The sequence below is a fragment of the Hyla sarda genome, chromosome 4 (assembly GCF_029499605.1).
Source record: "Hyla sarda isolate aHylSar1 chromosome 4, aHylSar1.hap1, whole genome shotgun sequence".
Classification (NCBI taxonomy): domain Eukaryota; kingdom Metazoa; phylum Chordata; class Amphibia; order Anura; family Hylidae; genus Hyla; species Hyla sarda.
Genome location: NC_079192.1, coordinates 81,347,861 through 81,636,218, shown reverse-complemented (window position 1 = coordinate 81,636,218; position 288,358 = coordinate 81,347,861). Strand labels below are relative to the sequence as shown.

The 288,358-nt window shown below is 43.5% G+C and overlaps 4 protein-coding genes across 12 annotated transcripts; 3 read left to right on the top strand and 1 right to left on the bottom strand.

Moving 5' to 3' along the window:
* The first annotated feature begins 64,415 nt into the window (after positions 1-64,415).
* On the top strand, positions 64,416-99,502 carry DUSP26 (dual specificity phosphatase 26). Of its 3 annotated transcripts, XM_056571516.1 has the most exons (5): positions 64,425-64,544; positions 85,302-85,540; positions 97,073-97,244; positions 97,734-97,945; positions 98,947-99,502. In XM_056571516.1, the coding sequence occupies exons 2-5, from the start codon at positions 85,477-85,479 to the stop codon at positions 99,138-99,140; spliced, it is 642 nt and encodes a 213-aa protein (XP_056427491.1). In that variant the 5' UTR covers positions 64,425-64,544; positions 85,302-85,476; the 3' UTR covers positions 99,141-99,502. The 3 variants fall into 3 exon arrangements, with proteins under 3 accessions (XP_056427492.1, XP_056427491.1, XP_056427494.1); XM_056571517.1 differs by lacking the exon at positions 85,302-85,540 and having other exon boundaries at positions 64,416-64,544; positions 98,947-99,497; XM_056571519.1 differs by lacking the exons at positions 64,425-64,544; positions 85,302-85,540 and adding an exon at positions 88,708-88,753 and having other exon boundaries at positions 98,947-99,501.
* A 6,809-nt stretch (positions 99,503-106,311) lies between these two features.
* Positions 106,312-155,902, bottom strand: LOC130368151 (disintegrin and metalloproteinase domain-containing protein 9-like). 2 transcript variants are annotated; one of them, XM_056571510.1, is made up of 21 exons: positions 155,780-155,901; positions 153,453-153,516; positions 152,635-152,699; positions 149,937-149,998; positions 149,608-149,686; positions 144,510-144,586; positions 141,417-141,606; positions 139,446-139,511; positions 136,984-137,055; positions 136,235-136,404; positions 133,692-133,767; positions 131,966-132,102; positions 130,049-130,229; positions 124,229-124,321; positions 121,159-121,354; positions 118,022-118,127; positions 113,752-113,929; positions 110,278-110,358; positions 109,614-109,725; positions 108,132-108,267; positions 106,312-106,449 (listed from the first exon to the last, which is right to left on the bottom strand). In XM_056571510.1, exons 1-21 carry the CDS (start codon positions 155,831-155,833, stop codon positions 106,374-106,376), a joined length of 2,271 nt encoding a protein of 756 aa, XP_056427485.1. In that variant the 5' UTR covers positions 155,834-155,901; the 3' UTR covers positions 106,312-106,373. The 2 variants fall into 2 exon arrangements, with proteins under 2 accessions (XP_056427485.1, XP_056427486.1); XM_056571511.1 differs by lacking the exon at positions 139,446-139,511 and having other exon boundaries at positions 155,780-155,902.
* A 127-nt stretch (positions 155,903-156,029) lies between these two features.
* On the top strand, positions 156,030-199,389 carry LOC130368152 (disintegrin and metalloproteinase domain-containing protein 9-like). Of its 4 annotated transcripts, none has more exons than XM_056571513.1 (20): positions 156,030-156,172; positions 160,462-160,582; positions 163,164-163,219; positions 163,925-163,986; positions 165,497-165,575; positions 166,641-166,717; positions 168,767-168,932; positions 169,235-169,291; positions 171,178-171,249; positions 172,505-172,677; positions 174,776-174,857; positions 181,682-181,818; positions 182,942-183,104; positions 185,506-185,598; positions 187,090-187,285; positions 188,253-188,355; positions 189,368-189,539; positions 190,622-190,702; positions 191,271-191,421; positions 199,233-199,389. In XM_056571513.1, the coding sequence occupies exons 2-20, from the start codon at positions 160,504-160,506 to the stop codon at positions 199,325-199,327; spliced, it is 2,094 nt and encodes a 697-aa protein (XP_056427488.1). In that variant the 5' UTR covers positions 156,030-156,172; positions 160,462-160,503; the 3' UTR covers positions 199,328-199,389. The 4 variants fall into 4 exon arrangements, with proteins under 4 accessions (XP_056427488.1, XP_056427490.1, XP_056427487.1 ...); XM_056571512.1 differs by lacking the exon at positions 156,030-156,172 and adding an exon at positions 157,356-157,506; XM_056571514.1 differs by lacking the exons at positions 156,030-156,172; positions 160,462-160,582 and adding an exon at positions 157,419-157,506.
* Positions 199,390-206,177: 6,788 nt separating this feature from the next.
* DUSP11 (dual specificity phosphatase 11) lies at positions 206,178-240,051 on the top strand. Of its 3 annotated transcripts, none has more exons than XM_056571508.1 (12): positions 206,189-206,364; positions 209,112-209,187; positions 209,280-209,411; positions 214,331-214,454; positions 215,190-215,250; positions 225,712-225,758; positions 228,533-228,608; positions 231,382-231,450; positions 234,082-234,189; positions 234,992-235,126; positions 235,550-235,651; positions 238,832-240,051. In XM_056571508.1, the coding sequence occupies exons 1-12, from the start codon at positions 206,243-206,245 to the stop codon at positions 239,049-239,051; spliced, it is 1,272 nt and encodes a 423-aa protein (XP_056427483.1). In that variant the 5' UTR covers positions 206,189-206,242; the 3' UTR covers positions 239,052-240,051. The 3 variants fall into 3 exon arrangements, with proteins under 3 accessions (XP_056427484.1, XP_056427483.1, XP_056427482.1); XM_056571507.1 differs by having other exon boundaries at positions 206,190-206,364; positions 231,379-231,450; XM_056571509.1 differs by lacking the exon at positions 234,992-235,126 and having other exon boundaries at positions 206,178-206,364; positions 231,379-231,450.
* Positions 240,052-288,358: the final 48,307 nt, after the last annotated feature.

Here is a 288,358-nt window from a genome sequence, read left to right as displayed (position 1 = left end):
TAGTGCAGAGATGTGAGCGCTGTATAGAGCCGCATCTCTGCTATATAATGGACGATCGCATCGGGTGTCAGACTGACACCCGGGGCAATATGTCTATTAGTACAGGTACTACTACTCCCATCATGGAACAGTCTGTTCCATGCTGGGAGTAGTAGTACTACCTAAAAATTTAAAAAAATTGAGAGAAAAAAAGTGAAACACACACACACTTTATTAAACATTAATTAAAATTTAGTTATAAAAAACTCATATTTCGTTAAGTAAATTTTTTTCCATCACTACTGCATCCTTTTTTTTTTTTTGGTACCCAACAAATTTTGGGTTCCCAAAAAAACGCCAAAGGTGCCAAAAATGCAATTTCCACACAAATGAAAAAACGCCAGAAAAAACACCAGACGCACTGGCATTTTTTTTTTTTTTTTTTATGCATTTTTTTAAACCCAAAAAACGCAGGACAAGAAACCGAGTAGAAACTTAGCCTTAAGGATACACAGTCTCAGAGCCTGACTAGGACCAAAAATAGGCCCGGGCATATTAGACTATGCAGACCATTTCTTTTTGGTGGGGGTCACAGCAGTCAAACCCCCATTAAAATAAAATAGGTTGCATAGTCTAAAATCCCCTAGGTAGAAGTGGCTCTCCAGCTATTGCAAGGCATGATGGGAGTTGTAGTTTTGTAACAGCTAGAGTGGCACAGATTTGGGGACAGTTTTACCCATCATCACTCCTGAAATTACTAGTGACTCCATCTCTGATAGGACACAGTTAGACAGAATACACAATGATATAATGACTCACAGGAGACATCTTCTCTGTTGTCTTTCCTTTTCTTCTTCATCTGGCTGTATCTTTTTCCAACTACATCTCCTCTGCAGAGTCTGATGCCTGGACATCATTGGCTACTTTGTCATCAGAACCTCATCCTCTGTATGACAACAATAATCCTTATAACCCTGTCAGACATCATGCCTTCTAAAAGTAATACTGCCTGATATCATGCCCCCTAAAAAATAATACCGCCCGACATCATGCCCCCTAAAAATTATACTGCCAGACACTGTTTCTTCTGTTTGGCAGAATCTCACCCCTGTACTGTCCTCCCCCTCCTCCTGCAGACCCCTAAGGACTCTTCCACACTGTGGACATTTAGCTGTGGAATGTCCGCTTGCAGCAGCCAAAGCTATTGGAGGTAGGTCTTGCTGGACATATGCCATCTCTATTGATGGCTACGCAGTCTGGCGGAAACGACGTCCACCAAAAGAACATGTTTGTTTTTGGATGGCCCCTTAGTCCACCCAGACCCCTAAGTCCTCTTCAAGACCCATTTTTCCCCTCCTCCTTCAGACCCCTAAGTCCTCCTCCAGACTCCTCTGCCCCCCCCCCCCCCCCCCCCAAACCATCAGTCATCCTCCCGTGGTAGCGGGGTGTGATGAGGGCAGATGTTGTTACCCTAGTTGCAGATGACATTAACCCCTTGTATTTGTGACGTTAGGGAGTGGTTTAGCCTAAAACCACTCGACGGTATACCGCTGGATCCTGGGCTATGCACGGGGGCAATAAAGACTCTGACACCAAGTTACAGACAATGGTAGCTTTACTGAGGGTAGACAGTTGGTAAAGTCTATACAGTTAAGCCAGGACTCAAGGAGGTGACCAGTGACGCAAAGACCTTATGGGCTTGCTGGGAATTGTAGTAGGACTGGACAATTGAATGCAGACCATGCTGACTTAACTGATGACAGGGACTGACTTTAGCTTACTTGACTTGATGGTGGCTGCAGGACTGGACTTTGAGGTTTTCAACACTCTGGACACACACACTAGGCGACTGCACTGTACATAAGCAGGAAGCAAGAGATAAGAGAGAGAAGCTCCACCCAGGGCTTATATGGGGGAGACTAGCAGGGAGCCCATAGGTCACTCTTGGGATCACCTGGTCACTGGTATCTCCTTGGTAACAATCACATGACATACCTCTTAAAGACACAACACATTTTATGATACAATACACTGCAGAACATATGTACAGGGGGAAACTGGTGCAAGGGGCCCTGGGGACACTGAAGGAGGCGGCCTGACAAGGCATCAAGGGTACGGGATAACATCTCTCGTACTGGGCCACCACACTCCCTCACACTTTTGTGCCCCCCGAGATCCCTCTGTCCCCTTCCCTCCCACAGACCCCTTAGTCATCCTCCTTCACACTTTCTTCCCCCCAAGACCCCTCTGTCCCCTTCCCTCCCACAGACCCCTCAGTCATCCTCCTTCACCGTTCCCCCCCCCCCCGACCCCTTCTGTCCCCCAGACCCCTCAGTCATCTTGCTTCAAACTTTTGTGCCCCCCAGACCCCTCTGTCCCATTTCTCCCGACCCCTCAGTTATCCTCCATCACACTTTCTTCCTCCCCAGACCCCTCTGTCCCCTTCCCCTCCCTCCCCTAGTCATTCTTCTTTCAACTTTTGTGCCCCTTCTTTGGTCTAATTTTAAATCTTATGCAAAACCTTACACGAACTTAAATGTGACAGTATTATGGCTTTAATCTGTTTTTGTTTTGTTTTTTTGTTTGTTTTTTTAAATTAGTATTAATATTTTTTTTTTTTTTTTAATTGATCAGAAAATTTTTGCGGGAAAAATACCTTTTAGGTTTTATTTTAATATCGCCGCTGCCTCATATATAATAGAGCATATATGTGTCCAATCTACTGGTCAATCTGCTCTGCAAACAATACATGAGAAATGGGCAGGGAAAACCAAGGAACCGCTAATGCCCTTCAGTGTAATAGTTGCAATTTATTTAGCTTATGACCCACTTACAGCATAATGCAGTAGTCAGGTCCTGATAATACATACCTACCACGACCGCGGTATGGCAAATATCATCCCTCCCCCTTCCAAATTGCGAAGAGGTGCTTCATTGCGGTAATTGTCTCTCTTCCAACTCGGGAAATCTGCTTATTCTTTATATTTGTAAAAATACGGATATCTAAAAGTGCTTGAAATGCACTCTGTGTACCTCTAAAATTGGGACTGCACTATATTACTTTTATCATTCCCCAAATTGCATATGATACCAGCTCCGGAGAGAGAGAGATGTATTATCAGATAAACAACAGAAAATGGAACGAGCAATTCTTTTTTTTTATTTTTTTATTTATTATTATTTTTTACTATTTTTTTTTCTGACAACAAAAAGCAAAAAAGGAGGTTTTACGCTCATTGTAGGGATGATTGTACAGCGACTATTGTGGCCAGCATGGGCTCCTTTAGCTTAGGCATATTCATCCAATTATTTTAGGGACGTACGGAAGATTTTATTTTTTTTTTTTATTTTTTTTTTTCATGGAAATGAGAGCTTTCAAAATACAGCGTGTTCCAGGACAAGAATGGGAGGGAAATTTACCGAGAGCACTAGACGCCATTCTCTGTGATTGACTACTAATGTTTTATAATTCAGCAGACAAAGGAAAATAAATAAATAAAGCCGATATAGGACGTTATTATGTATAAGTAGCCTGCTCCATAGGATAGCACACAACCTCTGCCTTCATGAAAGCCAGCATAGCCTCTATTAAAAGAGAGCACGTGTATGAAGCTGTTGTTTATACAGATTGTCAGTGTTCTTAGTATTGTCTGTGCCAGATTCATTATGATTATTTTCGCTCTAAGCTCTAATGTGTGCCCCCAGCTGTTGCAAAACTACAACTCCCAGAATACCCGGGCATGCTGGGAATTGTAGTTTAGGACGGCTAAAGACACACTGTTTTAAAAACACTGCTCTAAGCAGCGCCCACCATTGTGGTCCAGGTGCTTCATCTGCTACTTTTGAAGAGGGCATCACTGGTCTTGATGCCATGGGCACCTAGAACTTGCAACCCTTTTCACATTTTGTGCCCAACTCTGTGGAATATCATATACACAGGATGTAGCTACATTCTTTAGTTCATTAGTTGAGTTGTATTAGCTGGATCAATGTTTCTAAGTTGTGTTTACATGTAGTGATTTTAGCCAATACCAGGAGTGGTTGTTTTGTGTTTGTGTTTTTGGACCACCTCCTTATCTAGGCTAAATATACTGAACAAAATAGTACCCAAATTGTAATAATAAGAATATTTATTTATATAGCATCAACAGATTATGTAATACTTCACAATTCTAAGGGGTACAAATAGAGAATTAATGAGAAATATTATTTTAAAAGGCTAAACGCGTTTCAGGGTACTAAAATATTTTTTGGTGACCCCTTCCTCAGTAGTACTTTGAGTACTACTGAGGAAGGGGATTGCTTCTAGGGAATGATATTGTGCCACACGGAGGTGCCATATGACAGGAGCTTCAAGTTAGGCTTCTAGTGACACGCAAGAAAAAAGAAAGAAGGCCATACACATTAGACAAATGGCAGGTCCTTCATCAGGACCTTTATGTGTATAGGGGTGTCTCGACTCCCCCCGCCCCCCCAAACATTTTCCTGAACATAAAATTAGGCCCGTTGGATTTCAACTGCTCAAAACAGCACATCAAGTCAACTGAGGGGAAGCTTAAAGGGGTACTCCGCCCCTGGATATCTTATCCCCTATCCAAAGAATAAGGAACAAGATGTATGATCGCGGGAGTCCCGCCACTGAGGACCTCCGCGATCTCCCTGCTGTACCCGGCGTTGTTTTAGAGCATCGGGTGCAGCGCCGGAGGCTTGTGATGTCACTGCCCCTCCCATAGACTTGCATTGAGGGGGCGTGACAATGATGTCACGAGTGGGGAGTTCGTTCCATGCACCGGATGTCTGGGGTACCGCAGTCGAGATCACAGGGATCCCCAGCGGCGGGACCCCCTCGATCAGACATCTTATTTCCTATGCTTTGGATAGGGGATAAAGATGTCTATGGGCAGAGTACCCCTTTAAGGTCTACCTGTTTTAGAGACCCCCATTGATCGCAAGAACGATGCACTCGGCTGAGCACTTCTCTCCTCATCCTGCAAGAGGTGAGCTTTATAGACTCACCATAGAAGTCTATCTCCTGCCACCAGGAAAGAGTGGGTGAGTAAATGCTTCTACCTGCTCATTCTAGTGATTGGTGAGAGTCTGAACACCCTGACCCCGAAATATTTAAACTTTTAAAATTTGAAACATTTTTTACTGACAGTGCAAATTTAAGGCACACAAAACTTATCTATTAGAATGAACTAGTCATGGTTCAGAGCTCATTGCTCAAGGTCTAAGTTAAAGGATATACCGTATTTTTTGCTGTATAAGACGCACTTTTTCTTCCCCAAAACGGGAAAAAGTGGGGGGAAATGGCGCGGCGGTCCCTGCGGCCATTAACGGCCGGGACCCGCGGCTAATACAGGACATCACCGATCGCGGTGATGCCCTGTCTTAACCTTTCAGACGCGCCGATCAAAGCTGACTGCCGCGTCTGAAGGGAAAGTGACACTAACCCGGCTGCTCAGTCGGGCTGTTCGGGACCGCCGCGATTTCACCGACTGAATAGCCGGGTTAGTGCTTACAGGACACCGGGAGGGACCTTACCTGCCTCCTCGGTGTCTTCTCCGTTCAGGGTTCCCCTGTAAGGCCGGCGCTCTCCTTCCTCGTCATCACGTTGTCGCGCATGTGCGTCGGCGTGCGTAATGACGTGATGTCGGCGACGGAGAGCGAGGATACCCGGCCGGCAGCAGAGACGTTCCGGAGCGACGAGGACATGGCGACAGCGATGGAGCGACATCCAGGGCAGCGGTGATGGGTCCGGAGCGGCGGGGACACGTGAGTATTACCTCCTATGCAGTGGTCTTCAACCTGCGGACCTCCAGATATTGCAAAACTACAACTCCCAGCATGCCCGGACAGCCAACGGCTGTCCGGGCATGCTGGGAGTTGTAGTTTTGCAACATCTGGAGGTCCGCAGGTTGAAGACCACTATTGGGATTAAAATCTTTTTTTTATTTTTTATTTTGCACCTATAAATTGGGTGCGTCTTATACGCCGGTGCGTCCTATAGGGCGAAAAATACGGTACCAATCTGTATGTGCTATGTCACATTAACAACAGAGTAAAGGATTGGTCTGAATTATTTTGTTAATTTTTTTATATACAAGTGTAGTTTATAATTACGTATATAAGGCATTGAATACCTAGAAGTCATTTTCTTTGTTATCCTGCGTCTGTGGATAGGGCTTTCCAATGATTCTATATCTGTACAATCAGTTTAGTGGCTTCCAGACTGGGAAATGAGTAAATAATTGAATGTATTTCCCTACATAAAATAAGACCCATGATAAACAATGTTCTTCAAATTGTAGCTCATCTGAGAGGGTCAGTAGAGTAATGAATTAAACGCCTATGGATCGGAAAAGTGCGCGTTCCTGTGTAATCCATCTGTGGTGGCTCAGCTTCATATCTGGGCAATCCTTTTGCTTCCAGAGGACCATTATAGGAGGTAATGATGGATGATGATGACAACCTCACTGAAGGAATGTAATTACTGTTGTGTCCTAAGACTAAATCATTGGTAATAACTGTTGGGATGTGTGGTTTTTATTCTGACATTCTTTATTTTCACGGTCACAATTATGTTAAACCCTATACTGTAATTTAACAAGACCCACTGCTCATTGTTTAAACATAAGCTTAAAACATACTGGATTCTTGTGAAAGCATTAGGGTAGAAAGTAAGGAAATGGCTATACAGGGCTTTTGGCTCTGAATCCATACATACCACTCATAAATGAGTTAACCCCTCCAGCGCTGAGATTTCAGTTTTAAAACATATGCAAATTAGGCTTCGGAGCCCACTGGGCGTTCCCCTCAGCTGCTCGAGCCCAGAGCAGTTCAGCCCCTTCACCAGTTAGTCACTGCCCTCTGTGCACTGATCTCTTCCTCTACCCCCTAGATTGACACCACCAGGCTGTACTGTAATCCCACCTCTGCCCTGAAATCTAGGGTAACGCCCAGTGGAATCCAAGCCTAATTTGCACATTTTATTTCTTGGTGCTGGAGATGTCAATTAGCTAATGAGAGGTATGTACAGATTCAGGATCTGAAGCCCTATACAGCTATACCCTTACTTTACATCCTATAAAACCTGCTGACAGGTCTGCTTTAACCCCTTAAAGGGGTACTCCGCCCCTAGACATCTTATCCCCTATCCAAAGGATAGGGGATAAGATGTCAGATCGCCGGGGTCCCGCTGCTGGGGACCCCGGGGATCGCTGCTGCACCCCCCCAGCTATCATTACTGCGCAGAGCGAGATCGCTCTGCACGTAATGACGGGCAATACAGGGGCCGAAGCATTGTTACGTCACGGCTCTGCCCCTCGTGACGTCACGCCCCCCCGTCAATACAAGTCTATGGGAGGGGGCGTGGCTGTCATCACACCCCCTGCCATAGACTTGCATTAGGGGGACGGGCCGTGATGTCATGAGGGGCGGAGCCATGACATCACGATGCTCCAATCCCTGTATCGCCCGTCATTACGCACAGAGCGAACTCGCTCAGTGCAGTAATGATGGCGGGGTGCCGCAGCGGCTATCCCCGGGGTCCCCAGCAGCGGGGCCGCGGCGATCTAACATCTTATCCCCTATCCTTTGGATAGGGGATAAGATGCCAGGGGCGGAGTACCCCTTTAAGGACTCAGCCCATTTTAACCTTAAAGAGTACCTGTCATCATCTAAACTTTCCTGGATCCCCCTTCCCATTTATCCCTTTCTCTGACTATGCCTATCCCTGTGTTTATTGAGGTTTAAAACGCTGTGGAAATACCTTTTTTTTATCCCTCTTCATTAGCTCAGGAGCACTGTCTTTCTGAGGGGTGGAAGGAGGCGGGTCCCGGCAGGTATGATGTCACATGAAGCCTGGCTGGGGCTCTGATTCTGCCAGTCTTCCTGTATGCTGCTCTCCCTCTGCAGCAGTGTTTCCCAACCAGGGTACCTCCAGCTGTTGCAAAACTACAACTCCCAGCATGCCCAGACAGCCAACAGCTGTCCGGGCATGCTGGGAGTTGTAGTTTTGCAACAGCTGGAGGCACTCTGGTTGGGAAACACTGCTCTGCAGTGTGCATACAGACTAAGTACAGGGGAGGGACAGCAGGCTCTCTCTCTCTCTCCTGTGTCTCTCTGCACTAAAAAGTCACTGCTGAGAACCAGGGGCGGTGGGGGCAATTACAGAGGCAGTGATTAAGATGAATGTCAGGGGGGGGCACTGAGCAGGGAGTGCAGTGAGATAATACAATGTATAAGATAATGTGTGGTGAGGGGCAGGGAGAACACAGAGCAGGGGGGAGGGGGAGGTGACTGGCTGTTATATGACAGGCATGTGTAGGCTTGTAGCTCACAGGCTGGGAGCAAGTCCTGAGCTGAGAGTACTGAACTTCCGGTGGAAGGACCAGAACCCTTTCAGCATTAGTCCTAAAAGCTGTACACTTACTATGAAAAGCATAGGATGCTGCCTGCAGACCAGGCATAGAAGAGAGACCCCTAGTGGCCAAAAGTATAAAATGAAAAAACTGGTATAAATATTAATATTTTTTAATGAAGATATATTACAATATCTCTTCATTAATGATTATGAACAACATATTAAAAGTTTTTGTTGATGACAGATACTCTTTAAGGACACAGCTAATTTTATTTTTGCATTTTTGTTTTTTCCTCCTCGCCTTCTAAAATCCATAACTCTTTAATATTTCCATTCACAGACCCATATTAGGGCTTGTTTTCTGCGTGACCAGTTTTACTTTGTAATAACATCACTCATTTTACCCTAAAATGTATGGTAAACCCCCCAAAAAAAATTTGCGTAAGGAAATTTAAACGAAAATCATAATTTAGCTAATTTGGAAGGGTTCTTTTTCACACTGTAGACACTTTATGGTAAAAATGACATGTTCTCTTTATTCTCTGGGTGAATATGATTAAAATGATACCCATGGTTACATACATTTCTATTTTTGTACTGCTTTTAAAAAAATCTCAAACTTTTTTTTACAAAATCAGTAAGTTTAAAGGGGTACCCCGGCGCTAAGACATCTTATACCCTATCCAAAGGATAGGGCATAGGATGCCTGATCGCGGGGGTCCCACTGCTGGGGACCCCTGTGATCTTTCACGCAGCACCCAGTTACTATCAGCCCTTGAACATGTTCGATCCGGGTCTGATGACTGCCGATCATGAGGGCCAGAGTATTGTGATGTCATGGCTCTGCCCCCTTGTGATGTCACGCCCCCTCCGATAGGCTTGCATTGAAGGGGCGGAACGTGATGTCACACAGGGGCGGAGCCGTGACGTCACAATACTACGGCCCTGTGAACGGCACTCAACAGACCCAGAGCGAATATGCTCTGGGGCTGATGGTAACGGGGTGCTGCATGAAAGATCACAGGGGTCCCCAGCGGTGGGACCCCCACGATCAGGGATCTTATCCCCTATCCTTTGGATAGGGGATAAGATGTCTTAGAGCCGGAGTACCCCTTTTAAATTGCCCTATTTTTACCTCCTCTAACTTTCTTATTTTTCTGTATTCAGGGATGTATGAGGGCGCATTTTATAGTTTGTTTTAGTACCACGTTTGCGTATATCTGACTTTTTGATCGCTTTTTATTACATTTATTTTGCAGTTTGATGGTGACAAAAAAAGCAGAAATTTGGGACCTTTTTTTTTATATTTACACCGTTCGCCGTAGGGGATCATTAACATTATATTTTTACAGTTCAGACATTTTTGCATGCGACGATACCAAATATGTTTATTATTTATCGTTTTTTCACTTTTTTGTATTAATATGGGGGAAAGGGGTGATTTAAAACTTTATTTCACATTTTGAAAAACTTTTTTTTACATTTATTTTACACTTTTTTAATCCCCAAAGGGGTCTATTTATTGCAATCATTAGATTGCTAATACTGTTCAGTGCACTGATCAGTATTATCGACGATCTTCTGCTCTGGTCTGCTGGAAGGCAGATCAGTGCAGAAGACCCCGGGAGATGGATAGAGGCAGGTGAGGGGACCTCCGTCCGCCATCTTGGCTGATCTGATCCCAGCGGCAATGTCTCGGGTGATCAGATCAGCCATTTTAAGTAAATGTGCTGTGCGCGAAGTAACGCTATGCAGCGCCGTACATTTACGGCACATGTCATTTAGGGGTTAAAGGCATAGAAAATGAATTCTACTCACAATGTATAGTGTTCTTATTACCTGACCTGCAGGGGATCTCAAGATTCCTACATTCTGGGCACACCATGACGGAGAAGAGATGCTGAGCCTACAAATAGAGGTGGGTATCCCATCGGCATCATTGTTGAACTGGTGCAGTATTCCTAAAATGTTTGACACTGAGGATTATCTGCTCAGTCACAACCATAATAGGGGTGCCACATTTATCCCAAAGCAGGAGATGTCAAAGAGCAAGGGCTGCTTCTTTTTATAGTAGCTGATATAGGATCAAAATTACTGGTGGACCACAGCTATAAGAGAAGTGCTGTGATGGACTGGCAAAGAGGGTGAGAAGGATATACCTACAAGTGGCAAGCTGTGACGGGTAGCAAGAACAAAAGAGAATCTTAGTGAAACTTAAAGGGGTACTCTGGTGGAAATAAAATATATTTTTAATGCCAGAAAGTTAAACAGATTTGTAAATCACTTCTTTGTAAAAATATTAATCCTTCCAGTACTTATCAGCCACTGTATACTACAGAGGAAGTTGTGTAGTTCTTTACAGTCTGACCACAATGCTCTCTGCTGCCACCTCTGTCTGTGTCTGGAACTGTCCAGAGTAGAAGCAAATCTCTCCTGCTGTGGACAGAGGGGGTAGCAGAGAGCACTGTGGTCCGACTGGAAAGAACTACACAACTTCCTCTGGAAGTGTTAAGATTTTTATTTTATTTTATTTTTTTTATTAAATTTCCAATATATAACACAAGGAGAACATTCCTATTCCCGATAATCTGGGATAGTACAAAATATGAACAGTGATAATCAGTAATACACATCAACATAAGAACGAATCGACATTCGCCACATTAGGCGTGTCTATAGAGGTGACAGAATAACCCGTACAGTAAACCATCAAACAAAACACTATTGGTTGCACAGAGTACAAACCGAAAACATGAATAGCATCAGGAGAAGAGCTAGCGGGTACCTAGGCCCTAAGGCTGAGGCCATTAACGGTATAGGTGGATCGTGCATGTGCGGTAAAAAGAAATAAGCGGAAAAGAACCTGGGTAAGGGGGAAGGAGTGAGAGGGAAAGGGGGACAAGGAAAATGAGGAGCACTGATAGCAACCCCTATAATCAACAGTAGTGGGGGCTATGTATCCATAAGTCCCACCTTCTGAGGAACCTATGATCACTAGAATTAGCTAAAGCATAGGCACGCTCACATGCACAAGAGAAATAAACATAAGCCAAGATTTCCGATAAACATGGAAGATCAGGGGACCTCCATTTCCTAGCAATGAGCAATTTGGTGGACATCAGCACATGCGCTACTAGGTGTCTAGAAATAGAAGGGTACTTATCTAAATCCAGTAGCAGCAAGGCTGTAGAGGGTTCCAACTGAATCTGTAGGCCCAGGAGCCGATCTATAGTTAAAGCAGCCCCTTTCCACAATGGTTGTACCTTTGGACATTCCCAAAGAACGTGTAGCAGGGAGCCCGCCTCTCCGCACCCCCTCCAGCATACAGATGATAGGGAAGGGTCAATCTTGTGCAATCTGGTGGGGGTGAAATACCACCTGTAGATTGTTTTGTACAAGGTCTCCTGATGATTGATACATTTAAAGTAGGAGTTGATGTCACGAAAGGCGGTCTGCCACTGCTCTGGAGCGATCTCAACCCCCAAGTCCCTCTCCCACCTGCTCATGTAAGTATGTTGGAGTAACTCCGACCTCTGCCCCAGAAAACCATAAAAAAAAGGTGATTCCTCCGGCACATGAGCCAGACACTCCTAGAAACCCCAGCAATCTTGGAGGTAAGGTGACCTTTTGCAGTTGGCCAGTTGCCAGATAGCTCCTAATTTGTAGAATTTATAAAAGTCCTTTTGCGGGATGGGGAATCTATGCCTGAGGGAGGCGAAGTGGAGAAGTCCATGTTCATCCAATAGGTCCCTGACCGACAGAACACCCATGTCCAACCAACCAGTCAGATTGAGGTCTGGGATACATAAATGTAGGACATCTAGGGTTAGAGTAGATAGCGGGCAGGGTTGACCATTAGGGGCCCGACGCACATTCAGTCTCCAAATCTTGTCTGTAATATCAATGGCAGAAATCCCAGTTTTGGGAACCAGTCTCTTTGGGTCTGGGGCTAGTAGTCTAGATTTAAGGCGGCACTGGGGGCTAAAATGTTGTTCTAAAGCTACCCATTTTTTATTCGCATCTCTCGACCACCAAAACCTCGCCTGATCCAGAATGCACGCTCTGTAGTAGTCCTCAATATGAGGCCTACCCAGTCCGCCATTTCCTTTTGTGCAAGTAAGAACTGATCTTGGGACCCTAGGGCGAATAGATTGCCACAAAAAGGAGTCCATGACTCTATTCAAAGATTGGAAGAGTGAGCTTGGGATGGCGATCGGGAGTGTACGAAACAAGTACAATAATTTTGGCAGAAGGAGCATTTTAAATGCCGAGATTCGACCCATCCAGGAGACCATATGTTTCCCGTATTCTCTGCAAGATTGAGAAACAGAAGAAAGCAGTGGTAGAAAATTAGTAGAGAATAGTTGGGTAGAAGGAGAAGTAAGTAGAATCCCCAAGTAGGAGACGCACCGATGCTGCCAATCAAGGGGGAAGGAATGTCTGAGAGAGTCTAGGTCAGCGTCTGGTGTGTTTACTGGTAAAATTTGTGATTTGCTGGCATTCAATTTATAATAGGAAAGATCCCCAAAAAGACGGATTATATCAAAGGGTGCCGGCATGGTGGTCACTGGGTCAGTCAACGTCAAGATCACATCGTCCGCAAAAAGGGCAAGCTTGTGCTCTACCTCTCCAACCGGGATACCCCTGATCAGTCGATTTTGCCTGATAGACTGTGCTAGAGGTTCAATAGCTATTAGGAATATCAGGGGCGAGAGGGGGCATCCCTGCTGCGTACCATTCGACAGAGTGAACCGGCGCGAAAGAGCTCCATTAGTGAAGACTCGTGCCACTGGGTTTGAGTATAAGGCTTGAATTGCTGTAAGGATCTCACCCTCAAAGCCAAAGGCTTGTAGAGCAGAGAAGACAAAGCACCAGTTCACTCTGTCGAACGCTTTTTCGGCATCTAAAGTGAGGAACACGGCAGGGGTTAAAGATGGGAGCTTGCCTCCCTACCGTAAATCCAACCTGATCTCTGCTCAGTAAGCTAGGCATCAGAGGGCGGAGGCGATTCGCCAATATCTTAGGATAAAGTTTGGCGTCACTATTCAGTAGCGATATGGGTCTAAAGTTGCTAGTCAAGTCCATGGGTTTGCCGGGTTTGGGGATTGTCGTGATTAAAGCGTCAAGCATGTCAGGTGGCAGAGAACCGGTCGTCATAGCATTGTTAAAGACGGGAAGAAGATGTGGTAGTAAGATTGGGAGATATCGTTTATAGTATTCGTTCGGTAGTCCGTCAGGTCCTGGGGTCTTTTTGGAAGGGAGGGATTTGACAGCATCGGAGATCTCCTGAGGAGAGATAGGGGTATTAAGCAAGGCTAAGGAAGAGGGGGAAAGTTTAGGGAGATTGAGAGTAGAGAGAAAGGAATCTATTTTAACCTGATCAGGCTGGATACAGGAGGGGTCTGCTCGGATATTGTAAAGGCTTTCATAGTAGTCTTTGAAAGCAGTAGCAATCTCTCTGGGAGCCTGGTGGACATTGTATTTAGTAGGGTGTTTAAGGGAAGGTATGCGTTGTTTGAAGCGGGCTAGTTTAAGCTTTCTGGCCAATAAAGATCCCGTCTTATTATCCTGCGTATAATACTTCATTTGAGATCTATGTAGGGCACGCTCAAAATCTGACAGTAATAATCTTCGGAGACGAAGACGTTCCTGAGTTAGCAAGGAAGCATTATCCGCAGAGTGGTTTGATTGTAAAAGTGATTTTAACACCGAAATCTTGTTAAGTGACTCATTGACCTAAGTTAATCTTTGCTTTTTAAGGAAGGCCCCCAACTGAATTAATGAGCCTCTAATTACTGCCTTATGCGCATGCCAAACAGACAGCTCGGAGACATCCGGGGTATTATTAAGGGAAAAGTACTCCAGAAGGGCCCCCTCAAATTTAGCCGAATGTTCGGAGTGTGCTATGAGGTGGGAGTTGGCCCGCCAGATAAAATCACTATATTGAACAGCATTACCAGTGATTTCAATGCTAACAGGAGCATGGTCCGACCACGTCCGGTTCCCAATGACTGATTTAGCAATACGTTCAATTAACCCCCTATCAACAAAGATGTTATCAATTCTAGAAAAAGTACAGCTCCTAGGTGAATAGTAGGAAAAATCGCGTTCTGTGGCATGCTGTAGACGCCAGATGTCAAAAAGATCATTGGCTACTAGGAAGTTATGAAGATAGAAAGGGCGATGAGTCAAAGGAGCCGATTGGTCCAGAGAAGCAGAAACCACTGAATTATAGTCTCCACACATAATCAGGGCTCCTTTGCGTACAGAATTAACTTTTTGCATAACAGACCTCAGAAAGCGATTTTGGCGTCTTTTGGGAGCGTACAGGTTTACAAGGGTAAAATCCACATTGTCAATAGAGCACACTAGGATAATAAAGCGACTCTGGGGATCTACCACTTGAGTTATTACGCGTACCGCTAGTGTGTCTCTAATAGCAATCATCACTCCTCTCTTCTTCTTACCATAAACTGAATGCATAATGAGTGGGAAGTTTCTGTGTCGCAAGGGGGGGGGGATTTTTGGAGGAAACATGTGTCTCTTGCACACAGACAATGTCTACTGGGTTGCGTTCCACCTCACACCACAGAAAGTTCCTCTTATATGGACTATTAAGTCCATTTACATTATAGGACATAAGCGTAAATCCCATTTCCAATAGAAAGGCACCGTAGGTGCAACTAACGACTCAGTTGAGAGAACAGGGGGGAGAAGGGAGGGAGGTAGGGTAGGAAGGGTAGAGGGGAAAGGGGACAGGTAGGAGCAGAGGTGAGGGGAGAGAGGAAAAATGGGCAGAGGGGAAAAGGGTAGGGATAGGGGTACTATACCGCACAGGTGTCAAATATGGCAAACAGGAGGTAGTACCGCCTGATAATCAGAGATGCTTACGATATCAATTAAATACTTAGTGTAGTCCTCAACGGTGAAAAGAATAAGTAACACAGTCCGTCTAGAAGACGCTGGGTCAGAGCAGATGTGCGATCACAAAGCACTGTTTGCGATCGTTACCTGAAACAAAAAAACAGTTAACACAATAATTCCGGCATACAGTGGAACCTATATCGCACTTTACCAGTTCGTGGGTACGTGTATAGGAGAAATATGAAATAAGAACAATTTCACACTCAACAGCACACAGAGTGTATGTTAAATTGAGCAGATGGCAGGCAGTTCAGAATCATCAGAATCAGGGCTTATCCTCCTGGGAAGGTGCAGCTGAATCTTGAGGGGGAGAGCCGCCAGGTTCCGGGCTCCGAGATCCCCAGGCATTCAAAGCGGCAAAGCCGTCATCTACTGAGGCAAAGGCATGCATCTTATTATGGCGGGTCACAAGGATTTTGGTGGGGAATCCCCATCTGTAGGATATTCCCAGTCGCCTGAGTTCCATGGTTAGTGGGTGAAAGTCCCTCCTCGCCTGCAAAGTGGCAGCAGAAAGGTCCACAAACAGTTGGAGTCCCGCATATGGATCCGGGAGAGACTTATGTTTCCTGGAGAACTGCAGCAATAGGTCCTTCGTTTTAAAGAAAGTATAGCGAGCCAATACATCCCTCAGAGCGTCCTCAGGAACGGATTTGGGCCTAGCTACCTGGTGGGCTCTATCGATGCTATACTCGAACACTTCAAGATCAGGTAAGAAATGTTTAGTCAATTCTCTCACATAATTGGCCAGCTGAGAGTTGGGGATAGTCTCGGGTATGCCGCGGAATTTGACGTTGTTACGTCGGTTGCGATCTTCCGCATCAATAGATTTATTATGGATGGCGGTCACCTTGTCGTCTAGAGCATTATGGGCGTCCACGAGGCCATTGTGGGCAGTAGCAAAGGTCGCCATTTTAGCCTCAGTGTGGGATACTCTTTTATCTATCTCCTGAACTGAGGATTTTATGGGGTTAAGCATCTCAGAAAAGTCCTTAGTGATCGAGGACCGCAAAAGCAGAAGCATGTCCTTAAGAGCAGTCTCTGAGACCGGCTTATCAGAGGCTTGATACGAAGCAAATAAGTCCGGCTCACTCCGGGGTGGGTTCGGAGATATAAGGGACCCATCACCCCAATCCCCCAGCCCCTCCGATTCCAACCTCGGTTTTTGCTTAACAGGGCTTACCCGCGGGGAAGATGAGGTCATCTCAGGGGAGCCGCTGGCAATGTACTGCAGGCCTCTCGATCCACCAGGGGAGAGGGGGAGGGTATCATCACCGATCTGCGAATCCTCATGGTGCGGTGTCAGTGCGGGCTGCTGTACAATCCAGTGTCTGGGAAGTTCGCACACCGCCGAGGCCCGTGTAGCAGGGCGGGCTGCGGCATCACCATCTCTGACCGGCCTTCCCGTTCTCTGAGGTAGGGGAATCTGCGATTGTTGGGAGAAGCGTCCCTCGCTCTGTCGCGCGCACGGCCCGGCGCCATCTTGGTGTAAACGGCCTCCCTGCCGTCCCGGAGCAAAAAAGTCCTGCAATGCTCCGCGATCTCCCACCTTTCCATTCCGCTTCCTGCTCAAGGTCGCCATGGGTGCTTGGGTGACTTTTCAGTCGGCTTAAGAGTCGCTAGCAGGTCTAGTAATCCGCGTAGTGTGTGCTGTTAGCGGAGCAGCTCTAACATGCGGCCATACTCAGCAGCGGCCAAACCACGCCCCCGGAAGTGTTAAGATTTTTACATAGAAATAATTTACAAATCTGTTTAACTTTCTGGCACCAGTTGATTTGAAAATATTTTTTTTCCACTGACGTACCCCTTTTAAGGGAACGTGTCATCAGAAAATGACATATTGTTTAAATCAAGTTTTTATGTTAAACCTATTTTTTAAGAATTTTTGGTGATTTTGTTTTCTAATTTTCCACTTTATCTTCTATATTTTGAAATAAATCATGCAGTTTTCACTTTTACTACTAAGTCAAAAACTAAGCTTAGACTTTGTGTTCTGTATGATAAGAAAAAAAAAAAGCTGCTGGAAATTGATCTGTACAGCATTACAGTAAAAGATAGTGTGGTGAAGGTGTGATGAGAGCAGATGGAATTACCCTAGGGGCAGATGGCATTAACCCCTTGTGTTCCTGATGCCAGGGCGTAGTTTCACCTCTTTAATACCCGAAGGTATACCGCTGGATACTGGGCTAGGCATGGGGGAAAATAATGACTCCGACGCCAAGTTACGGAACAACGGCAGCTTTACTGAGGTAGACAGGTATAATAGTCTTGACAGCTCAGTGAGGCCCAAGGAGGTGACCAGTGACTTCAGAGATCTCAGGGCTCGCTGGGACTTGTAGTGGACTTGGACAATTTGATGCAGGCCCACGCTTACTTGACACAGATTGATCTTGACTAACTTGACTGGGACTAACTAGACAGACTTCACCCTGTTTTTAGCTTACCAGGTTTTGATGTTCACCTGAGGGGTATTGGACTTTTGGATGCGTGGCTGGGTGGTAGGCTTTAGGCCTCCTCAGGACACCAGACACTCTCCCAGGACTTGACCTCAATGTACTCATTGAAGACTTGGACTAAGAGACTGAACTAGCTCCACCCAGGGTTTATATGGGGGAGACTCTGGAGGGGCGCCATAGGTCACCCTGTAGGTCACATGGTCACTGATACCTTCCTTGGTTACAACACAGGACAACAGTATTTACATAACACTATATACACTTTACATTGATTATCATAGGAATTTAACACTATTTACGAAACATAGGTAAGGGGGGGAGGGGTCAGTGGTCACTGAATGGAGTCCCCCTGACAGGGCAGCAAGGGTACTGGGGAGAAACTCCTGTACTGGGCCACCACAAACTCCCCCTATTAACAACAGCTGTCCTCGGCGCCCAGTCCTGTAGGGCGGACGAGTATGAGGTGGTCACTGGAGCCTTGTGATAGCATCAAATAGTTTCTGGGGCATGTCACAAATGTCCACCTGACAGGGCAGCAAGGGTACAGGGGTGCAAGTCCTGCACTGGGCAACCACAGTAGCACCGGTAGATAGAGAGGACAATAGGATTTCAGCCTCCCCTGTAGAATGATCTCTGCACAGGTCACAGAGCAGCATGATTACAAACTAGCTCAATACAATGGGTCTAGAGATGTTCATTGTGTTTATGTCTACGGGGCTTGCTGTAAAGCAGTGGTCTCAAACTGCAGTCCTCCAGATGTTGCAAAACTTTTAACTCCCAGCACGCTGAGGCATGCTGAGAGTTGAAGTTTTCCAATATCTGGAAGGCCACAGTTTGAGATCACTGCTGTTAAATAAAGCTTATGCTTCCATCATAATGTACTAAAAATAAAATAAAAAATGAAATCATAAAATAGAAACAGATTAGAAAGAATCAGGAAGAAAAAATCTGGGCAACATATTAACTAACTATACTGCAACAGTCAACCGGCTCAAATGCTATACCTGTGTCTCTGTGCGAGTACCATGAGAACCATTTTGCTGATGTGCCTTGTAAATATTGAAAAAGCCAAGCCAGTCGCAAACTACAATGGACTGTATTGACTTTGCCGCACCTTTTTCTTGTGGGGAGGTCACCATCTGATCCCCTGGTGATATTGTGCCTGCCACCTTACAAGCCCTTACATATTCCAATAAAATGGATGTCTTCAACCTTCTACTCATATTACTGTGATTACTTCACATATTCTCTTGTGAGCGGATCATGCACATAATAGTGCAGGGCAGCAGCAAGGAAATATAATCCCTTTCCAACACTCAGCTGGTCACAACTACGGGGGAATTTGACTGGAGCAGTCACTATAAAGGTTAGTTGGGGCAAACATTTTAAGCACCTGTCCTGTTACTGCAAACATATATGGGAGTATTAGCCATACATGCACATGACCAGTGGTGTATTTAGGTTTTGTGTTGCTCTAGGTCTGACTAAACACATGAACCCACGTAATCTTAATTATCAAGAAGACCACACCTCTTCCTGTTTATTATGAGTTTTAGACTCTTTTCTATAAGGTCAGTAAAAAGGGGCATAACCTTGGTAAAAGTAAGTATGGCTTAATGGGGTACTCCACTGGAAAACATTTTTTTTTTTAATCAACTAGAGCCAGAAACTTAAACAAATTTGTAAATTACTTCTATTTAAAAATCTTAATCCTTCCAGTACTTATCAGCTGTTGTATGATCGACAGGAATTTCTTTTCTTTTCGAATACCCTTTCTGTCTGACCACAGTGCTCTCTGCTGACACCTCTGTCCATGTCAGGAACTGTCCAGAGCAGGATAGGTTTGCTATGGGGATTTGCTCCTGTTTTGGACAGTTCCTTAAATGGACAGAGGTGTCAGCAGAGAGCACTGTGGTCAGACAGAAAGGAAATTCAAAAAGAAAAGAACTTCCTGTGGAGCCTATAGCAGCTGATAAGTACTAGAAGAATTAAAGGGGTTATCCACCATAAGGGGATTTTAGTACATACCTGATAGACAGTAATGGACATGCTTAGGAAGGATCTGCGCTTGTCTTGGGGCTAAATGGCTATGTCATGAGTTTACCATAACATTGTGATTAGTTTCTTTGAACAGGTATTTCCTGTTTGACATTTTTTTTTTACTACAAATCCCACAATTCCATGCACCAAATGTACCCTCATGCACCCGAATGAGTCTCGACCCCCACCATCCAGGGCTACATGCAGGGATAAGTATGCAGAAGTGCTCTTTACTCCGTGGCCATCTTTGTCTCTATGCACCATTAAAACTCTATCGGGCAGTGAGACAAAAATCACTGAGAGCCAAGGGCTCAAGAGCACTACCGCACACTTATCCCTGCTTTTTCTCCTGATCAATGGGGGTTTTGAGACCCCAACTGGTCAAAACTCTTGACATGTCTCTGGGACATATCAATAGTTTTTTAAATGACAGGTACACTATACACTGTCTAATCTAAGAATTATACCAGTTTAATAAAGCTGGGCCACTGTGTTATGCCTAGTGCAAAGTCGTGGCAGTCATGGTACAGGAGATCTCTCTGTGGTATTGTTGGAACCTATGTGTCATGTATTATTCCCAAGGCACTTGGCATAGCACTGTACATCAGTTTTATCCTTGTTCCTTTAAGAAGATATTATGTATTCAATGCAGTGACAGCCAACACCTTTGAACACCTTTTTGGGAATATATTGAGAATGAGACAACAAGATATGACTGATGTTTGCCAAAGCTGACAGTGTCCACATGAGTATTGCTGAACCCTAAAACATGTTCCCTTTCCGAGGATCTTTCCAGACGATCTGGTGTAGCAGCTGCGTGGAGCATATTCCGTTTATTACAGAACCATTGACAGTCAGCACGGCCAAACATCCAGATTAATGCCTGAACTGAGTAATTAATGGTAGTGACTCTCTATGCATGGTGCATTTACATCAAGTCGAGAGTGTATTAAATCATGAAAATAATGGCATCTGGACTCTGGCATAACAGCGAGAGAACATAATCCATTTGTCTTTCCTTTCATTTTGTCTTTGTGTGCCAGAAGAACTTTTAATTCTGAAATAATAATTCTCTGAGATTTCATCTTCACCATAACCAATTAAATATTTCAGATCAAATATCTTTTGTAACCTTGCGGTCTTTACCCATCCCCGTTATAATTACAGATCATGTGCAAATAATATGAATAATTTGTTGTGGGGATTCTTTGCTTGACCTTTTGCCTGGCTGCACATCGCGTGTCCTTGAATGATTATAAATTAACTAAAGTAGAGCATCAAGGTTAAAATGTATTTTTAGGCTAAAAGAAGTATGAGAAAAAGTTTGTGCATACAACTTTTTTTTTCTAAGAATTGGGGATGTTTAGACAAGATGTATTAAGATGTATTAAGAATGTAGTAGATGGCTAAAAGCCAGGATTATTACCACAAACAGGTTTTCGTTTCAATTATGTAGCTTCACCATATGTTACGCACAGTATAGTTTCCATGTCTCTTATAGAAAGGCATTATAAAGGGGTTGTCCAGTTTTGAAAAGAAAAAAAACTTAAAAAATAAATTAAAAAAGCAGTAAATATGATCATTAAAGTCTTTATCCACGGTGATGTGGAAAGCCATGCTAAGAGATTATACAACAGGTCCGGGACTTGTTTAACTATAAGCACGTCTTACAGATGCGCCTACAATCAATTGCCGCACTAGACTGATTGACAGAGCGAAGAGCAATTGGCTCCTCACCCTGTCAGTCTCTCTTGTGGCCACCCAGGATAAACAGGCAGCCAACAAGAGACCTGAGCATCCTTCCTCTGCGCTCTGTGCTCCGGCGAATGGGTGATGTCATCTTGCGCCGGAGCACAGACCAGTGGAGGAGACAGAAGAGAGGACAGGCTATGTGGGAGCAGGGGTACTATTTCTACCTAAAAAGTGTTCCTATTATTACCTAAGGGGGGGCTCCTATTACTACCTAAAGGGGGTACTATTTCTACCAAAAGGTGGGGGTACAATTTCTACCTAAAGGGGGTTACTATTACTACCTAAAGGGGCCTACTATTAAATGGGGTCTGCTACTCCTACTACCTAAAGGGGGCTACTGCTATTACTACCTAAAAGGGGACTGCTACTACTACTTCTACCTAAAGGGGGGTTGCTGCTACTATATTCATGGGACTACTATGGGACTACTTACAGGGAGTGACCCCTACCTATAGGAAGCTGCTACTGCCAACAGGGGACAGCTATCTATAGGGGGGGATCTACCTACTGGTGGCACCTACCTACTCAGGGCACCTGCGTAATGGGTAAAACCATGTGATGGGTCCTTTTTATATACTGGAGCAACCTAACTACTTAATGTGAGAGAACTTCCTACTCTTCCCCAACCCATTTATCTATCCACTGTGTGGGACACCAAAGGGTTATTGTTACTTTACAGAGTGCTATAGGTGCTGGAAAAGTGTGGAGCCTAAAATGTTTGTCTTGCAGGTTCTGTGGAGACGCGTTGTGGCTGGAAGAACTCCTGTCTGGGCCGGATGGAGAAGAAAAAAGGAAAGTGACCGACTCCAATTAGAGAAGATGTCATCTAATGTAACCGCATGAAATCACTTATATGGCCTGTAGAGCCAGTGTAGAGCTTAAATCTCCCACCATATGGTCACTGTATGGAGGAAATATTGGCAATATTGATTTCAGTATACAGGATTTGGTCAGTAACATATGTATGGTGATAATATTTCTTGCTGTTTACTGGTAATATTAATAATATTGGTCTGAGTATACAGGATTAGGTCAGTAACACTATGATGGCAATATACTCCTGGTGTACTGGTATTATTGGTTGTATTGGCCTCAGTATATGAATATATATATATATATATATATATATATATATATTTGTTTTCCCCGTTATGTACCCTATTATACCCAACTATGATTGACAATTACTGCCCCTCCCCTCCTTGTGGTTCCGCCTTCACATAGTAAAATTTTTTACCGAAATGGGCTGCTTAGTCAAAAATGTCCGGGCCTATTTTCAGTCTCAGTCCAGCCCTGCTATACACATGTCTCTAGAGCTGTGCTTGGCCCTACTTATCTTTGGCCTCTGTATTGGCCCCTAATGCTCCAGTAAATCCTCTGACACCTCAGCAGCCTATGGGGAAGCTGAACTACATAGCTTCTGGGCTCTGCTTTACTGAGTGGATCTCTTGGACTACCTGAACACCTACAGCCAACTCCTTAGTCAACAGTGAGTTCCTCTGTTAGGGCCTCTCCAGCCTTTTCAGAGCCCTCTCCTACGCCATCCTCTGCCATGCCTCTGAAGCAGCTGCCTCCAACCTTACCTGGCAACCTCTCTAGCCTGATGGAGACTTCTCATTAAGGGTGCGTTCACACGGAGTAAATGAAGAGTAATTCACGCCGAAAAATTTACGGGCGGAAAAAAGAATTTTATTTTTGCGCGCGGAATTGCGCGCGGAAATGGGGGAGAAAGAAGTGAAGGGTTTTCAGCCCTTTCCGCGTGAATTCCGCATGAATTCCGCACAAATTGCACGCAAATTCCACACGAAAACAATGTCGGGCGGAATTTGTTTTTGCCATTGATTTCAATTGATTTCTGCTAGCGGATTCCGCTTGAAGAATGAACATGTTCTTTCTTCAAGCAGAACGGAATTCAGCGTTGGAATTCCTCTAGCAGAATTTCCGCAGTGTGAACAGGACAGGGGAAATAACATTGAAGACAATGGGCAGAGGAGATGTGCATTCATTTAGAGAGGAGAATTCAAGAGGAATTATTCTTCCTCTTGAATTACTCCGTGTGAACACATCCTAACTGTCAGCTCCATGTAGGGATGAAGCACCACCTAGCTCTGCTGCTCCCCTTATTTGGGACTGATAACTGTCCATCATCTCCTCTTGCTGCCCTCCAATACCTAAAGTCTGCACTGCACCCTGCTTGTGTGTTTCCTGACCCCTCTTTGAGCTCTGCTAGTAACTCTCCCTGTCTCCCTGAGTACTTGAAAGTTACCAATACTTTAAAGGGGTACTCCAGTGGAAAACATTTTTTTTTAAACCAACTGGTGCCAGAAAGTTAAACAGATTTGTAAATTACCTCTGTTTAAAAATATGAATCCTTCCAGTACTTATCAGCTGTGTTATGCTCCAGAAGAAGTTCTTTTCTTTTTGAATTTTTTTCCAGTCTGACCACAGTGCTCTCTGCTGACACCTCTGTCCACGTCAGGAACTGTCCAGAGCACTATAGGTTTGCTTTTGGGAATTGCTCCTGCTCTGGACAGTTCCTAACATGGACAGAGGTGTCAGCAGAGAGCACTGTGGTCAGACTGAAAAGAAATTGAAAAAGAAAACAACTTCCTCTGTAGTACACAGCAGCTGATAAGTACTTGAAGGATTAAGAATTTTAAATAGAAGTAATTTACAAATCCACCATAAGGTGATTTTAGTATGTACCTGCCAGACAGTAATGGACATGCTTAGGAAGGATCTGCGCTTGTCTTGGGGCTATGTTGTGAGATTTCCATAACACTGTGGCAAGCTGTTTGTGAACTGGTATTTCCTGTTTGAGTTTTCTTTTTTGCCTACAAATCCCATAATTCCATTTTCCTCCCTCCCACACATCAGCCACCCCACCCATTGAAACATAAATGAGCTGCATCCATTCAAAAGACCTGTGGGTTTTCAATCAGGGTGCCTACAGCTGTTAAATTAGTTGCAGATTGATCTCTCTCCCACCAAGCGATCCCTCCACTCATTGAAGCAGACAGGCTCCCTGTCATCAGCTGACTAATGAGTCAGGTCTCGGCCGCCTTGCAACCTGGGAAAAATCTGAGACAACAGTCATTTTGTATGCTGATAAAAATAATTATTAAGGTGAAAATCACAGAAGAATTTTGGGAAAACCGTGACACACACAGGTACAGACACAAAATTATGAACTACACTAATTTTACAGCCCCTGTAGCATAGTCAAATAACAAAAAATCCTGGAATACCCCTTTAACTTTTTGGTACCAGTTCATTTTAAAAGAATTGTTTTCCACCGGAGTACCCCTTTAAACTCCTTACACAATCTCAATCCCCACAGCACCATGTCAATTAGGGTCAATTGAAGCAATCTGCAGTGTTTTCCAAGGTCAACCAGAGTTACAGGCTGTCCTGGCCTTCTTCCCTTCCAAGCAGGGCTTGTCTTCTCTAGCTATGGACTTAAAAACTGCTTGAAGGCAGCATTTACAAGTGGTCAAGTCAAAGCTGGATGTTCTATGAACTAAAGTTCAAGACTTGGAAACCTTTTAATTCTCAATTCATGAAACTGTCTCAGACCTGTAATCTGTGGTCTCTTAGAAATCCCTTTAAGTCCTTCATCCGCAATTTGATGGCCGCAACAATATTTGTGTGCAAGGCCACCTGGAGGCCACACATGCATCAAATCTAATACCAACCTTAAAAACATGCCTACTTGAAATTGATCATGCACACTGGGCATTACGACCCCAGAGCACTGATGGTGTATGTCTATGAGCTGTCATATGTCGCCTTGACTACTTAAGTTAGGAAGATATTATGAAAAGGGCATGCCTCCTTTGGGAATTAGATCTTGACAGTGTGAAGTTACAGCTTTCCCAGAATATTGCCAGACATACTATATGCATTAGAACTCTCTCCAACTTCTAGTTGTACTTAAGCTCAAAACATAACTTACGGCTGATGCTCCCACTCAGAGGCGTAGCTTGTAGCTTCTAGGCCTCGATGCAAAATCTGCAACAGGGCCCCATATGCCAATTAATATACTGGTCTTTTATGGGGCAAATGTGCTATGGGGCCCCCTTAGGTACCAGGGCCCTGATGCGACTACTATCTCTGCTACCTCTATAGCTACGCCCCTGCTCCCACTTTACCTTGCATGCTCGCCAGAATGAAAAAGTGAGGACTCTCAGCCATCAGATTTGCCAGCATGCTTGCAGGCCTTCCCTTTACCTCATTTAAATATGGCTGGCTGGGAGGATTTTCTGCAAAACCCCTTCCCTATCGGGCTATTGGCTGCAGCTGCTGACCAAGATAGTTGACCCAGACTTTCGAGCTGTATGCTATTTCTGCATTAGGGAATAAGCATCTGATCAAGGGAGTCAAGACTGCTGGAATCCCCTCCAGAACAGGGACCGGCCCTCTCAGATGTATGGGGCTGTAGACCGCACCTGCTGTCTGCCACTCCATGCATTGTCTATGGGAGCCTTGGAGATACCTGGGTGCAGTGCTCTGTACAGCACGTTGACATCTGCTGCAAAGATTAGTAATGGTGAAAATGTATCAAATCCTACCCAATAAGATTTTTAAAAAAAATGTTGTTATTTATCTTTGTCTTCAAATATTCTAAATACAACAAATTTGTAACTATGTTTTTTTTGATGGAAAATTCATACCTAAAACAGCAGGGTCTTTTAAACTTCTCTACTCCTAAACAAATGCCTATTCAAGATGGCAAAAATGGAGATATCCTAAGCAATTGCTGCTTAGCCCTTTCTACCTTTCCTACAGGATGTGTAACTCTTTATAATGTTCCTGCTCCTGGGGGAAAAGGACAACAAGGAACAATTAAAACTTGATAGAAAGGAGACAAACAGAAGGGTTAATAGACAAGCCTATTTTATTTACTAGGCCTTGCAGATAGCCCAATTCCATACCACTAGTGAAGTAACTATACTGTACAAGATAATACTAGTATTGTGCCATGTGATGTGCCCATCACTGTTTAACCACCAAAAAAGAAATCTGTCAAGTTCTTAATGTGGCCATTCACATTAGATATAGTGATGAGCGGCAGGGGCCATATTCGAATTTGCGATATTTTGCGAATATATGGATGAATATTCTTCCTATGTTCGCAAAATTTGCATATTCTCTATGTTCATTCTCTTTTTTTTTTTTTGATGCGAAAATCGTAAGGAAATTTGTATAGTGCACATGCGCGATGATATCTTTCAACTAACTAACACTATACCCTACTCTAGAACCTATCTGCTAAACTAACCTACCCTATCTAAAGCTAAAAGTAGGGAGGGATCAGTGTCCTCTGGAAGTGCCGATATTCGCAAATATTTGCATATTCACATATCCGAAATATTCGCGCTCCACACCGACTCACACAGTAAATAATATTGGAGCCTTCTTTGGACCACAAGCTGGAAGCAGGGTGGGATGATCACAAAAAAAAAATAATAATAATATTCATCATTACATATATATACCACTATATTCTAAATATTCGCGAAATTGCAAAGTGACGATATTCAGGGTAAAAGTTTGCATTTCGAATATTCGCACTCAACACTAATTTGATATAGGTATCTTGATAGTTGAACAGCTTTTGAACAAACAGTGAATGAACGATCATTTTATGCACATCTTAGTCCACATGTGATCACTGAGCCAAGGACAAAAGATCTTTCTGCGAATATTCTGGGTGGGTTCTGAGAATATTCTGTGGATGTACTTTCCTGAAAGATCAATTATGCCAAAAGATTTTTCCTAAACAAACAAAAAATAATAATTTAGACGGTTTGCCATCAGTTGGCTAAAGCGATTGCTCATTGGTAAATTTCACTTCGATCAGTTTTATTCTAAAGTGTATGGGTTATATTCTCTGAGTGTGTACTGAGCTTAGACAAGGGATTCCTGAGCCTACGCTGGGAAGAAAAAAGACCCTTCTGCATTTCTGCACAGCACCCAGCATGCTTTGGGTTGAGGCACGGTGCCAAGTGAAATGATAACTATAAGACAACTAGCCATTATAGGTTTGCATGAAGTCTTAGATAGCTAACACTTAAAGAGGTTATCCAGGGAATAAAACTTATCCCCTATACACAAAACAGGGCTTGTCTCCCCACCTTCTGAGATGAACCAGTCTCTGGAGTGAGGGCTGGGTACGCCAATCACTTGCCACAATGATCTCCTGCCTCAGCTGAAGATTAGCGGAGCAGCTGTCACTCATTAGACAGGTTTGTCTCCGAAGGCGGGGGCCAGAGTCACGCCCCATTCCGGTGATATCGGGTATCCCAGTAGTCTGACCTCCCCACAATCAGACACTTATCCCCATTCAATGGGGTACTCCACTGCCTACATTTTGTTCCAAATGCTGAGTGTGGGCGCCGGGGCTCGTGATATCATGGCCATGTCCCCCTCGTGACATGACGCCATGCCCCCTCAATGCAAGTCTATGGAAGGGAGCGTGGCAGTCTCCACACCCCCTCCCATAGACTTGCATTGAGGGGGTGTGGTGTGACATCACAGCACCCACAAATGTTCCAAACACTGAGGCAGTGGAGTGCCCCTTTAATTGGTCCTCTATCAAGTAAGCCGCTTATCTGTACCCTACAGAAAGTACCTTAGTCTTTGTCATCCTGAGAAAAGAAACTTGGATCTACCAGTACACTATAGTATTTCCAGAACAGGGCCTTATTGGGCAATATGTAACATGGGATGTTGTTTCTGGATGTCCTTAAATCCCTGTGTCATGCTCTACCCCCTCATATCCTTGCAGTGTGGCACTTTTTTAAGATTGTTGCTGAAACCAAAAAATCTTTATTTCAGTAGTGATTCTTTGACCTCTTATATGCCTACAGCTTATATCCACATTGCAAACGATCTCATAAAAATAATATAAATGCTGGAAGGGAGTCATTGTCAACGTCTAGACGGCAGACTAATTCTGGCAAAAATATTTTTCCTTTCTTTGCAATGTCCTTCAAGAAACTTTAAAATTAAAGACGCCACATTCTTGGTAAGACAGATAAAGCAGGCAGTTTATCTGTCACCTTCTGCATCTCCTTAACACATTTAGACTCCGCTTCGAGTCAAAAGATAATTACGCAAATTTATCACAATTGCCAATCAAGGTGCAATGAACGGGGCTCTCATTCCTTCCACAAAATTAGCTCCCGCCACATGCAAACATGCTGTTTTCTCTCCGAAAATCAATGTCAGGGAAATTACACCTTTCAAGGAGATGCACAAACAGACGTGACATGGCATGACCCGCCTGGCAGCACAGTTCAGAGTTTAACCCCTTTTGCAGATTGCCTGCGCACTTAGTGTTAATTTTACAAGTGGTGTCATTTTATTTGTGCGTATGCTATTAACATAAAAATGTAGGATTATTCATCCGGCAATATGCAAGTTAATGAAATATAGATAGGGGTCTAACTCAATAAATAGAAGGAATTCTTCTGTGTCACTGGGTTCATTCTGCTAGAAGCAGAGCTAAAAAGCTATTGTAATAAATGAATGACTCATGCAGAGATGTTTTGCTAGACTAACTTTCCAAGTGCAGATAGGATCAGATGGGGCATGCTAAGAACGCTCGGAGGCCTTGACTAGTGACATCACTGATCCTACATGACAAGCCATGGACTTATGTGAATATGACACGACCTGGATGGTTCATCCTCTGTACGTGAACAGTGAAGGTTAGGGTTCTATTACATGGCCCAATGCTCACTATAGGTTGAGGAATATTTGTTTAAAGAGCTCATTTTTTAAAGGACCCTTTGTTTTCATCATTCATTGGCCACACATGAACTACTACACAGGGATCAAAGCGGTCAGCTGGCAAACTAGCATTGTTCCTCACTTGATCACAGTCCCTATTACACAGGGAGATATGGGAGATATCAGTCTGTTTGCCCGATAATCGCTCTGTGTAATAGGGCCCTCATAATGACAATCTTTGACAGCTATTTCAAACAATCAAAAAATAGAGAAACAGAAACACAGCGCACATCCACCATTTGTATTTTGAGCTTTTTGCTTCTCAGCATTATTGTGAGTATACATTTGGATCAAAAAGTACAAGCCCACTCGCCACGTCAAGGCCACCTAGTCAGAGTGGGTCCCTAACCTAACTCTGGCGTAGTGCCCGGCGGCTACCACCACCACCACCACCATGCCAACGCCCCATGACTGCCCAACCAAGCCCCTGGCTCCGAGCCACACCACCCCACAGGCAAAGCATCACAGCAACAATGACCAACACAGAGAACCACACCAGTGTGAACCCCTATCATGTGCTCCCTGCCAGAGGGCTGGGAGAATGCTAGGAGGAATCCCATATGCTGTCTCCTGCTAATAAAAAAAAAAAACATTGGTTGAATGGGTGGAGTGGAGTGCTGGCTTTGAAAGAGGGGACAGACTACAAATGTAAATCCAAAATAGAGAAACAGGGACCTACGACTAAGTGGCCTTGATGTGGCGAGTGGGCTTGTACTTTTTGATCAAAATGTATACTAACAACCTGCTCATATTTTAAATTATGCTGAGAAGCAAATAGATCAAAATACAAATGGTGGATGTGCAGCTGTGTTTCTGTTTCTATATTTTTTATTTCAAACAATCCCTTTAATATGTGCATATGATCTGTTTCATTGTGCTTTCAACTCTGTGCCCTAAGAACTGGAGCTTCTGTCCTTTTGCTATGTTCTAATCACTGCTGGCGGCCCACACCTCCAGTTCACCCGTAATCTGATTTAAATAATTAGAATATAAGCATTACATTAAAGAAGAAAACTGATAATATCAGCCTTAATGATCATTCATTATTCACAAATATAATCCATGATAAGCAATGGTGTAACTACTGTTCAGTGGACTTAAAGGGGTACTATGGTGCTTAGACATCTTATCCCCTATCCAAAGGATAGGGATAAGATGCCTGATCGCGGGGGTCCCGCTGCTGGGGACCCCTGTGATCTTGCACGCAGCACCCCAGTTAAAATCAGTCCCCGGAGCATGTGCTCCCCGGGTCTGATTACCCCCCCCCCCCCCCCATAGGCTTGCATTGAGGGGCAGAGCATGACGTCACACGCCGCCTGCCCCATGGTCGCCGGTAATCAGACCAGGAGTGAACATGCTCCTGGGACTGATTTTAACTGGGTGCTACGTCAAGATCACGGGGGTCCCCAGCGGCGGGACCCCCGTGATAAGGCATCTTATCCCCTATGCTTTAGATAGGGGATAAGATGTCTAAGCACCGGAGTACACCTTTAAGGGATAAATTTAAACCAGGGCATCCCCTGTGACAGCACTGATAGGGTATATAACTAAAATAAAGAGATATGGCCCTATACTGCCTATATAATATGAGGCCCCATGAAACAAAAGAAAAACTCACCTCTCCCCTCGTTCCTCCACATCCCCCGACGCTCTGATCCTCACAGTTTCTTTTTGTTCTGTTTTTGTTCTACAGCCTACTTCAACATCCTATTTTCACTGTCCATCAGAGAATTAAATCTCTGACAGATTTTTTATCAGCCTTTTTCTCCTGAGCCAAGTCATAAGCTTATTTATGACCACATTAAAATTGAACTTTGAAATGGTCATAAATCAGCTTAGAGTTTGGCTCAGGAGAGGTGAGAGAGCTTTCTGAGGGACTTCACTGATAAGGGACAGTAGGACTGGACATTCACAAATAGGATACTTAGGGTAAATAATAGTTGTTTTGGTACAGAGAGAAAACACCTACTATTTAAAAAAGGTAATTTCAATTTGAAGTTTTTTTGTTTTTCTAGGAAATCTTTCTAGATTTCTGGCCTAACATTCAAGGGGGTTTTCTAAAACTTTCACATTAATGGCATCTCCGTAGTAAGGCACAGGCACTAAACACAGGCCTTGATTTATCAAAATGCGTGAAATATTTTCCTACAGAAACCAATTTTGTATATCCCCCATATCGTAGTAGGCCCCATACTGACCCTATATTGTATTAGGCTCCCCCATAGAGTAGTAGGCCCCCTATAATCCCCTGATATTGAATGTGGTCCCCCATACTGCCCCCATATTGTATTAGGCCCATACTTTCCGATCATTCCCCCGCAGCTCCCACTGTCCTGTCATTGGTGTAGTGTGCTTTCCATTGTGTGTACATATTAAAGACACACACGTCCTGGAGCCTCAGGTTGACCCTTCTTCTCCTGCAGGCCTGGTTGTGGTCAAAACCCCTGTGACCATGATCATTACACCCTTGAGGGCCCACTGTGCTCTGTAAGCACTGTAGCCCCTTCACAGTACCACCTACACCACTTGTAGAAAAAAGGTGGATGGAGCTTAGCAGGAAGGGTGTGACCTGCTGCGGCCTAACAGATTTAACATTACTAATGCCAGTAGCTGGCTTGAGTTATGTCAGAAATATAGTCCAGTTTCTGATGCACAGGCTTTGCATGAGAAACACCAGATTTATTAAGAGGCAAAGGGTATATCTTAAGCCGGCCTTTTTTTAACTTAATACTGGCATCTAAGACACCAATCTGAATGGGGCTGTTTTTGCAACTCTCTGTCCGGAGCACCACTGTGTCCCAGAGGTTGGACTTTCACCATTAAAAATGTTATATGGTATCCTAGTGATATGCCCCATAACATTATCAGATGGATAACATTTGCTTATGTGACTTTTCTGTAGATGGAAGGATGACACCAAGACTAAAGATCAGATCAATGGATCCTAAATTGTCCTTCTCATTGTGTAAGTGTACGTTTCTGTTTACTGTAAAATGAGCAAATGAAATACATTTGTATGCACTTAGCATATAATGTAATTGCTTTAGATGTACAGGGTCGTTGCAATGATTTGTCATACTGGGTTGCAATGATTGAGTTAAGTAGACTTCTCTCTGACACATAAACAAATGTGTGCACAACGACTGCGGTTCTGCTTGGAAATTATGGCAAACGTACAATAAGTGAGTGAACACAGGGGTGTTAGAAAGACCTGAACAGCAGAATAAAATATCCATGGCACAATCCCAAGGTCTTCCTTTATAAATTGCCTCTGTCACATTTTTATGAAGCATATTAAGAAACACTGGGAGAATAAAGTCTGTTCTCCATTTACTAAATTCCTGGAGGGAACATGCAGAACAGCAGACTGGAAAGAAAGGTCCGCGAACATGAAATACAGGAATAAGAGGCAGAAGTGGGGATGGAAAATGAGGTCAAGGTAGAAGATTAGTGCAGCTCGCTGGGGGGATACAGTCAGGCCCCAGTCTACAGAGAACAAGACGGCACGCTCTGCAGAGCAGACCTGTATATGAATAATAACAGGGTCAGTGCCGCATCACCTTGCAGTTAAAATGGTCATGTCGCTGTTACTGCCCTCGCTCATTTAGACATTTTTACTGCTTCATTCAATGTATCCATAAATTATATCTTTCATGTCTTTTAAAAGACTTGATACACAGCTACACCTATTGGAAATATATTAGAGTACATTAAAGTGTATGGTAATGCTTCCTGATCTTGTCTTTCGTAATTGATCTCAGAGGTCAGTTCAGGAGCTACCATCATATTTTCCAAAAGTTGTCCGCCTGTCATGTATTTACCCATTCATGCTCCGGTGCGGTCTCTTTTCCTCGCCTTTATAAATAAGTGGGTGCTTGGCTCAGCAGGTATGCAATCACACATTTGGGGCAGCTTTATTTCGGAAGAAGGTGCTGTGGACTGATGAAACAAAGTTAGAGTTATTTGGTCATAACAAGGGGCGTTTTGCATGGCATCAAAAGAACACAGGGTTCCAAGACAAGCACTTGCTACCCACTGTAAATTTGGTGGAAGTTCCATCTTGCTGTGGGGCTGTTTTGTCAGTGCCGGAAAACATCCCCTATCCAAAGGATAGGGAATAAGATGTCTGATCACAGGGGTCCTGCCGCTGGGGACCCCCGCGATCTCTGGGCTGCCAGTGGCGACATCCGTAACATATTGAACATGCTTGAAGCTTCTGTGTTTGTGATATCACACCACGCCCCCTCCATTCATGTCTATGTCTCCGCCCGGTGACATGAATAGAGGGGGCGTGTCAGCTACACACCCTGTTCCAAATTATTATGCAAATCCTATTTAAGTGTCACAAAGATTAAATATTTTGTTGTTCAGTTTAACTCATGGATGGCATTGTGCCCCAGGGCTCTTTTGATCACTAAAACAATCTCGGACACCTGTGATAATTAGATTGCCAGGTGAGCACAATTTAACCCCTTAAGGACTGAGCCCTTTTTCACCTTAAGAACTCAGCCCTTTTTTGCAATTCTGACCACTGTCACTTAATGACTTAGCAACTCTGTGATGCTTTTACCGATTGTTCTGTTTCCGAGATTGTTTTTTTGTAACATATTCTACTTACTTGCATCCTTTCTTGGTGAAAAATCCCCAAATTTCCTGAAAATGTTGAACATTTTGCATTTTTCTAACTGTGAAACTCTCTGCTTGTTAGGAAAATGGATATTGCAAATAAATTATATATTGATTCACATATACAATATGTCTACTTTATATTTGCATCATGAAGTTGACATGTTTTTACTTTTGGAAGACATCAGAGGGTTTCAAAATTCAGCAGCAATTTTCCAATTTTCCACAAAATTTTCAAAATTAGAATTTTTCAGGGACCAGATCGGTTTTGAAGTGGATTTGGGGGGTCTTCTTATTAGAAATACCCCATAAATTACTCCATTATAAAAACTGCACCCCCCCCCCCCAAAGTATTCAAAATGACATTCAGAAAGTGTGTTAACCCTTTAGGTGTTTCACAGGAATAGCAGCAAGGTAAAGGAGAAAATTCAAAATTTTAATTTTTTACACTCTCATGTTCTTGTAGACCCATTTTTTGAAATTTTACAAGGGGTAAAAGGAGAAAAAGCCCCACAAAATTTGTAACCCAATTTCTCTCGAGTAAGGAAATACCTCATATGTGGATGTCAAGTTCTCTGTGGGTGCACTACAAGGCTCAGAAGGGAAGGAGCGACAATGGGATTTTGGAGAGTGAGTTCTTCTGAAATGGTTTTTGGGGGGTATGTCACATTTAGGAAGCCCCTATGGTGCAAGAACAGCAGAAAAAAACCCACATGGCATACTATTTTGGAAACTACACCCCCCAAGGAATGTAACAAGGGGTCCGCTGAGCCTTAACAACCCACAGGTGTTTGACGACTTTTCGTTAAAGTCGGACGTGCAAATGAATTTATTTATTTTTTCACTAAAATGCTGGTTTTCCCCCAAATTTTACATTTTTTACAAGGGGTTATAGGAGAAAATGCCCCCCAAAATTTGTAACCCCATCTCTTCTGAGTATGTAAATACCCCATGTGTGGACGTCAAGTGCTCTGCTGGCACAAAACAATGCTTAGAAGCGAAGGAGTCACATTTGGCTTTTGGAAAGCAAATTTTGCTGAAATTGTTTTTGGGGGGCATGTCGCATTTAGGAATCTCCTATGGTGCCGGTACAGCAAAGAAAAAAAACACATGGCATACTATTTTGGAAACTACAGCCCTCAAGGAACATAAAAAGGCATACAGTGAGTCTTAACACCCCACAGGTGCTTGACAAATTTCTGCTAAAGTTGAACGTAAAAATGAAAAATTTGATTTTTTTCACTAAAATGCTGGTGTTACCCCAAGTTATTGGAGTAATTGGAGAAAAAGCCTCCCAAAATTTGTAACCCCATTTCTTCTGAGTATGGAAATACCCCATATGTGGATGTAAAGTGCTCTGCGGGCAAACTACAATGCTCAAAAGAGGAGGAGTGCCATTGAGTGTTTGATGAGAGAATTTGGCTGGAATAGAAGTGGGAGGTCATGTGTGATAATAAAGCCCCCGTGGTGCATGAACAGTGGAACCCATTTTGGAAACTACACCCCTCACAGAATATAATAAGGGGTGCAGTGAGCTTTTACACCCCACTGGCGTTTGACAGATCTTTGGAACAGTGGGCTGTGCAAATGAAAAATTAAATTTTTCATTTTCAGGGACCACTGTTCAAAAAATCTGTCAGACACCCGTAAGGTGTAAATGCTCACTGCACCCGTTATTACATTACGTGAGGGGTGTAGTTTCCAAAATGGGGTCACATGTGGGGGGGTCCACTGTTCTGGCACTATGGGGGCTTTGTAAACAGAGTACTTTACATCCTTATATGGGGTATGTTCTTACTCAGAAGAAATGGGGTTGCAAATTTTGGGGGGACTTTTTCCTATTTTCCCTTGTGAAAATGAAAAATTTAGGGTAACACCAGCATTTTAGTGAAATTTTTTTTATTTTCACATACAACTTTAACGAAAATTTGTCAAACACCTGTGGGGTGTTAAGGCTCACAATACCCCTTGTTACATTCCGTGAGGGGTATAGTTTCCAAAATGGGGTCACATGTGGGTATTTATTGCTTTGCGTTTATGTCAGAACCGCTGTAAAATCAGCCACCCTTGTGCAAATCACCAATTTAGACCTCAAATGTACATGCGCTCTCACTTCTGAGCCTTGTTGTGCGCCCACAGAGCACTTTACACCCATATATGGGGTATTTCCGTATTCAGTAGAAATTGCATTACTAATTTTGGAGGTCTTTTTTTCCTTTTACCGCTTATGAAAATTTTAAGTATGGGGCAACACCAGCATGTTAGTGTAAAGATAAAAAAAAATTACACTAACATGCTGGTGTAGACCCCAACTTTACCTTTTCATAAGGGGTAAAAGGAGAAAAAGCCCCCCAAAATGTGTAACGCAATTTCTCCCGAGTACGGAGATACCCCATATGTTGCTCTAAAATGTTTCCTTGAAATACGACAGGGCTCCGAAGCGTGAGAACACCATGCGCATTTGAGGACTAAATTGGGGATTTGAATCCACCACAAAAATACCCTATGGCAGTGTTTCCCAAACAGGGTGTCTCCAGCTGTTGCAAAACTCCCAGCATGCCTTGACAGTCAGTGGCTGTCGGCAATACTGTGAGTTTTTGTTTTTCAACAGCTGAGGCTCCATTTTGGAAACCGTGCCGTACAAGACTTATTTTTATTTTATTTGGGGGGGGGGGGGGGGGCTGTGTAGGGGTATGTAGTGTTTTACTTTTTATTTTGTGTAGTGTAGTGTAGTGTTTTTAGGATGCATTCACACGGGCGGAGGTTTACTGGGAGTTTCTCACTGGGAGTTTGAGCTGCGGCAGAAAATTTGCAGCATCTCAAACTTGCAGCAGAGCTCGCTGTAAACCCTGTACATTCACATGGGGGGGTGGGCAACCTCCAGCTGTTGCAAAACTACAACCCCAAGCATGCACTGACAGACCATACATGCTGGGAGTTGGAGTTATGCAACAGCTTGAGGCACACTGGTTGCAAAACACTGAGTTAGGTAACAAACTCTGTTTCACAACCAATGTGTCTCCAGCTGTTGCAAAACTGCAACAATCAGCATGCATTAACAGCCGTAGGGCATGCTGAGAGTTGTAGTTTTGCAAAAGCTGGAGGTACACTGCTACAACTCCCAGCATACCCTTTGGCAGTCTGTGCATGCTGGGAGTTGTAGTTATGCAACAGCTGGATGCACTTTTTCATAGAAAAATGTGCCTCCAGCTGTTGCATAACTACAACCCCCAGCATGCACAGACTACCAAAGGCCATGCTGGGAGTTGTAGTTGGAACTCCAGCTGTTGTAAAACTACAATTCCCAGCATGCCCTTTGGCTTTGCATGCCGAGAGTTGTTGCTAAGCAACAGCAGGAAGTGAAGAGGCCTTACCTCCTGCTGTATCCTGCCGCGGGATGCCGCCACTGCTGCAGCCGATCTTGCTGCCCCCGTTGCCGCCATTGATCCTGAGGAGACCCCCGCCGGACCAGGGTAAGGTAGGAGACCCCCACCTTCTCCGATCACTGTCCCCAGCAGGTCCGTGATTGATCGGTCGTCCCGACCGATCAATCACGTAATCACAAGGCAGCAACCGTGCCACCTCACTCCTCCTGAGTAAGGGTGAATGGGGCTGTCTCGGACAGACCCATTCACATTTTTTTCCAGGTCACCGGAAACCTGATTGACCCAGAATAACCTCAAATCGCACGTCTGAATTGACGCGTGACTTGCGGCTATGGGAGGACCTCAGGACCCCCCTGGGCGATATGCCGGGATGCCTGCTGAACAATATCAGCAGGCATCACGGTCCGGTCCCTGCCCGGCGAGTGGCAGGGGCCGGAAGAAAGCAGGGCGTATCCATACGCCCTGAGTCCTTAAGGACTCGGAAACGGGGCGTATGCATACGCCCTGCGTCCTTAAGAGGTTAAGGAAAAACGACTATAGGTGGGTGTTCCTCCTTATTAAGCAGAGCACCATTTTCAATCAATATGGGGAAGAAAAAGGATCTCTCTGCTGCCGAAAAGAGTGAAATAGTTCAATGCCTTGGACGAGGTATGAAAACATTAGATATTTCACGAAAACTTGAGCGTGATCATCGCACTATTAAAAGATTTGTGGCTGATTCAGAGTGAAATAGATCCTGGTTGTACCCAGTGAAGATTTGCCCCCTTCCTAATTAGTTTTATCAGAAGCGGTACGAAAACTAGAAAGAACACAAGCTGTCAGTTGTATTATACTTTCTTTATTAAAATAGGAAGAGACTGTACAAGGTTTATATAGATTATAGTGATGCCTGCAAAAGGGGTTGTGTGAATCGGGTGTTAAAAGCACTTTATTGGTTAAATCTCCTTCTGCGTACTTTTCTAGAGAGAAACATTTCTTATCTCTGCTACATTCCAGTGCCATCTTTGATGGGAGGGGGAAAGAGCAATTTAGTTCAGTGTAGATCTCTATATGCAGTTTAGGAAAAATTTGACATTTTAATATAAGTATTTATGTTAGTACATACTAATCCACTCACGAGCACAGACAGTTGAGGACGATTTATGTCAGATCCATGTATCAGATTAAGAGAGCAGCTGCTACAATACCATTACATAGCAGCAAACAGATATTTGAAGCTGCTGGTGCCTCTGGAGTCCCACGGACAAAAAGGTGTAAAGTCCTCCAGAGTCTAGCAACTATGCATAAACCTTCTATTCGGCCACCACTAACCAATGATCACAATGCATTGGGCAGAAAAATACATGAAGACTAATTTTCAAACAGTCCTGTTCACTGATGAGCCAAATCCCAAGAAGGTCGGCACTGCAACCAATAGTTGGTGCCCGAGGACCAATGTAGCAAGAATCCAATAGAAAGAAGGGTCCCGGCACTCAGAAGTTTTTGAAGTCTCAAAGGTTTTTATTTATGCAACATGCATAGCATACAAGGTAGGTACGCGTTACGGCTCAATAGCCTTTGTCAACCAGTACAGGTAACTGTTAGAATGCACCTTATATAATTACATCCGGTTCACAGGTACCACGTCACTAATTACTATCATTCAAAGCACATGATGTACTATGACGATGTATACATATGAAAAACAATATAAAATGAAAAAAGTAAGAAGACAAATCATTGATAGGAAATTTTTCATAGCGGAGATTTCCGTAGAGTGCAGATTCATTTTCCGCTCTGTAAAAAAATTAGCAAATAAACACATTAACTAATGCCATTCAGGTCAACATGTCTCTATAATAATCGTGAAAGTTCATAATCGCGGTTCATACCGCGCGGTTCCAGAGTCCCTAGACGGTGTATCCAGAATGCTTCCTTCTGGATGAGTAATTTTTTAATGTCACCACCTCTCCGTGGTTGCACGACCTCATCAATCACCTGATACTGTAATTGTGATATGGAATGATTTTTATTGCTAAAATGTGCAGGGATGGGGAGAAGAAGATTTTGGCATCTAATACTCGATTTATGGCGATTAATGCGGTCCCCCACCCGCTGGGTGGTCTCCCCCACGTATAGGAGACCGCACGGGCATTTTATTATGTATATGACATTACGAGATTGGCATGTGAAAAATTTGGTAATGGGGAATTTTTTTCCGGAATATGGATGTGTAATTTGGTTGCCTTTGATCACATTGCTACATTGAGCGCAGTTCAAACATGGATAAGTACCGGTGCGTTGTGTTCCTAAAAAACTTTGGCGACTTTTTTGTTTACCCCCAATATCTGCTCTTATTAAAGTGTCTTTGATATTTTTAGATCGTTTATTGCAGATCAATGGTGGGGTTTTAAATTCTTCTATTTGGGGGTAAGATTTCTGAAGTATATTCCAATAATTTTTTACGATCTTATCTATTTTGAATGTAAGAGGATGGTATGTTCGAATGAATGGAATAATTTTGGTTTGCTTGTTTCGTTTTTCTACATTATGAGGGTAGGAGGTTACCTCCCCATTCATTCGAACATACCATCCTCTTACATTCAAAATAGATAAGATCGTAAAAAATTATTGGAATATACTTCAGAAATCTTACCCCCAAATAGAAGAATTTACAACCCCACCATTGATCTGCAATAAACGATCTAAAAATATCAAAGACACTTTAATAAGAGCAGATATTGGGGGTAAACAAAAAAGTCGCCAAAGTTTTTTAGGAACACAACGCACCGGTACTTATCCATGTTTGAACTGCGCTCAATGTAGCAATGTGATCAAAGGCAACCAAATTACACATCCATATTCCGGAAAAAAATTCCCCATTACCAAATTTTTCACATGCCAATCTCGTAATGTCATATACATAATAAAATGCCCGTGCGGTCTCCTATACGTGGGGGAGACCACCCAGCGGGTGGGGGACCGCATTAATCGCCATAAATCGAGTATTAGATGCCAAAATCTTCTTCTCCCCATCCCTGCACATTTTAGCAATAAAAATCATTCCATATCACAATTACAGTATCAGGTGATTGATGAGGTCGTGCAACCACGGAGAGGTGGTGACATTAAAAAATTACTCATCCAGAAGGAAGCATTCTGGATACACCGTCTAGGGACTCTGGAACCGCGCGGTATGAACCGCGATTATGAACTTTCACGATTATTATAGAGACATGTTGACCTGAATGGCATTAGTTAATGTGTTTATTTGCTAATTTTTTTACAGAGCGGAAAATGAATCTGCACTCTACGGAAATCTCCGCTATGAAAAATTTCCTATCAATGATTTGTCTTCTTACTTTTTTCATTTTATATTGTTTTTCATATGTATACATCGTCATAGTACATCATGTGCTTTGAATGATAGTAATTAGTAGTGTTGCTCACGAATATTCGCAATTCGAATATTATTCGTGAATATCGCATATTCGCGAATTCGCGAATTTCGCGAATATAGCGCTATATATTCGTAATTACGAATATTCGTTTTTTTTTTTTTTTTTTTTTTCTTTTTTTTTCACAGTACACATCACAGTGATCATCCCTCTCTGCTTCCAGCTTGTGTGGTGTAAAGAAGGCTGTAATACTACTGTGTGAGACTGGCGTGAAAGAAATTCGCATATGCGAAAATTAGCATATGCTAATTTTCGCATATGCGAATTTTCGTGTATGTTATTTTTGTGTATGCTAATTTTCGCATATGGTAATTTTCGCATACGCGAATGTTTTCCATATGCGAAAATAAAACGGGAATATAACGAATATGCGAATATTCGCGAATATATGACGAATATTCGTCCATATATTCGCGAATATTCGCGAATTCGAATATGGCCTATGCCGCTCAACACTAGTAATTAGTGACGTGGTACCTGTGAACCGGATGTAATTATATAAGGTGCATTCTAACAGTTACCTGTACTGGTTGACAAAGGCTATTGAGCCGTAACGCGTACCTACCTTGTATGCTATGCATGTTGCATAAATAAAAACCTTTGAGACTTCAAAAACTTCTGAGTGCCGGGACCCTTCTTTCTATTGGACTCTGTTCACTGATGAGTGCCGTGCAACCCTGGATGATCAGCAAGGCAGTGGTGGAGTCATGTTTTGGGCCGGAATCATGGGAAGAGAGTTGGTCGGTTGCTTTAAGGTCCCCGAAGAAGTAAAGATGTGGAGTTTGTGACTGAACACTTTCTTCCCTGGCACAGAAGGAAGAACTATGTTTTCTGTAATAAAATTATCTTCATGCATGACAATGCACCATCTTATGCTGCAAAGAATGCCTTTGTATCAATGGCTGCTATGGGGATAAAAGGAGAGAAAGTCATGGTGTGGCCTCCATTCTCCCCTGACTTCAATCCTATTGAGAACCTTTGGAGCATCCTCAAGCAAAATATCTATGAGGGTGCGAGGCAGTTTACATCCAAACAGCAGCTCTAGGAGGCTATTCTGACATCTTGCAAACAAATTCAAGCAGAAACTGGCCAAAAACTCACAAGTTCAATGGATGCAAGACTTGTGAAGCTACTATCAAATAAGGAGTCCTATGTTAAAATGTAATGTGACCTGTTCAAATTTAAAAAAAATAAAAATGTTGGTAAAAATTTGATTGAAATAGCTTCTAATTTCAGTAAATATGCTGCAAACACAACAATGACAATTTTCAGTTTTTTACAATCTATAAAATGTTTTGAAACTTACTGGGCATAATATTTTGGAACAGTGCATTGTAAGTTTTTTATGTTTAAAAAAATACTGTTATCATTAGGAGGTTTGTTCAATAAAAATTGAATTGTATAGTTGACAGAGCCTTAGCTGCCATGTGGCGACTGAGGAAGTCACCTCAGGCGCAGCTACAGTCCATGTAAAAGGGCCGCAGACATGGTCCCCCCTTTTTTTTAAAGGGGTACTCCGGTGCTTACACATCTTATCCCCTATCGCGGGAATCCCGCAACTGGGGACGCCCGAGATCATGCACGACGCACCCTGTTTATAATCATTCCCCGGAGCGTGTTCGCTCCGGATCTGATTAAGGTCGACCGCAGGGCCGGCGGCGTGTGACGTCACGCCCCCGCCCCCGTGTGACGTCATGCTCCGCCCCTCAATAGCTATCACACCCCCTCCCGTAGGCTTGCATTGAGGGGAGGAGCATGACATCACATGGGGGCGTTAGGTCACACGCCGCCGACCCTGCCGTCGACCGTAATCAGACCCGGAGCGAAAACGCTCCGGGGACTGATTACAAACGGGGTGCCGCGTGCATGATCGCGGGCGTCCCCAACTGCGGGACTCCCGCGATCAGGCATCTTATCCCCTATCCTTTGGATAGGGGATAAGATGTGTAAGCACCGGAGTACCCCTTTAATCATCCTGCAGGCGGCCGCAGAGGTACAAACGCGCTCCCTCTTTTTTTGCCTGTGGCGTGCGGCCTGAGAGTACCGCGGTGGCAGCCTGGGAGTGGTGTGAGTCGTCACGTCAGTGAACATGTGTTACGTGGTGTCAGCAGAGAGGAGCGTACAAGAGATGTGCATGCGCACGCCGTCAGTTTTCCCTCATCTGTTCCGATTGACTGACTTCCTATGCTGCTGCAGAATGTCGCGGCGCCAGGCCTCCCGCTAGTGCCGGCGTACAGGTAACCCCCCTACCTGCCTACCTCAATAAAACCTGACAGTGCCCCCATATAGGTGACCCCCCACTGTCTGCCCCCCCCTTCTACCTCCCGCCACCTGCCTACCCCAATTAACCCCCAAGGCCCCACATACCTAACCACTCCACCCACCTTCTTACCTAATTACTGCATCCTTAAAGGGGTACCTCGGGTTAAGAAAATGTATCCCTTATGCAAAGAATAGGGGATAAAAGGTTGATTGGGGAAAGCGATGAAGGTTGTGGGATACATGTTCCTTACCCACAGTACCCCTTAGGGCCTAACCCAGTGCTTCCCAACCAGGGTGCCTCCAGCTGATGCAAAACTACAACTCCAAGCATGCCTTGTAGTTTTGCTACAGCTGGAGGCACCCTGGTTGGAATCGCTAGCCTAACCCCTTAAAGTAGATGTGTCCAGATCTTTTTTCAGCTATTATGCCCTGGCTGATATGATGTAAAACAAACTGGACTTACCTGGCTCTTTTGGTGTCCCGGCATTGCCACTACAGTCCTCCGCTGTCTTCCTCCTGGTTGCCCATGGTCAATAAATCAAACTGCAGCTCAGCTAATTGCCAGCCTAGGGCGGTGATAGGCTGAGTGGCAGTGTGAGGTATTGAGCCTTGGCACTGATCTTCTTCCTGGTGCTGAGGCTCAATGCATATGTGGTATCGCCGCGTGCGTAAATGTCCGAACTATAAAAATATAAGGTTAAGGAAACTGCACGGTCAATGGCGTATATGTAAAAAAATACCAAAGTCCCAAATTGCGTATTTTTGTTCTCTTTGTATACCCTAAAAATTTTTTTTTTTTAAACGATCAAAAGTCACATCAAAACAGAAATGGTACCGATGAAAGCTTCAGATCATGGCACAAAAAATGAGCCCTCATAAATTCCCATATATGGAAAAATAAAAAAGTTATAGGGGTCAGAAAAGGCCATTTTTAACCTACTGATTTTCGTGCATAAAGTTATAATTTTTTAACAGAAGTAAAACAAAATCAAATCTATATAAGTTGGGTATCATTTTTATCGCATGGACCTACAGAATAAAGATAAAAAAATCTTTTTTACCAAAAAGTGCACTGCGTAGAAATGGAAGCCCCCAAAATTTACAAAATGCCGTTTTTTTTTACATTTATTTTAGCCCCACAAAAATTTTTGAAATTATTGATGTAATTACAAAGTAAAATTGGTGTTGCAAAAAACAAGCCCTCATATGGACCTGTAGGTGGAAAATTTTAAGCATTATAATGTTTAGAATGTGAGAAGGAAAAAAACGAAAGTGCAAAAACGAAAAAAAACATGTGGTCCTTAAGGAGTTAAATAAATGTGCCGATGCTGACTAAAGATGTGGGATGGATGGGGGGGGGGCTTGTTTTGAGAACAACCCTGGGCCTTTGGTACAGTTAATCTGCCATAGGAAGATAATTCAAAAGTGATAATTCACCCATCTTTTGTTGATAGCAAAGATGTATTTTTTTACAATAGTTATATCCCGGACCACATTCTCCATAAGTCTCAAGAAGACTATTGGTGGTCATGAAATAGATGATTCCTGGTCCACATGTTCATTGCCAGTTTTAAAGGGTACCTCTCATCAAAAAAACTTTTGATATATTATAGATTAATGTATGGAGAATAACTTTACAATTGCATGTTATTAAAAAATATGCTTCCTTCTATTTAATTTTCCACTTTGAAGAAATGACCACTAGGGGTCTCCCTACCAGTCCTGGCAGCAAGCATTTCAGACTCATGCTGGAGTCCTAAACACTTCGAGCTGCCAGTCTGCTTTGTTCACAAAGGAGAACACTCAGAGCTGCCAGTCTGCTTTGTTCACAGCCTGTTTGGCTGTGAACAAAGCAGGCTGGCAGCTCTGAGTGTTTAGGACTCCAGCATGAGTCAGAAATGCTTGCTGACAGGACTGATAGGGAAAAATACAATAGAAAGAAGCATATTTTTCATTAACATGCTATTGGAAAGTTATTCAACATTCATTTATCTAAAATATATCAAAAGTTTATTTGATGAGAGGTACCCTTTAATCCATGTAGTTGGGCTCGGTGCAGCTGTCTCCATTCAATACTTGCTTACATATGATGTAACTTCATAACTATAGTGAGTTACTGTAGTGATTGATGCTTTTATTGTACTGTACTCAACCATCTGTGCTAAACGTTCAGACACATGTAGCTAGGACTGGCCCTGTGGTTTACATAAGAGTTACATTACATTTGTATGTATGAGTTTATTTAACACAAATCATTCCCACCCAAAAATATTTTTAAAAAATTAAAAAATCTGGAAAAGTCTGATGTTCAAAATGTTATTTTACCTACAAGGGAAGCTGTCACATTAACATGCGGTCCAATCTGCAGGCAGCATGTTTAAGAGCTCAGCAGATTGACATACATATTAGTAGAAAAAAATTCTAGAATAAATTAAATAATAATTTGAATCTCGGATCATTCTGGACCAAGGAGTCAACTTGGCAGTTCTAGTCACTGAGTGATAGTTATCTAATTCAGGAAAGACTTTCAATCACTTATTAGGACCGCCCACTGGACTCCAAAGGCCAGATTCAGTAGGGATTTAAAGGGGTACTCTGGCCCTGAGACATCTATCCAAAGGACTGTCACGCCCCCTCCCCTAGACTTGCATAGCGGCGGCGGGGGTGACGTCACATGGGGGCAGAGTCCTGACTTCACGATACTCCTGCCCCCTGGTCGCCACCTGTCTGTTTGTGAGCAGGCACTGCGGCGTGCAGCTCAAACAGGCGGGTGGCAAATACAAGATTGCGGGGTCCCCAACGGTGGGACCCCCGCGGTGAGACATCTTATCCCCTATCCTTTAAATAAATAAATAAAATTATAATTGCTACTGAATCTTTATCTATACAACCTTCTCAGCTCATCTTGTTCTAAAACATAGTTTACTAAGGATAGAAGTTGTCAAACCAATCTAATTTGCTTTTATGAAGATGTGAGTAGAAGCCTTGACAGAGAAATGGCTGTGGATATAGTATAGATAAGCGTTTGATACTGTCCCTCATAGACGTCTGACAGGTAAGTTAAGGTCTCTGGATCATACCCAGAGAGTGGTGGTCAATGATTCGTACTCTGATTGGTCCCCGGTAATTAGTGGTGTACCCCAAGGTTCAGTACTGGGCCCGCTGTTGTTTAATTTATTTATCAATGATATAGAGGATGGTATTAACAGCTCTGTTTCTATCTTTGCAGATGACACTAAGCTTTGTAGCACGGTACAGTCTATAGAGGATGTGCATAAGTTACAAGATGACTTGGATAGACTAAGTGTCTGGGCATCCACTTGGCAAATGAGGTTCAATGTGGATAAATGTAAAGTTATGCATCTGGGTACTAATAACCTGCATGCGTCGTATGTCTTAGGGGGGATTAAACTGGCAGAGTCACTGGTAGAGAAGGATCTGGGTGTACTTGTAGATCACAGACTACAGAATAGCATGCAATGTCAGGCTGCTGCTTCCAAGGTCGGCAGGATATTGTCATGTATAAAAAGAGGCATGGACTCAAGGGACAGGGACATAATACTCCCCCTTTATAAAGCATTGGTACGGCCTCACCTGGAATATGCTGTTCAGTTTTGGGCACCAGTCCATAAAAGGGACACTGTGGTGCTGGAAAGGGTGCAGAGACGCGCGACTAAACTAATATGGGGCATGGAACATCTTAGCTATGAGGAGCGATTAAAGGAGTTACAATTGTTTAGTCTTGAGAAGAGACGTTTAAGGGGGGATATGATAAACGTATATAAGTATATAAATGGCCCATACAAAAAATATGGAGAAAAACTTCCAGGTTAACCCCCCCCCCCAAAGGACGAGGGGGCACTCCCTCCATCTGGAGAAGAAAAGGTTAAGTCTCAAGGGGTGACACGCCTTCTTTACCATGAGAACTGTGAACTTATGGAACAGTCTACCTCAGGAACTGGTCACAGCAGGAAAAATTAACAGCTTTAAAAAAGGATTAGATACATTCCTGGAACAAAATAACATTAATGCTTATGAAGAAATATAAAATCCCATCCCTTGCCCAATATCGCGCCTCACCCCTACCCTTCAATTCCCTGGTTGGACTTGATGGACGTATGTCTTTTTTCAACCGTACTAACTATGTAACTATGTAACTATATATAGTGCCTGCACTGAATAGTATTTTCAGTGTGACAGGTTAATTGTCCAACCAGTATACCTGACATTTTTCAAGCAAGTTTCCATGAATGTAGGCATAAATAGGGAGGCTAATGAAGAAAATGCCCTTGGCACTAGGCATTGAGTCTATGCCCTGGACAAGTAAGTATTGAAATAATGTTTGGATATTGTGAGGAATAAACCTTTCACCACTATAAGGGGAAGTACCTGCCAGACAGCAATGGACATGCCTAGGAAGGATCCATGCTTGTCTCGGGGCTAAATAGCTACCGTATGTTTCGAGTCCACCATAATGTTGTGGCTATCTTTTTTGTGAACTGGCTATTTCCTGTTAGAGTTTGTTCTCTTAAACAATAAGTCCCTTAATTCCTTGTTTGTAAGTGTGACATGACTTTTCTCCCTCCCACTCATCAGCCACCCCAATCATTGAAGCATACCTGAGATTTTTTCATACAATAGACCAGTGTTTTCTGACCAGAATGATCTCCCACCCAGTGGTCGCTCCACCCAAAAAAGCAGACAGGCTCCTTCTGACCATCTGACTAGTGATGTAATGTTTCGGCCGTACTGCAATCTGGGAAAACCTGCGACAACAGTCATTTTGTATGCAGTTGAAAATAAACATTGGGGGGGGGGAAATCACAGAGGAATTGCAAGATCACAATCACACACAGGTACAGACATTATATTATGAACTTTACAGCCCCTGTAGAATGGGGATATTTAAAAAAAAAATCCCGGAATACCTCTTTAAAGGACCTTAACATGCATAGCTTGGAAGAAAGACAAGACAGAGGGGATGTGATAGAAACATTTTTAAATACATAATGGGAATCAACACGGTAAAGGAGGAGAGGATGTGTAAATAAAGGAAAACTACCAGAGGACATAGTTTAATTTTATAGGGGACAGGTTTCTGCAGTAATATCAGGAAGTATTACTTTACTTAGAGAGTAGTGGATGCATGGAATAGCCTTCCTGAAGAAGGGGTCGCTGCATATACAGTGAAGGAGTTTAACCTGTTGGGGACGAAGGGCGTATGCATACGCCCTTGCGTCCTGGTACTTAAGGACGAAGGGCGTATCCATACGCCCGTGGGAATTTCGGCCCCCGCCGCGCGCCGGGCGGGGACCGGGCCGGGGTGACTGCTGATATCTATCAGCAGGCACCCAGTGCAAATGCCCAGGGGGGTCGTTAGACCCCCCCATGTCGGCGATCGGCGCAAATCGCAAGTGAATTCACACTTGCGATTTGCGCCGATTCCGGGTCATTACGGGTCTATGGTGACGCGGTGACCCGGAATAGAAGGGGGATCGCGGGTGTCTAAGACACCCACGATCCCCCTAAAGCGATAGGAGTGAGGTGGCAGAGTTGCCACCCCTCCTATCCCTGCTATTGGTGGTCTAGACGCGACCACCAATAGCAGATCTGGGGCGGAGGGGTTTACTTTCGTTTTCCCCGTCCTGCCCTCCCACAATAGGCGGGGCAGAACGGGGAAAACGAAGAGGAGCGGCGCCGGAGTCCACTTACCCCTCCGGAGGCAGCGGAGCGTCGGGGATCGGCGGCGGCGACGGAGATCTGCGGCGGCGTGCGGCAGAAGAGGACGGATCCCGGATGCGACGGAAGCCGGTGAGTAGTTGCATAGCAACATCTAGAGGGCTACAGTCTGAGACCACTATAGTGGTCTCTAGACTGTAGCCCTCCAGATGTTGCAAAACTACAACTCCCAGCATGCCCAGAAAGCTGTTTGCTGTGTGGGCATGCTGGAATTTGTAGTTTTGCAACAGCTGGAGGTCTGCAGTTTAGAGACCACTGCACAGTGATCTCTATACTGCCCTCTAGATCTTGCAAAACTACAACTCCCAGCATGCCCACACAGCTGTTTGCTGTCTGGGCATGCTGGGAGTTGTAGTTTTGCAACATCTGGAGGTCCACAGTTTGGAGATCACTGTTCAGTGGTCTCTAAATTGTAGCACTCCAGATGTTGCAAAACTACAAATTCCAGCATGCCCACACAGCAAACAGCTGTCTCGGCATGCTGGGAGTTGTAGTTGCGTACCTCCAGCTGTTGCATAACTACATCTCCCAGCATGCCCTTCTGTGATCAGACATGTTGGGAATTGTAGTTTTGCAACAGCTGGAGGCACACTGGTTGGAAAATACTGAGTTAGGTTCCAACCAGTGTGCCTCCAGCTGTTTCAAAACTACAACTCCCAGCATGTACTGACAGACCGTGCATGCTGGGAGTTGTAGTTTTGCAACAGCTGGAGGCTCACTGGTTGGAAAATACTGAATTAGGTAACAGAACCTAACTGAAGGTTTTCCAACCAGTGTACCTCCAGCTGTTGCAAAACTACAACTCCCAGCATGTACTGACAGACCGTGCATGCTGGGAGTTGTAGTTTTGAAACAGCTGGAGGTTCCCCCCCCCCCCCCCCATGTGAACGTACAGGGTACATTCACACGGGCGGGTTTACAGCAAGTTTCCTGCTTCAAGTATGAGCTGCGGCAAGTTTTTCGCCGCAGCGCAAATTCCTAGCGGGAAACTTACCGTAACCCGCCAGTGTGAATGTACCCTAAAAACACTACACTACCACCTAATAAAGAGTAAAACACTACATATACACCCCCTTACACTGTCCCCCCCAATAAAAATAAAAAACTTATTGTACAGCAGTGTTTCCAAAACGGAGCCTCCAGCTGTTGCAAAACAACAACTCCCAGCATTTCCGGACAGCCACTGATTGTCCAGGCATGCTGGGAGTTTAGCAAGAGCTGGAGGCACCCTGTTTGGGAATCACTGGCGTAGAATACCCCTATGTCCACCCCTGTGCAATCCCTAATTTAGTCCTCAAATGCCCATGGAGCTCTCTCACTTCGGAGCCCTGTCGTATTTCAAGGAAACAGTTTAGGGCCACATATGGGGTATTTCCGTACTCGGGAGAAATTGCACTACAAATTTTGGGGGGCTTTTTCTCCTTTTACCCCTTATGAAAAGGAAAAGTTGGGGTCTACACCAGCCTGTTAGTGTAAAAAAATAAAATGTTTACACTAACATGCTGGTGTTGCCCTTTACTTTTTATTTTCACAAGAGGTAAAAGGAAAAAAAGACCCCCAAAATTTGTAACGCAATTTCTGCTGAGTACGGAAATACCCCATATGTGGGCATAAAATGCTCTGCGGGCGCACAACAAGGCTCAGGAGTGAGAGCGCACTATGTACATTTGAGGCCGAAATTGGTGATTTGCACAGGGGTGGCTGATTTTACAGCGGTTCTGACATAAATGCAAAATAATAAATACCCACATGTGACCCCATTTTGGTAACTACACCCCTCACGGAATGTAATAAGGGGTACATTGAGCATTTACGCCCCACAAGTGTCTGACAGATTTTTGGAACAGTGGTCTGTGAAAATGAAAAATTAAATTTTTTTGTTTGCACAGCCCACTGTTCCAAAGATCTGTCAAGCGCCAGTGGGGTGTAAATGCTCACTGCACCCCTTATTACATTCCGTGAGGGGTGTAGTTTCCAAAATGGGGTCACATGTGGGGGGGTCCACTGTTCTGGCACCACGGGGGGCTTTGTAAATGCACATGGCCCCCGACTTCCATTCCAAACAAATTATCTCTCTAAAAGCTCAATGGTGCTCCTTCTCTTCTGAGCATTGTAGTTCGCTCGCAGTGCATTTGACGTCCACATATGGGGTATTTCCATACTCAGAAGAAATGGGGTTACAAATTTTGGGGGGCATTTTCTCCTATTACCCTTTGTAAAAAAGTAAAATTTGGGGAAAAAACTGCATTTTAGTGGAAAAATATTTTTTTTTCATTTACACATCCGACTTTAACAAAAAGTTGTCAAACACCTGTGGGGTGTTAAGGATCACCGTACCCCTTGTTACGTTCCATGAGGGGTGTCGTTTCCATAATAGTGTGCGATGTGTTTTTTTTTGCTGTCCTGGCACCATAGGGGCTTCCTAAATGGGACATGCCCCCCAAAAACCATTTCAGAAAAACTCACTCTCCTAAATCCCATTGTTGCTCCTTCGCTTCTGAGCCCTCTAGTGCACCCGCCGAACACTTGACATACACATATGAGGTATTTTATTACTCGAGAGAAATTTGGTTACAAATTTTGAGAGGATTTTTTTCCTTTTACCCTTTGTAAAAATTCAAAAACTTGGTCTACAAGAACATGCCAGTGTAAAAAATGAAGATTTTGAATTTTCTCCTTCACTTTGCTGCTATTCCTGTGAAACACCTAAAGGGTTAACACACTTACTGATTGTCATTTTGAATACTTTGAGGGGTGCAGTTTTTATAATGGGGTCATTTATCGGGTATTTCTAACCAGAAGACCCTTCAAATCCACTTCAAACCTGAACTGGTCCCTGAAAAATTCCGATTTTGAAAATTTTGCGAAAAATTGGAAAATTGCTGCTGAACTTTGAAGCCCTCTGGTGTCTTCCAAAAGTAAAAAATCATCAATTTTATGATGCAAACATAAAGTAGACATATTGTATATGTGAATCAATACATAATTTATTTGGAATATCCATATTCCTTATAAGTAGAGAGCTTCAAAGTTAGAAAAATGCAAAATTTTCTAATTTTTCATGAAATTTTTGCATTTTTCACCTAGAAAGGATGCAAGTATCGCCAAAAATTTACCACTAACATAAAGTAGAATATGTCATGAAAAAACATTCTCGGAATCAAATTTATAAGTAAAAGCATTCCAGAGTTATTAATGCTTAAAGTGACAGTGGTCAGATTTGCAAAAAATGCTCCCGTCCTTAGGGTCATAATGGGCTCCGTCCCCAAGGGGTTAAGCATGCATGGGATAAGCATAAGGCTATCCTTCATATAAGATAGGGCCAGGGACTATTTATAGTATTCAGAATATTGGGCAGACTAGATGGGCCCAATAGTTCTATAATTATTCTATAATGAAAAAAAAAAATAGTTAATTTTGCATAGCTTGGCACGGTTATTTGTGTAATGCATGGCACTTTTATATGGACATTATTTAGCATCAGCACATAGTCTTGCTAAAGCAGCCACATGTTACATTAGATTATTATGCACTATGGCTGATACTTTTATACTATTATATTTATGCAGTTACTCCAATGCGCAACACATAGCAAGCAATTTATTTCCTCTAAAATACCGCTTGTAGGCAAGCAGGTAGCACTCCTGACCCAACATTGTTCCTTTTTCCTGCAGGGCATGGCAGCTCTGTCATCCATACAGAGAGGAGGAGACCCAGGAGCTGCCGTCCCTGCTGTGTGCTGGGGCTGTACGCACGCTCCTGGATTCGGCTGAACAGCAGCAATTCCTATACAGCACCCGCCATGTTCCGCACACTTCCTCCCCCCGTACAGTGCTCTGAACTGAGCTACCGAAGAGGAGAGAAAAAGGTATTTTAAGGGGGTTTTAAAGAAAAATAAATGCAGGGATAGACTTAGTCAGAGTCAGGAACAGATGGGGAGGGGGATTAGGGAGAGTTTAGATGGTGATAGGTACTCTTTAAGGCCCAATGAGGATACATGTGCTTTGACACTAACAGTTGAAGAGTAACCAATTGGAATTATAAGGAGTAAATGATAATGAGACTAACATGATATACAGAAATACAGTGTACACATATATCATGTTCATGTCCTGGACCTAATCATCAGTATGTACCTAGTATACATTAAGCACATGTTATGTATGTTTTATTTAAGTCTCTGCAGGGGTATACAGTCCAGACAGCATGTGACCTTGCATACATTTCCCATCTCCCCAAGCAGGTAAATCATACCCTCTAACCCACAAATAAACATGCAACAACAAGCTGTGGGGGTCAGCCACAGCTTTATTAAACAACCATATAATGTATAACCTTAAACTTAACCTCTCGTAGGTTAACGACCAAAGTGAAGTGAAGCATAAGTAATGCCAGCCGACAAGCAAGTCCACCTTCGACCTCCATTCTGCACCATTTCTCTCCTCCACTGCCGCAGGAGGACCTTGTGTACCACATCACTGAGCTCCGACACCACCCATGACAAACAAGGCCTTCAAGACCTATCACATTCTGCAGGCTAGACAAAAATATATTCATTCCTTTGTAGTTAAAAAGGTTTTCTGGTGGGGAAAAAAAGTATTTAAATCAACTGGTGCCAGAAAGTTATACAGATTTGTAAATTACTTAAATTTAAAAATATTAAGCCTTCAAATACTTATCAGCTGCTGTATGCTCCACGGGTAGTTCTTTTCAATCTGACCACAGTGCACTGCTGCCACCTCTGTTTTTGTCAGGAACTGTGCAGAGCAAGAGAGGTTTGTTAGGGGGATTTGCTCCTACACTGGACGGTTCCTGACAGAGGTGCCAGCAGAGAGCACTGTGGTCAGACTGGAAAGAACTATACAACTTCCTCTGTAGTATACAGAAGCTGATAAGTACTGGAAGGGTTAATATTTTTAAATAGAAGTCATTTACAAATCTGTATAACTTTCTAGCTGTTTTTTTCCTCCAGTGTACCCCTTTAAGGTGCACCATCAGGTGCCTATTGTCCCTCGTCTGTGTCTCACTACCACCCCTACCCTAGAGTAAACGAAACAAGACATTCTGACATTCATAGTCCGGTGTGCTTTTTTAAGTGACCCTGACCAAGTGATCTCGGACCATAGAAGAATAACTTCTGAAAAGAAAGCAATAATTTTTCACAAATCTGCCCTCATAGGTGTAATTAATTCCAGCACTCATAACAAGCACAGGTCATTACCTCCAGTGTGAATGGCCACTGGATATTGTGCCAACCACGCAATGTGACAAAAATTCTGAAATTAAAGAAACTGGACACACTTTTTATGCCATTTCAAACAAATGCAACCAAGACCAACCCACCTTACCCAAATGATCTGTCTTAGAACGGTTCACATACAGCCTCACAACCCCACTGAAATAATAAAAAAAAAACATTATCCTAAAAGAGACCACCCAGACCCTTGCTCGAAGCAGCAGCCAGTTCCCTTACCCTCAAAGCCCTCAAAAAAGCCAGATAAAACAAACTCATAGGTCAAATAACAAACCGTACTCACAGTCTGCACCAACAACTCTAACAAGGATTAGGACACAGGGAGCCTACACTCCTTCTTATCATCAGATGAAATGCTGAACCTCACAAACTTTCTGGACACCAAAGCCAACAAACCAAACTGCCTCAACTTAAACAGGTAACACCGTCATTTCTAAATGAATGCTCACCTGCTCACTCCATGATCTCTAACCACTAATAGCCAGACCCAGAACTGGGAACGTCTGAAAATGAAATGTTTATAAGGAGTTAGCCATAACGTTATCAACACCAATCACATGGTGGGAACTATACCAGATATTAAATTCCAAACACTCCAAAGGACCAATTGACAAAGCAAACCCTGTCTGGAAGAAGGAGGTCAGTCCATTTATACAATGAACCACACTAAGGTTGTCTGTCCAAAAACAAACCTTCTGATCACGAATTCTGGAACGCCACAGCAACCCAAAATTGGGAAAAGCTCCAGGAGAGTGAGGTTGTAACACAGTGCCTCCTCCAATCACCACTGAGACCAAGCTTCCACACTTCACTCCACCCCTAAAATGGCCCCGAAACCAACTGGCGTAGTCATATCTGTAAATAGCACCAACCTTCAGAAAGTTCCCAGATAATGCCCAATAGCGTCTGCAGTTCATCTGAATGGGATAGGTCATGGACATTGATGTCTATAGGTCCTGCTGTCAAGTATATCACAAAATGCTGTTAAAAACAACTCAGGCAAGATGGCAGCCCCCGTAATATTGTACAAAAAAGGCAGTATGTATAAGCAGATTGAAGATCAGCGACACAAAGGTAAGAGGAAGCTCTGACCACCAGTCTAGGGGAAAGCGATGCGACCCCCTCAAAATCTTCGGCATCAACATTTCTAAAATTTTAGATGCCGCGATTGATTTTGTTTGTGGCATCTAAAAGGTTAGATGCTGATGTCTGTAATTACCAGCAAGTCTTGGCTGCTGATAGCTTCAGACTGCGACCAGGGCGTAAATGTGTGGTTTTTTTAGAGAAATATCTCAGCTTTGAAGCATTATATCTATCTAGGTGAGGCAGTTAACAGATGTGAGCTGATCTGCGATTCATAAGTTAATAGTTTCCTCACTTTATGGCGTAAAGTTGAAGAATTTACAGCAACAGTGTGAAATCTTTCCCTTAATGTCTCTTCATGGACGTATTGTATCCATTTATGGTTTAAATGTGCACAAGGGACTTCATTTCTGCACTCTTGCCCTTTTAAAAGGCCTTTATTTGGCACTAACCTCCCTGCCCTCATTTTGCATGGCTGTTGACAAAAGATAGACGGAGATAGAAACAGAATCTAGGTATTGAATTGAAGTGCGAAAGAGTTGGCAGAAAGGTCAGTGCTTTCAAATCGCGATGCCATTTGTCCCTTTGCTGCCCTCTGCAGACTCATACTATCTTTCTGCAACAAAGGATGGCATTTCTCTTCTGAGAATGAAATAAAGGTATTTTTAGAGATGTTATGCACCGCTAGAGGATTAACTATTCCGGCCCTGGTATGGTTATTGTTTCGCTTTAGATACGTAGGGCTGAAAATGTGTAGCAAATTAAAGCTGGAGCTACATTAATATGATGAACCGTAACATTAAAACCTGCTGAAGTGAATAATATTGGTTATTTTGTCACAATGGATGCTGTCAAGGGTTGAGCTATACTGGAGAGCAAGTGACCAGTCAGTTCTGGTAGTTGATGTGTTGATAGCAGGAGAAATGGCCAAGTGGAAAGCTCTAAGTGACTTTGACAAGAGAAAAATTGTGATGGATAGATGACTATCAATACCTATCTATCCCTGATCCATGGTCCAGTTTATCCAGGCTGATGTCTCCGCTGCTGCTTCTTCGATGGTTCCAGCTGCAAACAGGCTTAGGAAGTAGCAGCGGTGATGTCAGCGTAGTCCTGCCATGTACCAAGTTTGCCATCAGAACACGGGAGATAATGGATGAACTGGACAAAAGATCAGAGTAGGTGAGTATTGTTATCCTCAGTGTCACCCGCACTACATGCCTGTACCAACAGGTAAGTGAGGGTGACACTGATGACAGTGTGCCAAGGTGCCCATACACGTTATACTAAAGTTGGCCAAACCAGCTGCCTTCAGTGGCTTCACCCATTGTCTGAAGTGTATGGAGGCTCCTTACTCTCCACAGACAGATGATGTCGGTGGAACAAAGGGTTGTGCATGTTGGATTTTCTTCTACCCAACCATATTGTTCTGCAAGGAATAAGCTGGAGCCAGAGCTGTCTGGCTGCACATTTCCCATTCCTATAGACAACACATGTGAATGGGGAGATGAGGAGAGATGTTCAGCCAACAGTAATTGAAAATGTATATTCACCTTAAAAATCCCTCCACAATGTTGTGAACTAACTGTGCCCTCCCATGTTAAACTAATGCTACCAAACAGCAAAAAGAGTTCTATATCTAGCACATTATGCCTTGGTATCCGAAGAATATATAATTTGCCAGTATATGAAAGAATATGTCAGTGTGATACATTATTGTCCAAAACCTTCACCATTTCTGAGGCGGTCCATTCCGCTGTCTTGTTGTATCTAGAAAACCAGGCAATTTAAATAAAAAACCCTAAGGTCCACATAACGTGGCAATGACAAAGCATGATCTATAGGGAGGCATGCCACAGCTGACCCAGCCCAAAGTTCCGACTAATCAGCCCATACACCTAAGGTTACACCTGGTTTTCCGGTCTATACCATTGGTGTCCTTTGATGGTCTTGTGCTTCTTTGCCCAAACCTTTTGCTCTCCTGTTTTCTTACCTCCCATACACTATAATGGAGATGCTAATGTGTGGCTAGCTCTCCCTTACGTCATCTGTCTGGCTTCTACTGCAAAACAGGGGGCAAAAGGACACCCCAAAGTTGTTGTCTGTCATCATAATACCCGAATACCCATTGAACATTAGTTGCCAACCACTAATAGACAGAGCAGTCTATTACGTTTATTCTGAGTATGAGAAAAGCACCTAGTTATAAAGAATATAAGAAGCAATAACAATAAATAATAAGTGGCAGTAAGGATATCAATGAGCCACACAACAGTGCATTTAGCTGATGGCATTGTATTGAGTACAGATGGATCAGCAACAAAAGCAAACGCTACTGCAGATCTTGTTTGCTTTTATGTTCTGTTTATTTGCTTGGTACGAAGACAAGAAGCTAAGTATATAGAGTAATGGATGTTTTTTCCCCCTGAAACAGAGGAGGTTTCTTGTACTGCTCTGTTGAGAATGCTTACCCCTGTCATGCTGATGCCAAAATAAGCTTAAGGCATTACATTAATGTGGAAAAATGTCTATATTACTTCAGTTTCATGCAACCCCAGATGAGAGTGGCTGGTCGCCCATTATCGGAGCATATGAGGTTATTTTCTTACAGTAATGTTCAATCTATATGTACAGTTTTATTAGCAGAGCTGTAATCTGTATATTCTGTGGATCCAAATCTATATGAAATTTAATATATTCTTACTAAGTAGTGATAATCATACCATTAGGATGTGCACAGTGATGTGGATGATGATGGAGTTACTGTATGTGGGGGCAATAGTGTTTGGGGTTACCTGAGCGTGATATTGGAGCCCCCTTGTGTCTTTTTTTCAGCCATATAAACTAAATAATTATGTAATCACAGGACAGTATGCTTTCTATTGACTGTTAATGGATGTGCAGATTTTCTGGCTGTTTATCTGCAAAATGATGCAGCCATAGGGTCTATTGGTCTATTCATTAAAGCGGGACTATGGTGGAAAACATTTTTTTTTAGGTCTTTTTAAGTCAACTGGTGCCAGAAAGTCAAACAGATTTGTAAATGACTTCTATTAAAAAAATCTTAATCCTTCTAGTACTTATTAGCAGCTGTATACTACAGAGGAAATTCTTTTATTTTACGATTTCTTTTCTGACCACAGTGCTCTCTGCTGACACCTCTGTCCATGTCAGGAACTGTCCAGAACAGTCCTACTCTGGACAGTTCTTGACACAGACAGAGGTGTCAGCAGAGAGCACTGTGGACAGACAGAAAATAAATTCAAAAAGAAAATAATTTCCTCTGTGGTATACATCTGCTAATAAGTACTGGAAGGATTAAGATTTTTTTTTTTATAGAAGTCATTTACAAATCTGTTTAACTTTCTGGCACCAGTTCCTTAAAAAAAAAAAAAAAATTCCACTGGAGTACCCCTTTAATGGGCACACTATTTTGCATTAAAAAAACTGCTTGCACAGCCATTATCAGCATGTCCATGGAACAGCATGTCCGCACAGTTTTTAACTGAATGGCAGTGGCATCTTGGCCTCTCAGTCAGCATCTGCATTGTCAGACCCTACATTTATAGGCAAGAAACCTGTTCATAGCCAGTCCTGTTCCCAGCTAAGAAATGAATAAAACTCTATCCATCTAGTCCAACAATGGTGAACCTACAGCACACATGCCAGAGGTGGCACTCTGGGGCCTCTCTACTGGCAAGCAAGCCATAAGCTTGCTGTCTCATAGATACCTGATCCAGGCTTCAGCGCTAACTTCGTTCCTCCTTCAGCCTGGCAGCTGTGTCATTTGTGGCTGAGACCTATAAGGAGATGTGGGCATCGGGCCGATCACAAGCAGTGTTGGTGGTCACACCTACCAGATGTGGGTTATTTAAATGTTAGTTATGTCATCAGACTTTGTTATAAGTTTATGCTTGCTTCCGCATTTTTGTATACTTGTGACCTGACCTGTTATTCCTGACTTCTGATTGTGACCTGACTAACTCTTTGCCTGCTGACTTTGTACGTCATACTTTCTTGATTTAACCCATTGTTAGGTTTTACTCCACCATTTTTATGATTTTGTACTTCGCTGCCCTCTTGGTTTCTGATTTCTGGCCTGTCTCTGATTAACTGTAAGTTTACTGATTTGGTAATATTTTGCCCGATTTTTGCTGGCTTGGACTGACTGACTATCCTTAACGCCTCTGCAGGGACTGTCATCCAGTTTGGGGCCGCCATTTAAGGTGGATCATCCAAGCAGGTAGGGACAGTGGTTAGGGTAAGATCCAGATTGCAGTGCACTCGCCCAGACATAATACTTGCCTCATTGCTTTTACTGCTACATAAGTGATTGCAGCTGCATAAAAAATCTAGTTAGTCTCGTTTGACTTTGAGATAAATAAGTTTATTTTGTTTTTGTAGTTGGCCACTCGGGCTTAAAAACGTTAGCCAAAACTGACCAAGGCAGTATTCTCTGAACTAAATGCATCAACAACAGCTACACAAATTTGCTACATTTGCTACAATGTATCATTTAGCAATTCAGGCTTGTTAGCTTACAGAGCATTGCCCAGTCTGGATACAACAGCTACTATATCTGTATAAATGTTAAAACTGTAACTTAACAATAAATAGAAAAAAACAGCCAGTTCCATTGGATGCCAGATAACAGAAGTATTCTCCCTGAGAAGAACCATATGCAGCAAACTTAGCACCTGTACAGCTCCATCATATGGACCTGGATACGTGTGTCTGTATATGGTATGTACACATCTTTGCCATGTTCATAAGTACTGAGGATATAACAAAGAATATTTATAATAAAATTAATATTTTATTAATAATTTTAAATCTATTTATTTCCTCCAGCCTATTTTCAAGCCAACTATTAAAGCCTTTGTGATAAATGTGTGTGAACCACCACAGTGTCATCTAGTGGAAGATTATGTGTACTACAAAAAACTCGAAATCTATACCCATGTCACCTTTTGATTGCTGAGAAAATCCGATAGTGACTGCTGCTCCATTAATCCGTTACACTAATGAAAGTGACAATCTTACATCTGCATTAGCTGGCAGCCCGTGCCCTATCCCCAGAGCATAGAGAAAAGCCAGGACAAACATTGCCAGCAAAGTATGCAAGTCATTTTTCATAGTCGGGAGCAGAGGTTAAAGTAGCGTTTTGCAGTTCATCAATTTGTTGTCAGAAGCAGTGCTGTATGTGTATCGTGCTGCTTTTTATTATAATGGAAAGGCAACTGGTATGTCTACTGAGTCTCTGCAGCAGGTAACTTCAAGCTCCAATATGCCCCAATTGAAAAACTGTAACTATCACATGTCATTTATATAGTACAGGTCTTATTATATGAAGTAAAAGGACCTTTTGGGCCCCAAAAAGAATCTAGAGCCCAGGAGCAGCCATGACCTCTGCACCTCTACATGTCCATGAGTCAGTCTCTCACTAAAAACTGTCTAAAGGAGAACTCCAGTCAAAACTAACTTCCCCACCCACGGGATTGGGAATAAGTAGCTGATCGCGGGGGTCTGACCACTTGGACCCCCTGCGATCTCCGGAACGGGACCCCGACTCTCAGTGAGGAACTTGTGCCGTCTACCAAAGAGACTCGAGTACAGTGACCCCTCGACCTACAATGGCCCCGACATACGATAATTTCAACATGCGATGCTTTTTTATGTCGGGGCCATCGCATAAACGTCTATCAGGCAGCTCTGACTGCTTCAGCTGCCACTGGATAGCCATTTATTGTGCCCCGTGAGCTCCGGTGATGTCTCTTACCTGTCCTTGGGGCTACGGCGCGTCCTCTTCAGGATCCCCTGCATCGTCGGCGCTCTCCATCGACGTCATCACGTCGCTGCGCACGCCGTCCCGTCATCCAATAGGAGCGGCATGCGTAACAACGTGATGGCGGCGACGGAGCACGTGGAAGCTGGGGAAGCAGAGACCTTATCGGAGCGTCTGGGACTCGGCGACAGCGATGGACGGCGACATCCCGGGCAGAAGTGATGGTCCGGAACGGCGGGGACAGGTGAGTACAACTTCCTATAACAGTGGTCTTCAACCTGCGGACCTCCAGATGTTGCAAAACAACAATACCCAGCATGCCCGGACAGCCAATGGCTGTCCGGGCCTGCTGGGTGTTTTGGTTTTGCAACATCTGGAGGTCCGCAGGTTGTAGACCACTGTTCTATGCTGGGTGTTTTGGTTTTGCAACATCTGGAGGTCCGCAGGTTGTGGACCACTGTCCTATACTTTATTTATACCCCCCCCCCCCCACAGTAGATGGGTTAAAGGGTTCAAAGACATACAACCAAAGTATTACAGGCCCCAAAACATATACCAGGCTATATGTATATGATGTTCTCTGATGCCTTTCAGACATGCAGCTCTGACACAGACAACTGTAAAGAAACTCTTTAATGGTATATTTTATTATGCCTTGTCCAGGGCCTCTAGGGACAATGCATGACCCCGGTTAAAATCAAAGAGAGAATCTCTATATAATGTGTCAACCTTTCAGGCCCTGCACTCTTGTAGAAGACCCCACAGCAGCTACATGGGCTGCTATGGTTTGTTGGACTTTGATCTAGTGGACTAAAGATTTAGTGCTAATCTTCCTTGGTTACGAGTTCACATTGTCCATGGCCATGGAGAACTGCAGTCAAGACTTTTCATTCCTTGTAACCTAAAGATACAAATGACACTGGGTCCTCAAGTAAGGAAACAATGGAGTCAACATGACCTTGGAAACTGCTTTCAACATCTGTGTTTAGCCTTGGCTGTGAGTCATTGCTCATTATGCGGACTGCAGCTTCTTTAAAGTGGACCTCTACAGTTTTAGACACTTTTATGAAAAAAGTACAATAGTGCAGCACTGTGGAGGAGCTTCCTGCTCTATCTCCATAGCACCTGTCTGCAGCACGACACCACAAAGGCTATGGTGCAAAGCAAGATGGCAATGGAGGCTGACATGGAAGTCTATCCTTTTTAGTGATGAGTCCTGATTTTGTCTTGGGCACAATGAAAGCTGGAGGTTGGTCTGGAAGACCATGTGGGAATCGAGTAAACCTCACACCAGTCTTACACCTAGGATTATGATGTGGCATAATGTACAGTAGCTGGACCCCTCTAGACTTCATTTTCAGGTACGCTAAAAGCTTGTTGTTACATTAATTTGGTCAAAGATTGGCACAGCCATTTCTCTAAACATAATACATTGGGTTATAATATGGGTGAACAGGAGTCAGACGAGGGGTCATTTACTTAAATATGTCCAGTTAGAGATATGTCCCCCAGAAGATCCTCTGCTGAATTCAGAGAATCGTGTACTGGGGCGGTGCTTCATCTGCTTAATTTACATATTAATTGTCTGTGACTCCACTACACTAAGATATAGGGGAAGGGGCTTCACCCCCAAAAATTTACATGTGGAGTCACAGACAATGAACATGGAAATTTAGCTGACAAAGCCCCGCCCCTGTGCGCGATTCACTGAATTTAACAGAGGATCTTCTGGGGGACATATCTTAGGACCTACTGGACAAATTTAAGTGAGTGACCCCTCGTTGTTCACCCACATTATAACTCAGTGTATCGGGTTTAGTGTGAGTGAACAGGCTGACAGTTTTCCTTTAAGTTGTGTTTTATTCCTATATATCCCTGTTTACTCTGGGTTTAGACGTCTTTGTGCATGCTCATAGAGAAGGCTCTCAATTATTAAGACAGCCCACTGGACTCCTAAATCCAGAATCACTTTGGTGCAGGAATTGCAATCCAAAATGGAGCCTAACCCCTGCCTGCTACATCAACTAAACCACAAGGCATACACAAGATCCTCTACATTATTCTTTAATAATGACCTTTGTTGCACAAAACTAAAAATCCTGATGCCTGGAGATTGTATTGTATTATCTTGGTGACATTTTCCCTTTAAATGGACACTGTCAGAATCAAAAACTTTCCATTGGAATTCCGCAAGGAGATTCCACAGCAGAGTCCCATTGATTTCAATGGGATTCTGCTGGGCTGTTCACCGGAAACATCTGGGACAGAAATTCAAAATCCGGCATCTGCAGAAAGAATAGACATGTCTATTCTTTCTGCAAACAACCCACGGAATGCACTGCCGTTTACGAGACAGCACATTCCCAATTAGTCCTAGCGCCGGCACGTTATGCTTGCGCTCCGTATTCAGGGAAATTTCTGCACAGAGATTTTCCAGGCGGATGTTTCCCTGTGTGAACATAGTCTCAGACTCCTGTCTGAAAACAGAGAGGAGGGAGTTACAGAGCAGCATGCAGTGATTGGATGAAGAGGCACAGCACAGCACAGCAGACTCAGGGAGGAAGTGAATGCATGGTAAGTGAGGGCGGGCTTAGTGCTTGGCTCAGACATGCCCCTTCATGAGCATTGGATGTCAAAACAAGTGAGCAGCATAACAGAGGGATTTGTGAGCCAAATACAGAAGCTAGACACATAAAAACACATGTAACTAATCTGCATGACCCAGTGCAGTGTTTTCCAAGCAGGGTGCCCCCAGGTGTTGCAAAACCACAACTCTCAGCAAGCATTCTGGGAGTTATAGTTTTGCAACAGCTGGAGGCACCCTGGTTGGGAAACACTGACCTAGTGAGTAACATATATAAGCATAATTTTTATGTCATCCGACAAGAATTCTCTAAGGACTGTGTGGCAATTTGACTTACGGGGAAAAATCTGTGTTGCCCATAGCAACCCCTCCAATTATTGCGTTTTAAACCTCATCGGTCGCTACGAGTACCATAAATGTCGCTGTAATTTTTTAGTTACAAGCCCATTTCCTCCCCCCCCCCCCCGTGTTATTATCTGGCCGACAGCCGAGATCATGGCTCCCGTTTATAGTTCTTTCTTTTCTCTGATACCATCTGCGGATTAGACAGGTGGACATTTCATTTTCACGCGAAAAAACTAAACTGGCATCGCCGAGGGAAAAAAATAAAGAACAGGAAAATATAATGTAGCATAATGACTGATTACTTTCTTTTTTGAAATTTTTATTTTTTTTACAATGAAGCATTTAGACGCAGGGTTATTTTCTGTAAACCACCTCCAACCCCCCCGTCCGCCGGACTGTCTGAGGCGCGCACAATAAAAAAAAGACATCCTTTACACGTAATTTGCACATTGCTAGGAAAATATTCCGGCGTTGCCAGAAAAGTAAGCGAGAGAAGGAAAACCTTCCAATAATGTAAACAGTTTTCGATATCATGTCTGACTGTCTCCCTCGCTCTCTCGCTCTCTCTCTCCCTTCCCAGTCTGCACTTGTCATGGCTTAAAATAGATGTTTACCGAGCGGTTTCTAAGTGCAGCAGCCGAATGGGTGGCAGGAGAGGGATTATCATTAAGTCACACAAAAACAGGCTACATGTTAACCCCACACACCAGAGCAGAGGCGTAGCCTCCATTACAAGGTAAGTGCATCATGTCTGCACTGTTTTATTACCCTCCTAGGTTTCTCCAAATAGATAGAAATGAGGAGTATGGAAATGTTGCGTTCTCCTAAGCTAGTGTTAAATAACCAGGGTGCATCCAGCTGTTGCAAAACTACAACTCCCATCATGCCCGGACAGCCTTCGGCTGTCCGGGCATGCTGGGAGTTGTAGTTTTGCAACAGCTGGAGGCCAATTAGTTTGTAAAACACTGTCCTAAGCACACATGGAGATGCCTTAGCTCAAAACTACTATCATCATTTCTCACAACTTGCCATATTAAGTGGTGTTGTATGTGGATTTACATAGGACTGCAAGGCAACCTGGCAAAAAGTTTGAGCAATGTACAATCAATGCCACCCCCCATAAAGTTAAATGATAAATTAAGCTACAGTTTTATTTTATTAAACTTTAACTCCTATTTGCATTAGCTATCTGGCTAAGAATTCCGGATTCATTTCCGTAACTTGGGACTAGGAAAAATAGAGTGTCTTATTGAGGAGACCTCCAAACTGGCATATGAAGTCTTACAAGCTTTGCAGTGCTTCATGGGAAAAGATTATGCAAAGTAGCCCATTTCAGGAAGGAAAGAAATTGCTCTATAGTGCAACCTACTGGAGGTAACTTCCCTTGACATCAATGTCTGATCCTTAAAGGGGTACTTCCGTGGAAATTTTTTATTTTTATTTTCTAAATCAACTGGTGCCAGAAAGTTAAACAGATTTGTAAATCACTTTTATAAAAAAAAATCCTAATCCTTCCAGTACTTTTTAGGGGCTGTATACTAAAGAGAAATCCAAAAAGAAATTCATTTCCTGTGATGTCCTGACCACAGTGCTCTCTGCTGACATCTGCTGTCCATTTTAGGAACTGTCCAGAGAAGCATATGTTTGCTGTGGGGATTTTCTCCAGTTCCTAAAATGGACAGCAGAGGTCAGCAGAGAGCACTGTGGTCAGGACATCACAGGAAATGCATTTCTTTTTTGGATTTCTTTTTAGTATACAGCCCCTAAAAAGTACTGGAAGGATTAAGATTTTTTAATAGAAGTGATTTACAAAAAAAAAAAAGTTTTCCACGGGAGTACCCCTTTAAAGGGATGCTCCGCCACTTGACATCTTATCCCCTATCCAGCGGTGGTACCCCCGTGACCTCTGTGCAACACCCAGCATTCATTTAGAATGCTGGGTGCAAGCGGCAGGGGTTGTGACGTCAAGGCCACACCCCTCGTTACATCATGGTCATGCCCCCACAATGCAAGTCTATGGGAGGGGGCGTGACCCATGCCGCCCAGTCCAAGCATTCGGAACAAAATGTTCTGAACGCTGGGGCAGCAGAGTACCCCTTTTAAGGAGTAGTTCAGGGCAGAAAAACTTATCCCAGGAAAGGGAATATGTTTCTGACCGTGGGGGTCCAACCGTTGGGTCCCCAACAATCTCCTGTATGGGGTCTATTCACCCGTCCTCAGCACGCTCCAGCCCCAACCCTTGGAGTTAGACTTCAGTGATGGCCCGCTCACCAAATCATCAGCTTAGCCGCAACATTAGCAATTTTATGCCAAGCTAGTATTGCCTCCATAAAGTGGTACCCATCTGTTTCAGGGTTCCTGCCTGTCATCAGTACAGAGCAGTGTACTGACTGACTAGTAAGAAGCTTTCAGGAAACACATTACATTAATCCCACATGTAAGGGCATAGCTAAGGTCTCATGGAGAGGACAACTTGGGCCACCCTACTGTGGAGGTCAACTTGGGCCCCCCTACTGCCCCTACCCACATCCCTCATGCATACATTTAAGACAAAACCACAATATGACCCTGTATATATTTTAATACTTCAAGAACAGGGCCGGACTGGGCTAAAAAGCACCCCAGGCATGCAAATCCAAACAGCCCTCATACATGCCCCTCCCCCATATCATGGAAAAATAGCTTCTCACAATGCCTACTACAATAAATTTTACCTGAGTTAGTCATAACCACCACTACTCACTTAAGGACGGTTTCATACTAGCATAATCCTGTGGTTAAGCTGGGACATGACATCTTAATGCGGACACAAAAATGTGTCCATTTTTCACTAGTGTGAGCCTGGTCTTAATATGTAAACTACACTATGAACAAAACAATAAAAAAAAATAAAGGAAAGAGAGAAACACATAATAACATGGTCATGGACAGGTGTACCATAACCAATAAAAATGCAATACACACCAGATAGCCCTCTCATCAGCATGTCCTTCATTACCACTATGTAGCCTCCTCATCAGCATGTCATCCATTACAACCATGTAGTCCCCTCATCACCATGTTACTCTTTACCACCATGTAGCCCCCTCATCACCATGTCCCTCATTACGACTATGTAGCCTCCTCATCAGCATGTCATCCATTACAACCATGTTGCACCCTCATCACATGTCCCTCATCACCATGTCCCTCATTTCCACCATGTAGCCCCCTCATCACCATGTCCCCCATTACCACTATGTAGCCCCCTCATCAGCATGTTCCCTGATGGCAGGTAGGGCATGTGAGTGTGCATCTCCCCACATGCTGTCTGGAATCCCCAGCACACCTCTTACTACTTCCATTTCTACTGCAGGTTGTTCAGCTCTGCATCGATTGGTCTGTATGACCCGGGGTTATAGTTACAGGCAGCCGCAGAAGGCAGCTTATAGTGTAGTGGTAAGGGAGTCCATGCTACAGGGGCCCAGTCACAATCATGACTGTAGCAACCACTTTAGCTATGCTCCTGCCTACATTGAAAGCCTCTTACCAACCCTTTTGGAGGAGATTCTGGCTTGACATATAATCTCTGATCATGTTTAAAGCCTCTTTAATGGACTTTGATTTTAAGGGAAGCTTATTAACATTGAGGAGTCAGGGAAGCTCAGCATGCCGGCTCCCCGCCTCCATTGCGCACAGCAGCACAATAGCAATGACTGAAAAATGGTCAGAACTCTGAAACTACTGCACAGATTCAAGTAAGTGCCAACTGTTTTTAAAGCTGTTCACCCGCACTATAACCCAGTATATTGGGTTTAGTGGGGGGTAAACAGGCTGTCAGTTTCCTTTTAATAGGACTTCTGAGTTTTCCTCTTAGACTTTGTAATAGTTTTTCAGCCATGTTGTTTGATAAGCAGAGGACTTAATATGTTTTGGCTGATACGGCCCAATAGGGATCAATCTTGACTTTGTAGTGTATTCAGCAGCCATGAGGTAAAAACATGAAACTTTATTAGAACATCTTAAAATATTAAAGGGCTGGTAGTTTTGTGTAACTATGATGTGTTTTGAGCAGTATAGCTCATAGTCATAGGATCCAAAGACTAAGGATACTATGATCAATGCTATGCCTAACTTATCAAAGTAACAGGGAACTACCAGTCCTTAAATTTTTTTAAGATGTTCTGATTAAGTTTCAAGTTTTTAACCTGTTAATTCTGGACACACTACAAAGTCAGGTTGGATCTTCTTTGCTTGCTGTCTTTCCATGCATCGCTCACATTCTATCTTTGCTTGCTGAGTACGAGCCAGGACTTTTTCTCATCATCACGGTGAGCTGTACCTTCCTCTCTCCGTTTTGTTCTCTGCCAATACATATCAATGCAGGATCTCAATGTACTGGCACTGTCACTCAGATGAGTATTTCCCAGTAAAACTAGGGAGAGGAACAAGAGGCTTCTGGGCTCCAATAATTTATACTGAAAGAGGGCCACCAATTATCAAACTACTTCCCTAGTACTGGCCTCCTGATATTGGACACAGGTACTCGTAAGGCTCTCTAAAACCTGTGCACTCCCCTATAGTTACACTCCTGAGAGGAGTGTCCAGAGCCCAGCACTAAATCATGGGTTCCTTGATATATACTTTGATTTCTTGGTCAATGTGCATTACACTGTTAGTTAGCGGTTAGGACAAGGAGACATGGTTCCTTTCATATGTGGTGTCAAGTGAGGATAATGTGCAAATTAACCTTTTTGTGACACCAGGGCACGGTTAACCTATACACCGTCCGAGGTTGAGCCAACTTCTCCTGGGCCAGGCACAGGGAAATGAATATGCCGAAGCAAGGTTATGGATAAACTGACTTTACTGAGGCAGGATAGATGGTAAAATCTGTTACAGCTCAGATTGGTACAAAGGGAGGTGCAGGGAAAACCTTGGAAGCTTATCTCCTAGTTGGGACTTGTAGTTGATTGTGCTGTATAAGACTGACTTGCTGTATGGCAACCCATGCTTACTTTAGTGACTTGAATGACTGACTTGTATGACTGGCTTCTATTACTGTTCTAGATGACTGGCTTGGATCCCTAGGACTTTAGTGCTTACCGCTAGGCTTTGACGTTGGCCTGGGTGCAGGGGATTTGCTTTTAAAGATGTGTGGTTGCAGGACTTGACTTGAGGCCTCCACAGAATACCTCACACTGTCTCTTAAGACTTTCTCCAAACTGTACCTCAGCTTAATCTGAACTTTGAACTCCAACCACACTTTATAAGAGGATGATTTGGAGGATTCCCATTGGGCTGACAAGTCACCTGGTTTACAACATGCACACTCCTCTAACAACATGGTTTAACAGGCTTAAAACAACAGGTACATAGAAAATACCAATACATTAACCATAGCATAACATTAAGGCATATTGAGTCCTGAGTAATGTGGGCCCAAGACGGAAACTGAAGGCAACATCTGCCACACAGGTTGGGCAGTATGCTATATTCTGTACTGATTCACCACATATATCTGTCTGTGCTTCCATAATGTATAAAAGTTTCAAAAGTTCTGTGGCTGGAATGATTTCTTGCTCCCATTTCCATCTCTGTCTCTGCCTGTTTGACAGTCAGCGAGAAGCCGAGCTTACAAATCTTGCAAATGTGCATCTTTTTTATGCACAGCACAGCAATAAGATTTGGAAACAGGGCTCACCTTCCCGCTAACTGTCCATCAAGTAAACTAGCATTCCAGCCCACCACACTTAAGGTGCTTTAGAACGCTTTTTTAACTATTTGCATCATCATACAAAAGCATTTTTTTTTATATTACGGATGCCTCTAACAGTGTCAGCATGTCGTTGGATTGTCATTGAAGTTGACAGATTTCCTCTAAATTTATGGGATTCATCCATCTTGCACCCTGCAATGGATCCAGCACAGAATTGTGGCTTCAGTTATACAGGTGAAACTAAAAAAATGTGAATACCGTGCAAAGTTCATTTCTTTCAGTAATGCAACTTAACCCCTTAAGGACGCAGGACGTAAATGTACGTCCTGGTGAGGTGGTACTTAACGCACCAGGACGTACATTTACGTCCTAAGCATAACCGCGGGCATCGGAGCGATGCCCGTGTCATGCGCGGCTGATCCCGGCTGCTGATCGCAGCCAGGGACCCGCCGGCAATGGCCGACGCCCGCGATCTCGCGGGTGTCCGCCATTAACCCCTCAGGTGCCGGGATCAATACAGATCCCGGCATCTGCGGCAGTTCGCGATTTAAATGAACGATCGGATCGCCCGCAGCGCTGCTGCGGGGATCCGATCATTTAGAACGCCGGACGGAGGTCCCCTCTCCTTCCTCCGTGCGGCTCCCGGCGTCTCCTGCTCTGGTCTGTGATCGAGCAGACCAGAGCAGGAGATGACCGATAATACTGATCTGTTCTATGTCCTATACATAGAACAGATCAGTATTAGCAATCATGGTATTGCTATGAATAGTCCCCTATGGGGACTATTCAAGTGTAAAAAAAAATGTAAAAAAATTTAAAAGTAAAAGTAAAAAAAAAGTGAAAAATCCCCTCCCCCAATAAAAAAGTAAAACGTCCGTTTTTTCCTATTTTACCCCCAAAAAGCGTAAAAAAACATTTTTTATAGACATATTTGGTATCACCGCGTGCGTAAATGTCCGAACTATTAAAATAAAATGTTAATGATCCCGTATGGTGAACGGCGTGAACGAAAAAAAATAAAAAAAAGTCCAAAATTCCTAATTTTTTAATACATTTTATTAAAAAAAATTATAAAAAATATATTAAAAGTTTTTATATGCAAATGTGGTATCAAAAAAAAGTACAGATCATGGCGCAAAAAATGAGCCCACATACCGCCACTTATACGGAAAAATAAAAAAGTTATAGGTCATCAAAATAAAGGGATTATAAACGTACTAATTTGGTTAAAAAGTTTGTGATTTTTTTTAAGCGCAACAATAATATAAAAGTATATAATAATGGGTATCATTTTAATCGTATTGACCCTCAGAATAATGAACACATGTCATTTTTACCATAAATTGTACGGCATGAAAACAAAACCTTCCAAAATTAGCAAAATTGCGTTTTTCGTTTTAATTTCCCCACAAAAATAGTGTTTTTTGGTTGCGCCATACATTTTATGATATAATGAGTGATGTCATTACAAAGGAAAACTGGTCGCGCAAAAAACAAGCCCTCATACTAGTCTGTGGAGGAAAATATAAAAGAGTTATGATTTTTAGAAGGCGAGGAGGAAAAAATGAAAACGTAAAAATTAAATTGTCTGAGTCCTTAAGGCCAAAATGGGCTGAGTCCTTAAGGGGTTAGAAGGTGAAACTATGAGAGAGACTCATTACATGCAAAGCAAGATAGTTCAAGCTGTGATTTGTCATAATTGTGATGATTATGGCTTAGAGCTCATGAAAGCTCCCCCCCCCCCCCCCAATTACTATGATTTGGGGAGCCACGTCTTCTGCTGGTGTTGGTCACTGTACCCCATTAAGTCCAGGGTCAATGCTTTTGTCTACCAGGAGATTTTGGAGCACTTCATGCTTCCTATTCTTTTAAGTTACATTATTGAAATGCAATGAACTTTTGCACGATATTCTTATTTTTTGAGTTTCATCTGTAAACAAAAGCCATAATGTGGGTTTGAACAGAGTCTAAGAGATAGCACTGAAGTGTCTTTATTAAAGGGGTACTCCACCCCTAGACATCTTATCCCCTATCCAAAGGATAGGGGATAAGATGTTAGATCGCCGCGGTCCCGCTGCTGGGGACCCCGGGGATCGCCGCTGCGGCACCGCGCTATCATTACAGCACAGAGCGAGTTCGCTCTGTGCGTAATGACGGGCGATACAGGGGCCGGAGCAGCGTGACGTCATGGCAAGTCTATGGCAGGGGACGTGACGGCCCCCACGCCCCCTCCCATAGACTTGTATTGACGGGGGCGGGCCGTGACACGAGGGGCAGAGCCGTTATGTAACGATGCTCCGGCCCCTGTATCGCCCGTCATTACGTGCAGAGCGATCTTGCTCTGCGCAGTAAGGATAGCGGGGTGCCGCAGCAGCGATCCCCAGGGTCCCCAGCAGCGGGACCCCGGCAATCTGACATCTTATACCCTATCCTTTGGATAGGGGATAAGATGTCTAGGGATAAGATGTCTAAGATGTGTAGGGGGGTGGAGTACCCCTTTAAACTTACACAGTTACATGTTTCCATCTCTCAAAGGAGTCCTCTGAAAAGGAAAGACATCCTGGACTCTAGGCAGAACAGATATCTCTTTGCTAGGCTATTCGTTTGCCTAATAAAAAGAGCTCAATCACTGACCATAAATCGTGTGAATGGTACTTATTGAGGCACTATTCACAGGGGCACAGCCATTGGTACTGTTATAGGGGCACTTTGATCCTGAATGTCACTTTGTGGTCAGTATTTTAGGTGGGAGTCTTAAGCATAAAAAAAACAGCAAAACCGCAAGAAACTGAATAATGAAATTAACAACCAGTGTTTATGACTGTAAGTTTCTCCTCATGTCCATCTGTACTTCTGTCTCATAATACTGGTTGAACCATTTGCTGGTTAATGTTTTTTATCCTTTCTAACCTAAGTATTTCCATGCAGCAATAAGCACCAGAGAACTCTAGGGCCACAACCTGAGTATGCCTTATACTTGAGGGTACGCAGTTAAATTAGGGAACATGTCACGTTGAACTAGAAGTCTCTGCCACCAGCATGTTATAGAGCAGGAGACACTGAGCAGATTGATGTACCCTATTTTTCGCCATATAAGACGCTCTGGCATATAAGACGCACCCAATTTTAAAGGGTGAAAATCTAGAAAAAAAAGATTCTGAACCTTCAACCTGCGGACCTCCAGATGTTGCAAAACTACAACTCCCAGCAAGCCCAGACAGACGTTGGCTGTCTGGGCATGCCAGGAGTTGTAGTTTTGCAACATCTGGAGGTCCGCAAGTTGAAGACCACTGGTATAGGAGGTAATACTCACGTGTCCCCGCCGCTCCGGACCCATCACTGCTGCCCTGGATGTCGCCCTCCATCGCTGTCGCCGCGTCCCCGGGGTGTCCCCGTCGCTCCGGAACATATCTGCTGCCGGGTATCCTTGCTCTCCGTCGCCGCCATCACGTCGCTACGCACGCTGCTATGCATGCCGCTACGCTATGCGACAACGTGATGACGACGAAGGAGAGCACCTGCCATGCAGGGGATCCCGGCACGGAGCAGACACCGAGGAGGCAGGTAAGGTCCCTTCCGGTGTCCTGTAAGCTGTTCGGGACGCCGTGATTTCACCGCGGCGGTCCCGAACAGCCCAACTGGGCAGCCGGGTTAGTGTCACTTTTGCTTCAGACGCGGCGGTCAGCTTTGATCGCCGCGTCTGAAGGGTTAATACAGGGCATCACCGCGATCGGTGATGTCCTGTATTAGCCACTGGTCCCGGCCGTTGATGGCCGCAGGGACTGCCGCCATAGGACAGGGTTTTAATGTGTATTTGCCGTATAAGACGGAACAGAAAAAGTGCATCTTATCCGGCGAAAAATACGGTATATTTTATGAAAAAAACATGTAATTCGTTCATTTAACGTTCTGTTCATTCTAGTTAAGAGTCCAGTGGGCAGTTCTAATTAATGATTGACAACTATCTCAGTATGCACAGCCTTACAGGAAAGACTGATGATCATTCATTCATAAGAACCACCCACTTGATTCTAAACCCAAAATGAGCCAGGATGAAAAGAAATAAATTACAAACTGTGCTCAATTTTTCCCCACAAAACAATATATCAATTTGCTCAGCTTTTCCAGCTCTAGATCACGTTGTTCATTGATTGCACAATTATTTCCGGTTCCTTTTAAGCTTTGCAACTCATTGGTTCCCATATTTTAACAACCCATACACTGAACATCTAAATAAAGTTATGAAACGTAAAATGCTACTAAAGCTGTTCCTTCAGGTGAAACAACAGGTTAGCATCTCGGCTTGGTGCACCCCACTGCCCTAAAATCCTTAGCCCTATCTGAGCCAGTATGCGGGTCCGACTGAGGGTTTCATTTATATTTAAGCTTATTTCTGTTTTATTTTGTTGAACACTGGTGGTAAGGTGATAAAGAAAATCCAGCCTTAAGTCGCAATGCAAAATGTGGAGATAAGAAATACATATTATTTTTTTATAAAAAGTACGACTTTAATGAGCAGAACCCTTAGGACGTTCGGCGCACAATACAAACTGAAGCGATGAGGAATAGCAGTGGGATGGAATGGGAGGATTGCCCCGCAGTTGTTCTCCGTCTGGGTTTGCTCCGGCTATAATTAAACCCAATCGGTGGCTGGTTGCCATCACTGTGTGTCACTCCCTTATTATTTGGGAAAGCACCTGTTACCAGGAAGATTAGCGCAGCTGTGTGATACAGATAAGTGAGCCTTTAAGTATCTTTCTTTTCGGTGAAAGGCATTGTGATCGAGATCACGTATAGCAATAGGGAGCATAATTAGGAAAACAAACGGAAAATTAGAGGTTGCAAAACAACTGTTTACAGACTTGTCTTTTATTGCAGCATGGGAAGCCAAAATATATCCGAGAGGCTACTTAACGCCAACCTAGAATGGTATTTTAAGGCACGAGGACAATGCAATTCCCTAACTCTATTATCCAAGCTTAATGATAACATTACTTGTAATTAAAATGTTTTATAAAACTTGATTTAGTTTATTTTTAGTTATTTATTTATCTTTTTCGATCACATTACTTTTCTTCAGTGCACATAACAATGGCAAGATAACTTGTACAGCAGCAAAGGGACTCTGTAGGCAAGAGGGCCTACTGCCACCCGCAAAGAAAAATAATAGTGTCCGATACTGTCTTTTAGTGTCATTTTTGTGTCTATTATATGGCTGTCAATTATAATCTAACCTCAAGTTTCATGACTCAAGCTAAAAACATCAGACGGATCCATGATGCTTGTGCAAAAATGACTTAAAAGTTTTGTTTTGGTCAATGGGTCTGCAGTCTGGGATTTATGGCCTTAACATAAATGTCAAATGTAAGTAAGAAAGTGCAAAAAATCAGCACTAACCCTGTATAGGCATACCTTTACCTCTAGCAGGGAAAGATGACATAGACCAAATCTGTAGTAATTGCAAAGATAGGGTCCAATCGAGCGAGATGTCATTCCAACAGGACAGATACAAACAAATACAACAGTACCTCTATGTGTACACAGAACTAATGCATTTCCACTGATACAATGTGGTCTTATGGCGGATGTGGAAACACGTTGGTTCTGTACACACATGGAGATACCATTATGTTTGTTTGTATCTGTCCTGTTAGAATAAACACCAAATGCAGTCTACTAGCAACTAGGTTCAGTCCATTTTACAGCAGACCCACAGATACATAGTATACACTTGAAAAATTTACCTAAGGTAGTCCCTTGTAGGCTTTTTATAAAATTAACTGGTGCAAGAAAGTTAAACAATTTTGTAAATTACTTCTATTTAAAAATCTTAATCCTTCCAATACTTATCAGCTGCTGTATGCTCCACAAGAAGTTATTTTCTTTTTAAATTTCTTTTCAGTCTGACCACAGTGCTCTCTGCTGACACCTCTGTCCGTATCAGGAACTGTCAAGAGCAGGAGAGGTGTCACGATTCGGCTGGCAGGAGGTGGATCCTCTGTGCCAGAGAGGGATTGGCGTGGACCGTGCTAGTGGACCGGTTCTAAGTTACTACTGGTATTCACCAGAGCCCGCCGCAAAGCGGGATGGTCTTGCAGCGGCGGTAGTAACCAGGTCGTATCCACTAGCAACGGCTCAACCTCTCTGACTGCTGAAGATAGGCGCGGTACAAGGGAGTAGACAAGAGCAAGGTCGGACGTAGCAGAAGGTCGGGGCAGGCAGCAAGGATCGTAGTCAGGGGCAACGGCAGGAGGTCTGGAACACAGGCTAGGAACACACAAGGAAACGCTTTCACTGGCACAATGGCAACAAGATCCGGCGAGGGAGTGCAGGGGAAGTGAGGTATACATAGGGAGTGCACAGGTGAACACACTAATTAGACCAACTGCGCCAATCAGTGGCGCAGTGGCCCTTTAAATCGCAGAGACCCGGCGCGCGCGCGCCCTAGGGAGCGGGGCCGCGCGCGCCGGGACAGGACCGACGGAGAGCGAGTCAGGTACGGGAGCCGGGGTGCGCATCGCGAGCGGGCGCCACCCGCATCGCGAATCGCATCCCGGCTGGGGGCGGTATCGCAGCGCACCCGGTCAGTAGATCTGACCGGGGCGCTGCAGTAGCGGGGATGTTGCGAGCGCTCCGGGGAGGAGCGGGGACCCGGAGCGCTCGGCGTAACAGTACCCCCCCCTTGGGTCTCCCCCTCTTCTTGGAGCCTGAGAACCTGAGGACCAGACTTTTGTCTAGGATGTTGTCCTCAGGTTCCCAGGATCTCTCTTCAGGACCACAGCCCTCCAAATCAACCCAAAAATTTTTTTTCCCTCTGACCGTCTTGGAGGCCAGTATCTCCTTCACGGAGAAGATGTCAGAAGAACCGGAAACAGGAGTGGGAGAAACAAGTTTGGGAGAGAAACGGTTGATGATGAGTGGTTTAAGGAGAGAGACATGAAAGGCATTGGGAATACGAAGAGAAGGAGGAAGAAGAAGTTTGTAAGAGACAGGATTAATTTGGCACAAGATTTTGAAAGGACCCAGATAGCGTGGTCCCAGTTTGTAACTGGGGACACGGAAGCGGACATATTTAGCGGAGAGCCATACCTTGTCTCCGGGAGCAAAAATGGGGGAAGCTCTTCTTTTCTTATCGGCAAACTTTTTCATGCGAGATGAAGCCTGTAAAAGAGAATTTTGGGTCTCTTTCCATATGGTGGAAAGATCACGAGTCACTTCATCCACAGCGGGCAAACCAGAGGGCAAGGGACTAGGGAGGGGGCTAAGAGGGTGACGGCCGTACACCACGAAAAATGGGGATTTAGCAGAAGATTCAGAGACTCTGAAGTTGTACGAGAATTCGGCCCATGGTAGAAGTCATCCTGGCGGGAGGAAACAAAATGCCGTAAATAGTCACCATAGGACCTGGTTAATTCTTTCTACTTGCCCGTTGGATTGAGGATGATAAGAAGAAGAGAAGTTTAATTTAATCTTGAGTTGTTTACAGAGAGCCCTCCAGAATTTTGACACGAATTGGACGCCTCTATCCGAGACGATCTGCGTGGGCAAACCGTGAAGACGAAAAATGTGTACAAAAAATTGTTTTGCCAACTGAGGCGCTGAAGGAAGACCAGGAAGAGGAATAAAATGTGCCATCTTGGAAAATCGATCAACGACCACCCAAACAACAGTGTTGCCACGGGATGGGGGTAAGTCTGTAATAAAGTCCATACCAATCAGAGACCAAGGCTGTTCGGGGACAGGCAGAGGATGAAGGAGACCAGCAGGCTTCTGGCGAGGAGTCTTATCCCGGGCACAGACAGTACAGGCCCGCACAAAATCAACAACATCCGTCTCCAGAGTCGGCCACCAATAGAAACGAGAGATGAGTTGCAAGGACTTTTTGATGCCCGCATGGCCTGCGAGGTGGGAGGAGTGACCCCATTTGAGAATCCCGAGACGTTGGCGTGGAGAAACGAAGGTCTTCCCTGGAGGAGTTTGCCTGATGGAGACTGGAGAAGTGGAGATCAGACAGTCAGGAGGAATGATGTGTTGCGGAGAGACCTCTACTTCCGAGGCATCCGAGGAACGAGAGAGAGCATCGGCCCTAATGTTCTTGTCGGCAGGGCGAAAATGAATTTCAAAGTTAAAACGGGCAAAGAACAACGACCACCTGGCCTGGCGAGGATTCAGCCGTTGGGCAGACTGGAGATAGGAGAGATTCTTGTGATCGGTGTAAATGATAACTGGAAATTTTGATCCCTCCAGCAGATGCCTCCATTCCTCAAGTGCCAATTTAATGGCCAGTAGTTCTCGATCCCCGATGGAGTAGTTCCTCTCCGCCGGAGAGAAGGTCCTAGAAAAAAAACCACAAGTAACAGCATGCCCGGAAGAATTTTTTTGTAGAAGGACTGCTCCAGCTCCCACTGAGGAGGCATCAACCTCCAATAGGAAGGGTTTAGATGGGTCAGGTCTGGAGAGCACGGGAGCAGAAGAAAAGGCAGACTTGAGCCGTTTAAATGCGTCTTCCGCTTGGGGAGACCAGGACTTAGGATTGGCATTCTTCTTGGTTAAAGCCACGATAGGAGCCACAATAGTGGAAAAATGTGGAATAAATTGTCTGTAATAATTGGCGAACCCCAAAAAACGTTGGATAGCACGGAGTCCGGAGGGGCGTGGCCAATCTAAGACGGCAGAGAGTTTATCTGGGTCCATTTGTAGTCCCTGGCCAGAGACCAAGTATCCTAGGAAAGGAAGAGATTGACATTCAAACAGACATTTCTCCATTTTGGCATAAAGTTGATTGTCTCGAAGTCTCTGAAGAACCATGCGGACATGCTGGCGATGTTCTTCTAAGTTGGCAGAAAAAATCAGAATATCGTCCAGATACACAACAACACAGGAATATAAGAGATCACGAAAAATTTCATTAACAAAGTCTTGGAAGACGGCAGGGGCGTTGCACAGGCCAAAGGGCATGACTAGATACTCAAAGTGTCCATCTCTGGTGTTAAATGCAGTTTTCCATTCGTCCCCCTCCCTGATGCGGATGAGATTATAAGCACCTCTTAAGTCCAGTTTGGTAAAGATGTGGGCACCTTGAAGACGATCAAAGAGTTCTGAGATAAGAGGTAGGGGGTAGCGGTTCTTTACCGTGATTTTATTAAGTCCGCGGTAATCAATGCAAGGACGTAGGGAGCCATCTTTTTTGGACACAAAGAAAAATCCAGCTCCGGCAGGAGAGGAGGATTTGCGGATAAACCCCTTTTTAAAATTTTCCTGGATGTATTCAGACATAGCAAGAGTCTCTGGGGCGGACAGAGGATAAATTCTGCCCCGGGGTGGAGTAGTGCCCGGGAGGAGGTCAATAGGACAGTCATAAGGCCTGTGAGGAGGTAAAGTCTCAGCTTGTTTTTTGCAAAATACGTCAGCATAGTCCATATAAGTGTTACGCCTAGCGCTCCGGGTCCCCGCTCCTCCCCGGAGCGCTCACGGCGTCTTTCTCCCTGCAGCTCCCCGGTCAGTCCCGCTGACCGGGAGCGCTGCTCTGTCATGGCCGTTGGGGATGCGATTCGCACAGCGGGACGCGCCCGCTCGCGAATCGCATCCCAGGTCACTTACCCGTTCCCGTCCCCTGCTGTCATGTGCTGGCGCGCGCGGCTCCGCTCTCTAGGGCGCGCGCGCGCCAGCTCCCTGAGACTTAAAGGGCCAGTGCACCAATGATTGGTGCCTGGCCCAATTAGCTTAATTGGCTTCCACCTGGTCCCTGACTATATCTATCCTCCTCCCATGCACTTCCTTGCCGGATCTTGTTGCCCTTGTGCCTAGTGAAAGCGTTTTGTGTGTTTAAAGCCTGTGTACCAGAACTTCTGCTATCTCCCCTGACTACGAACCTTGCCGCCTGCCCCCGACCTTCTGCTACGTCCGACTTTGCTTCTGCCTACTCCCTTGTACCTCGCCTATCTTCAGCAGCCAGAGAGGTGAGCCGTTGCTAGTGGATACGACCTGGTCACTACCGCCGCAGCAAGACCATCCCGCTTTGCGGCGGGCTCTGGTGAAAACCTGTAGTGTCTTAGAACCGGTCCACTAGCACGGTCCTCGCTATCCCTCTCTGGCACAGAGGATCCACCTCCTGCCAGCCGGCATCGTGACAGTAGATCCGGCCATGGATCCCGCTGAAGTTCCTCTGCCAGTTGTCGCTGACCTCCCTACGCTGGTCGCCCAGCAAGCTCGTCAGATCGCCCAACAAGATCACCAGCTGTCGTACTTGACCACCATGACACAGCAACTCCAGTCACAACTTCAGCAAGTACAGTCACAGCTACAGCAGCAACAACCATCTCCTCCGCCAGCTCCTGCACCCCTTCCGCAGCGAGTGGCCACTCCTAGCCTCCGCCTGTCCTTGCCGGACAAATTTAATGGGGACTCTAAGTTTTGCCGTGGCTTTCTTTCGCAATGTTCCCTGCACATGGAGATGATGTCGGACCAGTTTCCTACTGAAAGGTCTAAGGTGGCTTTCGTAGTCAGCCTTCTGTCTGGAAAAGCTCTGTCATGGGCCACACCGCTCTGGGACCGCAATGACCCCGTCACTGCCTCTGTACACTCCTTCTTCTCGGAAATTCGAAGTGTCTTTGAGGAACCTGCCCGAGCCTCTTCTGCTGAGACTGCCCTGCTGAACCTGGTCCAGGGTAATTCCTCCGTTGGCGAGTACGCCATACAATTCCGTACTCTTGCCTCTGAACTATCCTGGAATAATGAGGCTCTCTGCGCGACCTTTAAAAAAGGCCTATCCAGCAACATTAAAGATGTTCTGGCCGCACGAGAGACTCCTGCTAACCTGCATGAACTCATTCATCTAGCCACTCGCATTGACATGCGTTTTTCTGAGAGGCATCAAGAGCTCCGCCAGGAAAAAGACTTAGATCTCTGGACACCTCTCCCACAGTCTCCACTGCAATCTGCGCCTAGGCCTCCCGCCGAGGAGGCCATGCAAGTGGATCGGTCTCGCCTGACCCTGGAAGAGAGGAATCGCCGTAAGGAAGAGAATCTTTGTCTGTACTGTGCCAGTACTGAACATTTTTTGGTGGATTGCCCAATCCGTCCTCCACGTCTGGGAAACGCACGCTCGCACCCAGCTCTCGTGGGTGTGGCGTCTCTTGATGCTAAGTCGGCTTCTCCACGTCTCACGGTGCCTGTTCGGATTTCTACTTCAGCCAGCTCTTCCCTCTCAGCCGTGGCCTGCCTGGACTCTGGAGCTTCTGGGAATTTTATTCGGGAGTCCTTAGTGAATAAATTCCGCATTCCGGTGACCCGTCTTGTCAAGCCACTCCACGTTTCCGCGGTCAACGGAGCCAGGTTGGATTGCACCGTGCGTTTCCGCACGGAGCCCCTCCTAATGTGCATCGGACCTCATCACGAGGAAATTGTATTTTTGGTCCTTCCTATTTGCACTTCTGAAGTTCTCCTTGGACTACCCTGGCTTCAACACCATTCCCCAACCCTGGATTGGTCCACTGGGGAGATCAAGAGTTGGGGCCCCTCTTGTTCCAAGGACTGCCTTCAACCGGTTCCCAGTACTCCCTGCCGTGACCCTGTGGTTCCTCCTGTATCCGGTCCCCCTAAGGTCATTAAGGACTCTGCCTGCCACAGGAAATGCCTCTCCCCCCCTCCCAGTCCCATCAGGCAAGCCCCTGTGTCCCCGCATGGCCCTCGTCCTGGTGTCACACTGCCCCGTGCCAGGTCTCGCCCTCTGCCCTCTCTCCCCATTCCTACTCCTGCTGTTCTGCCTGCCGTTGAGGAATCCCTCCATCCTTTCCCGGTGTCCTCATCCCAGGGGAGGCAGTTACCGGATAAAGAGAAGGGGAGACCTAAGGGGGGGGGTACTGTTACGCCTAGCGCTCCGGGTCCCCGCTCCTCCCCGGAGCGCTCACGGCGTCTTTCTCCCTGCAGCTCCCCGGTCAGTCCCGCTGACCGGGAGCGCTGCTCTGTCATGGCCGTTGGGGATGCGACTCGCACAGCGGGACGCGCCCGCTCGCGAATCGCATCCCAGGTCACTTACCCGTTCCCGTCCCCTGCTGTCATGTGCTGGCGCGCGCGGCTCCGCTCTCTAGGGCGCGCGCGCGCCAGCTCCCTGAGACTTAAAGGGCCAGTGCACCAATGATTGGTGCCTGGCCCAATTAGCTTAATTGGCTTCCACCTGGTCCCTGACTATATCTATCCTCCTCCCATGCACTTCCTTGCCGGATCTTGTTGCCCTTGTGCCTAGTGAAAGCGTTTTGTGTGTTTAAAGCCTGTGTACCAGAACTTCTGCTATCTCCCCTGACTACGAACCTTGCCGCCTGCCCCCGACCTTCTGCTACGTCCGACTTTGCTTCTGCCTACTCCCTTGTACCTCGCCTATCTTCAGCAGCCAGAGAGGTGAGCCGTTGCTAGTGGATACGACCTGGTCACTACCGCCGCAGCAAGACCATCCCGCTTTGCGGCGGGCTCTGGTGAAAACCTGTAGTGTCTTAGAACCGGTCCACTAGCACGGTCCTCGCTATCCCTCTCTGGCACAGAGGATCCACCTCCTGCCAGCCGGCATCGTCACAATAAGCCTTAGGGAGACCGGTTACAGGGGGACCCACAGGGTCACGGCAGGGAGTACTGGGAACCGGTTTAAGACAGTCCTTGAAACAAGAAGTACCCCAGCTCTTGATCTCTCCTGTGGACCAATCAAGGGTTGGGGAATGGCGTTGAAGCAACGGTAGTCCAAGGAGAATTTCGGAAGTGCAATTGGAGAGGACCAAAAACTCAATTTTTTCGTGATGAGGTCCGATGCACATTAGGAGGGGCTCCGTGCGGTAACGCACGGTACAGTCCAATCTTTCATTGTTAACACAATTGATGTAGAGGGGTCTGGCGAGACTGGTCACCGGGATGTTGAACCTATTGATGAGAGAGGCCAAAATAAAATTTCCTGCAGATCCGGAATCCAAGAAGGCCATAGTAGAGAAGGAGAAGGTAGAGGCAGATATCCGCACGGGCACAGTAAGGCGTGGAGAAGCAGAGTTGACATCAAGGACTGTCTCACCTTTGTGCGGAGTCAGCGTACGTCTTTCCAGGCGGGGAGGACGGATAGGACAATCCTTCAGGAAGTGTTCGGTACCGGCACAGTACAGGCAGAGATTCTCCATGCGGCGTCGTGTCCTCTCTTGAGGTGTCAAGCGAGACCGGTCAACTTGCATAGCCTCCACGGCGGGAGGCACAGGAACGGATTGCAGAGGACCAGAGGAGAGAGGAGCCGGGGAGAAAAAACGCCTCGTGCGAACAAAGTCCATATCCTGGCGGAGCTCCTGACGCCTTTCGGAAAAACGCATGTCAATGCGAGTGGCTAGATGAATGAGTTCATGCAGGTTAGCAGGAATTTCTCGTGCGGCCAGAACATCTTTAATGTTGCTGGATAGGCCTTTTTTAAAGGTCGCGCAGAGGGCCTCATTATTCCAGGATAATTCGGAAGCAAGAGTACGGAATTGGATGGCGTACTCGCCAACAGAAGAATTACCCTGGACCAGGTTCAGCAGGGCAGTCTCAGCAGAAGAGGCTCGGGCAGGTTCCTCAAAGACACTTCGAATTTCCGAGAAAAAGGAGTGTACAGAGGCAGTGACGGGGTCATTGCGGTCCCAGAGCGGTGTGGCCCATGACAGAGCTTTCCCAGACAGAAGGCTGACTACGAAAGCCACCTTAGACCTTTCAGTAGGAAACTGGTCCGACATCATCTCCAAGTGCAGGGAACATTGTGAAAGAAAGCCACGGCAAAACTTAGAGTCCCCATCAAATTTATCCGGCAAGGATAGTCGTAGGGCGGAAGCGGCCACTCGCTGCGGAGGAGGTGCAGGAGCTGGCGGAGGAGATGATTGCTGAAGCTGTGGTAGTAGCTGCTGTAGCATCACGGTCAGTTGAGACAGCTGGTGGCCTTGTTGCGCTATCTGTTGCGACTGCTGGGCGACCACCGTGGTGAGGTCGGCGACAACTGGCAGTGGAACTTCAGCGGGATCCATGGCCGGATCTACTGTCACGATTCGGCTGGCAGGAGGTGGATCCTCTGTGCCAGAGAGGGATTGGCGTGGACCGTGCTAGTGGACCGGTTCTAAGTTACTACTGGTATTCACCAGAGCCCACCGCAAAGCGGGATGGTCTTGCAGCGGCGGTAGTAACCAGGTCGTATCCACTAGCAACGGCTCAACCTCTCTGACTGCTGAAGATAGGCGCGGTACAAGGGAGTAGACAAGAGCAAGGTCGGACGTAGCAGAAGGTCGGGGCAGGCAGCAAGGATCGTAGTCAGGGGCAACGGCAGGAGGTCTGGAACACAGGCTAGGAACACACAAGGAAACGCTTTCACTGGCACAATGGCAACAAGATCCGGCGAGGGAGTGCAGGGGAAGTGAGGTATACATAGGGAGTGCACAGGTGAACACACTAATTAGACCAACTGCGCCAATCAGTGGCGCAGTGGCCCTTTAAATCGCAGAGACCCGGCGCGCGCGCGCCCTAGGGAGCGGGGCCGCGCGCGCCGGGACAGGACCGACGGAGAGCGAGTCAGGTATGGGAGCCGGGGTGCGCATCGCGAGCGGGGGGCGGTATCGCAGCGCACCCGGTCAGTAGATCTGACCGGGGCGCTGCAGTAGCGGGGATGTTGCGAGCGCTCCGGGGAGGAGCGGGGACCCGGAGCGCTCGGCGTAACAAGAGGTTTGCTATGGGGATTTGATTTTACTCTGGAGAATTCCTGACATGGACAGAGGTGTCAGCAAAGATCACTGTGGTCAGACAGAAAATAAATTCAAAAAGAAAAGAACTTCCTCTGTAGCATACAGCAGCTGATATGTACTGGAAGGATTACGATTTTTAAATAGAAGTAATGTACAAATCTGTTTAGCTTTCTTGCACCAGTTGATTTAAAAAAAACTTCACCAGAGTACCTCTTTAAATCCTGATTTTCATCCTTTTATGGCTCAGAATTTCCTTGTTTATATTGCTCACACTGCATGCAGTTCACTGAGAAGGAGCCCTTGTTCCCTTGTTTCTTCACATCTCATGAGGGAACTTCCTCCCTTACTCCTCAAAGACAGTTGGCTGCTCTGTGCACTGTGGCTCTGTGACATGCTCCCGGCTCACACAGCAGGGTGATTGACAGGAGCCTGAACAGAGCCCTGCTTGTCCCACGCTTCCTGTCTTAGAACAGAGAAACACAGGCAATTGCTGCGGGAACAAGACAATGTTTTGGACCGTGGATTGATCCTTAGTGATTAGAAGTATGGAAAAAAAAGTATACACATTGGCCCAGATGTATCATTATTTATTTATCTGTCTGAAACCAAAACAGTCTGATGTGGACAATAACAAATCACAGCTCAGTTTTCATTTTACCAGAGCTCATTAAGATATGAAAGCTGAGCTGTGATTGGTTGTTATATAAAAAAAAAAACAGACAATTTTGGTTTTTTGATTTTTTTTTACAAATGACAGTGCCCATTTACCCCCCTATCCCATGTATTAAAATTACCCCCCCCCCCCCCTCCCCATGTTTGTAGCTGTACACTTGTTCTACATAGGTGAATAATCTTCTTTGGTAAGTATGTTACCTAACTTTAAAGAGTACCTGCCACCAAATAAAGCTTTTAATATAGTATTCCTTGTGTTATTAGCAGACACTTTCTCATTCACTTACTTTTAAAATTATCAACATAAATATGTTTAAAATGTAATAGAAAAATCGGTCACTAGGTGGCTCTGTTCTGTTCCCTGCTGCAATTAATACAGTGAGTTTGGTCTCCTCAGGAAGTGTTTCTCTGCACTGAGCTTGATTGACAGCTGCACAGAGCCTCTCTGAAAGCTACACAAAGTGAAAGATACACAGACTGAAAACTGCACAGAACCTGAGGTCTTCTATTCATCACAGCACTGCAACGATGCGAGGGTGGAAGTGGTCCCCCCAGCAGCCTTCAGTGATGTCATGTCTGCTTGGAAACGCCCACTTTCTCCTGTTGGGAGATTGCATTATGTGAGCAAGAATAATGGTATAATACAAAGCTTTTTAAAGCTCTGAAATATTTTTAACGGAGGGGTGTTGGTAGTAGTTAGGGAACATAGCCTGAGTTAGTTTAGAAAAGTTTATTTGGTGACAGGTACTCTTTAATATTTCACTACATAAGGGACATAGCAATAATATGAAGAGCATCTTAGAAACTTAAAAGTATTAAGCTTGTAAATAAAATTTCCATCATATATCACTGTGCATTTTCATTCAAGAACTAATAAAATCTAGATTTTAACTGCACAAGTGAAGACTAGAAAGAAATCCACTGTTTTAGTAATATGGCAGCCTCTGTGGATTCGGCGCAGGCACCTGGGCCCCTGACTGTGAAGCTGACACTATACAATTAGGGATTCAACACAACAGAAGGCCAGGAGAAAAAAACAGATGTCATTTTTCAGCATATAAAGAACCCTGCCTTACAGTGTATTGCAGAGAAATGTATAGAGATCTTTTATTACATAAACTCAATTGTTCCCCTGGTTATAAAAAGTAATGCAGCATTTTCAGCACAAACAGAACACTTTGCTGAGTCTACTTCCAGGTCTGACAAGGTGATTGTATTTAGGTTTTATACACTGCTCAAAAAATATAAAGAGAACACTAAGATAACACATCCTAGATCTGAATGAGTGAACTAATCATATGAAATACTTTCGTCTTTACAAAGCTGAATGTGCTGACAACAAAATCACACAAAAATTATCAATGGAAATCAAATTTATCCACCCATGGAGGTCTGGATATGGAGTCACACTCAATCAAAGTGGAAAACCACACTACAGGCTGATCACACTTTGATGTAATGTCCTTAAAACAAGTCGAAATGAGGCTCAGTAGTGTGTGCGGCCTCCACGTGCCCGTATGACCTCCCTACAATGCCTGGGCATGCTCATGAAGAGGCGGTGGATGGTCTCCTGAGGGATGTCCTCTCAGATCTGGACTAAAGCATCCGCCAACTCCTGGACAGTCTGTGGTGCAACGTGGCGTTGGTGGATGGAGCGAGAAATTATGTCCCAGGTGTGCTCAATCGGATTTCGGTCTGGGGAATGGGCAGGCCAGTCCATAGCATCTATACCTTCCTCTTGTAGGAACTGCTGACACACTCCAGCCACATGAGGTCTAGCATTGTCTTGCATTAGGAGGAACCCAGGGCCAACCGCACCAGCATATGGTCTCACAAGGGGTCTGAGGATCTCATCTCGGTACCTAATGGCAGTCAGGCTACCTCTGGCAAAGAAATGCCACCCCACACCATTACTGACTCACCACCAAACCGGTTATGCTGGAGGATGTTGCAGGTTGCAAAATGTTCTCCATGGAGTCTCCAGACTCTGTCACGTCTGTCACATGTGCTCAGTGTGAACCTGCTTTCATCTGTGAAGAGCACAGGGTGACAGTGGCGAATTTGCCAATCTTGCTGTTCTCTGGCAAATGCCAAACGTCCTGCACGGTGTTGGGCTGTAAGCACAACCCCCACCTTTTGATGTCAGACCCTCATACCACCCTCATGGAGTCTGTTTCTGACCATTTGAGTGGACACATGCACATTTGTGACCTGCTGGAGGTCATTTTGCAAGGCTTTGACAGTGCTCCTCCTGCTCCTCCTTGCAAAAAGGCGGAGGTAGCGGTCCTGCTGCTGGGTTTTAGCCCTCCTACGGCCTCCTCCACATTTCCTGATGTACTGGTCTGTCTCCTGGTAGCACCTCCATGCTCTGGACACTACACTGACAGACACAGTAAACCTTCTTGTCACAGCTCGCATTGATGTGCCATCCTGGATGAGCTGCACTACCTGAGTCACTTGTGTGGGTTGTAGACCTCGTCTCATGCTACCACTAGAGTGAAAGTACAGCCAGCATTCAAAAGTGACCATAACATCAGCCAGGAAGCATAGGAACTGAGAATTGGTATGTGGTCACCACCTGCAGAACCACTCCTTTATTGGGGGTGTCTTGCTAATTGCCTATAATTTCCACCTGTTGTCTGTTCCATTTGCACAACAGCATGTGAAATTGATTGTCAATCAGTGTTGCTTCCTGAGTGGACAATGTGATTTCACAGAAGTGTGATTGACTTGGAGTTACATCGGGTTGTTTAAGTGTTCCCTTAAGTGTTTTTGAGCCGTGTATAAATTAACAGACAAGCAAAATTATCTGCTGGTGTATAACAAGACAAAACCTAAAAAAACAGACCTTCAGGATAGTCATCTTAACCTTAAAATGATACACTAGACCTCAATGTTCTGAAAAACTCCCCCAGTTTACCAATTCTTTGCAAAGCCCACAAATTAGGACACCTGTTTAGGACCCTTAAAGGGGTAAAACAGTTGAAACCCTTAAAGGGGTACTTATTCCCTATCCAAATAATAAAAGATAAGATGTCTGAGCGCAGGGGTCCCGCTGTTGACCCCACATTGGTACCACAGTGCCCACAATGATAATTACCTTTAGCATGTAGGCCCCCATGTTTCCAGGTAGATAATAGACAACATATCTCCCAGGGTATACTTATAGTAATTATAGTGGTATGAGATCAAAGGCTGAGTTCTAACTCCCTCAAAGGGAAATACGCAGGGTTATAGTGCAGGTGAACTGGAATAAAATGAGATATAACTTACTCAGATTGGTGGCGCCGTTCAGAAGATACATGTATTAGAGTCCATTGCTGATATGCTAATGCCGTCTTTTGCACAATGGAGGTGGGAGCCAGCATACAGAGCATTCCTACCTCCATCCCTTCTGCGCCTATATGCCTGCCCACAGTTGGGCAGGCATATGGGGACGGAGGCAAGGAAGCTCTGTATGCCAGCTCCTGCCTTCATTGTGCAAAGAATAACGTTAGCATATTAGCAACGTAGGATAATACTTGTATGTCCTAAACGGTGGCACCAATCTGAGTAAATTATATTAACCCAGTTCACCCACATTATAACCCTGTGTATTTGGTTTAGTTCTGGTGAACCAGCTGTTCAACCTTATTAAGATGCCAGTGTTGATGAATGGGTGACTGTATGATGGAGTTTGTGGAGTCTAAGGGGGAGATTTATAAAAAAAAAAAACTGTGTAGAGGAAGAGGGGTGCTGTTGCCCATAGCAACCAATCCGATCGCTTCTTTCATTTTTAAACAGGCCTCTGAAGAATGAAATAAGCAATCTGGTTGCTATGGGCAACTGCCCCCCTCTTCCTCTACACAGGTTTTGATAAATCGCCTTAATCTGTTTTATTGTTGCTTGTCCTACAGTAGGTTTCATTCATTACATTCCCAGGGTAACTTTACTATACAAGGCGTTAAGCTAAGTCCTTTGCCTGTATAACAAACATCTCCTGGTTACTATTCCACGATCTTAAATAGACATCCTGACAATATGATTTTCTTGACGTGAGGGAGATGGAAGCTTTTGTAATGTAAAAAAAAAAAAAAAGTTCTAGCAGTAGCTTTCCTGAAACCTGAGGTCACCGACGTACCTGCCATGGCCATGACACTGGCACTGATGACCTATTAAGTCAGCACTGGAGGAGTGATGTACAGTGGGGATCAAAAGTTTGGGCACCCCAAGTAAAAAAATTGTATTAATGTGCATAAAGAAGCCAAGGAAAGATGGAAAAATCTCCAAAAGGCATCAAATTACAGATTAGACATTCTTATAATATGTCAACAAAAGTTAGATTTTATTTCCATCATTTACACTTTCAAAATAACAGAAAACAAAAAAATGGCGTCTGCAAAAGTTTGGGCACCCTGCAGAATTTATAGCATGCACTGCCCCCTTTGCAAAGCTGAGACCTGCCAATGTCATGGATTGTTCTCAATCATCATCTGGGAAGACCAGGTGATGTCAATCTCAAAGGTTTTAAATGCCCAGACTCATCTGACCTTGCCCCAACAATCAGCACCATGGGTTCTTCTAAGCAGTAGTCTAGAAATCTGAAACTGAAAATAGTTGATGCTCACAAAGCTGGAGAAGGCTATAAGAAGATAGCAAAACGTTTTCAGATGTCAATATCCTCTGTTCGGAATGCAATTAAGAAATGGCAGTCATCAGGAACAGTGGAAGTTAAAGCAAGATCTGGAAGACCATGGAAAATATCAGACAGAACAGCTCGCAGGATTGTGAGAAAAACAATTCAAAACCCACATTTGGCTGCACAATCCCTCCAGAAAGATCTTGCAGACACTGGAGTTGTGGTACACTATTCCACTATAAAGAGATACTTGTACAAACATGGTCTTCATGGAAGAGTCATCAGAAATAAACCTCTTCTACGTCCTCACCACAAAAATAAGTGTTTGAACTTTGCAAATGAACATATAGACAAGCCTGATGCATTTTGGAAACAAGTTCTGTGGACCGATGAGGTTAAAATTGAACTTTTTGGCCGGAATAAGCAAAGGTACTTTTGGAGAAGAAGGGGAACAGAATTTAGCCAAAAGAACCTCTGTCAAACTGTTAAGCATGGGGGTGGATCAATAATGCTTTGTGGTTGTACTGCAGCCAGTGGCACAGGGAACATCTCACGAGTAGAAGGAAAAATGGATTCAATAAAATTTCAGCAAATTTTGGATGCTAACTTGATGCCATCTGTGAAAAAGCTGAAGTTTAAGAGAGGATGGCTTCTACAAATAGATAATGATCCTAAACACACCTCAAAATCCACAAGGGATTACATCAAGAGGTGTAAACTGAAGGTTTTGCCATGGCCTTCACAATCTCCTGACCTCAACATAATTGAAAATCTATGGATAGACCTTAAAAGAGCAGTGCGTGACAGACAGCCAGAAATCTCAAAGAACTGGAAGACTTTTGTAAGGAACAATGGGCAAAGATACCTCAAACAAGAATTGAAAGACTCTTGGCTGGCTACAAAAAGCATTTACAAGCTGTGATACTTGCCAAAGGGGGCAGTACAAGATATTAACTTTGCAGGGTGCCCAAACTTTTGCAGACACCATTTTTTTGTTTTCTGTTATTTTGAAACTGTAAATGATGGAAATAAAATCTAACTTTTGTTGACATATTATAAGAATGTCTAATCTGTAATTTGTTGCCTTTTGGAGATTTTTCCATCTTTCCTTGGCTTCTTTATGCACATTAATATAAATTTTTACCTGGGGGCCCAAACTTTTGATCCCCACTGTATGTTGTGAGTGGGAAGAAAGGGGAGCTGTATGAAACAGCAGTTACTCATTGGAACACACCTGTCAGTTATAAACAATGGTAATTTAACTGTGTAAGTGTCACATATTTTTTTGTGTGTCCATGGAGATTCTTCTGTAATGTCCAGCATAAGAATATGATAAAAGTAATGTTTTATAGAGCTTGGAGGACCAACTGCTTGGATATCTGGGCCTTTCCAGTTTCCAAATGATCAGCAAGACACAAAGACAGGCTCCCTTATTTCAACAGTCTATGATTTACTCTGAAACACGGCTGTTTTTTAGAGAAATCATTGTTTTGAAACTGGCCAGAAACAGGATAGCTAGCCATCTGGTTGGTCCCAAAAAGGTGCACCCCACGCACTGGGCTGGATTTATAGATCAATCCCCCAGTTCACCAGTGGTTTGAAAACTATGATTTCTCTAAATGCTGGGGCGTTCCAGGATAGATCGTAGAATTTTAAGATATGGGAGCCAATCTTTGTTTCATGCTTCCTGCTTTTTGGGCAGCATGAAACAACTGACAGCTCCCCATAAAAATGGAAGGAAGACACAATGAGGTGAATAACACAACTTGGTAAACATGGGTGAAATCCATTTTTTGGCACAAAATAGTCTCCTGACTAGCCATGCAGAGAAATAATAACTATTTAATGACTATGCAAATATTAGAATATGCAATACAATTAAAAAGTAATTAAAAGTAAGAATATGATGAAGTCATTTTAATATGCAACTTACTATTACAATATGCGATGTTACAGGAACAGTAATTTTATCAAGGAGACTCGGCTCCAAAATCTTCATCTACCTTCTCAAATTGTGAAGTTAATAAAAAATGATTATAGAGATAAGACTAATAACCTAAAATACAATTGTCTGCCAGCCTTATTACTGGACCAGGACATAAACCATTTATCATAGCTGTGGGAATCATGTGCAATGAATAATTCACCAAGGCCAGGCTTTATGTATACAGTACTATGTATTGAGGAAATCTGGGATATTATCATAATTCACAGGACCCTATAGAAGAACTGGGAATGAGTATCCACCTCTGTGTGCAGAATACATGTCCAGAACTATCAGAGAAATGGGACATGGGACAATGGAGGGTTCAAAGATTTTTTTATTTTATTTATTTTTTGTTATTTCAAAGGGAATTAAAATGTTTTTGCAACTTTTTGTGTAACCTTTAATGCTGTTTTGTGAGCAGGGAAGCTCTATGCACTTACATTAGCCACTCGGCATCAATGGTAAAATTTTAGCAGGTGATAGGTCCTTTGCTTAAAGGGGTACTCTGCCCATAGACATCTTATCTCCTATTCCAAAGGATAGCAGATAAGATGTCTGATCGTAGGATCACAGGATCATCTTGTCCACTACTCAGGGGAAAACGAAAAAGGAGTAAAAGGAAATGAGATTTTTATTGAAATCATTGGGGAGAGCTTTACAGCAAATCAATTTCACTTCTAAAACCCATTGGGCTTTAGGCCGGGCCTAATTATCTACAGGGCTATAGGAGCTAAAACTCCATTTGCCTGCACCCCACAGATTGGTCATTGCAGATGAATGGATGTACTACAAGTATCAGAACTCTGCTGGAGGTCAAATGTTGTAAAACCCCTGTAGTGAAGTATAGACTGTGGTGTGATTATGTCTTGAGCAAAGTAAGAGGCTTGAGCAAAGTAAGGAAGAGAGGGACCCCATTTTACAATACAGTACCAGGGTGCTCACCTTCTCCAGTTGTCTACTGCCAAATACTGCTATTCTGCATGCTTTACTAAGCCAACTAGTAAAGAGGGACTAAGTCTATTCATCTTTAACCTTTGTCTGGCATTTCCATATGCATTTGAACATCAGGAAACCCCAATTGTAACCATACCCTAGTTGCTGGACCAGCCCAAGAAGTATGAGAGAGCTTGCAGGGTTACTGAGACCTGCCTACCTGTTACCGATTGTGACACTGCAAGGCCCAGTCACCCCATAGGTATGTCCCTTATTGGCATTCCCTCAAAAGGCTGCAGACAGGGTCAGGACAAGGGGCAGGCCAGGTAAGCACCCGCCTAGGGTGCCACCTTCTAATCGGCCCGAGGGGGTGCAATTACTAATGACTGCAAGCATTACGTATCCTGGGCACTTTTCCTGCAGCCTCGGTTCTAGTGAGCGGTGCTTTCATCTGCAAGAACATTCTTTGGATGTGTTTGCAGCTTTAAAGCCGACAGAGCAAAGAACCACTGGTTCCTCTCTCCATTACTTGCCCTGTAGGCCACAGGTGGAATTTAGTGCAGACTACAAAAGGCTGAGAGCAGCGCAGGATCTCAATGCCCAGCTCTGGTTCAGATGCATGCACAGTGACTTCACTTGTCATGCTTGTGCACTGAAGGGGATGCTGTCTACTGCCTACACCGGAGAGCATCTAAACGCTTACCAGGGGCTATTACATACAGGGGGCACCAGTAATTTACTGTTGGCCAGCAATCTAGCTATTGGGGGCAACTACCTACTGTCTATAATCACTTATGTGGTCTGCAGAGCCTGTGTATCTACCAGTATATGTGGTCACTGTATGGGACTAAAATTGGTTTGTGAATAGGGTGTTTTGTTTTGTTCAGTAAAAGTATGGAGGTAATATCCAGACACTATGTTATGCTACGTGGTCATAATGTGGCAGTATTATTTGTCCCTTGTATAATGGCATTATTAATAATGTTGGTCTTTTTGTTCAGTAACAGTATAGTGGTATTATCCAGTCACTGTGTGGTGGTCATGGTATAACAGGATAATGTACTACTTTTATACTAGCATTAAGGTACCTTCATATGTGCAAAAATAGCTTTAAAAAGACTACATTTTATATGTTAATATGTTTTCCCTTAGTCTCCTCAGCAGCACAATACAGGGTGTTTACGCCCCTGTGAGCCAATAAGGAATTTTTTAATGAAAAATCAGGCACCTCCCCAAGTGCCTATATAAGATCCCTCCCCAAACAGGACAATGAGTACATTTTGGAGCAAACAAAGAAAAAAACATATAGGGAAGGGAAGCTTGTGCTGCTGAGGAGACTAAGGGAAAACAAATTAACATATTAAATTTAGTCTTCCCTGTTGTCCCTCAGCAGCACAATACAGGGAAATAGCAAGAATAACCCCATTAGGCAGGGTCTACCTGCCGGGCAGAATCAAAATAGACCTAGCAAAAGGGGTTTCACTAGCTAAAAAGGTATCAACTGACATATTTGCTCCAGAGGGATAGAGCTCTGCTCTGCCCAGGATGTAGAAACTGATCTAGAAGAATGAGCCTTCGTGATTTTTGGTGGAATAAGACCTTTATATTTATAACATAGTTCAACAAATCCACCTAGAAATTAGTTTAGATGCTTTGGATCCCTTCTTAGATCCCTGATGTAATACTAGAAAATTTTCAGTTTTCCGAAAGGACCTTGTCCTTTCCAGATAGATTTTTAAACATCTAACCAAATCAAGATTACACAAATGTTTAGTTTCTGAGAATTCAGACTCTGGAAAATAACGAGGAAGGGAGACCACCTGATTGATGTTTGCAAATGATGCAACCTTGGGAAGGAAGGATGGAAGGAACCTTAGGTAAACTTTGTCAGGAAGAAAAACTATATAAGGTCCTGAAGAAGCTAGAGCTTGAAGTTCCCCCACTCTCTTGGCAATGGTGATTGCTAGGAGGAAAACTTCCGAGAAAGGAATTTTAAGTCCACTTTATAGAATGGCTCAAAGGGTTGGACACACAACTTTTGTAAAACTAAAGCTAAGTCCCAAGGAAAAATAGGCTTGACCGTCCTCAAATCCTGTGAAAACCTTGTATGAAATGAGGCTGACAAAGCTGACAATTGAACTTTAATAGAGCTTTGAAAGGTTTGAAAGCATCAATTTTCTTCATAGTACACCACTTCTGAAAAGTTTGCTTGACTCTGGCATATATCTTAGAGGTCGCCTCACTTCTAGAGTGAGAAAGTGTTTCCAGAACACGGTTCGAAAACCCTCTGGCTTTCAATAGGGACCTATCAACCTCCATGCAGTCAGATTGAATGATTTGAGGTTGAGTCAGAGCTGCATGCCCTGAGACACCAGGTCTCCAATATTGCCCCTTGCTCATGGTTATGAGCTGAGAGAATCAGGATCTTTTGGGCCAAAATGGAATGACCGCTATTACTGAGGCCTGATCCTGTCTTATCTTCATTAATAGCCTTGGTATCATAGAAGTTGGAGGTAAAATGTAAAACAGTAAAATTCCACTGAATTGTCATCATGGCATCAAGACTGTAGGGGTTGTCCGCTGGATAAAGGTAGCAGAATGCTTCTAGTTTGCTATTGGCCCTTGTCACCATTAGATCTATTTCCGGCAACCCCCAACGTTGCACCAGCTGATGGAAGACTTCTTGGTCTAAAGACCATTTCCCTGGGATTGTCAGATTGTGACTCAAACAATCTGCTATGACATTCTGCGCTCCCTTGATATGTACAGCGGATAATCTGAGAATCCTGAATTCTGCCCACCGAAAAATGTTTTCCACTTCCTGAAGAAGTGTAATCGACCTTGTTCCTCCCTGTTTGTTCATATAATAAACTGATGCCATGTTGTCTGTTCTTATCTTCACCGCTTCTCCTTCCAGTAAAGGGGCAAAATGAAGAAGAGCATAGTAAATTGCTCTTAGTTCTATTGTATTGGGGGATAGAAGTAGCTCTGTGTGACTCCATTTCACTGCTACTTTCCTTCCTAAGAGATGAGCCCCCCATCCAGATCCTGAGGCATCTGTCGTCAGAATTAACCACTGAGGATCAGCCCACCAGGCCAAAGACTTGTGGACTGGAAGAGAAAGGCTGTGAAGCTTGTCCAGGGAGGAAACTCTCCGATCCCAAACTTGGAGAACCTCTGACTGGAGTGGTCTCAAATGCCACAGTGCCCACGGCACAGCTTCGGCTGCAGAGGACAGGAGACCTAGAAATCTCATGAGTCTTGATAGAGACTTTGCGAGGAGACCGAAGAAATTGATATCCCTTGGATATCCTGTCTTTCCTGGCTACAGAAAGTTAAAGCCTCATATTGTAGGAATCTATGCGGAACCCCAGAAAGATCTTCTCCTTGGTGTGATCTAGATGGGATTTTTCCCAATTAATCACCCAACCTAGCTTCTGTAGAAGGTCTATGGTCAGCGAAGTGTAGAAGTGAAGTTCCTCCAGAGAACTGGCTAGGATTATACAGTCGTCTAAATAGGGAATTATCCTGATTTCCTGGATTCTTAGGTTCACCATCCTGGCAAAGATCACCTTCTTAAAGATGAATGGTGCAGTTGTTATCCTGAAAGGGAGAACACAAAACTGAAGATGGTGGAGTATGCCTTTGATGTAAACTGCTATCCGCAGAAAATGTCCGTGATCCTGAAAAATGGGAATATGTCTTTGAGATCTAGAGACGCCATGAAGCCGTCCTTGAGAAGGATGGTTCTGACTGATTTTATGGTTTCCATACGGAAGCGCTTTTTGATAATGAATTGATTTAAATAACAAAGATGCCGACAGGATACATGCCGTCGCCACGCTCCGAACAAACGCAGGAACAGAGCAACAGTTGCATAGCAGTGAATCCAGTAATGATTCATGCGGCGTTCTAACTGGGGTAAAGGAACAACTAAAAAAGGGTCACACTCACACTAGGACAGAAAAAAAATCACTGTCCTGTTTGGAGAGGGACCTTATATAGGCACTTGGGGAGTTGCCTGATTGATTCTTCATTAAAAAATTCCCTTGTCCTATTGGCTCACAGTGGTGGAAACACCCCACATTGTGCTGCTGAGGGACGACAGGGAAGCAAGTTTTTAGGTCCAGTTGACTTCAATGTCCAAAAACAGTGCTGAAAAATGCAGCACCAAAGAAAGAAGTGACATGTCTCTTTTTTACAACACTATTTTTGCAATTAAAGTAAATGGGTGCAGGAAACAGCTCTTTTTTGGAACTTGTTTTGTCCTGCATTGGTTGCATCTAAGAGCGTTATAGGCCTTTGTGCCTGCCAGGCTGATGTAATAGTGAGAGGTGACCATCACCATTGACGGCAATGCGGCCGCAAATAATTCTAGCAAAAAAAGGAACATGTTCATTTTTTCGGCTCCTGCGGAAATTCCACAGTGTGAATGGATGAATGGAAAACCAATGTTATCTTCATTGGAATTTTTAAATGGAATTCTGTTTGAATATTCTGTAGTGTGAATGGGCCCCTAACACTTTAAGCTATGCCCCCTTGCCTTTTTTTGGCAGTTTGTTTTATATTATTTTATTATACTTATATTGCAGCATTAAATAAACTCATACTATTTCCATTTATGTTACAGACACCATCATGACTTCAAGATATTCCTATCACACCTCATTGCTTAGGGGACCATTACAACGATCCAGACATGCAATACTAAATGTGTTTGAACTAGAAAAGATCCTATATACTGGGAAAACTATACGAAACCATGCGGATGAGGTGTGGCCTGGGCTTTTTTTGGGAGACCAGTAAGTGATATTATTTGAAACATAATATACAGATGAGTCTTTCCTACACAAATACACAGTATATTATGGTATAGACTCCTATCTCTCTCCTTGATGCAGGAGATGAGTTCCATAGACTTTCTGTCAGTTTCCTGTATCGAGGAGTGATGGGGAGTGAAGCACTTAGCTGAGCACTTCTTCCTGCTCAATCTAGATTCTAGTGATCTGTGGGGGTCTCAGCCCCCAGACACCCAACTGATCAAAACTTTTGACATGTTTCTATTACATGTCAAAAGTTAGTTTTTTTTGTTTTTTAAATGACAGTAACACTTCCAGCCATGCCCATTTGAACTAAGCAATGCCTTTCTGCTAAGCCACATGCTTTGGCCAGCAAGAAGCCAAAAAGCGGCATGTGGCATGCGCACCAGAATTCTTCCACAATATCTTTGTATAATTCTGTTTTCTTATCAGATATTATTTATTGAGTGTTTTTTCTTATTCTGAGTCCAGAGCGATAGCAGCCAATAGAGGTGAACTAAGCCTGATGCGCATCACTCACATCCTGAACGCAACGCACAGTCGTTTCAGAGGAGGAGAGGAGTACTACAAAGGAATGCACATTTTGTACATGGGTATAGATGCTCAAGACTCCCCCACATTTGACATGAGTGTGCATTTCTATCCGGCAGCAGATTTTATTCACCGGGCGCTAAGGGGAAGAGGTAAGAGATTTCATAAAAGTGGGGAGAAAGATGGCTTCGGATGACTGGATGCTGCATGACAATTTCTATGCATCCCTGTGTCTTTAACTAGGCCGACAAGGCCCAGGCCTAGGGTGGCACTTTTTCAGGCTGGGGACAAGATTATTATTTTTTTATTCTTTTCTTAATCTTTGGTGGCTGCCACCAACTTCGGACAACCCCCTGCCATGGCATTTTAACAGCCACCGATGATCATCCAGTGAGGAGGCAAACATGTCTTCTGTCAGCATCAGGTAACAGTGGCAGATGCTGACAGGGACTCTTCACATTGGATGATGATGAGCTGGTGACAATGCTTACAAATCCTATGCATAAAGGTGAGGCGGCTCTCTTTATTCACTAAGTTATATGTATTGAGGCCACCCCCTCCCGAAGAAGTCCAGCCCAGCATTCATGAGGCTGGCATTGTGACACTCCCTAACTAGTGCGAAACTCTCCTACCACCCCGTCTCCATTCCCTCCCCGACCACAGTTTGAGAGCGGTAGAATTATCGTAATTTTTTTTATCTTTTACACCGATCATTGGCCATTTTTAGTCTTATTATGTTTTTTTTAGTCACATAGAAAACATCTGTTCATGATAATAAGACCGAAAAATGCTGTTTAAAAACACCAACAAGAACTCTAGACAAAACAGCTTTAAAAGGCTGTATGTGATTGCATTCTGATTTGAAAGAATCTGACACGCTGTTTGTATAGAACCATATACAGATGATGCAGAGAGTAGCGGGGCTCACTAATTTGGCTACCACCTTGGTCCCATAAAAGGACTCCCAACCATTTCAATATTTTCTTTATTAAAGAGCAAATAAGACAAAAAAATTGGGGTGTAAAAATTGTCTTTATTAGGGCATGTGCATTTTTGTGTTGAAGAATGAGACTGGAAAATAACACACGTAAATATTATAATTATTTTTGTTAGCAAATTGGAATTCTTCAATTCATATTTTGTTTCCTCTTAGGCAAAATCTTGGTCCATTGTGCTGTGGGGGTGAGCAGATCCGCAACGCTGGTGCTTGCCTATCTCATGATATACCATAACATGACTTTGGTTGAAGCCATTAATACAGTAAAGGATCGGAGAGGGATCATCCCCAACCGTGGATTTCTCCGTCAGTTGCTGGAGCTGGACAGCGCCTTAAGGGGAAAGCGCTAGTACATTGCTATCCGTGCAACCAAATTTCATTTGCTGTAATATATATTCCAGGCGAATGCCTTTATTGGGTACATCATGTTGTATGATTGGTATTTCCTTACATTTGGTGAGACGATCTTTAAAAACTAGGATTTTTCCATTATGTTTCCATCTATTATATGCAAATGTTATTTTTTACTTATGGATACATCTAGACAAAATTGTAATACACTTAAAGGGGTACTCGGGAGGTAAATTTTTTTGACTATGTTGCATCTTCTTTGTAAGTTTAGTTTTTTTGCAATATACATGTGTTATATGTTTTGGCAGCATGTGTGTGTTTTTCTTACCTGTTTGTTGGGCAGGAAGTTCTGTAGTTCAGAGGGTTTTCTTTTACTGTCGTCCACAGTTCTGAGTCTGTTGTGGACAAGATGTCAGGGCTTTTTTTTTCTATCTGTCTACATAAGAGAAATAAGCCATGCCCCCTCATCTCCCCCCCTCCCAGAGGTCTGCATGAGAAGCCATAGTACACAGCTCCTCACCTCCCCTCCCCCTGCTCTGTCTTCTGAGGACGCAGGTCTACATGAGAAGGAACACAGAGAAGATAAGTGTTATCTGAAGGGGAGGATGACAAGGAGCACGGGCTGGGGAATAAATCTCATACTGGGGATGATCTCTATATGTGAAGGGGGAGGGGGGGGGACTCCTGAATGACACATGCTGGGAGTTGTAGTCCCTGTTATGTGTGTGTATGCTAGTGTTTCCAAACCAGTGTGCCTCCAGCTGTTGCAAAACTACAACTCCCAGCATGCCCTGACAGACTTTGGGCATGCTGGTAGCTGTAGATTTGCAACAGCTGGAGGCACACTGGTTGAGAAACACTGTTCTAGCCTATTCAGCATACACATTATGTTACAACAGTGTTTCCCAACCAGTGGGCCTCCAGCTTTTGCAAAACTCCAACTCCTAGCATGCCCAAAGGCTGTCAGGGCATGCTGGGATTTGTAGTTTTGCAACAGCTGGAGGCACACTGGTTGGAAAATACTGTCCTAGCCTATTCAGCATACACATCATGTTACACCATGTTTCCAAACCAGTGTGCCTCCAGATGTTGTAAAACTACAACTCCCAGCATGCCCTGACAGCCTTTGGGCATGCTGGGAGTTGTAGTTTTGCAACAGCTTTAGGCACACTGATTGGGAAACACTGTTCTAGCCAATACAGTATATTACAAACAAAGTGCATTGTTTCCCAACTAGGGTGTCTTCAGCTGTATCAAAACTACAGCGTTTGGCTGTCCGGGCATGCTGGTAGTAGTAGTTTTGCAACACCTGGAGGAGCCTGGTTGGGAAACACTGGTGTATGCCCTATAGAGGTGTGGTGAACTACAACCCCCAGGAGACTACAGAGGCAGCATGCTGGTGTTATACTGAAAGGAAAACTGTCATATGTTTTCTCCCACACTATCCACGGGTACCAATGTATAGTGCGGGAGACACTGAACATTTTGAGTCCTACCTTGCCAGGATGCGCTGCGCTGTTCGCCCATTATAGCAGTTTTTCTGTACATTTAAATTAGCTGCTAACTGTCACGGGTGGGGTTACTGCCTTCATCTGGCACTGTGACGTAACCGCAGCGCCACCCAGCTAATGAATATTCATATAAAGTCTTACACTCTCCTTCTCATCCCAGCCGATACTGCGCATGTGCGAGATTTCCTACTATACCCGGAAGCGGTCTTCAGCGATGCTTCATTATATTGCTAATGGATTGTAGGTATGAACATGGCTACAACCTTACTCCAGCGCTGCTCCAGACTAATGAAGCAGTGCTGAAGACCGCTTCCGGATATAGTAGGAAATCCCGCACATGTGCAGTATCGGCCGGGATGAGAAGGAGAGTGTGAGACATTATATGAATATTCATTAGCCGGGCGATGTTGCGGGCCGAGCGGCAGTTATGTCACAGTGGCAGATGAAGGCAGTAACCCCGCCCGTGCCAGTTAGCAGCTAATTTAAATATACAGAATAACTGCTATAACGGGGCGAACGGCTCAGCGCATCCGGGCAAGGTAGGATTCTAAATGTTCGGCGTCTCCCGCCCTATCCATCGGTAAGTGTGGATAGTGCATGAGAAAACATATGACAGTTTTCCATGAAGACAAAAGGGAGTTGTATTCCCTTTTGTGTGTGTATGCCAGTGTATCAAAACCAGGGCTGATTATATTAGTGTGCTGTGTATAAGAGGGCCAATCCGGGAAAATAGTAGGGTGGGTAAAGGGCAGATTTAGAGACCCCCCCATGTCGGTGATCGCAGGAAATTGCATGTTAATTCAGACATGTGATTTTCTGCTATTCTGGGCTAATCGGGTCGCCCGGAAAATAGGGATGATCAGGGCTGTCACTGACATGCTCACTGATCAAGCTAAGGGATAGGAGCGAGGTTGCAGCGGTGCCACCTCCTCCTATCCCCTGCCATTAGTCAGCAATGAGTACTGACCAATGGCAGTTGAAGACGGGGGTTAACATGGAAACCACCCGCTCTGCCCACCCCTGGATGTCGGGCTGAACAGGGGGAGAAGATGGCGGCCAGTACCTGAGAAGAAGATGCGATGGGGACTGGCAATCATCGGTGGCATCAGCGGAGAACAGCGGTGCAGGTAGGGAGGCGACGGCGTGGAGCCTCAAGGAAGGTGCCAGTAAAGTGATCTTTACTGGTGCCTTCCTAGTGGTTGCCAAACTGCAACTCCCAGCATGCCCAGACAGCCAAAGGCTGTCTGGGCATGCTGGGAGTTGTAGTTTTGCAAAAGCTGGAGGGTCACAGATTATAACATCTGTCCCTTCAGATTTTGCAATTTTCATGAACATTTTTAAAATTGATGCTCTACTTTGAAGCCCTCTAATGTTTTCAAAAAGTTAAAATATGTCCATTATATGATGCCAACAAAAAGAAGACATATTGTATTTGTGAATCAATATAAAAGGTATTTGGAATATCCATTTTCCTTACAAGCAGAGAGTTTCAAAGTTAGAAAAATGCTGAATTTTCAAAATTTTCATGAAATTTGGGGATTTTTCACCAAGAAAGGATGCAAGTAACGACGAAAATTTACCACCAAAATAAGTAGAATATGTCACCAAAAAACATTCTCAGAATCAGAATAATCGGTAAAAGCATCTTAGAGTTATTAATGCGTAAAGTGACAAGGTGAAAGGTGAAAAAGGGCCCAGTCCTTAAATGGTTAAAACTCATTTATATCCCAAAGAATAAAGTTACAAAAGGAGGTGGCTTCCAAACTGAAAAATATAGTCCTTCCAGACCAGTTCTTTCCAATCAGGGTGCCTCCAGCTGTTGCAAAACTACAACTCCCAGCATGCTGGCAGTTGTAGTTTTGCAGTAACTGGAGGCACCCTGGTTGGAAAACACTGTTTTAGGCAAACTACATGTGAAGTAAATTCAAAGTAAGTTGAAAGGCTGGATTATGGTAAAAAGGATGTATTATGATAAATTAATAGACCAAGCTAAGTTGGATGATAACAGGTAAATAAAGTTAAAAGGAAAAAAAAGGAAAGCAGGGAGAAAGATGAATTGGTAATACAAGATTGTCTAACTTAAACAAGATACTAAGTTATTGATGTAATTTATATACAGTGACCCCCCGACATACGATGGCCCCGACATATGATCAAATCGACATACGATGGCCTCTCAGAGGCCATCGCATGTCGATGTCAGCATCGACATACGATGCTTTTTTATGTCGGGGCCATCGCATTAAGTGCTATCTGGCAGCGCAAAATGCTTAAGCTGCTGTCGGATGGAAGCTTAATGTTCCCCGTGTGGTGCGGTAAGTATTACTTACCCCTCCACGATGCTCCGGGGTGCCCTTCGGGTCCAGCATTGGTCCTCCGATGTCTTCTCGGCCCTCTCCGGTGACGTCAATACGAAGCTGCGCACGCCGTCCCGTCATCCAATAGGAACGGCGTACGCAGCGGCGTAATGACGTCGCTATGTAGGCTCAGTAAGGCCTTGCGGAAGACAGCAGAGGAGCGGAGAAGACAGCAGAGGAGCGGAGAAGACAGCAGAGGACCGGAGAAGACAGCAGAGGACCGGAGAAGACCAGGAGAGCCCAGTGGAGGCCCGGGGACACCATCGGGAGCGGCGGGGACACCATGGTGAGCGGTGGGACGCGGTCCGGAGCAGCGGGGACAGGTGAGTATGACTTTACTTTTTTACATTGCACGAATCCCTCAACATACGATGGATTCGACAAGCGATGGCTCGTTTGGAACGAATTACCATTGTATGTTGAGGGACCACTGTACAGATACACTACATCTATAACAGATCACAAGGTCTTTGCAACCATCTGGTCGGGTGACAGTGAAATAAAAAGTGATAAATTGAAATTAGGTATTAAAATAAATGAGAAAAAAGTATATGTATATATATATAGATAGATAGATAGATATGCAAGATCAACGTTCATAAGGCTTCATTCAAATTCATGTTCAGTTTAATGCTATGGTAATTCCCTTTTTAAGCTGAATACATAGCAGATAAAAGGGAAAAAGATGCTGTCGATGTCTCCTTGTTGCCATTCTTATTAATCGTAGCAATACATGGCATCATGTCTGACATACACAGTACAGTGTTAGCACAGTTTTTCTGAGGCAGTCTGTATACGTCTTGTACGACTTCCACATAAAAACAGTACTGTGTGTGGGATACGTGATACAGTTGCAGCCCCATTATTTTCAATGGGATTCTGCTGCACCATGAGCATGGTGGAATTTTCACGGTAAATGTTTCCACTGTGGAAATTCCAATTCTGTTCTTTCAGTGATTGTATTGCCGTCCAAGGAGACAGCTCATTTCCGAGTGATCCTAGCTCCAGCAGAACATGATGTTTGCAGAATGTCCATATGTCCATGTTTTTTTAGGGCGGACATTTCGAAAAATTTCTGCCATGTAAAAATGGTCTAAAGAGAAAGAAGAGAAAGTTTTTAGGTGACCCCGAACTGATACTTTGTAACGTATATTATCTGTCCACATCGTTTATTGTATACTAGCTGAGTACCCGGCGCTGCCCGTTTTTTCCTACCTTATCCTTGTGGGGGAAGAAAAACAAAAAAGGAGGAAGCTTTTGTCCTTAGATCCCATCCTTAAATCCTGACCCATTCCCCTCCTCATATCCTGACCCCAAATCCCCTCTTCATATTCCGACCTCAAATCCTGTCCTCATATGCCGTCCTCATATCCTGTCCTCATATCCTGTCCTCATATCCTGTCTTCATATCCCGACCTCATATCCCAACCTCATATCCTGTCCTAATATCCTGTCCCCGTATCTAATCCCCTGGGGCTGCTTTGTGGTAAAGATATTGTAAGCTGAAAAAAAAAAAAAGTGTTGCTTAAAGGGTGGGCGTGTCTTTGCAAGATGGGGCATGGAATGTGTGGAGGGTGTGGCTTATGGGGAGAGTGCGACTTGCCAGCCGGACTGATGCATTCACCAGGAGATGCAGAGCGGAGCTTATGGAGTAAGGAACCAGAAGTCCTATATACTTGCATGGGACTTGAAAAAAAAAAAAAAACATCCTTCACATATGGGGGTAAGCTAGGGGTTAATTTAATGGTTATATATTTTTATTTGACATATAAGTAACATGTGACCAAATATTAGCTAAATATCTCCAGCCGTGGGGAAGTCGTGCTGGAATATACATTTCCCATAGATTTGCATTGGACTTTAAACAAAAAACCTGACCCTCGCAAATGAGGATTAGGTTAGGGTTAAATAAACTATCTTATATTTATAGTGGACATATAAGTAACATGTGACCAAGTATTATCGAAATATCTCCAGCTGTTTGGATGTTATGCAGTAACATATATTTCCCATAGACTTGTATGGGACTTTAAATAAAAACCCTGACTCTCGCAAATGGGGGTGGGTAAGGGTTAAATTACCTATCTTATATTTGTTGTTGACATATAAGTAACATGTGTGCCAAGTTTCATGCTAATATCTTCAGCTGTTTGGAAGTGGTGCTGGAACATACACACATACATATACACATACATACATACATACACACGTTGAGTTTTATATATAGATAGCTAAAGAAGAGCCCAGTTTGGGCTGGAAACGTATGTTGTGTGGCATTTTTGATGATTAAAAACCTATTTAACCTTCTGGAGAAGCGCCTCGTTCGATGTCCCATTTTCCAACCATAAGGATAAGGCTATCCTCTCCGGACTGATGACCCTTTCTTCCGGAGGGACCTAGGCTGCTGACTGCTATCTACATTACATTCACTCCAAGGTGTTGTACTCGTTAGCATAACACCCCTCTGTAAGAAGCCATCTTTCCTAAGAGCCTAAGAGCTCTAAAGCCCTGTATAACACTGCTAGGGTCACCTAGGAATGTATTTACAGTGGTTTTAAAGCAAAGTGAACGTTAATCCCTTCATGACCCAGCCCAAAAAAATTTTTGCCTCACTTTTTTTTCCTCCTTACCTTTAAGACCGATGACTGACAAAGTTGTATTAGGTCCTATTTTATGCTTGACAAGTTGTACTTTCCATTGATACACTTTGTTTTATCATACAATGTATTACGAAGCCAGAAAGAAATGATATGTAGGGCAAGATTGAAACAAAATATGGAATTGCACAATTTGATAGGGCAATTATTTTTTGGGAGTTCAAAATACGGTAAATCTGACATGCTACCTTTATTCTATGGGTCAGTACCATTCCAATGATATCAAAACTGAATCATTTTTGTTTCGTTTTATGGTAAAAAAAATAATAATTTAAAACTTAATAAAAGAAAAAAAACAATCTATGCTTCCGGAACTAGAGACGTGATGTCATGCCACGCCCCCTTGTGACATCACACCACACCCATTCAGACATTCATGTCTATGGGAGGGGGCATGGAGGGAGCATGGCGCGAAGTCACAAGGGGGCATGACATCACATCTCCAGTCCCGGAAACACATAGAATGCGGGTGCTGCATGGAGAACGCGGGGGGTCCAGGTTATTATGGTGTAAATAAGTAAAAAAATAAATTATACATTCAGCTCTGCTACATGTGTAACTACAAACGCAAATACTATTGTAGAAATAGTTCTACTTAAAAATGAGAGAAACAAACATTCCCAAATTTTACTTTGCATACATGTCATGTTTTCTTTATTTCACTGTAGTATAATAATTGCAGAATAGATGAACAGAAGAGCAATGTATCATTTGTCAACTTCAGCGCTCGTGTTTAAACTTTTCATCTCCTCTTCACTTGAATCAGAGTTACGTTCTGCAGCTCTTTAGGAAATGAAATGATCAATAAATTATTAGGTTATAAAGTAACATAATTATTATTTATTCCCGTTTCATATTCATTTTCTTTAAGTGTGTGAGATTGCGTTATCAAGATAACACCTTCCTTATGCCTTACCATTGCATGAGGACATTATAAAGCTCTGAAGCACCCACTATTACCCGTAGTGGAGCGTTGGTAACCAAGCAATAATAGTTCATATTCACACAGCGGAATGTCCACACAAAAGTTCCACACGGACATTCCACTGCAGCAGAGTCCAATTCATTTCAATAGGAATCTGCTGCACTGTGAACACAGCGGAAATCCTAATTCCGGCACCCACAGAAATAATACACTTGTCTATTCTTTATGTGCTTCCGAGTGGTCCTAGCACCCGCCGGATGGGGCAAGTGTGACGGTGCATTCCGAGTGGTCCTAGCGCCCGCCAGATGGGGCAAATGTGCGTAATGTCCACACGGACCTTCCACACATTTTTGGCCATGTGAACCCTGCCTTAAAGGGTAAGCCATTCATTTGTGATTGTGATTCTGCATTACATCTGCAATGGTTACTCCCACCTGAAATAACAGCTGATCACTAGGGTCTTCCAAAGTGAACCTGTGGCAATCAGCTGTTCACTGGGCTTCATTTGGAAAGGATTTTTTTCCTAAGGTAAGGAGTTGGCTTTATGAGACAACCTATCCATTGTGTTTTATACATAGAGTTTCATGTTCATTTGAGGTTTTACAACATCCATACAGCCTCAGTTGATCTGTACGGAGATATGCGCAGCTGAATTTTTACCACACTGACCAGGTGCTACATATTACCTTATTTTTCCTCATATAAGACGCTCCGGCATATAAGACGCACCTAATTTTATAGGATAAAAATCTAGAAAATAAAGATTCTGAACCAAATACAATGTAAAGTATAGGACAGTGATCTTCAACCTGCAGACCTTCAGATGTTGCAAAACTACAACTCCCAGCATGCCCGGACAGCCGTTGGCTGTCGGGGCATGCTGGGAGTTGTAGTTTTGGAACATCTGGAGGTGCATAGGTTGAAGACCACTGGTATAGGAGGTAGTACTTACGTGTCCCCGCCGCTCCGGACCAGTCACCGCTCGTCACCGCTGCCCTGGATGTCGCTCCATCGCTGTCGCTGCGTCCCCGGGGTGTCCCTGTCGCTCCAGAACGTCTCTGCTGCCCGGTATCCTCGCTCTCCGTCACCGCCATCACGTCGCTGCGCACGCCGCTCCTATTGGATGACGAGACGGCGTTCGCAACGATGTGATGATGACGAAGGAGAGCGCCGGCCATGCAGGGGATCCCGGAACGGAGCAGACACCGAGGAGGCAGGTAAGGTCCCTCCTGGTGTCCTGTAAGCTGTTCGGGATGCCGCGATTTCACTGCGGCGGTCCCGAACAGCCCAACTGAACAGCCGGGTTAGTGTTATTTTCGCTTCAGACACGGCAGTCAGCTTTGATCGCCGCGTCTGAAGGGTTAATACAGGGCATCACCACGATCGGTGATGTCCTGTATTAGCCGTCGGTCCCGGCCGTTGACGGCCGCAGGGACCGCCACGATAGGACAGATATTTGCCATATAAGTGCGTCTTATACGGCAAAAAATATGGTACCTAATCATGTGAAGCCAGATAAAAAAAATTTAATTAAACTTACGTGTTTGTAAACTTTTGGAATATATTTGTTTTCCAGAGGATGACCATTAAAAGAGGCAGTATAAATAGAAAGAATATTAAGAGCCATATCCTTAAAGATATGGCCTCCATACTGGAACATTGGCCATTGTCTTCTCCTGCATAAAATATAAAAAGATATGTTTCTTGTTGGTAGAATGGCTACTATATTGTTTAAAAATAGTTACACATAAAAGCATAGTCTACAAGCATCATAAAAAGCAAAGGTAGTCAAAGAATGTTCTGCATCTACTTTCTTTCCTCAATTATAACTTTCAGTATGATTAGAAAGAGTGAGAAGTTGTAACAAGCCAGAGTCAAAATGTGGTTTATTCACTCAAGGTCAATGCAAAACCTCAACCTTATACTGTACTATACAGTACTTTTAAGGGGAATTTCAAATTGAAATAGTATAGTATTGTATAGGGGATAAGTATGAGATTATGGGTGGTCTGAACGCTGGAACCCCTCTTGTTATGAATAGGGGGTTAGTCGCAAATGCTTGCCAGTGCTCCAATTATTCTCTATGGAAGCTCTACAAGGTTGCTTAGCATTGTACTCTGCTATCTTAGGCAGCTCTATGGCCAATGAATAGAGCAGCGGCATATGTTTTGCTGTTCTAGTCATATTTGTAATATACATTGGTTAAGAAAAATGTATATTTTTGGGTACTGTAAATAAATGCAGTCTTGTCCCTGCAGATATTGCCTTTGTGTATAGGAAGTGTGCCGGGACAAGCGGGGCTCTGTACACTGAGGACAAGCAGGGCTCTGTGCACTGAGGACAAGTAGGGCTCTGTGTGCTGAGGACAAGCAGGGATATATACACTGAGGACAAGAAGGGCTCAGTACACTAAGGACAAGCAGGGCTCTGTACACTGAGGACAAGCAGGGCTCTGTACACTGAGGACAAGCAGGGCTCTGTAGACTGAGGACAAGCAGGGCTATGTGCACTGAGGACAAGCAGGGCTCTGTACACTGAGGACAAGCCGGGCTCTGTACACTGAGGACAAGCAGGGCTCTGTAGACTGAGGACAAGCAGGGCTCTGTAGACTGAGGACAAGCAGGGCTCTGTACACTGAGGCTCTGTGACACACTCGCCACTTGCACAGCAAGCTCATTGACAACCAGAGAGCCTACACAGAGCCCTGCTTGTCGTCAGTACACAGAGCCCTGCTTATCAAGCCCACATGTCCTGTATTTTGTCTCTGCACAGAAACACACAGGCAATAGCTGCAAAGACAGCATTTTTTTTCAACATAAAAAGAAAATAATAATGTATAAATAATAATATAAATAATAATTTATATTACAAATGTACATATAATTTTATTATCTACATTATATAAAAAGTTTTTGAAAATGACAGGTACGCTGGTGCAGACAGGACCAGCACCAGTTGAAGAGTAAGCTGGGAGCATTTTTTTTTTTAATCTCCTGACTGGTACACTTAAAAAAGCACTGACCAGAATCATCGGTGATTGATTTTGAATCGATTATTCCAAAATCACCAGTCCTACTGCAAAATGGTGGATTCCAGCCGGCATTACAATGGCACTGGTGTTTATTGTTGCAAACCTCAAAGAGAAAAAATGGGACAACCAATAATAAATCAGCCATACATTTTCATTTTTAGACAGTAATTTTAAAATCAGAGCTTTTGATATCAGACATAGTAAAGAATCAGCTGGTTACCCCCGGGTCTATGCCATATCTTCTTTTAAGTGGTATTCTGTATCTGAATTTAAATGGTACTCTTTTTGTCACCCTCCTGGTAAAAATCCCTAAGTGTAATGACATGCAAACCCCATTCAGATATTCCTATAAATGGATTTGATGCCATGCTCCAGAGCAATCACGCTGTCCATTACACTCTTGGAGAAGGCCAGTTCCCTTTTCTCTTGTTTGTAATTTTGGGGGAAAGAAGTGTCATGGAAATATCGTTGGTTCACTCTCCTCTGGTCCCCATAGTAGTAAATACTACATGTTTGGCATATATATATATGTCCTTGAGCAAATAAAGGTGCTTTTTACTTTTGTTAGCAGGCAGCTATAACACTTCTGTTATCATTAGCATCACATAGTATCATGGGTACATTAATAGCTATGGCAGATTTGCTATATACTTACCCCATGGCCATAACAAGTTGTTTCCTGCTTACAAGCTGCATCTGACCTTGAGTGGTTGGTGCATTTTTTATTGATGCATATCTATAAATAAAATAAATAAAAAAGAAAGATTTATGGTAATGTTCAAGTAGACAGAAAAGAAAAAAAAATCATTTCATAGAAAACCAATCTAAATAAACTATAATTTTACAGTTCAGCGGTTCCTAATTCACCCAATAGAAAAAGTTCCTATTTCGGGTAAAAAAAAAAAAAAAGTAATGTTTTGTATAAATGGATAATTGCTAAATAAAAATAGAAAAAAATAAAATTTTTTATAAAATTTATATTATTAAGGGGAAACTCCTGCAAGTCCCCAATGTGAATGTCTGAGCGGCAATGTGACATAGAGCCCCAACACCAGGAAGAAGACCGGGGCCAAGGCGTAATTAGTTATATTGCCACGTCACGGCCACCTGTAAGTAGTGGGTCTCTAGCATCCCTAGCATAAAATGGTGCAGCACTGAGTTGCAACCACCACCGCCCAACACCAGTGCCCACAGGGGGAATGACCCAACTGGCAGAGCAGCCCCAATGCCACTCAAACTACGGGGCAGCAACATATGCAGGGGCAGCAACATATGCCAACCAGCACTGCACCAGGGGTAACTGATGTAAAAAGCTCACTCACCATGTGCTCCCAGTATGAGACTGGGAGGCTGCCAGGAGGAGTAGGGCCCTAATGCAGCTTCCTACCCCTAAGCCTGGGCTGAGGGGGAGGGGAAGAGTGCAGACCAAGCAAAAAACAAAACAAAAAGGGGATAGAAAACACAATGTGAATTCAACTTGAGAAAAAACAGACATGGTCGCACATCCACAACATGCACCTTGATCTAATGCTTCTCAGCAAAATTTGTTAAACTAACAGTTTGCTAGTTTATTTTATGATCATGTAGTGCAAGCCCACTAGCCACGTCACGGCCACCTGTAAGTAGTGGGTCTCTAGCATGCCTAGCATAAAATGGCGCAGCACTGAGTGGTAACTACCATTGCCCCAACACCAGTGCCCACAGGTGGAGCGACCCAACTGGCAGAGCAGCCCCAATGCCACTCAAACCAGTCCCTGGGCCACGCCAACCCTCATACACAGTGGCGGGGCAGCAATGGACACCAAACAGCACCACACCAGGGGGAACAGGAAGCTGCATTAGGGCACTATTCCTGCTGGCAGCCTTCCAGTCTCATACTGGGAGCACATGGTGAGTGAGCTTTTTACATCTGTTCCCCCTGGTGCAGTGCTGTTTGGCGTCCGTTGCTGCCCCGGCGCTGTGTCTGTTGGGTGGCGCGGCCCAAGGACTGGTTTGAGTCGTTGACTCTGCCAGTTGAGTCGTTCCCCCTGTGGGCACTGGTGTTGGGCGGTGGTGGTTTCCACTCAGTGCTGTACCATTTTATGTTAGGGATGCTAGGGACCCACTACTTACAGGTGGCCTTGACTTGACGTACGCTTGCACTTCATGATCATAAAGTACACTAACGACCTGTTAGTTTAATAAATGTTGCTGAGAAGCATTAGATCAAGGTGCATGTTGTGGATGTGCGACCATGTCTGTTTTTTTCTCAAGTTGAATTCACAAGATCAAATTATGTAGCAATCAATCCAATAACTAAGTCCAATAATATTATATTTGTGCATGATATTAATATACATAGTGTGTATGGGCATGCTAAAAATATATAGTGATATTCTGTGGCACATCACAATATATTACCAATCATGTGAAAAATGCAGTGAATATACTGTAAGTAATAGGCAGAATGTGTTAGCAATAATAGTTACTGATCAGAAGGAGCAGGAAGATGCTCAACAACCTCGATGTATGGCCATAACATAAACCAATCAACATGGTGCACCTGGAGTCCGTGCCTCAACCAGCAAGCATCCTACGGGTTGTTTTTGTGCATGCACATAAAGGTCAATGAAAGTAGTTGTTTTGCAATTCAACTGTTTTAGTTATAGGTCACATTGAGGTGAAAATATTTTATTTAAACTTGGTATATGTTTGTATATATGTCAAATATATAAAAAATATAGTACAGTTTAGGGATGTCCCAATACTGGCAATCTCCGCAGCCTTAGGTACATCTGATTGGGTTACTCTAGAGCTGTGGAGATTGCCTGGGAGTTCAAAACATCCTGCTGCCAAACAGACATGAAAAAGTATGATATAACTGGCCGGCAGGCAGGTGCAGGGAATAGTCAGTGAAGAGCAGCTGCAGAGAGGACGAGCAGCCTATCACTGCTGGAGCTTCAGGAGACTAGGAAACCTAGGAGGCACCCGCAGTCTCCTGAAGAGCTTCAATAAGGCTGCCTTACCAGACAGATATTCCAACTGTGTATTGCATGCCACCCAGCTTTTCCAGTCTCCTAAAGAGCTCCAATATGGCTTATTTAGCAAATATATATATATATATATATATATATATATATATATATGTATATATATATATATATATATATATTTCTAGAAGTAAAAGTACCGTATTTTTTGCCCTATAGGACGCACCAGCATATAAGACGCACCCAATTTTAAAGGTGCAAAATCTATAAAAAAAAGATTCTGAACCCAACAGTGATCTTCAACCTGCGGACCTCCAGATGTTGCAAAACTACAACTCCCAGCATGTCCGGGCATGCTGGGAGTTGTAGTTTTGCAACATCTGGAGGTCCGGAGGTTGAAGACCACTGGATAGAAGGTAATACTCACGTGTCCCCGCCGCTCCGTACCAGTCACCGCTGCCCTGGATGTCGCTCCATCGCTGTCGCTGCGTCCCCGTGGTGTCCCCTACGCTCCGGACGTCTTCTTCCCCGGGATCCACGCTCTCCGTCGCCGTCATCACGTCGCCGTCATCACGTCGCTATGCCCGCCGCTCCTATTGGATGACGGGAAGGCGTGCGCGACGACGTGATGACATCGAAGGAGAGTGCCGGCCATGAAGGGGATCCCTGCATGGAGCAGACACCGAGGAGGCAGGTAAGGTCCCTCCCGGTGTCCTGTAAGCTGTTTGGGACGCCGCAATTTCACCGCGGCGGTCCCGAACAGCCCGACCGAGCAGCCGGGTTTGTGTCACCTTCCCTTCAGACGCGGCAGTCAGCTTTGATCGCCGCGTCTGAAGGGTTAATACAGGGCATCACCGCGATCCGTGATGTCCTGTATTAGCCGCGGCTCCTGGCCGTGGATGGCCGCAGGGACCCCACGATAGGTGTGTATTCGCCGTATAAGACGCACCAACTTTTCCCCCCCAGTTTTGGGGAAGAAAAAGTGCGTCTTATACGGCTAAAAATACGGTAGGTAATTCAATCAGCACAATTCTGCATTTACATTATTTTATCTGAAATGTATCAGCTCTTAAAATGACTCTACATTGTGTAGGCAACATATACTAATTATCTGTTTATTTTATGACATTGTGAATTCATATACTTATAACAACTAATACCTTATTTTCACCACACTTTGTACCATCTTTCACCCAAAGAGGATCAATAAAATGATCAGTTGAAAAGTCTCCCGAAACACAGACATGATGTTTAAATGTATAGTAGGATATGGCCATGTCTGGGCTGAAATGTTCTTCTCCATCTAAAATGCAATGAAGTTTTCCACACAATACATCTCTGCAGATACAAAAGAAACAGACATGTCTTTTTTAACAACCTGATGATGTCACTGAACATTATTATTGATTATTATTATTATACAGATTTTCACAGACAAAAAAAAGGTTCTAGCTCAGGAACACATTGGACGCCAAGAAGATATTGCACAATAATAAATACAATCTGGTTTCTACTACAATTATTAAAGAGTACCTGTCATCAAACCCTATTTTCTAAACTAACTCACATTATATTCTTTAACTACTCCTAACACTCCTCCTGCCCTTAAAAATGTTTTCCAATCTTTAAAGAGTACCTGTCATCATCTAAACTTTCCCTGATCCCCCTTCCCATCTGTCCCCTTCTCTAACTATGCCTATCCCTGTGTTTATTGAGGTTTAAAACACTGTGGAAATACCTTTTTTCATCCCTCTTCATTAGCTCAGGAACACTGTCTTTCTGAGGGGTGGAAGGAGGCGGGTCCCGGCAGGCATGATGTCACATGAAGCCTGGCTGGAACTCTGCTTCTGCCAGTCTTCCTGTATGCTGCTTTCCCTCTGCAGCAGTGTTTCCCAACCAGGGCACCTCCAGCTGTTGCAAAACTACAACTCCCAGCATGCCCAGACAGCCAACAGCTGTCCAGACATGCTGGGAGTTGTAGTTTTGCAACAGCTGGAAGCACCCTGGTTGGGAAACACTGCTCTGCAGTGTGCATACAGACTAAGTACAGGGGAGGGACGGCAGCCTCTGTCTCTCTCTCTCCTGTGTCTATCTGCACTAAAAAGTCAATGCTGAGAACCAGGGGCGGTGGGAGCAATTACAGAGGCAGTAATTAAGATGAATGTCAGGGGGGGGGGCTCAGAGCAGGGAGTGCAGTGAGATAATACAATGTATAAGATAACGTGTGGTGAGGGGCAGGGAGAACACAGAGCAGGGGGGAGGGGGAGGTGACTGGCCTCTGTTATATGAGAGGCATGTGCAGGCTTGTAGCTCACAGGCTGGGAGTGAGTCCTGAGCTGAGAGTACTGAACTTCCGGTGGAAGGACCAGAGCCCTTCAGCATTAGTCCTAAAAGCTGTACACTTACTATGAAAAGCATAGGAAGCTGCTTGCAGACCAGGCATAGAAGAGTGACCCCTAGTGGCCAAAAGTATAAAATGAAAAAACTGGTATAAATATTAATATTTTTTAATGAAGATATATTACAATATCTCTTCATTAATGATTATGAACAACATATTAAAAGTTTTTGTTGATGACAGGTGCTCTTTAACCCCTTAAGGACTCAGCCCATTTTGGCCTTAAGGACTCAGACAATTTAATTTTTACGTTTTCATTTTTTCCTCCTCGCCTTCTAAAAATCATAACTCTTTTATATTTTCATCCACAGACTAGTATGAGGGCTTGTTTTTTGCGCGACCAGTTGTCCTTTGTAATGAAATCACTCATTATATCATAAAATGTATGGCGCAACCAAAAAACACTATTTTTGTGGGGAAATTAAAACTAAAAACGCAATTTTGCTAATTTTGGAAGGTTTTTTTTTCACGCCGTACAATTTATGGTAAAAGTGACGTGTGTTCTTTATTCTGAGGGTCAATACGATTAAAATGATACCCATTATTATATACTTTTATATTATTGTTGCGCTTAAAAAAAATCACAAACTTTTTAACCAAATTAGTACGTTTATAATCCCTTTATTTTGATGACCTCTAACTTTTATTTTTCCGTATAAGCGGCGGTATGGGGGCTCATTTTTTGCGCCATGATCTGTAATTTTTTTTTCTACCACATTTGCATATAAAAAACTTTTAATACATTTTTTATATTTTTTTTTTAATAAAATGTATTAAAAAAGTAGGAATTTTGGACTTTTTTTATTTTTTTTCGTTCACGCCGTTCACCGTACGGGATCATTAACATTTTATTTTAATAGTTCGGACATTTACGCACGCGGCGATAAATGTTTTTTACGCTTTTTGGGGGTAAAATAGGAAAAAACGGACGTTTTACTTTTTTATTGGGGGAGGGGATTTTTCACTTTTTTTTTACTTTTACTTTTACATTTTTTTAAATTTTTTTTTACACTTGAATAGTCCCCATAGGGGACTATTCATAGCAATACCATGATTGCTAATACTGATCTGTTCTATGTATAGGACATAGAACAGATCAGTATTATCGGTCATCTCCTGCTCTGGTCTGCTCGATCACAGACCAGAGCAGGAGACGCCGGGAGCCGCACGGAGGAAGGAGAGGGGACCTCCGTGCGGCGTTATGAATGATCGGATCCCCGCAGCAGCGCTGCGGGCGATCCGATCGTTCATTTAAATCGCGAACCGCCGCAGATGCCGGGATCTGTATTGATCCCGTCACCTGAGGGGTTAATGGCGGATGCCCGCGAGATCGCGGGCGTCGGCCATTGCCGGCGGGTCCCTGGCTGCGATCAGCAGCCGGGATCAGCCGCGCATGACACGGGCATCGCTCCGATGCCCGCGGTTATGCTTAGGACGTAAATGTACGTCTTGGTGCGTTAAGTACCACCTCACCAGGACGTACATTTACGTCCTGCGTCCTTAAGGGGTTAAAGGGGTACTTCCGTGGAAAACTTTTTTTTTTTTTTTTAAATCAACTGGTGCCAGAAAGTTAAACAGATTTGAAAATCACTTCTATTAAAAAATCTTAATCCTTCCAGTACTTTTTAGGGGCTGTATTCTTTAGAGAAATCCAAAAAGAAAATTAATTTCCTCTGATGTCATGACCACAGTGCTCTCTGCTGACCTCTGCTGTCCATTTTAGGAACTGTCCAGAGCAGCATATGTTTGCTATGGGGAATTTTTCCTGCTCTGGACAGTTCCTAAAATGGACAGCAGAGGTCAGCAGAGAGCACTGTGGTCATGACATCAGAGGAAATGCATTTCTTTTTTGGATTTCTCTTTAGTATACAGCCCCTAAACACTACTGGAAGGATTAAGATTTTTTAATAGAAGTGATTTAATTTCTGGCACCAGTTGATTTAAAAAAAAAAGTTGTCCATAGGTGTACCCCTTTAAAAAGCTCTGTATCATACCTTTCCCCTTGCTCACATTGTGTGACCTCCCAGCAGGAGAAAGTGGGCATTCCCCAGCAGGCGCGACATCACTGAAGCCTTCGAGAGCTGTGTCCCATACGCACTTCCAGGCCAGGAGGAGGCCAAACCAACTGTTTGACTAGCGTCAGGGAACAGGACAGAGCCACCTGGTGGCCATTTTTTCAATCACATTAAAAACCTATAAAAATTGAGAATTTTAAAAGCAAATAGCAAAGTGTCTTATAATAACATAGGGACACTATATTAAATGTTTAGTTTGGTGACAAGTACTCTTTAAAGGCCCACACTGGTTGTTTATTGACTTCATTGAGTGGCATTTTGCCTGTGCCATTTCAGCGACTATGCACCATATTCATAGAAGTATTCTCCTTAGGGCGGAGCACCGCTTCCAAGTGGCCTTTTTGACTCTCCATGCTCCAGAAGTGGTGTTCCTCCCTACGGAGAATACTTATCCCATTTTCCTAGTCTCAGGCCTTTCACCAGCCAAGCCAGAACACCCTGCTCTGTACTGACAAGTGGCAATTACGCTGAAACAGCTGTCTGCAGATGGGTCCTCTTCCCTTCTGGGGAGATTTCTGGCTTGGCATACAATGCCAATTCGTTTTCGAGACTCCATAAAGCTGATTTTAGGGAATGCAACCTGTGAAGGTTGTGTGATGAGCTGATTTGCATTTTCCGTATATATATATATATATATATATATATATATATATATATATATTTATGCCCAAATATTTTCTTCTTCAAGTTCATCACTCCCATGTTACTATACCTTGTACTCCAGATTTTAACTTGATATGCCCTACTTAGACATTAACTTTATAATTACATGGCATGCCATCAATGGTTTTGTAAACATTTTATAAGCCCATGCACTGCTTGCTCCTCTCTCTAAGAAGGGTGAGTAGTGTCAAGCAGAAACAAACAGGCACAGTTGTCTCAGCACCTGGACCATGACAGATCTTTTTGTTAAAAGCATAATTGCCCTGTATGGAGTTACAAATAGTTATCACTTACTGTGGCTGACAACTTCCATAAAATCCTTTGACTCCTCCACAATTTCCAAATCTATCTCCTATGACATTTAGCTTCTGGTAGCATTCCAAGTCAGCATTTCTTGAAGCTGAGAAACAACAATAGTTTTATAGGAGTTTTCAATTAATATTAACTGGGGACAAGTTGGCTATATACATAGAAGCATAGCTTAAGGTAGTACATAGGGTTCTGTTGCACCTTGGGCTTGGTATCTAGAAGGTCCCTCTGCCAACTCCAGGACCCTGGTAGGTGGTGGCCCTGTTAGAAAGTTTATATTGCAGCCCAGGAACTACACATTATATCTTTGAATGTACAAGGCAATCTTTCCTCCACACTTATGTTGAAAACCAATTTACCAATCTGTCTGAGACAAAAAATGTCTGCTTTGCCCCTAACAACCATTTACAGCTCAGCTTTCATTTCTCTAATTTGTCTGGCAAAAAGAAAACTGAGCTGACCGTTTTAATATCTCGTTTTTAATATCTATGTTTTGTAGCACATATTTTTTATTTTATGTAACTTAGCAGCAAATGTTAATGAACAAGTGCATGCCAAAAGGACACTTTTGGCATATACTTGTGTCCTCAGAACTTAGATACATCACAATTACAGTAAACATTTGGACAGTGTTTGTGTTATTGTGGTGTCCCAGCACCGAAGGCTGTCCTGTGGGCTGCGGATCTCCTCGGGCATGCCTGTTGTGCCCACTGTGAAAATGTTTACTATGTATTATGTTCAAGCACTTTATTGCATTCATTATATACACTGTGTATTTGGTTATTTACTGTGCCTTTAATATGGAAAAATGCAGTGATAATAAGGGGACCCTGTCAGCCCAATGGGAACTCCTAAATTGGTCAGTATATAGTGTAGGGGGGTTAAGCCCTAATGGTGATAGTAAGTGGACCTTGTTAGAACCTTAATCAGCGTGGGATATCTTCCAGTCTCAAATCTAAAGTCTATATCAATCAAGTCGGTGAAAAACAACATAAGCCCCAGCAAGGCAACAGGGCTCCTAAGGGTTACACTGCATCCCTTCTACTCTGCTCCGTACTGTTTGTAATACCATCTGCACCTGCTCAGTAAAAGACAGTTATCCGTAACCCGACGTCAATGTGTTTCTTACTCCCCGTGTCTGGCCCAGGAGAAGCTGTCTCCACCTCGGACCGTGTATAGGCCAACGGTGCCCTGGCTTCACGTAGTGATAGGAATTCCTTGCATGCCAATGTCACCACAATATCTTTAGAATAATGTACTAGGAAACCATTGGTTGATGATTGTTTGAGGCAGATGTAACCACCATGAAACAATATCTGAAGCTCACAACTATTCACATTGACTGGCTAGTTTGTATCATTTCTGCAAAGCTCATACAGTGTATACATAACTTTAGAATGTAAGAAAAATATTAATGGCAATAAACAACATATCCAATGCACATTCAATTGTCATGTTTCAGGATAGGATTGTTAAAATGGTAAGAGATGGTAAAATATTTATTATAGATAAATTAGGAAATTATGTGGAAATAAGACAATGTATAATCCAAATGTTTTGACAATAGACAACGCTCAACTTTATTAAATGTGGACTATGTAGAGTAATGAAGGCCTTATAACAATGCAACAGCTTGTTTACTGAAGATGCCCCACTAAGAGAAGAAAAACCTAACTTACCAATAAATTGTCAATTAAAAGCGAACAAGGAAAATGTTTTAAACAATACAACATCTCAAATACTATTTCCTCTCTCTATAAGTTAGGAGATGTATCATTCTTTTCAAACGTATGGCTTTTATATGACAATTTTTTTTAACTTACTTTTGCTTACATGCGTCCTATTTATCAAATAGTCGCATGACCTTGATAAATAAATCACACGTAAGCAAAAGCCGGGAAACCCGTTAACAAAAGTATTTTTTAAAGCAGAAAAGTTTTCCCTTATGTTAATAGCCGAAGTTCTTTATTTACCCTTTATTACCAGTAGCTCTGCCAGAGAGTGACGGGGAGGGGGGGGGGGCGTGCTGCATCGGGTGACACCCTGACTGGCCGGTCTGGCACTAAATAGCTGCACTCCAACTATCCCACAACAACCCATCCACCCTCCTCAGAAATTAAAAACATACTATGCCGCACCATGAATATCCGTACTCTGGAGGCTTTTTTGTTTAATTTTGAGCCCGCATTTTGTGACGTTGGTGGGCGGAGTCTTGCGTCGCTGCAAAAAGGCCAGAGTTTACTTCAGGAAGGAAGACAGCGCAGCACCCACAGGCACATAAACAATAATGAAGCCACAAAAAAAAAAAAATGGCTCGGTATGTTACCCACCCTAAAATGTGCATGAAGCTGTATTACTATGGATGTTTCTTTTTTTAAGTAAAAATTTTAGTGCCACATATGGGTTATTTACGTAGTCTGTAAAAATTCTAACACAATTATTTTGTGCCTTATTCTATTTTAACACAATATTAATTTTAAAATTTAGTGGGTGCGCCAGCATGTACGTGTCCTAAAATTAACAAGATGTGCAGTGTGTATTTTCAACCTTAAAATTAATAGTTCTTAGTTATATATATTTCATTTTTTCTATAATTAACAATAACATTAATATAGTATCTTTGTTTCATGTGGAGAACTAGAACAGTGTTAAAGTGGGTGTTAATGTCCTTTTCTGCAGACATATGCTTTCTGTAAGCCAGGTTGGACCCGGAATACATATGCGACTTTTAAATGGAGATGCAACTTTTTTTCTTCATAAATAGCAACTATCGCATTTGATAAATACATGATCACTGCAGAGTAGAAAACATTTTTTTACTACGTGAGCAGATTTCAGAAATGTGCTTTGGAATAAGCAAAAATCTAAAAGTCGCAGCATGTATAGAAAAGTTGCACGCGCGCAAGTTTTTTACGCAAAAAAAATCTGCTGCGGGGCTTGATAAATCTCCTTCTTAGTTTTTGTTATAAATAGTTAAAAGTATTATTATGGGGTCCCAGTGACACCACAGAAAAGAAGATTATTAAGAAGATGTATGGATTGAATAATAGACACCCATCACCTTCTCAGAGTGAGAAAGTACATTAAATTTTCTTTTATATAACTGAACACGACATAGATACCTGGACCAAAGAACAGCACACATTGCGAATCAACATTCTGACAAATCCCATTGTAGCAAACACTTTTCTTGTCATTGCATTGGTTGCCATTTTGCTGAAAGTCGTCTTCTGGACAGTCTGCAATGGTTCCAGAGCAATACTCCGGTAAATCACATTCATCTTTTTTTGCTCTACATAGTGTCCCAGATGGAAGAAACTAAGTATACAAAGATAATCACATATAAAAGAAAAAACTGTACTGTGGTATTTTCTCTGTATGATGTGGTTGGTTACATGTATAATATAAATAAGAATTATTTGCTGGGAAAGTGGGAAACAAAAAATAATGATCTAATAAACATTTTAAGATAAGTTAAAGGGGTATTCCAGCCGATCCAAAGGATAGGGGATAAGATGTCTGATCGAGGGGGGCCGCCGCTGAGACCCCCGCGTTCTCCATGCAGTACCCACATTCTATGCGAAGCTGCTGCTGCAGTTTCGGAAACCTCTGTGTCGTCATTCCCCCTCCCATAGACATGAATGGAGAGGGCGTGGCGTGACATCACAAGGGGACGTGGCGTGACATCACGTCTTCAGCCCCGGAAACACAGAGGTTTCCGAGACTGGAGCAGCAGCCCAGCATAGAATGCGGGTGCTGCACTGAGATCGCAGGGGTCCCAGCAGTGGGCCCCCCGTGATCAGACATCGTATCCCCTATCTTTTGGATGGGGATAAGATTCCTTTGGCCGGTATACGCCTCACTCTTCTCACTTTTCTCCAATGTGGGTATACTGTGCATTGCTTGTATACTGGCTATTAGGTTTGTTATATTGCACTCTGGCACTTTAGCATATTTATTACTTCTTTTTACGGGGTGGGCCATTTATATGGATACACCTTAATAAAATGGGAATGGTTGGTAATATTAACTTCCTGTTTGTGGCACATTAGTATATGTGAGGGGGGAAACTTTTCAAGATGGGTGGTGACTATGGTGGCCATTTTGAAGTCGGCCATTTTGAATCCAACTTTTGTTTTTTCAATAGGAAGAGGGTCATGTGACACATCAAACTTATTGAGAATTTCACATGAACAATGATGTGCTTGGTTTTAATTACTTTATTCTTTCAGGAGTTATTTACAAGTTTCTGACCACTTATAAAATGTGTTCAATGTGCTGCCCATTGGTGTTGGATTGTCAATGCAACCCTCTTCTCCCACTCTTCACACACTGATAGCAACACCGCAGGGGAAATGCTAGCACAGGCTTCCAGTATCTGTAGTTTCAGGTGCTGCACATCTCGTATCTTCACAGCATAGGAAATTGCCTTCAGAAGACCCCAAAGATAAAAGTCTAAGGGGGTCAGATCGGGAGACCTTGGGGGCCATTCAACTGGCCCATGACGCCCAATCCACTTTCCAGGAAACTGTTCATCTAGGAATGCTCGGACCTGACACCCATAATGTGGTGGGGCACCATCTTGCTGGAAAAACCTAGGGAACATACCAGCTTCAGTGCATAAAGAGGGAAACACATCATCATGTAGCAATTTCGCACATCCAGTGGCCTTGAGGTTTCCATTGATGAGAATAGCCCCACTATCTTTGTTCCCCATATACCACACCATACCATAAATTTTTGTGTTCCAACAGACTTGGAGGGATCTATCCAATGTGGGTTAGTGTCAGACCAATAGCGGTGGTTTTGTTTGTTAACTTCATCATTCACATAAAAGTTTGCCTCATCACTGAACAAAATTTTCTGCGTAAACTGAGGGTCCTGTTCCAATTTTTGTTTTGCCCATTCTGCAAATTCAGTGCGCCGATCTGGATCTTCCTCATTGAGATGCTGCAGTAGCTGGAGTTTGTAAGGGTGCCATTTGTGAGTAGCTAATATCTGCCAAAGGGATGTTCGACTAATGCCACTCTCCAGTGACATGCGGCTCTTGCTACGCTGTGGGCTCTTGCTGAATGAAGCTAGGACAGCCACTGATGTTTCTTCATTAGTGACAGATTTCATGCATCCACATTTTGGCAAATCCAACACTGAACCAGTTTCACGAAACTTAGCAAGCAGTTTGCTAACTGTAGCATGGAAGATGGGTAGTCTGGTAGGGTGTCTTGCATTGAAATCTGCTGCAATGACCCGGTTTCTGCATTCACCAGACATCAACACAATTTCTATCCGCTCCTTACGTGTTAACCTCGACGACATGTCAATGGCTGTAAACAAAGAGAAACTTGTAAATAACTCATGAAAGAATAAAGTTACGTTAAAACCAAGCACCTCATTGTTTTTCTTGTGAAATTCCCAATAAGTTTGACGTGTCACATGACCCTCTTCCTATTGAAAAAACAAAAGTTGGATTCAAAATGGCCGACTTCAAAACGGCCACCATGGCCACCACCCATCTTGAAAAGTTTCTCCCCTTACATATATTAATGTGCCACAAACAAGAAGTTAATATCACCAACCATTCCCATTTTATTAAGGTGTATCCATATAAATGGCTCATCCTGTACTAGGGTACTTTCACACCACGTTTTCAGCCTCCGGCTGGGGGAGGGGAAAACCGTGTGCTCCCGTACCCCAGCCGGATCGGCGCTGAAATCCATTCACTTTAAAGAGCCAACAGGAGTCACCGTTTGACTCCGGTTGGCTCATTTCTGCCCCTTATCAGGTTTTGTGACCGGACCTAAAACCGTAGTATACTACAGTTTTAGGTCCGGTCAGAAAACCAGATATGAGTCGAAAATGAGCCGACCGGTGACTCCGGTTGGCTAATTAAAGTCAATGGATTTCAGCGCCAGTCCGGCTGCGGTACGGGTGCACACGGTTATCCTCTCCCCAGTTGTAGACTGAAAACGTGGTGTGAACGCAACCTTACAATGGTTGGTATACACTGTATGCTATGAGTGTTAGAGATCATACCCTCCTTTGTGCAATACTAGTATATGAGAGACCATGGTGATGCCTCTTTTTTGATGTATGAATTTCCTCTATTTTTGATTATTTTTTATTACTTTTGTTTATGTGTATCCATTTTTTTTCCTTTCTTTGGCTTATATTTTTAAGTCATGCATGTCCTACCTGGCATTTTGAGCAACAAGCTCCATGGGCACATATGGCCCCCGGCTTCAGAGTGCATGTCTTATAGTCACAGCAGGGGTCCTTTCTACATTCCTATTGAAAAACACAGCAGAGATTTTAAACTTATTACCCAGCATCTATATGAAATGGATTTCAGCTTTACTGAAAAGGAGAGGAATTGTGCACATTGGAAAATGAAGTCCCCTCCTGGAATTAGTGTAAACCAATGTGTAGGCAACTTCATATGAGAAAAGGGCAGAATAACCCTTAGGCCACTTGCACACTTAGCATATTTACCATCTGCATTACATCTGTAATTTGCAGACCATAATCCATTGCTATTGTTAATCTTTGAGGCTATATTTATGTGAGTGTAAAAAATGTGCATGTTTTAAAAACGCATTGCATCCATATTTTCAATTCTGGTGACATATTAAGGCTAAGTTTCCACATCGTTTTTTCTGTGCATTTTCCCCCCCAAAAAAAACAAAACTGCCCCAATGGTGTTTTTTCATTGAACAAACGCTGCTGCCAGATGTTAGCTGTAAATCAATGAGAAATCGCAAAATTATTTTTCTGTTTTTCAGTTTGGAGTTTTTTTGTTTTGTTTTTTATCCTTTTGGCGTTTTTTCACTCTTTTTTAGCTCCTTGGCGGTTTTGCAAAGTCGCAGCATGTTAAGCCTATGGCCTTTTTTTCCCTGAAATCGTGGCGTTTTTCTCCCATAGAAGTCCACTTTTCCCTTGACTTTCACAGTATGTAGGCCCACGACAGATTAGCAGGTAACAAATAGTACACCACTTAGAGATGTAGGTATGTGGCATGCACTTATGAGGGCAGTCAATTCAGACCAACGATTTGCGGCTTTTCCGGGTCAATCGGGTCTCTGGTGACCCGGAAAAAAAGGGTGAATGGGGCAGGAGTGAGGTGGCACAGGTGCCACCTCACGATCACATGATTGATTGGTCGGAACGAACGATCAATCACGACCCTGCTGGGCGGCGAACGGGGCGGCGAAGATGGCGTAGATCGGCGTCGGCAAGGGTCTCCTACCTTGCCCTGGTCCGGCAGGGGTCCCCTCGGGATTGGTGGCGGCGACAGGAGCAGCAGGATTGGCGGCAGCAACGGTGGCGGTCCCAGCGGAAGGATACAGCAGGAGGTGAGGCCTGATCACTCCCTGCTGTTGCTTAGCAACAAATCGCAGCATGCAAAGGCAAAGAGCATGCTGGGAGTTGTAGTTTTGCAACAGCTGGAGTTCCAAATACAACTCCCAGCATGCCCTTTGGTAGTCTGTGCATACTGAAGGTTGTAGTTTTGCAACAGCTGGAGGCACTTTTTTTCTATGAAAAAGTGTGCAGCCAGCTGTTGCAAAACTACAACTCCCAGCATGCAGAGACTACCAAAGGGCATGCTGGGAGTTGTAGCAGTGTGCTTCCAGCTGTTGCAAAACTACAACCCCCAGCATGCCCTTCGGCTGTCAATGCATGCTGATTGTTGCAGTTTTGCAACAGCTGGACACACATTGGTTGTGAAACTGAGTTTGTTAGCTAACTCAGTGTTTTGCAACCAGTGTGCCTCCAGCTGTTGCAAAAATACAACTTCAAGCATGCACTGAGAGACTGTACATGCTGGGAGTTCTAGTTTAGCAACAGCTGGAGGAACACTGGTTGCCAAACACTGAGTTAAGTAACAAACTCTGTGTTTTGCAACCAATGTGCCTACATTTGCAACAGCTGGAGGTTTGCCCCCCCCCCTTCCCCATGTGAATGTACAGGGTACATTCACACGGGCGGGTTTACAGCAAGTTCTGCTGCAAGTTTGAGATGCGGCAAATTTTCCGCCGCAGCTCAAACTCCCAGCGAGAAACTCATTGTAAACCTCCACCCATGTGAATGTACCCTAAAAACAGTACACTATCACATAATAAAGGGTAAAACACTACATATACACATACCCCTAGTCCCCCGCCCACTCCAATAAAAAAAAAACAAAAAAAAAACTATTGTACGGCATTGCTTCCAAAACGGAGCCTCCAGCTGTTGAAAAACAACAACTCACAGTATTGCCGACAGCCACTGACTGTCAAGGCATGCTGGGAATTTTGCAACAGCTGGAGACACCCTGTTTGGGAAACACTGCCGTAGGGTATTTTTGTGGCAGATTCAAATACCCTATTTAGTCCTCAAATGCGCATACCCTATTCAGTCCTCAAATGCGCTCTCTCACTTCGCAGCCCTGACTATTTCAAGGAAAGAGTTTAGGGCCACATATGGGGTATCTCCGTACTCGGGAGAAATTGCGTAACAAATTTTGGGGGCTTTTTCTCCAATTACCCCTTGCGAAAATGAAAAATTTGGGGTAAAACCAGCATTTCTGTGAAAAAAATCTAATTTTTCATTTTCACATCCAACTTTAGCGGAGATTTGTCAAGCACCTGTGGGGTGTTAAGGCTCACTGTACCACTTATTATGTTCCTTGAGGGGTGTAGTTTCCAAAATAGTATGCCATGTGTGTTTTTTTTTTTTTTTTTTTTGCTTTTCTGGCACCATAGGGGCTTCCTAAATGGGACATGCCCCCCCCACCCCCAACCCCAAAAAAACATTTCAGCAAAATTTGCTTTCCAAAAGCCAAATGTGACTCCTTCTCTTCTGAGCATTGTAGTGCGCCCGCAGTGCACTTAACGTCCACACATGGGGTATTTCCATACTCAGAAGAGATGGGGTTACAAATTTTGGGGGGCATTTTCTCCTATAACCCCTTGTAAAAATATAAAAGTTGGGGGAAAACCAGCATTTTTGTAAAAAAAATAAATAAAATTATTTACACATCCAACTTTAACGAAAAGTCGTCAAACACCTGTGGGGTGTTAAGGCTCACTGGACCCCTTGTCACGTGCCTTGAGGGGTGTAGTTTCCAAAATGGTATGCCATGTGGGATTTTCTGCTGTTCTGACACCATAGGGGCTTCCTAAATGTGACATGCCCCCCAAAAACCATTTCAGCAAAATTCACTCTCCAAAATGCCATTGTCACTCCTTCCCTTCTGAGCCCTCTACTGCGCCCGCCGAACAGTTGACATACACATATGAGGTATTTCCTTACTCGAGAGAAATTGGGTTACAAATTTTTGGGGGCTTTTTTTCCTTTTACCCCTTGTAAAATTTAAAAAACTGGGTCTACAAGGACATGCGAGTCTGAAAAATTAAGATTTTGAATTTTCTCCTTTACCTTGCTGCTATTCCTGTGAAACACCTAAAGGGTAAACACACTTTCTGAATGTCATTTGAATACTTGGAGGGGTGCAGTTTTTATAATGTGGTCATTTGTGGGGTATTTCTAATATGATGACCCCTCAAATCCACTTCGAAACTGAACTGGTCCCTGAAAAATTCAGATTGTGAAAGTTTTGTGAAAAATTGGAAAATTGCTGCTGAACTTTGAAGCCCTCTGATGTCTTCCAAAAGTAAAAACATGTCAACTTTATGATGCCAAAATAAAGTAGACATATTGTATTTGTGAATCAAAATATAATTTGTTTGTAATATTCATTTTCTTTACGAGCAGAGAGTTTCAAAATTAGAAAAATGCTAAATTTTCAAAATTTTCATGAAATTTGGGGATTTTTCACCAAGAAAGGATGCAAGTAACAACAAAAATTTACCACTGTGTTAAAGTAGAATATGTCACGAAAAAACTATCTCGGAATCAAAACAATCGGTAAAAGCATCCCAGAGTTATTAATGCGTAAAGTGACAGTGGTCAGAATTGCAAAAAAGGGCTCATTCCTTAGGGTGAAAAAGGGCTCAGTCCTTAAGGGGTTAATGGCTGCAGTAAAAATCCTTTTCAGTGAAAAAAATCACTGCTTTTTGTCCACGAGAATTCTGATGTGACTAGGAGGTGAAACACTGCTGGAATGAGCTTTTCTGTGTAACACACACATAGCGATGTCCTTTCTTTATGCAATGAATGACATGACAAGCCACAAAATGGCTGCTGAATATACAGGGCTGTGACATCACAGGGGTGACTGGCTGCTGATAGGCTGCATCCTGCATGTGATAAAGGGTCATCCCGCCTACTTTCCATCCCGCCTTGCCTTCCCGCCTTCCCAGCGTTCCTTGCCCCATGTTCTTACATGTGGATCCGCCGTTTTAGATGCCCTGAAGCCTGGACCGCAGTAAATGGAGTTCAATTAAGCTAATCGTGGCGATATTCGCATTTGTTGTGAATCTAATATTTCATGAAATTCGGAACGAATTTGGGTTCGTCAGCTTCAATTCGCTCATCTCTAAAAATAACCTAGTGGACTTCATTTAAAAAAGTGAAAATGTAGGTGTTAAAACACCACTGAATATACAGAGAGACACTTTCAGCAACACTTGACTGAAAGAAAGCTTCTGACTGGCATGGCTCGCATATTGAAGACCCGCTCATTCTATCTTTGTGGGCAATGCAACTATCTAGTGCTCTATAGTTTTAAAGGGGTTATACAGGAATAGAAAAACAGAGTTAACTTCTTCTAAAAACAGCGACACATCTGTCCTCAGGTTGTGTGTGCTATTACAGCATGGCTGTATTCTGAGCTGTAATACCACTTATAATTTAAAGGGGTACTCCGGTGCTTACACATCTTATCCCCTATACAAAGTATAGGGGATAAGATGCCTGATCGCGGGAGTCCCGCAGCTGGGGACCCCCGTGATCATGCACGCGGCACCCCGTTTGTAATCAGTCCCCGTAGCGTGTTCGCTCCGGGACTGATTACGGTCGACCGCAGGGCCGGCGGCGTGTGACGTCATGCCCCCGCCCCTGTGTGACGTCACGCACCGCCCCTCAATGCAAGCCTACGGGAGGGGGCGTGATAGCCGCGTGCATGATCACTGGCGTCCCCAGCTGCGGAACTCCCGCGATCAGGCATCTTATCCCCTATCCTTTGGATAGGGGATGAGATGTGTAAGCACCGGAGTACCCCTTTAAGGACAGGTGTGGTGCTTTTTTTTTTTTTTTTTTGAAGAATTCAGCTCTGTTTTTCTAATACTGGATAATCCCTTTTATATTATTTGGAAATCTTAAATTATGTTCACACAAAAGAAAGTCCCCATTCTACGAGCATCGGCAGAATATGACAGTCTCCACAGAAGGCAATGCATCCCCGAGCAGATTCCACCAAAATAATTGACGGAATCCAGATTTCCGCAGCAGATTTGTGCACAGTGCAGCAGAATCCCATTGAATATTTCCAGTACCTTGTAGAAAGTATGACAAGAAGAATGGAGGTAAATTGAGGGTACTACCTGGTGCCAGCAAGGTGTACCTTATAAAGAGACCAGTGAGTGTATATGTGACCTTTCCTTAAAGGGGTACCCCACCCCTAGACATCTTATTTCCTATCCAAAGGATAGGGGATAAGATGTCTTATCGCGGGGGTCCCGCCGCTGGGGACCCCCGCAATATAGCACACAGCACCCACCTGTTACTGCTCCGGAAGCGCTGGAGGGTCTGGGTCCCGACCACAGGGATGGAAGATCGTGATGTCACGACTCCGCCCCTGTGTGATGTCACGCCCCCCCCCCCCTCATTGCAAGTCTATGGAAGGGGGCGTGGCGGCTTTTGTGATGTCATCTGTGAGGATATTGGAAACTTATTATACATTAACAATTGTATCTGACATCTTTGACAAGAGATCTCCATTGTTCACAGCTCCATCCACACACTGCAGCACCAAATCCCCACCTCTGCCAATCCCCATATGCAGTTCCAAATACAATGAATGATTTATAATAAAATGACTTATATAAAAAGAAAAATTCAATGATTACTCACTACTTCGGTTCCACAGTCACACGACTCCATATTGTCCAAAATTCTATTTCCACACAATGAAGTATCTAGCAGAGACTTGGTATTAAGATGTGTCAAGAGGCAGGTGGCTCCGGTTTTTATAATAAAATTCCGGAATTCCTTTAAGCTGCAGTTGCTGAACGTTTTTGAATTGGAAGCTAGTCTGGACATGAGAAATAAATATGTATGAGAACTAGAATCATACAGAGATATAGTATTTACACCATAGTGGCAAAGCATAGGCAATAAAACCCCATAAAAAAAACACATCAGCACCCATGAAGGGGGATTTCAGCCCTTTTCAGTGCACTTTCATCAGAGACCTCCTCCCCATGCTCTCTATACACACGGATGCTCAGTTTGGCTGAGCGTTCATGTGTTCTCAATACAGATGAGCCACTGTCAGATACCTTTTTTCGACCATTGATAACAATAGAAATGAGAAAACCAAACAATGAAACAAACAATTAAAATTATTCAATCAACTGCAGTTTTAGTCGGCCACATTCTAGAGCGCACTATACAGTGGGGCAAAAAAGTATTTAGTCAGCCACCAATTGTGCAATTTCTCGAACTTAAAGGAAATCTGTCATCAGTATCACCCTCACTAACCTGTCATACAGGCTTGTAGTGCGGGTGATACTGATCAAAATGATACTTACAATGGCGGAGACTTATCAAAACCTGTACAGATGAAAACTTGCCTAGTTGCCCATAACAACTAATCAGATTGCTTCTTTCATTTGTAAGAAGGCCTGTGAAAAATAAGCGATCTGATTGGTTGCTATGGGCAACTGGGCAAGTTTTCCTCTGCACAGGTTTTGATAAATCTCCCCCAATGTCCTGAATGACCCAGCCGTTGCGCCGTTATCGCTGTTTTCTTTTTATATAAATGAGGTCCCTCGGGCACGGGCAGAGTTGGGACCGGAGCTCCGGGCACCCCACATGATATTCTGCCAGGTGGGCGCTCTGCCCGGCTCATCAATATGCATGGCCTCCCTCCCTGCTCTTCCGGTAGGCTTTCACCACAGCGCATGCACTGCTTCCAAAGTACGCCTGGAAGCGGCATCAGTTTCAGCCTCATTCACCCTCATGCCTTCGTGCATCCTCACACTTCACTGCTGACCGCGGGAATGAGAAGCGGCACACGTCTGGCCCTGCATGATTTGAGTCCCTGGCAACGTATTGTGTTACTGATGGTAGCCTTTGTTACTTTGGTCCCAGCTCTCTGCAGGACATTCACTAGGTCCCCCCGTGTGGTTCTGGGATTTTTTGCCCACCGTGTGATAATTTTGACACCATGGGGAGAGATCTTGCTTGGAGCCCCAGATCGAGGGAGATTATCAGTTCAGTGGTCTTGTATGTCTTCCATTTTCTAATAATTGCTCCCACAGTTGATTTCTTCACACCAAGCTGCTTGTCTATTGCAGATTCAGTCTTCTCAGCCTGGTGCAGGTCTACAATTTTGTTTCTGGTGTCCTTCGACAACTCTTTGGTCTTGGCCATAGTGGAGTTTGGAGTGTGACTGTTTGAGTTTGTGGGCAGGTGTCTTTTATACTGATAACAAGTTCAAACAGGTGCCATTAATACAGGTAACGTGTGGAGGACAGAGGAGACTCTTAAAGAAGAAGTTACAGGTCTGTGAGAGACAGAAATCTTGCTTGTTTGTAGGGGGCCAAATACTTATTTTCCACCATAATTTGCATATAAATTCTTTAAAATCAGACAATGTGATTTTTATGAATTATTTTTTTCTCATTATGTCTCTCATAGTTGAGTTATACCTATGATGAAAATTACATGCCTCTCTCATCTTTGTTAAGTGGGAGCACAGTTGGTGGCTGACTAAATACTTTTTTGCCCCACAGTATGCAGGTACTAATACAATGCAGAACTCACGTCATGCTGACATCCATGATACAAGGAAAAGCTGGACAGGGACATTCCCCAGAATGATGATGGAGCATCCCAACATTGTGACCCAATATATGGGAAATGTGGCCGGAGAATTTCTCTACAGACAATCCTTTTGCAAACTGTGCACATAAAAAAAGTAAGATAAAGATAATGCACTATTAAAACATTATTCTAAACCCTTCATGTGAAGGTCAGTGATTAAGGTCACCTACTAAACATATTAGACCTGATGTAGCTTGTCCAGGGTTTGTGGATATCTTTAAGCTGACTTAATAGAGTATAAGTTTTTATGAGACCATGTTCAGCTTTTTTTCTGCCACTGGGCTTAACGTGAACCTGTCACTTTAATAAACTTTTTACATGTCGTAGAAGCATGTCAAAAGTTTTGATCGGTTGGGGTATAAGTGTTCTGACCCCAACCGATCGCTAGAAAGACCCGAAAGAGCACTTCTCTCCCTGATTTCTGTCCATGGGACCAAGACAGTTCCATAGACTCGCATTGCGAGACTGTCTTGGTCGTGGTATACAGAGCCAGGAGAGAATTAGCACACACTTCTGGCTTGCTCTAGCGATCGGTCGGGGAGATTTAACAAATCTGTGTAGAGGAAAAGTTGTGCAGCTGACTATGGCAACCTATGAGATTGCTTCTTTCATTTTAAAGGAGACATTTGAAAAAAGATAAAAGCACATTGGTTGCCATGGGCAACTGCACCACTCAGCAGGCATCTCAGTATATTGTGTAATAGCCATATACTGTTACTGCACGACAGCTTTCATTAACTCAAAGAGCTGGGCTACAGTACCTGCCACAGCCACTACACAATGTACATAGCTGTCTGCTTCTGTTCTCTGTGTATGTGGGCGCCACGTCTCCGGTAAACGGCTGATCTGTATGGGTGCCAGGTCCTGGATATCCAGCAACCAGATATCAATGACATATCCTCAGGATCCAAAACCTTGCTCCTTCACCAATCAGCTATTTGCCGGAGACATGGCATCCACATACACAGATTTTGTACAGATGACCCAGTTTTTGGCCCACAAACCCTGATAACCTTACTCATGACTGATCACAAATAATTCATATTTTAAAGCTGGAGGTGCACAGTAGTCCTTTCCCCCTCATTTTGCCTTCAGCGGATAACAGCCAAAAGACTAAGGGGGAGATTTATCACAACCTGTCCAGAGGAAAAGTTCCTGGGTTGCCCATAGCAACCAATCAGATCGCTTCTTTCATTTTTGAAAAGCCTCTGCAAAATTAAAGAAGCGATCTGATTGGTTGCTATGGGCAACTCAGCAACTTTTCCTCTGGACAGGTATTGATAAATCTCCCCCTAAAAGTTGATCCTTATGGTGATTGTTTTGTTCCGCAAAGGGATACAGCTCATCTGTTCTGTATCATAATCAAAGTATCAGTATATAACATATTAGGATTTGTAGCAATCTTATAAATACAATGTAATCATCATCATATTAACTGCTACTAACAATAACAATGATAATAATAATGGGGCTGCTGATCATCATGGTTGTAATCATTATCACAATCTTCATCAGAATCAGCATAATCATAAGCTTCATCATCACATAATAAACACTTCCTAACAATATGAATATTTGGAATTAGATGCTATTTTCGGATTGTATCTATCTGGTTTCCATGTATCATTCATGAAGAATTATAAACTCATCTAGAGAGGACTGATACCGTTACTACTGCCCCATTGTTCTCCGAGCACATCTGTCCAAAATAAGTTTTTCCAACTTCAGGATGTTGTCCATCACTAATAAAAGGAAAACAGAAAGGTTTCGGTACCAACTCATAACATTCTCCTATTGTGGTGGCCCAGTACGGGATGGTGTTTCCCTGTACCTTCCCTTCCCTGTCAGGCAGTGTCCCTCAGTGTCCCCAGGGTCCCCCGCAGTTCCCCCCCCCCCCCCCCTCCCATGTATGGGTTATGTATTATATTGTGTATTGTACCTTTAATAAATGTACCATGTGATTGTTACCCAGGAGGTACTGGTGACCAGCTGACCCCAAAGGTGACCTATGGGCTCCCTGCTAGTCTCCTCTATATAAGTTCTGGGAGGAGCTAGGCTCTTGCCCTTTCTCTCTTTTGCTCCAAGTCTTTGCTGAGGTCAGTCGTGCCTATAGTGTGTGTCCAGAGCAGTGAAGGCCTCAAGTCAAGTTTTGCAGCCACAAGTCCTGTCCTGCAGCCTCAAGTCATGTTCTGCAGCCTCAAGTCCAGTCCTGCGGCCTCAAGTCAAGTTCTGCAGCCACAAGTCCAGTCCTGAGGCCTCAAGTCAAGTTCTGCAGCCACAAGTCCAGTCCTGCAGCCTCAAGTCAAGTTCTGCAGCCACAAGTCCAGTCCTGCGGCCTCAAGTCAAGTTCTGCAGCCACAAGTCCAGTCCTGCAGCCTCAAGTCAAGTGCAAGTAAGCTGAAGTCACTGTCCTGTCAGTCAAGTCAAGTTTTCTGTCTATTCAGTGTGGCCTGCACTAATTTCTCCTGTCTACTACAAGTAGCAAAACCTGCAAGGTCACTGGTCACCTCCTTAGGCCCTAGCTGTACTGCATAGACTGTAACAACTGTCTACCCTCAGTAAAGCTACCATTGTCTGTAACTTGGCGTCGGTGTCTTCATTGCCCCTGTGCCTAGCCCAGGATCCAGCGCTATACCTTCGGGTGGTTAAGGCTAAACCAAGTCCTGGCATCACGAACACAAGGGATTAATACCATCTGCCCCTAGGGTAACAACATCTACCCTGCACCTCACACCCCGCTGCCATACCACACTATATTTACTGCACCCTAAACTTTCCCCTGAGTTGTAACCTAAAAACAATGATGTGGTCTTTGTAATAGGACTTAGTGTTAAACATTGTGCAATGTGATATTTTTGAAGTAGACGACACATCTGGATTGTTCGAAACAGCAGTCTCCCCACCCTGGTGATAATGTGTTTAAGTAAGGCCACATTTACATCATGCTTTTGGGGTATATCTAGGGTTGCCACCTGGTCGAAATTCTACTGGCACAGCCAGTAATTTGGCCACCCTGCTGGTATTTTAATACTAAAAATACCGACAATGCAATGGCCGGTATTTATTTAACCAATTCTCCAACTCCCAGAATGTTTGTTGCACCATAACTAGAGATGAGCGAACTTACAGTAAATTTAATTTGTCACGAACTTCTCGGCTTGGCAGTTGATGACTTATCCGGCATAAATGAGTTCAGCTTTCAGGCGCTCCCGTGGGCTGGAAAAGGTGGATACAGTCCTAGGAGAATCTTACCTAGGACTGTATCCACCTTTTCCAGCCCATCGGAGCACCTGAAAGCTGAACTAATTTATGCAGGATAAGTCATCAACTGCCGAGCCGAGAAGTTCGTGACGAATCAAATTTACTGTAAGTTCGCTCATCTCTAACCATAACCTATACCAGTGTTTCCCAACCACAGCGCCTCCAGCTGTTGCAAAACTACAACTCCCAGCATGCCTTTGGCTGTCCGGGCATGCTGGGAGTTGTCGTTTTGCAACTGCTGGAGGCACCCCTGTTTGGGAAACTCTGACCTATACTATATATTACTATATGGTCCAACATACTGGGAGTTGTCATTTTGCAACAGCTGGAGGCACCCCTGGTTGGGAAACACTGACCTGTACTATATACTACTATATAGTCAAACATGCTGGGAGTTGTAGTTTTCATTTGGGGCAGCTGCTGAGCCACAGGCTGTATCAGGGCATGCTGGGAGTTGTAGTTAGTAACTTATTGCAACTTCCGAATTTAATAAAAAAAAAAAAAAAGCGATCAAAAAGTCACATCAAAACAAAACAAAACGGTACTGTTAAAAACTACAGATCAGGGCGCAAAAATGAGCTCTCATACAGTCCCGTATAAGGAGAAATAAAAAAGTTATAGGGTCAGAATAGGACATAGGATACGCATAAATAATTAATTATGCAAATTAGCATGGCCGGTATTTTTTTTTGCAACAAATGTGGCAACCCTAGGTATGTCAGAAGAACAGACCAGTAATAGTCACTTTTAGATTATGCTCAGTTTATTACAGTCAATGAGCGCAACGCAGATACACCACAGTATATGTGGGCATAGCTGTTCGGGCATATAAAGGCAACACACCCTAAAAGCGTGATCTAAATGGGGCCTGAGATTTTAAACTGTTATACACGTCAGTCTAGCCGATTGATACAATCAAAGGATGTGAACAGCAAAGTCCGTACTTACAGAATTAATAAAGGTATATCAAATCTTCTCCGGTTTGATGGTAGTCCTGATAGCCATCCGATGAAGTTATCCAGTGTGTCACTTACACTACCTTCGGTGACACATAGATTTGACTCTGTCCAAAGATCAATTGTAGATAAAAATACCTCCATTTGAAGTGGAACAAATTTCTATAAAGGAAGATAAATATGTTGTATGTTGTCCTTCCTTTTTTCAAGTCAAAAGTATCTCAATACCCAACAAATACCCCAAAAACATAGATTAAAAGGCAATCAAAAAGCCTTATATACTTCCAATTTATAGTAATAAAATCTACAGCTCACGCTGCCAAACTTTTTTTATGCTTTAAACATAACAAAGTTAAACATAACAAAAACAATATAAATTTGCTGTTTTCATACTGCACAATAAAGTTAACAAGTCAATTTAACTGCACAGTCGACCGAAACCTCCACAAATTCACCCAGTTTTCCCTCACAATTATAATTTTTTTTCTGTTTTTCTATACAATATATGGTAAAATAAAGGGTGCCTTTAATAAGTACTACTTGTCCTGCAAAGGAATTAAAACTTTATGTTGCACTGTTAATGAAAAAAACTAAAGTTAGTTTTATGAGGGTGAGGGAGAAAAAACAATAAAGAAAATTATTTATTACTGAGGTAAGGGGCTAACTTCACAGGTAAACCATACATTAAAAAAAAAACATTTAAAAATAACAAATTATTGAAAAACAAAGAACTATACTTACTGTGTTAATATAGCTAAATGTTTGCAATAAAGAAGAAAGGACTGCCTGTGGACTGGCACCCAGAATGTTATACTGTAAAAGATAATGTGAACAAAAAAGTATACATAAAAGCTAATATAACTAGAAATATTGGAACTATAGACTTACACACATTGGCCCTGATTTACTAAGAGTGAAGTGTTTATTCTGGAGAGATTTCAATATCACTTTTTTTCAGGCTTATTTACTATTCTGTCGCACATGTCGGTTATTTTTTTGTCGCACGTTTTTTTGTGTCGCACAAACTCCGAGCTAAAGAAATTAGTTCTGTGAGTCAAAATGGTTTAGACTTGTTTGTTTAAAAATGTTTCCATGAATCAAAAGTATTCATGTGTTATAATTGTTCAAACATTACAACAATTATCCTTGTTTATCAGCTTGGTGTTAAAGGGGTAGTCCAGTGGTGAAAAACTTATCCCCTATCCTAAGGATAGGGGATAAGTTTGAGATCGCGGGGGGTCCGACCGCTGGGGCCCCCTGCAATCTCTCTGTACAGGGCCCCGGCTCTCGGCCCAGATAGCGGGTGTCGACCCCCGCACGAAGCGGCGGCCGACACGCCCCCTCAATACATCTCTATGGCAGAGCCGGAGATTGCCGAAGGCAGCGCTCCAGCTCTGCCATAGAGTTGTATTGAGAGGGCATGTCGGCCGCCGCTTCGTGCGGAGGTCGACACACCCCCTTCCCGCGGGCTGTCGGGGCCCCGTACAGGAGATCGCAGGGGGCCCCAGGGGTCGGACCCCCCGCGATCTGCAACTTATCCCCTATCCTTAAGATAGGGGATAAGTTGTTCACCACTGAGTCACCACTGGACTACTCCTTTAAATTGATTTAAACCTAATATTGCAAATGTGTTAAAAAGAAAAAATATATAAACATTAACTATCACAAAAGCATTCAATATTTTATTCATAAAAGCGATGAACTGTACAAAATGTTTTCAGGTTATAAAACAAGTTACTTTCACAAAAAACACAATGGCAAACAGTCCCTTGTTAGAAATCACTCCATTTTAGTCTCGGGCTATAAAGTCAACCTCTCTAAGTCTGAAGCTTTGCCTATCAATCTCCCACCGTCTTTGGTGTCCCATCTACGTTCTAACTACTCCTTTTGCTGGTCTTCCTCTACTATTAAATATCTGGGAGTCTCCCTCTCTCCTAGCTATTCCTCTCTATACTCTGTAAACTTCCCCTCCCTGTTCCGAGAGCTACGTGCGCTGTTAGATAAATGGAGGTCACAGTATATTTCCTTTTTTGGGCGGATAGCTGCTGTCAAGATGACTATTCTCCCCAAGCTGCTCTATTTTGCCAGTAGGCCTCAGACGTCACTATGTAGTCACTATGAAAATGTGTACTTTATATTCCAGACAGTATGACTATCACATAGAAGTAGAATGATAAATTATAGTTAATACAGCAGTGCAAGGTGCGGAGGCTTAAAGGGGTATTCTGGCCTTAGACAAAGGATAGGGAATAAGATGTCTGATCGCAGGGGGTCATAGACATGAATGGAGAGGCGGTCATAGACATGAATGGCGTAATATCTCGAGGGTAGGTGACATCATGTCTCCATCTCAGGGGCAGCGCCCGGCACAGAATGCCAGGTGCTGCACTGAGATCCATTGGATAGGGTATAAGATATCTAAGGCCGGAATACCCCTTTAACTAGATGTTGCTGGATTTCCAAAAATCCTCCCTCATTCTGCTCTGGATTTTAGGACCTGGTCGCAAGTCTTTATGTGCCAAGAGAAACTGATAAAATAAAAATAAAAAGTGGTCCCCGGACTATAGAGGAGAAGATAGATTTGGCACAAATCAGATTCAGATTTTTTTGAACTTTACAAAGAATGTTGCTTCATTAGAATACAAACATTTTGTGATACATTTCGGATTAATTTCATCCCTGCTCCTGTATACTAAGCAGCGATGTTGTATGCATCACAGGTTCCATTCGTTGGTCTGGGTGTTCTGCACTCATCCCTGCCACTTAGAGTACTGCGCAAGAGCTAGGACCCTTGCCTTTGACAGGAGTCCCTGCTACTGTGCATATTTTGCCTGGGCAATCGACTCCAAATCAGGATCCAAATCGGAAACAAATGTGATTTGCCGAATCGGATTTGAAAGGGATTTCGGGAGGTTTGCTCACTGGAAAGATAACAGTTGTGTATTGGCTTTTTCTAAATTATTACACTGAGGGTCAGATTATTATATTAATCACACACCAAAAACTAAAATATAAGGTTTTGCCTATGATTGTGTGTTACTTGGGATGTGCACTCCTAGCAATGAGAGGCCACAAAGATGACCAACAACGGTATTAAACAATGAAGGCGCCAACACTAAACCAAGTTATGCAGAATGTGTCTCTAATAACCGCACGATTCTAATCCAATAAGCCATTCAATAAAATATGAGGAGGATACTCACTGCTTCGTGTGTCACAAACAAGGATACCTTTATATATCGCCTCATATTGAAAATAGATGATCTGATCTGAAAGACACAAACCATAGACTAAGAAGTATTGTCAACAAATACTCATCAAATTTTCCTCATCTATAACGGAACAATGTTTGTCACCAGTAACAGATTAAACTCTCAGGTTCCACCACAGATTGTCCGGTGCCTCCAATGCCAAACCCGGAGCAGCATTTCTCCAGTTATAAAACAACAAAAACTTTATGGGGGAGCAGTTTTCAGTATAATCATTTTTCTAAATCATTGTATTTTGATATATTTTTTTACTTTTTTTCTCACTCCTGGAGGGAAGGGTTTGGGGATGGGATGGTACTTATTGAATAATAAGCCTGTAACTTAGTAGGTTGGTTATTTTTATTTACAATTAGCAATTTGTGTGAATTGCCGTATCATATAAGTTTGCCTCTCCTGGATAAGACTCGGACTGTTTGACTTCGCCTTTCTCTGCCAGAAAGCTTGTTACATCCAAATGCTACTCAGCCCTGCTGTTTTAAGAACACCAGCTCTGCTAAGTACCTGACCTGCCCTGCTGTGATCTTCCATCCCAGTGTCAGCTTGCCCTCACCTGCCTGTATCCACAATGCTTTGTCCTGGGTAGTGTTGAGCACGAATATTCGTAATGCAAATTTTTATCACGAATATTGGCAATCCGTAATTTCACATTGGCAATTTTTTTTTTTTTACATGCAAATTTTTATGTGAACTTTCTCGGCGAACTTTTCGCATGGAAAAATAAGTGAACGAACATAGCGAATATGCGAATTTCACGAACATAGGACAAATAATCGTCAATATATACACAAAATATTGCAAATTCGAATATGGCCCCTGCCGCTCATCACTAGTGCTGGGACATTCTGGCATGCTCGGCCAGCTGCCTTTAACAGGACTACTCTTGAATAGCAACCTGTTGTCTCCCCTGCAGCTAAGATCAGCTTCTGCATCCTGGAGCCAGATAAAGGGTTAAAACCTAGGTTCCACTCCCAAGTGTGGGCCAAAGCCAAACCAGTAAATGGCACAGGGGATCCACACCCTTTGGGGCATTACAGGGCAACTGCCTCCTTTGCCACTTTATAAATAAATAATAATAACCAAGACATTCTTTAGAAAAAGGCTATGTCTGCTATTAACTTGGCTCTCAAAAGGTTCTCAAGTATGAGTACGGTGATCCCTCTACTTGCAATGGCCTCAGGTTACAATATTTTCACCATACAATAGTCTTTTCTGAACCACTGTTACTTGAAACCAGACTAAACATACATTGCTACGGACAGTCCAAATCTGCAAAATGTGTCAATAGTTGGAAGAACTGACCAATCAGAATGAGCATTCACTAGTAAAACCCCTGTATTACTGAAGTGCATGCACTGACAGGATGTCTGGTAGCGCCCCCTACAGTACAGTGAGGTCATACATGTTCTGTATTATTCTTTACCTGTGCCACAGTTAGCTGCTCCTTTGGACACCAGGTGAGGGCGGCTCCATTACTTTTTTGTGTACAGTTAGTACTGTACAGGACCCTGAAGAAGCTCCTGTCCTCTACACAGACAGTGATTTACAGCTCCCAGCAGCTCTTTCTTACTTTTATATGTAAGGACTTGCTTTATCTGTATTAGTTTTCTACTTATTTTTTCTTTAATCCTCACTTTGTCCTATTTTTGGATGATATTTTTAAGGCTCTAGAACCAATTACCAGGTTTCTATAGAATTATGGTCTCAAGATAGAATGGTTTTATCATACAATGGAACTAATTCATACTGTAACTTGAGGGACCACTGTATATTCCAGTGATGGGGTGGGGGGGGGGGGTCTAGTCTAGTGCATACATAAGCCATATATTCCTTCTCCTGGAGAACACCTTTGATACTGACATATATATATTTTTTTTTTTTTCAGAGCATTCAAACATGGAAACATACCTTATTTATTCTTTTTAATGGTTTTAGAAGTTTTCTCTGATAGCTGTGATCATTTAGGTTGGTGTCATTCTCAGATATGAAAATGGGCACGTCTTCACTGGCCTCCATTTTGTATATCTTATGCAGAAGCCCAGGAGTCTTTTGTAATGGCTCAATAAAAAAGCTTTCATTCAAAAATTCTATAATCCCCCTGTAAACACAAAATAAATGCTTAAAAGCCCAAGCTCAAGGTCATGACCATATTATGGATATCTGTTGTATGGCTCCATGATGTGACATACATAGACTGCTATGGTCAATACTGTATCTATGTTTGCCTAATTCTATACTGAAGCACATGAAGATTTTTTGTTAATAGATTCATATGATATTTGTGCCATGTTTCACTGTATGCCATATGAAAATACCATGTGGTATCTTAGGGATCACATATGAGTGCCTACATAGCTGGCTGTGGTGATGCTTCAGAATAGTAGTCAACAGTACACAGCTCATAGCTGAGAGTCTGCTCTTTACTGAGAGTCTGCTCTCTTAAAAGGGATACTCCACCCCTAGACATCTTATCCCCTATCCAAAGGATAGAGGATAAAATGTCTGATCGCAGGGGTCCTGTCGCTGGGAACCCCTGCGATCTCTGCTGCACCCCAGACATCCGGTGCATGGAGCAAACTTCGCTCCGTGCCGGATGACTGGCGATGCGGGGCGGAGGCTCGTGACGTCATGACCAAGCCCTCTCCCATAGACTTGCATTGAGGGGGCATGGCCTTGACGTCAGGAACGGGGCATGGCCGGGATGCCACGAGTCTCTGGCGCTGCACCTGATGCTCTAAACGAAAGTCGGGTGCAGCAGGGAGATCGCGGGGGTCCCCAGCGGCGGGAACCCCGCGATCAGACATCTTAACCCCTATCCTTTGGACAGGGGATAAGATGTCTAGGGGAGGAGTATCCCTTTAAGTTGGGTGGCTTTTCTTTTTCTTCTTTCACAGTACACAATGTAAGATGTCTCGGAGATACCAGCAGGGAAGGCAGAGATAAGAAGGGTTGTACTCAGGGCATTCGGCTAAAAAAGAAAGGAGAAGATCATCCTTAGAGTACAGTCTGTAGATGGAGGAAAATGCACAAGCTGTATCAGGGTGTACGGAGGGATGAGAGTCCCCAGGTAGAAAATCACATTCACACGGGGGAAAGGGGACATTTTATACAATTAGGACACTTCAAAATGTGTACATCAAGGATGACTTCCTGACAAAAACTTGTGGAAGATGCCCCCAACATATATGACTGTATAGAATGGTGTTCGTTTCCCATAGGCTTCCAAAATATATACTATTGGGAGTTGATTTCTTTGTGGGTAATATTTTATGGGAATTGGCAGATTGGGCACAGTGTTTTAGTGTCCAATAAAAAACAAAATTTGCAGTTGTCTTAAAACAAAAATAAATAAATAAACATAGTCACCTCTTCAATGCCCCACTGATTCTGCACAGATTCTTTGGTGGCAGCCTGACAGTTTTAGTCTAAAGCAGTGTTTCCCAACCTGGGTGTCTTCAGCTGTTGCAAAACGACAACTCCCATCATGTCCGGACAGCCAGAGGCTTGCTGGGAGGAGGCCCTCTGGCTGGGAAACACTAGAGGCTGACAGTGATGACATATTGTACATGAACATGACCTATGAAGCCGATCACTGGCCTCAGCAATCATATGCCATACTTTCCACCATCACCGCTCATGCCCATGTACTTTTCAGGTGCAAAAAGTAGCAAAAGCAAAATACATTTTTTTAAAGGGCTCTATCTTTATGTTTTCTGGTGGAAAATGAGTCATGTCTGTGTTTTTAAATTGGAAGGCTGTTCCATTTCTTCAGAATGATTCAAATTATGGAGAACATGGTTATGAGATGGGATATGGCTAACCATTGAGCCGAGAAATGCGTGGCATTGTGGTTAACTAAAGTAGTTTGTCTTTTACCCTGTGTGGTGGTTCGGTCAGTGCCATGGAAATCCTACCCTATCCCTAAGAAGTTTTCCCCCCTCTATTGCTGTACTATTCTAGGGCAGGAAGGCTGCAGAAGGACCGTATTTCGGTCAGTTCCTATTTATACCATTGTTGTGTATGGTTTGCATAACTTCATCAGGTAAGAGTGATTGCATTATTCCCGTTTACCCTATCTTGATTTGTTATACCATGGAGCGCTATCTGTTTATGTTATAGTTTGTAAGTAGACATCTTGGTCAAAGAATGTCAGTTCAATAGGACACATACGTTAGGCTAAGTTTCCACTTTTTCTGGCAGTTTTTGAGCCAAAGCCAGAAATGTATTCAAAAGGAATAGGACATATAAAGGAAGGACTAAGGCCATGTTCACACTACAGAATTCTCGCGGGCTGAATTCTGCGAGTGGAGATTCCGCCTTGCGGCCGCCGCCGAAGGTGATTCGGCGCTAGGGCCGAGGGGCACTGAGCCGTCACCATTGACGGCTATGCAGCGCTTGCGGAATCCGCGCAAAGAATGAACATGTTCTTTCTTTGCGCGGAACAATTTCAGCAGCGGAATTGTCCGCCGCGGAAATTCCGCAGTGTGAACGGGTCTCGCGGAGACCCATTCACACTATTGTTAAGTTCACACCGCGGAATTCCGCTCGTGGAATTCCGCGAGAATTCGGTAGTGTGAACATGGACTTACACTTCTCCTCCCTTATGGATCCACTTCTGACTTTGAATCAAAAACTGCAGTGGCAGATATCCAAAAACTGACAGAAGAAAACAAAGTGGAAACTCAGCCTTAAAGGGGTTATCCAGGAATAGAAAAAATCAGCTACTTTCAATCAAAAAACACTCCCCGTCTGTCTCCAGATTGGGTGTGGTTCTGCAACTCAGTTCCATTGAAGTGAATAGAGCCAAGTTGTAAAACCACAACCAACCTGGGGACAGACGTGAAGCTGTTTTTGAAAGAAATTATCTGTCTTTTTTTTTATTTCTGGATAACCTCTTTAAGGGTTAAAAGGGAGCCCTCAGTAGAACCAAAAATCCTTTATCCTCATTCATTCTAACAATTAACCAACTAATGTTATTGCTTAATATGATAGAGAAGATACCGTAGTCCAAAACATGTCCTCAGGGTAACAGATGAGCCGCTGGATTCTATAATCTGTCCAGAATAGTAGCAGTCCCCCTATAACAGAACCCCGTATATGATTAGTCATGATTCAGTAACAGCTGATCACAAGTCATAGTAGCCTAGTTTAGTACAGTGCAAATAATCATATGGGGCCTCATGTATGAACACTTGTGCAGACAATAACTGGTGGCCGAGATTAAGGCTATGGTCACACGCCATCATTTCTGCATGAAAATTCTGCATGAATTTATAGTTAATACACTTCAATGGGATTCCGCTGCCCATTCACCCAGCAGAATTTCTGCTGCCGGAATTCCGTGCAGGAATTCTGCCGAGTGAACATAGCCTAAAGCAAACAGTCAGCTAAAAGCCTTAACTCTTATTTTTCTATGTATAAAGGAGAGCTTGTTTTTTGCAGGAACAATTTTAATGGCACTCTTCATTTTACCATAAAATATATATGTGGTGTCAGTGGGAATGTGTGGATGTTGTCATGCACAGTTCATGACACCAGGGTAACGTTAAACAACCACGTTCCAAGGTTTAGACAATTCTCCTGGGCTGAGTGCTGGGGACAATAATGACCATTGATGCACTGAGGAAGGATAGATGAGGAAGGATAGATGGTAATTCCTTCACAATACAAATTAGAGCAGGGGAAGTTCAGAGTAACCCTGGGGAGCTTTTTGCCTTGCTGGGACTTGTAGTTGTTTGCACTTAGCTGAATTGTGATTTGTGACTGATGGTAACCCACAATGACTTTTAGACTGACTGAAGAATATTTCCGGGGGGGAGCGTTGAGCTGACCGTCAGGCTTGCCCTTTACCTATGCGATGGGGTGTGCTGAGAACTGTGTGGCTGCAGATTTTTGGTTTCTTCTTTCCTCAGGCCCCCTTAGATCACTACAGACGTCTCCTCACACTGCACCTCAGCAGAAACTGAACTCCTCCAGCCCCAACTCTTAATAAACCGCTCTCTCCCCCCCCCCCCCCCCCCCCCAATACTACATAAGGATTAAGGTGGAGGCATCCCATTGGGGCATTAGAATCCCCTGCTTCATTCTGCAGGGCTTCCCTTAAGGTTACAGTAACACTGATAAATATGCGCATAACACAAAATGGCAGCAAAACAAAATACCATTTACCATGGAGTAGTGGGCCCAGAACAGTGACACTAGAAGTGCCTGAGACAACATTTACATTTATGTTTCAGGTTGCTAGTACTTCATCATGTTTTACTACCGTATATACTCGAGTATAAGCCGACCCGAATATAAGCCGAGGCCCCTAATTTCACCCCAAAAACCCAGGAAAAGTTATTGACTCGACTATTAGCCTAGGGTGGGAAATACATCATCCCCCCTGTCATCATCCAGACCCCTGTCATTAACACCCTCATCATCATCACCCTGTCATCATCCCCCCTTCATCATTACCCTGTCATCATCCCCCCCTTCATCATTACCCTGTCATCATCCCCCCTTCATCATTACCCTGTCATCATCCCCCCTTCATCATCCCCCCTTCATCATCACCCTGTCATCATCCCCCCTTCATCATTACCCTGTCATCATCCCCCCTTCATCATCCCCCCCTTCATCATTACCCTGTCATCATCCCCCCTTCATCATTACCCTGTCATCATCCCCCCTTCATCATCCCCCCTTCATCATCACCCTGTCATCATCCCCCCCTTCATCATCACCCTGTCATCATCCCCCCTTCATCATCCCCCCCTTCATCATCCCCCCTTCATCATTACCCTGTCATCATCCCCCCTTCATCATTACCCTGTCATCATCCCACACCACCCCCTTCATCATCACCGCTTGTCAATGTCTGATTTAACAGTGGTCTTCAACCTGCAGACCTCCAGATGTTCCAAAACTACAACTCCCAGCATGCCCGGAAAGCCATTGGCTGTCTGGGCATGCTGGGAGTTGTAGTTTTGAAACATCTGGAGGTCCGCAGGTTGCCTTGACGTTGACGTTGCCTTGACGACGACGCACAGGGATGTTCATGAGCAACGTCCCTGTGCGTCATCGTCAAGGCAACGTCACCCGGTGAAGATAAACAGCCCGGAACGACTATGCCTCCCCACCGGACGGTCCTGCAGCACAGATGGCCCGGACCAGCTCACCCGAACGTCCCGCCGAGCAGAGGTGAGTACAAAACTAAAAGGGGGAGGGGGGGCTGGATGATGACAAAGGCCCGGGCAGTGGTCTTCAGCCTGCAGACCTGCAGATGTTTCAAAACTACCACTCCCAGCATGCCCGGACAGCCGATGGCTGTCCGGGCTTGTTGGGAGTTGTAGTTTTGAAACATCTGGAGGTCCGCAGGTTGAAGACCACTGAGGGCGGAGAGTTCACTCGAGTATAAGCCGAGGGGGGTGTTTTCAGCATGAAAAATCGTGCTGAAAAACTCGGCTTATACTTGAGTATATACGGTACTTAATAAAAATTAAAACCTTTTTATTATTATTAGTAATAATAATATTATTACATCAATCTAGATTTTCTGACCCCTATGAATCTTTAACTTTTTTGTCTACAAAGCTGTGTAAGGGGATCATTTTAGCGCCCATAATGCTTTGTTTATACTATTTTGGCATCGTTTGGAATTTTTGATCACTTTTAATTCAATTTTTTATGGGATGTGTACAGGGATGTGTACATCAGTCAAGAAAGGGACTGTGAAGTGAGAGCAAGCAAGGAAATGTGCCAAGCTGTGAAACTTGACACTTGGCCCTAACACACTCTAACACCTAACCAGCTCTTAAAGGGGTATTCCTGCTTTAGACATTTTATCCCCTATCCAAAGGACTCCACATTTATCATTGTAGGTGTAAGTGAAGCATTTTTTTTACACATTTTTTTTGTGTGCTGATAATGTGTAGGAGAAACAAAATGTATTAAATGTTCACCGAGCATTTGATAAATTTTGTGCAGGTCACATCTTCTCAAATTTCTCTCTTCACATACACTAAAAAGCCATGCCAGGTCTGGGCTGGTGTAGTTTTAGAGACTTTTCAGTGGCTTTGCGCCTTTTTTGCGCCTTTTTACAAAAAGGCTCAGTGCATAAATCCCTGATATATCATGTGTATTGCCAAAATCTGTGGATTGCAACTCAAAATCAGCAGAAATGTGTAAACAAAAAGGCGCAAAAAAGGTGCAAATAAACCCTGCTTGCGCCTTTTTGTGCCTTTTGTAGACACAAAAAACAGTCTAAAGACAATGATAAATGTCGGCCTATGTGCGGAGCTGCGTCTCCAGGCTCAGAAACCAGAAGTTTTCGGGACTGTAGACGTGATGTAACAACATGCCCCCCTCCCGTCTCGCCCCCTCATGACGTAACGCCACGCCCACTCCCTTCATGTCTATGGGAGGGGGCGAAACGGCCACTTGCTGTATTTCCCCTGCTCTCCTCTGCTCTGTTTTTTTTGGCTCAGTAGCTGTTTTCCAAAAATGACAAGAAAAACGCCATATTAGTTTACACTACTTACTAGAGATGAGCGAACTTACAGTAAATTCCATTCGTCACGAACTTCTCGGCTCGGCAGTTGATGACTTTTCCTGCATAAATTAGTTCAGCTTTCAGGTGCTCCGGTGGGCTGGAAAAGGTGGATACAGTCCTAGGAGACTCTTTCCTAGGACTGTATCCACCTTTTCCAGCCCACCGGAGCACCAGAAAGCTGAACTAATTTATGCAGGAAAAGTCAGCAACCGCCGAGCCGAGAAGTTCATGACGAATCGAATTTACTGTAAGTTCGCTCATCTCTACTACTTACCTCTGCATATCACACAAGAGCCTGGACTCCTGTCTCTATACTGAGAAGGGCTAAGCTGTGCCAGCAGCTATACAGCCGCAGGTGCAGCTCAGGCTGGACAGGAAATATACATTGTATGCCTCCTGCCCAGCAAGGAAAGAGTTAAGTAGCTACTTAATCACTGGTTTAGTGGACCCTCCTATATCGCTAGGCTGAGCATTCTGCGCCTGGCCAGCAAGAAAGGATTTCACTGATTGGGGAGTATACAGTATACAGCTTTCTATATAGATGGCTGTATACTCTATACAGTGTGGGCAGATGTCTACCTACTCATCTTGATTCCTGCCTGGCCTCTTGTTCTGTAGCCCCTTCTCTAGTTGGCAGGATTACTTTTTTTTAATAAAATGGTTAAAGGACATCTGCAGCATTACAAACACTTATCCCCTATCCTCAAGATAGGGGATAAGTGTTTGATCACGGGGGGTCCGAACACTGGGACCCCGTGTGATCTCCTGTATGGGGCCGCGGCTCTCCCGCGCAGGGGGTGTGCCAGCCGCAGCATGACGTTGCAGCCGGCACGCCTCCTCCATACATCTCTATGGGAGAGGCGGGGAGGCAGCATTCGTGCCTCCCCGCATCCCCCATAGAACTGTATGGGGATGGGGAGGAGACGGGGCGTCACCGTCGATCTCTAGGGAGGGAGATTGGGGGGAGATCGTTAGGGAGATCGGGGGGGGGGGTCCCAGCGGTCGGACCCCCCCCCGCGATCAAACACTTATCCTCTATCCTGTGGATAGGGGATAAGTGTAATGCCGCTGCAGTTGTCCTTTAACAAGGGCTTTGGGGGAGTCTTTTTTTTTTTTTTTTTTGTAAAAAATTTTTTTTTTTACTTGCTCTGAAGGTTTAGTAGTGGAAGCCTAGCTTAGTGTTGACCCCAAAAATTGCTATTGGTAACCCCAGATTATAACCGCAGGGGTACAGGGAAAAGGAAAAAAAAAATACCCTATGTGTAAACCTAGTCTAAATAGCTTATCCAGGATTATATTTTCTAAAAACTGCATGATATTGTAGCTCAGTTCCCTTGAATAAAATGGAGCCAAGTTGTCACAAGCTGAGGACAGGCGTGGTGTTGTTTTTGGAAGAAATTAGCCTTGTTTTTCTATTCCTAAATAACTTCTTTAAACTTGTAAGTATTCATTGCAGCTCAAAAAATAGGATCTTTGTGCAACATTACCAGTAGGATAATAATAATATTATATCATGGTGCTAAACAAAAAATGTATATAAAATGTAATATAAATCAGACCAACCATGCTCTTTACAAAATTTGACAGCCATGTTCCCACTTTGTCATTAACAAATACTTGAAAATGACTGGACAAAAAGTTCCTGCAAAAGAAAAAAAGGACAGCAAAATCTGGACATACAAGTCTATAATACAGCTGTATTCTGGGGTCCTTATTACAGCATAATACAGACACAGGGGCACGCATACTAAAGAGACAGATCAGGCAGTTGTTATGGGGCTCTTAGATGGAGGGGGCCTATACAGAAACCCTAATATTTCTACAGATAATGTCATTCTCTGCTGCTATACAACTCATTTGCTACTATGATACATACAACAATGACAACTTACTGCTTTTCCAAAGACATGGTAAGAGGCCTGCCTTCTATTGGAATGTAGTACAGAAGCTGATCCTGTGGAATCAGAAGGCAAGGAGTAGAAACACTGTTACTTCCATATACAGTGGTCCCTCAAGTTACAATATTAGTTGGTTCTGGGACGACCATTGTATGTTGAAACCATTGTATGTTGAGACTAGAGATGAGCAAACTTACAGTAAATTCGATTCGTCACGAACTTCTCGGCTCGGCAGTTGATGACTTTTCCTGCATAAATTAGTTTAGCTTTCAGGTGCTCCGGTGGGCTTGAAAAGGTGGATACATTCCTAGGAGACTCTTTCCTAGGACTGTATCCACCTTTTCCAGACCACCGGAGCACCGGAAAGCTGAACTAATTTGTGCAGGATAAATCATCAACTGCCGAGCCGAGAAGTTTGTGATGAATCGAATTTACTGTAAGTTCGCTCATCTCTAGTTGAGACCATAACTCTATGGAAGCCTGGTAATTGGTTCTAAAGGCACCAAAATGTCATCCAAAAAATAGGAAAAAGTGAGGATTAAAGAAAAATAAGTAGAAAACTAAAATAGATATAGCAAGTCCTTATATATATAAAAGTAAGAAAGATCTGCTGGGAGCTGTAAATCACTGTCTATGTCAGTGTTTCCCAAGCAGGGAGCCTCCAGCTGTTGCAAAACTACAACTCCCAGCATGCCCTGACAGCCAAAGGCTGGGGGAACCCTGCTTGGGAAGCATTGGTCTATGTAGAGGACAGGAGCTTCTTCAGGGTCCTGTACAGCACACGCAATGTCCTAAAAAAGTAACATGGAGCCGCCCTCACCTGGTGTCCGAAGGAGCAGCTAACCCTGGTACAGGTAAAGTGTACAGAACATGTAATTCCTCCCTGTACTGTAGGGGGCACTACCAGACACCAGTCAGTGCATACGCTTCAGTAATACAGGAGTTTTACCAGTAAATGCCCATTCTGATTGGTCAGTTCATTGACATGTTTCACAGATCTGGACTGTCTGTAGCATTGTATGTTGAGTCTGGTTTCAACTTACAATGGTCCAGAAAATACCATTGTATGTTGAAACTAATGTATGTTGAGGCCATTGTAAGTTGAGGGATCACTGTACATCACAGCGGAAAACACTGAAAGCAAAGGGCCCCTCTGTCTTCAAGGGCGACAAAACTAGACATATCCTGAACATGCAGGTATATTCTGTACATAAGTCCCACATACTGGAACATCCTGAACAGAAGCCATTCACATATGATGAAGATGTGCCACTTACACATGCTTTACCCCACTCACAGATAGGTCACATGCCTTACACATGCAAAATAAACATAAAGTATGTGCACACTTGCCACTTGCACATTGGACACATCATGATACACCATCATTTACATAAAGGACATATGCTGCACACACATCATTCCCACATAGGACTTATGCTGCACACACACCATGTGCTCAGCATGCATCCTATGTGTGAGTGGCAGTTGTTTGGGTGTATGCTCTCTTAAAGTGGCATGTGTGCATACACCTCACATATAAAATAGTGTAAACTTATCTGCAGCACTTAGGTTCATCAATGGACACCCATATATTGAGATATTGTCACCAATGTGTCACATATGTGTTATGGGTGCAGCTGGGAATGCCTCTCTGTGACACCCAGTTCTGTCAGTGTAAGGAGGGAGGTAATTTTGTTTTTAAATATGAAATTGAAAATCCTTCTTTTTCTAAAATAATATATTTATAAAATAAATAATATATAAATAATGTGTGTGTATATATATATATATATATATATATATATATAAATTGGGGTAATGTACTAAGGCCAAAATTGGCCTATATTTTTCACCTCATGCCTCACAGTGTGTGCAGTATGTATTTCTCTGTTTTTGCCGATGCACATGGCATTGGTGAATCCAAGGGGCAGAGTGTGGGCTGAAAGTGGGTCTTTGAAACCTTGTATATTATTTATGCAAGGATTTATTACATGCGACTTGCGAAAATGTGGGTACAGCTTGGCTGAGCAGGAGGTATACATTGGATACCTCCTGTCCTGCAGCCAGGAAAGAGTTAAGGAGCAATGTGTATATATATTGCTGTTTCCTGTGTCTCCCCTCTCGCTGGGCTGAGTGCTCTGCCCCAGCCCAGCTGGAAAGGTGTTAACTAGAGATGCTGAGCATCATTAGTTAACTCCTTCTGTGTTATGCTGCATAAAGCCATATATATATATATATATATATATATATATATATATATATATATATATGTATAGTTGACTTTATACACTCTGAACATCATAGTTTTTTTTATAAAGGCATGTCACGGTCCATTGAAGTCCATTTAACACCACCGAGGAATCTTTCAGTATACTAATTGTTTCTATTGGTTGTAGGGAGGGATGGAGGAATGCCAAATGCTGCCTCTATGCCTCCTAGTTCTCCCATCTCTCCTCCCTCTAATTCAGCTTTCTGACACTGGGCTTCTTGAAAGTGGGACATAACACAGAGGTTTTTATCTCAGTTTTCTTGGGGCCAAGTAACAACAACCAAGGAAACCATAAAGCTAAGAGTAGCTAGAAAGGACTGTATTAGGAAGTCTGCCCTAAATATTTGATTCACCTGTAGGCAATCTACAATGTAATAAACATAACATTTTTAAACATAGGAAAAAGAAATGGAAACTCACAGAATGCGCAGTCACACCAGGAGATAATGGTTTCACCTCAATGATTTTAAAAGAGGAATCTGCACCTATTCATAATAAAGACATATTTTTATACCAGAATTGCTGTTCACAGCTTAGACAAGATGGCAGCCTAAAATGCACACAAAATAAAATAAAATAAAAATACAGTTAGAAAATAGAAACAAATTAGAAGAATAAGAACATGTTTAAATATCTCGCAGTATCTGGTTCTACTAAAAAAAAAAATGTAGGCAATGTATTCCCTGACCTATTGATCTATTTTGTGATTACTTTTAGTATTTTATTCAGCCATTAAATGAATGAGCAGATACCTAATTTAATAGGATTGTATTGTACAATAAAAATCACACCAGGTTATATGGTTTCGCCCTTTGTGGCGTGTACATATGTCTGTTTCTGATGCAGTTTTGCTTCTCTGTCTCTGACCGCGAACAAAGGATAAAATATTATGATGCGGAATACATTTTGTGAATGACCCAATACCACATACAGTACCATTCTGTAGTTCAGAATTCCATTTTGTGAATGACCCAATACCACATACAGTACCATTCTGTAGTTCAGAATTCCATTTTGTGAATGACCCAATACCACATAACATTCTGTAGTCCAGAATACCATTTTGACCAACATATTTTTATTTATTTATTTATTTTTTAACAAAAACGTTCTAAACCAGAATACATTTTATGACAGAAAATGGAATTTTGTAGCAAATGTAATATTAATGACATTATTTAAGAATTTAGTAGATCAAATAAGAGACTGATATTGAGTGATCATGTCTGGTGCATTACCTGCTGGAGAAAGGATATGGTGGTTTTCATTGTCATCATTCCACAATGGAGAATCCGATACCTCCTGATTTTGATAACAAGAATAACCAATATTACCATCAGATCATATTCCTATCCTACAAGTCAATACCCAGCTAGAGTATGTCTGTCTGGAGATAAAGTCACTTTTGCAACTTAGATCTTAAAGGGAACCCGTCACTAAGCTTTACCCTATCTAACAAATGGCAATGCTTAATAGATGTTCATATATATACAGTATATATACTCCCATGTTTGCTGTCCTGGCTGTGAATGTGTCAAAAACTAATTTAATATAAATGTTCTAATGTATGCAATTACCTGCAGCTGGCTTGGGGGTGTAGTCATGGTGTCCTGGGCTGGTCATGCCTACTGCCATCACACCTATTGAGGCCTGACTGACAGCCCAGGCATGGCCCGACATCATTGCTGTTCTGCACAAAACCTCACTCATGCCGAGAATCATTGTTATGCATGGGTATGCACACTAGTGTCCTACAGTAAGTTCCTATACTAGTGTACAAAGTATGCCGCAGCCGCATTCCCATACTGGACAGAATGTCAGCATTTAAAAAAAAAAAATGGACTTACCTCCTGCTGCTCCTCCGATGCCTCCATTTTTATGCTCCTGTCCTCTGGTGCGGTCTTCTTTCAGGTTCCTGTGGTCAAATGTTCGATGTGCAAATCTCCAGCAGCAGCCAGCGATCGGCTGGGCGTCAGTGTGAAGTATGGCGCCCCAGGCCGGTCTTCTTCCTGGTGCCGGGCGTCAATACGACACAGAGCCGCTATTGGTCTAGCTGAGCTGCAGCATGAAGAATTGACCACAAGAACCGGGAAGAAGACCACTCCAGAGGACAGTAGCAGGATACCAGAAGCATTAGGGGCATGGTTAGTCCAGTTTTTTCTTGTTTGTTTGTTGTTGTTGTTGTTGTTGTTTAAATGCTGACATTCTGGGCAGGATGGTAAAAATAAAAAATAAAAAGTTCTATCCCAGATAACCCCTTTAATGTCTATTACACATAGCCATTTGTTATATATGGTAACCTTTGGTGACAGGTTCCTTCTATGGGTGCCCTATAAAACTAGCTGTTTGGTGAGGGTCCAACTCCTGGAGCCCCCATGATCATGATAACAAAGGGCAATTGTCTCCTAAGTTAATGGAGCAGCAGCAAACATGCTCGACCACCTCCCTATTCACCCTATATTGGACTTGTAAACATTCCCAAGCACTAAGCTTGGTTATGTACAGAAGTCCCACAAAGAGTGAATGGAGCAATGGCTTAGCATGCATGCTGCCACTCCATTTTCTCAAAGGAGATCTCATGGGAAAAAAACTTATCCTGCGGATAGGTGACAAGTTTTAGATGGAGCCCCGGCTCTCCCCTAAAACGGCGCACCACAACCCCCTACCCGAAGTGGGCGCCGACATGCCCCTCCATCTATCTCTATGGGAGAGCCGAAGATAGCTAAACAGCTCTCCCATAGAGATATATGGAGGGGCATGGCAGCCCCCGCTCCAGGCCTGGGTCATGACATGCTGCTCCTGGGAAGAGCAAGGACTCCATACTGGAGATCACGGGGGGCCCCGGCACTTGGACCCCTGCAATAAAACTTATCCCCTATACTGCAGATAGGGGATATGTTTTTATCCATGAGACTACTCCTTTAATGAACAAAAGATTTCTGTTCTTGTGGTTGGTGGGACACCAATTATTTCCTATTTTGTCGAAAAGGGATACAGTAACTTTTAATATTGAGTAATTAGCAGTACATAAATCTGTGATCATGATAGTTATTAAACTTAGCTCTGCTGCAGCATTGATTGAATAAATACTATTAATAAATGTACATTAATAAAAGTATCAAACAATTGGGAAAAAGGGAAAATATTAATTCATGATGCCTTGCACCTTATGGCTCAGGTCATCACTTCCTAGTAAGTGTACATTTAAAGGGGTACTCCCCTGGAAAACTGCAGTCTACTAGGCAATTGTGTAAACCAAAAATAAAGTATACGATACAGTTTGTTTTTTCACACACAATGTAAGTCAATGAGACACAAATTTAACAATATAAATAAAAAAGCGTATATATGTTAAGCGAAAACATGACTGCCTGCAACACGACACATGCAGTAAGACTTTAATGGCCGCTATTAACTAGTTATGTCCTAGGATACTGACCAGTATAAACCAGTATTCCCTGTTATACATAAATCATGCTAAATGTGGATAATAACTGGTGTAAATACTCATGTTGTCTGCATGAACATTACTGAGAAGAACTAAACATAAAAAACACAGTCTTACGGCAATAGCGATCAAACATAATGCCAAGACCAACTTCGTCAACATGTCTGCCATCCTTGATGGTCACTAAGGGCACCGCTGGACTGTCACTAGGAACCAAGTCACATGACCCAACTGCCATGGAAAAGAGCTATAGTCATGTGACAACTGCATAAATACATGTCCACAGGGAAACTGTAATCCAGGGGTCTCCAAACTGTGGACCTCCAGCTGTTGGAAAACTACAACTCCCAGCATGCTAGGACAGCCAACGGCTGTTGTCATCAGCATTTCCTCCCATATTGCAGATACTAATATGGCTGTGTGATACAAGTGTATTGTATTGCATATTATGTATAGGTATATTAATATAGATGCCGGTGGGTTCGGCAACTGTACTGACTAGAACTGCGGGTGAGCAGCTTTTCACTCTAGTACTTTAAAATGTATTCCCTGTCTACAGAATATGGGAAAACTGGGGGGGGGGGGGGGGGGTCATACACTGAGAGCCCTCGTGATCTCCAGAATGGGGCCTAGGCTCTCCCTGTGTATGGACCTGTGGGGTCCACATGTTGTACTCAGTTATCTCCAGGGCTCTCATAGAGTACATGGAGGGTGTGCCGACCCAAGCACTGGGAGAGCCCGAGTGTGGAGACTGCTAGGGTTGGGGATTGTTGTCGCAACGGTTGGACCCACCACTATCAGATACTTATCTTCTATCCTTAAAAAGGGAATAAGTGTTTAAGTACTGAAGTACCCATTTAATAGTGCTGCTGCCATCCTTTTCCAAAACCTAAATGTCTACTTCTTCTAAATTATGAACAGTGCTTGTATCGATTTAACTCCTTAAAGGTACTCCCGAGGAAAAACATGTCTTTATATCAACTGATGCCAGAAACTTATACAGATTTCTAAATAACTTCTATTTAAAAGTCTTAATCCTTACAGTACTTATCAGCTGCTGTATGCTCCAGAGGAAGTTGTGTAGTTTTTTCCAGTCTGACCATAGTGCTCTCTGCTGACACCTCTGTCCGTATCAGTTATGGGAAGCAAATCCCCATTACAAACCTCTCCGGGCAGTTCCCCATTGCTCCGGGCAGTTCCTGACATGGACAGAGGTGTCAGCAGAGAGCACTGTGGTCAGGACTGGAAAGAACCACAAAACGTCCTCTGGAGCATACAGCAGCTGATAAGTACTGGGAGGATTAGGATGTTCAAATAGACATAATTCACAATTCTGTATAATTTTTTGGCACCAGTTGAAATTATTGTTTTCCCTCCGAAGTACCCTTTCAAGACCAGGCATATTTTAGCTTTAAAGGAATATTGTCATCTCAAAAAGTTATCCCTTATCCACAGCACAGGGGATTACAATCTGATCACAAACTCTGGGACCCTCACCAATCATAAGAGTGGAGAAAACGTTCCCCTGAATGAATAGGGCACACTGGGCATGCTCAGTCACTTTCTCACATTCTCTATGAGGCTTCCAGATATCACCAGATAGTTATCATTAGCTTGTTATCCCCTATCATATGGATGTGACTTATAATACAACAATGTATTTATCAGCACATGGTAATCCCTCCCACCTTCCCCCTGATTGGAACATGTGATTCAGAACAAGTCACATGACCAAGAGACGTTGAGTAACTGACTGTCTCCTGCCCCCACCGGTCACCCAGAGACCCTCACCGGCAGACATGTCAGCTCTGCTGCCTTTTGCTGTGACATTGATATGTCTGACTGTAAGTCGTGGTGTTTTAACATTCTTTTAACTTGTGTAATCAGAACATAAATCCGTCTTTTAGAGGTTTTCTTGGATTTGACATTTATGATCATCCCCCCTAATAGATATTTATTCAGTGGTGGGGAAAGGAGGATGGGGGTTCCCTACCTGCTTGAACAGAGTCAACTATATTACCAAAAAAGTTAAAAATAAAATAAATCTTTCTTGATGTCTCCAACACATACAGCTGTTGTTTCAACCCATGTCAAAAACCTCGGCGTGGTTAGAATCACTGATGCGCTCCATGTATCTGGTGATCTGGTTGTTTCCCTCCAACACTGTAGAAAAGCACCAAAGGGAAACTGATGATTGAACTGATCCCATTCATTTCTATGGGACAGTTCAGATTTTTCTGGCGCCTCAATTGGGATGCTGGATTGGCAGACAAGCTGGATGAGGGGAACGCAGCGTTTCCCCATCAGAAATAACTGGATGCTGGACCATAGACTAGAGCACCGTGCACCTTGCTATCAGTGGTGGCCTCACTTTACTGAGCTGGATTAGTGCCTATATGTGACAGCGGCCTATGTTTTATTTTTACTTGAATTAAAGGCCATCTGCAATACATATCTTTGGTTCATTTTTTGCCAGAAGCTAAGAATTTACTCACCATTGATATTGCACCTTTGAAAAAAAAATCCTCTCCCGTGAAAATTCCCATACAGAAATTTTTGCAATATACCCATTAAGATGAATGGATCTGCTTTTCTGTAGCATACATTTCTGCATCAAATCTGCCATGTGTGAATTCAACCTTATCCTTATAGAGGGTATACATTTGGAATTCTGACATAGGTTTTAACTCAATGTCACGGATTTTGCAGTTTACCAGGCTTATTAAAGCCCAGAAGATCTATGCTTATGATTATTAAAGGGGTACTCCCTTGAAAACCTTTTTTTTTTTTTTTTTTTTTTTTTTTTTTTAAATCAACTGATGCCAGAAAGTTGAACAGATTTGTAAATTACTTCTATTAAAAAATCTTAATCCTTCCTGTACTTATTAGCTGCAGAATACTACAGCGGAAATTCTTTTCATTTTGAAACACAGAGCTCTCTGCTGGCATCATGAGCACAGTGCTCTCTGCTGACATCTCTGTCCATTTTAGGAACTGTCCAGAGCAGCATATGTTTTCTATGGGGATTTCCTTTTACTCTGGACAGTTCCTAAAATGGACAGATATGTCAGCAGAGAGCACTGTGCTCATGATGTCAGCAGACAGCTCTGTGTTTTAAATGGAAAATAATTTCCACTGTAGTATTTAGCAGCTAATAAGTACAGGAAGGATTAAGATTTTTTAATAGAAGTAATTTACAAATCTGTTTAACTTTCTGGCACCAGTTGACTTTAAAAATGAAAAGTGTTTCCCTGGATTACCCCTTTAACTGGTCTTATATGCAATGGATTGGAAACATTTGCTACCACACTGTCCTTCATTGCCTTTTAATGTCTTCTGAGTATAATCCAAATTAAGCAACCCAGAGAAATCACAGATGGTACAGCAGAGAAAGATGTCTGTGGATGACTGGGAATAGTAATTCTCCACCGGTCACAGTCTGTGTCAGGCTGGTCCCTAGTGTTGCTCGCGAATATTCGCAATGCAAATTTTATTTGCGAATATCGCATATTTGCAAATCCGTGAATATTCGCGAATATAGCACTATATATTCGTAATTACGAATATTCGTTTTTTTTTGTTTTTTTTTTCACAGTTCACATCACAGTGATCATCCCTCTCTGCTTCCAGCTTGTGTGGTGTAAAGAAGGTTCTAAAACAACTGTGTGAGACTGGCGTGCAAATTTTCGCACATGCAAAAATTAGCATATGCAAATTTTCGTATATGTGAATTTTCGCTTATGCTAATTTTTGTATATGCTCAATTCCGCGTATGCGAAAATAAGATGCAAATATTACGAATATGTGAATTTAGCAAATATATGACGAATATTCGTCCATATATTCGCGAAATATCACGAATTCGAATATGGCCTATGCCGCTCAACACTACTGGTCACAATGGCTTGAGGGATTTTGTGGACTGCACAGAAGGTGGTGGTCGTTGTGGTGCCCCTGGGACACACCCTGTATAATGTCTAGCCCGATGATGCTTTGGATGTCCGTAATGATCGAGCCTTCTCCTCCCCACTCTCAGAAAAGCTTTCTTACTGATCGCATTTGTTGTCATGTATATGTATTACTGCTGTAGCTCCCAACTGCTCCAGGTACAAACACAATTTTTAGTTCAAAACATGGTAAAACAGCATAAAATAGTATACTTTCCTAAAATACTGGAGTATAAAGAACAAAAGTAGCCGGCAACTCACCACTTCTTCTCAATCTTCTTTATTGGAGAGAATACTCACATAAACACAGGTAGGGGAGAGGGACAGAGATGGGGGGGGTATGAAGAAGGCGACAGCAGCCGTTGTTTCGCACGGGTTACGTGCTTCGTCTGGCCTGAAGGCCAGACGAAGCACGTAACCCGTGCGAAACAACGGCTGCTGTCGCCTTCTTCATACCCCCCATCTGTGTCCCTCTCCACAACCTGTGTTTATGTGAGTATTCTCTCCAATATAGAAGATTGAGAAGAAGCGGTGAGTTGCCGACTACTTTTGTTTTTATACCCCGTTATCTATTACTGTGCTTAGTCAGAGCACCTCCGCACCTCAAATTGCAACCTCCACCCATCAAAGTGCACACAGAGATCTTACATACACAGATTTAAGCAGTGCTGGTCCTACCATCTCTATTAGTTATACCTAAAATACTGTACATATGAGACAAGGTGTAAAATGAAGTGCACCCAACCACAGGCCCAGTGGGACACCACATAACGAAGGCCTGACTATATCCCGGGAGCAGTGAGATCATAAGACCGTACTTTATTTATGCTTGTAATAACATACCCATCTTAGGTGGTGACAAGTCAAAAACCATTTTTAGAAGATCTCGAAATTATGGAAGGTGAAGAAGACGACAGTCCTTACGGGAATAAGAGTCAACGTGAAGATAGTGACCTCCTGCCCTATACAGAAGGTACCGTATGTAGATGCAGCTAAGCTATCCCATGAGGCTTTATTCCTTATACATTTGAGCAGAATCCAAAAGCTATAGGGTTAGGTCTGTGCATTTTTTTCATGGACATTTACATTAAAATATTCTTCTATGACTTTATTCTGAAATAATGGCCATCTACAAAAGACCCAGTCAGGTTATATAAATGTGGAAACAGTAACACTCCTGAGGAGAGGGAACACCACTGTGATCCCTAAAGGGGTACTCCGCCCCTAGACATGTCTGATCGCGGGGATCCGGCTGCTGGGACCCCCTGCGTTCTCCATGCAGTCACCCGGCATTCTAAACATTATGTTCAAAGTGCTGGGTTTGGGCGGCTGTGGTCGTGGTGTCACACCATGCCCCCTCCATTCAGCTGTCCCGCCCCCTCCCATAGGCTTGCATTGAGGAGGCGGAGCGTGACGTCACACGGGGCGGGGCCGTGACGTCACAATGCTCCGGCCCCCGTGATCGCTAGTAATTAGAACCGGAGCGAACATGCTCCGGGGACTGATTCTAACCGGGGTGCTGCGTGCAAGATCCTTTGGATAGGGGATAAGATGTCTTATTGCCGGAGTACCCCTTTAACCTCTGTAAAATGGTAGTAAGAGATAAGTAATAAAAGGGCAACTGAGATTTAGCCCCTTTATTAGCCTATAAATGTCAGGGAAGCTTTAGAGAAATGAGTGGGTCGGGTTGGTGCATTATAAAATTCTTCAAATACAAACCGCATACAACCAAAAAGAAGATTCTGAAGTATTTCTGTTGTCTACATAGCTGACTTAGTCTTCCATGACTAAGGGTGCATAGACACCGAAAATGTGTGGAAACTTTTGGCTATATGTGATTTGTATTTTAAGAACATTTTTAAATAAAAGTTTGAAGTTTTATACTGCACCAACTCATTTGTCTAATGGCGTATACAGGGGTCCATAATCAAGGACACAGGATACATGCACACTGTGTAGTAAAAAAATTTTTATTAGGAGAGCTTGTGTTTTTTTTTCATTATGCAAGATGTTATAGAGTACATCAAATGTGAGGAAATGATGTTCTATAGCCTTTACGGTCATGGAAAAATCTGTGGCGTTGAATCAACATATTTTAATATTTGCTTTAGTCTTTTTTCTATCATTGGAATGCGCATGAAATCTGCAATATAATCCTCAGTAGTGTTGGGCACAAATATTCGTGAATTCACGAATATTGCGAATATTCACTTTTTTCCGCATATTCGCATATTCCTTCTTTTCACTTGTGGACCAAGTAGAATGATGCAAATACACTTGTCAGAGGTTATCAATAACATCCCTAGTAACCAATAGTAAAGTTGCCCACCCCCCACTGTTTTCTTCCTCGAATATGCGAATATTTGCATATGTGAATATAACGAATATGCAAAATTCTTGACTATAAGACGAATATTCATCTATATTACGGATCGACCAATATCGTTTTTTTAGGGCCGATACCGATAATCGGTGGAGGTTAGGGCCGATAGTCGATAACTTATACCGATATTCCGGTATAAGTTATCGGCTATTTATCCCCCCGCGACACCGCTGCAGATCATTGATTTAAAGCGGGCGCTTTAAATCAATGCACTGCAGTGGCTTTTGCGGTGCCATAGGCCGCAGCCACCACCCGCTTCTCTCCCCCTACCTGTCAGGGTGGTCCGGGCCATCCACCCCACCGTAGTGCTGATACCGTTTAGCGCAGCGACGCCGCTGCTCAGTGATGCCCGTGCGCAGCGACGCACCTGACGTCACGGCGTAGCGGCGTCTATGCAGCGTACTAGGCCGTAGCCTGCCCGGAGTGGAGAAGATGACCCCCGGAGAAGGACAGCCCGGACCAGTTCACCCTCCACCCGGAATGCTGCCGGACACTACAGGAAGGATGGATGGCCCGGACCACCACCATTACGGGTAAGTTTAATTTTTTTTATTGACTCTCAGGGTGGGGGAGGGGCCCGACCGGTATAGCAGTATGGGCAAAAATCCATACGGTGGGAGAAAAAAAAAACGGTATCCGGTTCATACCGGTATACCGCCTAGCACTACGGTGGGGGGTGCGACGCGGTGCGGTGGGTCGGGGGGGGTGGTGCGGTGCGGCGGGTCGGGGGGGCGGTCGCGGTGCGGTGGGGGCGGTGCGGGGGCGGGGCATTGTCGGCTTTTTGGCAAGGTAATTGCCGATACCGATAATGCCCAAAATCGTGATTATCGGCCGATAATATCGGCCATACCGATAATTGGTCGATCCCTAGTCTATATATTTGCAAAATATTGGGAATTTGAATATGGGCAATGCCCCTCATCACTAACTCAGCATCAAACCAACATCAAACAGCACTGAGTGAAAAATATGGAGAAAAGTTTGCTAAATACATGCAACACCTTTTACCTGCAGATTTCCTTGAGTGAAATGAGCAGCTTATACGTCATATGTGAACATATCTTAAAGGGGTATTACCATCTTTCACAGGATATTCACCTGGTAAACACAGAGCCTTCTTTTGAAACCCATGGATTTCTACATTTACATTACTGCTTTGTTTTGCTTTCAGATGCCAACCACATAGTGATCCCAAAAATTTTGGAGACTAATAAAAACAATTCTGAAGTAAGTTTATTTAGAACTTTACAATACTTTACAGTAATCTGTATTATGTACATGTAGCAACTAGCATAGCATTCAAACCAATGACAATGACCTTTAAAGGGGTACTCCACTGAAAAAATTATTTAATCAATTGGTGCCAGAAAGTTAAACAGATTTGTAAATTACTTCTATAAAAAATTCTTAATCCTTCCAGTACTTATCAGCGGCTGTATACTACAGAGGAAGTTCTTTTCTTTTTGGATTTCTTTTCTGTCACAACCACATTGCTCTCTGCTGACATCTCTGTCCATTTTAGGAAATGTCCAGAGCAGCATGTGTTTGCTATGGGGATTTTCTCCTGCTCTGGACAGTTCCTGACATGGAAAGAGGTGTCAGCAGAGAGCACCGTGGTCAGACAGAAAATAAATTCAAAAAGAAAAGAATTTCCTCTGCAGTATGCAGACTCGAGTAAGTACTGGAAGGATTAAGATGTTTTTATAGAAGTAATTTACAAATCTGTTTAACTTTCTGCCATCAGTTGATTTAAAAAAAAATAAGTTTTCCACCGGAGTACCCCTTTAAGTCGTGAATGGATGGGACAGGTGTGAGCCACATATAATGAATGGTATTCCTTCACAGCATCTTCTGTTTGTTCTGACATTATATTTGTACTATATTTATAACATTGTCATTTGTTGTTTTTTTTTTTTTTCCAAAAATGTACAGGAGCTGTTATATATGATCACCCTGGGCAACAGCGATTATGTAATACATCTTGTGCGCAATGCGTGAGTATACAGTTATTTTTAGACATTTTATTTACTAAAAATATGATAATCAGATAATATACAAATATTTAAAAAAAATTAAGAAAATAAGAAGCCTAAAGAAGTAAAATATGTTGTATGCACAGAAAAGATGGGACCTTCACCAACCCTAAGATGGGCAGGTCTCATTCTCCCCTTCAAGGTATTTAGTGTTTGGTCACTCTTCAATGAATATATTTGGGGTTATCTACACCTCTGAATAAGACAGCTGCGGATATTTCATCACTAATGGTCGGCACCGGCCTATACACAGGATAAGTGGAGGTTTGGTCACTAGGTTCCCCAATGACCCCAAAAATGAGCAAGTATTATTACCAACCATAACCTGAGCCTGTGTAAAATTTATGGAGGTTATGGTTAACAGAAATATATGGGGGTTATGGATAACAGAAATTGATTGAAGTTATGAATAGCAGAGATGTATAGGGGTTATGGATAACACAAATGTATAGGGGTTTTTGGATAACAGAAATATATGGGAGTTCTGAATAACTTTAAAGGGGTACTCCGCTGCTCAGCGTTTGGAACAAACTGTTCCGAACTCTGGAGCCGGCGCCCGGAGCTTGTGAAGTCATAGACCCACCCCCTCATGATGTCACGCCCCGCCTCATCAATGCAAGTCTATGGGAGGGGGCGTGGCAGCCGCCACGCCCCCTCCCATAGACTTGCATTGAGGGGGTGGGGCGTGACATCATGAGGGGGCGGGGCTTCTGACATCACGAGCTCCCAGCGCCGGCTCCAGCGTTCGGAACAGTTTGTTCCAATCGCTGAGCAGCGGAATACCTCTTTAAGAAAGTGTTCCCAACTTGTAGCTCTTCAGCTGTCACAAAAGTACAATTTCCATCAGTGAATGATGAGCATTCCAATGCTAATTACTTATGTTTTACTTATGATCAGGAGGATGAGATCTGTAAGACTGGGTTCACACAACATTTGGGGCAGATCCAGCAGGGAAAAACCTCCTCCTGCCGTATACTTGCCAACACCGGGCCATACCCCATTTATGACAATGAGGTCATCGGAGTCAGCTAGGGACCTCAGACGGGTCATTTGTCCACCATATCCGGTTTTTTAACCACATTTTTCAGTCTAGTTCAAAAACTGGGAAAATGATCTAAGTAGCTGACTCTGGAGACCTCATTGAAATAAATAGGGTGCGGCACAGGTACGGCACGGGTACGGCACAGGTACGGCACGGGTACGGCAGTGATACAACAGGCAGCGGTTTTGAAAGTCCTTGTATGCCCCAAAAGTGATGTGAACACAGCCTAACTAAGCTTCTACAGCATTTTTTATGCTCCATCTGATCTTTACTAATTTGGGTTATGGATACCAGATCGTGTTTACAGTGCTGATTATTGTTTTGTTTTTTGTTTGGTTTTTCAGGTTTTTCCGATTTAGAAAACAATTTTTCATTTGGTTTATGCATTGTAAATTGAGACGCACAAACTGACTATTATTTCCAATGCAGGTTGCTTACTACACCGGACTTTTTAGTGTTTTTCTATGATAAGAGTGACCGGTTGCAATCCGATTCCCCTCATGTTGCTGTAAGTTCTTCCTAACTTTTCTTCACATGACCAAAAAGTGATGATTTTCTGTAGATTTCTGTGGCATGTTAAAAGACTGGCTGAAGAGCAAGGTTAGTACTTGTTGTATGGTTGTATGAGGTTAGTACCCATGCTGGACAAATACCTGAATGGATATACTCTAAAACAGAAAAGAGGCAGAGCTTCCCATGGGGTGGTATTGCTGGGTTCTAGGTGTGTTCGTGTTGGAAAAAATATAGCAAAAATTGCTCACCTTAGATTGTTGTATAAGGACCACAGATCCTGTGTCCATCGGTATCCAGGGGAGTGGTGCTGCTTTTCCGGGGTCGGTGTGGAGAAAACTCCAAGCCGATGGTAATGTGGAGAGAGGGCAGAAAAAACAGAAAACCGGAATAATAGCGCAATCCACTTCGATGTTGGTTTCAAATAAACATCTTCTTTATTAAAGCCAAATCAAAACGCGTTTCGAGGCTTGTTTTTTTTACCTGCGGAAGAGACATGTACAAGCCTTGAAACGCGTTGTAATTTGGCTTTAATAAAGAAGATGTTTATTTGAAACCAACATCGAAGTGGATTGCGCTGTTATTCCGGTTTTCTGTTTTTTCTACTCTCTCTCCAAATTACCTGAATGGGACAGAGCTGCATTACGGCCCATAGGCAACTCTGAAATAAAATCAGATCATGTTTTCTAATCTAATCATAACAGTGCGATTGATGTGAATCCAACAATTGCATCACCGTTCAGTCCTAAGTAAAGTGGGTGCCAGTTGCCTATTTCCGTCCAAGAATTAGTCCTCCATGTCACTCTCCATGTGACCATGTTTAACTGTTTATGTGCCTTGGGCTTTAATGGAGCATCAATGCACATGCAAGGCCACTTCTTTACCAAGAACAAGGACCAGGTATCTTCATTCTTGGTTGTAATGGAGGATCCAATAAAAAGCTGTCTTTTTGGAATAGTATTAATACATCGGTAATAAATAAATCGGTATATCTCTTCAGCCATTATACATTAAATGACATATTGGTTGTTGCTATATATTATTCTGTCTCTACTTTCTTTAGACCGCCTGCTATTATCAAGGATACATAGAAGATCATCCACACTCAGCAGTGGCCATTAACATATGTTCTGGACTTAGGTAACCAACGTTAACTTGTGGTCAGTTCATGACTATTTGATGTAAACATATTGGCTGGACTCAAACATAAAGTATTGGTGGAGCTTAGAAACAACAGAGTAGTTACAATAACTAAATGAATATAAAAGAAAAGATTGATATTGTCTTCTGCTTCTGTACATGTGTTCGACTCATCAAAAACTGATTGAAAATACATTTGTGCTATATCTTCTTATTTCTTCTGCTTATAATTACACTGTACAGTGTATTTAAAATCCTGCTGATATCTAGAATCCATCAACAAGCGGGCAAACTGCTGCATTATGGATAACATTCATTTTATGATGTACCCATTGGGGGGCATTTATCAACTGGCATGCACCTGCTGTTTTTATATTGTGCATTGACTTTCACCAAAGTTCTCTAATTTTGCATTATTTTCATGCTGTCTGTACTGGCTTCATGATTTGTTCCTTGCTGCGCGCTTTGCAGGGGGTGTGGTTTGTACATTTGCGCAGGTGTACTGCAGTGACCGGTTGGCATAAGAATGTGTGTGGGAGCTTTTCACTGTTTTTGTGCTGTCCAGGGGCTTCTTGGCATTTTCACAAAGGGGCATAATGATAAAAGGGGTCAGGGTTTCCCCTTCTTTATTTAATAGGCGCTGGCTCTGTACATAGTCGCTGTGACAAGTTTCCTTAAAGGAGTACTCCACCCCTAGACATCTTATCCCCTAGGGCAGTGGTCTTAAACCTACGGACCTCCAGATGTTGCAAAACTACAACTCCAAGCATGCACGGACAGCCAACGGCTGTCCGTGCATGCTGGGGGTTGTAGTTTTGCAACATCTGGAGGTCTGCAGGTTGAAGACCACTGCCCAAAGGGATAGGATAGGGGATAAGATGTCTGATCGCGGGGGTCCCACCGCTGGGGACCCCACGATCTCCCTGCTGCACCCAGCATTCGTATAGAGCTTTGGGTGCAGCACCGGAGGCTCGTGATGGGCTCGTGATGTCACGCTCACGCCCCCTCATGACATCATGACCATGCCCCCTCAATGCAAGTCTATGTGAGGGGGTTTGACGCCCACCCCAAAAAAAGGGGCGTGGTTTAATGACCCAACTTATTTACTATTGAATTTACAGAAAATCCTGTGAATAAATAGCAGGAAATTATTACCTAGAAATAGCTGGTCAGAAAATGTTCCCGACTGTTGAATCCCCATAGTAAATTGAGAGCAACCCTACAAGTCTGAAACAACGTTGCACACTAGTAAAAACCCAACACTTAGTAACTGAGGGCCCATATCTGTGAAAGGTTCTTCTTTGATTATTGGAGCATCAAATAAATGCAGCTGATGGGAAAAGGTTAAAGGGATACTTCAAGGAACTAAAACCATAGCCCATCCTTTCCCTCTAAACAACCTATATGTTTGTCTAAATATCATTCATTAGTTATATAGAGCAGGGAGTGAGAGAAAGATCATTATCAGATCCACCTTATCTTTGTGCAAAGCCCTCACTGAGAGTAGCCCCCACCCTCCGGGAAGACAAACACCAAGAGATTTCTATCTTGCCTGGCTTCTTAGCCACACCTCCCCTCCCTGTGTGAGAATCTTGCTGGAAGAAAAACAGCACAGTGTCTCCTCAGCACATAATGCTGCTCTTTGCCTCTTGTAGATCTAATCACTGACTGCTGCCATTCAGAGCATAGCATGATTTATTGCTGGGGGAAGGATAGTTTGAAAGAAAAGACTTGTACAGTGTGTGCTGCTAACTTTGTTTACAACAACACAGCATGCACACAGATAGTAAAAACAATTGGCTGGCAGCTATCACACAGAGCTGCACTGACTGCTGGGAGTTGTAGTCTGGGCTGCAAGCAAGGAAAAATTATATTCAGGAGACCACGGGAGCTGGCATAATTGCATGGATAACTACAGGAGACACAGAACAGGTATTGTGGTGGATTTGGGGCATTTTTATTTTTCTTAACTTCTCCGGAGCGCCCCTTTAAAAATTTTTTGGGGTTTCATGTTGTGTATTAGACTCTTACTGTGTCTTCCCACTGTAGGGGCACCATGTACACGAATGAGTTCATGTACATTATTGAACCAGACGGACCTCTGCTGGATTTCAGACACATCATGTACAATGTAGAGGCTTCTGAACCTGAATTTGAATGCGACCAACATATCTCCAACCTGGAAATAGTGGGAGAAAACATGGACTATGCAAAGGTACAGTATATTAACCTTATATTTACAGAGCTTTTCCTGTGTTGGAAATAGAAGAACTCTGGGGTATGTTAATACATTTAAAAAATTATATTAGGGAATTGTATAACGAACAAATCACTTTACTTGTCTTATAGCTGCACCCTTCCATGCACACACATAACATAGCATGCTCAGAAGAGTCAGGTTTGACATTTGCAGCAAACAACAGAGATTTTGGCAAAACAAAAATCTATGAAAAACAGAAGGTTCTTTCATCTCAATTTGTAACTTCTTTTTCTTTGTTTTCTTTCTATCTTTTGCAGGAAAGTGAACGGAGAACAGCATACTTGGAGTTGTTTATGGTGGTTTCTCATCTGCAGGTAGTTTTCCTGCATGTGCCAATATAAAGCTAAAATTTTGTGATAAAGGGCACAGCTATAAAGAGACACGGATGGCCTAAATCACTTAAAGGGTGTTACGATTCGGCAGGCTGGATGTGGATCCTCTGTGTCAGCGAGGGGTTGGCATGGACCGTGTCGGTGGACCGGTTCTAGGGTTGCTACTGGTCTTCACCAGAGCCCGCCGCAAAGCGGGATGGTCTTGCTGCGGCGGTAGCAACCAGGTCGTATCCACCGGCAACGGCTCAACCTCGCTGACTGCTGAGAAGGCGTGGGACAGAAGGACTAGGCAGAGGCAAGGTCAGACGTAGCAGAAGGTCGGGGCAGGCGGCAAGGTTCGTAGTCAATGAGGATAGCAGGAGATCTGGAACACAGGCTTTGGACAACACTAAACGCTTTCACTGGCACAAGGCAACAAGATCCGGCAAGGAAGTGCAGGGGAAGTGAGGTAATATACACAGGGAGCAGGTGGAAGCTAATTAGACTGATTGGGCCAGGCACCAATCACTGGTGCACTGGCCCTTTAAATCTTAGAGCGATGGCGCGCGCGCGCCCTAGAGAGCGGAGCCGCGCGCGCCAGAACATGACAGCCGGGGACCGGGACGGGTAAGTGACTTGGGATGCGATTCGCGACGTACATTTACGTCCATTGTCGTTAAAATATGAATCCTTCTAGTACTCATCAGCTGCTGTATACTACAGAGGAAGTTGAGTTGTTCTTTTCAGTCTGACCGCAGTGCTCTCTGCTGACACCTCTGTCTATGTCAGGAACTGTCCAGAGCAGGAGAGGTTTGCTATGGGGATTTGCTCCTACTCTGGACAGTTCCTGACATGGACAGAGGTGTCAACAGAGAGCACTGTGGTCAGACTGAACAAAACAACTCAACTTTCTCTGTAATATACAGCAGCTGATAAGTACTGGAAGGATTAAGATTTTTTAATAGAAGTAATTTACAAATCAATTTAACTTTATGGAGCCAGTTGATATGGAAAAAATTGTTTTCCACCGGAGTACCCCTTTAAATCACACTTGCGACCACATATTCTGTGTACTGGAGAGTAGATTGATGCTATATAAAATATAACAAATACATAGAATGTAATACAGACATTTGTGTTTAAAATTTTAACTCTATAACCTTGGGCATAAATATGGAGTTTGATATTTTTTGCTGATTTACTCTTTGGAAACAGCTATGGTGACTCCCATTCTCATCCACTTAGGCTAGGTTCACTTTGACATTGTGCTTCATTCCGTTTTGGGTCTGTTCGGCCCTTATTTTATTTATTTTCTTGCCACAAACGGACCCAAAACAGCATTGGAGCACAAGTGACTCACCATGGACCCCATTGACTTGAATGGGGCTTGTTGGGGAACTGGTAGTTTGGCAGTTTAGCATAGAAAAGAATAGTGCATGCGTTCCGATGGACTTGCCAGGGGAGCTCCGTATAATGGACCCCCAACAACAATGTGAATGAGCCCTAACCCACAATAGCATCAGGAACCACTACATTGCTTCCAGCTGGAGTATCTAACTCAGGACAGATATTCCTAATACAGTGCCCTCCTACCGGTGGCTCTCCAGCTGTGACAAAACCACAACTCCCAGCATGATGGGCATGATTGAGAATTGTAATTTTGCCACAGCTGTAAAACCACATACACACCAAGTATAATGATGTCATACTGAAAAACCACCAGTAGATGACAGTAGATGCATATAAAATGGTTTACTGCATTCTCGGTGTACGTCACCCAGTCCTAGTGCTTGGATTCCATTCCCGAGCTACCGGTAAGTGTATTGTGTTATTATTGTGCACATTAGCTTCTCTCATAAGTATGTGTATGACAATTCTTATCTCTCCAGTTTCAATTCCATGATGAAAATACTACGTCTGTGACCGAGGGCATGCTTGAACTTATTAACCATGTCAATACCGTGAGTACAGCAAATGAGAACCTTTCCAGTAGTCTGATATTGTGGCAAATTTTGGTCTTCTAAGAAACCAAACTATTGTGGAAGTGCAGAATATATGTATAGTCCTATACCGACCAGTACTCACACTTCAGATGTATCATTTTATGCATCCATTGATATGCAAGCATAAAATGATGAGTACATTTAAAAATACATGGCATTCCCAATCTTGTGGTCTGTTCAAGGAATTTCTTAGTTGAATTTCTTTAGTGAATAAGTGCTACTGAAAATGGTTCAGAATCAGCACTTATGTCCATGGCAATCTGCAACGGACATAGGCATTTTCAAGGGGTACTCCGCCCCATAACATCTTATCCCCTATCCAAAGGATAGGGGATAAGATGTCAGACCGTGTGGGTCCCGCCGCTGGGGACCCCCAGGATCTCGGCTGCAGCACCCACCTGTTGCGGCTTCCGGAAACGCTGGAGGCTTCAGCTCCCGACCACGGTGACTTGAGATCGTGACGTCACGACTCCGCCCCTGTGTGACGTCACGCCCCGCCCCTCAATGCAAGTCTATGGGAGGGGGCGTGACAGCTGTCACGCCCCCTCCCATAGACTTGCATTGAGGGGGCGGGGCGTGACGTCACACAGGGCGGAGTCGTGACGTCACGATCTTCCATCACCGTGGTCATGAGGCGTTAGGATGAGAGCCTCCAGCGCTGCCGGAAGCTGCAACAGGTGGGTGCAGCAGCCGAGATCCCGTGATCTGACATCTTATCTTCTATCCTTTCGATAGGGGAAAAGATGTCTAGGGGCGGAGTACCCCTTTTAATGTGTTTCAGTCTTATATCTCAGAGCTTCATTCCTTTTTATTAGTCATCATTTTGGGTAGAGAAAACAGGTCAGCCAACAATATTACTTAAATTCATGTATAATAGAGAAGGGTAATTCTGAGCGACATTTTTTTACTTCTTAGAGAGTCGTTTATGGGCCATAGACAGTGTATATATATATATATATATATATATATATATATATATATATATATATGGTGTGACCAGTATACACAGGGAGAGAACTTACACCTGTATACATTTGTCACACGATCATGGGTACAACTCATACACTTAGCCTCTTATTTCCAAAAACTTGTTGCCTCAACCTGAAACACAGATCACGCCCAGACGCTTTCTTCTCCTTATGATACATATCTAATTCCTGCCGTGTCCAGGACATGTTATGAAGTGAATTTTCTTCCATTTATCCTTCCTCAGGTCTTCCAGGAATTGAACACACAGATAGTCTTGGTTGGTCTAGAAATCTGGTCCTACGGGAACCTCATTGACATGAAAAGAGAGTCGGCCGATGAGATCCTTTCCGATTTCTTAAAGTGGAAAAACAAGTTCTTAGATAACCGGATAAGTTACGATGCTGTGGGGTTGTCTTTGTAAGTGGGCATAAGAAGCATTACTGTGTAGGCTGCAAATAATAGAACTGAATGTATACAAAAAGCCAATATTAACAGTGCCGACATTGGCGTGCACACAACATATTTATATAATATTAATTGCTTCCAGGGCGACTATTATATGTTGAAACCATTGTATCTTGAGACCATAACTCTATGGAAACCTGGTAGTTGATTCTGAAGCCCCAAAATGGGGGTTAAAGGGGTACTCCGCTGCTCAGCATTTGGAACAAACTGTTCCGAACGCTGGAGCTGGCGGGGCTGGGAGCTTGTGATGTCATAGCCCTGGCCCCTCATGATGTCATGCCCCACCCCCTCAATGCAAGTCTATGGGAGGGGGCGTGACAGCTGTCACGCCCCCTCCCATAGACTTGCATTGAAGGGGTGGGGCGTGACATCAGCAGGGGCGGGGCTATGAAGTCACAAGTTGCCGGCTCCAGTGTTTGGAACAGTTTGTTCCAAACACTGAGCAGCGGAGTACCCCTTTAAAGGGGTACTGCAGTGGATAACTATTTTTTTCATATCAACTTGCTCCAGAAAGTTAAACAGATTTGTAAATTACTTCTATTAAAAGACTTAATCCTTCCAGTACTTATCAGCTGCTGTATACTGTAGAGGAAGTTGAGTTGTTCCTTTCTGTTTGACCACAGTGCTCTCTGCTGACACCTCTGTCCATGTCAGGAACTGTCCATAGTAGGAGAAAATCCCCATAGCAAACCTCTCCTGTTCCAGACAGTTCCTAACATGAACAGGGGTGTCAGCAGAGAGCACTGTGGTCAGACAGAAAAGAACTACACAACTTTCTGTGGAGCATACAGCAGCTGATTAGTATTGGAAGGATTAAGTTTTTTTAATAAAAGTAATTTACAAATCTGTTTAACTTTCTGGCAACAGTTGATTTGAAAAAAAAAATAATCTACCGGAGTACCCCTTTAAATAGGAAAAATTGAGGATTGATCAGTTCTTCCAGTCATTGACACATTTTACAGATCTGAAGTAGCATTGTATGTTGAGTCTGGTTTCAAGTTACAATGGCCCAGAAAAGTATTGAAAACCTGAGACCATTGTAAGTTGAGGGACCACTGTACAATGTAAGACATGGTGACTAGAAGAAGATCATGGAGGGGAACTGTCTCAATTCTATATAAATGCTACCTGTACAAGCCGCACCGTTCCAAAACTGAAATCTATGCCCATCTTATGCTAAAAGCACAGAGTAAAATTAAGGGAACCGGCACTGTACAATGGGACTTAAAGTCCAGATCGGGTGCTCAGCCTTTGCAGGTTCAAACTCCAAACCCTTCTTAAACAACTCCAAAAAAGGAAAGCGGCACTCCAATGGCAGAAAAAAGGTGTATTTATTCACCCATCAAGTCAAGTGCTTGACTTGATGGGTGAATAAATACACCTTTTTTCTGCCACTGGAGTGCCGCTTTCCTTTTTTGGAGTTATATATATGATATAAAAAAAATATAGTCGTCACATAGCATTTTTGGGTTAAAGACACTGAGTCAATAGGGAAATATGAAATGCCATAACCCAATGGCGTTTATTTTTTTCAGGTTTTTTCACCTTTAAGCTTTTAGGCTCAGTGACAGTTTAAAAAAAATAAATAAATAAAAAAAAGCTCCGGATATGGCCTTTTTTTTCAAGAAATTGTAGCATTTTTTCTCCCATAGACTTCTGTAGGTGAAAAAAAAATGGCAAAACAAACATCATGTATGTATGTACATGCACATGTTTGTTTTTTTGGGGGCATTTTTTCCCCCCCAATTCTTCAATAGAGATTCTTGAGTCACATGATGAAAGAATCACATGACTTGTAATGAGAAAAACACAGGGGATAAAACGCCAAATAAAATATAAAAAAAAGTCTAGATTAATAGACACTATTTATGAGAAACCACCTTAAAAACTGCATCATGGAAGAGAAAAAAGAGTTGTCAGTTTTTGTACATAAAAAAAAAAAAAAGATGCATCCTTCATGGGACATTTAAAAAAATATATGCTGAAGAACACATAAAACACGAAAATAGGGAATTTAGCTGAGCGATAAACTTTATCGTGTACGTTTTAGGAGAGAGAGCAAAATGTCATCATCCGGACTGGCGCGCTGGGGACGATCCTGTCATCCCGATGAGTCGGTTTTCATCTCTGTGGTAAGTAATATCATTCATCAGTGTTACCCTACCAGTGTGCCTCCAGCTGTTGCAAAACTACTACTACCTTTTTGCAGTGGTCATGAATTGATCATGTGCGACTTGTCGCACAACTTGTAGCAGAGCCCTCAATTTGTTGCAAATCTATGGCAGCTCGGACTTGGCTTAGGCTGGGTTCACAACACGATTTGCCGATACAGTCACTGGTTCCGGCTTGGGGGAGTGAAAACCGGGCTCTCCCGTAATCCAGCCAGACCTGGCCTGTATCTCATTCATTTCGTGGTATGCCGCAGTTTTAGGTACGGTCACAAAACCGGATACGGAGCAAAAATGGGTTGATCCGGTGACCCTATCGGCAAATCGTAGTGTGAACCCAGCCTTACAAAACTGGGTGTGGACAGGGTTTGCAAAAAGTTGCAGATAAAGGCACAGAAGGGAAACCATAAAACATGGTGTACTGAAGAGTAATTAAAGAGAAAAGTGTGCTAGCACCCTATTTATCACATTCCATTTATCACTTTTTTGTGTATTTTATAATATTTTTGTATTTATTGTGTGTTTTTTTTTTGTGTTTTAATTTGTATTGCTTTGTAGTTTTGATGCGTTTAATAAATTTGGTGCCGTATTTTCTACATATTTGCCTCTGCATATTTTCTTTCCCATCACAGTCAATGGGTAGAAAAATATGCAGCAGCAAAATACAGCATGTGGGAATGTACCCTAAAGTTACGTTTCTACTTGGTTTTTTTTTGTGTGTTTTGCCCCAAAAACCGGCAAAACGGTCCCATGGCGTTTTTTGGGGGGTTTTTTTGTGAAAAAATGCAACAAAATTTATTTTCCACTTGGCGTTTTTCAGTTTGGCATTTTTTTTATCCTTTTGGCGTTTTTCACTCCTTTTTGTCATTTTCCTGCTCCTTGGCAGTTTTTTTTTAATCGCAGCATGTTGAGACTTTGGCATTTTTTTTCCCTGAAATCTTGCGTTTTTCTCCCATAGAGGTCTATGGGAGTGAAAAATCGCCAAGAGAGACTCCATGTGAGTTTTAACTTTGGAATTTTTGCAGGCGGTTATTATTCTTTTTTCGGACTTAAAGGGGTACTCCCGTGGAAAACTTTTTTTTTTTTTTAATCAACTTGTGCCAGAAAGTTAAACAGATTTGTAAATCACTTCTATTAAACAATCGTAATCCTTCTAGTACTTTTTAGGGGCTGTATACTAAAGAGAAATACAAAAAAAGAAATGCATTTCCTCTGATGTCATGACCACAGTGCTCTCTGCTGACCTCTGCTGTCCATTTTAGGAACTGTCCAGAGCAGGAGAAAATCCCCATAGCAAACATATGCTGCTCTGGACAGTTCCTAAAATGGACAGCAGAGGTCAGCAGAGAGCACTGTGGTCATGACATCAGAGGAAATGCATTTCTTTTTTGGATTTCTCTTTAGTATACAGCCCCTAAAAAGCACTGGAAGGATTAAGATTTTTTTAATAGAAGTGATTTACAAATCTGTTCAACTTTCTGGCACCAGTTGACTTAAAAAAAAAAGTTTTCCACGGGAGTACCCCTTTGAACAATCCAAAAAAAGGGATGGAGATACTTTTTATTAAAATTTCGTAGGGTACCATTTAAAAAAATAAAGAAAAGATACAGTAGGGATGGAAAAAGTGTATTTAACAAAATTTATATTTTTTATAACAAAATTGTTATAAATTTTTAAACAGGGACCAATTTATGTGGGCGGGCAGTAACCTAAAAATGTAGCCGACAATAATAAAAAAGTAGAGAGGGGCCATTTAAATGTAAAAATAATATATATTTTTTTAATTAATTTTGTTAAACTTTTTATTAGTAATGTATTTTAATAATGTGTTTCACCCCTTAAGGACCAAGGGTTTTTCCATTTTTGCATTTTCGTTTTTTCCTCCTTGCCTTTAAAAAATCATAACTCTTTCAATTTTGCACCTAACAATCCATATGATAGCTTATTTTTTGTGCCACCAATTCTACTTTGTAATGACATCAGTCATTCTACCCAAAAATCTATGGCGAAACGGAAAAATAAATCATTGTGAGACAAAATTGAAAAAAAAACGCCGTTTTGTAAATTTGGGGGCTTCCGTTTCTACACAGTAAATTTTTTGGTAAAAATGACACCTTCTTTTTATTCTGTAGGTCCATACGGTTAAAATGATACCCTACTTATGTAGGTTTGATTTTGTCGTACTTCTGGAAAAAATCATAACTACATGCAGGAAAATGTATAAGTTTAAAATTGTCATTTTCTGACCCCTATAACTTTTTTATTTTTCTGCGTATGGGGCGGTATGAATGCTCATTTTTTGCGCCGTGATCTGAAGTTTTTAACGGTACTATTTTTGCATTGATAGGACTTATTGATCGCTTTTTATTCATTTTTTCATGATATAAAAAGAGACCAAAAATGCTCTATTTTGGACTTTGGAATTTTTTTCGCATACGCAATTGACCGTGCGGCTTAATTAATGATATATTTTTATAATTTGGACATTTCTGCACGCGGCAATACCACATATGTGATTTTTTTCATGGGAAAAGGGGAGTGATTCTAACTTTTAATAGGGAAGGGGTTAAATGATCTTTATTCACTTTTTTTTCACTTTTTTTTTTGCAGTGTTATAGCTCCCATAGGGACCTATAACACTGCACACACTGATCTTTCACATTGATCAGTGGTTTCTCATAAGAAACCACTGATCGATGATTCTGCCGCCTAACTGCTCATGCCTGGATCTCAGGCACTGAGCAGTCATTCGGCGATCGGACAGCGAGGAGGCAGGTAGGGATCCTCCAGCTGTCTTGTAAGCTGTTCGGGATGCCGCGATTTCGCCGCGGCTATCCCGAACAGCTCCCTGAGCTAACCGGCATGCTTTCACTTTAGATGCGGCGTTCAACTTTGAAGGCCGCGTCTAAATGGTTAATAGCGCGCGGCACTGCGATCAATGCCACGCACTATTAGCCACGGGTCCCGGCCGTTGTTAGAGGCCATGGCCCCGCACTATAGATCGGGGGCGGACTCATGACGTACGCGTACGTCATGGGTCCTTTACAGGTTAATAAAGTGTGTGTGTTTTTAACTTTTTTACACTTTTTTTTCTTTATTTTTTATGTAGTGCTACTACTCCCCGCATGGAACAGACTGATGGGAGTAGTAGTACTTGTACGAATAGATCGCCCCGGTTGTCACTTCTGACACCCGTTGCGATCTTCCTATATAATGTATAGAAGCTTCTCCGCTCCCCTGCACTGTATTATGCAGATTCATATTTCTCACAGAGAACTGTGATTGGTCGGATGGTTCCAGCCAATCACAACTCTCAGCAGTATATATTAATAGGTATATATACGGAATATACTGCAGTGCAGGGAACCAAAGAAGTGCAGCCGTGCCAGCCGCATCTATACATTATACAGGACGATCATAGCGGGTGTTAGGAGGGACACCCACTGTTATCTGTCCTTAACTGCAGGTACTACTTCTCCCAACATGGAGCACACTCTGCTCCATGCTGGGAGCTGTAGTACCTGCAGTTAAGGACAGATCACAGCGGGTGTCACTCCTGACACCCGCTGCGATCATCTCTTTTATCCCTGAGATGCGGAGCAGCTTTCTCCTGCCCTCCGCCTCTCTGCACTATACTCAGGCCGGCCAGTGATGTGAATAGAAATTCACATCACTGATTCATATTTCCTGCTGAAAGCGGTGATTGGCTGCCACCATCCGGCCAATCACCACTCTGGGTGGAAAATATGAATCAATGATGTGAATTCTATTCACATCACTGGCCAGCCGGAGTTCATAGCAGAGATGCGAGTGCTGTAGAAAGCCGCTCCGCATCTCTACAATATAAAGGATGCCTGTCTATTAGTACAGGTACTAGTATGTAGATGTAGGTCCAGCTCTCTTCCTCAAGCACCGTGCGCACGGACTGGCGCGGGCAGCGCCAAGCAGATGCAGAAAGAAAATCGGATGTCCAGCGCAAAATAGGTCCAACTAATTGACTTTATTGGTTAAAACCCAGGAAACATGGATACAGCAAACACAGGTGACGCGTTTCAGCTCAAGGATGAGCCTTAGTCATGACTAAGACTCATCTTTGACCCGAAACACGTCACCTGTGTTTGCTGTATCCATGTTTCCTGGGTTTTAACCAATAAGTCAATTCGTTGGACCTATTTTGCACTGGACATCCGATTTTCTTTCTACAGGTACTAGTAGTACTACCTAAAAATGTAAATAATAAGGAAAAAAGTGTAAAAAGTAAAAAACACACACACACTTTATTAAACACATTAGTAAAATACATTAATAAAAAGTTTAACAAAATTAAGGATAAAAATATGTTACTTTTACATTTAAATGGCCCCTTTCTACATTTGTATTATTGCCTGCTACATTTTTAGTTCCCTGCCCGCCCATATAAATTGTTCCCTGTTTAAAAATTAATAAAAATTTAATTATAAAAAATATAAATTTTGTTAAATACTGTAAAGACTCACGGCAGGAAGTGGATCCGCTGGACCTGCGTGGAAGATGACACGGCCATGCCAAGGAGCGGAGTCTAAAGTTCTGCTGGTTTTCACCAGAGCCCGCCACAAAGCGGGAAGGTCTTGCTGCGGCAGGAGGCACCCAGGTCACTACCCCTGGCACGACTCGACCATACATGCGGCTGAGGAGATGTGAGGCACATGAGGGATACAGCAACTTGTAGTGACAGGGACTGTTCCCCAGGACTGGCTTATGGCAAATATAGTGCCAATATTTAAAAAGGGGTCAAAAGGTGATCCCGGGAATTATAGGCCTGTTAGTTTAACCTCGGTTGTATGAAAATTGTTTGAGGGTTTTCTAAGAGATGCTATTTTGGAGTATCATGATAAAAATAAATGTATGACCCCATATCAGCATGGCTTTATGAGGGATCGGTCCTGTCAAACTAACCTGATCAGCTTTTATGAGGAGGTGAGCTTTGATAAATGTAATGTTACGCACATGGGGAAGAATAATCTGGGCTGGGATTATGTATTAAATGGGAGAACACTTGGCACAACTGACATGGAAAAGGACTTAGGAGTCTTAGTTAACAGGAAATTTAGCTGTAGTGACCAGTGACAGGGAGCTGCTGCAAAGGCAAATAAAATTATGGGGTGCATCAATAGGGGCATAGATGCCCACGCCAAGGAAATAATTCTACTGCTGTAAAAATCCCACACATAGAATACTGTGTACAGTACTGGGCACCAGTGTACAAGAAAGATATAGTGGAGCTGGAGATGGTTCAAAGACGGGCAACCAGAGTAATACGGGGACTTTGAGGACTACAGTACCCAGAAAGATTATCAGAATTGGGGTTATTTAGTTTAGAAAAAAGAAGGCTTAGGGGCGACCTTATAACTATGTATAAATATATCAGGGGACCGTACAGTGATCTCTTCCATGGTCTATTTATACCCAGGACTGTATCTATAACAAGGGGGAATCCTCTATGTCTGGAGGAAAGAAAGTTTCTACATCAGCACAGACGGGGGTTCTTTACTGTAAGAGCAGTGAGACTATGGAACTCTCTGCCAGAGGAGGTGGTCATGGGGAACTCTAAAATAATTCAAAAGGGGTCTGGATGCATTTTTGGAGACTAATAACATCACTGGTTATGGATACTAGATTTATAGGGACAGAACGTTGATCCAGGGATTTATTCTGATGCCATATTTGGAGTCAGGAAGGAATTTTTACCTCTAGTATGAGGGTTTTTTGCCTTTCTCTGGATCAACTCAGTAGGGACCCATTAGGGATATAGGTTGAACTTGATGGACTCTGGTCTTTTTTCAACCTTATGAACTATGTTACTGTGTAGTAAGGATTGCAGAAGGGTAGGGCAGGCAGCACATGAGCATAGTCTAGAACGTAGCAGGAGGTAAATAGGCAGGCAGCAGCGGAGCAGGAACAGGTCACGGAGCAAGGGTCAGGAACACAGATAAGCAGAGGTACAGGAATGCTTTCTCTAGGGAACAAAGGCAACAAAGATCGGTCAGAGAGTGAAGGGAGGTGCTGAAACTTATAAGTGAGGTGCAGGTGAAAACAATCATTAAGGGCATACTGGCCCTTTAAATCTAAGAGCTCCAGCACGTGCGTGCCCTAGGAGGCGGGGGCATGCACACCGGTGCTGAGAGAAAGGAGAAGGCAGGGTGGAGAGCGGAGGCAAATGACGGGCAGGGATTCGCATGCGGGCGCGTCCCGCGATGCAAATCCCAGTCCTGCAAGTAGAAGAGGAGAGGGAAGGAGAAAAGCGTGTCTGGCCGGAGCGCAGGACGTGACAAATACAGTTTTTTTCCATCCCTACTGCATCCTGTTTTTTTTTTTTTTTTTGGTACCCAACAAATTTTGAAAATTAGGGGCCAAAAATAGAATTTCCACTCAAAGGCAAAAACGGCAGAAAAAACGCAAGAAAAAATACCAAATGCAGGAAAATGCCGTGGCGTTTTTTCTGGCGTTTTTTTGGGCCAGAAAAAAAAGTGGAAACTTAGCCTAAAGATGGAATTGTGTAGAAAAATTGTTCACCTGCACCACCCTTAATTACCTCACATATATCTATATCTTGAATAGCAGATATGTCAGCATAGAAAAGCTTGTAAGAAGGAAGTTTGTAAGAATATATGACCTAGCTTTCCCAGGCTCCTGAATGGCACACTTGCCATCCCCCCCCCCCCCCCCCCATAACCTTGTACCTTGCAGTCGAGATAAGTGTTTATTATACGACTATATGCTGTTTATCGGCCATTTTGTCCTTTCTGCAGATGGATCGGGATAAGTTGGTGGGGAGCTCTGCCACCTTTATACACTACTTAGGTCATGTGTTAGGAATGAGGCATGATGTCCCGGGATGCAGCTGCCAGTCTGGGAAGCTAGTTTGTGCTATGGCAGACGAAGGCTTGTAAGTAATCAGAGAATGCATATGCAATTGTACATAATTCTTGGACATACCTTGTTGTTGTTTTTTTGGGGGGGGGGGGGTGTTTGTACTATGTAACAATAGTCAGTAGAGAAAAGTATGAATTATCGAATAGTGTAAAAGCACTCTATCTTTTATCATCTCTTATCTCTCTGCCTGTTACATAGAGAGACAACATTTGATATTGGTTTGGCTATGTTGCCATACAGTTTTAAGCCTAAAAAAAGGCTGTTTTTAGGCAAAAATGGTTTTTATTTTATTTTTGCAATTACCCCATTTTTTTAAGTTTTGTATCATTTTTCAGCCAACTTATGGGGTACTGCAAAAGCCATATCCCATAATTGTCTCTGCAATACATGCTAAAATATGTATGCACTGGCTTGTCAACAGCCCAAAAAATAAGTCACTATGGACATAGCGTTAAACTGTGTGGGAACAAAAAACTATTTTCCCCTTGAATTCAATAGATCCAATTGGAAAAACTGTCTTCTTGGGTGGTTTTTGAAATGGAAATTGGACTTTTCAGTCTAATAAAATGACCCTTAGGGCCTCATTTACTTGTTTCTTGAAGAAAAACTGTCAGCTTTCTCCCCCCGCACTAACCAGTAGTACTGGCTGGTAGTGCGGGGGACGCTGATCAGTTTGATCCTTACCGTGCCAGGATCCGCCGTAATCATCTATTTTCGGTATATGCATATGAGGTGCTAACTGGCACCAGCCGGGCTAACTGGCACTCTGACGTCAGTACCACTGGCTGCAGCACCGCTCATCAATATTCCTCCCCTCCCTCCGCCACTCCCTCTTCTCCCTGCTCTGTAATAAAGAGAGAGGGGAGGAATATTGATGAGTTGGGTGGCGCTGCGGCCAGCGGCACTGACGTCAGAGTGCCAGTTAGCCTGGCCGATGCCAGTTAGCACCTCATTTGCAAATACCGAAAATAGAAGATTAGGGCCGAACGCCACAGCGGATCCGGGCATGGTAAGGATCAAACTGATCAGCGTCCCCCGCACTGACAGCCAGTACCGCTGGTTAGTGCGGGGGAAGAAAGCTGACAGTTTTCCTTTAAGTTGGCTATGAAAAAAAATACTCTGTTGTTTTCCTACAGGCTGTCATCTAGATTTAGTGATTGCAGCATGAGAGATATGGAGAAGTTCTATGCAAGTGACAATGCTTCTTGTCTGTGGAATACCCCTGCCTCTGACATAAAGGCTCAGGGTGGGAACAACATAACAGAACATGGGGAAGAGTGCGACTGTGGCCCTGCAGAGGTTTGTGCCTTTATGGTTCCAACAGTGAAGCTTTATTATAAGCCAAAAACATAAGCAATACAAACATGAATACACAGATATTTGAATCATAGATATAATAAACAAGGTAAATCAAATAACAGTACAAGAAAAATAAAAGAGCAGCAATCACAATAAGGCACAATCCCATGGAGCCCCCTAGACATTCAATAGAGAGACATAGAGTGGCGAACCTTTGGATAGTATGAAGAAGATATCCAAGGATCCAAAACTCACTTAAACGGCTCAACTGTGTCTTCCCATATAGCACGGGGGTGCTAGTAAATCATGACGCCAGGGCACCGTTAGCCTATACATGCTCCGAGGTTGGAGACAGCTTCTCCTGGGCCTGACATGCAGAGTAAAGAAACACACCAATGTCAGGTTACGGATAACTGCTTTTTCTGAGCATGGTGCAGATGTTGATACACAGACAGTATGGTGCAGAGTGGAAAGGATGCAGTGTAACCCTTTGGGAGCCCTGTGGCCTTGCTGTGACTTGTGGTGCTTTCACCCAATAGATTGATACTGACTTAAGAGATGATTGAAGATTGATCCTAGTAGGTCTTATAGCTTTCTCCGCCAGGGCATGAACTTCCATCCTTGCAGAATGACTGGATAAGACTTGGAATGTTAGATTTGTTTTGGGCCTTCCCTCAGAGCTTCTCCTTACACCTCACACCTTTACCACACTTGTACTCTGCTCACAGCTCTAGGCAAAACGGGACTAGAACTGAACTGGGGCAACTCTTCCCCCCACTACACTATATGGCCAAGAATTTAGGGGTTCCCATTGGGCATACAGGGTCACATGGGCTTGCACTGCTCCACTCTTAAAGGTCCAAAACATATAAAAATAACACATAATACTTGAAAAACAAATATTTACTATTTTATAAATTGCCTCATAATAATAATAACAGTGATAATTAGTTCTTAAGTGGGCCCAACACCTGTGCTGCAGGTCTGCCTGAGGAAGTTTGAAGCCACAGGACACACAGAGATACCCAGCCGCAGCAGGGAGATTGCTCTTGAGACTCCCATCAGCACATCCGCAGCATGAAATACACTGTGGATGGGCAACGTGTGACCCTACCCTAAATGTAAACAGCTTCTGTCCTAATAGACAAAAAGAAAGGTCACAGGGAAATTTATATTGAGTAATCTCCAAAAAAAAGTGTCTAAAAGAGTCCAAAAAGACAACGCTACAGAGAAACTTCCCCATGTGTGATACAAAGAACCAGATGACAAAAAACCTCTTAAACATAGAGGAGACACAGGAAAGTTGAAGCAAATTAGGTTCTATGGAGCAATTTCAAAGAAGTCTCTTCTAAAGAAACTTGCCAACTACCCTTGCTAATAACCGTACAACAATCCTCCATTGGGGTAGAAATTGAGTGAAATGAAAGTTGGCCTCCTAGGCAACCATAAAAGGCAACTTAAAGGGGTTATCCATGAATAGAAAAACACAGCTAATTTCTTTCAAAACAGCTCCCCGTCTGTTTCCAGGTGGGGTGTGGTTCTGCAGCTCAGTTCCATTGAAGTTAATGGAGTCAAATTGTAAAACCAAAAACCACACCCAACCTGGTGACAGACATGGGGTTGTTTTTGAAAGAAATCAGCAGTGTTTTTCTGTTCCTGGATAACCCACTTTAACACTCACTGGGGGAGAGTTAAAATAAATATATAGAATGGAAAGAACCGCCATGCGACTGGGAAAATATTGGGCCATAGCCACAAAAATTGTGGCAGAAATATCCCCATAAGAAGAGACTACAGACTTCAAATAAGAGAGCACTTGCTAATTCCAAAAATTTTAGGTTGAAGGAAGAATGGGAGTAAAGTGGAAGTGCTACATAGTAGGGAGAGGTTTAGATTGTGGAGACATATTTTCTGAGCGTGATATTTTCTGAGCGAGGTCAGGAGATGGGGTTTGGGAATTAGAACTTCATAATGTGCCTATAGGAGTATTGCCATCGTGTAATGTTAAAGCATAATACAGTGATATGACAGAACATTATAAACCAACCTCTGGGACATCCGCAGATCATGAAAATTAAGCAACTGAAGTCATTTCACCATCTTAAAACCACTTTAAACTTCATTGGCTCTCAAATTTCCATGAGAGATTCTAAAGATCAATGTTTTTGCTATATGGGTCCTCCACTAATGTTGTTTTAGATTTTAACAAAAACGCTCCTTAAATTTAAAACCATAGATGAAAAGAAACATAAAGGGAAAATAGGGATGTAAATGAAATGGAAAATTATGCCAGGAAAAACATTGTGTGAACCCGGCCTATATTGCATTACTCTTTTTTTGATACTTTGTACATTTTTCACAGATTTTCATGCCTTATATGTAATTGTTCTGTTATCTACAGATATTTCAAAACAATGTGTGCTGTAATCCAGCAACTTGTAGACTAATGGAAAATGCCACGTGTTCATCAGGGCCATGCTGCCACGAGTGTAAGGTGAGGATTACCAGTTCAGATGGAAGTCTTGTAGACTATTGTATTTAAAGGGGTACTCCGCCCCTAGACATCTTTTCACCTATCCAAAGGATAGGGCCTAAGATGTCTGATTTACTTAGTCTGAAACTGTCGGCACTCAGTAGACAGTGACAGAGTAGGTGTCAATTTACTAATGTGTTACTTAAAGGAGTACTCCGGCGCGCACTTTTTTCCTTTTATCCCGTCCGGACTGCAAAATAAAAGAAAACACACTTTCTCTTACCTGCCAACGAGCCCCCGGAGCTCCGGTACACTCCGGTACAGGTGTTCGATCCCCGGGCTGTATTCTTCTTACTTCCTGTTAGCCCGGCACGTCACACGGAGCTTCAACCTATCACCGGCCGCAGCGATGTCCTGCCTCGGCCAGTGATAGGCTGAAGCTCCGTGTGACGTGCCGGGCTAACAGGAAGTAAGAAGAATACAGCCCGGGGATCGAACACCTGTACCGGAGTGTACCGGAGCTCCGGGGGCTCATTGGCAGGTAAGAGAAAGTGTGTTTTCTTTTATTTTGCAGCCCGGATGGGATAAAAGGAAAAAAGTGCACGCCGGAGTACTCCTTTAATGTAAAAAAAAAAAAAAAACTTTAGACTTAGAATAGAGATGTGTCAAAAGTTTTGATTGGTCAGGGTTTGGGTGAAGTGACCCACACCAATTGCTAGAACATGCCAAATTTTTGATCTCTAGGCATCTGGGTAATGTGACATTCTCTCCTCACGTCACGGAGATGGGCTACATAGACTTTCCATAGAATTTGTTTCCTGCAGCGAGGAGAGAGACGAGAAGGGAAGTTCCTACATGAGTGCTTCTCTCGGCTTGTTCTAGTGATCGGTGGAGGTCACAGCCCAGGTACATCCCTGTTTAAGGTCACAGCACCCAGAATCTGACTGATCAAAAATTTTTACACCACTTTGCACCACAGACTGTCCAGGAGTTGGCGGATGCTTTAGTCCAGGTCTGGGAGGACATCCCTCAGCAGACCATCCGCCACCTCATCAGGAGCATGCCCAGGCATTGTAGGGAGGTCATACGGGCACGTGGAGGCCACACACACTACTGAGCCTCATTTTGACTTGTTTCAAGGACATTACATCAATGTCGGATCAGCCTGTAGTGTTGTTTTCCTCTTTGATTATGAGTGTGACTCCATATCCAGACCTCCATGGGTTGATAAATTTGATTTCCATTGATACATTCTGTGTGATTTTGTTGTCAGCACATTCAACTATGTAAAGACGAAAGTATTTCATACGATTAGTTCATTCATTCAGATCTAGGATGTGTTATCTTAGTGTTCCCTTTATTTTTTTTTTTGAGCAGTGTATATATTTATTTTTTAAACCATAACACGTCAATACATTTTCAGAAGAAAGAGCAGAGGAACTATACACTACAGAGTTCTAGGGTTACTTATAATACTGGTGGACAGTTCATTCTTTGTATGTGTGTTTTTAGTTTTTGGCTGAAGGGACGGTATGCAGAAGGCCCAGCACAGAGTGTGACCTTGCAGAGTATTGCGATGGTAAATCCAGCACCTGCCCTTCAGACGTATATCACCAGGATGGTTCTCCTTGTAATGACGGACAGTCAGTGTGCTACAAGAAAAACTGCTACGATTACAATGTGCACTGCCAAAGGTTATTTGGGCAAGGTATGTAAATCCCATCTATCTGTCTTAAGAAATTATCTATCTTGCCTTAGGAAAGTATTAATACTGCCCCTTTACAGTGGCACAAATGGCAGAAGTGGTACCACGAAAAACACTGGTTACGTTTAATTTCAGTGACGGTATAGGGCCCCACTTGTGTCAGGGATGCCAGTGCATGTAACAGATGTACAAATCCATGGAAAGTGCTATAATGATTTTACATTCCAAAGACTAAAACCTACAGCAAAAGTTCAGGCAAATTTGCTATTCATTTTGGAGGGGTACTCCAGAGCTTAAAAATGCAGTGTCTAATCGTAGAGAGTCCAACCTCTGGGATTGCCGCAATCTCCAAAATGGGGCTCCCAAACGAAACGCTGCATTGGGGATCAGGGTCGGTATGCACTCCATACATATAGGAGTGCTGGAGATACTGGAAAACAGTGCTTGGATATCTTCGGCGCTCCAATAGATGTATAGATCACTTACCTCGCATTCACATCCACCCCAAGTCAGCTGTGCTGTTTACAACATATAAAACGTTTTTGATTCTGACAGTGCCCATTTAGCACCCATAATGCCAACCTCCCAACAATCCCTAAGGTGCCAGATGATATATGATCCTCACAGCCAAATGAATTGTAGTCCCAGTAAAGCACAGTACACCTACCCATTCCATACTTTATAGAAGCTGTTCCTGAGCCAGTCTCTACTATTAAAGGTCAGCACAGAAAGTGGGTTTCTGTGTGGCAGGGGTGCCCGTTTCTAGTTGCTCTCTTTGGATGAATGACATATCTGACAAAATTCTGCCACACTGCAGTCAGGAAAGACAAATTATAAAGCTATATACAGGAAAATGCTGTGTACCAGAAACTGTGACAAGAGGCCCTGCTCATATAGCATGTGCCTGAGACTTGTATATTTTGCTTAATGACTGACTTTTGCTTAAGACTGATGATTTTCCTTCTTCCAGGTGCCAGGGTGGCTCCTTTTTCCTGCTTCCAGACTGTAAACAGTGTTGGCGACAGGTTTGGAAACTGTGGATCAGATGGGGAGTTGCTCCAGTGCAATATTGAGTATGTTATCATTGCTTATGAACTTTACCCTCATGAGACCTGTTCTCAGACATGATAAAGGAGGTTGCAGTGTGCAGTGCTGGACTTTCCTATGGCCATCAATCCCATGCTGGGAGTTATAATTGTGCAACAGCTGATGGTGCACAGTTTGCAGACCACTGCCATGGACTTTGAAGGAAATGGCAGTAGGTACACTCGACCACTTCCCTGTTCAAGCAATGAACATATGACTGGCGGGGGGGGGGGGTCCTATCAGCGCTCCCCCATCAGTTATCCCATGTCCTTGTGATAAGTTGTTATTTGCAGTAACAAAACACCTTTCATTTACATTGAACATTGTATGAATACAGTATTTAAAGAGCTCCTGTCACCTAAATGGTACAGTACCAACTCTCCACACGAAGACATCCTCCTTAATGTCCCCTTTCCTTATATACCTTTATTATCCTGTTTGGTGGCCCAAAAATAGGTAAAAAAGACTTTTTTAATCCCTGGAGAGAGTCCTGGAGGCAGCTGGTCAGGGCCATCATATTGTCAAACAATATAACAATGTTCGTGTGCTCTGTCACCCTTCCCAATGTTCGTGTGCTCTGTCACCCTTGTTGCTTGGCGCATGGGCAGACTGCACAGATGGAGCTACTGGTTGCCGAATAGTGTGGGATGTCAATCACTCGGCTGTGATGCAGTGCTGTGAGGCATGGTGGATTGGCGCTGGACATTCTCAAGCGTTCTCATTTATAAAATGTCCTTTTTTCTTCTATTTTTGCCAACCAAATAGGAATATAAAGGTATATAAGGAAAGGGGACAATTAAGGACAACTTCGGGATACAAAAAAAAATTTCTTCAAAAAGCGACAGGTAAGCCTGGTTAAGTTTGAAAAAAAATACCTATATCTGTATCCTAGAGTTCCCTTTTAAATAGGTTGCCTTTATGGCAAGAGTTGGTACTGTGTGATTTAGGTGACAGATGCCCTTTAAAATGAAGCTAATCTGAGTCTGCTTTTCCTGCCAGGGATGTCATGTGCGGACAGATTCAGTGCTGCAATGTGACAAGAAACCTCCCCCATTATAAACAGACCTCCTATATATCAACCCTTATAGAAGACGTGCTGTGCTGGGGTATCGATATCTACTATCATAAAGGATCCTATGTGCCAGATGGGGCACTATGTGACAAAGGAAAGGTACTTTTCTAGAATAATATAGGTGACAATAGCTATGTGAGATAACCACTAAGGTAGATCTTTCTTTACGTATTGAAGGATACAGAGATCATGATACACTTATTCTGCATGTATGACTGTAACATAAATGGAGAGGATAATGCAGGACATCACGACCCTTTTAATCAGCCTATTGGTCCCAGGAAACCCCATAAAAAAAGAGCTATGACAATTAATTACAAAGTATAGCACAATTTGGTTTTCAAACAATATAACAATGTTCGTGTGCTCTGTCACCCTTCCCACAGCCAAGTCTCTGCATTGTGATCTTCTGTTTTCTGAAGAGTAGTCAATAGAAATAACTTTCTGCTGGAGTGTTAGGATTATTAAACTGGATTGGAAAGTGAGAAGGGATTATACTGTCAACTGCCAGGGGAAGAAGGAGACTGATTCTGTCCAGCACAAAATGGAAGAGTCACCAAGGGGGCCACATATAACATGATAAAAATGTCATTTTTATGTTCAAAATACTGCAAATTACTTTAAAACCTTTTAAAGAGGCTATCCAGTGTTAGGAACACAGAGCTGATTTCTTCAAGAAATGGCACCACACCTGTTCTCAGGCTGTGAGCGAGTTTATTGCAGCTAGTTCCATTAAGGTGAAGACAAGTTGTAATACCACACACAACCTGAGGACAGGGGTGGTGCTGTTTTTGGAAGATATTCTATTCCTGGATGACCCCTTTAACAACAGAACCTATTTATGTACAGTATGGGAGGACTTCCATTAAGCTTTTGTTGATTGATATGGAATGCCCTCATAATTTTTAAAAAGAAGGTCTGCAGCACTGACTATACAAACCCACACCATAGCTCCTGCAGAATCTCTTTTTAAGAGAAAGGGAGTTTCACATGTCAGTCAACCAGTGTTTGCCACCAGGGTACTGCAGAAATGTATGAGCAATATATACGTCAGATTTCTGGATATTCTTCAGTTTTTACATGATTATTATTTACAAAGATATGCCAATAAAAATTACCATCGCTGTGTATTACATTGTATAAATGCCTAACTTTATTAATACATTTTGTATTTTGTTAAGATTTGTTTGAACCGAAAATGTGTGGATTTCTCAGTACTAGGATATGACTGTGACATAAAGAGAAAGTGTAGTGGAAAAGGGGTAAGTACACAGGAAAGCCACATGCTAAGGGGCCCTGAGACATCGAAGCCCCAGTAATGCTATGTGTTATCCTTTTTACTAATGGGTCATGTAAACTTGTACAGGACCATGGGAACTGAGAGATCAGGAAATTGACCAAGAATGACCGTCTGTCCTCAATGGTAAAACATAATGGGGGCAGGTTTGATCTTTTATATCGGGTTATGCTGTTTTCCAATCAAGGATCCATAAAAGAAAGTAGCGCCAGGGGTGACAAACTATTCTGAGATGGTTGGTATGGGAATAGGGAAAGCACTCAGCAAACCCAACAATAGACAACATCATCTGAAGCAGACTGCCTGAAAACTAGAAGGTTCACAGAATCCTGTAGGTTTTGTACATGAAAAGGTCTATTTGGTCACCTCCTATATGAGCCATTGGAAGACTGTGCTGTTCATAGGTGTTTCTGTTATGGCCATAGCATTCAAGCATATGACAATGATTAGATGCAATGATTTAAGTTCACAGGTTTAGTATATTTTATGTGATACATTAATATATAAAGTTTACAAATAACATGTTGTTTAAGGTATGTAATAACAGGAAGAATTGCCACTGTGATATGGAATGGGCTCCACCACACTGTAACATCAGCGGCTATGGAGGGAGTATGGACAGTGGACCATTGAACAATAACTCCTTTGTCAGATACATATCCCCAAAACAAGCAACGTCTAAAGGTAAATATCATTTCTAAATGTAATACACTGTATGTTGTGCAACGAAACAAATAAATGCATAACCTCTAGCTGTGCTCCAATGTAAATCTGCAAAAAAACATTTAGGTCGCCTAGTTAGGTTTATTGGGGAAGATTTATCAAAACTTGTCCAGAGAAAAAGTTGCTGAGATGCCCAGAGCAACCAATCAGATCGCTTCTTTCATTTTTCGGAGGCCTTTTGACAAATGAAAGAAGCGATCTGATTGGTTGCTATGGACAACTCAGCAACTTTCCTCTGGACAGGTTTTGATAAATCTTCCCCATTGTTTTTTGGGAAGTTGGGTAGTACCAAATACCAGAATTATCCACTTAAAGGGGTACTCCACTGGAAAAGATTTTTTTTAATCGACTGGTGTCAGAAAGTTTAACAGATTTGTAAATTACGTCTATTAAAAAATCTTAATCCTTCCAGTACATATCAGCTGCTGTTATGATCCACAAGAAGTTCTCTTCTGCCTGACCACAGTGCTCTCTGCTGACACCTCTATCTATTTTAGGAACTGTCCAGCGCAGGATAGGTTTTCTACGGGGATTTGTTCCTACTCTGGACAGTTCCTAAAATTTACAGAGATGTCAGCAGAGAGCACTGTGGTCAGGCAGAAAGGAAATTCAAAAATAAAAGAACTTCCTGTGGAACATACAGCAGCTGATGAGTACCGGTAGTAATAGAAGTAATTTACAAATCTGTTCAACTTTCTGGCACCAGTTGATTTAAAAAAAATGTTTTCCAGTGGAGTACCCCTAAAATCCCTTTCCAACATGCATGTCCAGATGTCGGGTGGGGAGTATGGAGTAGGCCAAGCGGGTTTAGTGAAGGTCCCTAGGTCTCCCATATTAGGCAATGCCAAAAGACTGGCCTAAAGGGAATTTTTTAACTTCAATTTATGTTTGAAACTGCTGACACTGTTAGATCTGTTGGGTCAAGGAAAAAAATGGTAACTTTCATATATCTGCCCGTGCTTCCATAACCTAGAAAAACGCATTCATTATCTGATGCAAAGAGGTGTTTCCAAGCCCTTGAAGTGCTGAGGGCTGGAACGCCTCCTCAACCCCTTACCATCCCTGTGCCAGCTTGATTGACAGTTAGTTAACTAGTTACCCGCATCCCGGAGGCATTGCTTAACTATGATTGCTCCAAAATGCCTGAGTGCCTCAGAGTCATTCAAAGTGAGGCGGACTGGCGATGCCTGCACCAATTTTATGTTGCTCGCAGTTTGGGCAGCATATAACTGGTGACAGGTTCCCTGTATGTGTGTACGTTCCAGCATCACTTCAAACGACTGGAGATATCTATGTCAGTGCAACTTGCGAGTATGCCACTTCAGCCCTTTTTTGGTTTCGGCTCAAGGCCGAAAGCACCATTTTCGTCCGATACACCCACATTTCCATTTCTTTAACCACAATCTCTTCATCACAGCTCAGCCCCACCTTACACCACAAGCTCCACATCTCCAGGTGAATGTGTCAGTCCAGCTTGCAAACCATGCCCCACAAAAGCCACGCCCCATCTGTTTTCGGCCTTTATCACAGCTCAGCCTTACCTGGGGACAGGGTATGGGGACAGGATATAAGGATGGGATATGAGGACGGGATATTAGATCGGGATATGAGGACTGGATATAAGAATGGGATATGAGGTCAAGACAGAATATATATACAAGCAGCTCCAATAGCATATATTAAAAAGTACCTGTCACCAAACTAAACATTCAAAGGGGTATTCCGGGCAGAAACATCTTAACCCGTATCCAAAGGATCCCCCCCTTGCGATCTCCCTACAGCACCCGTATTCTATTCGGGGCTGCGTCTCCAGTGTGTCACAAGTAGTACTGCAGCCAGACATGCTGGCTGCAAGCGTGCTCCGGCCCCGTCCTCCCATGCTGCTTCTGCTGCCGTTCGCATTGCGGGACGTGCCTGCATGCGAACGCCAGGCTCTCACTCTCCTCTCCGCCTCTCTGTCCCCTCCACTGTTCCCTGCTGCCAGCGTGTGCGCCCCCGCCTCCTAGGGCGCACACGCGCTGGCTTTCTCTGATTTAAAGGGCCAGTGCACCATTGATTGGTGCTTGTCTGGTCTATTTAACCCCACACTTCCTTCCTATCCTTGCCGGATCTTTCTGCTCACTAGCCCTAGAGAAAGCGTTCCAGTTGTGTGTTGTCTTAACAGTGTTCCTGACCTCTTGCTCAGTGACCTGACCTTGCTCCTGTGCCACCTGCCTTTGACCTCCGAGCTTTGTTCCTGACCATGCTCCTGTGCCGTCTGCCCTGACCTCTTGCCTGTCCAGACCATGAGTTTGCCTCATCTTACCTGTGCTACTTAACACCTCAGCAGTCTTTGTGGACGAGTTGTATCAAGGGTTCATTCCCTGGTACGGCCTATGCCATCATCCACACGGGTTCAGCGGATTCACTGCTCCACTGCCGTTTCAGTAAGATGTGGCCATGGATCCCGCTGGGGTGCCTCTGCCCGATGTTACGGATCTTTCCACCATCGTGGCTCAACAGTAGAAACAGTTAGCCCGTCAGACGCAAGAGCTGAATCAGTTGTCTGCTATGATGCAACAGCTTCTTTCCGTTCATCAGCAACAACAGCAGCAGCCGCAACCTGTTCCAGGCTCCTTCACTCCCTGCAGTTTCTTCCGGATCTAAGCTTTGCTTATCCTCATGGTGGATCAGTTCCCAACGGAGCGAGGTAAAGTAGCATTTGTGGTCAGTCTGCTGTCTGGAAAAGCCCTGGCCTGGGCTACTCCACCTTGGGATCGTAATAATCCAGTGTCTTCTAACCTGCAGGCCTTTCTCTCTGAATTCCGCAATGTCTATGAAGAACCTGCATGGGTTTCCTCTGCTGAGACTGCTTTACTTAAGCTCCGCCAAGGGGACTCTTCAGTTGGCGATTACGCTGTTCAGTTCCGCACCTTAGCTTCCAAATTGGCCTGGAATGATGAGGCCTTGTGTGCTACATTCAAAGGACTTTCTAGTAGAATCAAGGACGCTCTCACTGCACGAGATCCTCCATCTACCCTAAGTGAACTAATCCTTTTGGCCAGTCGGATTGATGTGCATTTTGCCGAGAGACAGGAAGAACTTCGTTTGGAGAGGGAACCTGTCTCAACACAGCGATTTCCAATGTCCTCCTTTACGTCTCCATTGCCTTCTGCTGAAGAGGCTATGCAGGTGGCTCGAACTCGGCTATCAAAGCAGGAAAGAATGTGTCGACATAGTGAGAAGGTGAGAATTTATGCCTCTATTGTGCCAGTCAAGAGCACTTTCTCAAAGACTGTTCTTTACGTCCACAGCTTTCGGGAAACCCTGGCACCTAGGGCATGTAGGAGAGGCATCCCTGGGTGTGAATACTACCTCTCCTTGTTTGACCATGCTGGTCCAAGTCTATACCTCTTCTAAGACATCTTTCTTTGCCTCAGCCTTTTTGGGCTCAGGTTCCGCAGGAGATTTTATTACTGCTTCCTTGGTCCACAAACATCGTCTCCCAGTGAATCAGCTTGCTAAGCCTTTATATATCTCTTCTTGTCAATGGAGAAAACTTTAATAGTTTGGTGCTTTTCCGCACTGAACCTCTCATCATGCAAGTAGGAATCTTACATAAGGATAACAATGCTGGGAGAAACAGAGACCAGCCACTGCCGCTCCAGACACAGATATCCTAGCTTCACAAATTTCAACAGCAGCAGGACGCACTACCGGACCCACTGTAAACAAATCTTCTCGTGCTCAACCTCTAACGAAGAGGCAGTTCATGCAATGCAATAAAAAAGAATAGAGGGAGCACTCACTGCGTAGGGATGATCTCAAGCGGTGCGTGTACATCTTGGAGCGGGACACCAGGAGCCCATGAGCAAGAGTGGTGAACAGCGGCTTTCGCACTGATCAAGCAGTGGGTGCTCCATCTATTCCTCTTTTTTATTGCATTACATAAGGATAAGATTGAGTTCTACATGCTTCCTCAGTGTACTTCAGAGCTTCTTCTTGGTCTTTCTTGGCTTCAACGTCAATCTCCGTGTCTCGACTGAAAATCTGGTGGTCACTCATTGGGGACATTTTTTCCAAAACCCCTGTCTTGAGTTTACCTAGCCTAAGACTGTCTCTTTGCCTTCTTCTATGCCGAGCCTGCCTCTTTCTGCATCTTATCAGGATTATTCAGATGTGTTCTGTGAAAAACAGGCTGAGTCTCTTCCACCACATTGTTCTTATGACTGTCCTATTGATCTACAGCCTGAGACTACGCCTCACCGTGGAAGAATTTATCCTTTGTCAGTCCCAGAGGCTAAAGCTATGGCTAAATATATCCAGGAGAACCTCCAGAAGGGTTTCATCTAAAAATCCTCCTCCCCTGCCGATGCTGGATTCTTCTTTGTCAGGAAGAAGGATGGTTCTCTCCGTCCTTGTATAGATTACCGGGGATTAAACAAAATCAAGATCAAGAATCGCTATCCTCTACATTTTTATCTCTGAACTATTTGATTGTCTACAGGGTGCCAAGATTTTCTCTGAATTGGATTTGCGGGGAGCATACAATCTCATTTGAATACGTGAAGGAGACGAATGGAAGATGGCCTTTAATATCCGTGATAGACTCTTTGAGTATCTCGTGTTGCCTTTTGGCCTTTTGTAATGCACCTGCTGTCTTCCAGGGATTCGTTAATGACATCTTCCATGATTTACTTTATACATGTGTAGTGGTATATCTTGATGATATTCTGATTTTCTCGCCCAATTTGGAGAAGCATCAATCTCATGTCCGACAGGTTCTTCAGTGCCTCAGGGATAATCATCTCTATGCAAAGCTTGAGAAATGCCTATTCGAGAGATCAAGTCTTCCATTTCTTGGTTAAATTGTCTCCAACCAAGATTTACAGATGGACCCTGATAAGTTGCCTGCAGTTTTGGACTGGCCTCGACCTACTGGCCTTTGAGTTATACAATGCTTTTTGGGCTTTGCCAATTATTATCGTGAGTTCATTCCACATTTTTCTTCCTTGGTCGCCCCGATTGGGGCTCTCACGAAAAAGAACTGTAATCTCAAGTCCTGCTCTCCAGAAGCCGAAGCGGCCTTCTCTCATTTAAAATCTGCATTTCCCTAGGCTCTGGTCCTCTCAAGACCTGATCCTGAGAAACCCTTCTTTTTGGAGGTAGATGCTTTATCCGTAGTTTTTCGCCTGCAGAAATGAACTACTCTATCGGAGATCAGGAACTCCTCGCTATTAAGCTTTCCTTGGAAGAGTGGCAACATCTATTGGAGGGTTCTTCTCATCCAGTCAGCATGTATACGGATCATAAGAGTCTCTTATACCTTCAGTCTGCTCAGCACCTGAACCCTCGACAGGCTAGATGGTCTCTTTTCTTTTCCAGGTTTAACTTCTTTATTCATTTCCGTCCTGGGGATAAAAATGTCATAGCCGATGCCCTCTCTAGGTCCTCCGTTGTGGTTCGGCTGGATTCCACTCCACGGCATATTGTACCACCTGAGCGTTTGATTTCTGCTGCTCCTGTTGACCTCCAGCATGTTCCACCTGGGAGATCCTTCATGCCACCTCAACTGAGATGTAGAGTTTTGAACTGGGGATATTTTTTTTTACTGACTGGACATTCAGGAGTAAGGAAGTCCTTCCAGTTAATCTCTCGGCATTATTGGTTGCCACACCTAGAACGCAATGTCACAGATTTTGTCCATTCCTGTGTTATCTAGAGGTCCTGGGAGCCGGAAGAGAATATCTTGGAGCAAGACCTGGTCCGAAACTTTTAAAGGCCCAAAAAGAGGGGGAGAGGGGGGTCTAGTACTGTCACAAGTAGCACTGCAGCCAGACATGCTGGTTGCGAGCACGCTCTGGCCCTGTCCTTCCGTGCTGCTCCTGCCGCTGTCCGCATCGCGGGATGATCCTGCATGAACGCCGGGCTGTCACTCTCCTCTCCGCATCTCTGTCCCCTCCACTGTTCCCTGCTGCCTGCACGTGTGCCCCTGCCTTCCTCTTATTTAAAGGGCCAGTGCACTATTGATTGGTGCTTGACTGGTCCTGTGTCTATTTAACCCTACACTTCCTTCCTGTCCTTGCTGGATCTTTGTGCTCACTAGCCCTAGAGAAAGCATTCCAGTTGTGTGTTGTCTAACAGTGTTCCTGACCTCTTGCTCTGTGACCTGATCTTGATCCTGTGCTGCCTGCCCTCTGACTTCCGAGCTTTGCTCCTGACCATGCTCCTGTGCCGCCTGCCCTGACTTCTTGCGTGTCCAGACCACGAGTTTGCCTCATCTTACTTGTGCCATGTAACACCTCAGCAGCCTGTGTGGACGAGTCGTATCAGGGGTAGCAACCTGGGTGCCGCCTGCCACAGTAAGTCCATCCTGCTTTGTGGAGGGCTCTGGTGAAAACCAGTGGCACCTTAGACTCCGCTCCCTGGTACGGCCAATGCCATCATCCACACGGGTTCTACGGATTCACTGTTCCACTGCCGTTTCATATCTATGAATAGAGGGGGCGTGGTGTGACGTCACTTGGGTCGGGGCGTTATGTCACTTCTCCAGTCCCGGAAACCCGGAGGTTTCCGAAACTGGAGACTCAGCCCCGCATAGAATGTGGGTGCTGCAGGAAGATCATGGGGGTACCAGCAGAGGGCCCCCCACGATCAGACATATTATCCCCTATCCTTTGGACAGGGGATAAGATGTTTTTGCCTGGAATATCCCTTTAATATACTTGTTGATTAATTATTAAAAACTCAATAAAAATATTTGAAAAAAAAAATTCTCAACCTTGATATGTTTTTAAAGTGATCGAAAAAACGACCACTAAGTGGCTCTGTTCCCTGACACAAGTCAAACAGTTAGTTTGGTCTCTCCAACTCCTCCACTGGCAGGAGACCAAACTCAGGAAGTGTGTGCGGGGCATGGAGAGGCACAGCTCTCGCAGGCTTCAGTGACATTGCCCCTGCTGGGAAACACCCACTTTCTCCTGCCGGGAGCTCACACAATGTGAGAAAGGGGAAAGGTATGATACAGAGCTTTTTAAAGCTCAGGAAAAAATGTTAAGGGCATAATCAAAACGGTAAAGGAAGAGAGTGTACATAAAAGAATATAAACTATAACAAGAGGACATATTTTTTTATAAGAGGGACAAAGGTTTCTGCAGTAATATCAGGAAGTATTACTTTACTGAGAGAGTAATGGATGCATGGAATAGCCTTCCTGCATACAGTAAGTGGTAGATACAATGAAGGCACATACAGTGAAGGAGTTTAAGCATGCATGGGATGGCATCAGGCTATCCTTCATATAAGTTAGGACCGAAGACTATTCATAGTGTTAAGAATATTGGGCAGACTAGATGGCCAAATGGTTCTTATCTGCCGACACATTCTTTGGTTTTATGTTTCTATGCCCAAACAGTGCTTACTGTGTAAAGCAAAGTAAGGAAACAAGTGACACGGAAAACGGAAACACCTAGTTGTTATTTATTCATAAATTTTCAGGATAAATAACTGAGGAACAACAGAATGCAAAGTTTAAAGAAAGTATGCGCTAGAAAAAGTATTTTCAAGGCAAATCCAAGTATTTCCCATATTAGATATGCCCTTTTTATTAATCCGATGTGCCTGTGTATGCCAGCTCAATCTTCGGATTCTTATATAGTGTAATTTAACATTGAGATACAGTGCGGTGCTGAACAACTGCCGGACTATTTAGGCTTTCCGGATGATTGGATGTTAAATTAGTGTAATTTAAATATAGCTTATTAGTTTCTAATTTTTTTTCTTCTGTTTTGCAGCTTCCAGTGCCATTAAGCTCTGGGGTGGTCCAATGTTAACCCTTGCTTGCCTTCATATCCTGGCTTCAGCACATTTTACAGTATTTAACATGTGACTTTTTAGACTGCAGCAACATTTGTACCTTCCAACAAATATAGTAAAACAAATAAAAATCCATTAATGGTGTTTTACATTTGTGTCTATAAATTGGCATAACATTGAGCTGTAACTGAAGTGATAACCATAAACTGTCTTTTTGGTATGTTTTCTTTTAGCCAGAATAGTAACCTGTGCGACACAAACGCGAAGACTGTTAAAGATGATTCACCTAATCCTGCAGTGCGCCTGTAATAATGTCAAATGTTTTCACCCCACCCAGCGTCCTCATTGTGCCAACCACTGTGCCCAGCCAAAAAGTTCCTATAAGCAACTACTGTAGTTCTCCTATAGCACCCCTACTAATATCAACCACACCTTAAAGTCGTATTCCCACCATTAAAACATTTACCACTATCCACAAGGGACAAGTTCCTGATCATGGGTGAGTCCAATCTCAGGGACCCCCCAAGCTCTTCATAGCAGGGCTGTTACGCCGAGCGCTCCGGGTCCCCGTTCCTCCCCGGAGCGCTCGCCTCATCTTCGTTGTTGCAGCGCCCCGGTCAGATCCACTGACCGGGTGCGCTGCGGTCCCGCCTTCAGCCGGGATGCGATTCGCGATGCGGATAGCGCCCGCTCGCGATGCGCACCCCGGCCCCCGTACCTGACTCGCTCTCCCTCGGTCCTGTCCCGGCGCGCGCGGCCCCGCTCCCTAGGGCGCGCGCGCGCCGGGTCTCTGCAATTTAAAGGGCCAGTGCACCAATGACGGTGCCTGGCCCAATCTTCCCATTAGCTTAATTGGCTCCCACCTGTGCACTTCCCTATATATCCTCACTTCCCTTGCACTTCCTTGCCGGATCTTGTTGCACTTGTGCCTAGTGAAAGCGTTCCCTTGTCTGTTCCTAGTCCGTGTTCCTGACCTCCTGCCGTTGCCCCTGACTACGATCCTTGCCGCCTGCCCCCGACCTTCTGCTACGTCCGACCTTGCTTCTGCCTACTCCCTTGTACCACGCCTATCTTCAGCATCTTCAGCAGCCAGAGAGGTGAGCCGTTGCTAGTGGATACGACCTGGTCACTACCGCCGCAGCAAGACCATCCCGCTTTGCGGCGGGCTCTGGTGAAAACCTGTAGTGGCTTAGAACCGGTCCACTAGCGCGGTCCTCGCCATCCCTCTCTGACACAGAGGATCCACTACCTGCCAGCCGGCATCGTGACAGTAGATCCGGCCATGGATCCCGCTGAAGTTCCTCTGCCAGTTGTCGCTGACCTCACCACGGTGGCCGCCCAGCAAGCCCGACAGATCGCCCTTCTAACCCGTCAGCTGTCGGAAATGTCCACCATTTCGCACCAACTTCAGTCGCAACTTCTCCAGCAATCTTCTCCTCCGCCAGCTCCTGCACCTCCTCCGCAGCGAGTGGCCACTCCTAGCCTCCGCCTGTCCTTGCCGGACAAATTTAATGGGGACTCTAAGTATTGCCGTGGCTTTCTTTCGCAATGTTCCCAGCACTTGGAGATGATGTCGGACCAGTTTCCTACTGAAAGGTCTAAGGTGGCTTTCGTGTTCTGCCTTCTGTCTGGAAAAGCCCTGTCATGGGCCGCACCGCTCTGGGACCGCAATGACCCCGTCACTGCCTCTGTACACTCCTTCTTCTCGGAAATTCGAAGTGTCTTTGAGGAACCTGCCCGAGCTTCTTCAGCCGAGATTGCCCTGCTGAACCTGGCCCAGGGTGTTTCTTCCGTTGGCGAGTACGCCATTCTGTTCCGTGCTCTTGCTTACGAGTTGTCCTGGAATAGTGAGATTCTCTGCGCGACCTTTAAAAAAGGCCTATCCAGCAACATTAAAGATGTTCTGGCCGCACGAGAGACTCCTGCTGACCTACATGAACTCATTCATCTAGCCACTCGCATTGACATGCGTTCTTCCGGATGGCGTCTGGAGCTCCGCCTGGATATGGACTTTGTTCGCACGAAGCGTTTTTTCTCTCCGGCTCCTCTCTCCTCTGGTCCTCTGCAGTCTGTTCCTGTGCTTCCCGCCGCGGAGGCTATGCAAGTTGACCGGTCTTGCTTGACACCTCAAGAGAGGACACGACGCCGCATGGAGAATCTTTGCCTGTACTATGCCGGTACCGAACACTTCCTGAAGGATTGTCCTATCCGTCCTCCCCGCCTGGAAAGACGTACGCTGACTCCGCACAAAGGTGACACAGTTCTTGATGTCAACTCTGCTTCTCCACGCCTTACTGTGCCTGTGCGGATATCTGCCTCTACCTTCTCCTTCTCTACTTTGCTCTTCTTGGATTCCGGATCTGCAGGAAAAATTTTTTTGGCCTCTCTCATCAACAGGTTCTTCGTTCCTGTGACCAGTCTCGCCAGACCCCTCTACATCTATTGTTTTTACAATAAAAGATTGGACTGTCTCGTACGTTTCCACACAGAACCCCTCCTAATTTGCATCGGACCTCATCTCGGAAAAATTGAGTTTTTTTTCCTCAGGTTCTTTGGCCCCAAGAAGAGGGGGAGACCCAAGGGGGGGGGTACTGTTACGCCGAGCGCTCCGGGTCCCCGTTCCTCCCCGGAGCGCTCGCCTCATCTTCGTTGTTGCAGCGCCCCGGTCAGATCCACTGACCGGGTGCGCTGCGGTCCCGCCTTCAGCCGGGATGCGATTCGCGATGCGGATAGCGCCCGCTCGCGATGCGCACCCCGGCCCCCGTACCTGACTCGCTCTCCCTCGGTCCTGTCCCGGCGCGCGCGGCCCCGCTCCCTAGGGCGCGCGCGCGCCGGGTCTCTGCAATTTAAAGGGCCAGTGCACCAATGACGGTGCCTGGCCCAATCTTCCCATTAGCTTAATTGGCTCCCACCTGTGCACTTCCCTATATATCCTCACTTCCCTTGCACTTCCTTGCCGGATCTTGTTGCACTTGTGCCTAGTGAAAGCGTTCCCTTGTCTGTTCCTAGTCCGTGTTCCTGACCTCCTGCCGTTGCCCCTGACTACGATCCTTGCCGCCTGCCCCCGACCTTCTGCTACGTCCGACCTTGCTTCTGCCTACTCCCTTGTACCACGCCTATCTTCAGCATCTTCAGCAGCCAGAGAGGTGAGCCGTTGCTAGTGGATACGACCTGGTCACTACCGCCGCAGCAAGACCATCCCGCTTTGCGGCGGGCTCTGGTGAAAACCTGTAGTGGCTTAGAACCGGTCCACTAGCGCGGTCCTCGCCATCCCTCTCTGACACAGAGGATCCACTACCTGCCAGCCGGCATCGTGACAAGGGCCCTGACTATCCTCGTTCTATGCAGTGGTGTGTTGGCACACAATCTATGCATTATCTATGAGAGTTCCAGAGGTATCTTAATCAGCGCACGCGCCATGCTTTCGGTTTTGGAATGCCAGTGTTACCTGAGTATAGCTCATTACACTTGGCATAGAGAAGTTGAGAGGCACTAATGCAGCAAAGCTCAACCCGTACTGACTGGAGTGGATTGTGTGGAGAGAGAAGAACCAGGGAGCCATAAGTACATGGTGGTGCTCAGACAACAAATAGTATAGTGGCAAATAATACAATGGTATAGTAAAGTATACTATTGTACCTGGGTACAGCACTCGAGTACCTAGGGTGTTCCCAGTGACAAGACATGGAGCATGTCAATGAGGAAACAACATTGTTACAGGTGAAAAACTAAACTAAATTCGCCTGGCTATGGCAGCAAAGGGTTAAGAAAACCCAATCTACAATCCTGGCATGTTTACTATGGGGTAATCTGTCATTATTAAGTGTACACTGCGGCTTGTTCTTTTGGGGGAGGAGGGGGGGCCTCTGTCACTATTATGTGTACACTGAGGATTGTTCTTTTATTGGGCACTGTCACTATTATGTGTACACAGCAGTTTTTTCTCTTATGGGGGCACTGTCACTATTATATGTACACAGCAGTTTTTTCTCTTATGGGGCACTGTCACTATTATATGTATACAGCAGTTTTTTCTCTTATGGGGGCACTGTCACTATTATGTGTACACTGCGGTTTGTTCTCTTATGGGGGCACTGTCACTATTATATGTATACAGCAGTTTTTTCTCTTATGGGGGCACTGTCACTATTATGTGTACACTGCGGTTTGTTCTCTTATGGGGGCACTGTCACTATTATGTGTACACTGTGGTTTGTTCTCTTATGGGGGCACTGTCACTATTATGTGTACACCGTGGTTTGTTCTCTACTGGGGGCACTGTCACTATTATGTGTACACTGTGGTTTGTTCTCTATTGGGGGCACTGTCACTATTATGTGTACACTGTGGTTTGTTCTCTATTGGGGGCACTGTCACTATTATGTGTACACTGTGGTTTCTTCTCTTATGGGTCACTGTCACTATTATGTGTACACTGTGGTTTGTTCTCTATTGGGGCACTGTCACTATTATGTATACACTGTGGTTTGTTCTCTTATGGGGCACTGTCACTATTATGTGTACACTGTGGTTTTTTATCTATTGGGGCACTGTCACTATTATGTGTACACTGTGGTTTGTTCTCTTATGGGGGCACTGTCACTATTATGTTTACACTGTGGTTTGTTCTCTATTGGGGGCACTGTCACTATTATGTGTACACTGTGGTTTGTTCTCTATTGGGGGCACTGTCACTATTATGTGTACACCGTGGTTTGTTCTCTATTGGGGGCACTGTCACTATTATGTGTACACTGTGGTTTCTTCTCTTATGGGGCACTGTCACTATTATGTGTACACTGTGGTTTGTTCTCTATTGGGGGCACTGTCACTATTATGTGTACACTGTGGTTTGTTCTCTATTGGGGCACTGTCACTATTATGTGTACACTGTGGTTTGTTCTCTTATGGGGGCACTGTCACTATTATGTGTACACTGTGGTTTGTTCTCTATTGGGGCACTGTCACTATTATGTGTACACTCTGGTTTGTTTTCTTATGGGGGCACTGTCACTATTATGTGTACACTGTGGTTTCTTCTCTGTTGGGGGCACTGTCACTATTATGTGTACACTGTGGTTTGTTCTCTATTGGGGCACTGTCACTATTATGTGTACACTGTGGTGTGTTCTCTGATGGGGGCACTGCCACTATTATGTGTACACTGTGGTTTCTTCTCTGTTGGGGGCACTGTCACTATTATGTGTACACTGTGGTTTGTTCTCTTATGGGGGCACTGTCACTATTATGTGTACACTGTGGTTTGTTCTCTTATGGGGGCACTGTCACTATTATGTGTACACTGTGGTGTGTTCTCTATTGGGGGCACTGTCACTATTATGTGTACACTGTGGTTTGTTCTCTTATGGGGGCACTGTCACTATTATGTGTACACTGTGGTGTGTTCTCTATTGGGGCACTGTCACTATTATGTGTACACTGTGGTTTGTTCTCTATTGGGGGCACTGTCACTATTATGTGTACACTGTGGTTTGTTCTCTATTGGGGGCACTGTCACTATTATGTGTACACTGTGGTGTGTTCTCTATTGGGGCACTGTCACTATTATGTGTACACTGTGGTTTGTTCTCTATTGGGGGCACTGTCACTATTATGTGTACACTGTGGTGTGTTCTCTATTGGGGCACTGTCACTATTATGTGTACACTGTGGTTTGTTCTCTTATGGGGGCACTGTCACTATTATGTGTACACTGTGGTTTGTTCTCTATTGGGGGCACTGTCACTATTATGTGTACACTGTGGTTTGTTCTCTATTGGGGCACTGTCACTATTATGTGTACACTGTGGTTTGTTCTCTATTGGGGGCACTGTCACTATTATGTGTACACTGTGGTTTGTTCTCTATGGGGGGCACTGTCACTATTATGTGTACACTGTGGTTTGTTCTCTTATGGGGGCACTGTCACTATTATGTGTACACTGAGGTGTGTTCTCTATTTGGGCACTGTCACTATTATGTGTACACTGTGGTGTGTTCTCTATTGGGGCACTGTCACTATTATGTGTACACTGTGGTTTGTTCTCTTATGGGGGCACTGTCACTATTATGTGTACACTGTGGTTTGTTCTCTTATGGGGGCACTGTCACTATTATGTGTACACTGTGGTTTGTTCTCTTATGGGGGCACTGTCACCATTATATGTACACTGTGGTTTGTTCTCTATTGGGGCACTGTCACTATTATGTGTACACTGTGGTTTGTTCTCTTATGGGTCACTGTCACTATTATGTGTACACTGTGGTTTGTTCTCTTATGGGGGCACTGTCACTATTATATGTACACTGTGGTTTGTTCTCTATTTGGGCACTGTCACTATTATGTGTACACTGTGGTGTGTTCTCTATTGGGGGCACTGTCACTATTATGTGTACACTGTGGTTTGTTCTCTATTTGGGCACTGTCACTATTATGTGTACACTGTGGTTTGTTCTCTATTGGGGCACTGTCACTATTATGTGTACACTGTGGTTTGTTCTCTATTTGGGCACTGTCACTATTATGTGTACACTGTGGTTTGTTCTCTATTGGGGCACTGTCACTATTATGTGTACACTGTGGTTTGTTCTCTATTTGGGCACTGTCACTATTATGTGTACACTGTGGTTTGTTCTCTATTGGGGCCCTCTGTCACTATTATATGTACACTGAAGCAATTTTGGCGTTGCCACCATTATGAATATACCATAGATAAGCCAATGTTTCCCAACCAGGGTTCCTCCAGCTGTTGCACAACTATAACTCCGAGCATGCCCGAACAGCCAAAGGCTGTCCAGGCATGCTGGGAGTTGTAGTTTTGAAATAACTCGAGGCAGCCTAGTCAGGAAACACTGAGATCACATGACCTATTATATACAGTATAAGGAAGGTTATGCCCAAAACAAATATGGCAGCCGACCGGCCAGCGCGCTTACGTCATCATCGTGCGCCCCGCCGGTGACGTGGCCTCGGTATGGCGTGGTCCGGATGGCAGTGTGCTTCTTACTACTGAACTTTCGAGTTTCGTTTCTCCGGGTCCCGGTCTCCACCTATCATCACGTTTGCATCCGGTCTGCAGCCATGAAGTCCAAGAACTCCTTACCGGACCGGTGAGAGCTGGGGGTATACCGGGGACCCCATGGTGGAGTAATGGAGGGGGGGGGGGGTCTACAATAGGTGTTCCCAACCATGGCGCCTCCAGCTGTTGCTAAACTACAACTCCCAGCATGCACGGACAGCCTTTGGCTGTCCGGGCATGCTGGGAGTTGTAGTTTTGCAACAGCTGAAGACACCCTGCTTGGGATAAACCACTATAAGGATCCATGTGTGAGACTCCTGTCTCATCCTGGTTATGTTTCCCATGATTCCTTGGGAGACCATAGCAAGTGCTGTCACCTGTAGAACTATGTTCACACACAGTGGAAATGGTTTATTTCACCATTCATGTATATATGATTTATTTCCTTTTTTTTTTTTTTTTGTAACGTTCAACTTGACTGGGTTCTTTATTGCCGCATTGGTCAGCGATTGCACCTTCTGTACGATTTGGCTGAACCATATAAAGTTGCACAAGTTTGGTGGGATTTACTGTCACATGACACGTAGCTGTTTACCCCATAGCCCAGTGGTCTTTAAACAGTGGACCTCCAGCTGTTGTAGAGCTACAACTCCCAGCATGCCTGTATGGCCAACAGCTATCCTTGTATGCTGGGAGTTGTCATTTCACAACAGCTGGAGGCACACAGTTTGGAGACCACTGGTCAAGTAAGGTTACTATGCAAAATGCAAATTCCATATGAATTCTATTTACTGTAATAAGAAGCCCGTGGGATTCCTGCAGTTATGAAACCTGTAATAAACGGGATGTATGTGCAGCCTACAGTGGGATGTAGGGATGTCCCAGTACTGTTTGTGTATGAGTAGAAGATGCAGGATAATGGAGTGAACAAGTAAGAGGCCTTGGCACATGTAATGAGTGATTTATTTATTTATTTATTTTTTTAATGGTCTGAAAAGGCGGGGCCGTAAGTACAAGTGCTTGTGTAAATGTCAGATTTCTGCACCGGTATCGCAATCGGTATATCTCAAGTGGTTCCACATGAGGGGTTGTCTAAGGCCAGGTTTACACTAGGGCCATTCCATTCGGAACATTCATTTTTTTGGCAGAATCTGCCCTGAAAAGCCCAGGATTGCACTATAGTCCAGGGCTTCACAAATTTGTTATGAATGTAGTGCACGTCACATAACCTTGATCAGTCATTATTAGTGTCCCCTTATTTCTCCCCTGTGTCACAGTCATTAGTGTCCCCTTATTTCTCCCCTGTGTCACAGTCATTAGTGTCCCCTTATTTCTCCCCTGTGTCAGAGTCATTAGTGTCCCCTTATTTCTCCCCTGTGTCACGGTCATTAGTGTCCCCTTATTTCTCCCCTGTGTCACGGTCATTAGTGTCCCCTTATTTCTCCCTGTGTCACAGTCATTAGTGTCCCCTTATTTCTCCCTGTGTCACAGTCATTAGTGTCCCCTTATTTCTCCCTGTGTCACAGTCATTAGTGTCCCCTTATTTCTCCCTGTGTCACGGTCATTAGTGTCCCCTTATTTCCCCCCTCTGTTACAGTCATTAGTGTCCCCTTATTCCCCTCCCCCCCCTCCCCCCCCCCCCCCCCCCCTGCTATGGAAATTCTGCCTTCTGCAAAATTTAAAGACCTGTCTTTTTAAATTTAGCGGAATTACGGGCTGAATCCCATTGAACTCAATGGGGCTTGAATTTTTGTTTCAGAATTCTGTGTTTAGGAAATTCAGCCGGATTTCTGTGGTATCGTTCCTCCAAATCCCCATCCCGTGCTGCAATCAATTCATTTAAATGAGCCGAACTGAGACTCCGGTCCGCTCATTTTTGCACCGTATTAGTTTTATTGTCCCTCTCCTCTCCTCCCAGTTCACTGCCCCATAATGATAAACCACCCCCTGAGTACTGAGTATTTTCTGCTCAGTCTCAGTCAGATTTACAGTAGGTAAAAGAAATCCCGGCACACACGAGTAGATGCAAATCACCTGGGGTGTTTATTTACAGCTAGGCATAGCATGACAATGTAGCGACACGCAGGACGCGTTTCGGCCAGCTCGTGGCCTTCATCAACTGATCCACTGATGAAGGCCACGAGCTGGCAGAAACGCGTCCTGTGTGTCGCTACATTGTCATGCTATGCTATGCCATGTTGTAAATAAACACCCCAGGTGATTTGCATCTACTCGTGTGTGGCTGGATTTCTTCTACCCACCATATGCTGACTGGTCCACGAGCACCACATCACGGGACGAGTGCCGACTCCTTCTACTTCTACTTTCAGTCAGATTTATAGACCGGCAAGGGATGTTACCCAGCAGATGTGACCTGATCTGAAGCCATACAGGGGAGAACTTCCCCCCTCACCCTGCTACAAACAGCCCAGAGCAGTACAGAGTGAGATGAGCTATGATTGGCTAGGGCTGCACCCCCCCCCCCCCCCCCCAGCACTCCAGACTGCATTTCCTGTGTTTGGATTTCTGCCAGGTCAGCAGGAGTCCAAAGTCTGTGCAAGATATGGGGGGGGGGGGGGGAAATGTGCTCTGGACAAGTGGGGAAGACACCTAGTGGCAGCTTTTTTAAACACAAATAAAACATAGAAAACTTAATTTTTTTAAACAAAGTATATTAGTAAGATGTTTTATTTACCATAAGGAGTGCAAAAACTACTTTTAATAAGAGTGCCATTTAAAAGATTTTTTGCCCTTATACTGAGCAAAATAAAGGTTTTCCAAACTAAACCCCTTGAAATGATATAAAGCATAAATCTTAACCTCTTTCTTCTCTTACAGGTGGAAGGAGTACATTCCCATAGGAAAACGTATCCCGGGAACACGTTTTATTTGTTTTAAAGTTCCTTTAAAGAATGTAAGCTTAGAGCCTTGCAAAAAGCTGTTGTCATGAGCCATGTTGACGGTGTTGCTGTATGGCACTGAGTGTCTTGTACCGTTCACTTCCAGGTGTTTGATAATAAGCTGGCACCTTGGCAGCGATTCTCCCCCTCAAATCTTGTTCAGGAAGTTAGGAAACAAAATGAAGAACTTGGAATGGTTGTGGATCTAACCTGCACCAAGCGCTACTATTCCCCACAGGTACAAGGGAACTTTCCTGGGGTCAATGCAGAGCTGTCAGTCTTTCTTATAATACTCTCATTTTGTTTGGTATAAGAATGGGCAAAAAGTTGATCAACATAGCTAAGTCCCTCATGAGCAAGACATCCCAACAGTATGAAGGGCCAGACAGCAGCTTAGGTAGCGTATGTTCACACGGCAGAATGTCTGTGCAAAATTCCACCGGAATATTCCTCACGGACATTCTGCTGCAGCAGAGTCGAGTTGATTTCAATGGGTTTTTGCAGCACTGTGCACACGGTGGAGTTTTCCGATTCTGACATCTGCAGAAGGAATAGACGTCTATTCTTTCTGCAGATATTTCTTGGAAATGCATTGCCGTCTATGTGATGGCGCATTTCTGAGCGGTCCTAGTTCGCGCCAGGTTTTCAAATGTGCGGACATTCTGACCATTTTCCTACTGTGTGAACATACCCTTACATTGGTGTGTAACCTCCTCTCTGACCGCATGGAACTACTTAGTTGCTTACTGTTTCTTAATATTGTACATAGAGTGGAGGCTAAGAATATAGGAGACAACATATATACAAGACAACTGTCAGGAGCTGATAGTTGTCTTGTATTGTACAGGCAAATAGATGCGTAACCTCCTCTCTCTGTTTAGGAGCCAAATACATTTAGGGGGAGATATATCAAAATCTGTCCAGAGGTAAAGTTGCTGAGTTGCCCATAGCAACCAATCAGATCGCTTCTTTCATTTTTTGAAAAGGCCTCCAAAAAATAAGTGATCTGATTGGTTGCTCTGGGCAACACAGCAACTTTTCCTCTGGACAGGTTTTATTAATTCTCCCCCTTAGTTGTTAAAAAGGAATCTGTCATTAGTGTCGGTGTCGCCTGCACTATGCCCGTCGCTGTCACCTGCACTATGCACGTCGGTGTAACTAATAGTGCAGGTGACACTCATTACATATCCATTTTCCTGCCCCTGTGACACCTTTCTCGCCAGCAGAGGTGTCTTCCGAAATGCTGGCTCAGTTACAAACACCCATGCACACTTCCGGGCTACACCAGAAAGTGGTGAGCGGACATTGCTTACACAGGCAAAGATGGCTGCTTCACCCACACTGGAAGCCTATATGAACTGTTAGTGTGGATGACACTGAGATTCCCTTTGAATTGTCACTTTTGACATATCTGGGTGCAGAGATCCCCACTGATCACTAGAACTAGCTTGTAGAAGCCCCCAGCAAAGCTCTTCTCTCCCTGTTTCTCTCCTAGCTCCAGGCCGATAGACATTCTATAGAATTTATCGTTAGAAAGAAAAAACTGCTCAGCTAAGCACTTCTTCCCCCCTCATTCTAGCAATCAGTGGGGTCTGCACACCCTGACCTCTACAGTTTAAAACTTCACATTTGAAAAAATAAAAAAACTTAAGTGATAGTGACACAATAAATATAACTATTAAATATTATCAGTCCTTTTTTGATTCCCCATGTTCTGCTTCTTATAGCTGGTAGTCGAATAGACACAGGAACGTTTTTGGCTTTTCACATATAGCAAAGTTATTCAGTTACAGTCTAGGGGTCCCCGTAATCAGCTGACTGTTTTTAATATTCAAGCAGTTTATGATCTTAGTACAGCACAGATCCTGTCAGGATTAAGCTCTAGACATGTAATGTTTCCCATACAAGCTCTTCCACAGTGATAGACAAAGGTATGCTGACCATAAACAGGGCCGACCATGGCCAAAAGGGCTCTCTTTCGGCATTCTCCAGCACAAGGCATCTTAATATATTGTTAGCAGCTTTCCCAGAATATACACTAAACTTAGGGCCAAAAACGAGGTGTCAGTAGGCCCTTACAGAGAACATACATTCTAACAAGATGCCATACTCTCCCATGTGTGATCATGCTTACCCAGAGAGGCGAAACTGCAGTCTGAAAGAGATGGGGCTTCTCATGTTGTATTGTCATTGTATAATAAGATCATCTCTATGAAGTGTCATATTATGCTGTATTATATTTCTGTTCTAGGCACCATCTACAGTGCCTTGCTATAGTATTCACCCCCCCCCCCCCCCCCCTTGACTTTTTTCCCGTATTTTGGTGCCTCCCAACCAGGAATTAACATGGATTGTTTGAGGATTTTGATCATTTAATTTACAGGACATACCCACAACTTTAAAGATGTTGTTTTTTTTGTTTTTTTTCCTTGTGAAGAAAACAACAAATCGGACAAAATAACAAAGTCTATGGGGGAGATTTATCAAAACCTGTCCAGAGGAAAAGTTGCCCATAGCAACCAATCAGCTCGCTTCTTTCATTTTTTAACAAGGCCTCTGCAAAATGAAAGAAGCGATCTGATTGGTTGCTATGGGCAACTTGTCAACTTTTCCTTTGCACAGGATTTGATAAATCTTCCCCAATGTGCATAACAATTCACCCCCTAAAGTCAATACTCTGTAGAGCCACCTTTTGCAGCAATCATAGTGTGAGGTGTTAAGGCTCACTAAACCCCTTGGCACGTTCCTTGAGGAATATAGTTCCCAAAATAGTATGCCATGTGTGTTTTTGTTTTTTTTGGCTGTTCTGACACCATGGGGGCTTCCTAAATGCGACATGGTCCCCAAAAACCATGACAGCAAAATTTGTTTTAAAAAATCCCACAGTTGCTCTTTCCCTCTTGAGCCATGTTGTGAGCCCGCAGAGCACTTTATGTCAACATATTAGGTATTTCCATACTCGAGAGTAATTGGGCTACAAATGTTGGGGGGCTATTTCTCCATAGGCCACAAAATGAAAAAAAATGGGACTACAAGAACATGTTAGTGTAAAAAATTGAGATTTTGATTTTTCTCCTCCACTTTGCTGCTATTCTTGTGAAACTCTTAAAGGGTTAACAAACTTTCTGAATGTCATTTTGAATACTTTGAGGGGTGCAGTTTCTATCATGGGGTCATTTATGTGGTGTTTCTCACAGAAAGCCCTTCAAATCTACTTCAAACTTAACTGGTCCCTGAAAAATTCAGATTTTGAAATTTTCATGAAAATTTAGAAAATTGCTGCTGTACTTTGAAGCCCTCTAATGTCTCCAAAAAGTAAAAACATGTCAACTTTATGATTCTATATATGAATCAGTATATAATTTATTTGGAATATTCATTTTCCTTACAAGCAGAGAGTTTCAAAATTTTTATGAAATTTTGGGATTTTTCACCAAGAAATTATGCAAGTATCGACTAAAATTTACCACATACATAAAGTAGAATATGTCACGAAAAAACAGTCTCGGAATTGGAATGAAAAGTAAAAGCATCCCAGAGTTATTAATGCTTAAATTGATAGTGTTCAGATTAGCAAAAAACGCTCGGGTCCTTAAGGTGAAAATGGGCTTGGTCCTTAAGGGGTTAATAACTGAAAAGTTCAATTTTAGTCTGATCAGACCAGAGCACCTTCTTCCATACATTTTGGGAGTCTCCCACATGCCTTTTTGCAAACTCACAATGTGCCTTTTTGTTTTTAGTGGAAAGTAATAGCTTTCTTCTGGCCACTGCCATAAAGCCCAACTCTATGGAGTGTACGGCTTATTGTCATCCTATGTACAGATACTCCAGTCTCTGCTGTGGAACTCTGCAGCTCCTCCAGGGTTACATTAGGTCTCTGTGCTGCCTCTCTGATTAATGCCCTCCTTGCCCGGTCCGTGATTTTGGTGGGCGTCCATCTCTTGGCAGGTTTGCTGCCGTTCTTTCTATTTGGTTATGATAGATTTGATGCTGCTCCTGGGGATCATCAAAGATTTGGGTATTTTTTGATAACCTAATCCTGACTTGTACTTCTCAACAACATTGTCCCTTACTTGTTTGGAGAGCTCCTTGGTCTTCATGGCAGTGTTTGGTTACTGATACCTCTTCCTTAGGTGTTGCAGCCTCTGGAGCCTTTCAAAATAGGTGTCTATATGTAATGACAGATCATGTGACACTTAGATTGCACACAGGTGGACATCATGTCACTAATTATGTGACTTCTGAAAGTAATTGGTTACACCAGAGCTTTTTATGGGCTTCCTAATAAAGGGGGTGAATACATACGCAAATGCCAATTTTCTGATTTCCATTTCTAAACAATACATTTTTTATTTTTTTCATTTCACTTCACCAACTTAGACTATTGTGTTCTGATCTATCACATAAAATTCAGATTAACAAAACATTGAACTTAAATGGTACATCTCATCAAATAAACTTTTGATATATTTTAGATTAATGAATGTTGAATAACTTTCCAATAGCATGTTAATGAAAAATATGCTTCTTTCTATTGTATTTTTCCCGATCAGTCCTGTCAGCAAGCATTTCGGACTCATGCTGGAGTCCTAAACACTCAGAGCTGCCAGCCTGCTTTGTTCACAGCCAAACAGGCTGTGAACAAAGCAGGCTGGCAGCTCTGAGTGTCCTCCTTTGTGAACAAAGCAGACTGGCAGCTCGTAGTGTTTAGGACTCCAGCATGAGTCTGAAATGCTTACTGCCAGGACTGGTAGGGAGACCCCTAGTGGTCATTTCTTCAAAGTGAAAAATTTAATGGAAAGAAGCATATTTTTTAATAACATGCAATTGTGAAGTCATTCTGCATACATTAATCTATAATATATCAAACGTTTTTTTGATGAGAGGTACTCTTTAAGGCTGTAATGTACCAAAATACTAAAAAAAAGTCAAGGGGGGTCAATACTTTTGAAGGCACTGTATAAGAGAGAATATGTTGATCATGGTTTTTAAGGCTCCACTTGGTTGCTGTCACAACACTGCCAAAAAAGGGTTGTGGGGTGATATATATATATATATATATATATATATATATATATAGCCTTCTGTCCGATCCATTATTTGTGCCCCTTTGTAGATATAATGTAGCGTTCTAATGGTCTTCATCTTCTATTATAGGAATTTCCTAATACTATAACTTATTGTAAGATCTTTACCATTGGCCATGAAGTGCCTAGTGATGCAGTTATCGCCCAGTTTAAAAATGCTGTGAAAGAATACCTAAGCGAGAATGAAGGGAATGGTAAGTTCTGCTCTGTACATACACTACCTAACTGGGTTAGTATTACAGCCTGTGGGCGCGGAGTTACAGTATTACCACTCAGATCCTTATATGTGCCCATGTTTTCTGCTTCAAGAACATCAACTTCAAGAACTGACCACTTTTTTGTAAGATCACATGTTACGGAAACAGTGTAGTTCACAGGGCTTTACTGTTTGAGAGCCTTTTAAAGTTAACTTTTTTTTATATATATCAACTGGCTCCAGAAAGTTAAACCGATTTGTAAATGACTTCTATTAAACAATCTTAATCCTGTCAGTACTTATGAGCTTCTGAAGTTAAGGTTGTTCTTTTCTATCTAAATCCTCTCTGATGACACGTGTCTCGGGAAACGCCCAGTTTAGAAGAGGTTTGCTTTGGGGATTTGCTTCTAAACTGCGCGTTTCCCAAGACAGGTGTCATCAGAGAGGATTTAGACAGAAAAGAACAACCTTAACTTCATAAGCTAATAAGTACTGAAAGGATTAAGATTTTTTAATAGAAGTAATTTACAAATCTGTTTAACTTTCTGGAGCCAGTTGATATATATAAAAAAGTTTTTTTTCCTGGATAACCCCTTTAATAGGAGTTATGCAATTGCATAACTCACGGCTTCGGCTGTTTTCAGTTCCCGACCACCTCCAGGGGAGAGATGGGAGTACTTAGTTCCTTCCTAGAATGAATAATGAATTGATGTTTTTTTTTTCTCTTTCACAGATAAACTTGTTGGTGTTCATTGTACTCATGGATTGAACAGGACTGGATATTTAGTTTGCAGGTGAGAAGACCTTTTTCTGTAGTGGAGAGAAGTTTTATTTATTAATTTTTTCCCGAAAAAATTGAAGTTTTCAGAAAAATTTTGATGAATATCACAGGGTACTTGTGCATAGAAAAGTGGGAACATCTACTTAGGGCGCAGGAATCAAGGAGGATCGGACAAATGGTGAAATAGGAATGGTACTTTATGGTAAAAACGTGCAACGCACTGGATAAGCGTTTCTAGCCCGGACCGGGCTCTTCATCAGGCACAATTAAAGGTTATATATATTTGTTAGGGGTGTGAATCGCCAAGAATTTGGCGATACGATTCGAATCGCGATACCAGTGTGGCGATTCGATATATCACGATATATTGCGATACCGTCTAGGTGACGATACATCACGATATATCCCGATACATCGCCCACCTGGGAGCATTCATAGATCCCAATAGACGCCGCTGTCAGCTTTGACAGCGGCGATCTAGTAGTCCGGTGCACACTTTTCTCATTTTATCCCGTCCGGGCTGCAAAATAAAAGAAAATGCACTTTATCTTACCTGCCAACGAGCCCCCGGAGCTCCGGTACAGGTGTTAGGTCCCCGGGCTGTATTCTTCTTACTTCCTGTTAGCCCGGCACGTCACACAGAGCTTCAGCCTATCACCAGCAGAGGCGGGACATCGCTGCGGCCAGTGATAGGCTGAAGCTCCGTGTGACGTGCCGGGCTAATAGGAAGTAAGAAGAATACAGCCCGGGGACCGAACACCTGTACCGGAGCTCCAGGGGCTCGTTGGCAGGTAAGAGAAAGTGCATTTTCTTTTATTTTGCAGCCCGGACGGGATAACATGAGAAAAGTGTGCACCAGAGTACTCCTTTAATAGCCAGCCGCGGCGATCGCCGCATGCTGGCTATTAGCGGCGGCCCCAGGCTACTGAAATCAGCGAGGGTCGCATAGTACGGAGCGGGCACGAGTCGGAGCCTGCTCCATACACCCAGAGCGACGCCGTGTCAGATCCGGCCTGCCCGGCTCCACAAATGTGGAACTTTTATCTCCTGATGCCCAGGACATGCTGTTCCGGGCGTCAGGATATAAAAATTCCACATCCCTAAAAGAATCGATTCAAAAATGTTTTGAATCGATTCAGTATCGGCAAATGAAAAAATCGTGATTATCGCGAGAATCGATTTTTTTTCTTACATCCCATATATATATATATCTATCTATCTATCTATCTACCTATATATATTATATCTCTATCAAGTGGACACTGATTGTAAAAAAAAAAAAAAAAGACTTCCGGGTTGATGCTCGGTGACGTCAACACACATTGTTACTTAAGAGGCAAAAAGTTATAAAAACAATCAAAACTTACTACACACCATTAAAAACTTGCTTCATTAAAAGATACTTCATCATTCATAAAGCTTCAAGAAAAAGCATAAGCTTCAGTGATAGAGATCACTGGAGTGATACGATCCCTGCTGACAGCGCGGGGAGAGATGCTCTGCACTGTATCTGACCCCGGTCAGTGAAGAGCACAGCGCTGCAGGAAGTACAGCTGTGGCTGATAGTACCGGAGAGAGATGATCTGTGCAGGGTAAGATGCTCTGCATGGTAATTGACAGGAGCAATCCGTGCATGATACAGTGCTATAATTCAGTAAATATGCAGACGGACTGGGTTGGTGCATCCACTCGTAATGTAGATAAAGGTGTAGATCAGTGGTCTTCAACCTGCGGACCTCCAGATGTTGCAAAACTACAGCTCCCAGCATGCCCGGACAGCCAACGGCTGTCCGGGCATGCTGGGAGTTGTAGTTTTGCAACATCTGGAGGTCCGCAGGTTGAAGACCACTGGTGTAGATACTCCGACATAATCGACAGGAGAGCGCGTCGCATTCAGGAAAATACAGTTACCACTTTCTGTACAAGAGGGAGCTGGTCTCTGGAGGGTGAAATGCTCTGCACTGTGTTTTAACACAGCGATCCATGCACAATGTAGCACTGTGGTTCCATGCAAGGAAGGTAGTTCTTGTAGAAGAGCATACGATTGTCTGGAGGCACCATGTAACATACGATTTAACTGGAGGCACCATGTGTTAAAAACAATACATGGCCGCGGCGCAACCTGAACCCCGCTACCCGAACCCCCCCCCCCCCCCCCCCCCCCAGACATACCAGGACAGTGCAGCGACGGGCAGGACAGCAGCGACGGGAGGCGGGGCCGGCATGCAAGGCCAGGGAGCAGGGGAGCCAATGCGCGCTTCTTCTGTTCTCAGCGCTCGCTCCCGCCAGTTTGATTGACAGGCGGGAGCAAGCACCGCAGTGAGTGAATTCCGACTCATTGCCAGGATTCAATGAGTCGAAATTCACTAGTGATGTCACTGCCGAATGCATTCGGCCACTAGGAGGGCGACCCCTAGTGGCCGAATTTAAAAGTGATTTTAAACTGTTTTAGATATGTTGTAGTACTTAAGTACTACAACATATAGATTTTTTTTATTTCATGACAGTGCCCATTTAATTTATACATCCAATACATTTCTAATCGTTTTAATTGTTCGAACCTATTATTGACCTGTGGTGGAACAAAGTCAATAGGGGTAATGCAGATGTGATTGGTGGCATTGGGATGCTGGATAGTGCAGTGTTTTGAGACCCCATGAAGCAGAAACTTCCTTTTGATATTTAATCTGTGCTGGTTCAGTCTCAAATGCAGTTTACGGATGGTTCGACCGATATATTGGAGAGGACAATTCTGACATTTGATCAGATAAATGACAAAATTAGTCTGACAGGTAAGATGAAACTTAATGCCAAATTTCTCTTTAGTCCCCATAGATGAGAATTGTCACTCCATGGGTAATCTGGTAGCTGTGCAGGCATCTAGCTTTTTTGCACTTAAAACTGCCCTTGGGTAATGGATTCCCAAAGAGGTCACATTGTGTGGATTTTTTGGGAATTTTGCCACCTGATCTGGCTGGGGGCCAGAATGCTTTTAAGAGAAGGACCTTTCCTGTAAGTGAACTTGGGTTGATTCGGGAGGACGGATTTTAAATAGTTGGCCTCCTGCAAAATATGCCAATGGTTTTGTATAATGGTCTTGATGATTTTTGTGTTATTACTGTAAGTCGTGAGGAAGTTGCTTGAGAACTCTGAATGGGTTGTATTCGGAGTCATGTTTTTTGTTTTTTTTACCCCTCAGGCAGGCAGTTCGAGACTGTGCCTTGGCTCAGTTGTAGGCATGCCTGAGGACCTTGTCTGGATAATGCTTCTCACAGAAGCGGTCTTGGAGTATTTTGGATTGTTGTTGGAATATGTGATGATCAGTGCAATTATTTTGAATACGCTGGTTTTAGCTGTAGGGCCATTTTTTTTTAATGAGCACTATGGAAATCTAAGTAACTGTTGGCATCCACTTTCTTAACTAGCCACACTATCCATCAATGCTACTCAATCTGCCCCTGGCAGAGACTGCAATGATGACACCCCTACAAACAGTATTATCATGGAAGGACAGAATCCATCTGGCCCCTATTGTCCGCCCATTCAGACGACCTCAGATAATTAGAATTATTTTTTAGTGTTGAGTCCTCCCAAATCCCGAGGGATTCCAGAACTCTTTCTGCCACAGAGCATCAAAAGAAAAAAAAGACGAGGAAAAAGAGGCACACGTGGCGGCCAAAAAGGAAAATTGCACAACAAAAAGACAAATCAATAAAGAAGGAATCCATTTATATCTACAACATATCTCAATATAAATTGTCCCCAGCAGAAACCAGCCTCCTTACAAGAGGCCTTTCCTTTTGCCCAAAGTCCAATACCGACAATTCTCAACTTTACCTGGATTTCCAGAAGTTCATTAGAAAACTGACGCTTCAAAGGTATTTTTAGATTCAAAAACAAAAGAATCCATAAGTCCCCGTGGCCTTGGGTGTGAACATTTTTCCTGAGGACGAACTCGTGTCTACTATGGATGAAAATGCTACTAAACACCAGCAGTTACGACCATCATCAAAGTTCTATTTCATCCAATCCTGAGGTTCCAACATTGAAGTCTTCCAACAATTGGTAGCTGAAGATTTTAAAGGAAAACTGTCAGCTTTCTCCCCCTGCACTAACCAGCGGTACTGGCTGGTAGTGTGGGGGACACTGATCAGTTTGGTCCTTACCGTGCCCGGAACCGCCACGCCATTCCACCGTAATCTTCTATTTTCGGAATAGGCAAATGAGGTGCTAACTTGCATCGGCTGGGCTAACTGGCACTCTGTCAGTGCCGCTGGCCGCAGCGCCGCCCAGCTCATCAATATTCCTCCCCTCTCCATTACAGAGTGGGGAGAGGCGGAAGGAGGGGAGGAATATTGATGAGCTGGATGGCCAGCGGCACTAACGTCAGAGTGCCAGTTAGCACCTCATTTGCATATTCCGAAAATAGAAGATTACGGCGGAACGATGCTGCGGATCTGGGAACGGTAAGGACCAAACTGATCAGCGTCTCCCGCACTACCAGCCAGTACTGCTGGTTAGTGCGGGGGGAGAAAGCTGACAGTATTCCTTTAATAAGAATGTTCCCAATACCAGTAAAAGTCCTTCTCTGCTTACAACCTCTCCCACAGAGAGACAAGTGCTGAGAAGTCTTCAATCCAACTCAGATATTGTGCTTTGACCAGCTGACAAAGGCGGTGGCCTTGTAATCATGAATTATGATCAATATCATACTGATTCATTACGAATTCTATCAGATTCCACTTACTATGACCATGTAACTGTGGACCCCTTCCAACGAATACAAGCTGATCTACTTGCTTTCACCAAACAAGCAGCAGAAAAGGGGATATTAACTAAAGAAGAATTCATATTTTTAATCGCCACCAGCAATAATAAACCATATTTTACCATCTTCCAAAAATCCACAAATCTGTTGACAACCCGCCTGGATGACCCATTATACAAAACCATTTGGCATATTTTGCAGGAGGACAACTATTTAAAATCTGTCCTCCCGATTCAACCCAAGTTCACTTAAAGAAAAGGTCTTTCTCTTAAAAGCATTCTGGCCTCCAGGTGGCAAATTCCCAAAAATCCACACAATGTGACCTCTTTGGGAATCCATTACCCAAGGGCAGTTTTAAGTGCAAAAAAGCTAGATGCCTGTGCAGCTACCAGATTACCCATGGAGTGACAGAATTCTCATCTATGGGGACTAAAGAGAAATTTGGCATCAAGTTTCATCTTACCTGTCAGACTAATTTTGTCATTTATCTGATCCAATGTCAGAATTGTCCTCTCCAATATATCGGTTGAACCATCCGTAAACTGCATTTGAGACTGAACCAGCACAGATTAAATATCAAAAGGAAGTTTCTGCTTCATGGTGGTCTCGAAACACTGCACTATCCAGCATCCCAATGCCAACAATCACATCTTCATTACCCCTATTGACTTTGTTCCACCCAAGGTCAATAATAGGGTCGAAGAATCAAAACGATTAGAAATGTACTGGATGAATAAATTAAATACAATTTCTCCAAATGGCCTCAATGAAATTAGTGCGGTCATCACTTAGACATATGGGCTAATATTAATAATTCTTCTTCTTTTCTTCAGCTGTCTGCTTGCAGTGCACACACTGCATTTCTCTGGCATATATTTATATTTCTTTGCTATAGTGCACATCTTCAATCATTTCATTGGTTATATTGGGGATACTCATGGATCCATTTGCCTGCACCATAAATATTGCTCATCTCCGGCATATTCTATCTATTTTTAAGAGCAGAAAAGTTAGGCTTTTTTTCACTGTGCGGACAATAGTATCCTCTTCTACAAGAACTACCTTCCTTGCATGGAACCCCTTTTTCCTAGCTTTTTTAGCTCTCCTGTAGAGGCTTTAGACCAGTGTTTCCCAACCTTTTTCGGGTCGGGGCACACCACGCAAAAAATTTTTTCCTCGGGGCACCGCTACAGAGGTTGACAAGCAAGAAAAAAAAAAGGTCAAAACGATAAAAAACGCAATGCACTATATCTATTTATGTAGTTTAAAGTGCTGCTTTATACAGCAACTCACCAATGACGTCTTCTCTAATTTGCATTGTTGCCTTCTCTTCTCCATCTGGTCTGGGCCATCATCACGATTTCTTCCACACACAATTCTTCACCTTTAAACCTGCAAAACAAATCTATTAGGCGCCAAACTTTTTTTTCTTTTTTTTACATGGGTGACAGAGGGGTGTAGAATAGTGGACATGGGTGACAGAGGGGTGGACATGGGTGACAGAGGGGTTTAGAGGGGTGTAGAGGAGCGTACATGGGTGACGGAGGGGGGTAGAGGAGCGTTCAGAGGGGTGTAGAGGAGCGTACATGGGTGACGGGTATAGAGGAGCGTACATGGGTGACAGGGGTATAGAGGAGCGTACATGGGTGACGGGTGTAGAGGAGCGTACATGGGTGACAGATGGGTGTAGAGGAGTGTACATGGGTGACAGATGGATGTACATGGGTGACAGGGGTGTAGAGGAGTGTACATGGGTGACAGATGGGTGTACATGGGTGACAGAGGGGTATAGAGGACTGTACATGAGTGACAGAGGGGTATAGAGGAGTGTACATGGGTGAAAGGGGTGTAGAGGAATGTACAAAGGGGTGTATATGAGCGTACATGGGTGACGGGTGTAGAGGAGTGGACAGATGGGTGTAGAGGAGTGTACATGAGTGATAGAGGGGTGTAGAGGAGTGTACATGAGTGACAGATGGGTGTACATGGGTGACAGAGGGGTGTAGAGGAGTGTACATGGGTGACAGAGGGGTGTAAAGGAGTGTACATGGGTGACAGAGGGGTGTAGAGGAGTGTACATGGGTGACAGGGGTATAGAGGAGTGTACATGGGTGACAGAGGGTGTAGAGGAGCATACATGGGTGAAAGGGGTGTAGAGGAATATACAAAGGGGTGTATAGGAGCGTACATGGGTGACAGGGGTGTAGAGGAGTGGACAGATGGGTGTAGAGGAGTGTACATGAGTGACAGAGGGGTGTAGAGGAGTGTACATGAGTGACAGAGGGGTATAGAGGAGTGTACATGGGTGACAGAGGGGTGTAGAGTAGTGTACATGTGTGACAAATGGGTGTAGAGGAGTGTACATGGGTGACAGAGGGGTATAGAGGAGTGTACATGAGTGACAGAGGGGTATAGAGGAGTGTACATGGGTGACAGAGGGGTGTAGAGGAGTGTACATGGGTGAAAAAGGGGGTGTAGTTGAGTGTACATGGATGACAGAGGGGTATAGAGGAGTGTACATGGGTGACAGAGGGGTGCAGAAGAGTGTACATGGGCGACAGGTATGTAGAGGAGCATACATGGGTGAAAGGGGTGTAGAGGAGTGTACAGAGTGGTGTTGAGGAGTGTACAAAGGGGTGTAGAGGAGTGTACATGGGTAACAGAGGGGTGTAGAGTAGTGTAAATGGGTGTAGAGGAGTGTACATGGGTGACAAATGGGTGTAGAGGAGTGTACATGGGTGACGGGTATAGAGGAGTGTACATGGGTGACGGGTATAGAGGAGTGTACATGGATGACAGAGGGGTATAGAGGAGTGTACATGGGTGAAAAAGGGGTATAGAGGAGTGTACATGGGTGACAGAGGGGTATAGAGGAGTGTACATGGGTGACAGAGGGGTGCAGAAGAGTGTACATAGGTGACAGGGATGTAGAGGAGCATACATGGGTGAAAGGGGTGTAGAGGAGCGTACATGGGTGACAGGGGTGTAGAGGAGTGTACAAAGGGGTGTAGAGGAGTGTACATGGGTGACAGGGGTGTAGAGGAGTGGACAGATGGTTGTAGAGGAGTGTACATGGGTGACAGATGGGTGTACATGGGTGACAGAGGGGTGTAGAGGAGTGTACATGGGTGACAAAGGGGTGTAGTTGAGTGTACATGGATGACAGAGGGGTATAGAGGAGTGTACATGGGTGACAGAGGGGTGTTGAGAAGTGTACATGGGTGACAGAGGGGTATAGAGGAGTGTACATGGGTGACAGATGGGTGTACATGAGTGACAGGGGTGTAGAGGAGTGTACAGAGGGGTGTAGGGAGGTGTACAAGGGTGATAGATGGGTGTAGAAGAGTGAACATGGGTGACGGGGGCATAGGGGTGACAGGAGGGTGGACGGGGTCAGAGGGGTGGACAAGGGGGTAAAAGAGGGACAGGAGTGACAGAGGGGTGGACTGGGGTAACAAAGGGACAGATGGGTGAACAGGAGGGTGGACATGGGTGACAGAGTAGACAACGGGGGTAGACAGGGGGTTAAACATGACAAGTGGACAACGCAGACGTGGATGACAGGAGTGTGGACATGGGTGAGAGGGGGGGTGGACATGGGTGACTGGGATGATAGTTGGGGGGACATGTGTTAGTGCGGGTGGACATGAGTGATGGGGGGTGGACATGGGTGACAGGAAGGTGAACATGGGTGACATGGGTGACAGGGAAGGGTGGACATGGGTGACAGGGAAGGGTGGACATGGGTGACAGGGAAGGGTGGACATGGGTGACAAGGATGTGGTCAGAGGGGTGGACAATGGAGGGTGAACATGGGTGACAGGGATGGGCAGGGGTGACAGAGGGTTGGATGGGGGTGGACATGGATGACAGGAGAGTGGACATGGGAGACAGGGGGTCAGAGGGGTGGACAAGGGTGACAAAGGGACAGATGGGTGAACAGGAGGGTGGACATGGGTGACAGGGTAGACTACGGGGGTAGACGGGGGCGGGGGGTAAACATGAGTGACAGGGTTGGACAGGGGAGTGGACAAGGCAGACATGGATGACAGGAGGGTGGACATGGGTGAGAGGGGAGGTGGACATGGGTGACGGGGATGACAGGTGGGGGGACATGTGTGAGAGGGGGTGGACATGAGTGATGGGGGGGGTGGACATGAGTGACGGGGGGGGTGGACATGAGTGACGGGGGGGTGGACATGAGTGACGGGGGGGTGGACATGGGGGTAAAAGAGGGACAGGAGTGACAGAGGGGTGGACTGGGGTGACAAAGGGACAGATGGGTGAACAGGAGGGTGGACATGGGTGACAGGGTAGACTACGGGGGTAAACATGAGTGACAGGGGGGGTGGACAAGGCAGACATGGATGACAGGAGGGTGGACATGGGTGAGAGGGGAGGTGGACATGGGTGACTAGGATGATAGGTGGGGTGGACATGTGTGAGAGAGGGTGGACATGGGTGACAGGGAGGGTGGACATGGGTGACAGGGAGGGTGGACATGGGTGACAGGGTAGACTGGGGAGTGGACAAGGCAGACATGGATGACAGAAGGGTGGAAATGGGTGACAGGGATGATAGGTGGGGGGACATGTGTGAGAGGGGGTGGACATGAGTGACGGGGAGGGTGGACATGGGTGACGGGGAGGGTGGACATGGGTGACGGGGAGGGTGGACATGGGTGACGGGGAGGGTGGACATGGGTGACGGGGAGGGTGGACATGGGTGACGGGGAGGGTGGACATGGGTGACGGGGGAGGGTGGACATGGGTGACGGGGGAGGGTGGACATGGGTGACGGGGGAGGGTGGACATGGGTGACGGGGGAGGGTGGACATGGGTGACAGGGGGAGGGTGGACATGGGTGACAGGGGGAGGGTGGACATGGGTGACAGGGTGGGATTACATGGGTGACGGGGGGGGAGGGTGATAGAGATGGACAGGGAGGTGGACAAGGCGGACATGGCTGACGGGGGGGGGGGTGACAGGGGGAGGCAGACATGGCTGACAGGGGGGGGGGGACAGAGGGTGGACCTGGGTGACGGTGGGGGGTTTAGACAGGGTTGAGAAGGTGAACTGAGGGGTGGAAAGGGTACGGTACCTTAAGCAAGCCGGCCCGCGCAGCTTGCAGTTCCACAGCAGGCACGGGAGTCCGGCGCAGGTGCAGCTCGTTCCACCCCAGGCAGGGACCCATTTTCGGCTCCCTGCGCCGTAAGGGAGAGGGAGACGGAGGGTGAAGGAGGGGGACGCGGGGGAAACAGGGAACAGAGGAGGAATGAGGGGGAACACGGGCGACGCGGGAGACGGAGGGGAACACAGGAGACGGGAGGAGATGCAGGGGGGCGCTGTGCGCGCAGTGCGCACGCAGACTTCCCTTCCCCCCTGCGCCGTCAGGCCGGGGCGGGACATTTAAAAAAAAATTATAATAAAAAAAAATAAAAAATCACGGCAAAATCCCGCGGCACCACGGGCAGTGCTGAACGGCACACACGTGTGCCGCGGCACCGCGGTTGGGAATCACTGCTTTAGACAGGCTACCTTCTCTGCTCTAGCAGAGGTCTTAGCACCTGGGACCCACTGATCAAAACTTCCATTATCTCCATATAACAAGTTTTCTCTGCATGCACAGTTCATTCTTATAGCCGTTTGACATGAAGCATTATCTCTCTTTACTCTCCGCTTCATGCTGTCTTTTTTTTTTTTCTAGGTATTTGATTGATATGCTGAACATGGAGCCATCTGAAGCCATAGAAAGTGAGTATATTAGAATGTGTGCACGATTATACTCTATACAGAGACATCCAGTATACAAGTCTATACTGCAAATGCCCTAATGCCCCTGACCTCCTTGTGGATCCATCACTCTTTGCAACCAGAAATGTATGGTTTACTACCAGATGAAGGGGACAGATGTACACTATAATCACATGCAGGTTTTTTTTGGAGCTAAAGCAAAGTTTGGATCAAAAAGGAAGGATAATTTTATCTTGTCCTGTATTTGGCTTAAAAAAAAAAGCAACATAACATTTATTTCTAACAATAAGTCATATACTACAATAACATACATGTCATGTAGTATAAGGGTAAAGCAAGGAATCCTATTCATTTTCACAGTTTAGAGCAGTGGTCTTCAACCTGCGGACCTCCAGATGTTGCAAAACTACAACTCCCAGCATGCCCGGACAGCCAACGGCTGTCCGGGCATGCTGGGAGTTGTAGTTTTGCAACATCTGGAGGTCTGCAGGGTGAAGACCACTAGTGTAGAGGGATGAAGAGGTGAGTAGGGTTGGCGCCGGACGGATAGCAGAGTGGTCAGATCCAATCAATACAAAAAATAAGGGAAAGAAATGGGGAGGAACACTAACCCTTTTAGAGGGGAAAGATCGAGACCTGTCCTCTTTATAAATTCATTTAGAACATTGATTTCAAACACTATAAGAAAAACTAGAAATATGTAGCTCCTCTAAGGCATCTTCCCTTTCTTCACAGTTAACCATTGCAGTTGCTTTGATCATGTGCTCATACAAGAGATTGTGTGATGGCCATTTCTTAGATTAACCCCTTAAGGACTAAGTTTTTTCCGTTTATGCACTTTTGTTTTTTCCTCCTCCCCTTCTAAAAATCATAACTCTTTCAATTTTGCATCTACAGACTCATATGAGGGCTTATTGTTTATGCCACCAATTGTACCTTGTAATGACATCAATCATTTTACTACCAAATTTACGGCAAACCCAGAAAAAATATGGGTCAAAATTGGGGGGAGAAAAGCCATTTTGTAACTTTTGGGTGCTTCCAATTCTATGCGGTGCACTTTTTCGGTAAAAATGACACCATATATTCATTCTGTAGGTCCATACAATTACAATGATACCCAAATTAGTATGTTTAAAATTGTCCTCTTCTGACCCCTATAACTTTTGATCGCTTTTTATTCTTTTTTTTAATGCTATAAAAAGTGACCCAAAATACGCTATTTTGGACTTTGGAATTTTACTGTGCAGTTTAATTAATGATATATTTTTATAGTTCGGACATTTTACGCACGATACCATGTATGTTTTTATTTAATTTTATTTACATAATTTTTTATAAATTTTTTTAATGGGAAAAGGTAGGTGATTAAAACTTTTTTTAGGGAAAGGGTTAAATAACATTTATTAACAATTTTTTTACACTTTTTTTTTTGGCAATGTTATAGCTCCCATATGGGACTATAACAGGCATTACACTGATTGAATACACTGATCAATGCTATTCCATAGCATTGCATTGATCAGTGTTATCAGCGGTTGATCTCAGGCTTGGAGCAATCAAACGGCGATCGGACAGCGTGGAGCACGGTAAGGCACCTCCCAGCTGTTTGGGATGCCGCGATTTCACTGCTGCGGTCTCGAACCGCTCCGCTGAGCCCATTTTAGATGCTGCAAACAACTTTGATTGCGGCCTTTAAAGGGGTATTCCGCCCCTAGACATCTTATCCCCTATCCAAAGGATAGGGGATAAGATGTCAGATCGCCGGGGTCCCACTGCTGGGGACCCCGGGGATCGCTGCTGCAGCACCCCGCTATCAATACTGCGCAGAGCGAGATCGCTCTGCACGTAATGACAGGCAATACAGGGGCCGGAGCATCGTTACGTCACGGCTCCACCCCTCGTGACGTCACGGCCCGCCCCCCTCAATACAAGTCTATGGGAAGGGGGCGTGGCGGTCTCCACGCCCCATAGACTTTCATTAAGGGGACGGGCCGTGATGTCATGAGGAGCGGAGCCGTGACGTAACGATGCTCCGGCCCCTGTATTGCCCGTCATTACGTGCAGAGCGATCTCGCTCTGCGCAGTAATGATAGCGGGTGCTGCAGCAGCGATCCCAGGGATCCCCAGCAGTGGGACCGCGGCAATCTGACATCTTATCCCCTATCCTTTGTATAGGGGGATAAGATGTCTAGGGGCGGAATACCCCTTTTAAAGGGTTAATACCGGATATCAGCACTATCAGCGATGTTCGGTATTTGCCACTGATAGCAACCTGGACCCCGCAGATACGAAGCGAGCTCCTGAGCGCGTGTCACATACTGGGAGACGGCCACGAGCTTAAATATACGCTTGTGGTCGTTAAGGGGTTAAATGATTGCTGCTAGTGGTACTGCTTTAACAGTCTACATAAATGTTACTCTATTGTTTAAAAAAAAAGAAGAAAAAAAAACACTATTTACCATGTTTAGCCATGAAGTGGTCATAAATCGAGTGAGGATGACTGTCTAGCTCAGTGGTCTCCAACCTGCGGGCCTCCAGATGTTGCAAAACTACAACTCCCAGCATGCCCGGACAGCCAACGGCTGTCCGGGCATGCTGGGAGTTGTAGTTTTGCAACATCTGGAGGTCTGCAGGTTGGAGACCACTGGTCTAGCTTCTATCTCCAATGCATTAGCATCAGTTGATCTTGGGGTCCAACCCTCCCTGAAGTTGCTAACTTCATGCTTTTTGCTATGTTTTGTGTGAAGAATGTCATACTTCATCTTTTGCAGAATTCAACAAAAGTCGTGGACATAGCATAGAAAGAAGCAACTATCTACATGACCTTTTACATGGCAGATCTAGAAGGTAAGTAACTGCATTAAAGGGGGTGTCTGTTTTAGAAGTGTCATTTTCATCCTCCCTTTAGAGACTTCTCAGTTAAGAAAGGAGAAGCCTAGTCGCTTGACCAGAATGCAGAATGATTACAATGAGGACCTGTCCTGTCCTTTTTATATAGACAACCTATTGTTTTAAAAGGGTACTGTGTAACACTTAAAGGGGTTTTCTGGCCAGAATATATTGATGGCATGTATACACATGACACCCCTGCAGAAGAGATAATCGGCACCGCCAGGGTCCCAGAAATACATATAAGAAAACAATATATGGGAACTAAAAGCATTGGCACTGTACATCGCTTGTAGTGGTGGTGCCAGGTAATTGCAGCTCCCATTGGAATGCATAGGAATTACACTGCAGTAACTAGGCGCCACCACTAAAAACAGTGTACGGAGATAGTAGGGTACTGGCTATAGGATTGAGATACTTATACTTTCTCCTTTTTGTCCCACACACTGTCACTTATGACAGCTGATTTGTGACCACAGTATCCTGGTAGAGAACTCCAAAAATATACAGTGGTCCCTCAAGTTACAATATTAATTGGTTCCGGGACAACCATTGTAAGTTGAGACCATTGTATGTTGAGACCATAAATCTATAGAAACCTGGTAATTGGTTCTAAAGGCACAAAAATGTCATCCAAAAATAGGAAAAAAGTGTGAATTAAAGAAAAATAAGATAACTAATATAGATAAAGCAAATCCTTACATATAAAAGTAAGAAAGATCTGCTGGGAGCTGTAATCACTGTCTATGTCAGTGTTTCCCAAGCAGGGAGCCTCCAGCTGTTGCAAAACTACAACTCCCAGCATGCCTGGACAGCCAAAGGCTGTCCGGGCATGCTGGGAGTTGTAGTTTTGCAACAGCTGGGGGCACCCTGCTTGGGAAGCACTGGTTTATGTAGAGGACAGGAGCTTCTTCGGGGTCCTGTACAGTACACACAGTGTCCTAAAAAAGTAACATGGAGCCGCCCTCACCTGGTGTCCAAAAGAGCAGCTAACCCTGGTACAGGTAAAGAGTACAGAACATGTAATACCTCCCTGTACTGTAGGGGACACTACCAGACACCAGTCAGTGCATACGCTTCAGTAATACAGGTGTTTTACCAGTGAAATGCCCATTCTGATTGGTCAGTTCTTCCAGTCATTGACATGTATCACAGATCTGGACTGTCTGTACATTGTATGTTGAGTCTGGTTTCAACTTACAATGGTCCGGAAAAGACCATTGTATGTTGAAACTATTGTATGTTGAGGCCATTGTATGTTGAGGGATCACTGTACTGATGGGGTGATAGTTTGGCCTAATGAATATATGATGTATGCCATTCAAGTTTTATTAATAAAAAGTTTTCAATTACAAACAAAAATAAACGAAAAATAAAGACTTATCAAAACAAAGCCCACAAGTCACCCCTCTTTTTGATCGTCCATTCAAACCAATCTCTTACTAGGTATGGATTTCTGAGCTATTAGTTAGATGTCATATATTTACACCCTAACTTAAATATATAGTCAATAAATGCTGTGTGGGGGAATCTGGTATAGATGATGTGTGATAGATGTAAATGTAAAATTGCAGCTTTTTTTGGCACATAATATTAAAAAAAAAAAAAAAAAAAAAATTCATTAAAAGTTTCATATATGAAAATGTGGTATCAATAAAAAGTACAGATCACGGCGCAAAAAATGAGCCCTCATACACGAAAAAATGAAAAAGTTATAGATCGTCAAAATAGAGGGATTTTAAACACACTAATTAAAAAAAAAAAAGTCACTGTTACCATAAATTGTACAGCGTGAAAGCGAAACTTTCCAAAATTGCGGTTTTCTTTTCAATTTCCCCACACAAATAGTATTAATTTTGCCATACATTTAATGCTAAAATGAGTGATGTCAATACAAAGAACTGGTTGCTCAAAAAACAAGCCCTCATACTCGTCTGTAGATAGAAATATAAGAGTTATGATTTTTAGAAGGTGAGGAGAAAAAAACGAAAATTAAAAAATATTGGCTGTGTCCTTAAAGGGGTACTCCGGTGGAAAACATTTTTTTCACAACGTGGTGCCAGAAAGTTATACAGATTTGTAAATGACTTCTATTAAAAAATCTTTACCCTTCCGGTACATATTAGCTGAGAGGAAATTCTTTTCTTTTTGAATTTCTTTTTTGTCTGGTCCACAGCGCTCTCTGCTGACACCTGATGCCCGTATCAGGAACTGTCCAGAGCAAGAGAAAATCCCCATAGCAAACCTATACTGCTCTGGACAGTTCCTGACACGGACAGAGGTGTCAGTAGAGAGCACTGTGGACAAGAAATTCAAAAAGAAAAGAATTTCCTCTGTATCATACAGCTGCTAATAAGTTAAGATTCTTAAATAGAAGTAATTTACAAATCTGTTTAACTTTCTGGCACCAATTCATTAAAAAAAAAAAAAGTTTTCCACTGGAATACCCCTTTTAAGGGGTTAAAGGTGTTATTTTTAGGCGTGTTTTTTTAGTGAAGGATTTGTTGTCAGCAACCCTAGATTGATATAGACATGGCGAAAATGTGATATACAAAACTTTAATTACATTCACTACCTAAGTAAATCAAGGGAAAATGCTTTTGGGCGTTAAACAGTAATTTCAGGGTGTAGTAGACTTTATGGCAACATAATGGCTTGTCATGTGACATTACCGCCATTGTTTACTTCCATTAACAATCCTTTTTGTATCATTTTCTTATTTCTAAAGCAGTGATGGTTTAGATAAACCTCAAGCCAGTAATCACCAATACTTCCCAGAGGACCAACCCCGGAGTCACAGGTATCATTCATATGTGCGTGAACCTTTTAGGCGGAGTTCAGAGTGAGGAATTTCCAAGTGTGCTGCCCCATTGCTGTCAGAGGGATTCCGCTGCACAGTGCACACTAGTTTCAGCGGCGGGGCTTCCACTGTTGAAATGATTTTGCTCATTCTTTTGGCGGAATACATTGCGTTCTGTGGAGACTGACAATGTCCATGCAATCCTACCGCAGACTGATTCGGTAGGCGTCAGATGACCTTGAGATCTCTGGCCGGAATAATTTTGTTTGGGGATTCCTCATTCTGAACCCAGTTTTACTGCAGAACCACAACTCAGCATATTAGTACAAGCTCAGAAGGGCAGAGAATAAGTCCAACTAGAACATCACAGATCTCTGAGCTTGTACAGGACTACATATACAGTTACCAGAGGAATATACAGCACCAGTGTCACCGGTCACAGCCATCCTGTAATGTCCCCAGAGCAAGGGAATGAAACTAATGGGAACAGTGCACGTACATGTCCACCAGCACTCTTCATCTACTAGAAGAGTATTTCTCAACCAGTAACTTATAGGCTACCCTTGGGTAACCCAATAAAACCCTAGTTTTCCCATACACCCTAATATCAAAGGGGTTCTCGGCTGCCCTGCCGTCCGGAGCTCCGCTCGCAGCGTCCGGAAGTTTATTACTCCGAACGCTGTGTGCGGGCTTCAGTGTTCGAGGCCACCCCCTCGTGACGTCACGCCCGCCCCCTCAACGAAAGTCTACGGGAAGGGACCGCTGTCACGCCCCCTTCCCATAGACTTCCGTTGAGGGGGCTGGCGTGACGTCACGAGGGGGTGGCCTCGAAAACGGAAACCCGCACACAGCGTTCGGAGTAATAAACTTCCGGGCGCTGCGAGCGGAGCTCCGGAAGGCAGGCATCGGAGAACCCTGTTAAAAGGGCAATCTTTATTGTTTAATTTTTGCACATGAAACTACCGTATTTTTCGTCCTACAGGACGCACCGGCGTATAAGACGCACCCAATTTTTAGGGGCAAAATCTAAAAAAATAAAGATTTTGAACCCAATAGTGGTCTTCAACCTGCGGACCTCCAGATGTTGCAAAACTACAACTCCCAGCATGCCCGGACAGCCGTTGGCTGTCCGGGCATGCTGGGAGTTGTGGTTTTGCAACATCTGGAGGTCCGCAGATTGAAGACCACTGGTATAGGAGGTAATACTCGCGTGTCCCCGCCGCTCCGGACCCGTCACCGCTGCCCTGGATGTCGCTCCATCGCTGTCGCCATGTCCTTGTTGCTCCGGAACGTCTCTGCTGCCAGCCGGGTATCCTCGCTCTCCGTTGCCGCCATCACGTCATTACGCACACCGACGCACGTAAGCGAGGAAGGAGGGCGCCGGCCATACAGGGGATCCCTGAACGGAGAAGACACCAAGGAGGCGGGTAAGGTCCCCCCCGGTGTCCTGTAAGCACTAACCTGGCTATTCAGTCGGGCTGTTCGGGACCGGCTCGGTGATATCGCAGCGGTCCGGAACAGCCGGGTTAGTGTCACTTTCCCTTCAGACGCGGCGGTCAGCTTTGATCGCCGCGTCTGAAGGGTTAATACAGGGCATCACCGCGATCGGTGATGTCCTGTATTAGCCGCGGGTCCCGGCCGTTGATGGCCGCAGGGACCGCCGCGATAGGGGTGTATTTGCCGTATAAAACGCACCGACTTTTTCCCCCCAGTTTTGGGGAAGAAAAAGTGCGTCTTATACGGCGAAAAATACGGTAAGTTTAAAATTATCATCCGCCACATTGTCCTGATTTGAATTCAATAAATTGACCCACCGGTCTGTTTCTATGGACACATGAGACAGTGCAAGGTGCCTGCAGTAACACCTGCACAAGTGAGCATTCAGGACAAGGCGTCTGTATTAAAAATGTATAATGCCCCTGGGAGTGCCCATTTGCCTCTTCACAACGCTGCTTCGGGAGTGAAACATGTTGACGGGGGCATTTTTTAATTTTTAATACAGACGCCTTGTCCTGAATGCTCACTTGTGCAGGTGTTACTGCAGGCACCTTGCACTGTCTCATGTGCCATAGAAACAGACCGGTGGGTCAATTTATTGAATTCAAATCGGGACAATGTGGCGGATGAAAATTTTTAACTTAGTTTCATGTGCGAAAGTTAAACAATAAAGATTGGACTTTTAATATTAGGGTGTATGAGAAAACTAGTTTTTTTTTTTTTTTTGGGGGTTACCCAAGGGTAGCCTATAAGATAGTGGATCAATTATCCACCCTCCATACATCTGTCTCTAATAAGGGATATAGTATTTCTCAACCAGGGTGCATCCAGCTGTTGCAAAACTACAACTCTGAGCATGCCCAGAAAGCCCTTGGCTGTCCGGGCATGCTGGGAGTTGTAGTTTTACAACAGCTGTAGGCTCCCTGGTTGGGAAACACTGTACTAGAAACAGTACATAGCAGATAGTCCTTATAGGCTCGTGCCACCCTAAGAACTCACAGAGGCATTTTCTCTAGTAGATTGTAATTTATGAAATACTTAGCTGCCCAGGGGAAATAATCTTAAGTGATGTTTATGAAAAGACTATTTGTATAGAGCGTTCCATTTACTTATCCTTTTTTTTTTTTTACAAAGCAATGCTCGATTAGATAGACCTCAAGCCAGGAATCAGCAACACTTGCCAAAAAAGACTTCACATTCACAGCCACCTCCATGTCCAGAGGCGCAACCCTGGAGTCACAGGTAATGACAACCTTTAAAGGGGTATTCCAGGAAAAAACTTTATATATAAATATATATATAAAATCTCTATCAACTGGCTCCAGAAAGTTAAACAGATTTGTAAATTACTTCTATTAAAAAATCTTAATCCTTTCAATAATTATCAGCTGCTGAAGTTGAGTAGTTGTTTTTTTCTGTCTGGTAACCATGCTCTCTGCTGACATCTCGGTCTGTCTCGGGAAATGCACAGAGTAGAAGAGGTTTTCTATGGGGATTTGCTTCTAAACTGGACAGTTCCCGAGACAGGTGTCATCAGAGAGCACTTAGACAGAAAAGAACTCAACTTCAGTACCTCATAAGTACTGAAAGGATTAACATTTTTTAATAGAAGTAATTTACAAATCTGTTTAACCTTCTGGAGCCAGTTGATGTGTATATATAAAAAAAAAAAAAAAAAAAAAGTATTTTCCTGGATAACCCCTTTAACAACCATTGAACTTCTCATTCAGGGGTGTTAAAAGAATGTGAACTGCACATCATCCATTTGTTCTTGTTGAATTTAGTAAAAAAAAAAAAAAAAAAAAAAAAATTTTAAATAGTAAAAGTATTTTTAAAATATTTTGGACTCTACAATGAACCATTCACATGAGCCCATTTAGTGCTAATTCATAACCAAAAATATGAGAAGTAAAATATATTAGGTGTGACTAGAACATTCCCGGACAGCTCGAAGCCTGTACAGGTGGTGAGCTGGTACAAGAGGAGTATACAGTATCACTGTCCTGCTCACACATATACTAAAGGATTTTTCCTTCTTGTACAGCCACACTGTTGGCGCTCCAAGATGCGGGCCGAGGTTTCCGGGGCCACCAGTTGCGCAGCCATCTTCTCATCATCGCCCTGGCCAAGTGATGGGACCACGACATGGGTTTCCACATGCTGGTGGGAGAAATCCTAGGTTAGTGCTTGGCCTGGCACACAACTTCTATTGTGGTATTGTTTTACCACTGATCTTATTTACTGGGCACCTCACATGGATTTAGTAGGCCTGAATATAAGGGATCACTTTACTTGCTATTTAGACTAAATCTTAGAAATGACATTTGGAGACTTTTTCACTCATTGTTTTTGTTTATTTTTTTTATGTTATTTACCTTCCTAATGTAGACCTGTTGTTGTGTTTTTTATTTATTTTTATTATTATTATTTTTTTGTTTATTTATTATTTTATATCCACTGTGGCCCATTGTGCCATGTTTTAGCCTCGGTTGCACCACCCGGTCCCTGATTTTCTACCATATTTATTTCACCCTTTATATTTGATATCGCACCAGGGGCCCAATATCTGCTATAACTGGCCTATGTCTGCACTTCTTTGCAGTCGTGATCCCAGGATACCTCGACATGGTCCTCCACCCCCACATATGCCAGGTCCCAGGTACAGTTCACCGCAAGTGGAAGGTTACATGTCGCATCATTTTAGGTAGTTGGATTTTTCTAATCTTATTTGTTGTTTTTTTTATTTAAAAAAAATTGTTAAACTGAACAGAAATTCTAATTAAGGGTCTAATTACATGTACAGTATCCTGAGCATATTTGATGCACAGGATTTTCTGCTGCAGATTGTAGTGTAAACTAAATGACTGAACATCTTCAAATCTGCAGCTTCAAATCCTGTGCATCAAATATGCTCAGAATACTGTGTGAATAGACCCTCAAGGTGTATTCACAATTACAGTATCCTGCGCATATTTGATGCGTATGGTTTATTGCTGCAGGTTTGATGCTCTGTTAAGTTTACATTGCAATCTGCAGCATCCGATCTCCACCTTTAAATATGTGGATACTGTACGTGTGAATACACCTTAAAACTCTATTGGTTATAAAGAATGCCCAACAATATTGAAGGAAATCTGTCATTATGAAAATACTTCTGGATCTATTGACATGATGTAACATTGATTTATATAGTTGTAAGTAGTGATGAGCGAACTTACAGTAAATTCAATTCGTCACAAACTTCTCGGCTCGGCAGTTGATTACTTATCCTGCATAAATGAGTTCAGCTTTCAGGTGCTCCTGTGGGCTGGAAAAGGTGGATACAGTCCTAGGAAAGAGTCTCCTAGGACTGTATCCACCTTTTCCAGCCCACCGGAGCACCTGAAGGCTGAACTAATTTATGCAGGAAAGAAAAGTCAGCAACCGCCGAGCCGAGAAGTTCGTGATTAATAGAATTTACTGTAAGTTCGCTCATCTCTAGTTGTAAGGGGAAAGGTTTTAGTATAGCTTGTAAGTTATTGATTGAAATCCCTGCTCATTTTGGGCTTAGGAGGCCAGTGGGTGGTCCTTATCAATCACTGACTGCTGTGCTTATTTTAAGGGAGTACTCCGCTGTTCAGCGTTTGGAACAATCTGTTCCGAATGCTGGAATTTGTGATGTCATAGCCCCGCCCCCTCATAACATCACGCCCTGCCCCCTCAATGCAAGCCTATGGGAGGGGGCGTTGACAGCCATCACGCCCCTCCCATAGACTTGCATTGAGGGGCGGAGTGTCATGTCATGAGGAGGCGGAGCTATGACATCACAAGCTCCAGCGTTCGGAACAGCTTGTTCCAAATGCTGAGCGGTGGAGTACCCCTTTAAGCATAGCAATCCATGAGCAGTCCTGATCAATTACTGACAGCTTCTCCTTATAAGCTTAGGGGTCCAGTGGGTGGCCAGTGATTGACCATTATCGGCATAGGAGGTCCTTGTTCATGACGAACTACTGTGCTCATTTTAGGCTTATAAGTACTGGAAGGCTTGAGATTGTTTTTTAACTAGACATAATTTACAAATCTATATAACTTTGTGGCACATGTTAATTTAAAAATAAATAGTTTTCTCTGGAATACTCCTTTAATCATGTAATGCATGATAATGCATTTTGTTTTTATGTTAATTTGCTCAATTCAATCTCTTTGCTTGTTGTCAGTGAATGGAAATGTTCTTGTACTCTATAAAGCTTATAAATCAGTATTGCTCATGTCTAAATGACCTGGGTACACTCATAGTTCTGTGTGAGTTTTACATAAGTTGTGGAAAAACTCAACAAAACCCTTTACCTTTCATTTGGGATATTATATAATGTAGATAATTATATCTATATATGTGTATTGAAATATACATTGGTTAAAAAGGTGTATATTTTTGGGTGCAAAAAAAGCTGTTGGCAGGAAAGCAGGGGGGGTTCTGTCTGCTGCAAATTTTGCATAAAAATTTGTGCCAGAATTGAAAAAATCCGACTAACTCTCCATGTTGCTAAGAAAACCCGAAAAGGGGCATGGCTGCTGGGGAAAGGGGGTGTGGTCTCCAAAAAGGGTCGTGTTCCCGACATTTTCACCAAAACCCAACATATTTACTAAATAAAATGTGGTGGATTTGAGCTGAGGAAAACCAGACAGATGAGAGCATGTGTATAAAAAAAGCAAAGTGTAGGGAAACCTTAGTAAATACCGTGGAAAATAAATTGTAGGGAATTAAAACCCACAAAGAAACACACTCCACTCTTAGTAAATAAGGGCCAATATGTTATCTACATTTTAAAGTTTTTGCAAATGACAAGTACACTTTAAAGGGGTACTCCGATGCTGGCACATCTTATCCCCTATCCAAAGGATAGGGGATAAGATGCCTGATCGCGGGAGTCCCGCCGCTGGGGATGCCCGGGATCATGCACGCGGCATGATGTGTAAGCATCGGAGTACCCCTTTAAGCAGACAAGTGGAAGTTAATAGGCGTCATCAGTAGGAGTAAAGAGCTATGGACTGTGTGTAGGTATTGGAGGACTGGAGCCGTATACCTGTGGTGTGTTATCTGATAACTACTTGCATATAGGCAGCTTTTTATATTCATTGATACGGTCTGTGCAGCTTTGTAGTTAAAGCGCAAGATGTTGGTCCGGTGGCAGCAATTTGGCAGCCAGAGACTTGCTCACTTAAAGGGGTACTTCGCCCCTAGACATCTTATCCCCTATCCAAAGGATAGGGGATAAGATGTCAGATTGCCGAGGTCCTGCTGCTGGGGACCCCGGGGATCGCTGCTGCAGCAACCCGCTATCATTACTGCGCAGAGCGAGATCGCGGCGATCTAACATCTTATCCCCTATCCTTTTGGATAGGGGATAAGATGCCAGGGGCGGAGTACCCCTTTAAGCAAGCAGGATACGGATTTGCCAGAAGTCACATGCAAGTCTATAAGACTTTCGGAAAATGTGTATCCTGGTCTCTTTAGCAGCGGGCAAGTCTTGTGCTATGGCGTTACTAAAAAACTTCCAACAGACCAACATCGGAGTTGCACTTTAAACAGAGGGTCACACGTGCCATATTTTGCTGCATATTTTCCTACCCATTAAAGTCAATAGGTAGCAAAATCCGCTACTGATTGACTTCAATGAGTAGGAAAATGCACAGCAAAATACAGCACGTGTGACCCTACCCTAAAACTGCTGTTCGCCTGCAAAACTAGGCAGAAATGAGCGATCGATATAAAAACCATAGTGATTTGTAGTAACATCTGTTTGTCCCTCGACCTTGTAAGTTATGACCTCATTGCATTCAACAAGCTGAACTGGTTATTGTTACTTATCATGAACCATTTCTTTTTACTTATGCACAACATCAGAGGTCCTAATAGACACAGGCACCATCCACAGAGACCCTTCCCTCATCACTGGGATTATGATGCATTAAATGGCGCGCTACCTCAAGACTGTAGACCGCGCTTTTGTCAACAGAGAGACGACCATCCTGGCAATTATGTTCCAGAACCGCACGACAACAAACCTTACCAGAGGTATCCGAAACCTGGCGGCAAAATGAAACCCAAGAATCAGCGGCAGTAACAAGTGGTGCTATTATTTAATTGTGTGATTGTTGACTTTTATATAGTTTTCTTTTTTTTTTTTTTTTTTTAATATCTTTTACAAACTGTGGATTTGCCGAGATGTGTTACCATTGTTTTTGAAGGTCAGACAGAGGAAAGACTTTATTCATTATATATTGCTGCTAACCTATTGGCATTGTACTTTAGGGTAGGGTACTTGAAGGGTGGCCTTGCCCATGTCATCGGACCTCATTATATAGTTACTGTTATAACTTAGATTCTCTGCCGAGGGAACCTTCTATATCAATATATATATATACACACCAGGTAGTTTACATTTCCACAGAGGAATGAATCTTATCTGTACAGCACTTTAATAATGTTGGCTTTTTTGCTGTACCTATGCCTACACTCTAGCCTCTATGTACAAGCATACGTGTGTACAGTACATGACGTGTAAGATATATTTCAGAAGGTAATTGTCTGGAAGGTGCTTTAATGTGATGGTGGGACTGGCTAACCAGTTAATATGTATGGAGGCCATCTTAAATTGGTTTTCTGGTCGTTTAACATTCCTGGCCTGTCCACAGGAAAGGCCATCAATGTCTGATACTCATGCCGATGCTTTAATACATACACATTGAACCGCCGAAAACAGATTGTTCGGCTTATTGTGTAAAGATAGTCCCAGGTTACTACAGCGCAGCTCCACCGCTATACAGTAAATAGCCAGCGCTATGTATGTGTCGTAGCCGTGGCCCACCCAAACAGCTACAGACTAATGGCCTATTCCAGTGTTTCCCATCCAGGGTTCCTCCAGTTTTTGCCAAACTATAATTCTCAGCATGCAGGGGGTTGTAGTTTTGCAACAGCTGGAGGTGCTCTGGGTTGGGAAATCCTGGCCTATCCTGTGAATAGGCCCATCAATGTTAAATACCCAGAAAACCTCCTTTTAAAGGGGTCCTCCGGTGGAAAACAATTTTTTTCAAATCAACTGGTGCCAGAAAGTTGAACCCGCGATCTCGCACGCAGCACCCCACTCATCAGGCCCCGGAGCGAACATCCGTTCCGGGTCCGATGACTGCCGATCACGGGGCCAGAGCGTGATGTCACACGGGGCGGAGCTGTGACGTCACAATACTCCGGCCCCGTGACCGGCAGTCATCGGACCCGGAACGGATGTTCGCTCCGGGGCCTGATGAGCGGGGTGCTGCGTGCGAGATCGTGGGGGTCCCCAGCGGCGGGACCCCGCGCGATCAGGCAACTTATCCCCTATCCTTTAGATAGGGGATAAGTTGTCAGCACTGTAGTATCCCTTTAAGTAATACAAACTGACCTCTGGTTGCCATGGGCAACAAGGCCAATGTTACTGTTAGACAGTTTTGCAAAATGAGTCCGAGTGTTGGAGATACATAAGGCTGGGTTCACACCATGTTTTTGCAATACAGTTCTTGTATACATTTTCAATTTGAAAACCGTAAGGAACCGTATTGAAAACCGTATGCACTGACTCTCCGTTGAAAACCGTATGCCAAACGATGCATCAGGTTGTGTCCGTTTTGCATCCACTACGGTTTTGTCAGGTTTTTTCCCGTACCCAAAACCGTAGCCTACCAGGTTTTTTTTGTCCGGGTGAAAAACCGTATTGAAACATATACTTTTTTAAGATGGGAGTCAATGGGAACAGTACAGAACCGTATGTGTGTACGGGTCCATCCAGTTTTTTACTTTGCACAGGTTTTTTTCTTGGAATTTCATGAAACTTTATTCATAATTTAATGAAAAGTTAAAAACGTATACGTTTTTTTTTTTAGTTTCTTACAGCAACCACTTTTTTATTTTCACCAGTTTTTAAGTCTCTTTGATGCTAACGTAACAAATCTTCCCATGGAAAATGGTTCCCATTGTTTAATAGATTTTGTTATATGCCCATTTTAAATGTGTGCCAAGTGCCAGTGAAATCTTACCACTATGAGCATTGTTCCTCCTATGGTTGGTAGGCATGAAGTGCACTTTATTGTAGACCTTTCATTGACCCAGAAGTCTATATACTAAGTAGTGATTTCTTTCCTTTATGCGCATTGTGAAGCCCTGGACTTGGGAGCTTTTATTAAAAAATGTATGCCATTTTTACTTGTGCTAAAGTTTTTGTCATTCTCTGTCATCACTTATGACCCAGCCAGACTGCGAACACCACCAAATAGGTCCCAAAGAATCACGTTCAATCCTATATTTTAACCACTCCCTTGCCATTTTGCTATAGAGTTGGGCTTCTCGAAATCCTCCCTCCCCAGTGACCTACTGCATCATACTATTTCCTAACCAGCAGGACACTTGGACTGTAGCTGTCAATCAAGTATGCAACCAAGTAGTCAGGACACTTTCCTGGGTCAGGATCACCTTTCTGTGCTAGGCTCTGGCTCAGGCTAGGTTGTACCTAGAGCTGTGCTCTAGCCTGAAGCCAAATATCTTGCTTGTATTAAAAATAAAAAATAAACTGGATAGCAGCTCAAGTTGTGATCAAGTTAAAGGGGTACTCTTGTGGAAACCTTTTATTATTATTATTTTTTTTTTTTTTTTTAAATCAACTTCTATTAAAAAAAAAATCTTAATCCTTTCAGTACTGTTTTGTGTTGTCCACAGTGCTCTCTGCTGACACCTGACACCTGATGCCTGTATCGGGAACTGTCCAGAGCAGGAGAAAATCCTCATAACAAACATATGCTGCTCTGGACAGTTCCTGACACGGACAGAGGTGTCAGCAGAGAGCACTGTGGACAACACAAAAAAGAAATTCAAAAAGTAAAGAATTTCCTCTGTAGCATACAGCTGCTCAAAAGTACTAAAAGGATTAAGATTTTTTTAATAGAAGTAATTTACAAATCTGTTTAACTTTCTGGCACCAGTTCATAAAAAAAAATAAGTTTTCCACCAGAGTACCCCTTTAAGTTGGGAGGTACACATATTAGCAGGTCTCAATTTGCAGCTAAAAACCTGGACACTTCCCTATATCTGGAACAACCAGCAGATAACTTGTTAACATATGGTGCATCGATTACCAAATTGTTTCTCTCAGATCTTAACAGTGTAATCTGCTATCATATTATACTTAATTCTGCCGGACTACAGTAGATTGAATCTACAGTAAAAATTTGGAAAACCCAAATATGATGAATCAGCCTTTTTCATAAAAAAATAGTTTTGATTACCTAGAGCAGTGTTTCCCAACCAGGGTGCCTCCAGCTGTGGCAAGACTACAGTTGTAGTTTTGCTACAGCTGGAGGCAACTTGGTTTGGGAACACTGCCCTAGAGACAGTTCAGTGTCTCTTGAAAAGCAGAAGAGCTGTTACAAAATTAAACAAATTGATGGTAGATTTATTAGATTATATTCTGTAGATTTGCCCAACTCTGCCAAGGACCTATTAAAGGGGTATTCCAGGAAAAAACTTTTTCTTTTATTTTTATAATTTATGTTGCTGTGTAAGAGGGGGCTTGAAGGAGGAGTTTTTAAAAAACTGTAAATATCTGTTGTGCGGAGTGAATCTGTGGAGTGGGTGCGACTGCCTATAGTCCACATTCATATTTTGGGTAAGTCTTTTTCTGTTGCACATAGTGGGATAACTGTTAGAGTTTAAACACCCTTTTTTTTTTTCTCTTTTTCTCTGTTCCACCTCTATGGGTAGGAGGAGTAGATTGGGCACAGGTGTATAAATCTTAGCTTGGGACTCTTATTGAGAGCTTGCTCTTCTGAGTGTTGCTGTGTAAGAGGGGGCGTGAAAGAGGAGTTTAAAAAAAAAAAAGGAGTTTGAAAGCAGGAGGTGGAGATCGCTGTGAGTGTTAATTTCTGAACCCAAATGGTCTACAAAAAATTTAAAGTGTAATTTTGTCTGTTTTTGCCTATACATTTGTGAAATCCCCATAACTAGATGGCCTCTATGTTGGAAAATGCAGTCCGGTGTACATCCTGCGCGATGTATGCAATCTTTAAGCAGCAGTTCGAGGGTGCATACTGCTGTATGAGATGTGAGCGAGTTGTTCATTTGGAAGCCCAGATCCTGGATCTAGAGGAGCAACTGGCAACACTGAGATGCATTGACAACCCGGAGAGGAGTCTCCTGCTCAGGCTGGGTCCACACTACGTTTTGTCCCATACGGGAGCGCATACGGCAGGAGGGAGCTAAAACCTCGCGCTCCCGTATGTGACCGTATGCGCTCCCGTATGCCATTCACTTCAATGAGCCGACCGGAGTGAAACGTTCGGTCCGGTCGGCTCATTTTTGCGCCGTATGCGCTTTTACAACCGGACCTAAAACCGTGGTCAACCACGGTTTTAGGTCCGGTTGTAAAAGCGCATACGGCGCAAAAATGAGCCGACCGGACCGAACGTTTCACTCCGGTCGGCTCATTGAAGTGAATGGCATACGGGAGCGCATACGGTCACATACGGGAGCGCGAGGTTTTAGCTCCCTCCTGCCGTATGCGCTCCCGTATGGGACAAAACGTAGTGTGGACCCAGCCTCACTGAGCAGGTACTCTCTGGGGTAGAGGTGGGGGAGGATAGTGGGACGGAGGTGCAGGACAGTCAGGCAGCTAGCTGGGTTACAGTTAGAAAGAGGGGTAGGGGAAAAAGTGTCAGGGAGGCTAGTCCTGAACTGGCACACCCCAACAAGTTTTCCCGCTTGGCAGATGAGGGGGATGCCAATACAGAGCTAGCAGAACTGCAGCAGGATACCGCCTCTGACCACCAGGGGGTGTCTGCTCCAGTAAGGAGGGAGGGAGGAGTGCATGGCAGGCCAGACAGGTACTAGTGGTGGGGGACTCAATTATTAGGGGGACAGACAGGGCGATCTGTCACAAAGACCGGGATCGCCGAACAGTGTGTTGTCTACTTGGCGCACGAGTTCGGCACATCGCGGATCGGGTTGACAGGTTGCTGGGCGGGGCTGGAGAGGACCCAGCAGTCATGGTACATATTGGCACCAATGACAAAGAGGTAGGTGGAGTGTCCTTAAAAATGATTTCAGGGACTTAGGCAGCAAGCTTAAGGCAAGGACCTCCAAGGTAGTATTTTCTGAAATACTACCAGTACCACGAGCCGCACCAGAGAGGCAGCGGGAGATCAGGGAGGTAAACAAGTGGCTCAGAAGCTGGTGTAGGAAGGAAGGGTTTGGGTTCATGGAGAACTGGGCTGACTTCGCTGTCGGTTCCCGGCTCTACCGTAGGGACGGGCTGCACCTCAATGGGGAGGGTGCAGCTTTGCTTGGGGAGAAGATGGCTAGAAGGGTGGAGGAGTGTTTAAACTAGGGACTTGGGGGGAGGGAACCTACAGCAAAGAGGGGGAAGATAGTGTAGATAGAGAGGTGGGAATTATAAATGTACCTGGGGGTGGAGCGGAGGGAGGGGTTAGAATAGTTAATAGGAATAAGCTTCATAGGAAATAAAACTTACACCCTTGAATCCCATTAACCCCAATAACATAAAGGATGGAAATGTAAAGTGTATGTTCACAAATGCCAGAAGCCTAGCAAATAAAATGGGGGAGCTTGAGGCCTTGATACTGGAGGAACATATTGATATAGTTGGGGTCACTGAGACATGGCTGGACTCCTCGCATGACTGGGCTGTCAATCTGCAGGGGTTTACATTGTTTCGCAAGGATAGAATGAACAGAAAAGGTGGTGGAGTCTGTCTGTATGTAAGAAGTGGTCTGAAAGTCAGTGTGAACGATGCCATAGTGTGTGATGATTCTGAGGATGTGGAATCATTGTGGGTAGAATTACAAAAGGAGGGAAATACTGAAAAAATAATACTTGGTGTAATCTACAGACCCCCTAATATCACTGAAGAGATAGAAGGTCGGCTGCATAAACAAATAGAGAGGGCCGCCCGGGCAGGTACAGTGGTAATAATGGGAGATTTTAACTATCCAGATATAGATTGGGGTCCGGGGTTGGCTAAAACTACAAAGGGGAGAAAATTCCTAAATTTATTGCAGGATAATTTTATGGGCCAGTTTGTGGAGGACCCAACAAGAAGTGATGCCTTGTTGGATCTGATCATTTCCAACAACGCAGAGCTGGTTGGGAATGTAACTGTGCGGGAAAACCTTGGTAATAGCGACCACAATATAGTTACTTTTGACTTAAAATGTAGAAAACAAAGACAGACGGGGAAAGCAAAAACATATAACTTTAAAAAGGCAAATTTTCCTGGGCTGAGAGCTGCACTACAGGACATAGACTGGGGGGAGGTGTTCTCAAATACTGATACAGAAGGTAAATGGGACATCTTTAAATCAATACTAAATAACTATACAGCTAAATATATACCAAAGGGGAACAAATATAAACGATTAAAACTAAATCCTACATGGCTGACAAATGAGGTTAAAAGAGCAATAAACAACAAAAAAATAGCTTTCAAAAAATACACGAAGGGCGTATCCATACTCCCGTGGGAATTTCGGGGACCGCATCGGGGTGACTGCTGATATCTATCAGCAGGCACCCCGTGCAAATGCCCAGGGGGGGTCATTTAGACCCCCCCATGTCTGCGATCGGCGCAAATTGCAAGTGAACTCACACTTGCGATTTGCGCCGATTACTGGTCTATGGTGACCCGGAATAGAATGGGGGATCGCGGTTGTTTAAGACAACTACGATCCCCCTGAAGCGATAGGAGTGAGGTGGCACGGGTGCCACCCCTCCTATCCCTGCTATTGGTGGTCTAGACGCGAACACCAATAGCAGATCGGGGGCGGAGGGGTTTACTTTCGTTTTCCCCGTCCTGCCCACCCACAATAGGCGGGGCAGAACGGGGAAACGAAGGGGACCGAACGCCAAAGGTCCACTTACCCCTCCGGAGGCTGCGGGCGACTGTGATCTCCGGGCGGCGACGGATATCGGCATGGGCGGCGTGGGGCAGAAGAAGACTGCTCCCTGGATCCTACGGAAGCCGGTAAGTTGCCTAGCAACATCTAGAGGGCTACAGTCTAAGGGTGGGTTCACACTATGTTTTCTCCCATACGGGAGCGCATACGGCAGGAGGGAGCTAAAACCTCGCGCTCCCGTATGTCACCGTATGTCATTCATTTCAATGAGCCGGCCGGAGTGAAACGTTCGGTCCGGTCGGCTCATTTTTGCGCCGTATGCGCTTTTACAACCGGACCTAAAACCGTGATTGACCACAGTTTTAGGTCCGGTTGTAAAAGCGCATACAGTGCAAAAATGAGCCGACCGGACCAAACGTTTCACTCCGGCCGGCTCATTGAAATGAATGACATACGGGAGCGCATACGGTGACATACGGGAGCGCGAGGTTTTAGCTCCCCCCTGCCGTATGCGCTCCCGTATGGGAGAAAACGTAGTGTGAATCCAGCCTAAGACTGTATCCCTCCAGATGTTGCAAAACTACAACTCCCAGCATGCCCAGACAGCTGTTTGTTGTTTGGGCATACTGGAATATGTAGTTTTGCAACAGCTGGAGGGCTGCAGTTTGAGACCACTATATAGTGGTCTCTAAACTGTATCCCTCCAGATCTTGCAAAACTACAACTCCTAGCATGCTCAAACAGCTCTTTGTTGTCTGGGCATGCTGGGATTTGTAGCTTTGCAACATCTGGAGGGTCACAGTTTGGAGATCACTGGGCAGTGGTCTATAAACTGTAGCCCTACAGATGTTGCAAAACTGCAAATCCCAGCATGCCCAAACAGCTGTCTCACCATGCTGGGAGCTGTAGTTGCGTAACCTCCAGCTGTTGCATAACTACATCTCCAAGCATGCCCTTCGGCGATTAGTACATGCTGGGAGTTGTAGTTTTGCAACAGCTGTAGGCACACTGGTTGGAAAATTCTGAGTTAGGTAACAGAACCTTACTGAAGGTTTTCCAACCAGTGTGCCTCCAGCTGTTGCAAAAGTACAACTCCCAGCATGCACTGTCTGTCAGCGCATGCTGGGAGTTGTGGTTTTGAAACGGCTGGAGGCTAAATTGGTGATTTGCACAGGGGTGGCAGATTTTACAGTGGTTCTGACATAAACGCAAAAACATAAATACCCACATGTGACCCCATTTTGGAAACTACACCCACCACGGAACGTAACAAGGGGTATAGTGAACCTTAACACCCCACAGGTGTTTGACAAATTTTCATAAAATTTGAATGGGAAAATGAAAAAAAAAATGTTTTCACTAAAATGCTGGTGTTACCCTAAAATTTTTCATTTTCACAAGGGAAAATGGGGAAAAAAGCCCCCCCAAATTTGTAACCCCATTTCCTCTGAGTAAGAACATACCACATATGTGGATGTAAAGTGCTCGGCGGGCAAACTACAATGCTCAGAAGAGAAGGAGCGCCATTGGGATTTTGAAGAGAAAATGTGTCCGGAATTGAAGGCCACATGAGTTTACAAAGCCCCCATAGCGCCAGAACAATGGACCCCCCCCACACATGTGAACCCATTTTGGAAACTACACCCCTCATGTAGTGTATTAAAAGGTACAGTGAGCATTTACGCCCCACATGTCTGACAGATTTTTGGAACAGTGGTCCGTGAAAAGGAAAAATTTTATTTTTCATTTGCACAGTCCACTGTTCCAAAGATCTGTCAAACGCCAGTGGGGTGTAAATACTCACTGCACCCCTTATTAAATTCTGTGAGGGGTGTAGTTTCCAAAATGGGGTCACATGTGGGGGGGGGACCACTGTTCTGGCACCACGGGGGGCTTTGTAAACGCACATGGCCCCTGACTACCATTCCAAACAAATTCTCTTTCCAAAAGCTCAATGGCGCTCCTCCTCTTCTGAGCATTGTATTTTGCCCGCAGAGCATTTTACGTCCTAACATGGGGTATTTCCATACTCAGAAGAGATGGGGTTACAAATTTTGGGGGGGCATTCTTTCCCATAACCCTTTGTAAAAATGGTAAATTTGGGGAAGAAACTGCACTTAAGTGAAAATTTTTCTTTTTTCATTTACACATCCGATTTTAACGAAAAGTTGTCAAACACCTGACTGGTGTTAAGGCTCACTGGACCCCTTGTTACGTGTCTTGAGGGGTGTAGTTTCCAAAATACCATGTGTTTTTTTTTGCTGTTCTGGCACCATAGGGGCTTCCTAAATGTGACATGCCCCCCAAAATCCACTTCAGCAAAATTCACTCTCCAAAATCCCATTGTTGCTCCTTCGCTTCTGAGCCCTCTACTGCACCCGCCGAACACTTGACATACACATATGAGGTATTTCCTTACTCGAGAGAAATTGGGTTACAAATTTTTGGGGGCTTTTTCTCCTATTACCACTTGTAAAAATTCAAAAACTGGGTCTACAAGAACATGCGAGTGTAAAAAATGAAGATTTTAAATTTTCTCCTTCACTTTGCTGCTATTCCTGTGAAACACCTAAAGGGTTAACAAACTTACTGAATGTCATTTTGGATACTTTGAGGGGTGCAGTTTTTATAATGGGGTCATTCATGGGGTATTTCTAATATGAAGGCCCTTCAAATCCACTTCAAACCTGAACTGGTCCCTGAAAAATTCTGATTTTGAAAATTTTGTGAAAAATTGGAAAATTGCTGCTGAACTTTGAAGCCCTCTGATGTGTTCTAAAAGTAAAAACATGTCAACTTTATGATGCAAATATAAAGTAGACATATTGTATTTGTGAATCAATATATAATTTATTTGGAATGTCTATTTTCCTTATAAGCAGAGAGGTTCAAAGTTAGAAAAATGCAAAATTTTAAAACTTTTCATCAAATTTTGGAATTTTTAACCAAGAAATGATGCAAGTATCGACAAAAATTTACCACTACCATAATGTAGAATATGTCACGAAAAAATAATCTCGGAATCAAATTTATAAGTAAAAGCATCCCAGAGTTATTAATACTTAAAGTGACAGTGGTCAGATTTGCAAAAAATGCTCCCGTCCTTAGGGTCATAATGGGCTCCGTCCCCAAGGGGTTAAACAGTACAAGGAGCTTAATAAAATCTGTAAAAATTTAATAAAAACAGCAAAAATTCTAAATGAGAGACAGGTGGCCAAAGAAAGCAAAACTAATCCTAAATATTTTTTTAGATATATAAATGCAAAAAAAATAAGGACAGAGCATGTAGGACCCCTTAATAATGATAATGGGGAGGTTGTCACGGGCGATCAAGAGAAGGCGGAGCTACTGAATGGGTTCTTTAGTTCTGTATACACTATGGAAGAAGGAGCTGACATTGGCCAGGTCAGTGCTGGTAACACATCATGTAATGTACTGAACTGGCTTAATGTAGAGATGGTACAAGGTAAGTTAAGTAAAGTAAATGTAAGCAAATCTCCAGGGCCGGATGGACTACACCCAAGAGTTCTTAGAGAGGTAAGTTCAGTAATATCTGTACCCCTGTTCATGATATTTAGAGATTCTCTGGTGTCTGGTATTATGCCAAGGGACTGGCGCAAGGCGAATGTGGTGCCAATCTTCAAGAAGGGCTCTAGGTCTTCGCCAGGCAATTATAGACCGGTAAGTCTAACGTGCATTGTGGGTAAATTGTTTGAAGGACTTATACGGGATTACATACAGGAATACATAGGGGATAATTGTATTATAAGTGATAACCAGCATGGGTTTACTAAGGATAGAAGTTGTCAAACCAATCTAATTTGCTTTTATGAAGAGGTGAGTAGAAGCCTTGACAGAGGAATGGCTGTGGATATAGTGTTTCTGGATTTTGTTAAAGCGTTTGATACTGTCCCTCATAGACGTCTGACAGGTAAGTTAACCCCTTAAGGAGTGAGCCATTTCACGTTTTTGCATTTTCGTTTTTTCCTCCTTGCCTTTAAAAAATCATAACCCTTTCAATTTTCCCTTTCAACCCTTTCAAAATCTGTATTATGGCTTTTTTGCGCCACCAATTCTGCTTTACAGTGAATTTAGTCATTTTACCAAAAAATCCACGGCGAAACGGAAAAAAAATTCATTGTGTGGCAAACGCCATTCTGTAAATTTTGGGGGCTTCCGTTTCTACACAGTACATTTTTCGGTAAAAATTATACCTTATCTTTATTCTGTAGGGCCATACGGTTAAAATGATACCCTACTTATATAGGTTTGATTTTGTATTACTTCAGAAAAAATCATAAATACATGCAGGAAAATGTATACGTTTAAAATTGTCATTTTCTGAGCCCTATAACTTTTTTTATTTTTCTGTGTTCAGGGGGGTATGAGGGCTCATTTTTTGCGCCGTGATCTGAAGTTTTTAGCGGTACCATTTTTGTTCTGATCAGACTTTTTGATCACTTTTTATTAACTTTTTAATGGTATAAAAAGTGATCAAAAATGCGCTATTTTGGACTTTGGATTTTTTTTGTGCGTACGCCATTGAACGTGCGGTTTTAAAAGCAGTATATTTTTATAATTCGGACATTTCCACACGCGGTGATACCACATATGTTTATTTTTATTTACACTGTTTTATTTTGTTACTAGGAAATGCCGGGTGATTTAAACTTTTAATTCAGAAGGGAATACCTGAAAGGGTTAACTTTTATTTTACACTATTTTTTTTTGTGATCTCATAGCTCCTATAGGGACCTATGAGCTTGCAATAGCTGATTGCATACACAGATTGTTGCCTTGCCGTTGATTGCTCCAGCCTGTAACTCGGGCATGGAGCAATCAATCAGAGGCGGGACGCCGACGGAAGAAGGTAGGTAGGGACCTTCTTCTCCCCGGGTAGCTGATCGGGGCATCACGATTTTATCGCGATGAGCCAGATCAGCCAGACTGAGCAGCCGGGAAGCATTTACTTTCACTTTCGATGCGGCGCTCAGCTTTGAGTGCCGCATCGGAAGGGTTAATAGCGTGTGGCCGAACGATCGCTGCCGCACGCTATTAGCCGCGGGTCCCGGCTGTGAATAGGCGCCGGGACCATCCCGCTTATAGACAGGGACCGGACTTAGGACGTACTCATACCTCCTAAGTCCTTAAGGAGTTAAGGTCTTTGGGTTTGGAAATTTTAGTTTGTAACTGGATTGAACACTGGCTCATGGAGCGTACCCAGAGAGTGGTGGTCAATGATTCGAAATCTGATTGGTCCCCGGTTATTAGTGGTGTACCCCAAGGTTCAGTACTGGGCCCGCTGCTGTTTAATTTATTTATCAATGATATAGAGGATGGCATTAACAGCTCTGTTTCTATCTTTGCAGATGACACACGGCACACGGTGACCCCGCAACATATTGCGGCGGGCCCGGCGTCATAGTGAAGCCGGGACCCGCCTCTAATAGCGCGCGGCACTGATAGCTGTGCCGCGCACTATTAACCCTTTAGCTGCGCGCTCAAAGCTGAGCCGCGCGGCTAAAAACTAAAGTAAAAGTGCCCGGCTAGCTCAGGGAGCTGTTCGGGATCGCCGCGGTATAATCGCGGCATCCCGAACAGCTGTAGCACAGGAGGAGGTCTTCTTACCTTCTCCTGTGCTGTCCGATCGCCGAATAAATGCTTCAAGCCTGAGATCCAGGCCTGAGCATTCAATCGCCGAAAACACTGATTGATCCATTCCTATGGAGATGGATCAATCAGTGTAAAAGATCAGTTAATGCAATGTTATAGCCCCTTATGGGAGCTATAATGTTGCATAAGAAAAGTGTAAAAAAATCATTAACCCTTTCAATTATCCCTTCCCCTAATAAAAGTTTGAATCACCCGGCATTTCCAAGAATAAAAAAAAATTATGTAAATAATAATAAAAATAAACATATGTGGTGTCCCGCATGTGGAAATGTCCGAATTATAAAAATATACTGCTTTTTAAACCGCTCGTTCAATGGCGTACGCGCAAAAAAAGTCCAAAATAGCGCATTTTTGATCACTTTTTATACCACAAAAAAGTGAATAAAAGGGATCAAAAAGTCTGATCAGAACAAAAATGGTACCGCTAAAAACTTCAGATGACGGCATAAAAAATGAGCCCTCGTAGCCCCCTGAACACAGAAAAATAAAAAGTTATAGGGGTCAAAAGATTACCATTTTAAACGTATACATTTTTCTGCATGTAGTTATGATTTTTTTCTGAAGTGATACAAAATCAAACCTATATAAGTAGGGTATCATTTTAACCGTATGGACCTACAGAATAAAGATAAGGTATCATTTTTGCTGAAAAATGTACTGCGTAAAAACTTACAAAATAGTGTTTTTTATCAATTTTGTCGCACATTGATTTTTTTTCCCGTTTCACCATAGATTTTTGGGTAAAATGACTAATGTCATTACAAAGTAGAATTAGTGATGCAAAAAATAAGCCATCATATAGAATTTTAGGTGAAACTTTTTAAGAGTTATGATTTTTTAAAGTTAAGGAGGAAAAATTGAAAATGAAAAAACGGAAAAAGCCCGGGTCCTTAAGGGGTTAAGTCAAGGTGCATATGCTTCCTGAAATAATAGTAGTGCCTGAATAGGGTACAAACTAGTGAATGTATGAATAAATTCCCCAAATGCAATAATGTTCACCCATTTTGGTAACGGTCCAGGTATGCCCTGACGTACGTTTCATTTTACACTTTATCACGGGACGCTGTGAACATAGCCTTACACTTCCATGGGTTCCCGAAATAAATTATGCCAGGACAGATCGCCCCAACATGACATCATCTCTACTTGGTCTAGTGATCTTTAAATGGGTCTTAGCTTGGGAAGTTGCTACTCGCACAGTTAAAATATTATAGCAGGAATATTTTATCTGTCCACAATGTAAGGTTTATTTTGTTGCTGTCATGTTAAAGTCTGTGTGGTTGTGTTTCTAGTCTTCCACTGTCCATAGCCCTGGTGCCTACTGATAATTCACAGTAAAAATAGATAAAAACAAATCGATGCTCAGGTACACATGCACTTTTTATTTATTTTTTTAGCTTTTTTTAGTAGGAGTGGGTAACCACATTGCAGTTTTAAAACTTACAAATTGTGATTTTTGCAATGGGGTTATTGGCAGTGTGGATCTTAAAGGTAAAACATGTCCCATGTAAAACTTTTGCCAATACTGTATATCTGTATATACTAAGGGTTTCTAGTAAAGTTCTTCAAATGCTAAACTAGTCAACTTAGTTTAAAGTGTAGCTAAGCTTTTACACAACTTCTGACATGTCAGGATCACTGGGGGTCCGACTGCTGAGACCTTAAAGGGGTACTCCGGTGAAAACCTTTTTTCTTTTAAATCAATTGGTGGCAGAAAGTTAAACATATTTGTAAATTACTTCTATAAAAAAAAAAATCTTAATCCTTCCAGTACTACTTAGCTGCTGAATGCTACAGAGGAAAATCCTTTCTTTTTGGAACACTGATGACATCACGAGCACAGTGCTCTCTGCTGACATCTCTGTCCATTTTAGCAACCATGCATAGCAGATGTATGCTAAGGGCAGCATGGTGGCTCATTGGTTAGCACTGCTGCCTTGCAGTGCTGGGGACTTGGGTTCAAATCCCACTAAGGACAACAATAAATAAAGCATTATTATAATAACGTCAGCAGAGAGAACTGTGGTCGTGATGTCATCAGAGAGAATTCCAAAAAGAAACGAATTTCCTCTGTAGTATTCAGCAGCTAATAAGTACAGGAAGGATTAAGATTTTTTAATAGAAGTAATTTACAAATATACTTGGAGATATATATATATATATATATATATATATATATATATGTGTGTGTATAACGCACATATATGTTACAATACGCGCTTACATTAATGATTACACATACCTGGCTGAGATGGAAGAAGTCGGACCATTGATATGGTATGTTTGTTTTATGTAGAGTTATTCTTAGTGCTCTAATTTGAACAAAAATGTATATATTTTAGTGTATTGTTAGATATCTGGTTTTGGAGTAAATGGAATAAAAATTTAAATAAAAATTAGATATATATATCAATATGGATATTGTATATACCTGGATTAATCAGGAATATATAGAGGTCCTGGGTGGCAGTTTCTATAGATGTCAGATTTCTATAGATGTAATTTACAAATATGTTTAACTTTCTGCCACCAGTTGATTTAAAAGAAAAAGGTTTTCACCGGAGTACCCCTTTAAAGGTGCATTCACACGCTATTACTAGCAACGGGTTTCCCGGCGGGTTGTCCACAGTGCTGACACCTGATGCCCGTATCAGGAACTGTCCAGAGCAGGGGAAAATCCCCATAGCAAACCTATGCTGCTCTGGACAGTTCCTGACACGGACAGAGGTGTCAGCAGAGAGCACTGTGGACAATACAAAAAAGAAATTCAAAAAGTAAAAAATTTCCTCTGTAGCATACAGCTGCTAAAAAGTACTAAAAGGATTAAGATTTTTTTAATAGAAGTAATTTACAAATCTGTTTAACTTTCTGGCACCAGAGTTTTCCACCAGAGTACTCCTTTAAATGCCAGACCCTCTTATGAGGACACACCTTTGACGTGAGGAGTTGCATCCCATGTTCAGTCTGGCCCCCTGTTCCTATAACTAGAGCTGATTCACAGAATAAATGTTTACGGACTTTGTTACTGAAAAATAAAATTATATGAAACCATTGTATTGTGTGTTTACCTCTTTGTTCCAAGTTTTTGATATTGAAGGGATGATACGGTTACGGCTGCAACTAAAGATTTGTCGATTAGTAATTGATTAGTTTTCAGCCCTATGATACCTGTCTCCGATCCGTGGTCTGGTTCACCTGTTACTACTTAAGTTTGGGCGCCAGGGGGAGCTACCTGATGTCACCGCTGCTGCTTCTCTGCTGGGCCTCAATGCAAGCAGGTTTGGGGGTAAACACCAGCGGTGAAGTCATGAAGCTCTGCCCGAACGGATGAAGTAACCATTGAACCGGACCACGCATCAGAGACAGAAAAGATTACTAATCGATAAAAACATTACCACCTTGTGTCTGTTGTTACATGGCATGTCTTATAAGAAGGGTTATTCCTTTAGAAGTAATGGTTCCAGTGGTTAGAGACGGCATGTAGACCAGCAGTGCTTCTGGGTGTTGCCATACTAGGTTAATGTTAGGGGGAAGACTGTGCGCACAACCTCTGTTAATTTAAAGAGTTGTCAAGGGTAAGAAAAGGTCTCTGCCAACCTACACAGGGTCTCTGCCAACCTACACAGCACAATGCACTGGATCTGGTGTTAGGGCTCGTTCACACAGCCGCCTGCTCCCGTCAAAAAATGCCTGTTATGCTAATTTTGCAAACGGGTTGTAAAGGGCTGTAAACGGATCCCATTGATCTCAATGGGATTTTTTTACAGTCCTTTATCACCCGTTTGCACCCGTTACGTTTCTAACCCGTTATTTTTGACAGCCAAAAGACATTCCATGCACAAATTTTTTTCCCGTCAAAAATAACGGGTGAAAACGGGTCTTTTCAATTTAACATTGAAGTCTATGGGAAACGGGTTACCCTTTAATGTACCCGTTTTTCCCCATTCATTTCAATCCGTTTTTCACCTCTATTTTCTTCTGAGCATGCTCAGAAGAGGTGGCATGAACCAGGAATTAACTGATTAAAATGGGTGCAAACGGATATGATATAGGAGTTTTCAACCGTTAAAAAAAAAAAAAAAATGGTTACTAGACCAGTTTGCACTCATTGGTAACCCATTTTTTTTTTCATGTTCCGTTATTTTACTTGAACGGGTGGATATCGGGAATGGAACCAACGGCTGTGTGAACTTAGCCTTACAGATCAGCACTAGTACTACATTGCTAGATATAGCACAAGATGATTTTAGTACGTACCTGGCAGACAGTAATGGACATGCTTAGGAAGGATCTGCGCTTGTCTTGGGGCTAAATGGCTATGTTGTGAGATTACCATAACACTGTGGTAGCTTTTTTGAACTAGCTATTTCCTGTTGAAGTTTGTTCCCTTAAGGGGGTATTCCACTGGCCAGCATCACAATGGGCGTGGCCGACCCCTCCAGCGCGAACACTGGCCAGTGGAGTACCCCTTTAAACTAAAAATCCCATTGTTCCTTGTTTGTAAGTGTGACATCTTTTTTTCTCCCTCCCACACATCAGCAACTTAACCCATTGAAACACACCTGTGATTTCTTCAATGCAATAGACCAGTGTTTTCTGACCAGGGTGCCTCCAGCTGTTGCAAAAACAGAATGATATTCCTTCCACCCAGCAGTCGCTCCACCATTTAAAGCAAAGACAGGCTCCCTCTGATCACCTGACTAGTGATGTAATGTCTCAAGGCACACTGCAACCTGGGAAAACCTGAGACAACACTGTTTGTATGCTGTTAAAAAGTAAACCTTGGGGCAAAAATTACAGAAGAATTGCAAGATCAGTGTTTGCGTGGGTTTTCCTCTGGGACTTCCAAACTCCAAAAACATACTGAATTTATGTTGTGAACCCCAATGGTGACAGGAAACCAATTTGAGTGTACAGTACTGTGGAATGTATGTGCCCTATATAAATAAAGAATTATTATTAGAAGGGTTGTTTGTGAGGGGTCAACTTCCAGACCCAAATCAATGCAACCATGGAAGTTTATCTTCAAAAGAGGCCCAGATTTATCATAGCCTTTTATTGTCTGGGTATGCTGGGAGTTGTAGTTTTGCAACAGCTGGAGGCACCCAGGTTGAGAAACACTGGTCTGGTTACTATTGTAGATCGAAGTTAGAGGTTATGCATTGGGGAGGTTCTCCCCACCTGAGGACACTAGACTTTACTGCATGAATCATTCCCCGGAAAGCACCTAAAAACTTGAATAGGGAGTGGTCACGTAGTACTGTTCCCACTCATAGTCGCTACTATTGGTGTTGGTTAACTCCTTCAGAACCAAGCTCTTTTTTTTTTGTAAAGGACAGCACAATTTATTTGCCTCATTTTGCTTCCCCGTTTTCTTGGATAAGTTAGCAATCTGATATCCATGAATAAATTACTTTAAAGTGTACCTATCATTTCCAAGAACTTTTTATGAAATGTAGATAATAACATTATATGTATATTTGTAATGTACGTTAGTTTAAAAAAAATGGATATTTTTGGGTAAAACAAAAAAAATATTCTGTCCTGTCCCTGTAGCTATTGCCTGTGTGCGGAGACAAAATACAGGAAGTTCAGGCAGGACAAGAAGAGCTCTGTGCACTGAGGTTCTATGATACTCTCCTGACTCACACAGCAGAATGATTGACAAGCCAGGAGCCTGCTCAGAGCCCTGCCAGAAAAACTCCCAATGCATTTTCCTGCATTTTTGCGTTTTTTTCGGGCATTTTTGCCTTTGTGTGGAAACGAGTTAATAAAAATTATTTTTTTAAATGAAATTTTTAGGAATTTTCAAACAGGGACCAATTTAGTTGAGTGGGCAGGGACATAAAAATGTAGCCAACAATATAAAATATGGATAAAGGGGCCATTTAATTGTAAAAACAAAATTTTTTAATTCATTTTGAGAAATTGCTGAGATGCAGAGCGGCTCTCTACAGCTCTCCACATCTCTGCTCTGAACTTCGGGCCAGCCAGTTCAGAGCAGAAATTCACATCACTGATTCATATTTGACGCTCAGAGTGGTGATTGGCTGGATGGTGCCAGCCAATCACCTCGAGAAACGGAGCAGAGAGCTGCTTTGCATCTCTGCAATCTAAAGGACGATCACAACGGGGGTCAGGAGTGACACCCACTGCGATCGATCCCTTACTGCAGGTACTACTGCTACCAACACTGCTACATGATGGGAGCTGTAGTACCTGTACTAATAGACAGATTGCAGTGGCTTCTGTAGATTATACAGGAGGATCGCAACGGGTGTCAGGAGTGACACCTGCTGCGATCTATTAGTACAGGTACTACAGCTCCCGCATTTTTATGTCCCTGCCCGCTTACATAAATTGGTCCCTGATTGAAAATTTATAAATATTTAATTAAAAAAAATATTATTTTATTCCCTACAATTTTTTCCATCCCTACTGCATCTTTATTATATTTATTTATTTATTTTTGTTATGGAAACCTACGAAATTTAATAAATTAAATAAAAAAAAAAAATAGTGGATCACTAAAGTCCAAAAAAGAATAAAAACCGCCCGCAAAAACACCAAAGTTAAAACCCACATGTCGTTTTTCTTGGCGTTTTTTCACTCTCATAGACTTCTATGGGAGAAATACACCATAGTCTTAACATGCTGCAATTTAGAAAAACTGCCAAGGAGCAGGAAAACAGCAAAGAGGAGTAAAAAAAAAACGCAGCTAACATCTGGCTGCAGCGTTTTTTGGCGTTTTTGCAAAAAAAAAAAAAAAAAAAGTGGAAACTTAGCCTTATCCGGGGTTTTTGTTTAAAGTCCCATGCAAATCAATGGGAAATGTATGTTCCCATATAATTTCCGTACGGCTGGAGCTATTTCATTACCTGGTATTCATATTACGGGTCGGGATAGGAGGTCGGGATAGGAGGACGGGATAGGAGGACAGGATAGGAGGACGGGATAGGAGGTCAGGATAGGAGCTCGGGATAGGAGGTCGAGATAGGAGGACGGGATAGGAGGTCGGGATAGGAGCTCGAGATTGGAGGTCGAGATAGGAGAACGGGGATAAGGAGGACGGGATAGGAGGTCGGGATATGGGGTTGGGATATGACAACAATATATGAGGACGGACTATGAAGTCAAAAGCTTCCATCTTTGTTTATTTTCCTCCCGAACAAGGATTAGGAAGGAAAAACAGGGCAACGCCGGGTACTCAGCTAGTATATATAGGGTTTTTGCAAATAACAAACGCACTGTAAATATTGTCTTTCTATACGGTCAGTATTTTTATTGTTACATTAGGGTTCTTTAAGCCCTTGTCTTTTTGTAATATTGATAATTCTTACTGTATTGCATTACTGCTAGCCGGTATATAAAGGACAGGTATGCTCACAGCAGGCATGATCACTAGATAGACCTAAAGGCTTATGTAGAAAAACATAACTGAATGTTGGACTACAATTGCTATTCTAAGGGAGTTTAAAGGAATTAGGGTAGGAACACACTACGTTCTGGTCCCGTTAATCGTATTTGTTGGCATCACACCGAAAACGGGATGCCGACGTATACTGTTTACAGGAGCAGAGCACCCCCTTCACTTTTGCTGCCAAACTGAGTCACCCCTAGTGACTTTGTTTATGACTATGCGCTATTTTAAGCGGACTCATGAAAGGGGCTAATGCGCTTTTGAAATAGCACTAGGTGACTCCATTCGGCCATAGAATTGAATGGGTTCCCCTGTGCCCGTTAACAGTATACGTCAGCATCCTGTTTTCGCCGGGATGCCGACGGATACGATTTGGGGGCCAAAAGGTAGTGTGTTCCTACTCTTAAAAAAATTTACTTCCAAAAACAGCACCACACTTGCCCTCAGGTTGTCTGAGGTATTATGATTCAGATTCATTTATGTCAATTGAGGTAAGCTGCAAAATTGAGCTGGTGTTTCTGGAAGAGAACAGATGTGTTTTTCTAATTCTAAATAACCCCCTTAAGTTCATGTAAAAAGTCCCAAAAAGCTATTTTTATCATGGTTGAGTTTTTTAATAACCTTAGTAAAAAGAGAGAAGATCACCCCATCATGTTTACAGAACAACAGTCTATACACCAGTGTTTCTCAACCAGAGGACCCCCAGCTGTTGCAAAACTACCAATTCTAGCATGTCCGGAGAGCCAAAGGCAGGATTAGAAGCTCCAAATTTAAAGGGGTACTCCGGTGCTTAGACATCTTATCCCCTATCCAAAGGATAGGGGATAAGATGCCTGATTGCGGGAGTCCGGCAGCTGGGGACCCCCGTGATCTTGCATGCGGCACCCCGTTTATAATCCGTCCCTGGAGTGTGTTTGCTCAGGGTCTGATTACCGGCGACCACAGGGCCGACGGCATGTGATGTCACGCCTCTGCCCCCGTGTGACATCACATGCCGTCGGCCCTGTGGTCGCCAGTAATCAGACCTGGAGCGAACACGCTCCGGGGACTGATTACAAACGGGGTGCTGCGTGCAAGATCACGGGGGTCCCCAGCGGCGGGACTCCCGCGATCAGGCATCTTATCCCCTATCCTTTGGATAAGGGATAAGATGTCTAAGCACCGGAGAACCCCTTTAATGCTGTTTCAGTCATTTAGTTTACATTGAAATCTGCAGCATAAAATCTGCGATACTGTATGCAGGATACTGTATGTGTGACTATACCCTGAGGCTGTGTTCACGTGCCAGAATTTCTACATGGAATTCTGCATGAATTTATAGCCAATGCACTTCAGTGGGATTCCGCTGTCCCATTTACGCAGCAGAATTTCCGCTGCAGCAATTCCATTGAAGTGAATGGGCAATTTATATCTGCAGAATTTACTCCAGAATTTTCATGCAGTATTCCGTGCAGAAATTCTGCCGTGTGAACATAGCCTAAGGGTAGGGTCACACGTATTTCACGCTGCACAAAATCTGCTGCAGAGTGGGAAATACGCTGTGTATTCTCCTATGAGCAGACACACAGAGCTACCTGCAGCACCTCTGTGTGTGCAGTAAGGTTTAAGGGCTGGCCCAATGTGACTGTGACGCATGGGACCGCCTCTGCAAACACGGGGCTGTTGCCGGGTAGCCCTGTGTGTCTCTGATTATCGGAGAATATGCAGACAAATTTTCACTGGGCAGCAGATTTTGTGCCGCGTGAAATATGCTGCGTATAAGCTATGTGTGACCCTACCCTAAAGGGTTAAATGGCTGGAGATTGACCATCTGCAGGAAGGGGTTAACTAAAACCGTAGTTTTTGTTTAGAGTGCCCCCATAATCAGTAGTCCCTGCACAATTTTCCCCTCAATATAAACATTGCCAGCCTTTGGCCGTCCGGGCATGCTGAGAGTTGTAGTTTTGCAACAGCTGGAGGCACACTGGTTGGGAAACACTGACTTAGAGGATACATTCACCATTACACTTGTTACTGTGTCTGTCTAAATCAGTGGTCTTCAAACTGTGGCCCTCCAGATGTTGCAAAACTACAACTCCCAGCATGCCCGGACAGCCGTTGGCTGTCCGGGCATGCTGGGAGTTGTAGTTTTGCAACATCTGGAGGGCCACCGTTTGAAGACCGCTGGTCTAAATAAAGGGCAGCACATAAACTGACCGTGTTACAATATCTCATGCTGCTCAGTTGCCTGGTAACAGCCGCAATCAATCCTTGCCATAGGAACATTAATCTTGTTTCCTTAGTCCCGGTCATAATGCAGTCATCTGCTTCTGAACATGGATTAACAGAAGCAAATACAATACAAAGTCAATAAATGATGATTATTCTCCCACATCCAAGCCCATAGCCCAACAGATTCCCATATGGATGTGATACAACAGTATTCTAATCCTAGCGCCACCATCTGTCAGGAATAACAGTGTGTGGGCACATGGGCACCTGCAGCCATCGCTGACCTATACCCATCGGGTACCATGTTTCCACTTGTCGTTTGCTTTCATTTGTTTTACCTAAAAAAAAAAAAAAAAAAATGCCCTAAGAGACTGTCCTGTCATTTTTCATTTTTTTGGCAATTAAAAAAAAAAAAAAAAAAAAAAACACGTGGGTTTTAGTCTTGGCGTTTTTTTTTTTTTTTTTCCCCTGCGTTTTCATGAGGATAAATTAAAATTAAGTTACTTTTTCATCATGTGACTCGCTGAATTCTATAGAAGAAATGGAGGGGGGGGGGGGTAAATAAAGCCGGGAAAAACACCAATGCAAAACCCACAAGCATGGTGTTTTTTTTTGTTTTGTTTTGTTTTTTGGCACCATAGTCTTAAAGGGGTACTCCGCTGCTCAGGATTTGGAACAAACTATTCCGAACGCTGGAGCCGGGAGCTCGTGACATCATAGCCCCGCCCCCTCATAACGTCACGCCCCGCCCTCAATGCAAGTCTATGGGAGGGGGCCCCCTCCCATAGACTTGCATTGAGGGCGGGGCGTGATGGTATGAGGGGGCGGGGCTATGATGTCATGAGCTCCCGGCTCCGGCGTTCGGAACAGTTTGTTCCAAATAGAGATGAGTGAACTTACAGTAAATTCGATTCGTCACAAACTTTTCGGCTCGGCAGTTGATGACTTTTCCTGCATAAATTAGTTCAGCTTTCCGGTGCTCCGATGGGCTGGAAAAGGTGGATACAGTCCTAGGAGACTCTTTCCTAAGAATGTATCCACCTTTTCCAGCCCGCCGGAGCACCTGAAGGCTGAACTAATTTACGCAGGATAAGTCATCAACTGCCGAGCCGAGAAGTTTGTGACGAATCGAATTTACTGTAAGTTCGCTCATCTCTAGTTCCAAACGCTGAGCAGCGGAGTACCCCTTTAACATGCTGTGATTTTGAAAAACTGCCGCGGAACCCAAAACCGCATAAAAACGCCAAAGATAAGTAGTGAATATACCAAGTGGGTATGGCGTATCATAAATCCCTACTGACCTTTAGATAACATCGCTGTGTTAAAACTTAACCTTAGGCTATACATCAGCATCCGGTTTTCGGTAAAATGTGGACGGATACGACTAACAGGTTCACTAACGCAGTGTAAACCTAGCCTTAGAAAAACTAAGAAATAGCTGATATATTTCAAAAACAGCGCTATGCCTGTTCTCAGGTTGTGTGTGGTATTACAGCTGTATTCATTGTGTTGTATCTGAAAGAAAGCATTTTTTTTTTAACTAATCAGTATACCCCTTTAGAGTACGGTCCCACGTAGCACTTACATAGCGTATTTAACACTCTAACCCGGCAGCAGTGAGGTTTGGAGGCGGGGCCACATGTCACAGTCACAACGGTGTGTGGCCCCACCTTAAGACTAGGTTCAGACTACGGAATTTCCGGGCAGAAAATTTCCGCCTGGAGATTCCGAGTGCGGCCAGCGCTGGCTGAATCAGTCGGCGCTAGGACCGCGCGGACACTGCAGTCTCCAATAGACTGCAATGTGTTCCGCGCGGATTTCCGCCTGAAGAAAGAACAACCCCTTTCTTCAGGCGGAAATTTCCAAGCGGATTGTCCGTTCACAAATTCCGCTTCACAAATTCCGAAGTGTGAATTTGTGAATGAAAAACCATTCACTACACTATACATTTTAGAAAGCGAAATTTCCGCCTGCAATTTTGCTTTGAAATTGCAGGCGGAAAATCCGTAGTCTGAACCTAGCCTAAAAGGTAAGGTCACATATGCCGTATTTTACTGCATATTCGTTGCTGTGGATTTGTTGCTGTGAATTTTCTACCCAATGAAGTCAACAACAAAATAAGCCTCATGTGATCCTACCCTTAAATGGGCACTCTTATTTAAAACAAATTTTTGCTATTGCACTCCTTATGGTAAATAAAAAGTCTTTCTAATGTACTGTATTTTTTTTTTTTATGAAGTTTTCTGTTTTATTTGTGTTTAAAAAAAGCTGCCACTAGGTGTCTCCCTACTTGTCCAGAGCACATTTTCCCCTATATTTTGCACAGACTCCTGCTGGCCTGGCAGAAGTCCAAAATCAGGAAACGCTGAGGGGGGGGGGGGGGCAGCCTTATCCAATCACAGCTCATCTCAAACTGAACTGCTATAGGCTGTGTGTGGCAGAGTGAGGCTATGTTTGCATTTGTTTTTTTTTTTCTGGCAGTTTTTTTTTCTGCCACAGCTGTTTTTGAGCCAAAGTCAGAAGTGGATCCATAAGGGAGGAGAATTAGGTCCTTCCATTATATTTCCCATTCCTTTTGATTACACTTCTGGCTTTAGCTCAAAAACTGCCAGAAAAAAGTGGAAAGTTAGCCTAAGGCTGCATTCACACTTCGTTTTTACATTACAGGTGCCGGATGTGGCTGGGGGAGGGACAAGCTGGGCTCTCCCGTACCCCAGCCAGACCAGTGCTGAACTCCATTTACTTTAATGAGCTGACCAGAGTCAAACTGTGACTCCAGTCGGCTCATTTTTGACCCGTATCCGGTTTTGTGACCGGACCTAAAACCGTAGTATACTACTGTTTTAGGTCAGGTTTGCCCCTCCCCCAGCCGGATCCCCATAATGTAAAAACGAAGTAAGAATGCAGCCTAAGGGTACGTTCACACGCGCAGATTTTTTTGCGGGTTTTCCGCTGCGTAATTGAAAGTGGGCAGGCTCTTCTCGGCTGTCCGCTGCCGAAAATCCGCCACAGTCCCTACTGACTTCAATGGGGCTTGCGGCAGATTTTCCGCAGTGTACATTCCGCCGCAGAAAATCTGCGGACATCCGAGAAGAGCCCGCACACTTTCTAATACGCAGCGGAAAACCCGCTTAAAAATCTGTGCGTGTGAACGTGCCCTTAGGGAGGAAGTTATCCCCTGTATGGCTTCAGATGATGTCACGCCTGCTGGGTAATGCCCCTTCCCAGTCTGTGAATCTGGTAGAAAACTAAAAAATAATACAAATAAAGGCGGGGGTGGTTTATCATGATGGGGCAGTGAATTGGGAAGATTATAACATTTAACAAGTTTATGAGAGGTACTCGTTAAGGTAAGAGCGACTAAACAGTATGAGGTAAAATAAAAAGCAGGTCAGTCTGGAAAAAAACTGTGAAATGGAAAACTCACATGGTAAATATAAGCCATTCCCCCAATATGTAGCTCCAGTCACAGACCATGAGGGCCTATTCACATGGCAGAATTTCCTTACATACGCACCAATTTCGCTCCCGCATTAATTTGGGTGGTTTCTGGCTGGTGTGGAATCCGCATGTGCAAATTCCGAAGTGTGAAGGGAGTGCGGAATCCCATAGAAGTCCACTGGGCTTTAAATTGAGACCGAATCCACATGGGGAAATTCTGCCGTGTGAATAGACCCCTAGGGGGAGATATATCAGAACCTATCCACAGGAAAAGTTGCCCATAGCAACCAATCAGATCGCTTCTTTCATTTTTAACAAGGCCTCTGCAAAATGAAAGAAGCGATCTGATTGGTTGCTATAGGCAACACGGCAACTTTTCCTTTGCACAGGTTTTGGGGGGAGATTTCTCAAAACCTGTGCAAAGGAAGTCTAGTGGAGTAATTGCCCATAGCAACCAATCAGATTGCTTCTTTCATTTTTAAAGCGAGCCTGTTGGGGGGGGGGGGGGGAATTAAAGAAGTAATCTGGTTGCTATGGGCAACTACACTGCTCTTCCTCTACACTTGTTTTGATAAATCTCCCGCTTTGTGCTTCATTTATAACAATGAGGATATGCGGGGGTGGGTCTGTCTTATTAGTCTCAGCTGGGAGACATTTTTAGCAATGTCTTTTGGGAGGGTTTCAGTCTATGATGGTGTGAAGGTCAGAGCTTGTATCTACTCTATAATAATATATACCATGAATTATAATATTACAGGCATTTCTGTATTCCGCCTAACCCATCCTTACAACACTGTTGATAAATCTACCGTCCATGGGCATAAAAGTAATGATGGCAAAAGTGGGGCAACCCCCAGGTTCACCACTTCACATAGAAATAATAATAATAATAATAATAATAATAATAAAGCAAGGAGAGGCCACCAGCAGAAGACATCCTTAGGCTGGGTTCACACTACGGTTTGTATTTACAGTTCCCGTATACGGCTGGGAGGAGGGGGCGGGGCTTAATCGCGGCGCCCGCATTCAGCCGTATTAGGGAACCGTATTGAATGCATGTCTATGAGCCGACCGGAGTGAACCGCAGCCTCCGGTCGGCTGCGTTTTCGGCCGTATGCGGTTTCCTGATCGTAGGCAAAAACGTGGTCGACCGCGTGGTTGACCTCAACTTACAATGGCCTCAACATACAATGGTCTTTTCTGGACCATTGTAACTTGAAACCAGACTCAACATACAATGCTACAGACAGTCCAGATCTGTGAAACCTGTCAATGGCTGGAAGAACCGACCAATCAGAATGGATATTCACTGGTAAAACCCTTGTATTAGCACGTGCACTGTAGTACTGAAGTGCATGCACTGAATTCCTGTCTAGTAGCACCCCCTACAGTACAGGGAGGAATTACATGTTCAGTACTACTCTTAACCTATGTCACAGTTAGCTGCTCCTTTGGACTCCAAGTAAGGGCAGCTCCATTTTACTTTTTTAGGACATTGCGTGTACTGTACAGACCCTGAAGAAACTCCTGTCCTCTACATAGACCAGTGTTTCCCAACCAGGGCGCCTCCAGCTGTTGCAAAACTACAACTCCCAGCATACCCGGACAGCCGAAGGCTGTCCGGGTATGCTGGGAGTTGTAGTTTTGCAACAGCTGGAGGCACCCTGGTTGGGAAACAGACAGTGATTTTACAGCTCCCAGCAGATCTTTCTTACTTTTATATATAAGGATTTGCTTTATCTATATTAGTAATCTACTTATTTTTCTTTAATCCTCTCTTTTTGCTATTTTTGGATGACATTTTGGTGGCTTCAGAACCAATTACCAGGTTTCCATAGTTATGGACTCAACATACAATGGTTTCAACATACAATGGTCATCCTGGATCCAATTAATATTGTAACTTGAGGGACCACTGTATTAACATGTACTGTATTCCCCATCTTAAGATAAGCCTATGGAGGAGGATTGTGCAGCCACACAACAGTGCTAGACTGTACCTGGTTCACATTTTAGAGAGGTGGTAAAATGTATTCCCCCCCCCCCCCAAACACAGTTTTATCAGCGAACTAAATATAAAATGTTATTTCTGTGTGTGGGAGGGAGACGTTTCCTCATCTGCCCCATTATGTAACACAGCAGTGAGCGCTGATCATTTATGCAGGTTTTCCTATTTATATGTTAATATAATTTAACGCTACCTCTTGTTAATGTAGAAATGTATTAGCTTCATCTGCTTTCTTACACTGCATTATAATATATGTACTGTAACAGCTGGCCTGTGATATTCTTACCTGAATAATGTATTTACAGGTACAGTATAGAGAATCATTTATACGTGACAATGTGGCTTACTGGGAATGGTGTTTTATTTTCTCATTGTTACGGTGGGTTCACACAACGATTTTCTATACAGTTTTTGGATACGTCTTTATTTTAAAAACCGTATGCAACCGTACAGCAAACCGTGGCCATAGACTTTCCATTCAAAACCGCACCATATTGTATTCGGTTGTCTCCGTTTTTCACACTAGAGATGAGCGAATTTACAGTAAATTCGATTCGTCACGAACTTCTCGGCTCGGCAGTTGATGATTTTCCTGCATAAATTAGTTCAGCTTTCAGGTGCTCCGGTGGGCTGGAAAAGGTGGATACAGTCCTAGGAGACTCTTTCCTAGGACTGTATCCACCTTTTCCAGCCCACCGGAGCACCTGAAAGCTGAACTAATTTACGCAGGATAAGTCATCAACTGCCGAGCCGAGAAGTTCGTGACGAATCGGATTTACTGTAAGTTCGCTCATCTCTATTTCACACCACACGTTTTATTACTTTTTTTCTTTTTGGACAGAAAACCGTGGCCTACCACGGTTTTTGGTACAGGTGAAAAACCGTATTGACCCGTTTACGTTTTTTTTTAACATGGGAGTCAATGGGAACCATACAGACTAGAGATGAGCGAACTTACAGTAAATTTGATTCGTCACGAACTTCTCGGCTCGGCAGTTGATGGCTTATCCTTCTTAAATTAGTTCAGCTTTCAGGTGCTCCCGTGGGCTGGGAAAGTTGGATACAGTCCTAGGAGACTCTTTCCTAGGACTGTATCCACCTTTTCCAGCCCACCAGAGCACCGGAAAGCTGAACTAATTTATGCAGGAAAAGTCATCAACTGCCGAGCCGAGAAGTTCGTGATGAATCGAATTTACTGTAAGTTCGCTCATCTCTAGTACAGACCTGTATGTGTGTACGGTTCCATCCAGTTTTTATTATATGGTTTTTGACTTTGCGCAGTTTTTTTTTTTCTTGGAATTTCAATCAAACAAGTGAAACTTTATTCATAATGGAGTGGAAAGTTCAAAACGTATACGGACATCATTTTTCAAACCGTATACAGTTTTCAACCGCATACAGATAAAACTTTGTACACACGTTTTGATACAGTTTAGTCAGATTTTGAGGAATCCATTTTTTTTATCAAAAACCTGATAAACTGTATTGCAAAAACGTGGTGTGAACCTACCCTTAGGGTGCTCTTATACAGTGCAGTACAGGGCATGCAGTTTTTAGTTACTTATGGCACCTGAAAGCTAATTTAATACATGCTACAATTATTGACAAAACACAAATTACCTAAAACATTATAAAACAAAGAGAAACACCAGGTTTTGGCTTTAAAAACTGCATCATGAAGCAATGTATATAAGCACCCTCAGAAGATTTTTGTCTTGTCAAGAACTGTAGCATGCATTAAATGGACTGTGTAGTACCCCACTGTGTAGTAGCACCCTAGTTCTCGTGGTGACAGCCAGGGTTAAATACTGAAAATACAGGTGTACAGTCATTTCTAGCATTTCTAGTTTGCGACCAGTGGAGATGGTTGGGCATAAAAAAAAAAAACCAAGTTGTCTCATTTACGCAAATTAGCATAATGGTAGTTAGGCAAAAGGCTTAACTTTAAGACCTATGCTGTTTACATAACTACCAGATATGTATATATACTAGCTGAGTACCCGGCGTTGTCCGGTTTTTCTTTCCTAATCCTTGTTGCGGAGGAAAATAAACAAAGGAGGAAGCTTTTGACTTCATACCCAGTCCTCATATATTGTTGTCATATCCCGTCCTTCTATCCCGTCATCATATCTCGACCTTATATCCCATCCTCACATCCCCTTCTCATATCCCGTCCTCCTATCCCGACCTCCTATCCCGTCATCATATCTCGACCTTATATCCCATCCTCACATCCCCTTCTCATATCCCGTCCTCCTATCCCGACCTCCTATCCCGTCATCATATCTCGACCTTATATCCCATCCTCATATCCCGTCCTCCTATCCCGTCCTCCTATCCCGTCCTCCTACCCCGTCCTCCTATCCCGACCTCCTATCCCGTCATCATATCTCGACCTTATATCCCATCCTCATATCCCGTCCTCCTATCCCATCCTCCTACCCCGTCCTCCTATCCCGACCTCCCATCCCGACCCGTAATATATGACCAAGTATTGAAATATCTCCAGCCATACAGAAGTTATGTGGGAACATACATTTCCCAATGATTTGCATGGGACTTTACACAAACACCCTGACCCTCACAAATGGGGGTAGTTAAGGGTTAAATTAACTATCCTATATTTTAAGTGGATATATAAGTAACATGTGACCGAGTATTATGGAAATATCTCCAGCCGTTTGGAAGTTATGCAGTAACATTTATTTCCCATTGACTTGTATGGGACTTTAAACATAACCTCTGCTCCTGGCAAATCTGGGTGGGTAAGGGTTAAATTACCTATCCTATGTTTGTTGTTGACATATAAGTAACATGTGGCCAAGTTTCATGTTAATATCTTTAGCCGTTTGGACAGGATTCTGGAACATACACACATACACATACATACATACACATACACATACATACACACACATACACATACATACACACACACACACACGTTAAGTTTTATATATATATATATATATATATATATATACACATATACACACACACAAAGAGTAGCTCCCAATGGTATGCTATATGCATAACTCCCATTAAAGGGGTACTCCGGTAGGGGGGAATTTAAATCAACTGGTGCCAAAAAGTTAAAAAGATTTGTAAATTACTTCAATTTAAAAATCTTTATCCTTCCACTACTTATTACATGCTGTATGTTACAGAGGAAGTTGTATAGTTCTTTTCTGTCCAACCACAGTGCTCTCTGCTGACACCTCTGTCTGTGTCAGGAACTGTCCAGAGCCGGAACGAATCCCCATAGCAAACCTCTCCTGCTCTGGACAGTTCCTGACACAGACAGAGGTGTCAGCAGAGAGCACTGTGGTTGGACAGAAAAGAACTATACAACTTCCTTTGGAGCATACAGCAGCTAAGTGCTGGAAGAATTAAGATTCGTAAATAGAAGTAATTTAGAAATCTGTTTTGACTTTCTGGCACCAGTTGATTAGAGAAAAAATGTTTTCCACCAGAGTACCCCTTTAATGTCAGTTAAGCAAATTGCCTAACACATCTGATTCTGCTTTTTTCGGCACCTGAAAATGTCTGACAGATGTAAACAGGCTGGGGATGGCTTGGTGGCCAAATTTAAAGTCATGGGTTAAACCATGGCTGTGTGACCTAGCAACTAACTGCCCGTCTGTTAGAGTGGAGCCACAAGATCAGGTTGTGTTGCAGGTGCATAGTGGTTTGTAACCGCATCACCGCAATATCTCATAGTAATTCATGGGAAAAGGTAATTGCGTTACAGCATATGTGCTATACATGTACGTCGCAGAATCTGCTAAGGGACTTTGACTCGAATTAAGGAGCTGAGCTCCCGTTAACAGAATACACCTGCACCCGTTTTTTGCCGGAATGGAGACAGATACGACTAACATGACTCGCACTTAATAACCACTTTTTTTTTGTATTTTTTTTTTTTATGGAGCCTTTTAATGAGCTTTATTCTTAAATAAAATCAAGTGGGCATGGCCACCAGGTGAGGGCGTAGTTTTGGTAACAAGTGTGGCTCTAACCTTCAAAAGTGCTGCAATGATTGCTAAAACCTCCATGCCCCAGCTTTCTAGCGAACAGCTTAGAGATAAGATCAGGAACCAATCTGATCACTATGATACAAGTGTATGACAGCAATCACAGCCCGCCAGTATGGAGACTGCAGGTTCACCTCTCCCTTTTTTTGTTTTCCACCTCTCCTCTCAGTTGTGGTTTTGTGAGAGGAGAAACAGATGTGCTGAGAGAGTTGTGGTAAAAAGAGAGATACATTATTGTACTTTTTACAGACACCCTGTAAAGACGACATCTAGATGTTTATGCCGTCAATGTCTGATAAATGGAGGTCGCCCCGCTGAGACTCACCCCTAGTCCTTAGATCAAAGACTTCCTTCCAGCCCCCTGTGGCCAGGACACAGAAAACACCAGAGCCAGCTTATTTTTTCCAGTTTGCACCATTCCCATAAATGTTATAGGGAGGTGCGTAAACAGCAAGCACCACACGCTACACTGTTTCCATAACGCAAGAATTGTATAAACCGTGTAGTCTGCAGTACCAAAACATTTTCACAACGTCCATTAAACTCTGAGAGTGTTGTGTACACCGTGTAAATCAGCCCTTTGGCTTAAAGGGGTACTCCGCCCCTAGATATCTTATCCCCTATCCAAAGGATACGGGATAAGATGTTAAATCGCCACGGTCCCACTGCTGGGGACCCCCGGGATCGCCGCTGCGGCACCGCGCTATCATTACTGCACAGAGCGAGATCGCTCTGCACGTAATGACGGGCGATACGGGGGCCGGAGCATCGTTACGTCACGGCTCCGCCCCTCTTGACGTCACGGCCCGCCCCCGTCAATACAAGTCTACGAGAGGGGGCGTGGCGGTAATCACGCCCCCTGCCATAGACTTGCATTAAGGGGACGGGCCGTGATGCTCCGGCCCCTGTATCGCCCGTCATTACGCACAGAGCAAACTCGCTCTGTGCAGTAATGATGGCGGGGTCCCCGGCAGCGGTACCGCGGCGATCTAACATCTAATACCCTATCCTTTGGATAGGGGATAAGATGCCAGGGGCGGAGTACCCCTTTAATGGCCACCTTTTAGGGCTGCAAGGAGACCAGCGGCAGGGAGCTCTCCATCTCAAGATAGTTGCAGATCAGAAGGGGGAGGAGGTCTATTAAACGCTATATGCCAGTTTTCTTGCATACAAACGTCTCAAGGCAACTTTTTGCATCTTTGACAGTCTGCACACTGCAATATGTTGAGGCCTGCACATTGTAATCATTTTTTTTTTCAATTTTTTTTCTTTCAATAGTTTTTTTATTGAATTTTACCATATTAGAAAAACATAAACATGTATAAAGGACAGACGCAGCTATCAACTTATTATTTTACAACAACAAACACAGCGAACAGTTGATTACTGTATATAGGTAGACTTGGTTGTCCATTCAATCTTACATATAAGACAGGCAGTTGTTTAACCAAAAGGAAAACGGAAATAAATAAATAAAATAAATAAGAATAAAGGAAATATAACCTCTCCGACATGACATATACAGTAGTATGCGTGCGTACCAATAATGTTATATATTTTCTTTTTCTTTTATCCTTATATATCTGATGCATAATGAAACGTAGTAGAAAAGTGCAAATGCCAAGACAATACAGTGACCGACCTACGATGGCCCCGACATACGACAATTTCAACATGCGATGGCCTCTGGTTTCAACATGCGATGGCCGATGGTTTACGGTGCCCCATGTGGTCCGCTGACGATCACTTACCTGTCCTCGGGGCTCCGGACCGTCCTCTTCGGGATCCCCTGCATCGCCGTCGCTCTCCTTCGTCGTCATCACGTCCTCCAATAGGAGTGGCGTGCGTAGTGACGTGATGATGGCGATGGAGACCGCGGATCCCAGGGAAGCAGAGATGTCCGGAGCGCCAGGGACACCCCGGGGATGAGGCGACAGCGATGGAGGGTGACATCCAGGGCAACGGGGACGGGTCCGGAGCGGCGGGGACATGTGAGTACAACTTCCTATTCTTTTCATTGCACGGATCCCTCAACATACGATGGTTCATTTGGAACAGATTACCATCGTATGTTGAGGGACCACTGTACTTATAGAACAAGATGATGATAAGGTTTAGCTCTAATAATGGATGTCAATGTGCCTCTTGTAACAAAATGTTTTTGTTTAAGTATCATGTCAGTGGAAAAATCACTTACTCAAATATCTCTACAATAAGAGGACGGAGACCATGATAACCATCTGATGTTAAACTTATCCAACTTTCCAGAACCTCTAGCTATAACCTTCTCCAATGAATATGTAGTATTTATTTTATTCAAAATGATATCACAACAGGGGGCCAATGGAGTTTTCCAGTTACTCAGTAATGTGTTTTTAGCAATTATCGTGATAATACAAAATAATTCTCTTAGGGGAGAGGGTATATTTTGTAAACCTATAGAGAAGGGCTAGTTGGGGATTCCACGAAGTAATAAATACGTTTTAGGGTCTATTCACATGGCAGAATTTCCGCCTCAAGTTAAAGCCCATAGACTTCTATGGGATTCTGCACTCCCATTCACACTTCTGAAATTCCGCTTGCGGAATTTCAGAAGTGTGAATGGGAGTGCGATATCCCATAAAGTCTATGGGCTATAATTTGAGGCGGAATCGACCATCTGAATAGACCCTTAGGGTATCTTACAGTACAGTACTGTGCAAAAGTTTTGGGCTGCAAAAGTAAGATATTCTCCTATCAAGGAGGCATCTGATTGGCTCCTAATTTTTATTCTGCACCAGGACGAAGACCCCAAACATACAGCCAACGTCATTAAGTACTATCTTCAGCGAATAGACTAACAAGGAGTCCTAGAAGTGATGCTATTGCCCCCACAGATCTCAATACTGACAAGTCAGAAGACTATAATCAAGCCTACATCTGCAGAAGATCTGTGGTTAGTTCCCCAAGATGTTTGGAACAACCTCCCTGTTGTGTTCCTTACAAAAAACTATGGAAGTGTACCTAGAAGAATTGATGCTGTATTGCAGGCGGTCACACCAAATACTGATTTGACTTAGATTTCTCTTCATTCACTTTGCCGTTTAATTGATAAAAGCTGTAAACACTACAAACAATTTTGGAAGCATTCTTACTTTGCAACATCTGCCTAAAACTTTTGCACAGTACTGTATTTTTTACAGGTCTTTACTAAAGGGGTAGTCTGGTGGAAAAAAAATTTTTTGTTAGGTCTTCAGTCAACTGGTGCCAGAAAGTTAAACAGATTTGTAAATTACTTCTATTAAAAAATCTTTACCCTTCCTATACTTTTTAGCAGATGTATGCTACCGAGGATATTCTGTTCTTTTTTTAATTTCTTTTTTGTCTTGTCCACAGTGCTCTCTGCTGACACCTCTGTCCGTGTCAGGAACTGTCCAGAGCAGCATAGGTTTGCTATGGGGATTTTCTCCTGCTCTGGACAGTTCCTGATACGGACATCAGGTGTCAGCAGAGAGCACAGTGGACAAGACAAAAAAGAAATTAAAAAAGAGTAGAATTTCCTCTGTAGCATACAGCTGCTAAAAAGTATAGGAAGGGTAAAGATTTTTTAATAGAAGTAATTTACAAATCTGTTTAACTTTCTGGCACCAGTTCATAAAAAATAAAAAAAATTACAATAATTCCTACGGGGTACCCCTTTTAACCCCTTAAGGACTTAGCCCTTTTTCACCTTAAGGACTCGGCCATTTTTTGCAATTCTGACCACTGTCACTTTAACCCCTTAAGGACCGAGCCCTTTTTCACCTTAAGGACCAGAGCATTTTTTGCAAATCTGACCACTGTCACTTTAAACATTAATAACTCTGGAATGCTTTTAGTTATCATTCTGATTCCGAGATTGTTTTTTCGTGACATATTCTACTTTAACTTAGTGGTAAAATTTTGTGGTATCTTGCATCCTTTCTTGGTGAAAAATCCCCAAATTTGATGAAAAAAATGAAAATTTAGCATTTTTCTAACTTTGAAGCTCTCTGCTTGTAAGGAAAATGGATATTCAAAATATTTTTTTTTTTTGGGTTCACATATACAATATGTCTACTTTATGTTTGCATCATAAAATTTATGAGTTTTTACTTTTGGAAGACATCAGAGGGCTTCAAAGTTCAGCAGCAATTTTACAATTTTTCACAAAATTTTCAAACTCACTATTTTTCATGGACCAGTTCAGGTTTGAAGTGGATTTGAAGGGTCTTCATATTAGAAATACCCCATAAAAGACCCCATTATAAAAACTGCACCCCCCAAAGTATTCAAAATGATATTCAGTAAGTGTATTAACCCTTTAGGTGTTTCACAGGAATAGCAGCAAAGTGAAGGAGAAAATTCAAAATCTTTATTTTTTACATTCGCATGTTCTTGTAGACCCAATTTTTGAATTTTTGCAAGGGATAAAAAGGAGAAAATTTTTACTTATATTTGAAACCCAATTTCTCTCGAGTAAGCACATACCTCATATGTCTATGTTAATTGTTCAGTGGGCGCAGTAGAGGGCTCAGAAGGGAAGGAGCGACAAATGGTTTTTGGGGGGCATGTCACCTTTAGGAAGCCCCTATGGTGCCAGGACAGCAAAAAAAAAAACATAGCATACCATTTTGGAAACTAGACCCCTCAGGGAACGTAACAAGGGGTAAAGTGGACCTTAATACCCTACAGGTGTTTCACGACTTTTGCATATGTAAAAAAAATATTTTTTTTTTACCTAAAATGCTTGGTTTCCCAAAAATTTTACATTTTTAAAAAGGGTAATAGCAGAAAATACCCCCCAAAATTTGAAACCCAATTTCTCCCGATTCAGAAAACACCTCATATGGGGGTGAAAATTGCTCTGCTGGCGCACTACAGGTCTCAGAAGGGAAGGAGTCACATTTGGCTTTTTGAAAGCAAATTTTGCTCTGGGGGCATGCCGCATTTAGGAAGCCCCTATGGTGCCAGAACAGCAAAAAAAAAAATCACATGGCATACCATTTTGGAAACTAGACCCCTCGGAGAACGTAACAAGGGGTTAAGTGAACCTTAATACCCTACAGGTGTTTCACGACTTTTGCATATGTGAAAATTTTTTTTTTTTTTACCTAAAATGCTTGGTTTCCCAAAATTTTTACATTTTTAAAAAGGGTAATAGCAGAAAACACCCCCCAAAATTTGAAGCCCAATTTCTCCTGATTCAGAAAACACCCCATATGGGGATGAAAAGTGCTCTGCTGGCGCACTACAGGTCTCAGAAGAGAAGGAGTCACATTTGGCTTTTTGAAAGCAAATTTTGCTCTGGGGGCATGCCGCATTTCGGAAGCCCCTATGGTGCCAGGACAGCAAAAAAAAAAAAACACATGGCATACCATTTTGGAAACTAGACCCCTCGGGGAACGTAACAAGGGGTTAAGTGAACCTTTATACCCCACAGGTGTTTCATTACTTTTGTATTACTTTTACCTAAAATGCTTGTTTTCCCAAAAATTTTACATTTTTAAAAAGGGTAATAGCAGAAAATCCCCCCCAAAATTTGAAGCCCAATTTCTCCTGAGTACGGCGATACCCCATATGTGGCCCTAAACTGTTGCCTTGAAATACGACAGGGCTCCAAAGTGAGAGCGCCATGTGCATTTGAGGCCTAAATTAGGGACTTGCATAGGGGTGGACATAGGGGTATTCTACGCCAGTGATTCCCAAACAGGGTGCCTCCAGCTGTTGTAAAACTCCCAGCATGCCTAGACAGTCAGTGGCTATCTGGCAATACTGGGAGTAGTTGTTTTGCAACAGCTGGAGGCTCCGTTCTGGAAACAGTGGCGTACCAGCCGTTTTTCATTTTTTTTGGGGAGGGGGGCTGTGTAGGGGTATGTGTATATGTAGTGTTTTTTACTTTTTATTTTGTGTTAGTGTAGTGTTTTTAGGGTACAGTCACACGGGCGGGGGTTCACAGTAGTTTCTCGCTGGCAGCTTGAGCTGCAGCAGAAAATTTGCCGCAGCTCAAACTTGCAGCCGGATACTTACTGTAATCCTCCGCCCATGTGAGTGTACCCGTACGTTCACATTGGGGGGGGGGGGGGAAACATCCAGCTGTTGCAAAACTACAACTCCCAGCATGTACGGTCTATCAGTGGATGCTGGGAGTTGTAGTTTTGCAACCGCTGGAGGCTCCGTTTTGGAAACAGTGGCGTACCAGACGTTTTTCATTTTTATTGGGGAGGGGGGCTGTGTAGGGGTATGAGTATATGTAGTGTTTTTTACTTTTTATTTTATTTTGTGTTAGTGTAGTGTAGCGTTTTTAGGGTACAGTCGCACGGGCGGAGGGTTCACAGTAGTTTCTCGCTGGCAGTTTGAGCAGCGGCAGAAAATTTGCCGCAACTCAAACTTGCAGCCGGATACTTACTGTAATCCTCCGCCCATGTGAGTGTACCCTGTACGTTCACATGGTGGGGGGGGAAATACCTCCAGCTGTTGCAAAACTACAACTCCCAGCATGTACGGTCTATCAGTGCATGCTGGGAGTTGTAGTTTTGCAACAGCTGGAGACACACAGGTTGTGAAACACCGAGTTTGGTAACAAACTCAGTGTTTTGCAACCAGTGTGCCTTCAGCTGTTGCAAAAGCTACAACCCCCAGCATGTACAGACAGCGGAAGGGCATGCTGGGTCTTGTAGTTAGGCAACAGCCGGAGGCATACTACATTGGCTGGGGATGCTGGGGATTGTAGTTATGCAACAGCTGGAGACACACTGGTTTGCTACTTAACTCAGTGTGCCTTCAGCTGTTGCAAAACTACAACTCTCAGCAGTCACCGACAGCCAACGGGCATGCTGGGAGTTGTAGTTATGCAACCACCAGATGCACCACTACAACTCCCAGCATGCACTTTGGCTGTTTGTGCAAGCTGGGAGTTGTAGTTATACAACAGCTGAAGGTACACTTTTCCATAGAAAAAATGTGCCTCCAGCTGTTGCAAAACTATAAGTCCCAGCATGCCCATAAGGGAATGCTGGGAGTTGTGGTGGTCTGCCTCCTGCTGTTGCATAACTACAGCTCCCAGCATGCCCTTTTTGCATGCTGGGAGCTGTTGTTAAGCAACAGCAGGAGGCTCTTACCTCCTACTGCTGCTCCCGCACACGTCAGTCCCTCGTCACCGCCGCCGCTCCTGGGGCCCTGATCCCAACAGGGACGCCGGGGATCGGGGCACCCAGTGGCCGGGGTCCTCTTCCCGCACCCTTTTGCGTCCTCCGGAAGATGGGCGGAGCGGGTTGCCACCTCACCCCTTCTGGCTATGGCTGTTCGGGGCCTTCAGAGACGGCCCCCGATCAGTCAGTAATTCCGGGTCACCGGGTCACTGGAGACCCGATTGACCCGGAATCCGCCGCAGATCGCTGGGCTGAATTGTCCAGCGATCTGCGGCCATGGCCGACATGGGGGGGTCATCATGACCCCCCTGGGCGATATGCTGCGATGCCTGCTGAACGATTTCAGCAGGCATCCGGCGTCCTTAAGGACTCAGGATGCAGGGCGTATCCTTACGCCCTGCGTCCTGAAGAGGTTAAGTTTCCACTGAAGCGTCACTTTTTTCCCAGAAATTTCCGGTGAATAAATATAAGCTTTAATAAAAGCACAGTCTAGGGAATACTCGTCTTTATTGTCTTTATCAAATTATTGACGTGTAAGTGTTTTGTATAAAAAAGTATATTTATAGATCTGTAAACGTCACAGCCAAAAAGATACATTTTGGAAAGAAACTATATTTATAGCATGTATCTGGTTCACACAACCGTCATGGCTTCTGTTACAATGGAGTCAAGAGGTCCAATTTACTTATCAAGTCTGTCAGGTTCTGTCATTTTGGGGAAATAGTGCTGCATGCGCTTCTGTTCTTCCAATCAAATCTGACCGATCTACTAATGGAGGCTCTATACAGAGGCTCTAAGGCTAGGTTCACACTTCGCAATTCCCTGCTAGACAAAATCCGGCCAGAGATTCCAAGTAAATCAGTCAGCGCTAGGAATGCACAGACCTTGCCGTCCCGATAGGCTGCAATGCCTGTGGTGTGGAAATCCGCCAGAACATTGTTTAAGAACAAGTTTATTATTCTGGCAGAGTTTTCTGAGCGGGTTTTCCGGGCGGAGAGTCCATGTCGAATACTCTGCAGTGTGCAATGTGCAGCGGAAGCCCCTTGCCGGCAATGGGTCTCTGCTGCATTGGAAATTCCATAGTGTGAACACAGACAAACATAGTATGGTTGGAAGTAGACACAAGTTCATCCTAGAATTCTAGAGAGATGATCCAAAGGATGGCAAATAAAATCCTTATGAGGTAGTCATCACTGACTTTTAGGGTGATAAATTGCCTCCTAACTTTAGATATGACAGTGACAAATATGGGTCCACGACTAATCTCTAGCAATCTAGTACACATAAGGGTTCTCTGTATGGCAATCAGTGACGTAGCAAGGGGGTCAGTGCTTGCTTACTTATTGTATGGGGTTTGTACATTGTCAGCAGCACATCCCCTGTTTATATCGCGGATATTGATCACAGGCCATATTTACACTGGTTACTGAAGTGTTCATATGGGGGGGCGTGGCCTGGGTAAGGAGCCTGCTGCAAGCATGTAGCTGAGCTCCTGTGACTGAGAATTCCTAAAAGCGTCACAAAACTGGCATTTTAACTCGGATTCACTCCAAATTTGTTCTGGGGACCCAGGATCAGCTCAGGACCTTTCCTGCCAACTTTGGGCTACATTGACTGAATAATAAAAGCAAGCACTGCAGACCGACCCAGGCTGAGGGCTCAGGCATAGCTCCTAAGAACAGGAGCTGTGAGACACCAGCACTACATTGACAGAGGAGAAAGTAAGGGAGCAGCTGAGGAAAAGAAGCACAGCAAACACAGGAGACCAACTTAAGAACTGTGAGTTTACCTATATTCCTCCTGTACTATACCTGTTGAGTGCTTTGCTGCACAGTGGTGTTCTTCTTTGGGAGCCATTTTACCTAGGGAGCTCCAGGCACATGTGAGATAGTGCTGAAGCACCACACAGCACTCCGTCTACTGAGATCAGAGGCAGTGTCTCTCACACACAACACGGAGCTGTTCTGCCTGCCAGCAGAGTAGATAACAACAACTCCATTAAGTGCCTCCATTAACCTCTGAACCCTCCTGTGATCTCCCACCTCACTATAGCTGGTTACACTGAACAGATAACAGTACAGCTGACATTAACCAGCTCCATTCAGACCTCCTTTACAGCCACCATTTGTTTATCTAAGAAGCATATACACAGCAGCTCCCTTCCTCCCTGCAGCGTGAGTCTGCTCTATTTCCAGTTATTCATGATATAATAACTACTGCCTATATATAACGAATCCCCTGCACATTACAGTATTTCTGCAAGAGACTGTCATACTTTTAAGATATTCGCAAACAGCTCAATTCAAGCACTACCCTTACCCAACTAAAAGACAAACTACCTGAGAATACTGTTCTGTGGAAATCTCACCTGTCGTGCGGTTGTTCCATAATTGCATTACACAGAACAGCCAATAACTCTTGCAGACAATTTAATGCATTTCTGCTTCTGCATAAGTCTCCTGTAAAAGCATATAGGATTACTATCTATTCAAGTCATTTCCAAGCACGCTTAAACTCACTGTAAATTATACAAGTCAACACACTCTACTGGTGTCTAAAGAGCAGTGTTACTTTAAAAAATTTAATATATTGCGGGACATTCTACCTTCTACAATTGTATGACAGAGAACTAGGAATAATACTTACCTTCGACTTAATACCAACAGTGAGCATTTCAAGTCTGAAAACAGCTGCAGTCCCCTGGAAAGTGACCACCACAATTTAACATTTATTCTATCTCAAAGTTAAGCAAAAACTTACTGCTTTATTGAACACAAATAACACCGGGAATCTTCCCTATTCTGATTCTATCAAGTCTTTTCTACCATTCCTCTGCTAAATTAAACAAGAAATATGTCAAATACAAGAAACGCAAAGAAAATTGAAGCTTCCAAAAAAATGGAACAAATAGAACAAGACGGAGTATTCCAAACCACTTCATACAAAAAAAGAAACTCCACTAACAGATACGGCAACAAATCCCAACCTTCAAGATATCTCAACACACCACTATCACAGAGGATAAGAGTTACTCACATTGAACAGCCTGAAGATACAAACCTTCCTCTGTCAAACAGATACTCTCCACTACAAGAAAATGAAAATTCGTCAATTACCTCTTCCCCATCGGGGAGTCCAGAAAAACAAAAACAAAAGTTTTCCTCCCAAGAAAACTTATCTGAAAACATCCATTTAGATACAGAACCGGACGACCAATTACAAAACATGCCAGCATCTTCGGACACTGCCACAGAAGTAAAAAATATGCTGCTGTTGCTAAGACGTCAGATCCAGAAAGATACAAAATCCACAATGGCAGAAATAAATAAAAATGTAGAAGCCTTAGGAGAAAGGGTTGATCACACCGAAAAGAAAATGGGAGAATGTGTGGCAGCCCATAACAAACTAGCAGACGCCCAAGATCTACTTTGCGATGAAGTAGAATCCCTGAGAGCCAAACTCATCGACTTAGAAGACAGAAACAGGCGAAATAACCTAAAGTTCAGAGGAGTTCCAGAAAGTATCTCAAGCCCTGAAATAGTCCCATACCTACAAAAGATGTTCAAATGTTTGGTTCCAGAATGCTCAGATATTGAGCTCACCATAGACAGGGCACATCGATTGCCCAAACCAAAAAACCTACCTGATTCAGTCCCAAGAGATGTAATAGCGAGACTATTATTTTTTCAAACAAAGGAGAAAATCCTGACAGCAAACAGGAAAGCGGGTTCCCTTCCAGACCAATACAAGGGAATATCGATATTCATAGACTTATCACCATCTACCTTAGCGGCAAGAAGAAATTTCACCCCTGTAACTACAGCTTTGAGAAAAAATGGCTTCAAATACAGATGGGGATTCCCGACTAAAATCATTGTGATGAGAAACGGCATCAATCATATCCTCACCTGTCCCATCAAAGCCAAAGAGACATTGGAACAATGGAACATAACGGTTGAGCCCTTCCCATTCCCACCACTGAAAGAAAACCAATCCCTGGAACGAACTGTAACACCAACTTGAACCATCTATCCGAGGTGGTGATGCTCTGTTGATTATCTATTCTAGGAAGTCACTACCCATGTCAAATTTATTTTCTCTCTGGATGCAAGCTCACCCCAACTTGCACATGTTAAATCAGCTCTGTATTGTTATCTATTTTTTCATTCTAGTTATCACATTCTATTGGTTTAATAACAACTACTGTATTTATGTTGTTCACACTCTATTTTCTCCATACTTATTTAGGACATTATGGTATGATGTCTACATACTGTGGTCCGAGGTGCTCAGCCGTCTACAACTGAAATGCTACACTCCACGTTCCCTAAGGTATTATCTACTACTCAGAACCTCCTCTACGCAAATCATTTTCTTACACAGATAGATGACGCTTAAATTTTATAGCCATAATGTTAGGGGCCTAAATTCACATAAACGTAGAACTTTCCTATGGAACGACATTAAGGAATCTAATGCAGATATTATTTGTATACAAGAAACACACATTAGGGATCAAGATAGCAACAAATTTAAATATAAGCATTTTCCAAATATATTCATGTCCTGTGCTCCGACGAAGAAAGCTGGTTCCATGATTTTGGTTAGAGACACTGTGACATTCCATAAGAAACAAATAGAAACAGATCCACTAGGACGCTTTATTATCGTATCCTGCACAATCAATAATAAGGACTACACAATTGCATCAGTATATGCCCCGAACTCAGGCCAGATAAGGTTCTTAAATAAACTAATGAAAAAAATAAATAAGATTAAACAAGGAAAACTAATTATATGCGGTGACCTAAACTTAACAAACGACTTTAAACTAGACTCTAATTCTCAGAGTTCAAGAAAAGTTCTAACACTCAACAAATGGTTATTCACTGAAGGTCTATTCGACATTTGGAGATGTAAACACGGAATTGAGAGGGATTACACATTCTACTCTCAGACACACAAGTCTTACTCGAGAATAGATTATTTTCTAACTACAATTCATACAATCTCTGATGTTGAATTATGCACTATTGGCAATATAACGTGGGCCGATCATGCCCCTTTGTCCTTAACTATCTCCACACCTGATTTTCCAAAGAATAAATTTATTTGGAGGAATAATTCTTACATTATGAACCTACCAGAGGTCAAAAACAGACTCTATAAAAACTTAACTGAATACTTTAAGCTTAATGTAAACTCCACTACGAAGTGCTCAACCCTCTGGAATGCACATAAAGCTTATGCAAGAGGGCTATTAATCCAAGAGACTGCTAGATACAATAGAAACACGAAAGAAAACATCAAAAAAGTTCTCCAATCCATAGCAACCCTAGAATCCCAAGATAAATCGAACCACTCTCAGAACTTGGATATAAACACAAAACTAAAAGCAGTTAGGATAAAATTAGCTGAGTTATTGTCCGCAAAGTTTGATAAACAGATTAAAAGACTTAAATACAATTATTATTGTAATTACAATAAAGCATCTTCATTGATGGCCATGAGAGTGAAGGGTATCAACACTAAAGCTAGAATCCCCCACCTGATTAACCCACAGACAAAAGAAAAAATACAAAACCCACAAAGTATAGCAGATTCCTTTAGTAAGTATTATGAATCCTTATATAACTTATCAAATGACCCCTTAACAACACAACCAGACCCTGACAAAATAGACCTCTTTTTGAAAAAATGCAACCTCCCTCAACTACCACAGAATTGCATTACAGAACTAAACAACCCTATCTCTCCAAAAGAAATATCAGAAGCCATTACCTCCATGAAACTAAATAAATCCCCTGGGCCAGATGGTTTTACGTCAGAATATTACAAAACGTTTGAGTCCATACTTCTCCCCTATTTGGAACAATTCTTCAATGAATCAAAATTGAATGGACATTTCCCTAACGAATCTTTAGAGGCGACTATAGTGACTCTTCCGAAACCAGGGAAAGATCCGTCATGGCCATCTAATTTTAGACCCATATCCTTACTAAATAATGATGTGAAAATTTATGCTAGGATATTAGCTAATAGAATTTCGCTAGTCCTGTCCCACATTATACACGATGACCAAGTAGGATTTATGATTAATAGACAAGCAAATGATGGGGTCAGGAAAATAATTGATTTAATTCACTGGTCAAACAAAAATAAACATCCATCCATATATTTATCATTAGATGCAGAGAAAGCTTTCGATAGGATCCACTGGACTTATGCGTCTAAAGCAATGAAATCATTCGGCTTTCCTGATGAAATTATAAAATCCGTCTTTGCCCTATACAGCAACCCGAGCGCCTCAGTCCTGGTCAATGGCATTCTTTCAGTCCCTTTTCAGATAACAAATGGAACTAGGCAAGGTTGCCCCCTGTCTCCATTATTATTCCTTATCTCATTAGAACCATTAGCAAAAATGATAAGAGACAATCTTTCCATCAAAGGCATCCCTATATCTAAAGAAAGCCAGAAAATAGGATTATTCGCAGATGACATAATCTTATCTCTATCTGAACCTCTCACTTCTCTCCCGATAGTACAAAATATTCTACACAGATTCGGTGAACTCACATATTACAAAGTCAATGAACCTAAATCTAATATTTTAAGCATTCATATTGACCCACCCACCAAGGAGCAATTAATGAGACGCTTCTTATACCAATGGGACCCACCGAAAATGAAATATTTAGGCATAATCTTAAACAAAAACATTTCGTGCATGGTGAAAACAAATTTCTCCACCCTAAAGTCAGATCTCCAATCCTCTCTAGATAAATATACGAAAGGTGAATGGAGTTGGATGGGTCGTTCCATCATATACAAAATGTTTATTATGCCCAGGGTTTTATATGTTATGCGATCCCTTCCAGTTTACGTGCCAGCCAACATACTAAACAGTCTTAATAAACAAATGACATCATTTATATGGGGTCAGTCTAAACCCAGAGTTTCCCTAGTGGCATTACAAAAATCTTTTAAACATGGAGGAATGGGACTACCCAATTATCATGCCTATTATAAATCTATTATTATCAGGCAATCCCTGGAATGGCTAATACCCCTAGAACAACAGAAACCATGGGTTAAGCTTGAATCAAATATTACTAAAATAGAGAACTGGAGCACTACCCTATTAAATAAATCACGCTTCCAATTACTTAATAGACCTGGAATTCCCCCAACCCTCTCAATAGCGGGAAAAGTGTGGAGTTCGAGTATTATAAACATTGACAAAATTGAGGGTACCATGGACTCCCCGATACCACTCCAATCTCTCCAGCTCTTTCTCCCTAAACTGAACATTCTACATTGGGAGGATCTGGGCATTAAATACATCTCTGATGTACTTAGGAACAACAAAATGCTATCATTTGATGAATTACAGTCAAACTACAAAATACCCGAATCCGATAAAAAATATTACAACATTCTACAGAAGCACTTGCAAAAATTCCCTGAATCCTATTCTTCGCTCCCAAAAAGCCTCCATACTTGGTTCCTTGATCCTGTAAAGGAGAAAGAAAAGGGACTTAAAAACTTTTATTCCTATTTTAATGAAGACAAATGGTTAAACAAAAATTCGGGGATGGTACGATGGGAATCCGACTTGGGACAATCCTTCTCTGAATCTAAATGGCTGAATACATCCTTAAAGATAAAAAAAGCAACAGTATGTGCTAATTTATGGGAACATCATTGCAAGTTTGTCAATAGATGGTACTACACACCTAAAAAATTATCTTTGATTTTTCCTCACCTGTCGCCACTATGTTGGAGGGATTGTGGGGAACAAGGCTCCCTAAAACATATCTTCCTCACTTGTCCGGCCATAGTTACCTTTGTTTCAGAAGTAAAAAGTATGATTTTGAAATTGATCCCTCATTGCTCACAACCTAAAGATGAATTACTTCTATTACTTCTGGGTCTGGAAGATCTCCCAAAAAACATACAAACTCCGATTGTACACATATGTTTGTCATATAAAATGTTACTAGCCTCCAAATGGAAATCAAAAGAGATTCCACACATTAACGAATTAATAAATACACTGCTATCTCATTATAACTATGAGCTAATATTTTTTGGTCAAAAGGGAAAAAGAGATGAGTGTACAGCCTCATGGGAATCCTGGATTAAGCTTTATAAACCCCCATAGACCCTTACTATCTAAACTAAGTTATGATACAATTTAGCTTACTACACACAAAAGAGCGGTTCTTCGAGTGTATAAGACGGCTGACCCTTGTGACACCCTTGTGACACCTCGATTCTGAATTCTACCAAATACCAGACAACTGCCTGATTCAGCAATTTTGATTGATTTTGTAGAAGTTATGGAGACTCACTATTTTATTGTTTTATTGTTTTCCTTCTTATTGTTATTTTCTTGCTCTCAAATTTCAATTAAGGTCCCTTTGGACCTGATAGATCCTTTGTGAATATGCATGACACTGTTTGGATGAACAATTATGCTCCACCAGTCAAGGTTGTTATGCATGTTCATATGTAAACTCTGACACATCTGATGTCATAATATGTTATATGTTACATTTCTTATGTTTATAAAATTCAATAAAAACATTGTGAAACTGAAGTGTTCATATGAACCATCATGTGGGCAACCATTACCCTGTGTAAAAGGCCCATTATTTGTGGTATATCTTAGAAGAGAGGCATGCGGGCCTCTTTAGCACTTGCAGAAAGAATATAATTTCCATTTAAAATTAAACACTTTACCGACTGCCCCATGTAAATTAACAGGTCAGGGAAGGGTGCATAGAGAGGGCTCAGGAGCTAAGCCCTCTCCATACACAGCGGGTGCCGGCTGCTATTTGCAGCTGACACCCACAGCTAACAGACATCGGCGTTCACGTTGATGCCGGTCATTTAATCCCCCCCCCCCCCCCCTAAATGCTGTGATCAATGGCTATTGCTGCACTTTGGAGATCATCTGTCAGATAACCTGCTATCAGCACCCCTGCTATCCAATTGCAGGGTCCTGATTGGAAACCATGGCAATTACAGGTTTTCAAAAGGCCTAAGCGTCCTCTGTGGAGGATTTGATAGTATAGCCTCCCTCAGGTAGGCTATACTAATAGATCGCCAATTCAGTAACATAGTTCATAAGGTTGAAAAAAGACCAGAGTCCATCAAGTTCAACCTATATCCCTTATAAGTCCCTACTGAGTTGATCTAGAGGAAGGCAAAAAACCCTCATACTAGAGGTAAAAATTCCTTCCCGACTCCAATATGGCAGTCAGAATAAATCCCTGGATCAACGTTCTGTCCCTGTAAATCTAGTATCCATAACTAGAGATGAGGGAACTTTAAAAAAAAATTTTTTGGTTCGATCCGAATAAATTTGCAGCGAATCACTATTAAAAATGCCTCACTGGCAACCTGCAACATCACGACGACGACAATGACCCCCCCCCCCCCCCTTCTTCTGCACCTGGCTCCCAAGTGCAATCAGCTTGATCATCACTGAGTTGTGTCTGCATGTCACTGATCTCATACTCAACAGTGTCTGTTGCAGGAGCCTGAACACTCGCAACACCACCTCCCATGCCACTCTCCTCATCACTACTTGCCTGCCTAAAGGATGAAGTGGCGGATGTATCTCCCATAAGTGAGTCCACCCTTCACATTTATATACAGTATCTCACATAAGTGAGGACGACCCCTCACATTATATATATATATATATATATATATATAGTATATCACATAAGTGAGTCCACCCCTCACATTATATATACAGTATCTCCCATAAGTGAGTCCACCCCTCACATTATATACAGTATCTCCCATAAGTGAGTCCACCCCTCACATTATATATACAGTATCTCCCATAAGTGAGTCCACCCCTCACATTATATATACAGTATCTCCCATAAGTGAGTCCACCCCTCACATTATATATACAGTATCTCCCATAAGTGAGTCCACCCCTCACATTATATATACAGTATCTCCCATAAGTGAGTCCACCCCTCACATTATATATACAGTATCTCCCATAAGTGACTCCACCCCTCACATTATATATACAGTATCTCCCATAAGTGAGTCCACCCCTCACATTATATATACAGTATCTCCCATAAGTGACTCCACCCCTCACATTATATATACAGTATCTCCCATAAGTGAGTCCACCCCTCACATTATATATACAGTATCTCCCGTAAGTGAGTCCACCCCTCACATTATATATACAGTATCTCCCATAAGTGATTCCACCCCTCACATTATATATACAGTATCTCCCATAAGTGAGTCCACCCCTCACATTATATATACAGTATCTCCCATAAGTGACTCCACCCCTAACATTATATATACAGTATCTCCCATAAGTGGGTCCACCCCTCACATTATATATACAGTATCTCCCATAAGTGACTCCACCCCTCACATTATATATACAGTATCTCCCATAAGTGAGTCCACCCCTAACATTATATATACAGTATCTCCCATAAGTGAGTCCACCCCTCACATTATATATACAGTATCTCCCATAAGTGAGTCCACCCCTCACATTATATAT

Coding starts and splice junctions, on each gene's coding strand:
- LOC130368151 (XM_056571510.1), bottom strand. CDS start 155,833: ATGGCAGACATGTTGACGAAGTTGGTCTTGGCATTATGTTTGATCGCT. Junction 124,322..130,048: donor GTGACTGTGGAACCGAAGTA/GTGAGTAATCAT, acceptor GTTTTTCAATAG/GAATGTAGAAAGGACCCCTG. Junction 110,359..113,751: donor CAAAGTGTGGTGAAAATAAG/GTATTAGTTGTT, acceptor TTTTATTTATAG/ATATGCATCAATAAAAAATG.
- LOC130368152 (XM_056571512.1), top strand. CDS start 157,462: ATGTCAGCTCTGCTGCCTTTTGCTGTGACATTGATATGTCTGACT. Junction 169,292..171,177: donor TGGTGGTTTCTCATCTGCAG/GTAGTTTTCCTG, acceptor TTATCTCTCCAG/TTTCAATTCCATGATGAAAA. Junction 189,540..190,621: donor CACTATGTGACAAAGGAAAG/GTACTTTTCTAG, acceptor TATTTTGTTAAG/ATTTGTTTGAACCGAAAATG.
- DUSP11 (XM_056571507.1), top strand. CDS start 206,243: ATGGCAGTGTGCTTCTTACTACTGAACTTTCGAGTTTCGTTTCTCCGG. Junction 209,412..214,330: donor AGCGCTACTATTCCCCACAG/GTACAAGGGAAC, acceptor CTTCTATTATAG/GAATTTCCTAATACTATAAC. Junction 235,127..235,549: donor GCTGGTGGGAGAAATCCTAG/GTTAGTGCTTGG, acceptor ACTTCTTTGCAG/TCGTGATCCCAGGATACCTC.
- DUSP26 (XM_056571516.1), top strand. CDS start 85,477: ATGTCTGCTTGGAAACGCCCACTTTCTCCTGTTGGGAGATTGCATTAT. Junction 85,541..97,072: donor TTATGTGAGCAAGAATAATG/GTATAATACAAA, acceptor TTTATGTTACAG/ACACCATCATGACTTCAAGA. Junction 97,946..98,946: donor CCGGGCGCTAAGGGGAAGAG/GTAAGAGATTTC, acceptor GTTTCCTCTTAG/GCAAAATCTTGGTCCATTGT.